Here is a 288,358-nt window from a genome sequence, read left to right as displayed (position 1 = left end):
GGTGAATTAAGTAAAATTAAAACATTTTTTCCACAGGTTTATTATTTTTAAATACTTTAAAGAAAGGTAAGTTTATTTTTAGCCCCGTTAGAAACTGTAATTAATTTTTTCAAAAAATAACTTTTAAATAATTTAAATTTATGTAATTTATAGTTATTTTAAAAATATGTGATTTAAAAAAAAATGTATTTGAAGTTTTAGTGATGTTTTGGGGCTGAATTGCATTCATAGATTTGACAGGTCTTCCTGTCAAATCTATGAATAGATTCCCTGCTACCTTTGGCTCTCCATGGCCCACGTGATCCCAGGGGACGCTTCGAACTAACTGCGCCCCTGGGATACGCAAGCACTGCGCGTCGGCAGTTGGAGCAGGCCCAGGATTGGAATCCCACGCGGGCACATAGCACAATGGCCGGCACGCTAGGTAAGTGCAGGTCGGGGGCTTGCACCCGCGGGAAGTCTCCGACCCGAATTTCTGGGCCAGTAATCTACTTAACCCAAAGGAACAATGCAATTCACCTCAGAGCAATAGAATAAAGCCCAACAAATTGTCAATGCTTCATTAGTTGCCCATAACTGCTTTGCTAGAATGAATTATTAAAATATTGCTTACTTTGATCAGTTCCCAAAATATTCTATTTCACATGAAATTAGTTCAGAGACACTCACGCTACTGCAACAAGAGCACTGTGGGGAATAATAGAGGCAGGCAGTGTTAACAAAGAAACTGCACCTTCTAGATCTAATATTAATCCTCCGAACAATTTAAAAACATTCACTCCAGTTCGACTACAAGAAACATTGCCAGAGCCTCAATCTTCTGACAAAGTAGTTTCATAACAAAACTTTCCAATCTGGAGATTGCTGGCATTTGGCATCACTCAGTTTAAACCAACTGCTCTATCCACTTCAAAGTATCAGACACTTGGCTCTTGAAACAAGGAAACGTTTTCAAAACAAACATGACTTCATCATAGAATTCAGCCTACATTTTGGTCCAAAGCGCTTCGCGACGGTGTCAGCTATGGCTCAGTAGCACACTCTCCTGAGTCAGAAGGTTGTGGGCTCAAGTCCCATTCCAGAGACTTGAGCACATCATCTAGGCTGACACTTCAGTACAGTACTGAGGGAGGGCTGCACCGTTGGAGATGCTGTCTTTTGGATGAGACGTTAAACCAAGGCCCCACCTGTTCTGAGGCCAGTCTGCTCTCTCCGGTGGATGAAAAAGATCCCATGGCACTATTTAGAAGAGTAGGAGAGTTAGCCCAGTGTCCTGGACCAATATTTATCCCTCAATTATCATCTAAAACACATGATCCGGTCATTTATTTCATTGCTGTTTGTGGGAGCTTGCTGTGCACAAATTGACTGCCGCGTTTCCTACAACAGTGATTACACTTCAAAGTACTTAATTGGCTGTAAAGCGCTTTGGGACGTCCCGCGGTCGTGAACGGCGCGATATAAATTTAAGTCTGTCTTTTTCTATGAGCAGAAGTGCGGAGGTCAGATTTGCTGCTGTAACTGGAAGGAGCATCTCACACAGGAGGCGCTGAACCCGAGAGGCGGGCCGGGACGCTGCGCTCCCCACGCCACGCCAGGGACGGATACGAACAGCTGCCCCTTTGCCGGGCGAAGGCTCGGGGAGCCGCTCACCTCTCTTCAGCTCCCGGTGCCAGACGTGCACGATGATGCCTGCGTGCTTTCGGTGATGGATAAGCCACAAGGAAAGGGTCTGCACGCTCTGCTGGGAGTTACTCAACTCGGCCAGCTTCTTCTCCAGCGCGGATTCCGAGAAAGAGGACATTGCCCCCGCGGTGGCTGCAGGCCGCGGGTCCCCGCGCACAAACTCGGCACCAACTCCGCGCCCGGCAAAATGGCGCCACGTCGCGCCCTCTCACCCCGGGGTCAGAGGGCGCGGCGCCGCGCCGGCGCCGGCCCCGTCACGTCACGTGCCAGCGGGTGCACAGTTGTCGCGGTTATACCCGCAGTGGCCAGCAACAGGGGATAACCGACTGTTGTAAACGTCAAATAAAAAATCATGATGTCATTTTTTTGAAAAAAGAACAATTAATGTCCGAAATTCTGATAAGGATCGCCGTTAACGCGCAGGCGCAGAAAATGTAGGCTTCAGGGGCGCTTGGTTTGGCGCATGCGCGGCGGCGGTGCTTGTTCTTGGAGCCGCGGCGCCGGGAATCGGTGAGTGAGTGGAGGCGAAAGCAGGACAGCGGTGAGTGAAGCAGGTATAGGATAGGATAGGATATTGGTGAGTGAGACGGTTGGGCCGGTCTGGTCATTGGTGTGAGGTGGCCTGGCCTGACCAGGTCAGGCCTGGAGCAAAAGCAAAATGCTGCGAGAAGTCCATCGACCTGAAACGTGAATTCTGTTTCTCTTCATAGATGCTGCTTGACCTTTCTGGTCTGGTCTGGATATTAGTCTGAAGTGGCTGGGCCGGGTCTAGAAGCTGTCAACTTTTATAATAAACTTTCACTCTGCAACTGGCAGTGCCTGGCATTTCGAAGGGGCTGGGCTGGGTTAAGTTTGGGACTTTTTCTCCGCCCCCCCCATCCCGAGGTTAAACCGCCTGTAGGAAGAAGATGTTGTTAAAGCCCCTGAACGTAAAATGGGGTAAAAACAATCCGCCTGGTGTCATACCACGGATTTGCAGCTTTGAACTAACTGCTTGGGGTTATTTAAAACTATCCTCCGACCTGCCAACTCTCATTCGTTTTAGTTTAAAAAGTGACGTTTTGGTGCATTTATTGTACTTAATTAAAAATAAGTAGAGCTCCATTTTCATAAATGGGGTTGCACTTTGTATCGCCCTTGGTCATCATAGTTTTCACTCCTACCACTTAATGTTGCCTGCCCTAGTTTTGCCTCTGAGTTTGTGGGTTCAAGTCCCACCCCAGAGACTTAAGCACAGAAAATGTAGGCTGACACTCCAGTGCAGTACTGAGGGAGTGCTGCACTGTTGGAGGTGCCGTCTTTTGGATGAGACTTTAAACCGAGGCCCCATCTGCGCTCTCAGGCGGACGTAAAAGATCCCATGGCACTATTTTGAAGAAAAGCAGAGTGCTTGCTGTGTACAAATTATCTTCCATGTATCCTGCATTACAACAGTGGCTACACGTCCAAAAAGTCCTTCATTGGCTGTAAAATGCTTTGGGATGTCTGGTAGTTGTGAAAGGTGCTATATAAGTACAAGTTCCTTCCTTCCTTTCTAGTTGAATGAGATGTAATAAAGGTGCAAGAACCAGGCCCTTGAAACCCAAGAAACTCGGTCCTATTTATGTTCATATTTCTTACTTGCTAATTTGTCCTCTGAATTTTATGGGTCTGGAGCTTAGGAAAGGGCTGGACTTAATGCTATTGCCTCATTGGTAGGTGTAAACTTTTATTTCTGACCATTGAGATTCCATGATATGCACTTGTATGGCCCATGAAGACAAAAGGCTTGCATGCATGTAATGTAGACTACTGTCTTCATTGGATTTAAGATACAGATCAGCCATGATCTAATTGAATGGCGGAACAGGCTCGAGGGACTGAATGGCCTACTCCTGTTCCTATGTTCCCGTCTGCATATATACACACACAATCTTATGTATCTATCCTTGGCCCCCATCTATTTCTCATATACATGTTGCCCCTTGGCGATGTCATCCTAAAACACAGCATCAGTTTCCACATGTATGCTGACGACACCCAGCTCTATCTCACTACCACTTTTCTCGACCTCTCCACAGCCTCAATTGTCAGACTGCTTGTCCGACATCCAGTTCTGGATGAGCAGAAATTTTCTCCAATTAAATATTGGAAAGACCGAAGCCATTGTTTTCGGTCCCCACCACAAACTCCGTTCCCTAGCCACTGACTCCATCCCTCTCCCTAACATCTATCTGAGGCTGAACCACACTGTTCGCAAACTTGGTGTCATATGCGACCTTGAAATGAGCTTCCGACCACATATCCACAGCATAACAAAGACTGCCTACTTCCACCTCCGTAACATCGCCCGTCTCCGCCCTTGTCTCAGCTCATTCACTGCTGAAACCCTCATCGATGCCTTTGTTACCTCTAGACTTGACAATGCACTCCTGGCTGACCTCCCACATTTCTACTCTATTTTAACTTGAGGTCATCCAAAACTCGGCTGCCCGTGTCTTAACTCACACCAAGTCCTGTTCACCCATCTCCCATGTGCTCGCTGACCTACATTGGCACCCGGTTAAGCAACGCCTCCATTTCAAAATTCTCATCCTTGTTTTCAAATCCCTCCAAGGCCTCGCCCTCCCTATCTCTGTAATCTCTTTCAGCCGCCCCCCCGAGATATTTGCGCTCCTCTAATTCTGCCCTCGAGCACCCCTGATTATAATCGCTCAACCATTAGTGGCCTCGGCCCTAAGCTCTGGAATTCTCTGCCTTGCTACCTCTCTTTCCTCCTTTAAGACGCTCCTTAAAACCTACCTCTTTGACCAAGCTTTTGGTCACCTGCCCTAATTTCTCCTCCTGTGGCTTGGTGTCAATTTTCTTGTCTCTTAACACTCCTGTGAAGCGCCTTGGGACGTTTTACTACGTTAAAGGTGCTATATAAATACAACTTGTTATATGTGCAATAACAACAGAAAACGCTGGAAAAACTCAGCAGGCCAGGGCAGCATCCGTGGAGAGAGAAACAGAGTCAACGTTTCAGGTTTCGTCAGAACTGGAAAAAAGCAGGAAATGGAAAGCAGGTTTGGGGGCTGGGAAAAGGTGGAGGGGATGAAAGAACAAAAGGGAAGGTCAGTGATAGGATAGAAAGCAGGAGACATGAAGAGATATTCAAGGCGAGAGGAGGTGGTAATAGGACAGGTTAAGGAACAAAGGATGGCTCTAGATGGGGTGTGAATTGCGCTGGCAGAATGAAGGACAGCTGCCAAGTGGGAGGGAAGGAGAAAAAAAAAAAGTTGTGGATAAAAAAAAAGAAAATATATATATGTGATAGGGGCCAAGGTTATGATCTGAAATTGTTGAACTCTGAGTCCAGAGGGCTGTTGAGTGCCTAATCGAAAGATGAGGTGCTGTTCCTCGAGCTTACGCTGAGCTTCCGTGGAACAGTGCAAGAGGCCGAGGACGGTGAGGTCTGAGTGGGAATGGAGCGGAGAATTAAAGTGACAGGCCACCGGGAGCTTGGGGTCCCCCTTACGGACTGAAGAGGTGTTCCGCAAAGCAGTCACCCAATCTGCGTTTGGTCTCCCCAATGTAGAGGAGATCACATCGTGAGCAGCAAATACAGTATACTAAATTGCAAGAAGTACAAGTAAATCGCTGTTTCACCTGGAAGGGGTGTTTGGGGCCCTGGACAGTGGAAGGGGGGAGGTATAAGGGCATGTGTTGCATCTCCTGTGCTTGCACGGGAAGGTGCCGGGCGAAGGGGAAGGGGTGCTGGGGGTGGTAGAGGAGTGGACTAGGGTGTTGCGGAGGGAGCAGTCCCTACGGAATGCTGAAAGAGGTGAGGGGAAGATGCGTTTGGTGGTGGGATCACGCTGGAGGTGGCGGAAATGGCGGAGGATGATCTGTTTAATGTGGAGGCTGGTGGGGTGAAAGGTGAGGACAAGGGGCACTCTATCGTGGTTCCGGGAGGGAGGGGCAGGGGTAGGGGTGAGGACAGAAGTGCAGGAGATAGAACGGACACGGCCCTTGACCGTGTCAACCACAATAGAGGGGAATCCTCGGTTGAGGAAAAAGGAAGACATGTCGGAAGCACTGGTGTGGAAGGGTGGCATCGTCGGAGCAGATGTGGCAGAGATGGAGAAACTGGGAGAATGGAATAGAGTCCTTACAGGAGGCGGGGTGGGAGGAAGTGTAGTTCAGGTAGCTGTGGGAGTCAGTGGGCTTGTAGTGAATGTTAGTCAATAACCTATCCCCAGAGATGGAGACGGAGAAGTCGAGGAAGGGATGGGAAGAGTCGGAGATGGACCATGTGAAGGTGAGGGAAGGATGGAAATTGGAAGCAAAGTGAATGACATTTTCTAGTTCAGGGCAAGAGCAGGAGACAGCACCGATACAGTCATCAATGTACTGGAAAAAGAGGTGAGGGAGGGGACCCGAGTAGGACTGGAACAAAGAGTGTTCCACATATCCCACGAAAAGGCAGGCATAGCTAGGACCCATGCGTGTACCCATAGCAACACCTTTTGATTTGGAGGAAATGAGTGGAGTCAACGGAGAAGTTGTTCAATGTGAGAACAAGTTCAGCCAAGCGGAGGAGGATGGTGGTAGATGGGGACTGGTCGGGCCTCTGTTCAAGGAAGAAGCGGAGCGCCCTCAAGCCATCCTGGTGGGGGATGGAGGTGTAGAGGGAGTGTACGTCCATCGTGAAAAGGAGGTGGTTGGGGCTGGGAAACTGTTAAAGTGGTGGAGGGCGTCGGAAGAGTCGCGGATGTCGGTGGGAAGAGACTGGACAAGGGGAGAAAAAATAAGAGTCAAGATAGGAAGAGATAAGTTCTGTGGGAACAGGCTGAAACGATGGGTTATATGTGCAGTTCTTGTCAACTTTTTCCATTATAAATTTCTGTGTCGACATTTATTAGGGTAGTGTATGTACTTTCTGTCCACAAACCTCCTTTCTGTTGTCAAAATTTTTCGTCATCCTTTTGTGACAACATTTCCTATTGTATGTCAAGATTTCCCATTCAATTTTGCCGTGTTAAAGCGTCGTGATGTAGTTGCAGGCTTTGGCCACTAGGTGGCTGTGTGGAGCAAGTTTCTGAACTCCCAACTTCATTGACATATTGGCCCAGAAATTCGTGTCGGGGGCTTCCTGCGGGTGCAAGCCCCCGACCTACACTTACCTAGCGCGCCGACAGTTGAGGCCTGGGCCTGCGTGGATTTCCTGTCTGTGGCCCGGTCCAGCTCCCGGCGCGCTGTGCTTGCGTGATCCAGCGGCGTATTTAGTGCGATGCGTCGGCTGGGATCACGTGAGCACTGGGCAACCAATGGGAGGAGGGAAAAGTCCATTCATGAGTTTGACGTAAGACCTGTCAAACTCATGAAAACTCCGGGCGCCCAAAACAGTACATAACCTTAAAATAAATTTTTAAAAAACATCACTATTTAAATCAACTATAAATAACATTAAATAACCATTTTAAACAATTATTTAAATGTTTGAAAAAAATAATTTTATTAAAAATCGGAGCTAAAAATACACGCGGGAGTACCCCGTGCGTACTCGCGCGTTGGGACCCGAATTACTGGGCCCTTGTATGTTTAAAAAATATCAATTGAAGATGGGCAATGTCATGGGCAAGTTCCTAGTGTTCTAATTTACTGTTTTTACATAACTTTCATTCAATCATTCCTAATTTTTAGCTTTTTTGTCAGTATGAAGATTTTGCACCCCTTTCTTGCATGTTTTTCTTCTCTTCTGCTCAAGACTTTAACTTCTTCCTGAGGTCCAACTCCACCAGTACCAATGCCCGCCTGTACTTTGCTCAAGTATCCACTACTTCTGTGAGTTTTGACAGAGTATTTTCTGGCAGTTCCACTACATGTGGCATCACAAACGAACTTGAACCCGTATACACTCAATGTTCAGCCCCAATCCCAAGCACATTCCAATAGGGGCTGCTTCATGGTACGAGGTGTAGGAGTTCTGGCTAATTTCCCCTCCCTAAACCTGGGTGCTGAAGTCAAATGTACCACCTGTGTTGCTGCCGTGGCTGAGATCTGTGATAATTTCACAGTGAAACGGTGACAATAGTACAGGATTAGCAATCATTTAAATTCTGAGAATGTGGACTTTGTTTTGTAAATGATGAAGTGATTCATTGGATTGTAATATCTACAGCACACATTCTCAGACTTTAAATGGTTGCTAATCCTGTAATATTGGCCCAGAAATTCGGGTCTCCACGGGTGAGTACGCACGGGGTACTCACCCGTAAGCCCAATGGAAGTGCCAGTTTCGTGCATGCACTGCGCATGCGTGGGAAACCGGCACTTCCGTTCCCCTGAAAGAAGGGGTTAAGAGGTGGAACGCGTGCGCCGGAGAGGCAGCGCGTGCGCATCGAACTTACGTTTTTTTTTGCCGGTTTCTCTGGGAGGGTAAGTCTCCAGGAGTTGCACCTTGTAAAAAGCAGGCCTTGCGCCTGCTTTTTAAAAGTAAGTGGTGAATTAATTAAAATTAAAACATTTTTTCCACAGGTTTATTATTTTTAAATACTTTAAAGAAAGGCAAGTTTATTTTTAGCCCCGTTAGAAAATGAAATTAATTTTTTCAAAAATTTAAATTATTGTTTAAAATAGTTATTTAATGTAATTTATAGTTATTTTAAAAATGTGATTTAAAAAAAAATTATTTGAAGATTTAGTGATGTTTTGGGGCTTATAGTATTTATAGGTTTGACAGGTCCTGTCAAACTTATGAATGAAGCATTCCCTGCTACCATTGGCTCTCCATGGCCCACGTGACCCCAGGGGACGCATCGAACTAACTGCACCCCTGGGATACGCAAGCACTGCGCGCTGGCAGTTGGAGCAGGCCCAGGATCGGAATCCCACGTGGGCCCACAGCTCAATGGCCGGCGCGGTAGGTAAGTGCAGGTCGGGGGCTTGCACCCGCGGGAAGCCCCCGACCCGAATTTCTGGGCCATTGTAGTTTTAGTGTCAATTTAACTGATTTCATGCAAGTGCTGAAAGCATCCAGTTGGTACAGTTGTGTACAGGTAGTTCCTTTACTAACACGATATTATGCCACTCAAAATAACTCGTCACTTCAAAATAACATTGTTACCTGTTATTTAATAAAATTGAATTATTCTCTTATCCTATAGTGTGAAATGTTCAGCAAATTGAACATAACATTCTGCTTTTTTTACAGGATGGTAAAGCAGTGGCTGAAGTGGTAGGAACGAGAAGGGCAGCATTATGGCCATCTTTGACACCCCAAAAGAGGCTTTTGGTGTCTTGCGGCCAATTTGTGTTAAGATAACAAAGGAGCAGACTATTAACAATGTACAATGCCTTCAGTCTCAGCTGCAGAAGGTTGGAGATGCTGCCTTACAGGAATTGCAGGAGTACGTGTTGTTCCCACTCAGATTTGCACTGAGGACACCTGGCCTAAAGCAGGACCGATTTGTCCAGAGTGTCGTGGAGTGCATTAATTTTATTATTTCTAGAACATGTGTACGAAATCAGCAACTTCTTTGTGACCTCTTCTCCGACCTTTCCCTTTGCCTGTCCTCTCCGGGCAACCATGGAAAGCTGGCCATTATCTCAGAGGAGCTTAAAATGGCTGTTGTCCAAGGATTCACTGCCCTGCTACATTCAGCATATGGAGACATTGTACTAAGTCTGTACCAGGCAGACATGCTTCCTACCCAAGGGTTTGTTATCTCTCTGCTTTTAGCTGTAGCTGAACATGAAAAATCAAGACAGCTCCAAATTCTTGCCCTGAAGTGTTTGTTGGTCTTGATTTTACAGTGTGATTGCCCAGATACGCACTGTTCCTTTGACAACAATGACCTAGTTCAAGTTGGAGACTCATTTGCCTCATTTTTGCCTGGGATCACTTTAGGAATGACACGCATTATCTCTGGAGATGTTAAACAGGGTCACTTAGTAACAACCTATGCCATCAAGGTTTGGTATAAGTTGGTGGGCTTAGTCATGGCCAATGATCAACTATCCAAGAACCGTCATGACAAGAAAATGCTCTGTGTAGAGGAGAGTAAACTTGCTGAGCTTGTAGTCTGCAGAAAACCAGAATGGGTGAAAAGCACTGCGAGCAAGCTGGATCTGCTCTTGCAGAAACTCTGTAGCTGTGCTGCTGGCAACCCACATTGGAAAGTCAAGTTGGAATTGGTTGAACTAGTTCACCATTTGCTGTCCTACTGTAACAAATCACTCAAACAATCCATCGGCCATCTGCTGGAAGTTCTGGTGGGGTTCGTGGGTGATGAGAGACCAGAGGTGCAAGCCAGATGTAGCCAAGTTTTGAGAAACATCTCCGAGCAGTGTGTGTTGTGCGATAACAAGGATTTCACAGATGTGCTGTCGGAGAACTTGCACGCACTCACAACAGCTCTTCCAAGGCTCATGAGAACACTGGACGACCAGAGTAAATTGACATCCTTGGGATTGTTACTTGGCTACTTAAAATTATTAGGCCACAAAGTCAGTGTTGTTCTAAATTCAACTGCTCACCTTGGGCGTCTTTCAAAAGCACTAATGCAAATCCTAGAGCTGGATGTCACAGATGTGAGAATTGTGGAAGAAAGGCGATCGACTTCTGAAGCCGAGGATCTGCAGCACGCAACACCTTCCTTGTCTGGCTCGGATCACTTAAGAAAATGGAGCAAGCCCACTATGCAGAGAAAATACTTCAAGTATTTTAACGAAGAACGTGTATTTGCATTACTTCAGCAGATATGCAGGGTTTTAGGTTACTATGGCAGTCTCTATCTTCTCGTGGATCATTTCATGGAGCTCTACCAAGAGTCTGTAGTGTACAGGAAACAGGCTGCAGTAGTAATTAATGAACTGTTGCTAGGCGGTGCTGGGTTAGATGTGGATGTTCTGCATGAAAGAGAAATTCCAGTTAGCACAGATGATTTAAGGGCAACCGTGACATCCATTATCGAGGAATACACAAGCACGGCTAACTGGCATTTGGTAACAAGTATAGAGTCAGAATATGAAACCGGCCTCAATACAAACCAACCAAAATTTCATGGTTTTACTGGAGGATCCCGCAGTGGTTACCTGTACTCTAATCAAAGTCTAACAGTCCATACTATGAACAGTAATATCTGGCAAATCTGCATCCAGCTTGAAGGAATTGGCTATTTTGCTCGTGTGTTAAATAAGGAATTCCGTCTGCTTTTAATGACATCCCTTTACCCGGTGATGGAAAAAGTTGGAGCTGAGACTCTGCTTGTTAATCAAATGGCCACAAGGACATTAGTTGATCTTTGCCAAGCCTGTGGCTATGATTCACTTCAGGAATTGATAAATCAGAACGCGGACTATCTAGTAAACACTATTTCCCTCAACCTGAGAAGACTAACTCAGCACCCTCACACTCCCTGTGTTATCAGTGTCCTGTTTAGTTATTCCGATGCCCGCCTCCTGCCTTTGGTTGATGATGTGGTTCAGGATGTGCTGCTGTCTCTTGATCATTACTACGATGAAAGGGCTCAGCTAATTTTCATCGTCCTCCATTCACTAATGACTGCTTTAGGTAAGTGTTGTGCGTCAAGGTAAGAAGTACCTGTATTAGAATGTAGCACACAGTTTGTGAATACTTTTCCAAAATAACTAAGATGGAATGGTGTTAAAAATTCTGCTCGAAGCAACAAAAAATAAAGTTTTCTGACAATTTAGTGGATTTCCCGTTTTGCAATTAGCATGGCATTTTGGGTGAAAACTAGGACAATCTGAAGTATGGAATAACAACAGAAAATGCTGGAAAAACTCAGCAGGTCAGGCAACATCCGTGGAGAGAAATTTGAGTTGACGTTTCGGGTCGAACCCTTCTTCAAAACTGGAAAGAAAAGAAAATAGATCGAAAGCAGGGCTGCGATCGGACAAAAGAAGTGAAAGAAACAAAAGAGCTAGACGAGATGGTAATAGGCTGAGATTAGGTGTAAAGTGTACTGGCAGGGCAAGAGATAGCTGCCAGGTGTGAGAGAGAAACAAAAGGAAAGGGGGGGGGGGAAAGGAGTGGAAAAATTACAAGAAAAAATGTGTAATAGGGGCCGAGGTTATGATCTGAAATTGTTGAACTCGATATTGAGTCCGGAAGGCTGCAGAGTGCCTAATCGGAAGATGAGGTGCTGTTCCTCTAGTTTACGTTGAGCTTCCGTGGAACAATACAAGAGGCCGCAGACGGTGATGTCCGAGTGGGAATGGAGCGGTGAATTAAAATGACAGGCGACCGGAAGCTCGGGGTCACCCTTACGGACTGAACAGAGGTGTTCCACAAAGCGGTCACCCAATCTGCATTTGGTCTCCCCAATGTAGAGGAGACCGCATCGTGAGCAGCGAATACAGTATACTAGATTGCGTGAAGTACAAGTAAATCGCTGTTTCACCTGGAAGGGGTGTTTGCGGCCCTGGACCGTGGGAAGGGGGGAGGTATGGGGCAGGTGTTACATCTCCTCCGCTTGCACAGGAAGGTGCAAGGGGAAGGGCTGTTTGGGGTGATAGAGGAGTGGACGAGGGTGTCTCGGAGGGAGCGGTCCCTACGGAATGCTGAAAGGGGAGGGGAAGATACGTTTGGTGGTGGGATCACTTTGGAGGTAGCGGAAATGCCAGAGGATGATCCGTTTAATGTGGAGGCTGGTGGGGTGAAAGGTGAGGACAAGGGGAACCCTATCGTGGTTCCGGGAGGGAGGGGCAGGGATGAGGGCAAAAGTGCGGGAGATAGAACTGACACGGTCGAGGGCAGTGTCAACCACGGTAGAGGGGAATCCTCGGTTGCGGAAAAAGGAAGACGTCTGGAGCACTGGTGTGGAAGGTGGCATCGTCGGAGCAGATACGGCGAGACGGAGAAACTGGGAGAATGGAATAGAGTCCTTACAGGAAGCGGGGTGGGAGGAAGTGTAGTCCAGGTAGCTGTGGGAGTCAGTGGGCTTGTAGTGAATATTGGTCGATAACCTATCCCCAGAGATGGAGACGGAGAAGTCGAGGAAGGGAAGGGAAGAGTCAGAGATGGACCATGTGCAGGTGAGGGAAGGGTGGAAATTGGAGGCAAAGTGAATGAAATTGTCAAGTTCGGGGCGAGAGCAGGAAACGGCACCGATACAGTCATCAATGTATCGGAAAAAGAGGTGAGGGAGGGGACCCGAGTAGGACTGGAACAAAGATTGTTCCACATAGCCCACGAAAAGGCAGGCATAGCTAGGACCCATGCGGGTACCCATGGCAACACCTTTGATTTGGAGGAAATGAGTGGAGTTAAAGGAGAAGTTGTTCAATATGAGAACAAGTTCAGCCAGGCGGAGGAAGGTAGTGGTGGATGGGGACTGGTCGGGCCTCTGTTCAAGGAAGAAGCGGAGCACCCTCAGGCCATCCGGGTGGGGGATGGAGGTGTAGAGTGATTGTACGTCCATGGTGAAAAGGAAGCGGTTGGGGCCAGGAAACTGTTAAAATGGCGGAGGGCGTCCGAAGAGTCGCGGATGTAGGTGGGAAGAGACTGGACAAGGGGAGAAAAGATAGAGTCAAGATAGGAAGAGATAAGTTCCGTGGGGCAAGAACAGGCTGAAACGATGGGTCTACCAGGGCAGTCCTGTTTGTGGATCTTGGGAAGGAGGTAGAAGCAGGCTGTGTGGGGTTGGGGAACTATGAGGTTGGTGGCCGCGGGGGGAAGATCTCGAGGCAATTTCACAGGCCTGACAGAAGACCCACAGAGCTTACAGAAAGCACAGTGCAAACTGCAATATCTTTTTTTGCCACTAGAGAGAGTAACTACTCCACATTAATCTTGTGGCAGAACTCGAGCAGGTTTCCAGTTTGATGGCTCTTTCTCTTAAATTTCAAAAGCATATAATAAATGCAGTGTATTTTGGGTCTTGAAGGTAAACCCCCTGTTTACAGAATTAGCCTCAAGCTTTGAGCTCAGCTTTGGGCACTGTATATGCTCATGTCTAAACCCCTCACTGTTATGACTACCATTAAAGACTATAGTATTTTTACAGTTTCACACCTCAAACGCCAATAAGCTAAGTTTTGTAGCTGCAGCTCTGTGCATCAACACTTGTTTATCTTTTAGCCTTCAGTTCTGATGCACCTGTAACTGTCAGAACCTGCTTTTTCTCTTAATGGAGTCTGACTGACCTGTGTATCTCCAGCATTTTCTGTTTTTTTTATATTACGAATGTAACCAGGGTGGTTGTAAAAACGATTCTTATCTGTAGTTGCTTGGCTGAGGTGTAGAGTTAATAGATTCCCTTTTTTTTATAGGGTGATGTAGTCAGCTGATATGCACATTTCATGGTTACTTGGTATGGTTCAAGTACATAATTCCTTGAAACTGCAAGTAAATATTCCTCGAAAGTGCAAGTGCCGATTAAAGCCATAAAACTGACAGCATTTTGGGTATTATAGATAGGGGCATCAAACACGAGTAAAGAAATAAATAAAAAATTATACAACAGCAACTTGCATTTATATAGCACCTTTTAATGTAGTAAAATGTCCCAAGGCGTTTCACAGGAGCGATTATCAAATGAATTTTGACACTGAGCTACATAAGATTTTGGGACAAGTGACCAAAAGCTTGGTCAAAAGGTAGGTTTTAAGGAGCATCTTAAAGGAGTGTGTCCGAGAGGTTTAGGGAGGGAATTCCAGAGTTTTGGGCTTAGGCAGCTGAAAGCACGGCCGCCAACGCTGGAGTGAAGGAAATCAGGGATGCGCAAGAGGCCAGAATTGGAGGAGCGAAGAGATCTCGGGTTGTATGGCTGGAGGAGGTTAGAGATAGGGAGGGGCGAGGGGCGAGGCCATGGAGGGATTTGAAAACAAGGATGAGAATTTTTAAATCTATCTTTGCCGGACCGGGAGCCAGTGTAGATTAGCAAGCACGAGGTGATGGGTGAACAGGACTTAGTGCGAGTTAGGACACGGGCAGCCGAGTTTTGGATAAGGTCAAGTTTACGGAGGTTAAACGTTGGTTACTCTCAGTTAGAATACTGTGTGCAGTTTTGAGTAGCCAATTTTCAAAAGGACATTAAAACCATAGGGAACATATAATGTCAATTCACCAGGATGATGCCAGGGATGGGAAACTACGGTTATGAGGAGAGATGAAATACTGGGACTATTTCCACTACACCAGAGGAGATTTAACATTTTTTTAAATTATGAACAGTTTTGACAGTGAATAGGGAAAGACCATTTCCTCAGGTTGGTGAGTCAGTGACTCGGAGGTCATCAATTTAAAATTGTCACCTAGGATTAGGAGAAATGTGTTTACTTGAGGGTTATTGCAGCATGAAATGCTTTGCCACAGGTAGTGATTGAGGAAAAGATCATTTCACCTCTTCAGAGAAAATTGGATAGATATTTGAACCAGAGGAAGATTCAGGGCTGAGGAGAGTGAAGGACAGTGGGTTTAGTTTTGAATTGCCCTAGCAAAGAGCCAGCATGGACACTTGGCTCAGAGTAGCACTCTTGCCTCTTGTGTCAGGAGGCCGTGGGTTCAAGACCTGCTCCAGAGACTTGAGCACGTAATCTAGGCTGGCACTTCAGTGCAGTACTGTCAGAGACGCCATCTGTCAGATGAAACGTTAAACCAAAGGCCCGTCTGCCCTCTCGGCTGGACATAAAAGATCCCACAGCACTGTTCGAAGAAGAGCAGGAGAGTTCTCCCGATGTTCTGGCCAACGTTTATCCCTCGGCCATCGCCTAAAAAATATTTTCTGGTTATTTATTTCATTGCTGTTTGTGGGAGCTTGCTGATAATTGGCTGCTGCGTTTCCGACATTACAACAGTGACTACACTTCAAAAATACTTAATTGGCTGTAAAGTGCTTTGGGATGTCCTGAGGTTTTGAAAGGCGCGATATAAATACAAGCTGTTTTCTTTCTTTCTGAATGACTTCTTCTTGTGCTGTCAATTCCTAGGGTTCGGAGTCTCTGCTACTGCTGCTCAGTACAATACCCCCTTATACACGTGTGTTGCTAGCTCCATAGATCCAGGGCTGGAGTTAGGGTTGTCAGCTCTGATTGGATGTACTCCTGGAGGTTTCATCACATGACCTCTGACCTCCCCGCCCCCATGCTCCAGCCATCAGTAGCCTGATGCATCCATCTTTGCGCATCGCCAGCCCACCTCAATTAAAGTGAACAGACTCTTCATTACCCAATCAGATGATTCTTGATTGTCAGTCAAACAGCCTTTTTTTTTTGGACCCATTTCCAATATTTTTATTACGAATAACCAGAAGTGTTTATAGAAAATAAAGAAAAAAACATTTTTAAAATGACCCCAAGGTGGAGTGTGTGGCACTTATGCTCGATATCCTGAAAGGCTTGAGCCATTACAAATGGCCACTGCTTTTTTGCTGCAGTGGAAATTTAATGGAGACATGGGTCCTCCAGTTAGATATTCCCTTGATATTTTTCTCCTATGAATCTATGTAGTTCAGAATCTCTGGTCCAATTTAACTGTGTGGCTCCTGAAAATGTTGTTTAATATTTGTCGCTTGTAAATTTTAGCTGTTTCAACTAGTTAATGAGAGATTCTGTGAAAAAGTAACCTGTTAATCTTTGATCACAAAACAGCTCACTGGTTTCCACTTAAGGATCCTGTTCAGAAAATGGAGAAACCTCAAGATAAGGCCTGCGGGTCTGGTACCACAGCAGAAGAGATCCAGCGCTTTTTCCAGGAATATCAGAACCAGAAACATCTGGCAGAAGGGGATGTTGAGGAGATCGATCTGGACAAAACAGGTATTTCCTGGACAAGAATGCCTCTTCCAGATAGTGAAGGCATGTCATTTTATCTCTAATACAATAGAAGCCATCAACCTCGAGGCACACAGAGTGAATATAGCCGACTGTCACGTAGGAGCCTGTGATCCAGTCACATCTGTGTAGCTGACTGACACGCTAAAGATGATTGCATACTGCAAGCCTTAGCTTTACGCTATTGTGTGTCTCAGTGAATTGGATACTTTTATATTTTTCCATTTTGGTTCTTTATTTGGGAAGTACTTTAAAATTCAATCAAGTTGTATGACCTCACAGCTCTCTTCAAACAAACAAGCTTTTCCTGTGATTAATGCAACTATTAGCTGTTGGACTTGAGTGAATCCTTTAATCCCTTCTCATCTGTTCAATGGCATTTCTACAATCTTCTCTCTTCATTGTTCCTCACTGCCATCTGCCTGTTCCTCACTGCCGTCTGCCTGTTCCTCACTGCCGTCTGCCTGTTCCTCACTGCCGTCTGCCTGTTCCTCACTGCCGTCTGCCTTTCCCTTTCTCATTCTGTTTCCGCCTTTCATATTTGTTTAAGCTCTCTTTATGCCTTAATTCTTGAACTGTGCTTACGTGATCTGTTGAGTGTGATGCGGAGAGTGTTCTCATTATCAAACATGCACAGTCAATTTTTTTTTTTTTTTTTTTCAATTCAAATCGCTTTATTGGCATGATGACAAGGTACATCTTATGTTGCCAAAGCATCGAAAAACATTCATGGTTGTACACAAAAATACAGATCTATCCATCCATACAGTGTATAAACAGATATATCCCTGAGTGTATAAATATACATTCATATAATTTGTATATACTCTTTTCTTATATTTAGTGGTTGTCCCTCTGTTTATGGCAAGCTGTAACATAGTGTGCCGCTAAGGTTACACAATTTCTCTCTTCCCCTAGTAGGTATGGGAGTTTTTGGTCGTCATTCAAATTTCTGAATTCCGGGCATATTTTTGTGAATTTTGGGTAGAAATTCTCCCTTATGCCCTGATATTTTCTACAAGCTGTGAGGAAGTGCATCTCCACCACTCCCTGACTGCAGTGAGAGCATATCCTGTCCTCTCTTGGTAGCCGGGTCTGCCTGTGTCTACCTTTTTCGATCGCCAGGCTATGTTCACTAAGTCTGTACATTGTCAAAGTTTTTCTCAGTTTGCTATCCTTTACCATGGTCAGGTAATCAGCCATGTTGTATTGTCTGTTTAGGGCCAAGTAGCAATTGAGTTTGCTTTGGGTTTTTGTTGTTTCTGTCCAATATGACATATTTTTCCTTTTGCTTAGCGACGATTGTGTTGGGTCGAATTCTTTGTGTTACGCTGTCACTGTCCTGGGGCTGGTTACTGTTAGTAGTGTTAGTAGTTACTTCACTGAGTCCCAGGACTAGTTGACTGAGGGTATTCTTCTTTATGGTCCTCTCTTGGCATTTCAGGGCTTCGTAATGATAGCATTGGGGGTTGCTCATTTCTAGGTGTTCCCAAAATTTGGTGGCTCTTTTTTGGATAGTGATTATTAATGGATATTGTCCTAGTTCTGCCCTGCATGCATTGTTTACGGTTTTCCTTTGAGTCCGGAGGATACTTTTACAGAATTCTGCATGTAGGATCTCAATTGGGTGTTTGTCCCATTTTGCAAATTCTTGTTTTGTTAGCGGTCCCCACGCCTCACTGCCATAGTGCAATTGGTTCAATTACTGATTTAAAAATTTTGAACCAAATGCTAATTGGGATTTCTATTTGGATTGATTTTTTAATGGCATAGAAAGCCCTTCTTGCTTTCTCTTTCAGTTCATTCGCAGCCAGATGAAAATTTCCCGTAGAACTGATTTTTAAGCCCAAGTATGTGTAGTTAGTGGTTTGTTCAATTTTGGTTGTTCCTAGTGTGAAGTTTATTTTGGGTCCCTGATGTCTGGATCTTTGCTGGAACACAAGGACTTTGGTTTTTTGGGGATTTATTGTCAGGGCCCAGGTCTGGCAGAACGACTCCAGCAGATCCAGGTTCTGCTGTAGACCCTCCTTAGTTGGTGACAGCAGAACCAGGTCATCTGCATAGAGGAGGAATTTAACCTTGGATTCATATAGGGTGAGGCCGGGTGCTGTAGATTGTTCAAGTAGTTTTGCCAATTCATTTATGTAAATATTAAAGAGTGTCGGTGAGATGGGCGAGCCCTGTGTCACCCCCCGCCCCTGTGGGAAGTATTTTGTTTGTTTGTCTCCAATTTTAACTGCACATTTGTTGTTTGTATACATTGATTTAATTACATATGTTTTCCCCCCTACCCCGCTTTCGATAAGTTTCAGGAATAAACCGTCGTGCCAGATGGAATCGAAAGCCTTCTGGAAATCTATAAAGCATGCGTAGATTTTGCTTTTGTTTTGATGAACGTGTTTGTCAATTAGGGTCTGTAGGGTGAAGATATGATCTGATGTTCTATAGTTTGGCAGGAATCCAATTTGGCTTTTACTCAAGACATTGTGCTCCTCAAGGAAGTTTAAGTCTTTTGTTTATGATACTACAGAATACCTTCCTCAGGTTACTGTTTACACAGATGCCTCGATAGTTATTTGGGTCGACTTTGTCCCCACTTTTGTATATGGGCGTTATGAGTCCTTTGTTCCAGATACCAGGGAGGTAACCGACACTCAGAACCAAGTTGAAGAGTTTTAGGATAGCCAGTTTCATTTTATCGTCTGTGTGTTTAATCATCTCGCTTAGTATGCCGTCTGCACCGCAAGCTTTTCCTGGTCGCAGGTCCTTGAGTTTTTCAACTAGTTCTTTTTCTGTTATTATGGAGTCTAGCGGGTTTTGGTTATCTTTTATGGCCATTTCGAGCTTTTCCAGTTTTTTGCATATTTGGTGTTGCTCTGGCCTTAGTGTGTTTTTCTGGTATTTTTTAAAGTGGTTTTCCCATGTGTCTCCATTTTGAATGGCCAATTCGTCGTGTTGTTTTTTGTGTAATGTATTCCAGTTGTCCCAGAAACAATTGGAATCAATGGATTCCTCAATGGAGCTGAGTGTATTCTTAATATACTGCTCTTTTTTGGTTCTGAGTGTGTTTCTGTATTGTGTTAGTGTCTGACAATAAGTAAGGCGTAATTCCTCGTTTTCTGGCTGTCTGTGTTTTTGGTTTGATATTTTTCTAAGTTTTTTCCTCATGTTATGGCAATCTGGGTCAAACCATTTTTCATAGTTTTTTGTTTTGGGTTTTTGCGAGCTTTCAAGTTTGACCTTGTTGCCAAATTATCAAAAATATTGTTTAGGTTATTCACTGCCCGGTTTACGCCTTTATTGTGAGTGTATATGTTATCCAGAAAGGTGTCCAATAGAGCTTGAGTTGATTCATTGCTAATTGCTTTCTGGTATTTTTCTGTGCTGTTTTTGGCCCATCTGTACGATTTTTTGGTGTTGTACAGCTTACTGGGTTGTGTTTCTGTGTTGGTTGTTTCTGTCTTTTTAAGATACATAGTAATTTGACTGTGGTCTGACAGTGTTGTTTGTGGTTTGACTGTGAATGCTCTGAAGGAGGATGGGTCCAAATCCGTAATCATATAGTCTACGGTGCTACAGCCAAGAGGTGAGCAATAGGTCGATCTTCCTAGGAGGTCTCCCATGAACCTACCATTGACAATGTACAGACCCAGGCTTCGACAGAGCTGCAGGAGCTGTTTTCCGTTGGTATTTGTCTGCTTGTCGCAGTTATGCCTGTATGGAAGGGATATCGAAGTGGTTATTCCCGAATATGTAATTGTTTCCCTGATTATTGGTGAAGTCTGGTTCTTCGCCAGTTCTTGAATTGAGGTCACCACAGATCAACACGTTCCCCTGGGCCTGGAATTGGATAATCTCCCTCTCCATGTTGGAGAAGGTGTCCTCTTTAAAGTACGGGGATTCCATTGGGGGGATATAGAGTGCGCAAATGAAAACATCTTGGGGGTTAGAGATAATCCCCCTCTCAATTCTAAGCCACATTTGGTTTTCGCCCTTTTTTATAAATTTGATGCAATTCTTAAGCGCTCTTTTAAACCAAATCAGTATGCCTCCGGAGTCTCTGCCTTGGGTTACTCCTGGCAATTTATTGGAGGGGACCACCAGCTCTGTGTACCCTTGGGGACGGCCAGTGTGTCCTTCTCCTCTATACCAAGTTTCCTGTAAAATGATAATATCCAGATCTTTAGTTTCATCTATGAACTCTGGGGTCCTACTCTTCACGTCGAGCACCGAAGAGCGTAGACCTTGGATATTCCAGGTCGAAATATATAAGGATTTCATGTTAAGTTTGATCTTTTACTATGATAGGTTAAAGAATGATATGTGTTTGTCGTGTCTAAATGGGGGAAAAAAAGATAATCTCAATTGTCTATAAATGCTAATACTACTTGGTTACAATTCATTCTAGTAATTAGGTAATTAGTCCTTGATTTTTTTTTCATTTTCTGATCCATAAGGCGGAAGTAGATGCTGTTGCACGTCTGCTTAGTGTCTCTTAATGGATTGTCTCTGCCTGAGGTATTGCGTACGCCCTGTGCATCTCTCCCTCTGTCTGGCTGGGGGTGGTCCTGTTCCCCTGTAGGACAGGAGTGGTGCAGGTCTGATGTTGTTGTGCATGGGGATCCTCTCTGGTCCCGGTTGGTGTGGTGGTGGTCTCTGTAGTAGTCCTGGTATGTACCCCGCTGATCTCTGGTGGTCGGGGGGGGGGGGGGGGTCCTCCTGGAGTCTGGGTATGGGCCCGGTTAAAAGCGACGTCCTTCAGGGCTTTAGCAAAGCTCGATATTCATTTCCTGTGGATGTGGACGTGGTCGTGAAGACATTCCACATCGAGGGTGGGGTGTTGGGCCAGGTGCACGTTGTGTTTTAATTCACAGTCTCTTGCTATGCTGGCATTTATCTCATGAATTGTTTTGCTGTTAAAGTCTGTTCTCGGCAATATTGTGGAAACAGTGATTCTAGTGTTTGGGAATGTATTGCTTGCCTTCTCAATCACTGCTCTGAGCGATGTTGCTACCCCTTTCTGCTGGGCCTTTAGGTCATTTGTGCCAGTGTGTATTATTATGTGTTGGGGGGAGCCTAATCGGGTTTTGGTCAGCCATTCCAGGGCTCTGTCTGTTGTTGGGCACCGGATCTTTTTTACTATATGTCTAGGGAAGAGCTTTTTCTCCCATAGAAATTTCCCATTTGAGTCTGAGTATTACGATGTCAGCCTTGTTGGTGTTTACTGTCTGGTGGCTTTCGCCTGAACTCATAGGGTGTGTGTTGGACTGGGGTGGTCATGTCTGGTGTGTGCGCTCCTCTTGTGAGCAGCTCGCTTGTGGTCCCACAGTGGTGGGGGAAGACTGAGCTTCAGTATGCTGGTCGGTTTGTGTGGCACCCCTTGTATTGTGTGTCTGCTGCTGTTCAGTGTGGGAGTGCAGTTGTTCAGTCGGGCTCTGTATTGTCTTATCTCTAGCCTCTGGCTGCTGGTCTAATGGTGCTATCTCTCCTCTATGGCTCTCTTTGTTTTCCTGCAGCTCTTTCACCTGATTCCCAAGTAGATTCAGCTCTCTCCTGTATCTCTCCCTCTCTTGCTTTTGTTCATGTTTCAGTTTAAGGATCTCCTCTCTAAGTTTAGCCAGCTCTGTCTCCAACTGGTTAAATTTATCCTTTAGTTGTATCTGGCTGTGTGATCCCGGGGTGTGTGTCCGGTTGGCGCTGGAGGGCTCACTCACTTCCTGGCTAGGCTGCTCTTCTCTTGGTGAGCTGGAAGTGGTAGGGGGAGTATGTGTGGCTTCCTCCCTGGTAATTATGCTGGGGTTAGTCAGCTGTACCATGTGGCTGTGGGGCCCCGGGGTGAGTGTCTGGTTAGAACTGTGTGGCTCGTTCACCTCCTGACCAGGCTGATTTACTCCTGCTGAGTTGTCAATGGTGGGGGGAGTGCGAGTCGCTTTTCCCCTGTTAGCCACTCTGGGGCTGTTCCTTCCCCTCTCAGTTATTTCTTTGTGTCTCGAAGGCCGTTTCAAAGTAGTCGAGGTTGCTTTGCACCATTATTGTTCCGTTATTGTACATGTTGACAGTCGTGGTTGCACTGTCCGGGTCCCCTGGTTTCTTAATTTTCAGTTTGGACCCATTAGCGGTTCTTTCCTGCTTAACCCTGGTATAGTGTGATTTTATTGCTGTGATCCAAGCCGTTGACTGGTCTAAGTAAAAAATGAGATTACACTTTTTCCCAGTGCTGTACCAGTCAGCAAAAAGAGTTTCTGGTTTTTCTCTCAGCTGCTTCTGCTTGATCGATTTTTTAGCATTTTTTGGGGTGTTGGGGGGAATCTGGAAGAGGTTGCTCTCAGTGTGCCTCGTGAGCTGCTGTGGCTCCTCTGATTCGCTCATTTTTAGTATTTTTGAGGTAGAAATTACTGTTGACCTTAGAATAAGCTTTTCTGGGGCCCCGGGTTTGGTGTTTCCCTCTCCCGGCTCGCGAACTTTCCCAGGCCCCGGACTCGCTCGCTCTCCAGGCCCTCCCCAGGCCCCGTACTCACTGTCCTGGTCTGCGTCTGGGATTTGCTGTTTCCCGGTGTCTCCCGGCTGCTCCCCTCCCCCTCAGAGGTCTCTGGGCCTCTGTCTTGGCCCGGCTCCTCGGGCCTTTCCCTGGCTTCAGGCTCCCTCCCCAGGACCCGTACTCACTGTCTGCGCCTGGGAGCCGCTGCCTCACGGTGCCTTCGGGCTGCTCCCCTCTCCCTCAGAGGTCTCCAGGCCTCTGTCTCGGCCTGGCTCCTTGGGCCTTTCCCGGGCTTCTGGCTCTGTGTCCCGGCCGCCGCTCGGGCTCCTCCTTGGTGCTTCGTTCTCCTGGTTTTTCCCCGGGTTTATTCCTTACCTTCTTCTGTCCCCTTGCTTACTTCCCCCCCCCCCCCCCCAAATCAGCCATCCTTCACGTACAGCCTAATTTCAACTAAGTATTTTTTCCATTAGCTCTGTCTGCATACTGCTGAGAAGGAAAGTGAAATGATGCTCGCAGACTAATCATGCTGTATAAACTCTGATGTAGCCTCTCTTAATGCATGTGCTTTGTTTTGATGTAGCTTTCAGACAGCTGTGCTGGACGGGTTATATAAGCAGTGAGGAGGACTGTGTTGCAGTTGGAAAGCCAATTAGCAAAATAAAAAAATTACCTCACTTGTTGCAGAAATTTCCTCCAATTAAATATTGGGAAGACCAAAGCCATTGACTTTGGATCCTGCCATGAACTCTGTTCCTTAGCCACCAACTCTTTCCCTCTCCCTGACCACTGTCTGTGGCTGAACCAGACTTTTCACGACCGTGGCATACCATTTGACCCTGAGCTGAGCTTCCAACCCCATATCCTCTCCATCACCAAAACCGCCTACGTCCACCCCTGCTTCAGTTCACCTGCTGCTGAAACCCTCAGCCGTGGCTTTGTTCCCTTTATACTCGACTATTCCAAAGCTTTCCTGGCTGGCACCACCGCCCCCCCCAACCCCTTCTTGCACCCTCAGTAAACTTGAGCTCATCCTATTGTCTGCTGCCCTTCTCCTCACTCGCACCAAGTCCCATTCACCCATCACCCCAGTGCTCACTGACCTACATTGGCTCCAGGTCCAGCAACACCTCTATTTTAAAATTGTAATCCTTGTTTTCAAATCCCTCCATGACCTCACCTCTCCCTATCTCTGTAACCTCTTCCAGCCCTACAACCTCCGCGATCTCTTCACTCCTCCAATTCTGGCCTCTTGCGCAACCTCGATTTTCTTCACTCCACCATTGGCGACCGTGACTTCAGCTGCCTAGGCCCTAAGCTCCGGAATTCCCATCATAAACCTCTCTACCTCTCTCTCCATCTTTAAGACGCACCTTAAAACTTAGCTCTTTGACCAAGCTTTTGAAAAAAGCTTTTGGTTACCTGTCCTAATATCTCCTTATGTGGCTCGGTGTCAAATTTTGTTCGCTAATTGTTCCTGTGAAGCGCCTTGGGATGTTTTACTGCATTAAAGGCAGTATATAAATGCAAGTTGCTGTTAATTAGCTAGCATTCAAATTGAGGTGTTTGATTTTTCTTTGAGAATCCAGTCACTTTGTCACCTGCTGTCTTTAACTACATTTTCCTATGGAATAACATTACTCAGAATGAATGTTCAGCAAGACTGGTAACAATTGCTGGTCTGCTGACATAACCGAAAGTAAAGATGGACTTACTGTATCTGGTGTGCATAAGTGTGTTATAGAAAGCCTGCACAGGAAGCCTTTAAGTGTATTGGCATTGAAATTCATGCAGTAGTCTATTGGATCAGTCACATTTACATAGTCACTGATTCACTGTGAAATGTACTGATTTTAGATCAACAATGAGTCCTTCATACAGAAAATGAGAATTCATCTCCCTCTCATTTAAAAGAATCTTAGCATGTCTATGTGGATTTTAAAAAATACTGTGCAATAGAATCCCATGTGTCTCGATTGTCTCTACAGCATTTAAAACTATGCGAGAAGGACAATTCAGATGATTGCACTTCTCTTTAAATGCAGGTGATTAATAGTTGAGAAGTGAGAAAGTCAATTTATTTATCCTCCAAAGAAATAATTCCCAATTAAGGGAAGTGGGATGAGATCTTATTGAGCAGTAAATAGTTTTGCATTTAATTTTTTCAAATATTTCTTTAAAGAGAAGAATTGGATGCCGAAGTCTAATTAAAAGTGGCCCCACGATAGTGTTGCTCTATCGTTTCTGGAGCCGTGAGGAATCTCAGCAGCCCAAATGTCACAATATATTTCTGAGCCCACTTGCATTATTTTGTCACATTTACACATTTGATCTTATTGCTGTTCTTGATTTGCTTCTCTCTGCTCTAGTACCAGTCATCGTATGAGGGACATAAATGTTATATGAAAGTAAACAATGCTTTATATGGAGAGTTTTATGCACTTATAGCAGGTAATTACATTCCAGAGCTTCACAGTGCATTACACACGGACTCTAATATTTGAACACCAATTACATTGGGGAGTCGTGCAAACTGAATAGCAAGTTACATAAGAAAGCTGTGTATACTGAAGCCTCAAAAATAAAATATGATTTCCAAGGCAGCTTTTGAAACTCTTCAGACATGAAGCTCGGTTTTTGCTTAACTCTGGATAGGTTCCTCTTCAGAGTGATGCTTAAGTATGTGTTCTGCCTTATAATTGCAGGAGTTTTGTTTTGTTGCCGCCAGTAGGTGGCAGTAAATGGAAATGGCCAGTAGGGTCACTCAACAGGAAGTAGTACAGTGATAGCAAACAAAGAGGTCACATCAGCATGGAGCGTGCTGCAAGTTAATCCGCTGTAATCTTACATTGTTACGCCTTCGAAAGCATTGCCTGTGAGTTGAATGGTTTCATTACATATTCATGTTTAGATGTTAGTTATATCTCATGTATGTAACAAGATGCATTTCTTTTTTCTTTCTCAGTTTTACTCCAACCCCATGTAACTGATTTGTATTGTTTCATTGACCTCATGCAAGTGTGGCATTATTAAACGCCGGAGCTTGGACGCTACATCCTGACTCCCATGTCGTTATTGAAAGGAGTTTGGCTGGCTGTCTAACTGCGTACAGACACATACACGTAGGGAGGACAGTACAGTAAAAAGGCAAGTCATTAGCTGGCGCAACATTCGCAGTGCAGCACGGTGCAATCATGGACGGCAAGAGCGTCCAAGACGAGCAGAGATCTGTGACCAGCTCAAGAAGTACACGCACATCTAGATCATCAACAGCCAATGTAGCAGCAGCTAGAGCCAGGGCTAAAGCTAAAGCGGCACAGGCTCGCGTGACCTTTGCTAAACAGGAACTGGCTGTGAAGAAAGAGAAGGTCCGACTACAAGCAGAGGCTGCTACATTGGAGAAAGAGAAGGTCCGACTGCAGGCAGAGGCTGCTACATTGGATGCCACGCTGGGAGGCACTACACATCGAGAAAGAAGCAGCTGCCGCTACTGCTGAGGCGGAGATATGGGAAGCGGCACTAGAAGCAGAGGTGGGAGAGCACCGCAGCATTGCTCGTCCTGCATCACCTCAAAGCACTGAGAGGCAGACAAGCGACTATGTCCAGGAGCAGGCTAGGACACACACAGACATCTCCTTCCCAAACTTTGAACCATTGCACGAGAACACGGAATCGCCATCACCAGCCCAACATGAGGTCACTCAGGTGGATCATTCACGCTACACTGATGACGACCCTTTCCTTGTTATTGACGACTGGTCACACGAAGGAGAGTTTGCAGCGCTCCCGAAGAAACCTGTGCCTCAATCCGCCGCTCCCAACCACTTGAAAGGTACTTATGCCAAAATTCCACACATCAAAAAAGAACTCTTTTCAAAGGTTAGAACAGGTCACCCGGCATGGCAGTCTCCCATCCAATCGCAGCCCTTCCGATGCGATCATACTCCGGCAACCCATGCACAGACTCCTAATATGACAGGCATTGCCCAATATTTGGCACGTAGAGAACTTGTAAGGACAGGTCTCACAAAATTTGACGACAAGCCAGAGAGTTTTAGAGCATAGCAGTCATCCTTCCTTAATGCCACTGGCGGCTTGAGCCTGAGTGCTAGTGAGGAGTTGGATTTATTGTCATCATGGCTGGGCAAAGAATCATCAGAACATGTCTGTAGGATCTGGTTTGTGTACACAAATGACCCAAGCACAGCCCTTAGAATGGTCTGGGCAAGACTCGGGGAGTGTTACTGCACTCCTGAGGTGATCGAGAAAGCCCTCTTCAGTAAGCTGGAAAACTTTCCTAAAATAGGTAACAGAGACTACCTTAAGCTTAGAGAACTCGAAGACCTTTTAATGGAGTTACTGGCAGCCAAAACAGATGGATACTTACCCGGGCTCTCCTACTTCGATATTGCTCGCGGCATCAACCCAATAGTGGAGAAGTTGCCCCGCCCCCTCCAAGAAAAATGGATCAACGTAGGCTCAAAATTCAAAGAAGACAACCACATGTGGTTTCCCCCATTTTCCTTCTTTGTGAACTTTATCTGCAGAGAGGCCAGAATTAGAAATGATCCAAGCTTTGCCCTGTCCAGCTACTGTAGTGGACCCTCAAAGTATGAGAAGCCCATGTCAAAGTGCGTAGGCACAAGAATGCCTATATCTGTGCATAAGATGGATGTCACTGCAAAGACCGACATCAGCATAGATGCAGCAAAGAATGAAGACGATCCCGGAAAACACTGCCCCATCCATCATAAGCCTCATCCGCTCGCAAAATGTAGAGGCTTCAGAAACAAGACCATAGATGAACGCAGAGCCTACCTCAAAGATAATAATGGGATATGTTTTAGGTGTTGCGCCTCTGTTTCCCACACTGCAAGAGACTGTAGGATAGCGTTGAGATGCAGGGAGTGTGAGAGTGACCGCCACAGCACAGCTATGCACCCAGGTCCTACCCCCACAACGGAAAAGCCGACCATCAAAGACTCTGAGCCCGGAGACGAGAGAAAAGGAACCCTTACCACTGCACCAACGGTGAGCTCCATATGCACTAAGGTGTGTGGCCAAGGCCCCTCAGGACGATCGTGTTCCAAAATATGCCTTGTAAGAGTCTACCCACAAGGACAGCGCGACCGCTCAGTTAACATGTACGCAATACTCGATGACCAAAGTAACCGGTCACTCGCACGGTCAGACTTTTTTGACATATTTGGCGTCGAGAGTGGCCCAGTCCCTTACTCACTGAGAACCTATGCCGGACTCTTGGAGATGGCAGGAAGGAAAGCAGATGGGTTCTGTGCCGAGGCAGTGAGTGAAGGGGTGAGCATAGACTTACCGCCACTGATAGAGTGCAGTGAAATCCCGAACAACCGATCGGAGATACCAACGCCTGAGACAGCACTTCACCATGCCCACCTAAAGCCCATAGCATCACGCATCCCAGCATTGGATCCAAAGGCCCAGATTCTCCTCCTGCTCGGGAGAGATGTGGTGAGGGTGCATAAGGTGAGAGCTAGTTAATGGACCACACGATGCCCCCTTTGCCCAAAGACTCTACTTCGGCTGGGTGCTCGTGGGTGAAGTGTGCCTAGGCCAAGCTCACAAGCCCAACGTAAGCACCTTTAAGACCAACGTGCTAGAAAGCGGGCGACCCTCTGATGCGCCATCAGTTACTCAAAAGACTGAGGTTAAGCGAGTAACAACCAGGCTTTTATTAACTAAAGAATGAAGGTCTAGTCTCGAGTGGTCGACCCGTCCAGAATACTAAGGGACTGGGAGGTAGTCACTTATATACCTGGAATAGTGGGAGGAGTCAGCCGAGGCATGTCCAGACCTGTACCTAGTGGAATACACATACACATACAGACAGGTATAACAGTGGTTAACCACATTCACCCCTTGTTTAAAAATGAGTCCGGCGGGGTGAAGTGTATTTAAAAGTTTGTGTATTGGAGTCTCTCCGGAGGTCTTGTCTGCCGCTGTGATCGACGTGGCGACGGCAGGGGTGGTGGAGCTTCCGGCGTCGCGTCCCGTGTAGGCTGGGGCACTGGAGTGTAGTCCTCGTGGGTGACGGTCCAAGGCGAGCCGGCTGCTGGGGTTGGATATCGGGTCGTGGGGGTGGGTGGTAATGGGTAGTGGGTTACAGCGGTCCCCGAGGGTGTCGTGGGGGGGGGTGGTAATGGGTAGTGGGTTACAGCGGTCCCCGAGGGTGCGAGGTCTCGTATGGAGACTGTGTCCTCCCGCTTGTCCGGGTACGCAATGTAAGCGTACTGGGGGTTGGCGTGGAGGAGGTCGACCCTCTCGACCAGGGGGTCCGTTTTATTGGTCCTCACGTGTCTTCTCAGTAGTACCGGCCCTGGGGACGTCAGCCATGGCGGTAACGCTGTCCCCGATGTGGACTTCCTTGGGAAGACAAACATTTTCTCGTGAGGGGTGGCATTGGTGGCAGTGCAGAGCAGTGACCGAATCGAGTGGAGCGCATCGGGGAGCACCTCCTGCCAGCGGGAGGTCGGAAGGCCCCTGGACTTTAAGGCTAGTAGGGCGGCCTTCCAAACTGTTGCATGCTCTCTTTCCACCTGTCCGTTCCCCCGGGGGTTGTAACTGGTGGTCCTGCTTGTGGCTATACCCCTATCGAGCAGGTACTGGTGGAGTTCGTCGCTCATAAACGATGAGCCCCGGTCGCTATGGATATAGCTGGGGAAACCGAACAGGGTGAAGAGGCTGTTCAGACATTTAATGACCGTGGCACTGGTCATGTCCGGGCAGGGGATAGCGAACGGGAAACGGGAGTACTCGTCAATGATGTTGAGGAAGTACACATTGCGGTCGGAGGAGGGGAGAGGCCCTTTAAAATCGACGCTCAGGCGTTCGAAAGGGCGAGTGGCTTTTATCAGGTGGGCTCTGTCTGGTCTATAAAAGTGCGGTTTGCACTCAGCGCAGACTTGGCAGTTCTTGGTCATGGTCCTGACCTCCTCAATGGAGTAAGGCAGGTTGCGGGCCTTGATGAAGTGGAAGAACCTGGTGACCCCCGGGTGGCAGAGGTCATTGTGGAGGGCCCTCAGCCTATCGATCTGCGCGCTGGCGCAGGTGCCACGCGATAGGGCATCTGGGGGTTCATTGAGCTTCCCAGGCCGGTACAAGATCTCGTAATTGTAGGTGGAAAGTTCGATTCTCCACCTCAAGATCTTGTCATTTTTGATTTTGCCCCTCTGCTTGTTGTTGAACATAAAAGCAACTGAACGCTGGTCAGTGAGCAGGGTAAATCGTTTTCCGGCCAGGTAGTGCCTCCAATGACGCACAGCCTCCACAATAGCCTGGGCCTCCTTCTCGACCGCGGAGTGTCTGGTCTCCGGGCCCTGGAGGGTTCGTGAGAAGAATGCCACAGGTCTCCCCGCCTGATTAAGGGTGGCGGCCAGAGCGAAGTCGGACGCATCGCTTTCCACCTGGAAGGGGATGGATTCGTCCACTGCGTGCATGGTGGCTTTGGCAATACATAGATACATAGAAGATAGGAGCAGGAGTAGGCCATTCGGCCCTTCGTGCCTGCTCCGCCATTTAATGAGATCATGGCTGATCCTTTAATTCAGTATCCCGTCCCCGCCTTCTCTCCGTAACCCTTAACCCCTTTTGCCCGTAGAAATATATCTAATTCCCTCTTAAATATATTTAATGAGCTGGCATACACTGCCCTCTGTGGCAATGAGTTCCACAGGTTCACCACTCTCTGAGTGAAGAAATTCCCCCTCATCTCTGTCCTAAATGGTTTAGCCCTTATCCTTAAATTATGTCCTCTAGTTCTGTTCTCACCCGCCAAGGGAAACATTCCTTCTGCATCCAGTCTGTCTAGACCTGTCAGAATTTTATACACTTCTATGAGGTCCCCTCTCAATCTTCTAAACTCCAGTGTGTACATCCCTAAACTACATAGTCTCTCCTCATAGGTCATTCCCGCCATTCCTGGTATCAGCCTGGTGAATCGCCGCTGCACCCCCTCCATGGCAAGAACATCCTTCCTCAGATGTCCTCCTTGATACGGTGGAAGGCCGAGCGGGCCTCTGCCATCAGGGGAAAAGAGGTGGATTTGATCAGCGGACGGGCTTTGTCTGCATTGTAGGGGACCCACTGGGCGTAGTAGGAAAAAAACCCTAGGCACCTCTTCAGAGCTTTTAGGCAGTGGGGCAGTGGGAGTTCCATAAGGGGACGCATCCGGTCCGGGTCGGGTCCGATGACCCCGTGTTCCACAACACAGCCAAGGATGGCGAGGCGGTCTGTGCGGAATATGCACTTCTCCTTGTTATATGTCAGGTTCAGGAGTTGGGCGGTGCGGAGGAATTTCTCGAGGTTTGCGTCATGGTCCTGCAAGTCATGGCCGCAGATGGTCACATTGTCTAGGTAAGGGAAAGTGGCCTGCAGCGCGTTTTGATCGACCATCCGGTCCATCTCCCTTTGGAAGACGGAGACCCCGTTGGTAACGCCAAAGGGAACCCTAAGGAAGTGATAGAGGCGGCCGTTTGCCTCAAAAGCAGTATACTGGCGGTCTTCGGGGCGGATGGGGAGCTGGTGGTACGCTGATTTCAGGTCAATGGTCGAAAAGACGCGGTACTGCGCGATCTGGTTGACCATGTCAGCTATGCGGGGGAGTGGGTAGGCGTCCAGCAGGGTGTAGCGGTTTATTGTTTGGCTGTAGTCGATGACCAGGCGTTGTTTCTCGCCGGTCTTAACGACCACAACCTGGGCTCGCCAGGGGCTGGAGCTGCCCTCAATAATCCCCTCCTTCAGGAGCCGCTCCACTTCGGTTTTGATGAAAACCCTGTCCCCGGCACTGTATCGCCTGCTCTTTGTGGCGATGGGCTTACAGTCGGGGGTGAGGTTAGCAAACAGTGGGGGGGGTGGGACTGAGTGTGGAGAGGTTGCATCTGGTGCGCGGCGGGCAATTTGGAGGCTGCTGGCTGCGGACTGTGAGTGGGGGGAGGGGGCCACCGTACGCCATCGTAACGCTTTTGAGGTGGCACTGGAAATCCAACCCCAGTAGACCGGCAGTGCAAAGTTGGGGCAGGACCAGGAGTTTAAAATTATTGAACACAGTCCCGTCTACTACTAGTGTCACCACGCAGTAGCCGCCAATGTCCGCTGACTGGGACTCGGCGGCCATAGAAATCCGCTGGTGCGCAGGCAGGAGTGGGAGAGAGCAACGCCGCACTGTGTCGGGGTGGATGAAGCTCTCTGTGCTCCCGGAGTCAAAAAGGCAGTTTATTGCATAGCCGTTTACCGTCACGTCCATTTTGGGCCGAGCTAGTTGGTGCGGTCTCGTTTGGTCCAGTGTGACCGAGGCCAGCGTAGGGGTCGGTGTGTCGCTGCGGGTATCAGATGGGGGGAGGGTTTGCGGCCTGCTGCGTCCCGGCTGGTGTCCAAGATGGCGGCGTCCATGATTCCCATGTGGCTGGAGTCGTCCAAGATGGCTGCTGCTGCGGTGGTTCGCACATGGCTGGGGAGGCCCAAGATGGCGGCCCGCACGGCGCGCTGTTGGGGGCCCAAGATGGCGGCTCGCACGGCCCACACGCGGCGCTGCTGGCGTTCGGGGTGGCTTTGGCCTTGCAGACGCTAGCGTAGTGTCCCTTTTTCCCGCAGCCCGAGCAGGTCGCATTCTTCGCCGGACAGCGCGCTCTGGGGTGTTTGGCCTGGCCACAGAAGTAGCATTTCTGGCCTTGGGATACTGCTGTCTGGCTTTGGGACACTGCTGCGGTGGTTGGGCCGTTGTTGGGCTGTGGCTGGGGTGGCACGGTGCTATGGGGCTGTCCTACCGTGTCCCAGGTTGTCGTTCCCCGCGGCGTCCACGGTGCAGAGGAGTAGGCATCCATGTCCCGGTAGGCTGCGTCCAGCGTTAGTGCGATTTCGGAGGCTTTGTCGAGGGTGAGGTCACTCTGCTCCAGCAGTCGCTGTCGGGTGTAGTTGGACCTGTGGCCCGCTACGAAGGCATCCCGGATCAGTTCCTCCGTGTACTTAGTGGGCGTTACCGCCTTACACCCACAGGCCCAACAAGCACGGACAGTGCTTGGAGGTATTCCTCAGTCGATTCCCCAGGTTGTTGCTTGCGACTCCCCAGGAGGTGCCTGGCGTAAACTTCGTTCACAGGGAGCGTGTACTGGGTCTTGAGGAGCTGGAGGGCGGCTGTGTACGAGGTCGCGTCCCGGATGACTGAGTACACTCGGTGGTTCACCTTGGAGATCAGGACAGACAGTTTGTTCGCATCCGTTACGACCGCAGTGGAGGCAGTCAGGAATGTCTCGAAGCACATGAGCCAGTGAGCAAACTTGGTGGAAGCGTCCGCTTCCCGACTGTCCAGGTCCAGGCATGCTGGTGTGAGGATCTTCTCCATTATAAAAAATTTAGTTAATAAAATTGATGTGCCATCAATTACTCAAAAGACTGAGGTTAAGCGAGTAACAACCAGGCTTTTATTAACTAAAGAATGAAGGTCTAGTCTCGAGTGGTCGACCCGTCCAGAATACTAAGGGACTGGGAGGTAGTCACTTATATACCTGGAATAGTGGGAGGAGTCAGCCGAGGCATGTCCAGACCTGTACCTAGTGGAATACACATACACATACAGACAGGTATAACAGTGGTTTACCACACCCTCTTTCCTCACTCCCTGCCCAAGTCACATCCACCTGAAAGAGAGAGCGAGCTACGGCGGGGAGCAACAAGGTGATTTCTCTCGCACAGCATGGGGGTGCTCGGCTGACACCAGAGCTGTCGACAAACTGGGGCACACCATGTTTGAAAAGACAAAAGATGACAACAAAGGTGCTCTCTCCTTCGAAGACGAAGCTTTCATGAATATTATGGAGAAAGAATTTCACAAAGATGAGGCGAACAGCTGGGTTGCGCCTCTCCCCTTCAAGGTACCCTGGCTTCTTCTGCCTAACAATCGCGATCAGGCACTGTCACGCCTCGCATCACTGCGGCGCACATTAGATAGAAAGCCCGAAATGAAGGAACAGTTCATTGCCTTCGTGGAAAAGGTTTTCGAGAGTAACCATGCTGAATTAGCACCTCCACTCAAAGAAGAAGAGTAGAGTGCTGGTATCTCCCGATTTTTGGAGTTTATCACCCCCAGAAACCTAGTCAAATAAGAGTAGTTTTCGACTCCAGCGCTCAGCACTGTGGCATCTCACTCAACAATGTTCTGCTCACAGGTCCAGACCTAAACAACACCCTCCTTGGCGTGCTGATTCGCTTTAGGAAAGAGCTCGTAGCAGTAACCGCAGACATCCAACAGGTGTTCTATTGCTTTGTGGTGAGAGAGGACCATAGGAACTATCTGAGGTTCTTCTGGTATCACGACAACAACATGTCAAACGACATCACTGAATACAGGATGCGGGTCCACGTTTTTTGGCAACAGCCCCTCCCCTGCAGTCTCCATCTATGGGCTCAGAAGTGCAGCCAAAGAGGGAGAACACGAGCATGGAAAAGACACAAGAGTTTGTGGAGAGACATTTTTATGTTGATGACGGCCTCATATCCTTACCTTCAGAAGCAGAAGCCATCAACCTGCTGAAGCGAACTCGAGCTTCATTAGCACAGTCCAACCTGAGGCTGCACAAAATTGCCTCAAACAGTGTAGCAGTGATGAAGGCCTTTCCAGCTGAGGATCTCGCCAAGGACATAAGACTTAGACCTCAGCGACGAAACCATGCCAGCCCAGCTAAGCCTTGGTTTACGTTGGGAAATTGAATCTGACACCTTCACCTTTGCAGTGTCTGTAGGTGACAAGCCATTTACACGCCGTGGAGTGCTGCTAATGGTCAACTTGCTCTTTGCCCTCTCGGCATGGTGGCGCCCGTGACTATTCAGGGAAGAGCCCTACTACGAGAACTCTGCACAGACACGAGCGACTGGGACTCTCCACTCCCCGAAGGCAGGTTAACAGAATGGGAGACATGGAGAAATTCTTTAAAAAATCTTCATATCCCACGCACCTACTCACCAGACACACTCTCCAAATCCAAACGCACCGAGTTGTGTGTATTCTCAGATGCGTCCGAGAAAGCTATTGGCGCGGTAGCCTACCTGAGATCCCTGGACGGTGAGGGCCAAAGCAACGGGGATTTGTCCTGGGAAAGGCGAAGTTGACACCCCGGCCAGAGCCCACCATACCACGCCTGGAGTTATGCGCTGCAGTATTAGCGGTGGAGATGGCGGATCTCATCCTGGATGAGATAGATTTCAAGCTTGATGCAGTGAAATTCTACTGTGACAGCAAAGTTGTGCTCGGTTACATCTCCAATGAGTCAGAGGTTCTTCATATATGTACACAACAGAGTTCAGCGAATAAGACAATCAATATGCCCCGACCAGTGGCACTATGTGCCCACAGAGCTGAATCCAGCTGACCTCGCCACCAGGTCAGTGCCTGCCTCCCAGCTCTCCAGTACAATGTGGTTTACCGGGCCAGCTTTCTTACACAAACCTGACCAAGCTGACCATACGGCACAAGAATCATTCAAGCTCGTCAGCCCAGAACTAGATGTGAAGGCCACTGTTCAAGGGACGGTCAAAAAGTTCTTCAGACCCATCACCGAGGTCGTACTCCTCTTACCTAAGGAGGACTGAGTGTTATTGATTCCACTGTTCTGTATGTTTTATAAATAGTGGCATCTAATAGACGCCAGGCGGGGAGTGTTCTGCCTTATAATTGCAGGAGTTTCGTTTTGTTGCCGCCAGTAGGTGGTAAATGGAAATGGCCAGTAGGGTGTCTCAACAGGAAGTAGTATAGTGATAGCAAACAAAGAGGTCACATCAGCATGGAGCGTGCTGCAAGTTAATCCGCTGTAATCTTACATTGTTACGCCTTCGAAAGCATTGCCTGTGAGTTGAATGGTTTCATTACATATTCATGTTTAGATGTTAGTTATATCTCATGTATGTATGTAACAAGGTGCATTTCTTTCTTTTTTCTTTCTCAGTTTTACTCCAACCCAATGCAACTGATTTGTATTGTTTCATTGACCTCATGCAAGTGTGACATTATTAAACGCCGGAGCTTGGACGCTACATCCTGACTCCCATGTCATTATTGAAAGGAGTTTGGCTGGCTGTCTGACTGCGTACAGACACATACACGTAGGGAGGACAGTACAGTAAGCTTATGCCAATAGTGTACTGGTATAAGACCTCGCCCTTCGGTTGAGAGTGTCATATGGTGCTGGTTGTCATTGTGTGAACAAGACCATTTGCTGCTCATCTGCACTCCAGTATATCTCCAAGTAACTAGGGATGCTGGCTTACTGCTTGCCTGATGTTATAACAATAGCCTTTGACTTTATTTGGTCCAATTTATATCTGTGAATGTGAAAGACCCAGCACCAATAACCTTGAATCTATATCACTGTCTAGAATGGTAAGTCTGATATTCAGTCATCCACCCTGTGCGCTTGGCGGTCACGGTTTTAAAATGTTTTAAGTGACTTTGAGTTTTCTAACAACATTAAAGACACCTGTGTGTTCTGTTTTAGAATGTGAAATCCCTGATCAGCTGGAACCCAACATCAGCTGCGACCACCTTGATGTGAAGAAAGAACTGCCAGCTCATATCCAAATCGCCAAAGATGTGATGGAGAGATGCATTCACCTGCTGTCGGACAAAAGCATTAAACTGCGGCTGAAGGTCTTGTATTGTTCCGTATCTGGAAGTTAGAATATAAAATCTTAGAGTTTCCAGGGTATCTGTTGATTGTAGCATTGACTTCTCCTGTGAGAGAGAGACGAGAAATCCTCAGGGTTTTTTACTTGTAAAAGTAACCTCGAGAATATTGGGATTGATTGAAACCCAGTTGAGGCGTTCCTTTGAAATCCCAACCTACAAGCGAACTGCATGTGGCTGTGTTCCCTGTCACAGAATGGTGTCATTATCTTTCATTTACCTTTTTCTAAATTACAGAAGTTCTTAATTTCTGTCAGTCATTCAGAGCTGCTTCCAATCCTTGTGGAGTGGCATTAATGAGTTAAAATTACCCATTTTTGGGATGAAGAAAATTGATAACTTGATAGAAAACTAATTTGTTCTGTATATGTTAAAGCATGACTTAATTAAAAGAAAATGAGAACATGCTGGAAATACAAAGTAGGTCAGTCAGCATCTATAAAGGGAAGAGCTTTGGAGGTTTGCAATCGCACTTTAATCCTTAACCTGCTGAATAAGTTCCAATTTCCATATACAGGGTACTATAGTTAGAACAACAAGAGACGAGTGCTTTAAGGGTAAAATTGTGAAGAACTGCAGCTAACTGAGTAACTTACACTCTGTTCTCGTGTAAAGCTTTTTAGCAATTGCACTACCTTTATCATAAGGTAACCGGACTTGCCTGTTTGTTTTCATGTTGCATTTTATGCCATAATGTGAAAGCTTCACTATAATACGCACCTTGTAATTTGCTATTTGAATGCTCCCAGACTGCATGGTTACCATAAATGTAAGATTGGCCCATAATATTTTAAAAACCTACTCCATTGAGTAAGCTCCTAATTAGAGCTGCCATGTACAACTAAATCTGATGCTTCAAAATAATTGAGGGGTGGGAATGGGGAGCTGAAGGGAATGCTCCCAGCCTTCCACCCTGTCTAGCCTGCTTCTTATAAAATGAATGGAGCAAGTCAGGCCCCAGTAGAGTGCAATGTCATATTACACCTGTTATCTACATGATGGAGAGTTCCTCTGATTTAAAAAGAAATTGAAAGACTTTGCTATTAAGACCTTAATTTGAATTTGAAGTCTGCATTCTCCTCCAGTTGGATCAGAGAGACCAGGTCACATGGATGTAAATAGATATTTAAAATGTTTAAAGTCTAAACAGTCAAACTAGCAAACCCTATGGATTTATATAGTTCATAATGGAAATAATGAATCAAGTTGTCTTGGAACAGTGAAATATTTTAATAGTAAACTCGTGCTTCCTGAATACAGCACAATTACAATGAATATCGAAGGTGTCTCTCCTTATACTGCAATCCTTTCAAATGTGTGCCTCATCACTTGCTGTGTATCTGCAGCTGTACAATATTTGTTTTACAGGTGTTGGATGTGTTGGAACTGTGTGTGACTGTTCTTCAGTGTAATGTGAATGAACTCCTCCCAATGGTACACCGTGCGTGGAGTCCGCTTGTGCAGCGATTGACCAATGATGATCCCCTCGTGGTCCTCAGGGCGTTCAAGGTGAAATTATGTTTCCTATCCGGCATCTTTGGTGAATTTGTGTCTCATAATTTATGGTAAACCAGGGCAAGATCGATTTATTTTGTTTGCAAGTTACAGGGTATAATGTATTTCTGGATATCAGAAATTTGCTGGGATTGTTTTCTGATTTTTGTATGAACAAACTGCAGAGTGTTGAGTGGTTTCTCTTGATTTTTCAGGTGCTGTGTAAGTTGGCTGACACATGTGGTGAATTCCTGAGGAGCCGAGTTTCTAAAGACATTTTGCCAAAGGTGACCAGATCTTTAGTAAACCAAGCCCCAGTCAGTGGCAAGGCCGGGCCCATTTATCGCCACACTCTCTCCTACAAACTACAGCTAGCTGTGCTTCAGGGCCTTGGAAAACTCTGTGAGAAACTGGATCTTGGTAAGCACATACCTCTGATGTCAACAGTTGGACTCTTCTATTATATCGGCAGTAATAGAAAAAAAAAAGGGAATTAAGATATTTTTCAGGGACAACCTTTCCTTTTCTAATGGGGCGAGGGTTCTATGTTAATTTTGTGTCCTAATTCAGTTCTTTTCTAAATACAACTGCAGTGTTCCAGCTTCAAACTTTTCATGCATTTCAGACACTGAGTTCATAGCAACCTATAAGCTATAATAACTTAAATTCTGTATTAGAACTATTCAGCTATGGGGCAGTTGCCTTATTTTTCCATATACTACCACACAAATATATCAAAGACCCAAGGAAAATGATACTGCCACAATTATAGACTTTCATGTGATCACAATGATTTCCGGAAGAGACATTAATTTGCTGTAGCCAGGCTTTCCTTCAAGGCCAGCATATTCTAATGGCCACTTGTCTTCGCTTTTATGATGTGATTGCTAATTTAGACCAATATTGATCAATGGTTATACTGAATTATACTTTTCAAAGCTATTGGCAATGCAGTGTATAGAGAAGTTCTGTCCTCATCAGCTTTAAAACTAAAACAACCTAACCAAAGTCACACTCTCGATAACAAGCAGCTTACTTGTCACTTGGGCTGTGTGATAACAGATTGTGCAGTTGTAAATGCTGCAATGTTTGGCTGCCATTTCTCATTTTTGCTACAACTGAATTATCCTCTTTCTTGAGAATAAAGCAAAACTAACACATTAGTGCTCGGGATTGAGAGGTCAATGGCCCAGAAATTCCAGAACGGGGCTTGCAGCGCGTGCAAGCCCCGTATTTACACTTACCCCGCGCTACTGACGATCAGCTCCAGGGACGCCTGGACTTGGTGAATGAAAAAGAAGAATCCCGGGCAGCGTATGACGTCACGCCGCCCAGGAGTGCAGCCAGCGCGAAGCCAGGAGCGTGCAGTGTAAGTGAGACACGCCCCTTGAGGTCTCAGTTTCACTGGACACGCCCCCAATGTTTCTGTCAAGCTGCTAAGGATTTTTACATGCAAAGCAGCAGTTTAAATAGGTTTTTGGAAGTTTTTTGAAGATTTTGGTAACTTTTATAAACTTTTTAAAATGTTTACATTATTTTGAGTAATCTGAAGTAGTTTTAAAGAGAACTAAAGCAATTTAAAGACTTTTAAAAGCCCTAAAAGAATTTTTTTAATTCCATTTATTTATTTAGCAATGTCATCGTCATACGTGTCTTCACACTGTTCCCTTTGGGGAACTGTATGAAGTGGTGGAAGGATTTATGGCCGTGATTAACGCTCATTCCGTGACCGTAACCATCTTTGAACCAGCCATTAGGGCGGTTAGTCCTATGGCGGGAGGGTTTTACGGGCTCCCACAAGCTATACAAGGAGGGGGGGCCACCCACACCCACGGACGCAAATATCCCACTGGATGTCAACCCAGAATTTAGAGCCGGAGCTCCGACTCCACTTGCCGGGACTGTCTGGAGCGGGGTTCGAAACCCTACCCTGATCTGGCCCAGCGGCGGGGATCCTACCGCTATGACAAAGGCCCAATCCGATTAGCAACGTGAAATGGCAGCATAGGGCTCCAGTCACGGGGAGGGAAAAGGCGCAGGAAACGTATGGGTGTCACCTTTTGTGCGGAGTGGGCCTTTTGCGTAGCAGTAAGCATCCCCGCCGCTGGGCCAGAAGGAGTAGGGTTTTGAACCCCACTCCAGACAGTCCCGGCAAGTGGAGTCGGAGTTCCAACTTTAAATTCTGGGTGGACATCCAGCGGGATACTTGCGTCCGTGGGTGTTGGTGGCCCCCCCCCCCCCCCCCCCCCCTCAGATGGGTTGTGGGAGCCCGTAAAACCCTCCCGCCATAGGACTAACCACCCTAATGGCTGGTTCAAAGATGGTTACGGTCACGGAATGAGCGTTAATCACGGCCATAAATCCTTCCACCACTTCATACAGTTCCCCAAAGGGAACAGTGTGAGGATACGTACGATGATGACCTCTTGCGCAATGCACCTCCTTGGACCCTCAGTCGCAGATGCGAGGGGGCAAGTCGTGCAATTGTTAAATTTTTCATTTTATTGACATGTAAAATGTTTGCCCAGTAATTCCCTTCCAACTGCACGAGTACGGTCGGGGTACTTACGCATCTGGCCGGATGAAATGCCGGTTTTCAGCATGCACAGTGCTTTTGGGGAAAACCGGCATTTCCTGTCCTCTGAACGAAGGGGTTCAGAGGCAGAACGCGTGCGACTGCACAGGCAGCGCGTGCGCAGTATAATTCGCCGCTTTCATTACTGCTTTCAGTGAGGTCAAGTCCTTGCAACTTACACATGAAAAAAGCATGGGTACAGTTGCTCCAGAGGCTGCGGAGGAAGATATTTCTTATCGTGGAGCTTCTGAAAGTATGTATGTCTGTATATATTCCTTTGCGTGTTATGTATATATTCCTTTACTTATGTGTATGAATGTATTATTTAGTTATGACTTTCGGAGAAAGTAACTTATTTGAAAATCATAATTAAAAACATACATTCATCCACATTAGTAAAGGAATATAAAACATACATACATATACATAAAGGAATATATGTGGACATACATACATAACTCATTCTCACATTCCATTCACACAGCCACAATTGCTCCTTCTACCTACCGTTCTGAAAACCCTTTTTAAAAAAAAAAAAAATTTTTAACTTTAAAACTTACTTAAAATTTCTTAAAATAACTTCCCTCCCTTTCCCAAACAAAAATATTGCATTTCAGAAGCTCCACGATAAAATGTTTCTTCCTCCGCAGCCAATGAACCACTTTACACTTGCTTTTTTCAAGTGTAACTTCTGAGGACTTACCCTCACGGATTTCATGAATGAAATCTACGAAGTTCACTGTGCAAACGCTGCCTGTGCAGTCGCACGCGCTCGAGGTCTGGAAATGCCGGCGTTCCCTGCATGCGCTGTTCATGCTGAACGCCGGCATTTCCAACGGCCAGATGCGTGAGTACCCCGAGCGCACTCACGCCTTTGGCCGCGAATTTCTGGCCCAATGTATCCAACAAGCATCTGGACTGGTGCTGAACCTGTACCATCTAGTTGTAATATCCAGCCCAGAAGGATATTCACCGGAACACTAAAACTAGGAGCAGAAGAAACACCCCAACAGCACCCTAATGGAGGCAGAGCAATCTGACTGACAGCAGACTATAATAGATCAGTCCAAATGAGGCAGATTGATCACTGGTTTCCTTCATTTCTGAAGATATACCTTCAGATTATTACCAAAAATGGTATGGGTATTCACTTGTGATGTGTTGAGGATCGTGCATTATTTCGAGTATCAGTTCTGCATAATTTTGCAACAACAAACGTAACCTTTTTTTCTTTGAGTGTAGTTGGAAGTAACGAGGAATTAATTATGGAATTAATTTGCATGGTCTTGATCTAGTTCCTACTGAGCACAAGATGATACTAATTAGCAGTCTCAGTGTAACAGGATGGCTGATGTAGGAAATGGCAAGGTACCATTTTGAGTTTGGAACATAGGTACATTATTGGAGCAAACTAGGGATGGCTTCAATCTGCATCTAACTCTGCTACCTCTGACCTGGGGCGTGCTTAATGCTGACACTGAGTGCCTAATATAGAAAGTGTTCGATTCCTAATATTGCTCACCTTGGTGAGCACCAAATAGTGACATTAAAATGGTTTAATCATATTGGGGGAGATAATATCAGTGTTATTTTGCTTGACACAGGTGAGACTGACCTGGATATGGTGGCTGGCACCTGCCTACCATACCTGAGCAGCAGGCAGCCACTGAAACTCCAGGAAGCAGCTGGCAGGTAACTCGCTAATCACTGATTTGAATGATACCTGAAGAATTTATGCTTCTTTTAAAAAGCGACAGCTTCCTCAATGTTACCATTTTACTATATTCATTTTAATATCCTTTTTATTTACTGTATACATCTGTTTCTGGTAAAAATGCAACCAGGCGGTTCTGCCAATCCCTTTGGCTGTATTGTGCCCCAATATTAACATGGCATGGGGGCGGGGGTGCAACTGTTCCCCTAGGTCAGCGCCTATGCTCAAGGATAAGGTTGCATTGTTGAGTATCAGGAGAAATTAGCCTGTAGTTAAATTTGTTACCCACAAAGAATTTTGTAGTTACATTAGCATCCCCTCTCCTCATATTTCAAAATTAGTTATAGAAACAGGGCCCTGATAGCCCAAATAATTAAGACTGAGTAGCTGAGCCATACAGACCAGGGAGATTCTCGGCCTGTGCTGATCTCAGTAAGATGATGGAGGGATACTACAACTGTCGACCATGCCCTGGGTTAGAGAGGAGGGCACTGATAGATCTGTACTCCAGAAAGGAGTCTGCAGCAGAGGTCCAAAAGGATGGAAGAGAATTGGTAGAAAAAAATGGATGAAGGAAACAATATGTAAACCATTTTATTATAAAACTGTTTCAATTGGCACTGAAGTCACTTAAAAGGACAAACTCTTCAATGCGTATTTAATTTTTTTTTTCCCCCTTCACCAGTGTTTTTTGCCATCTAACTGAAGTTGATCCTGATGCTATCTGGCTCATTTTGAATGAAGTTTATTGTCCAGATGCCTACAATCCACCACACTCCAGCCTCCCACCAATCCAACTGACTGGAATGGGAAAGCAAAGGAATGAATTCACGGATAATGTTCTTCGGCTTCTGCAAGGGTTTCAGTGACTCAGGAATTTGTGGTACTTGCCGGTGTCTATACGATAACTAAAACTCCTCATATGCAGCGTGCCGATATCCACCATGGTGCAGGGAATGCGTTAAGCTAAGGGAAGGTGCTTCTCTGTAGGGTTGTAAAGTCCTTCCGAGTGTACTTTCCACTAGTTTTTGTGGTTTGTTTCACAGCAGCACTGTCAAAGGTCTGGGCACACATTGACCTTTTGAGCACAGGTGGTTCATGACAGGGATGCCAAGAAGATGTGGGTGAGAAAAATACCTTAAGGGAGTATCTCGCATAACAATTGCCACAATCATCTTGTTTCAGTAAATGGAAGTAGCTGTAGTGGCTGGGTCTGTAACATGCCATGACTTCACTTCTTGCTGTGTTCTAGCTCTCCTCTGTATTAAGCTGTGCAGCTGTGACTGGCTGAGAGGATGGTGGGGCAGTCACACAGCAACTGTGTGATTAACTAGTAAGTGTGGTGAGATCCCAAGCTGGACTAACCATGTCAATCTCTTTGTTTTTTTACATTCAAAATCTGCAAAAAGGCCTTTTGTTTGTCGAGCTTGACTAGATTTGAGTTGCACAACATCTGCACCCACTTTAGGGTACTTTATTATTTAACAATATTGTCTAAGGAGCTATTAAATATAACCTGATGCTCTGTTCTTTTGGTGTTGTTGCCGAACAATATTTCTACACCTGAGAAACCTCCGTAACAAATACGCGCAGGTTTTCAACTTCCTAATGAAAATCTAACTGACTTAGGTGATGGTTTGATATTTATGGGAACGTGACTAGTTCCTAGAATGTTCATCTTGGAGAATCTGAGGGGAAGTAGTTTGCTACCTGATAAATGTACCAGATCAATTGTTTGAATTATGAGTGATCAAGAGTTAACGTTACAGACTGTTAGTGTTACAAATTTTGGATCCTCCTCGTTGCAGGTACAGCAGTGCCGGTCACTCCAGTAGGAGGTCTTGCCTTGTGTTCAGGATTGTGCACATACTGCCTGATATCTAATTACACAACAGCATAACCCAGGAATGTAACAGCAGCTCCCCCTTGTGATTGGAACTAGCTATCTTTTCTTTAGCATGTACAGTGCTCCAGTTTTTTTGAAAGCTTAGTGAGACAAGGCCAGATACGAATCATTAAGCCGCTTTATTGTACAGGCAGCAAGATAGAGTAACAGTCAAAGCAAATTCCACTTACTTTCCTCAATCCCACTTCTTTCCTAGAGAAATAGGGGGGAGGGGGTGGAGTGTAAACCACATGTGGGCCCTGTCCCTTTTGTGGGCTAACTTGCTTGTTTTTGGTATTACTTTTCTTTCTATACACCTTCTAACAGCAAAATCTGACATCCTACAACTTGGCTTCCAACTCCAGGCCCCCAGGCCTACATATCGCAGTCTCTTGTTTAAAACCTGACTGCACCACCCCCCCCAAACAAAGCTTTTTTTGTTAATTCTGATCCTGCGAATTGCAGTGAAGACATGAACAGAATTGTCCTCACCACAATGGGTGTGAATATTTGTTGGTCATTGGAGACGAGAGAACAAATTACTTAAAGTCCCATTCATCATGGTGGGCCTAGAATGAGATAGTTGACCCTCACTGTATTTGTTTAAAATAGACTATGAGCTGTGACAGGCCACCAACTGGCTCGTCTGACTTTAATGCACATCTTTAGTGCCCAAAGCATGTGGCCTTTTTTAAAAATTTGTGTGAATTTACAGCACAGAAACAGGGCATTCGGCCCAACTAGTCTATGCCGGTGTTTATGCTCCACACAATCCTCCTCCCATCAGCATATCCTTCTATTCCTTTCTCCCTCGTGTTTATCTAGCTTCCCCTTAAATGCACCTGTGCTATTCGCCTCAACTACTCCTTGTGGTTGCGAGTTCCACATTCTAATCACTCTCTAGGTAAAGAAGTTTCTCCTGATTTCTTCATTGGATTTATTAGTTGCTATCTTATATTTATGGCTCCTAGTTTTGGATTTTCCCACAAGTGGACACATCTGCTCTACTTCTACCCTATCAAACCCCTTCATAATTTTAAAGACCTCGATTTAGTCACACCTCAGCCTCTTTTCTAGAGAAAAGAGCCCCAGTCTATTCAGCTTTTCCTGATGGTTTTAACCTCTCAGTTCTGGTATCATCCTTGTAAATCTTGCTGCTTAACAAAAATACTTTAATTAGCATTACTGGGTAGGAAACCAAAGCCTCACTCTCTGAACACCCAGGAGAGCTTACACAGAAGCTTTGTGCTCAACAATCAAACCAGGCGCTGCTTATAACATTGTATTCTCTAGTTTGGTGCTGAACTCCCCTTTCAGCGCCCAGATTTACTTTGTTTTAAAAACGTAATGCCTAAACTCAATCCCATAGCCCTTCTGTGAAGTAAAAAATAATAATCCAAAGTCCCAAATGTGGCTGTTAGATCACTTACTCAGACTCTCAGGGTACCTGTGAAAGTCTTTTCTCAAGGTTGAAACTGTTCCTACCCAAGATACGGCTGGAATGTGCATCCACTTAAGAATGCTAGCATGTCTTTCAATAAGTTGAGCTTTGTACTGGATTTGGACAAAAGCTGATTGATGTAAAAAGACTACTGAGCACTTGGTTTGAGTATAAAACAAGGCTTTAATCAACTGTTTCAAAACCATGAGATTCTAGTTACATCACTAATTCCTGGTTACAGAAACATCCTGAGCAAGCTGGGCCCACACCCGAGTATTTATACTCCTTGGACGTCGCCACCAGCTGGCCGCCCAGTGTTACTTCATGAGTCATGATAAGATTCATGACACTGGTCCCTTTCAGATTTGACCCTGCTAGAAATTATTCTAATGCCTGCTCGTGAACATATAATTGACTACTATTTAGATAATTTTAAAACGCATCAATTAAATTCTGACTAAACTGTGTACTCAACATTAGCATTTTCTTACTTTTTTTTTTCCAAATGTGAAGTATGTGGTTAGTGGCGTAACAAAAATACATCATTGAGAGGCATGTACAGAATCACTTAAATTATACAAATATTTCATTTTCAAGTCTGGATGTCTAATTTATTGATCATATATTTAAACAACACTTGCTGTATGCTCAGTAACATCTCCATTCTAGGAATTCTACCTGATGATTTATGCATGCAGTTCTTGTAATCATAAAAAAACACTTAAAAAAAGAACAGTGTCCAGGCAGGGCCAACACCTGAAGAGCTGCCTTAAAAAAAACCTTGGCTACCATGTTATTGCTGCATATTCAAGCGCCTTGACTGATGCAACATAAACTGGCATTTTGGTTTTAGTTTTTATTGAAATAATCTTGAATATTGAAGATAATCGTGTCAAATGTTATCGTGTTCTTGCTCCCTAAAAACTCAGTGAAATGTGTCTTACAAGACCCAGTAATGTGGTAACACAGTTTCTTAAAGGTATTGTTTTGATTTCTGGCTCTCTACAAAATGTGACATACTCTTGTGATTTGATTTAAATGGCCAAGCTGGGTAAAATCCTAAGTTTGAATTGACAGTTACATTAACTGTCACTTCTCTTCTACCAAGTATTTTTGAAGAAAGAGATTTACAGAAAGTGATCTGATAGATGGCATTGTATTTTTTTTAAACTGATTGGAATTGTGCTTTTTATTGAAGGTTTCTTCCTGGAGTACTGAAAGAAAAATATTTTTAATAGCATTGGCTAGTTTGGTCCTGATGGCTCACTTGTGTTCTACAGTTCCTTATTCACTCTTTGGAGCCACAACACTTCCCAGGTCTATCAATCATTCTTGTCAAGCTGACCTTTATTTTAGAGTTGGTACTTAATGGACTTGTACAGCATAAATGTTCAGTGCACTATTGTGTGTGCTTACACAGGAGGGCAAGAATTGGCAACATCTAATTTAGAACTGGGCAGGGGTGATCCTAACGGCTCAAGTGGGTAACTGCTGGGCTCTTGAGCAGAAGGCAGTGTGTTCTAGTCAAAAGGCTTGTCTAAGCTGGCCAAATTTGATTTCTCAGCATGGCTGTTGGATGCAGGACAGCTAGAAACACAACTTGTGAGGAAGAAAAACTGACCTTGCTTGCCATCTTATTTTCTTCCCTCCTTTCCCCTTTGAATCCTAATTTTACCATCTGAAAATTCAAACACCTTAGCAGTTGTGGAGAATTCTATGCATCGATAATCCCATTATCCCTCCTGGTGAGGAATTTATGGCAGGGGGAAAAACAGGGAGGCACAGGTTTTTTTTGGGGGGGAGGGGGAATGTACAACGGTAATGAAAGTGTTCATTCCACGTGCCTGTGGCAGTCGATTTAGTTCCACAGCATTGACTGAGCGTGGGGATTAAGGTGAGTGAATTAGTTCCAAAATACAGAACATTGCACTTGATCCAAGCAGAGAAATGCATGCAGATGACCAACCGCAGCGAATGTGTCACCACCCATGGTTTGAAAAGAATACAGCCCAGCCCTACCACATCCGTGATGCAATGAGATGAATTTTGTGCCCTGTTTATGATAATTCCAAAGCGCAGGACCAAATTTGCTTTGCGCCCCTATAATAAACTGGAGCATATTTTAGCAGACCCGAGACTATTGGGATGGAATTGAAAGCACCTCTGATCCATCTATGCCATGAGGTGGCAAAAGCCTGGGCACAAGAGATAAATAAAGTACATCTTGATGGAAGGAAGTGCAAGTAAACCATTGGGCAAATCTGTTTTAGTCGTCTTGTTAGACAACAATGTTTCTCTTCACTTCCTGCTAGGTTTTTACAGTCACTTCCTATTCCCACAATTTTTAAATCCCAAGGAGGAAATTCTAATTTGATAGTGTATAAGGGGCAATATTGTATCCCCTGCTTGTTCTACACCTCGCCCAGTTTTCCTTTTTACTGGATATTAAATCGGGCCGTGGTTTAACGGCGGCAGGGTGTAAAAAGTTCAAACTAGCCCCCACTAGTTTCAAATTTGAAACGGCAAATGCACAACAGGATGATTAGCACAAAGATTGCAAGGGTTCCTGGTTTACAGGCTAACCTGATCACCTACCGTCCCTTACCTGAATTGAAAATGTATTTTTAAAATTAGAGCCCTCAGTTCAGAAACAGAATTCAGTCTCATTATTGACTGTGCCCACGGCTATCTTTGTTTTAATGCTTGCCCTCCACCCACCCACCCCCACCCAAAATCAGGCAGTACAGAATGCTGCTGATACTGGGGGGTTTCAGTAATCATGCAAGTTTGCTCTTTTTAAACTACTCAAAAATAAAAGCATCTATTAAGCACTGAATATAGAGTAAATTGCCTAAAAAAAAACACAAGTGCAAACCTGGGGAAGAAAAATAACACCAGAGACCCTAAACCCCGGTTGTTAACTTGTTTCAGATGAAACTGTTGTTGACCCGCTTTGTCTGGATAAGCATCTTTTACAGGACTGTCATGGAAATAAAGCGAGATAAGGGGACAACAGCAAATGGCAAAAGATTTAAACCTACCGAATACTTTCAAAAACAGCTTTGACCCCAGCTTGCCATCTCCCCCACACCCCCAGAAACCAAGGTTGAAACTTTTTGAAGCAGCCTGTCACACTGAAGTTGCCAAATGCCCTGAGATATCTATCCCCTTGTGCTGCAACATCACCATATTCTGTCGCTGCCTGAGCAACTAACCTTTTAGACAGTGGAACAAGTGTAAAACCTTGTATATTATCCATGGAGGTTGTGACCTTCTGTGCACTTGAACCCTTTAGCTCTAAATTGAGAAGTAATGAGATGTGGTCCAGCCCTTGGCTGTAAATTAATGTTCTCTGCTGGGGTAGATTTGCTTAGATCCACATTATTCAGATTAATGGAGGAATGTTGCAGCATGAGGTGCCGACAAAGATAAATGTGCGACATTAGAAAGCCACAGTCATTCACAATAATGACTGTAATAAACTCATTACTGCACAGACCCAGGCATTATCCTCTGAGGTATATGGCAGCATCTTTGTACAATGTCAGTAAAAAGGAGGTTTGCTGGCTTTATCCACTGAGGTTATAATGATTAAAGTATGCATTACTGCCAGTTTGAAGCTGCTTTAATGTGATTAGATTCTTATTAGTTTATAAATAATATGAAATCTTAGGCACGCACGGAATGCACTTGTACATAATCATTGCCTGACTTGCCAAGTTTAATTGGACTTTAGATGAATACTTTAATATGTATAAGTTATTTTTGAAAGGGACTTTCCTGAGAGGACTTGAAGAAATTTAAATTTTTTTATCTGTTAAAGTCATTTATCTAATTGCAGATGCTTTGTGATTGCTTACTTGGATAGTTTGAACATTAGCAGCCCTTTTATAAACCACAGCTTAATTTTTTTTAAATCACATTGCATTACAATGAGCGTGTTCTCAATGTTCAAATGAGCCTACAGTCCAATGCTCCCGCTAAGTTGCGCAGTAGCCTGGAGGTCGCTCACGGGCTTTTACGTGGAAGAAACCACGCATGCACGAAAATTTGAATGGGCCATGCAGCCAGTTAAAGGGACCGCACGCAAAAAAAATTAGAGGGAACATTGCAGTCCTTGTAGTGCCACCCATTTAAATTTGATTCTTATCCAGGGTTGGCATTCAAAAAACACTAAGTGACTTCCTGGTACTCTCGTTATAAAGACAGAAATGCATCCTACCACTTCTGCTTAATTTGGTTACATAAATTTCATAACTATCTTTTCCATATTATTCATGTCTGCAACATGCTATGAATACTATCTTTCACCTAAACAAGTTGCTGCACTTTGTAGTCTGGCCACCAAATGGAGCACTTTGCAGTCTTTGAGTGCTGTGGCTTCACGGAGAGAGGGATGTGGTAGAACCAACCTGGCTCCTTAGAATGACCAATAAAAACAGAAAATGCTGTAAATTCACAGCAGGTCTGTCAGCATCTTGGAGAGAAATGTCAGGTTGCCATTTTTGAATGTGTGCCTCCTTTTCAACAGAACTAGTATGTGCTGGCAGGATAATCCCTTTATAAGGCAAACCAAAACTGAGGGATGGGAAGCACAAGTAAATCATATATCCTAGCAACTATAACAGAGGCAGAAATTTTTAAAATTTCTTTAGCAATTTTATTAACACGTTCATAGAGTGTAGAAGCCTGTGCCAGCTCTTTGAAAGAGCTATCCAGTTAGTCCCACTCCCCTCCTCTTTCCACAGTGGAAACAGTTTCTCCTTATTTACTCTTATCAAAATCCTTCATAATTTTGAACGCCACTATTTAATTTTCCCATAACCTTATCCCTTATCTGCTCTAAGGAGAACAATCCCAGCTTCTCTAGTCTTCCCAAAAACTGAAGTCCCTCATTCCAGGTATCACTCTTGGCAATCTCCTCTGCACCTTCTCCAAGGCCTTTATCGTTCCTAAAGAAATGGTGCTCAGAATTGAACACAATACTCCAGCTGATTCCTAACCAGTGATTTATAAAGGTTTAACATGACTTCCTTGCTTTTGCACTCCATGCTGCTATTTATAAAGCCCAGAATCCCATATACTATTTTAACAGCCTTAGCAATATGTCCTGCCACCTTCAAAGATTTGAGTATGTGAACCCAGGTCTCTCTATTCTTACACCCACTTTAAAATTTGTACCATTTAGTTTATAATGTCTCCCCTCATTCTTTCAGAACGCATCGTTTCACTCTTCTCTGCATTAAACTTCATCTGCCACATGTTTGCCCATTTCATCAGTCTATGTTCATGCCTTCCTGAAATCCACTACTGTCCTCGCTGTTTATTACATTAAATATTCCCTGTTAATTGCAGAAGTTCTGTGGAGAGCACCTAGAAATAACACCGGGTTTCAAAAATAATGCCAAGGAGCTCAGATAATCAGTACATTGTATTCAACTGCCTAACCTTTGCTCTTTGGAATAGTATAACACCACATGAATGATTCTCACGTAACTGCCATCTTTTCTCAAAATAAAAACATTGGGACATAATTTGCTGTAGTAGGGCAACAAAGAGCATCTGCCATTTGTTAGACTTGCCCTTGCCCATTTAATCACGATGATATTTTGCGCCACAAGTTGCTGAAAGTGTGAGCTGATAAGGTTGCAGCGAGGGAGACCAGGCATCTGGGACCTGAGTGACCAGGGAAAGTAACGACGTATCTCCTTAACCAATCAGATTGAAGGATTGTGAAATTAACAGCGCAAGGACTGAGAAGGAAGTGTAAATTTAGAGTGGGTGAATTCGATGCTGAATCGGGTACAGAAGGAGAAATAAAGAGGGGGAAAGAAAGACTGGATTAAGAGAGAGAAAAAAAGACAAGGGGATTTTAAAATCTCCAACAACAATTAAAATCTGAAGTAATGAGACTCTACACTTGTAATAGTTAATTTTCAGTGCCAGAGCAGTAATTAATACTTATCATCATGTCGTTAAAAGGGTACTTAGACTGAAATGGACAAGACATAACTTTCTGTGGCAAGTTTAGTTCGAGATGCAATTTTTGCAAAGCTATCAGCACAACTCGGACAGCAACTTTTGAATATTGACATTTAACCGCACGTCTGCTCCTCGCCTGAAGTTGCTGTACCATTTGTGCATAATTAATGGTGGGCGTTATTAGCCTCACTGCTTTTTGACAGCAAATTATGGCCCATTATTTCAGTTTATTTGCTTGACACTGGTACCTGTCATGGTTGGCCATGATCTCATTGAATGGCGGAACAGGCACTAGGGGCTAAATGGCCTACTCCTGTTCCTATGTTCCTGCCCTTGTTGCTACAGCTGCCCAGCCATCTGACCTCTAGTGGTGGGAAATGTAGGAGCAGGTGTCAAGAAAGAATAAAGTCAACCTGGAGGTTGTCAGTCAGGGAGCAACAGCACTTGCCACTAGATGTTAGGTGGCTAGTGAGGTGTCATTCCAGGTTGGGTGGTCAGAAAGACACCAGGTTAGGTAGGCAGAGAGGCTGGATGTGGCATAGTAGGGCAGAGAGCCATCCTTAAAAGAGGAGAAAAATAAAAGAAAATGAAAATAATGATCACGTGTTTTTTTTTATTTGACTAGTGTGTGACATTGTGTAGTTAACATGGAGAAATGAATGCAGTAAATGCATCAACTAATATGTGATTAAAACCAAGATTAACTGATTTAATTGCACGATAAAGTCTGTGTCAAGATAAAGTGGCCCAAGTTTAACTCCATCTGGTAGACTCCTCATTAAGAGCCTAGTGTAGTTCTGATATTCACACATTTATTCCAGTGTTATCTGATGCAATGGAATCGATTCTCCGTGCATCAGAGCAGTAAAATCTGCCTGGCTATGTACAAATAAAAAAAAATGTTACGCAGCTAATCATGCTGACATTGTCCTCTTGTGTGATTGGTCGCAGTGCAAAATAGCTTCTGAAAGGGAAATGGATAAAGATTTGAAAAACAACTCAATAGTAAGTTGGATCAGGATGACAAGAATGAACCATGGGACTTGGCATAATCAATGTTAATGAGGAAATTATACTTATTTAAAGAAAGAAAACTACCGGCATTAAATTATGGCCGTTCTCTTCACCACCCCCCCCCCCCCCAAAATGAGCTGCAGCATTGAAATGTCAGCGTAAAATAAGGGACATGAAAATATAAATGTTACATTTCTCCTTGGGGAAAAACTCTCAGGTTTCTGAAAAAAAATGCTGACGAGACATGGCATTTCAAACAAAGAAAAAAATGTAATCTTTTGCATATTTTATAAAATCACAGAAGGAGGCCAATTATATCTGTGCTAACTCCCTGAAAGAGCTATCCACTTAGTCCCATTGCACTGCTCTTTTCTCCACACCTTATTAAGTTGTCTTTTAAATCTTTATCCATTTTCCTTAAAGAAGCTATTATGGATTCTGCTTCCACCCTGCTTCGGGTTGGACATTACACATCCTGTAAAACTTCCGTGTAAACAAATTTCTATCAACCTCCTTTTGTACTTTTGATGGTCTTAAATTTATGCCCTCTAGTTACTTAAATGGATATGGCTGATGCTCATGATGCATTTTGCAAGTGTGTCTAACTTGGATTATTTAGGGGCATTAGGCCTCAACAAGCTTACTTGACAGACCCTGACTCTACCTGCCTTTTCACTGTGAGGCCCGTACCCTTTCTTTTAGCTGAAATACATCTATTTGCTTCTTGATCCGAATCGGAGGTCCAACGGAGTTTAATTGCTCTCCAGGCTGCAGATCAGAGCCCAGAATTGTTTTAATTCTGTTTGGTAAGGCTATTTTATTAAGTCATATGCTGCAGACATGCTCTGTTGATGAGGTACTTTCTTTTGGTGGTGGAGTTTCTCTGACTGGCTTTTTTTTAAAGATTATTGAAATTGCTTCTAATTGTGATGGAGAAGTGCAATGTGACAGGAAATACGTGAGCACGTACTTTTTATTATATTAAAATATAAATATGTGCATTTACCCACTGTACAAAGATATTGTACAAACATACGAACAATGATGGACAGGTAAAGTCCCTCTGGTCCATCGAGTCTGTCTCACACAATTGTGATACCTTGTATATCACAATAAATACACTCCACCCCACCCGAAACCATGTGGCTTCTTGGGAGAGGCAAAGAAAGATGATAAAACCAGGCCAATTTGGGGAGAAAAACCTGGGAAATTCCTCTCCGTCCTATCTAGGCGATTGAAACTAGTCCAGGAGATCACTCTGGCCCTGAATTCCTTGCAATACCCACCTTCTGTAAGAGGTGATCTCCACCCCAGCCAGAAACAGGTCCAGCTCTCGCTTGAAGGAATTCAGCGACTCCGCATCCATCGCACGCAATGGCAGCCTGTTCCAGAGGTCCACTATTCTCTGGGAAAAGAACCACCTCCTAACGGCAAAATAAAGAATAGTCCATTGAGTGATGATGGAAGTATGAGAAGTGAATTACAGAGAGCAAATAAAGAGGAAACTTTCTTAGGAAATAAAAAAAACAAATTTAGAAATAATGATGTTGAATTTCTGCCATTAATAGTAGCTGAATCCTGCATTTGATAAAACAGACTTAGAACCTCCATCCCACTCCTACCCCCACAAAAGTACCCAATCATTCTGATTTCAAATTATCGACTAGTTCCAGTCCATGAGTGATGATAAAACAACTAATTTCTGCTCTATTTGTTTAGCTGTTACCAGCACTGTTAATGCTGTAAATGTAGCTGATGATTGTTATTGAAGTTTCAAAGCATGGAGGTGTCACCCAGAGACTCAGTCGTCCTTCTGTATTTATTATGTCTTTAGTTTCACCTTTAGCCAGAATGCTTTTATTTTCAAATTCCCACACCATTTTCAAAGCTGCACCTTCATTATTCAGGATCCAGTTTGAAGCCCATTCTATGGAGCTGGACTGATGCAAGAAAAGTCTGGATGAAAATTTGACATCGATCCATTCATTGGATTATCCAGTCCCGTGTATGTTCTACCAAACCATGAGTTACACCTTTAAATAATTGAGCACATTTGAATCCTTGTTCCATTCCTCCAATCAACCAACCATGAGTTTTCTACAATGTCCTAATCCTGTCACATAACGTGTTGGCATTCAAATTTGTCTAAAAATAACTTTAGACTCGTCTTAGTTAGGAATGGGAAATCAGGCCCCATGGTGCTGGTAATGTGAGCCAATACTAATTCTGTCTGCTGAAGACACTGTAGCTGATTAAACATGTTTTATATTTATTTATATACATACATACATATATACTAGCAGGGGTGCCCGGCGTTGCCAGGGCAATTTTTGGCCGCGCGGTCTCCCTGCCCCTGTCTGTCCCCCCTCTCTCTCTCTCTCCCTCTCCTCGTCTCCCTGTGCTGTCCTCTCTCTCCCTCCCCTCCCCCTCCCTCCCCTCTCCCTGCCTAGCACCTGAGGCCTGGTGCCGTTGTGATAGCGGCCGTGCGGGGCCTAGCGGTTGAGGTGCAGCCGGGCTGTCTGGCCGAGACTGACCCAAGCTGAGCTCCCCCACGGATCGCGCAGCTGATGGCCGGCCGCTGCCGCTCCCCCGACCGCTCTGTGTGTCGGGCCGAGCGGTTGCGAGGCACAGCCCGAGTGAGCCCAACTTACCTGCCACTCCGGCGGGGCGGGATCGGGAGCCACAATGTGGGGGTTTCTTTTGGTGCTGCTGTCCCTGTGGGGATGGAAAAAAGGGCGGCGAAGTTTAGGGAGGCTGGAGGATTAGGACCCGCCCGTGACGCACTGATTGGTCAACCATCAGGTGAGTGAACTGTAGGATTGGTCAAACAGCACGTCAGTCAACGCTAATGACAGGTAGGATTTTTGAACCTTTTTTGTATACTGTCCTAACAATTTTGTATACTGTCCTAACAATTTTTGTGTGACGAAAAAGTAAATACGTCTACGAGAGTCCCCTAATCAGCTTTCTTTTGATATAACGTGTAGGTACGCTCTAACTTTTGATTGTATAGCCGGACAGACAGAGAGACATACTTATTTACATAATATATACTATATATATATATATATAATTTCACAGGATTAAGACACCTTCACCTGTCCAACTCGGAACCTAATATGTCTAGCAAGAGGGAAATTCTCTGGTATACAGGAGAATAAACTTCCTCTGTCTCTGGTAAATAGGACCTCCATCACCTAGAAGGACAAGGGCGGCAGGTGCATGGGAACACCATCACCTCCAAGTTCCTGTCCAAGTTCTTCTCCAAGTCACACACCATCCCGATTTGGACATTATCACGGTTCCTTCATGGTTGCTGGATCAAAATCCTGGAACTTCCTGCTGAACAGCTCTGTGGGTGCACCTTCACCACACAGATTGCAACAGTTAAAGAAGGCTCATCATCCTTGGTTTCCCTTCAGAAGATGATAATCAATAAATGTTGGCAGTGTTGCAACGCCAAAGTTCTGATTGGTCCCCTTGGATGACAAGACCAGATTTCTGATTAGGCCCCTTGGAGGACAAGACACACCTAGCAGTTTGTCTGGAATGTGCAATTACATCAGAGCGGCGCGAGCGGCGGCGGGAATCGTGGAGTGGCGAGTATTTAAAGAGGCCCCAGAGACCAGGTAGTCTCCAGTCTCCGAGAGAGGGAGAAAAGTAAATAGTAATCGAAGTGTGACGTCACCAGAAAGCAGGTAAGTGATTGGTTGGTGAGTATTTCTCTCTTTTTAAACCTTAACTCTGTGGTTTATAGTTTCTAAAGTCTCTGTGGTGTAGCGGGGACTGTTGGTAAACCAGGGCCCTTAAATATACCATTTAACTGTAGTGTAATTGGTGGGATTGATTTGATTTAATTTAATTTCAATTAATTAAAGGGTAAGTCATGACAGGAGAGCCCGGCCCCGTGGCATGCTCCTCTTGCGCTATGTGGGAACTCAGGGACACTTCCTGTGTCCCTGACAACTATGTGTGCAGGAAGTGTGTCCAGTTGCAGCTACTGGCAGACCGCATTGCAGTGCTGGAGCTGCGATTGGATACATACTGGACCATTCGCGATGCTGAGGAAGTTGTGGATAACACGTTTAAGCAGTTGGTTACACCGCAGGCAAGGGTTGGACAGGCAGAAAGGGGGTGGGTGACCAACAAACAGTACTAGGCGCAGGCAGGTAGTGCAGGGGTCCCCTGTGGACATCCCCCCTCTCAAACAGATAGACCACTTTCAGTACTGTTGGGGGGGATGGCTTATCAGAGGAAAGCAGCAGCAGCCAACTTCCTGGCACCAGGGGTGGCTCTGCTGCACAGGACGGGAGGAAAAAGAGGGGTAGAGCTATAGTAATAGGGGATTTTATTGTAAGGGGAATAGATAGGCATTTCTGTGGCCGCAAACAAGACGCCAGGATGGTGTGTTGCCTCCCTGGTGCAAGGGTCAAGGATGTCTCGGAGCGGCTGCAGAACATTTTGGAAGGGGAGGGTGAACAGCCAGTTGTCATAGTGCATATAGGTACCAACGATATAGGTAAAAAACGGGATGAGGTCCTAAAAGCTGAATATAGGGAGTTAGGAGGTAAATTTAAAAAATAGGACCTCAAAGGATTGCTACCAGTGCCACATGCTAGTCGGAGTTGAAATAGAAGAATATTTCAGCTGAATATGTGGCAAGGGGGAGGGATTCAAATTCTGGGGAGGTGGGACCAGTTCAAACCGGATGGTTTGCACCTGGGCAGGGCCGGGACCGATGTCCTAGGGGGAGTGTTTGCTAGTGCTCTGGGGGGGAGGGTTTAAACTAAAATGGCAGGGGGTTGGGAACCTGGGCAGGGGGTTGGGAACCTGAGCAGGGGGACAGAGGAAAGGGAAACGATAAAAGCAGAAGATAGGAAGGAGAAAAACAAAAGTGGCAGTCAGAGAAATCAATGGTTTAAATCAAACATGGCCACAGTAAATAATAATTCTAATAGGTCTAAGAGCATTAAAAAAACAAGCCTGAAGGCCTTGTGTCTTAATGCGAGGAGCATTCGTAATAAGGTGGATGAATTAGCTGCGCAAATAGAGGTAAACGGATATGATTTGATTGGGATTATGGAAACATGGGTCCAGGGTGGCCGAGGCTGGGAACTCAACATCCAGGGATATTCAATATTCAGGAAAGATAGGCAAAAAGGAAAGGGAGGTGGGGTAGCATTGATGGTTAAAGACGGGATTAACACAATTGTAAGGAAGGATATTGGCTCTGATGATGTGGAATCTGTATGGGTAGAACTGAGAAATACCAAGGGGCAGAAAACTTTGGTGGGAGTGGTATATAGACCTCCAAACAGTAATGCAGAGGTTGGGGATGGCATTAAAAGGGAAATTAGAGAAGCGTGCAATAAGGGCACAACCGTCATCATGGGTGACTTTAATCTATATATAGATTGGGCTAACCACATTAGTAACAATACTGTGGAGGAGGAATTCCTGGAGTGTTTATGGGATGGTTTCCTGGACCAATATGTCGAGGAACCAACCAGAGATCAGGCCATCTTAGACTGGGTATTATGTAACAAGAAGAGTAATTAGCAATATTGTTCTACGAGGCCCCTTGGGTCGGAGCGATCATAATATGATCGAATTCTTCATTAAGATGGAGAATGAAGTAGTTGACTCGAAGACTAGGGTCCTGAATTTAAATAAAGGAAACTACAATGGTCTGAGGTGCGAGTTGGGTAGGATTGATTGGGGAATGTCACTCAAAGGTTTGATATGGATAGGCAATGGCAAACATTCAAAGACCGCATGGATGAACTACAGAATTTGTTCATCCCAGTTTGGCATAAAAATAAAACAGAAAAGGTAACTCAACCGTGGCTAACAAGGGAAATTAGGGATAGCAATGAGAGGACGTATAAATTGGTCAGGAAAAGCAGTAAACCTGAGGATTGGGAGCAGTTTAGGATTCAACAAAGGAGGACAAAGGGATTAATTAAGAAGGGGAAAATGGAATATGAGAGTAAGCTTTCAGGGAACATAAAAACTGACTGTAAAAGCTTTTATAGATAGGTGAAGAGAAAAAGTGCATAGTGCGTCGGCGGGAATCTTGAGCGGCAGAGCGGGGCTATAAAAGTCCCAGAGACCAGGTAAGGCCTCTGTGTCGGTGGGAATCTCGAGCGGCAGAGTGGGGCTATAAAAGTCCGAGACCAAGTAAGGCCTCAGTGCGTCAGCGGGAATCTCGAGCGGCAGAGCGGGGCTATAAAAGTCCCAGAGACCAGGTAAGGTGTACCAATCTCCAGTCTGGGAACTCGGAGGGAAGGAGAGAGGTAAAAAGTAATCCAAGTGTGACGTCACCAGAAAGCGGGTAAGTGATTGGTTGGTAAGTATTTCTCCCTTTTTAAGCTTAAATCTCTTTGGTTTATAGTTTCTAAGGTGTGATATTCACCATCTAGAATCGGGGCAGAGGGTATTTAAGAATAATATTAATACATTTAATTAATTACATAGAATGGGAGATCAGGTGATGTGTTGCTGCTGCAATATGTGGGAGCTGGTGGACACCATTGATGCTCACGGTGATCACATTTGCAGTAAGTGTTGGCTGCTCGAGGAATTCTGGCTCCGTGTTGAAGAGCTGGAGTCCGAGCTTCAAACACAGACACATCAGGGAGGGGGAGAGTTACCTGGACTCTGTGTATCATGAGGTATTCACACCAATTAGATTAATTAATTCAGATGTAGTCCGTGGCCAGGGTCAGGATGGTGTGACTAGAAGTGAGGCAGGTACGGGGATCCAGGAGGTAGTGTTGGAGGAGCCACAGCCCTTGCACTTGTCCAACAGGTTCCAGGCTCTTACTCCCTGTGAGGATGGGAACAGGGACTGCGGGGAGGATGAGCAACCTGGCCACAGCACCGTGGAGCAGGGGGGCCATTCAAGTGGGGGGAGTTAAAAGAAATGTAGTGGTAGGGGATAGTATCGTTAGGGGGATAGATAGAGTTCTTTGCAGCCGAGAGCGAGAGTCCCGAAGGCTGTGTTGCCTGCCCGGTGCCAGGGTTAAGGACATCTCCTCTGGACTGGAGAGTAACTTGGAGGGGGAGGATTCAGTTGTCGTGGTCCATGCTGGTACCAACGACATAGATAGGACAAGGAAGGAGGTTCTGCTGAGGGAGTTTGAGCAGCTAGGGGCCAAATTAAAAAGCAGAACCACAAGGGTAATAATATTACCTGAGCCACGAGCGAATTTGGCTAGGAAAAATAAAATTAGAGGTAAATGTGTGGCTCAAAGACTGGTGTGGGAGAAATGGGTTTTGCTTCCTGGGACACTGGCACCAGTACTGGGGCAGGAGGGAGCTGTTCTGTTGGGATGGGCTTCACTTGGCCAGTGCTGGGGCTAGAGTCCTGGCGGATCATATACCTAGGGCTGTAGAGAGGGCTTTAAACTAACTAGTGGGGGGGAGGTTCCTAGAGAGCAAATAATAAAAATGACAACAGAGAAGGTCATAGACTTAGGTAGCAGTGGGGAAATTAAAAACCAGAGCGTGTCAGGAAGGGGCAGAAGGTATGGAGTAAAAGGTAAAGTAATAAAAAGGGCAAAAGCAGGAACTAAGTGTCACAAAACACATTTGAAAGTTCTCTATCTGAATGCACGTAGCATTCGTAACAAAATAGACGAGTTAATGGCACAAATAGCTACATATGGGTATGATCTTGTGGCCATTACAGAAACATGGCTGCAGGGTGACAATGCCTGGGAATTAAACATACCAGGTTATTTAACGATCGGGAAGGACAGGCAGGAAGGAAGGGGAGGTGGGGTGGCTATGTTAATAAAGGAAGGAATCACTGTAATACAGAGAAATGACATTGGGTCAAAAGATCAGGATAATGAAACCGTTTGGGTGGAGGTAAGGAATAATAAGGGGAAAAAAACACGAGTGGGCGTAGTCTATAGGCCTCCGAACAGTGGCAACTCTGTTGGACGGAGTATCAATCAGGAAATAGTTGAGGCTTGTAATAAGGGAACATCTATAATTATGGGGGATTTTAACACTCATATTAATTGGACAAATCAAATTGGGCAGGGCTACCTTGAGGATGAGTTCATTGAGTGTATTAGGGATGGGTTTCTTGAGCAGTATGTAACTGAACCGACCAGGGGCAAGCAACCTTAGATCTGGTCCTGTGTAACGAGACAGGATTAATTAAAAATGTCCTAGTAAAGGATCCCCTTGGAATGAGTGACCATAACATGGTTGAATTCCATATTCAATTAGAGGGTGAGAAGGTTGGATCTCAAACAAGCGTGCTAAGCTTGAATAAAGGAGACTATGAAGGTATGAGAGTGGAATTGAGTAGAGTGGATTGGGAAAATAGATTAAAGGGTAAGTCAATACATGATCAGTGGTGTACATTTAAGGAGTTATTTTACAACTTCCAAAAAATATATATTCCACTGAGAAGAAAAGGGTGTAAAAGAAAAGACAGCCATCCGTGGCTAAGTAAAGAAATTAAGGATAGTACTCAACTAAGAACAAGGGCATATAAGGTAGCCAAATCTAGTGGGAGGATAGAGGATTGGGAAAACTTTAAAAGACAGCAAAAAATAACAAAAAGATTGATTAAGAAAGGGAAGATAGATTATGAAAGTAAATTAGCAAAAAATATAAAAACAGATAGTAAGAGTTTTTATAGTTACATAAAAAGAAAAAGGGTGGCTAAAGTAAATGTTGGTCCCTTAGAGTATGAGACCGGGAAATTAATGGTGGGAAATATGGAGATGGCAAAAACACTGAATATTTTATGTCAGTCTTTACAGTAGAAGACACTAAGAATATCCCAACACAGGACAAACTGGGCTAAAGGGGGGGGGGAGGAGCTAAACACGATCAAAATCACTAAGGAAGTGGTACTCGGTAAAATAATGGGACTCAAGGCGGATAAATCACCTGGACCTGATGGCTTACATCCTAGGGTCTTGAGGGAAGTGGCGGTAGGGATTGTGGATGCATTGGTAATAATTTTCCGAAACTCCCTGGACTCGGCAAAGGTCGCGGTAGACTGGAAAACTGCTAATAATGTAACACCCTTATTTAAAAAGGGCAGTAGACAGAAGGCTGGAAGCTATAGACCGGTTAGCCTAACATCTGTGGTAGGTAAAATTTTGGAGTCCATTATTAAGGAGACAGTAACAGGACATTTGGATAATCCTAATTTAATAGGACAAAGTCAGCATGGTTTTATGAAGGGGAAGTCATGTTTGACAAATTTGCTGGAGTTCTTTGAGGAAGTAACATATAGGGTGGACAAAGGGGAACCAGTGGACGTAGTGTATTTAGACTTCCAAAAGGCATTTGACAAGGTGCCACACAAAAGATTATTGCTTAAGATAAAAAATCACGGGGTTGGGGGTAATATTCTGGCATGGATAGAGGATTGGCTATCTAACAGAAGGCAGAGAGTTGGGATAAATGGTTCATTCTCAGACTGGCAATCAGTAACGAGTGGTGTTCTGCAGGGGTCAGTGCTGGGTCCCCAACTCTTTACAATCTATATTAACGATTTGGAGGAGGGGACCGAGTGTAATCTATATTAACGATTTGGAGGAGGGGACCGAGTGTAACATATCAAAGTTTGCAGATGATACTAAGATGGGAGGGAAAGTAGTGAGTGAGGAGGACATAAAAAACTTGCAAGGGGACATAGACAGGCTAAGTAAGTAGGCAGAGATTTGGCAGATGGAATACAATACTGGAAAGTGTGAGGTTATGCACTTTGGCAGGAAAAATCGTAGAGCAAGTTATTATCTTAATGGCAAGAAACAGGAAAGTACTGAAGTACAAAGGGATCTGGGGGTTCTGGTGCACGAAACTCAAAAGGTTAGTATGCAGGTGCAGCAAGTGATTAAGAAGAATGGAATGTTGGCTTTCATTGCTAGGGGGATAGAATATAAAAATAGGGAGGTATTGCTTCAGTTGTACAAGGTATTGGTGAGACCGCACCTGGAATACTGCATACAGTTTTGGTGTCCATACTTAAGAAAAGACATACTTGCTCTCAAGTCAGTACAAAGAAGGTTCACTTGGTTAATCCCGGGGATGAGGGGATGGACATATGAGGAGAGGTTGAGTAGATTGGGACTCTACTCATTGGAGTTCAGAAGAATGAGAGGCGATCTTATTGAAACATATAAGATTTTGAAGGGGTTGGATCGGGTGGCTGCGGGGAGGATGTTCCCGATGATGGGTGAAACTAGAACTAGGGGGCATAGTCTTAGAATAAGGGGCTGCTCTTTCAAAACTGAGATGAGGAGGAACTACTTCACTCAGAGGGTGGTAGGTCCATGGAATATGCTGCCCCAAAAAGCTGTGGAAGCTACATCATTACATAAATTTAAAACAAATAGACAGTTTCCTAGAAGTAAAGGGAATTAAGGGTTACGGGGAGCGGGCAGGAATTTGGACATGAGTCTAGGTTTGGATCGGTCATGGCCCTGTGGGTAGCGGAGCGGGCCCAGGGGCTGTGTAGCCTGATCCTGCTCCTATTTCGTGTGTCTAATTCTGTTAGATTCAGGAGATGGTTCTGTGATAGTGGATTGGCGGTTAGGATCAGATCAGCCATGATATTGAATGGCGGAGCAGGCTCGAGGGGCCGATTGGCCTACTCCTGCTCCTATTTCTTATGTTCTTATGTTATAATGAGGAACAAAGAAATGGCTGACCAATTAAATACATATTTTGGTTCTGTCGTCACAAAGGAGGACACAAAGATGTCGGGGAATATAGGGTCTGATGAAAGGGAGGAACTGAAAGAATTCAGTATTTGTAGGGAAATGTTGTTCGGGAAATTGATGGGATTGAAGGCTGATAAATCCCCAGGGCCTGATAATCTGCATCTTAGGGTACTTAAGCAAGTGGCCCTAGAAATAGTAGATGCATTGCTGATCATCTTCCAACATTCGATGGAATCTAGAACAGTACCCATGGATTGGAGGGTAGCTAATGTTACCCCACTATTCAAAAAAGGTGGTCGAGAGAAAATGGGGAATTACAGACCGACATCGGTAGTGGGGAAAATGCTAGAGTCCATTATAAAAGATGTAATAGCAGAGCACTTGGAAAACAGTGACAGGATCGGACAAAGTCAACATGGATTTACAAAAGGTAAACCGTGCTTGACTAATCTACTGGAATTTTTTGAGGATGTAAGTGGTAAAATAGATAAGGGAGAACCAGTGGATGTGGTGTATTTGGACTTTCAGAAGGCTTTTGATAAGGTCCTGCATAAGAGATTAGCGTGTAAAGTTAAGGCACATAGGATTGGGGGCAAGGTATTAACTTGGATAGAGAACTGGTTGGCAGACAGAAAGCAAAGAGTTGGAATAAATGGGTCTTTTTCCGAGTGGCAGGCAGTGACTAGTGGGGTACCGCAGGGATCGGTCCTTGGACCCCAGCTATTCACGATATATATTAATGATCTAGACAAGGGAACCAGATGTAATATCTCCAAATTTGCAGATGACACAAAGCTGGGTGGGCGTGTGTGCTGTGAGGAATATGCCGAGAAACTCCAGGATGATTTGGACAGGTTGGGTGATTGGGCAAAAGCATAGCAGATGCAATATAACGTGGATAAATGTGAGGTTATCCACTTTGGTGTCAAAAACAGGAAGGCAGATTATTATCTGAATGGCAATAGATTGGGAGAAGGGGAAGTGCAACGAGACCTGGGTGTCCTTGTGCACCAGTCGCTGAAGGTAAGCATGCAGCTGCAGCAGGCGGTTAAGAAGGCAAATGGTATCTTGGCCTTCGTAGCGAGAGGATTTGAGTACAGGAACAAGGATGTCTTGCTGCAGTTGTGCAGGGCCTTGGTGAGACTGCACCTTGAGTATTGTGTGCAGTTTTGGTCGCCTTACCTGAGGAAGGATGTTCTTGCCATGGAAGGAGTTCAGCGAAAATTCACCAGGCTGATACCTGGGATGGCAGGAATGACATATGAGGAGAGATTGGGTCGATTGGGCTTGTACTCGCTGGAGTTTAGAAGAATGAGAGGGGATCTCATTGAAACTCATAAAATTCTGACAGGACTGGACAGGCTAGATGCAGGACGGATGTTCTCGATGGTCGGGGAGTCCTAAACCAGGGGTCACAGTTTGAGGATAAGGGGTAAGCCATTTAGGACAGAAATTAGGAGGAATTTCTTCACCCAGAGTGTGGTCAACCTATGGAATTCTCTACCACAGAAGGCAGTAGAGGCCAATTTATTAAATATGTTCAAGAAGGAGTTGGATATATTTCTTAAGGCTGAAGGGATCAGCCATGATCGCATTGAATGGCGGAGCAGGCTCGAGGTGCCGAATGGCTTACTCCTGCTCCTATCTTCTATGTTTCTGTGCTTGCCTGAGTAATCAAGTACTTTGTGTAATTTGATCCACTCATTCTGACTGCCGGTCTCCAGACAGAGCTCACAGTATTGCTTTCAGAGACAGTGCTCGCCCTCGTAGGTTAAGAGCTTCTCTCCCCCAAGTTCCTGACCCCCCACCCCCCATGAGTTCCTGACCTCCCCACACCCCTACGAGTTCCTGACCTTACCCCCCCCCGCGGGTTCTTCACCTTCTCCCCCACGCGTCCTGACCCCTCTCTCTCTCTCTCTCTCCCTCTCCCCCCCCGAGTACCTGACATTTTCTCCTCCTGACCTCCTCTCCCCCGAGCTCCTGACCTCCTCTCTCCCCCGAGCTCCTGACCTCCTCTCTCTCCCCCGAGCTCCTGACCTCCTCTCTCTCTCTCTCTCTCTCTCCCCCGAGCTCCTGACCTCCTCTCTCCCCCGAGCTCCTGACCTCCTCTCTCTCTCTCTCTCTCTCCCCCGAGCTCCTGACCTCCTCTCTCTCTCCCCCGAGCTCCTGACCTCCTCTCTCTCTCCCCCGAGCTCCTGACCTCCTCTCTCTCTCCCCCGAGCTCCTGACCTCCCCTCTCTCTCCCCCGAGCTCCTGACCTCCCCTCTCTCTCCCCCGAGCTCCTGACCTCCTCTCTCTCTCTCCCCCGAGCTCCTGACCTCCTCTCTCTCTCTCCCCCGAGCTCCTGACCTCCCCTCTCTCTCCCCCGAGCTCCTGACCTCCTCTCTCTCTCTCTCTCTCTCTCTCTCTCCCCCGAGCTCCTGACCTCCTCCCCCTCCCTCGCCCCCCCCTCCCTCGCCCCCCCTCCCTCGCCCCCCCTCCCTCGCCCCCCCTCCCTCGCCCCCCCCTCCCTCGCCCCCCCTCCCTCGCCCCCCCTCCCTCGCCCCCCCTCCCTCGCCCCCCCCCCCCTCGCCCCCCCCCCTCTCCCCCCCCCTCCCTCGCCCCCCCCCTCCCTCGCCCCCCCCCTCCCTCGCCCCCCCCCTCCCTCGCCCCCCCCCCTCCCTCGCCCCCCCCCTCCCTCGCCCCCCCCTCCCTCGCCCCCCCCCTCCCTCGCCCCCCCCCCTCCCTCGCCCCCCCCCTCCCTCGCCCCCCCCCCTCCCTCGCCCCCCCCCTCCCTCGCCCCCCCCCCTCCCTCGCCCCCCCCCCTCCCTCGCCCCCCCCCTCCCTCGCCCCCCCCTCCCTCGCCCCCCCCTCCCTCGTGCCCCCCCTTCGATCCCCCCTCCGCTCCCCCCCCCTCCCTCGCGCCCCCCCTTCGATTCCCCCCCTCCGCTCCCTCGCCCCTTCAGTCCCCCCCTCTCTCCCCAGGTGGCGGTGCTAACTTAAACCGAGGCAGCAGCAGCAGGTAGGCTTACCAATCTCAGAGCGGGAGAGAGAGAAGTAAAAAGTAATCGAAGTGTGACTTCATCAGAAAGCAGGTAATGATTGGTTGGTGAGTATTTCTCTCTTTCTCCTTTTTTCCAAACTTAAACTCTGTGGTTTATAGTTTTTAAGCTCTCTGTGGTGTAGTGGGGACTGTTGGTAAACAAGGGCCCTTGAGTATACCATTTAATTATAGTGTAATTGGTGGTATTGATTTGATTTAATTTAAATTAATTAAAGGATAAGTCATGGCAGCACAGCTCTGCCCCGTAGTGTGCTCCTCCTGCGCTATGTGGGAAATCGGGGTGTACTGGTCTCACTAGATGTAACTCCTATCCAGTCAGCTAAGCACTCATTCAAATAACTGCTCGAGAAGCAGGGTGCTGTTTTGAAGCTTTACTTGAATAAAAGTGTGAAACTGTAAACAAAGACAAAGTATGTTTTGGACACAGGTAAGTACTATACATTAGATGTTACATAAGATGCAAAAATATGTTTATGAAAACAGAATAGACTGCTTAACACAGATAAGTAGGTAACTGTATAAGTAAATAGCACTGAAGCTAACCCTTAGTAGCTAGCAGCTAATGAACTTCTTATTGACCAAGTATTGTCAAAATACTATACCAACAAGGTTGTTATTATGTTACCAAACAAGGATACTCACAGACATTGTGTCTTGCCTAGCATATAAGGAAGGATGGAGTAGGATAGAAAACAAGCTGCCACACTTAGACCTTGTTCACAACTGAGAAAACACTTCCTCGAATACTACTTCCTATGCAGACAGGAAGAAGGTCAAATAACACACTGCTATACAATAACTACCACTAGGGGTGCTACCTACATCTAACAAGTCCAGAACACTCCCCGTCTGGGGTCGTTAACGACCCCACATAAGCCTAACTCTACTTGTCACTGGAGTCCTCTGGCGACAAAAGAAGGACCACCTCGGAGACAGGCCGAGAGAAGACCTTTGCTGTTCCTTCTTTGACGACTCTCAAGTCCACCTTTCTCACTCTCCCATAGGCCATTCATTCCTTTTTGCCTGACTGTCCTTCATCAAGACAATATCTCCTTCTTTGAGATCTGGCCTCTTGTCCTGCCACATGCGTCAGCTCTGCAGTGTGTTGAGGTACTCCCACTGCCACCTGTCCCAAAACATGTCTGCTAGACTCTGAACCCGTTTCCATTCTTGTTTGAAGAGTTCTCTTTTCCCAAACTCCCCTGGAGGACAAGGGGAAACACCTGTCTTCTGGGTCAAAAGCATAGCCGGAGTGAGGATGAGGGGCGATTCCAGGTCTGAAGATACTGGGATGAGGGGCCTTGCATTCATCATGGCGGTGACCTCAGTCATCAGTGTGGTCAAGACTTCATGTGTGTGGCACGACGATCTATCTTGGAGAAGCATGCAGTCGAGGAAGCGGCGGGCAATGCCGATCATGCACTCCCGTGCGCCACCCATGTGGGATGAGTGAGCTGGGTTGAATACCCAGGTACATTTCTGCTCTTGGAGATACTTCTCCACACTCTCTGAGCTGGAACTTGATCCATCCATCTTCAGCTCTCGGCAAGCGCCGACAAAGTTCGTGCCGCAATCCGAGCGTATCTGCTTTGCCGGGCCTCTGATTGAGAAAAACCTTCACAGAGCATTTATGAAGCTGGAGGTGCTCATTGTTTCAATAACTTAGATGTGCACAGCTCTTGTGGACATACATGAGAACATCACCGCCCACCTTTTGCTATTGGCGTGTCCTCCTCTGGTGCGGCGTGAGACCACGTTCCATGGCCCAAAGACATCCACACCTACGAAGGTGAAAGGTGGTGCTACTTGTAGCCACTCGGCTGGCAGATCTGCCATCTGTTGGTGCTCTGTCTTCCCACGGAGTTTCTTGCAGGTGACACATTTGAAAAGCGTGCCGCTGATACATCTCTTAGCTCCAACCAACCAGAGTCCATCTGCTCTGATGGCACCTTCAGTGAAATGTCTGCCCTGGTGCTTCACAGCCTCATGATGACGCACAAGCAGAGTAGCCAGGTGATGATGACCTAGAACAAGGATGGTGTTGGTTTCATTTGTTCCTAGTTGAGACTGCGATATGCGTCCCCCAACTCTGAGAAGTCCGTCGGTGTCGACGACAGGATGCAGCTTCCGTAGACTGCTGTGAGGGGGTAGGTTGTGTTCTGCTGCTATGCACTTCAACTCTTCTGAGTAACATTCGTGTTGGACGCTCTTCATCACAAGGATTTTGGCTCTCTTGAGCTCCTCTTCAGAGGGACTCTTACGACAGATGTGCCACCCATGGCAGCTACTCTCTCGTGTAGGCTGGGGGAAGGTATGAGCTATGTGGGTTAGGCGTGCTACTGTCTTTATGAAAGTGTTCCATTTGGAGAAACGCTCGAAGCGTTTGGTGCTCATCAGGTCCTTAGAGATTTGAGTGACGTTTGCTGTGACTTGTGGGCATATCTCGGAGTCAGAAACAGGGTTGAGGAGGTCGAATGACTCATTGGGTTCAGAGGAGTGCAGGGACAGATCCTGAAGATAAGCTGGTCCTGACAGCCATGTCGTGCTGCTGAGAAGGGGCGCTGTTACAGATCTAGACCCATGGTCAGCTGGATTCAGGTCTGTGGGGACGTACCTCCACTGGTCGGGGGATGTGGACTGTCAGATACGTTGGACCCTGTTGTTCACGTAGACATAGAACCGCCTAGTTTGGTTATGGATGTATCCTAGCACCACTTTGCTGTCTGTATAATACTTGATGCTGTCGAACTTCAAATCCATCTCCTCCACTATGAACTCTGCAATCTCAACTGCAAATACTGCTGCGCACAGTTCTAATCTGGGTATGGTGAGGTCTGGCTGGGGTGCCAACTTGGCCTTTCCAAAGATGAAGCCGACTTTGTCCATCTTGAGTGGTGACCTTCAGATAAGCCACACCTGCGATGGCCTTAGCGGATGCATCTGCAAAGACACAAAGCTCCTTGAATTGGACATTTGAGGGAGAGAAGGACGTATAGGAGCGAGGTATTTGGATCTCCTGTAAATCTTGAAGTGAGTCTCTCCATCTGTTCCACTCTGCTTCCATCTCTTCAGGGAGGGGTGAATCCCACTCTTCAGCACGTGTGGAGAGTTCCCTGAGGAGCAGCCTGCCTTGTATGGTGATGAGCTAAGAAGCCGAGAGGGTCGTATAGGCTGTTGACTGTAGAGAGCACTCCTCTACGTGTGAAGGGTTTCTTGTCATCTAAGGCTTGGAACGTGAACGTGTCTGTTGCTATGTTCCAAGACACTCCTAGGCTACGCTGTAGGGGGAGGTCATCAGTGAAGAGGTCTAGATTCTTGACATCCTTAGCACGATCTTCAGGGGGGAATGCCTCCATCACTGCTGGTCTGTTAGAGGCTATTTTGTGTTGGATAGTGCAAGTAGTTCCTGAGCTCGCCCAAGGGCACTGATGGCCTCTGCTTCGGCAGGGAATTACTTCAGTGCATCGTCAACGTAGAACTCTCGTTCGATGAACCCTCTCACATCACTGCCAAAGTTGTCGTCATCTTCCTTGGCAGCCCTCTTTAGTCCGTATATGGCGACAGCAGGGGACGGGCTATTGCCGAAGACATGGAAACGCATTCTGTAGTCCACAATGTCACTGCTGGGGCCGTTGTTGCGATACCACAGGAAGCGAAGGAAGTCTCTGTGGTCTTCTCTCGCCACAAAGCAGTGAAACATGTGCTGGATATTGGCAGTGATGGCGATGGGCTTGTTCCTGAATCTCATGAGTACCGCCAGGAGGCTGTTGTTGAGATCGGGCCCTGTGAGGAGTACATCGTTGAGAGAGACTCCCTGATATGGTGCACTGGAGTCAAACACCACGCGGATCTGTTCTGGCTTTTTGGGGTGATAGACTCCGAAGGAGGGGAGGTACCAACACTCTTGGCCTTCCTGGAGTGGAGGAGCTAGCTCCGCATGATCGTTGACGAGCATTTTCTTGACAAACTCTAGGAAGTGTGCTTTCATCTTTGGCTTCTCTAGTGTGTGATGGAGTGAGTTAAGATGATTATAGGCATACTCCCTGTTGTTCGGCAGCCGTCGTCTGGGGTTCTGGAAGGGTAAGGGTGCAACCCAGCCGTTAGAGCTGTCACGAGAGACCTCATTGTCCATAATCTGGAGGAATCTCATGTCGTCGATCGATGGAGCAAGTTTGTGGTCACTGGCGGTGCGACAGAAGACTGACTGACCCGAGTTCTCTCCAGTGAGCATCATCTGTGTGATGTCTGTGGAGATCAGCGTGAGGGTTTCTGAGGCTGGGCCGTATGACTGAACTTCTCTGTCACTCGGATCTGACTACTGCATGGGGTAAGGTAGCTTGGGCGACCATTTTCCAAGATGGAAGTCTTGAGTGTGCTCACCTGAGATGGCTTGTGAGCACCCCTGAGGCACATGTCTCCAACAATGACCCAGCCAAGGTCTAGCCTTTGGGCGAAAGGGATGTCATGTGGACTGTTGACCTGTTTCCTTACCTTATGTACCCTCAGGATGTCCCTGCCCAACAACAGGAGTATGTCTGCGTCTGGATCAAGAGGTGGGATCTCGTCTGCAATGCGTCTCAGATGACTGTGGTGATGAGCTACTTTCGGAGTGGGAATATCAGAACGGTTGTCGAGGACTTGATTACATTCGATGAGTGTAGGAAGGGGGAGACTAATCTTCCCGTCAGCTGACTCAACAACATAACCACAGGCCCTCCTGCCGCTGTCTCGGAAAGTCCAGCACACGTCTTCAGCGTGTAAGGCGACGGACTTCCTTTGGCCTTGAAGATGTCGAAGAACTTGGATCTTGCTAGAGAGCGGTTACTTTGTTCGTGTAGTATGGCATACCTCTTTTCAGATTCCTGGCGACGTCCTACAGGGTACACATTAACGAGGCATATCTTGGAGCATGCTCTTGCGCTCATTCCTTCTCCACACACCTCGGTGCACTTGGATGTAATCTCCGGACAGGCGGCCCCCTCTCCCTCTCCCCACCGTGCTCTGAGGCGAGTGGAGACGACTGACTTCCAAGGAGCTGGGCCTGGGTGGAGTGCTGAAATGTGCCGATCACTTTCACATTCTGTGCATTTTGCATCTACCTTGCAGTTCTTAGCGAGATGGCTCATGGAGGAGCAGCACTTGAAACATATGGAGTTCTCTTTGAGGTACTGTTTGCAGTCTTCCAGGGACTTCTCTCTGAAACCTCTGCACTTCTTTAATGGCTGGGGCTTGTTGTGGATGGGGCATTGTTTGCTCATATCCTCGGATTTCTTCTGATCCCTTGTGTTCTCGGTCGAAGACACTTGCATTTTGTGGACAGATATTGGTGTCTTTCCATGTCTGTCAAACTTGTCTCTTCTGGCAAGTGCTGTGTGGGAGGAGAAGTTGAAGCTGGGGTCTGTCCTGGCTTTGGCTTCTCTACGGATGAAGTTGGCAAACACAGAAAATGGAGGGAAGGTAACGTTGTGCTCTAGCTTGAACCTTGACTCGAATGATGTCCACTTCTCCTGCAGATTGAATGGAAGCTTCTCAACGATGGGACTTACCCCTCTGCAAGTGTCTAAGTAAGATAGGCCAGGTAGGTAGCCGTCCTGCTTTGCAGCTTTGAGTTCCGACAGCAGATCTCCAAGGTCACGGAGCTTCTGGGGTTCCTTATTTGTCAACTTCAGAAAGTTCTCCAACCTGGCAAAGAGAGCCCTTTCAATGGCTTCAGGCGAGCTGTAGCTTTCTTCCAGCCTCGCCCAAGTCATCATCAACCCAGCTGGCGGATGTCTCACATTGACTGCTTTTATCCTGTGTGCCTGTTCGGCGGACTCTGAGCCGAGCCATTTGGTAAGGAGGTCGAGCTTTTCTCCTGCCAACAGGTCTAGGCCCGATATGGCACCGTAGAAGGAGGACTTCCAGGCCCAATAATTCTCTGGTTGATCATCAAACGTGGTTAACCCTGTAGTCACCAGCTGGCTGCGTGCAAGGTATTTGACAAGGTTGTCGGTGGTGGGGCCTTTGCCATGGTCGCCTTGAGTAGGGGCTCTGCTGGGGGTCTCAAGGAAATGAGAGGAGGTTTGCTGCTGACTTTCTCTCTTCAGCGCTCCATTCCTCTGCTCGGTGTCCTCTGTTTTGTGGGGGAGGACCCTGTGACTTGGGGCACGCAGTCCATTTTGAACATGGTTGGTGACATGGGGCATGTTATATGGTGTGCTTGATGCTGTAGAGATGTGTGGCTCTTCATCTCTCTCGTAAGCTGTGTGTCAGTTTGGTCACTCACATAGTCTGTGGTGCGCTGTAGTCGACTCTGACACGGAACGGGAATTGAAACTTTGTTAGCTGACTCAGGATCAGCTTCCATTAAAACTGCCTCCAATATTTGTGCCTCAGCTAATACAGCATCTTTCTCTTTTTCTTCCTGCAGGGCGTCTAATGTGGCTTGGAGACGGGCCCGTTCAACTTTTATTTCTATTTCTTTCTTGGCATAAGCTGCTCTGGCTTGGGCTGCTTCTGCCTTGGCCTGTGCTCTGGCGATGGCCATACTAGTCTTAGAACCAGCTGATGACCGTGAACCAGCTGATGATTTGTAGTAACGAGAGCTGAAAGACAGATTGTCCCATTCTCCAGTTTCATCTAACTGTTTAAAGTCTTCTACTTGCTGAGTAGCGTTTTCGGTATTACCTTCTGCCATGATGATGTGAGGTAAGTGTGGTGTACAAGGTGAAAACTTAAGCTGGCTATGTCGTGATGGCTTACTCTGTGCCTAGATGACAGCCACTTAACTCTTGAGTCCTTGCTGCTCCATGTGGAGGGTCTCCTTTCTTCACAACTAGCAGTATTGCTGTCTTTTCACTGTACTGATCTCACTAGATGTAACTCCTATCCAGCTATCCAGTCAGCTAAGCACTCATTCAAATAACTCCTCGAGAAGCAGGGTGCTGTTTTGAAGCTTTACTTGAATAAAAGTGTGAAACTGTAAACAAAGACAAAGTATGTTTTGGACACAGGTAAGTGTAAAGTCTGTGGGTTGTGCAGTTAATAACTACACAGACTTCAGAAGTAACAAACAAACAGGTCTTTACTATTCGAAGGTCCGGGCGAATCTGCCCCAGAAATCCTGCTACAACACTTATATACTGGTGTGGTCACTATCGGTATTACAGTATACAGAAGCCAAACAAATAGTGCCACACCTAAAGTAGTTCCCTTAAAGGTGAACGGTTACATTCAATAGTTCCCTTAAAGGTAGACGGGTACATACACTACAATCCTCCCTTTTTAGCTTATTACTTACAGAGTCCCCATTAAACATACATATCTTCAACTTCCTATAAAACAAATTACAGCTATAATCTCGGTGGAGTCAATGTCATATAAAACAATTTACAAATATAATCTCGGTGGAAACAGTTCACAGGTTCCGTCTCTGCGGAAACAGTTCATAGATTCAGTGTCTGATCTTGACTCGTTCCGAACAACATTTCTTTGGGGTAGCCGGTTCACCTGGCTAGCGTGACTCCTCCATAGCCTTTTTCTTGACGTAGCAGCTTGAACTTTCGTCCTGTTGAACCAGCAGTGCGGACTTTGACAACCAACTGGCTGTCTTGACATTTTCCAGTTTTTCAACTAATTTAGCTCCTTTCGTAATGTCCCGCCTGGAATGGTAGAAGTGCTAATATTTTAGACAGTTATTATCTTCTGCTTCTTCTTTTTCTTTTCTGCCTTTTTGAAACTCTCGGAGCTCCTTTCTCGGCTGCCAGCTGTAGCGCCACCAACTCTCTATGTTCCTTAGACCTTAAGTGCTTCATCCGGATTTCAGCACTTTGAGAGTTTTCATCACAAGCTGGGCAGACCACATCCTCATAATATTCAGTGTCACTCAACAGGTCATGGTAATATTCAGGTTCGTCCTGAGTTAGGCCAGCGAGAGAGACTTCTTCTTCCTCCTCACCCGTCTGGACGTTAGTTGACGGTCGTTCCTTCCCTAAACATCTTTCTTGAAAAGCCGCCTTCATGCATTCATATTCATCCCGCTCTTCCTGGGTTATCTGCCATTCCTTCACGACGGACCTCATTTGTGAGTTCAATACCTTCCTTTCCACCGGTAATTGCGTTATCAGGCTATTTAACCCTTCTACTGAAGTAATGGTTTCCACCTTCTTCTGTTCACCTTGACGTGATTCAACGTACTTTTGGCACCCTTGTAAAATTTGTGTTGCCACCTCAGCTATCTCCGTGACTTTTGAGAGCTCCGAACTCGTTCCCCCTGAAGATTGAAGCTCGTGTTCAGATTGTTCCCCTTGTAGAGTCTTGTCCTTCAGCATATGAAGGAGTTGGCCGACCGTTAACTCTTCCCTGGGAACACGGTGGATCAGAGTCTTCTCCATTTCATCCACCTCTTTCTCCAATACTTCCACCTTACGTTCCTCTTGAACTTTGGCTTTCAGCGCTCGGAAAAGTTGCGCCCTGATGCTCTCTAGTTCATGTTCAGGGACCATTCTTACAGTGTCCTGTTCTTCCACTGCAAGGATTCCCAGTTGAATCTGTTCTTCAAGTTGTTGAACCTCAGACATTGCCGCCTCATATTTGTCTTGGGTGTCCTTCAATGTTTTTATAAGTTCTTGGACATCCTGTCTTTCATGCTCTGCCATGATTTTCACCTCTAATTGCTCATCTATGGATGGAGCTTCTATCGATGAGTCTGTCTTGGCCTTGAGCTCATCAAGAAATTCCTGCAGCCTTTGGACTTCTTGCTCATGTTCAACCTTTAGTTGTTCATATGCTTCTACTGAAACTAGCTTTTCGGAGGCTGCCGAGTTAACCCCCTTCTGAATTGTAGCCTGGGCCTGTTCATACTGTTCTTTCAACTTCTCACACTCTGCTTGTAAGGAGTCGTAAAGAAGAACTGGAATAAAATCCTGGCTCCCTGAAGATTCCTCTTCCTTTGGTTCATTCTGTAAATATTCTAGTTCCTGAACAGCATCAGGGGAATGTGATTGGTATTTGATCATGATGGCTCCATGGTCGCTCTCTGCTTGAGCTAGCTGTCTCTGTAGTCTTTCCAGGTTCCCCCATTCGGTGTCCCAGAACTTTTCCATATTTTTCATCTCCTGTACGAGACGATCACTCAACTGTTCTAACTGTTGTCGTACTTTGACATAAGTTTGCGTCCGAGCTCGGTGTTCTTCCGTCATGGATGAATCCTTTGCTTGAACAGGCTCAGAATTCTCTGTCAACCTGGAGTTCTGCTCTGCAGCTTTATTCTTCTTGGTACCATAAGTCCTTCTGCCTGTCTTCGTTTTCGACTTGGTCTTATCATCATCCATTTCAGAATCTGAGCTAATAGCTTGCACCGAGTCCTCCCTCATTATGGCTTTTAGGTAATGCCATTCCATGTCTATTTTCTTAATCCACTCCCGTCCTAGAAGTGGTGGTCCTCCCTCAGGTAATACGTACAAGCTCATTCTTGGGTGTTCTTTACCCCTATCTCTCACCTTGACTCTTATTTTCCCCATGGGGTATACGTTATGCCCCGTGTATGCCTGTAATACGAACTTGGTATTTCTTAAAGGTATGTGAGAGAATAGCCGGTGGTAGTCCCTTCGGTTGATGACTGATAGAGCTGATCCAGTGTCCAGCTCCATTCTTATTTGGACTCCAGCTATTTTTAGTATGACCCAGATGGCCTGTAGATCCGTTTCTTTACCCACATTGTGCATTCTCAGACTACCCAGCTCCTGGTTGTTTGGGTCTGAATTCTGTTCGTCTGAACTCTTCTCAGCCACCTTGTGTACCTTGTTGTACTTTTCTGGTGGTGGCTTCCTTTGATTATTGATTTTTTCCCGGACCGGCATACCTTCGCGATGTGACCCAGTTTGCCACATTTCCTACACTCTTGGTTCTTAAACCAGCATTGATTCTGGTCATGCGTTGTCTTCCCACAACGGTAGCATTTTGTTGTGCTTGAAGTAATTTGGTCCACCCCGAGTGCCGCCGCCTTTAGTTGCATTTCCGCCGTTCCTTTCGCTGCGGCTTCGTGCAATGCAGCTATAAGGACAGCCCTGTCCAGTGTGAGGTCATTCTCTTCCAGTAGTCGCTTCTGCGTCCCTTCTTTGGACAATCCGCATACGAACTTGTCCCGCAGCGCTTCTGTCAGATTCCCTCCGAACTGGCAGTATTTCGCTAGCCTACGCAGTTCGACCAAGTATTCCGCATTGCTTTCATCTTTCTTCTGCGTTCTTGCGTAGAATTTGAATCGTTCAGCCAGCATCAGCGGTGTGGGGTTCAAGTGGTCCTTCAGCACAGCCACAATCTCTTCGAAGGTCTGATCCGCTGGTTTATTTGGTGCTATTAGATGCTTCAAGAGCCCGTATGTTTTTGCCCCCATCGAGTTTAGCAATGTTATCGCCTTGTTGTCTTCCTCTATTTTGTTGGCTTCGCAATAGATCTCTATGCGTTCCACGTACGTGGCCCAGTCTTCTATTTCAAAATTAAAGTCGTTAATATTCCCTCGCTTAGGCATCTTTCTTCCCTTGGGAGCAGCACCAGTATTTCTTATTTATTTATTTGTTTCTAAGATGGCGGTTTTCCCGCAAAATCGGCGGTTTCCCGCTCTTTCCTTCTCTCCCCGCCCACTTCAATGGCAGTATGTCAATCAAGATGGCGGTTTTCCTGCGAAAATGGCGGTTTCCCGCTCTTCCTTTCTCGCCCCGCCCACTTCAATGGCGGTTTCCCGCTTCTGGCGTCTTCTCCGCCTAATGGCGGCTTCCCGCGTTTCTTCCCGGTGGAAGGGGTACGCTTCCCCCTCAGCGGACAGGTTCAGCCGCTGGCTGGCTACCGCACAGCTCCCCTTACTCGGCTATGTCTTTTCCTCCCGCCCGCACGGCTCTACCGGCGCTGGGTACACCCCGTTAGCGGAGGACAGTTCAGCCGCTGGACTGGCTCTCGCGCAGTCTCTCTCTCCGTACCCGGCTCTGTCTCTCCCACCCGCACGTTCGATGCTACCGGCCCTGGGTACCCCATTGGTGGAGAACAGCTCACCGCTGGACTGGCTCTCGCGCAGTCTTTCACCCCGTTTTCGGCTGTGTCTCTCACCCACTCCCGCACGTTCGGTTTTGCCGGCTCTGAGTACCCCGTTGGTGGAGAACAGCTCAGCCGCTGGACCGGCTCCTCGCAGTCTCTCTCTCTCCGCACCCGGCTCTCACCCGCACGGTTCCCGTTCGCCTCCCCAGCCCTCTCGCAGACCAGTGTTTCCCTCCCCGGCTGCAGCTGGGTTTCTCTTCCCGCGCCTACTCGCAGGCTCAGCGCTTCGTGGCTGCGGTCGCTGCCCCGATTGTCCCGCCGATCGCGGTCCGGCTGTCACCCGACGCCGTTGGACCCGACTTTTGGCCGGCACAGCTCCCCCTCGACCGAGGTCGAGTGCTCTGCCCTTATCCTCCGGATGCTTCTACACCTTCCCCTACTCAGTCTCTTCGGCCGCCTTGTTTCTTGCTGGTCGGCTCACTCCGCACCGTGGCAGAAGGGTAGTCAGTGCCTGTTGCTGATACAGCTTTTGTTGTTAGTCTTCCAGCTTTCTGTTGTTGCAGCCTCGTGTTTTCTTTTGGTAGCACGACGAGGGCGGTTGTCTCTCTTCGACGCTCTTCGTTGCTTATGGTAATCTTGCCGCAGGGTACGATCGGACTCGTCGCCACTGTAAAGTCTGTGGGTTGTGCAGTTAATAAATACACAGACTTCAGAAGTAACAAACAAACAGGTCTTTACTATTCGAAGGTCCGGGCGAATCTGCCCCAGAAATCCTGCTACAACACTTATATACTGGTGTGGTCACTATCGGTATTACAGTATACAGAAGCCAAACAAAGAGTGCCACACCTAAAGTAGTTCCCTTAAAGGTGAACGGTTACATTCAATAGTTCCCTTAAAGGTAGACGGGTACATACACTACAGTAAGTACTATACATTAGATGTTACATAAGATGCAAAAATATGTTTATGAAAACAGAATAGACTGCTTAACACAGATAAGTAGGTAACTGTATAAGTAAATAGCACTGAAGCTAACCCTTAGTAGCTAGCAGCTAATGAACTTCTTATTGACCAAGTATTGTCAAAATACTATACCAACAAGGTTGTTACTATGTTACCAAACAAGGATACTCACAGACATTGCGTCTTGCCTAGCGTATAAGGAAGGATGGAGGAAGATAGAAAACAAGCTGCCACACTTGGACCTTGTTCACAACTGAGAAAACACTTCCTCGAATACTACTTCTATGCAGACAGGAAGAAGGTCAAATAACACACTGCTATACAATAACTACCACTAGGGGCGCTACCTACATCTAACAAGTCCAGAACACGGACACTTCCTGTGTCCCTGACGACCATGTGTGCAGGAAGTGTATGCAGCTACTGGCAGACTGCATTGTGGTGCTGGAGCTGCGAATGGATACATACTGGAGCATTCGCGATGCTGAGGACGTCGTGGCTAGCACGTTTAATCAGTTGGTCACACTGCAGGTAAAGGTTGCACAGGCAGAAAGGGTGACCACCAGGCAGGGTAGTAGGCGCAGGCAGGTAGTGCAGGAGTCCCGTGATCATCCCCCCCTCAAACAGATATACCACTTTGGATATTGTTGAGGGGGATGGCTTATCAGGGGAAGGCAGCAGTAGCCAACTTCCTGGCACCAGCGGTGGTTCTGCTGCACAGGATGGGAGGAAAGAGAGGGGTAGAGCTATAGTAATAGGGGATTCTATTGTAAGGGAAATAGATAAGTTTCTGCGGCCGCAAACAAGACTCCAGGTGCAAGGGTCAAGGATGTCTCGGAGCGGCTGCAGAACATTTTGGAAGGGGAGGGTGAACAGCCAGTTGTCATAGTGCATATAGGTACCAACGATATAGGTAAAAAATGGGATGAGGTCCTAAAAGCTGAATATAGGGTTAGGGGGTAAATTAAAAAATAGGACCTCAAAGGTAGTAATCTCAGGATTGCTACCAGTGCCACGTGCTAGTCAGAGTAGAAATAGAAGGCTATTTCAGATGAATATGTGGCTAGAGGATTGGTGCAAGGGGGAGGGATTCAAATTCCTGGGACATTGGAACCGGTTCTGGGGGAGGTGGGACCAGTACAAACGGACGGTTTGCACCTGGGCAGGACCGGGACCGATGTCCTAGGGGAAGTGTTTGCTAGTCCTCTGGGGGAGGGTTTAAACTAAAATGGCAGGGGGTTGGGAACCTGAGCAGGGAGACAGAGGAAAGGGAAACAAGGATAGAGGCAAAAGACAGGAAGGAGAAAAACAAAGGTGGCAGTCAGAGAAATCAAGGGTTTAAATCAAACATGGCCACAGTAAATAATTTTAAAAGGTCTAAGAGCGTTATAAAAACAAGCCTGAAGGCTTTGTGTCTTAATGTGAGGAGCATTTGTAATAAGGTGGATGAATTAGCTGCGCAAATAGAGGTAAACGAATATGATATGATTGGCATTACGGAAACATGGCTCCAGTGTGACCAAGGCTGGGAACTCAACATCCAGGGGTATTCAATATTCAGGAAAGATAGGCAAAAAGGAAAAGGAGGTGGGGTAGCATTGCTGGTTAAAGAGGGGATTAACACAATTGTAAAGAAGGATATTAGCTCTGATGATGTGGAATCTGTATGGGTAGAACTGAGAAATACCAAGGGGCAGAAAACGTTAGTGGGAGTGGTATACAGACCCCCAAACAGTAATGCAGAGGTTGGGGATGGCATTAAAAGGGAAATTGGAGACGCGTGCAATAAGGGCACAGCAGTTGTCATGGGTGACTTTAATCTACATATAGATTGGGCTAACCAAATTAGTAACAATACTGTGGAGGAGGAATTCCTGGAGTGTATACGGGATGGTTTCCTGGACCAATATGTCGAGGAACCAACTAGAGATCAGGCCATCTTAGACTGGGTATTATGTAATGAGAAAGGATTAATTAGCAATCTTGTGCGAGGCCCCTTGGGTCGGAGCGATCATAATATGATCGAATTCTTCATTTAAGATGCAGAGTGAAGCAGTTGACTCGGAGACTAGGGTCCTGAATTTAAATAAAGGAAACTATGATGGTATGTGGCGTGAGTTGGGTAGGATTGATTGGGGAATGTCACTCAAAGGGTTGACGGTGGATAGGCAATGAAAAACATTCAAAGATCGCATGGATGAACTACAGAATTTGTTCATCCCAGTTTGGCATAAAAATAAAACAAAAAAGGCGACTCAACTGTGGCTATCAAGGGAAATTAGGGATAGCATAAGATCCAAGGAGAGGACATATAAATTGGCCAGAAAAAGCAGTAAACCTGAGGATTGGGAGCAGTTTAGGATTCAGCAAAGCAGGACAAAGGGATTAATTAAGCGGGGGAAAATGGAGTATGAGAGTAAGCTTTCAGGGAACATAAAAACTGACTGTAACAGCTTTTATAGATATGTGAAGAGAAAAAGATTGGTGAAGTCAAGCATAGGTCCCTTGCAGTCAGAATCAGGGGAATTTATAATGGGGAACAAAGAAATTGCAGACCAATTAAATACATACTTTGGTTCTGTCTTCACAAAGGAGGACACAAATAACCTCCCAGAGATGTCAGGGAACATAGGGTCTAATGAGAGGGAGGAACTGAAAGAAATCAGTATTTGTAGGGAAATGGTATTAGGGAAATTGACAGGATTGAAGGCTGATAAATCCCCAGGGCCTGATAATCTGCATCCTAGGGTACTTAAGGAAGTGGCCCTAGAAATAGTAGATGCATTGCTTGTCATCTTCCAAAATTCTATAGACTCTGGAACAGTACCCATGGATTGGAGGGCAGCTAATGTTACCTCACTATTCAAAAAAGGTGGTCGAGAGAAAACAAGGAATTACAGACCGGTAAGCCTGACATCGGTAGTGGGGAAATAGCAGAGCACTTGGAAAACAGTGACAGGATCAGACAAAGTCAACATGGATTTACAAAAGGTTAATCGTGCTTGACTAATCTACTGGAATTTTTGAGGATGTAACTGGTAAAATAGATAAAGGAGAACCAGTGGATGTGGTGCATTTGGACTTTCAGAAGGCTTTCGATAAGGTCCCGCATAAGAGATTAGCGTGTAAAGTTAAGGCACATGGGATTGGGGGCAAGGTATTTGTTAAGTCTGTGTTATATATTGCGAATTACTACACAGACCACAAGAGTAAACTTTAACAGGTCTTTACTAGTTGAAGGTCAGGGCGGAACTGCCCAATAAATCATTACACAGCACTTGTGGTCACCACCGGTATTACAGTATACAGCAGCCAAGATAAAGTAGTGCAACCCTTAAAATAGTTCTCTTACAGGTGGAACGGTTACATACACTACAATCCTCCCTTTTTAGCTTAACCGTATATATTCCCCATTAAACATAACATCATAACATATATACACAACTTCATGTAAAAACAGTTCACAGATTCAGTCTCTCTGGAGGCTTCCTGACTCGGTCCGGATAACGCCTCGGTGGTGTAGTAGTTTTCGGTGGTGTAGTAGGTTCTTTTGGCAAGGTCGATTTGGCTTGAATGCCAGTGTCGGGTTCATCTGATTCCAGTATCACCGGATCGGAGGTAGATACTATGGGTATCTCTGCTTCATCATTAGGCGTATAGAGTTGTGGAGTAGGTTGTCCCTTTTCGGATGACCCTATGATCTGGTCAACATGGCGCCTTATTATGCTTTCACCAATGTCCCCGGTATACATCAGCGGTCCTAGTCGTGTGCAAATAGTTCCAGGCTGCCATTTCTCGGTACGGTAGTCCCGGGCCAAAACTTGACCTATCTGGAAGGTTCTAGTTGGCCTTTCATTCATGCCTTGAAATTGCCGGTTCTCTACGTCCCTTCTGATGTTTGGCTTGATCAAATCCAGCCGACATCTTAGTCTTCTATTGAAAAACATCATGGCGGGAGTTTGGTTTGTAACCACATGTGTTGCATTCCTGTACGCCAACAAGAAGTTATCTACCTTATGTTGTAGATTTATGTCTTCATTACCCATGGCCTTTATGGCCTTCTTGAAGGTCTGGACAAACCTTTCAGCTAATCCATTGGTGGCGGGATGGTATGGGGCGGACGTGTAGTGCTTAACCCCATTGTTTTTTAAGAACTTCTTGAATTCTTCGGACACAAATTGCGGTCCATTAGCAGAACAGATCTGTTCCGGCAGCCCATTCCTGGCAAATATGGTCCTTAATACTGTGATGGTTTTTTCCGTGGTGGTGGAGGACATCTTTATTACCTCCGGCCACTTGGAGTGTGCATCCACCGCGATTAAGAACATTGAGTCCATAAATGGACCAGCAAAGTCGATATGTACCCTTTGCCATGGAGATGAGGGCCACTCCCATGGATGTAGAGGGGCTTGTGGTGGGGCGTTTTGGACCTTCTGGCATCCTAAACAGCTCTTGGTCATTTCTTCGATGTCTCCATCGATACCTGGCCACCACACAAACGCTCTGGCTAGGTTCTTCATTTTCACTCCACCCAGATGCCCCTCGTGAAGCTCCTTTAGCACTTTATGCTGGAGTTTGGGTGGAATTACCACTCTGGATCCACACATCAAAGTTCCTCGGCACACTGACAGCTGTTCTCTTCTTTGCGAGAATGCTGGCAACAGTGGTTCGCCATGTACTGGCCATCCCTTCACCGTTAAATCGTAGACTCGTGAGAGAGTCGGGTCATTTCTTGTTTCCTTTTCGATCGTAGAATTTGTTACTGGTAGACATTCCACTATGGTTGAGTGGAACATCTCCACTGGGTCCACTGTAGGCGCCTCATCTGCCGTTGGCAACGGTAGGCGTGATAAACCGTCAGCATTCCCATGCTGTTTTGATCCTTTGTATTCGATGTCATATTGGTGTGCCCCTAGGAAAAGGGACCACCTCTGTAGCCTTTGCGCTGTCATAATGGAAACGCCCTTTTTAGGGTTGAATATGGATACCAACGGCTGGTGGTCTGTCAGCAGTGTAAACTTCTGGCCCTGCAGGTAATGATTAAACTTCTTTACTCCCCACACCAGGCTGAGAGCCTCCCGATCTATCTGAGCATAGTTGCGCTCAGCGGAGGTCAATGATCTGGATGCAAATGCGACTGGCCTTTCCGAGCCATTTGGCAACTTGTGTGAGAGTACTGCTCCAATACCATAAGGAGAAGCATCACAAGCTAAACGAATAGGTAGCGTTGGTTTGAGGTGAGCCAACACTTCCTCTGAGGTGATCAATGCCTTGCTTTTGCGAAAGGCCTTCTTACAGTCCTCGCTCCACTTCCATGGTACTTCTTTCTGCAAAAGAGCATTCAGCGGATGCAGCACCGTGGATAGATTTGGCAGAAACTTATGGTAATAGTTAATCAACCCTAGGAACGACCTCAACTGGGATACATTTTCCGGAGCGGGAGCCTTCACAACAGCTTCGATCTTGTCAGGTGACTTGTGCAGCCCCTCCTGGTCAATGATATGACCACAGTACGAGATCTGTTTCTGAAAGAACTCACATTTCTGGCGATTAACTCGAAGGCCATATTCCTTCAACCTGGTGAGCACCAGTTTCAAATTAGCAAGGTGTTCCTCATCGTCATCTCCTGTAATCAGGATATCGTCCAAGTAACATTGAGTGCTTGGAATTCCCTGTAATACCTGCTCCATGGCCCTCTGCCAAATTGCTGGAGCCGAAGTCACTCCAAAAACCAGTCTATTATATCGATACAAGCCTCTGTGCGTGTTGATTGTGAGATACTGGCGCGATTCTTCCTCAACTTCCATCTGTAAATACGCTTGCGCCAGGTCTATCTTGGTGAAGCGTTTCCCGCCAGACAATGAAGCAAAGATATCCTCAATCCGCGGAAGCGGATATTGCACCGTGTGAAGCACCGGATTAACTGTGATCTTGAAGTCTCCACAGATGCGGACCTTCCCCAGTTCCCCTGGCTTGTTACTCGATGAACGCTTCATGACGGGAACAATGGGCGTGGCCCACTCACACCAGTGCACCTTAGACAGTACTCCTGAACGTTCTAGCCCTTCCAGCTCAGCCTCCACAGCAGGTCGTATCGCATAAGGTACCGGTCTGGCTTTGAAAAATTTTGGGGTTGCATGTTCTGCAATCTTGATTTTTGCCTTAATTCCTCTGTGTTCCCAGTCCCTGTTGGAACACCTCTTTTTAGCCTCATCCAATATTCTGGACAATCGTTCAGGTTTGACATCTTTTTTTCTCGGAATCTACCGTTATTGTGTTTAGGGAGTGCCAGTCCATATTTATTTTCCTGATCCACTCCCGTCCCAGAAGTGGTGGACCTCCCTCAGGTAGTACATATAAGTCCATTCCTTGGTGTTCTTTGCCCTTGTGTACCACCTTGACTTTTATCTTCCCGATGGGGTATACTCTTTGCCCCGTGTATGTCTGCAATACTATCTTCGTATCCCATAGGGGAATATGTTTGAATAACCTTTTGTAATCTTGCTTATTCATGACCGTCAATGCCGATCCGGTGTCCAATTCCATCTTCATTTGGACTCCTGCTATCTGCAGTGTGACCTAGATAGTTTGTCGGTCAGCTTCCTTACTCACATTGTGAATTCTCAGACTACCCAGTTCCTTGCTGTTGGAGTCTAAATCCGAATTCTGTTCATCCGAACTCTTCTCAGCCACCTTATGTACCTTTCTGCACTTTTCCTGCGGTGACTTTTTGTTGCTGGTCTTCTTTCCTGACCGGCATACTTTAGCTATGTGACCAAGCTTGCCACATTTTCTACATTCCTGGTTTTTAAACCAGCATTGGTTCTGATCGTGTGTTGTCTTCCCACAACGATAACATTTCGTTGTACCCGAAGCCATTTGATCTACGCTGAGTACCGCTGCCTTCAGCTGCATTTCCGCAGTGCCTCTCGCTGCGGCTTCGTGCGATGTTGCAATAGAGACAGCCTTATCAAGTGCAAGATCATTCTCTTCAAGTAGCCGCTTTTGTGTTCCTTCTTTCGACAACCCACACACGAATTTTTGTCTCAGTGCCTCTGTCAGGCTTTCCCCAAACTGGCAGTATTTCGCTAGCTTACGCAGTTCAATTAAATACTCCGCGTTGCTTTCCTCTTTCAGTTGCGTTCTCGCATAAAATTTAAATCGTTCCGCTAACATCAGCGGTGTGGGGTTCAAATGATTCTTCAGGACAGCAACAATTTTAGCGAAAGCCTGATCCGCCGGTTTAGCTGGTGATAGAAGATGCTTCAATAGCCCGTATGTCTTCGCACCCATTGAGTTTAGTAAGGTTAGTGCTTTATCTTCATCTGATATTTTATTTGCCTTACAATATATCTCTATGCGTTCTACATACGTGGCCCAATCTTCCACATCGGGATCGAAATCGTTGATGTTACCACGCTTGGGCATCCTCGCGATCTTCTTGAGAAACAAAAGAATTATTTTATTTATTTATTTTTTGTTTTTTTTTACAAAATGGCGGTTTCCCGCGCTTGTCTTCTTCCCCCGCCTCCGAAAATGGCGGCTTCCCGCGTTTGCCTTTCTCCCCCGCTGGCTGTAATGGCGATTGCCGTATTGCTGCGTTCGCCCTCCCCCAGCGGTTTTCAAATCGTGCCTCCCAGCCCCTCTTGCAGTCCGGTCCTTTCCCCCCCCCCCCGGCTGCGGCTGAGTTCTCCGTGGTTTTTTTTTTTTTTTTAATTTTCTCCCGTGCCTTACGCTGACCCGGTCGCTGCGCCTCGCGGCCTCGGTAGCTGCCCGGCCTTTTTCACCGGTCGCAGTCGAGCTCTCTCTCGACGCTGTTGCGTCTCCCAGCCCGCTTGCAGCCCGGTCTTTCGCACCGGCTGCGTTTGCATTCACCGCGGCTTCCGTGCCTTATGCTGCCCCAGTCTCAGCGCCTCTGGCCCCGACTTCTGTCCGGCTCTTTTCCCCGGCCGTGGTCGAGTTCTCCGCCCTTATATCCTCCGTTTTTCCCTCCCCTACTTCACAGTCAACGTGGCCGACTTGCTGCTCGTCGCTGATCGGCTTACCCACCACCGTGATAGAAGGGATGATCACTGCCTGTTGCTGATGGAAGGCTTCGTGTCAGAATTCTTCCTGTGCTCTGCAGACCCGAGTCTTCTCTCAGCAGAATGATGAGGGCGGATGCCTCCTCTCGACGCCTGTTAAACTGCCTTGGATGTATCTCTGCCGCAGATCGTACTCGTCGCCACTGTTAAGTCTGTGTGTTATATTGCGAATTACTACACAGACCACAAGAGTAAAATTTAACAGGTCTTTACTAGTCGAAGGTCAGGGCGGAACTGCCCAATAAATCATTACACAGCACTTATATACCGGTGTGGTCACCACCGGTATTACAGTATACAGCAGCCAAGATAAAGTAGTGCAACCCTTAAAATAGTTCTCTTAAAGGTGGAACGGTTACATACACTACAGTATTGACTGCGATAGAGAACTGGTTGGCAGACAGAAAGCAAAGAGTTGGAATAAACGGGTCTTTTTCTGAGTGGCAGGCAGTGACTAGTGGGGTGCCGCAGGGATCGGTCCTAGGACCCCAGCTATTCACAATATATATTAATGATCTAGACGAGGGAACTAGATGTAATATCTCCAAGTTTGCAGACGACACAAAGCTGGGTGAGCGTGTGTGCTGTGAGGAGGATGCCGAGAAACTCCAGTATGATTTGGACAGGTTGGGTGATTGGGCAGAAGCATGGCAGATGCAATATAACGTGGATAAATGCAAGGTTATTCACTTTGGTGTCAAAAACAGGAAGGCAGATTATTATCTGAATGGCAATAGATTGGGAGAAGGGGAAGTGCAACGAGACCTGGGTGTCCTTGTGCACCAGTCGCTGAAGGTAAGCATGCAGCTGCAGCAGGCGGTTAAGAAGGCAAATGGTATGTTGGCCTTCGTAGCAAGAGGGTTTGAGTACAGGAACAAGGATGTCTTGCTGCAGTTGTACAGGGCCTTGGTGAGACCACACCTTGAGTATTGTGTGCAGTTTTGGTCACCTTATCTGAGGAAGGATGTTCTTGCCATGGAGGGAATGCAGCGAAGATTCACTAGGCTGATACCTGGGATGGCAGGAATGACTTATGAGGAGAGATTGGGTCGATTGGGCTTATACTCGCTGGAGTTTAGAAGAATGAGAGGGGATCTCATTGAAACTTATAAAATTCTAACAGGACCAGACAGACTAGATGCAGGAAGGATGTTCCTGATGGCTGGGGAGTCCAGAACCAGGGGTCACAATCTAAGGATAAGGGGTAAGCCATTTAGGACAGAGATGAGGAGGAATTTCTTCATCCAGAGAGTGGTGAACCTGTGGCATTCTCTACCACAGAAGGCAGTAGAGGCCAATTCATCAAATATATTCAAGAAGGAGTTAGATATATTTCTTAAGGCTAAAGGGATCAAGGGATATGGGGAGAAAGCAGGGACAGGGTACTGAATTTGGATGATCAGCCATGATCTCATTGAATGGCGGAGCAGGCTCGAGGGGCCGAATGGCCGAATTCTGCTCCTATCTTCTGTATTTTCCCCCCCTTCGATCCCCTCTCTCCCCTTCCCTTCGATCCCTTCGCTCCCCTTCCCTTCGATCCCCTCGCTCCCCCCCACAATCCCCTCTCCCCCCGTTTATCCCCTATATTGACCAGAAACTCAAGTGGACTCACCACATAAAAGCCATGGCTACTAGAGATTGGTTATTCTGCAGTGAGTGTCTCTCCACCACCTCCAAGGCACAAGTCAGGAGTGTGATGGAATCTCTTCACTTGCCTGGATAGGTTCAACTGCAAAGAAGCTTGAGACCATCCAGGACAAAGCAGTCTGACTGATCGGCACCTCATCCACCACCGCCACACTGTGACTGCAATTTGTACTATCTTCCAGACTAGCAACCTCCGCTACCTAGAAGGACAAGGGCAGCAGCTGCATGCGAACACCATCACCTCAAAATTCCCCTCCAAGTCACACACTGGGTCCAAATCCTGGCACTCCCTACCTTCCAGGATTGTAGGAGTACCTTCTCCACATGAACTGCAGTGGTTCAAGAAGGCCCACTACCACCTTTTTAAGGGCAACTAGGGATGGGTAATAAATGCTGCACTTGCCAGCAACGCCTACATCCTGCAAATTAATTTTTAGAAAGTCAGGGACATGAAGCACAGTCATCTCTTGTTCTCACTGCCTGAACAAAAGTAATAATACCTATGTTATTTTTCTTGCCTGGGCATATAAATTGTTGGAAATCATATTAAGACCAAAAGAAACCTATTTGAAACTTGAATTCGGAAGAAGTAATGCCCAAGAAATAATTAATTATTGGGCAAAATATTAAATTTAAGAGTGTTTCTCCTGCCCTGAAAGGAAAAGGGCAGATGGTTGTGGTAATCCAAATTTTCTATGACTTCCTTTTGCAAACTGTGAGTTACTAATGTGTGCTTTAAATGGGTGGTTATCTGAATTCCCAAGTACTGAGTTGAAAGAAATTAGAACACCACTTAAAGGGTCATCTTTGTATCTCATTATGGAAACAATTAGCAGACATCGTAAGTACTTCTGCTAAGTCCCAGTTTGTTTTGTAAGTGGAAAAGTACCCGTGGATCCCTCTGTAGACAGCACTGGTGGGGGAAATGATCCTTGATGGCTATCTATAATAGCATCTCCAAGAAGGCACATCCTGTTGATTTCCCCCCCGCCCCCCCACCTGTCTTTCTTGCTGCTCAACTGTTTGAGAATTGCAGTAGCATTTCAGCACCAAAGTTAAACATTCATCAAGCTTTCAATTATTACTTTAGTTCTCTGTCAGCCTCCTGCGGATTAAACAATGGCTCTTGGTTCTGTTCATTTCTCTGCTTTTAGAACATTCGGCGCTAAGAAATTGCAGAAAATGATTTTTGCAGATGTTACGTGAAATGAAGGCTGTTACTTTGAAAGCTCAAACTGTCAGTTTGACTTCATGTTTGAAACGCCAAAGAATTAAATTTTTCTCATTTCCTTCAGAGAACAATATCAACAGAGTCACAGGGTCTACATTTTGCACTCATGATGTTCCATAATGCTTGACATGCCTTTCTATAGAGCATCACTCCAGGAAAAAATATTAATCCAGTGAGAAAACTGATACGTTTCATTCTTAGAAACTTAACTTGTGTTGTAGATTTCAAGATTAGAACACGCTGCACAAAATGTCAATTTGATCGCAGACAGCTTTCACTCAAAGGAACTGCAAGCATTTCATCATGGATCTTCAGTTGCTTTATAAGAAACCATTTAACTATCTTCTCATTAGTAGAACTGTAGAAGGCTGGGTCATAGCCCCCGAGGATATTTATTAAGCTTAAAACTTTTTTTTAAATATTCAATAGGTAATTTATTAAACAAATGGCTTTTGAGCAGCTTCTTGGCTGCTGACATCTGAGGAGTAGCAGCCAGAGGCCCTGTGGCCTAAAGTTTGTCCTGGAGGGGAAAAGAAGGAGGCAAAAAGAAGTGTTTGCCTGCAGCAATGTTCTATCTTTGAGCTGTCCCCAGGCTCCCACAGACTGGAGGGTCTGACGGGGCCACAGTGCTATCCCTAACACCTTCCTTTTTTCAGGTTACTCTGAAAATGGGCACGCAACAGAAAGAAGAACAGCAAATAGAGGCAGTAGGTCTACAAGCCCCCACTCCACCCCACCCACCACCCCTCTCAGAGAGCCCTGGAAATCTCAATGTAATGGGTTTCCGCCACCTTTTCCTGAACTTTCTGCCCAGGGATTGGGTATTCTCTGTTGGCAAAGGTCAGGAAACTTGTTCCTTATATCCTCTTACCATGATCAACACTACATAAAATTGGTATACCGGAGCGGCGGACCTGGGTGTGGAGTGAGGACCGCGGTGGAGCTTAAAAGCGGCGGCAACGAGGCGAGGCCCGACCAGAGCGGCGGACCTGGGTGTGGAGTGAGGACCGCGGCGGAGCTTAAAAGCGGAGGCAACGAGGCGAGGCCCGATCAGAGCGGCGGACCTGGGTGTGGAGTGAGGACCACGGCGGAGCTTAAAAGCGGCGGCAACGAGGCGAGGCCCGACCAGAGCGGCGGACCTAGGTGTGGTGTGAGGACCGCAGCAGAGCTTAAAAGCGGCGGCAACGAGGCGAGGCCCAACCAGAGCGGCGGACCTGGGTGTGGAGTGAGGACCGCGGCAGAGCTTAAAAGCAGCGGCAAGGAGGCGAGGCTTACCAATTCAGCAGCGGGAGAGAGGTAAAAAGTAATCAAAGTGTGACATCACCAGGAAGCAGGTAAGTGATTGGTTGGTGAGTATTTCTCTCTTTTTTAAACTTTAACTCTGTGGTTTATAGTTACTAAGGTCTCTCTGGTGTAGTGAGGACTGTTGGTAAACCATTTAACTGTAGTGTAATTAGCGGGATTGATTGATTCAATTTAAATTCAATTAATTAAAGGGTAAGTCATGGCAGGACAGCCCGGCTATGTGGTATGCTCCTCCTGTGATATGTGGGAACTCAGGGACACTTCCTGTGTCCCTGACAACTACATGTGCAGGAAGTGCATCCAGCTGCAGCTACTGACAGACCACATTGCGGCACTGGAGCTGCGATTGGATTCGTACTGGCGCGTTCGCGATACTCGGGATGACGGGAATAGCACGTTTACGGAGTTGGACACACCGCAGGTAAAGGTTGGACCAACAGGCAGAGTACTAGGCGCAGGCAGGTAGTGCAGGGGTCCCCTGTGGACATCCCCCTCTCAAACAGATACACCACTTTGAGTGCTGTTTGGGGGGGGATGGCTTATCAGAGGAAAGCAGCAGCAGCCAACTTCCTGGCACCAGGGGTGGCTCTACTGCACAGGATGGGAGGAAAAAGAGCGGAAGAGCTATAGTAATAGGGGATTCTATTGTAAGGGGAATAGATAGGCGTTTCTGTGGCCGCAAACGAGACTCCAGGATGGTGTGTTGCCTCCCTGGTGCAAGGGTCAAGGATGTCTCAGAGCGGCTGCAGAACACCTTGGAAGGGGAGGGTGAACAGCCAGTTGTCGTGGTACATATAGGCACCAACGATATAGGTAAAAAGCGGGATGAGGTCCTAAAAGCAGAATATAGGGAGTTAGGAGGTAAATTAAAAAAAATAGGACCTCAAAGGTAGTAATCTCAGGATTGCTACCAGTGCCACGTGCTAGCCAGAGTAGAAATAGAAGGATATTTCAGATGAATACGTGGCTAGAGGAATGTTGCAACGGGGAGGGATTCAAGTTCCTGGGACATTGGAACTGGTTCTGGGGGAGGTGGGACCAGTTCAAACCGGACGGTTTGCACCTGGGCAGGGCTGGAACCAATGTCCTAGGGGGAGTGTTTGCTAGTGCTCTGGGGGAGGGTTTAAACTAAAATGGCAGGGGTTTGGGAACCTGAGCAGGGAGACAGAGGAAAGGGAAACAAGGATAAAAGCAAAAGATAGGAAGGAGAAAAACAAAAGTGGCAGTCAGAGAAATCAATGGTTTAAATCAAATGTGGCCACAGTAAATAATAATTCTAATAGGTCTAAGAGCGTTAAAAAAAACAAGCCTGAAGGCTTTGTGTCTTAATGCGAGGAGCATTCGTAATAAGGTGGATGAATTGGCTGCGCAAATAGAAGTAAACGAATATGATTTGGTTGGGATTACGGAAATGTGGCTGAAGGATGGCCAAGGCGGGGAACTCAACATCCAGGGGTATTCGATATTCAGGAAAGATAGGCAAAAAGGAAAGGGAGGTGGGGTAGCATTACTGGTTAAAGAAGGGATTAACACAATTGTAAGGAAGGATATTCGCTCTGATGATGTGGAATCTGTATGGGTAGAATTGAGAAATACTAAGGGGCAGAAAATGTTAGTGGGAGTGGCATATAGACCTCCAAACAGTAAGGCAGAGGTTGGGGATGGCATTAAAAGGGAAATTGAAGAAGCGTGCAATAAGGGCACAGCAGTCATCATGGGTGACTTTAATTAATCTACATATAGATTGGGCTAACCAAATTAGTAACAGTACTGTGGAGGAGGAATTCCTGGAGTGTTTACGAGATGGTTTCCTGGACCAATATGTCGAGGAACCAACCAGAGATCAGGCCATCTTAGACTGGGTATTATGTAACGAGAAAGGATTAATAAGCAATCTTGTTGTATGAGGCCCCTTGGGTCGGAGCGATCATAATATGATCGAATTCTTCATTTAAGATGGAGAATGAAGTAGTTGACTCGGAGACTAGGGTCCTAAATTTGAATAAAGGAAACTACGATGGTCTGAGGAGCGAGTTGGGTAGGATTGATTGGGGAATGGCACTCAAAGGGTTGATGGTGGATAGGCAATGGCAAACATTCAAAGACCGAATGGATGAACTGCAGAATTTGTTCAACCCAGTTTGGCATAAAAATAAAAAGGTGACTCAACCATGGCTAACAAGGGAAATTAGGGATAGCATAAGATCCAAGGAGAGGACATATAAATTGGCCAGAAAAAGCAATAATCCTGAGGATTGGGAGCAGTTTAGGATTCAACAAAGGAGGACAAAGGGATTAATTAAGAAGGGGAAAATAGAATATGAGAGCAAGCTTTCAGGGAACATAAAAACTGACTGTAAAAGCTTTTATAGATATGTGAAGAGAAAAAGATTGGTGAAGTCAAGCGTAGGTCCCTTGCAGTCAGAATCACAGGAATTTATAATGGGGAACAAAGAAATGGCAAACCAATTAAATACATATTTTGGTTCTGTCTTCACAAAGGAGGACACAAATAACCTCCCAGAGATGCCGGGGAACATAGGGTCTGATGAAAGGGTGGAACTGAAAGAAATCAGTATTTGTAGGGAAATGGTGTTAGGAAAATTGATGGGACTGAAGGCCAATAAATCCCCAGGGCCTGATAATCTACATCCTAGGGTACTTAAGGAAGTGGCCCTAGAAATAGTAGATGCATTGCTGGTCATCTTCCATAAATCGATAGACTCTGGAACAGTACCCATGGATTGGAGGGTAACTAATGTTACCCCACTATTCAAAAAAAGTGGAAGAGAAAAAGCAGGGAATTATCGACCGGTAAGCCTGACATCGGTAGTGGGGAAAATGCTAGAGTCCATTATAAAAGATGTAATAGCAGAGCACTTGGAAAGCAGTGATGGGATTGGACAAAGTCAACATGGATTTACAAAAGGTAAATCGTGCTTGACTAACCTACTGGAATTTTTTGAGGATGTAACTGGTAAAATACATAAGGGAGAACCAGTGGATGTGGTATATTTGGACTTTCAGTAGGCTTTCGATAAGGTCCCGCATAAGAGATTAGCATGCAAAATTAAGGCACATGGGATTGGGGGCAAGGTATTGACTTGGATAGAGAACTGGTTGGCGGATAGAAAGCAAAGAGTTGGAATAAACGGGTCATTTTCCGAGTGGCAGGCAGTGACTAGTGGGTACCGCAAGGATCGTTCCTAGGACCCCAGCTGTTCACAATATATATTAATGATCTGGACGAGGGAATTGGATGTAATATCTCCAAATTTGCAGACGACACAAAGCTGGGTGGGAGGGTATGCTGCGAGGAGGATGTCGTGAAACTCCAGTACGATTTGGACAGGTTGGGTGATTGGGCAGAAACATGGCAAATGCACTATAATGTGGATAAATGTGAGGTTATCCACTTTGGTGGCAAAAGCAGGAAGGCAGACTTTTATTTGAATGGCAATAGGTTAGGAGAAGGGGAAGTGCAAAGAGACCTGGGTGTTCTTGTGCACCAGTCGCTGAAGGTAAGCATGCAGGTGCAGCAGGCGGTTAAGAAGGCAAATGTTATGTTGGCCTTCGTAGGAAGAGGGTTCGAGTACAGGAACAAGGATGTCTTGCTGCAGTTGTACAGGGCCTTGGTGAGACCACACCTTGAGTATTGTGTGCAGTTTTGGTCGCCTTATCTGAGGAAGGACGTTCTTGCCATGGAGGGAGTACAGCGAAGATTCACCAGGCTGATGCCTGGGATGGCAGGAATGACGTATGAGGAGAGATTGTGTCAATTGGGCTTATACTCACTGGAATTTAGAAGATTGAGAGGGGATCTCATCGAAACCTATAAAATTTTGTCAGGCCTGGACAGACTTGATGCAGGAAGGATGTTTCCGAAGGCCAGGGAATCCAGAACCAGGGGTCATAGTCTAAGGATAAGGGGTAAGACATTTAGGACTGAAATGAGGAGGAATTTCTTCACCCAGAGAGTGGTGAACCTGTGGAATTCTCTGCCACAGGGCGGTGGAGGCCAGTTCATTAAATATATTCAAGAAGGGGCTGGATATATTTCTTAAGGCTAAAGGGATCAAGGGATATGGGGAGAAGGCAGGGACAGGGTACTGAATTTGGATGATCAGCCATGATCTCATTGAATGGCGGAGCAGGCTCGAGGGGCCGAATGGCCTACTCCTGCTCCTACCTTCTATGTTTCTATGTGTGTTTTGTCCATCACGTTCCATACATTAGACACCAGATATACTTTGTTACAGATTAAACAAAAATCCAGAACAAGAGGGCATAAATATAAGAGAGCCAGTAACAGATCAAATAAAGAATTTAAAATAGAGTGGGTGAGACTGTGGGACTCTGTGTTTGGAGCAGCTGGCAATGCTGCATTTAAGGGGAGGCTTTCTGAATTCATGCGGGAGAAAGGAATAGAGGGATATGGGGCAAGCTGGGAAGAAGGCATTTGAGTGGGAGGAGGCTCGTGTGGAGTATAAATAGTGGCATAGACCAGTTGTGCCGAATGGCCTGTTTCTGTGCTGTAGATTCTATGTATTTCTATGTAATCTTTACAAAGCGAGAAAGAAAACCAGCCATTTAATGGAGGTGTTTCTGATTGCAGCCTGAAACCTACAAGCATTCCCTATTCTGCACAGTTCCTTCACCAAACACTGAAACTCCAATTGACCAAAGGTTCAGCTTACTTAACAATTTGTGGCCTTAACCGAACACAGATTCGTCTTATCGGCAGAATACTACATTGTGCATTACATGGTATTACACTCCCATCATCACAAAGCATCATGTTGCCCAACTTGCCATAACCATGCCTACAAGAGATCTACTATTAATACATATATAGATAAATAACCTTGTGTTGATCCTACGTACAGTACAATGTATTTACAGAAAAATACAAGTCCCGATCGGCTCAAACTTCTGAAGGACCAAACAAGAATCATCTTCACTGGCTTTGAGCATTTTCCTCACAATTCTTTCCAAATCCTTTCATGGGTGATATACACCTCTTCCCCACTCCCACACGCCAACACTCCTCCCTTGCAACAGTGTAACTTCTGACCCACTTTGAGCCACAAGTGATCTGCTAGTATAGCACTAAAAATTAAATGTTCATAATAAACACATACAAAATTGAATAATTCTGAAAAAAATCATAAACTTGCCCTACTTGTTTCAGAACTCTTCTATAAGGCACCTCATTGGGTCTGGTAAACACCTACAACCACAGATCCTGACACAGGCCCACAGTAAGCTAAACCTTCATTTTAAAAAAGTCCTTCCCAGACCCTGTAATTTTTTTATATAACTGGACTACAACTCAGAAACCAAAATATGTCCATATTTTTAAAAATGCCCGTTCTGAGTCCCTCATGTACGACTCCCCTCCCTAACTACCCTGAGTCCCCAGACACTAAGCTGCTCTCTGCTCACCATCACTGCCATCCTTTCACTCGCAGCACAGCAAGGAAACAAACACTGCAGTAAAAAAAAATCGTGATTACATCCTCAAAGAATCTCTGTAATCCCATCTGCCCTCTCACGTGGACGTGAAAGATCCCATGGCACTATTTCGAAGAAGAGCAGGGGAATTCTCCCGAAGCCCTGGCCATTACTTATCCCTCAGCCAACACCTAACAACAGATTATCTGATTGTTTATCTCGTTGCTGTCTGTGGGACTTTACTGTGCACAAGCTGGTTGCTGCATTTCCATTACAACAGTGATTGCTCTTCAAAAGCACTTAATTGCCTGTAAAGTGCTTTGGGATGTCCTGAGGTCATGAAAGTTGCTATATAAATGCAAGTTCTTTTAAATCTGAGTATTAAGCAGTATAATAATAAAGAAAGGACTTGTATTTATATAGCACCTTTCATATCCTCAGGACATTCCTATTCATGTTACAGTCAATTAATTACCTTTGAAGTATACTCACTGTTGTTATGCAGGGAAACATGGCACCAATTTGTGCACCGCAAGGACCTATGAGATAAATGCCCAGTTAATCTGTTTTGTTGATTTTGGTTGAGGGTCAAATGTTGGCCAGGACACCAGGATGACACCCCTGCTCTTCAAATGTTGCCATACTTTTGAAGTGCAGTCACTGTTGTACTGCTCTTCAAATAGTGCCATGGGATTTTTTTACATCTACCTGAACAGGCAGACATTTCATTCAAAAGACACCCCCTCCAACAGTGCAGCACTCCTTCAGTTCTGCACTGAAGTGTCAGCCTAGATTAGGTGCTCAAGTCTTGGAGTGGGGCTTGATCTCCTGACACAGTGACTTAGAGGTGAGAGCATTAGTGTAAGTTGTATTTATACTGCAACGTTTGTGTTGTTGCAATGATATAAATCCGAAGCCAGGCTACAACATAAGAACATAAGAAATAGGAGCAGGAGTAGGCCATTTGGCCCTTCGAGCCTGCTTCACCATTCAGTAAGATCATGGTTGATATTGTACCTCATCTTCACTTTCCTGCACTATCCTCATATCCCTTGATTCCCTTAATATTCAAAAATCGATCAATCTCTGTCTTGAATATACTCAATGACTGAGCCTCCACAGCCCTCTGGGGTAGAGAATTCCAAAGATTCACCACCCGCTGAGTGAAGAAGTTTCTCCTCATCTCAGTCCTAAATGGCTGACCCCTTAGTCTGAGACTGTGACCCCTGGTTCTAGACTCCCCAGCCAGGGGAAACATCTTCCCTGCATGTACCCTGTCAAGCCCTGTAAGAATTTTGTATGTTTCAAATGTGATCACCTCTCATTCTTCTAAACTCTAGAGAATATAGGCCTAGTCTACTCAATCTCTCCTCTTAGGACAATCCCCCATCCCAGAAACCAGTCTGGTGAACCTTCGTTGCACTCTCTCTATGGCAAGTATATCCTTCCTTAGGTGACTTGGGAGAGAAGCAATAGGAGACTCCCTGGAGAACAGTCTCGTATTGCTTGTTTCAGGTACTGCACAGATTGTATAGTTCCAAATTTTTTCCAGTTCTGACGAAGGGTCATCGATCTGAAACGTTAACTCTGTTTCTCTCTCCACGATGCTGCCTGACCTGCTGAGTGTTTCCAGCATTTTCTGTAGTTTCAGATTTCCAGCATCTGCAGTATTTTGCTATTGTATAGTTCCAATGCAGGGTCCCTTGGATTCCCAGGTCACTCCTTAGACCTACCTGCAGTTAAATTGTTTACCCAGATGCATCTGCTCATGTTCTCCAAACATTTAAATTTCAACTGCTGGGGAGGAGGTACACCCATATGTGCAGGTTCAGGAGCTCTCCATCGGTAGGGGAATTCCAGTTCCAGCCAGGTGGTATAAATAGGAGACCAGGAGTCTTCCCCCCCGCACAACTGACCCTTTCTCCCGCTTTCAAAATTCCCGTTCTACCTGAGCCCCTCCTCCTGGCCTGTTACCCTCTCTAGATCTTTTCATCGCTAACTGCCGCCGCGACATCGGCCGTCTCCATTTCTCTGCTCCCCTCACTCCAACCTACCTCCCTCTGAACTTGCAGCACTCCATTCTCTTAGATCCAACCCTGACATTGTCATTAAACCTGCTGACAAGGGTGATGCTATTGTTGTTTGGCGAACTGACCTCGACCTAGCGGAAGCTGAACACCAACTCTCCGACACCACCTCCTACCTCAACCTGGACCGTGACCCCACTACCGAACATCAAACCACCGTTTCCAAGACTGTCACTGACCTCATCTCCTCTGGAGATCTTCCCCCGCCACGGCCACCAACCTCATAGTTCCCCAACCCCGCACAGCCCGCTTCTACCTCCTTCCCAAGAACCACAAACAGGACTGCCCTGGTAGACCCATCGTTTCAGCCTGTTCTTGTCCCACGGAACTTATCTCTTCCTATCTCAACTCTATCTTTTCTCCCCTTGTCCAGTCTCTTCCCACCTACATCCGCGACTCTTCGGACGCCCTCCGCCACTTTAACAGTTTCCTGGCCCCAACCGCTTCCTTTTCACCATGGATGTACAATCCCTCTACACCTCCATCCCCCACCAGGATGGCCTGAGGGCGCTCCGCTTCTTCCTTGAACAGAGGCCTGACCAGTCCCCATCCACCACTACCCTCCGCCTGGCTGAACTTGTTCTCACATTGAACAACTTCTCCTTGAACTCCACTCATTTCATCCAAATCAAAGGTGTTGCTATGGGTACCCGCATGGGTCCTAGCTATGCCTGCCTTTTCGTGGGATATGTGGAACATTCTTTGTTTCAGTCCTACTCTGGTCCCCTCCCTCACCTCTTTTTTCTGATACATTGATGACTGTATCGGTGCCGTTTCCTGCTCTCGCCCTGAACTCGACAATTTCATTCACTTTGCCTCCAATTTCCACCCTTCCCTCACCTTCACATGGTCCATCTCTGACTCTTCCCTTCCCTTCCTCGACTTCTCTATCTCCATCTCTGGGGCTAGGTTATTAACCAATATTCACTACAAGCCCACTGACTCCCACAGCTACCTGGACTACACTTCTTCCCACCCCGCCTCCTGTAAGGACTCTATTCCATTCTCCCAGTTTCTCCATCTCCGCCGCATCTGCTCCGACAATGCCACCTTCCACACCAGTGCTTCCGACATGTCTTCCTTTTTCCTCAACCGAGGATTCCCCTCTACCGTGGTTGACATGGCCCTCGACCGCGTCCGTTCTATCTCCTGCACTTCTGCCCTCACCCCTGCCCCTCCCTCCTGGAACCACGATAGGGTTCCCCATGTCCTCACCTTTCACCCCACCAGCCTCCACATTCAACGGATCATCCTCCACCATTTCCGCCACCTCCAAAGTGATCCCACCACCAAACGCATCTTCCCCTCCCCTCCCCTTTCAGCATTCCGTAGGGACCGCTCCCTCCGAGACACCCTAGTCCACTCCTCTACCACCCCCAGCACCCCTTCCCCTTCACCTGGCACCTTCCTGCGCAAGCGCAGGAGATGTAACACCTGCCCGTATACCTCCCCTCTTCCCACTGTCCAGGGCCCCAAACACCCCTTCCAGGTGAAACAGCGATTTACTTGTACTTCTTGCAATCTAGTATACTGTATTCACTGCTCTCAATGCAGTCTCCTCTACATTGGGGAGACCAAATGCAGATTGGGTGACCGCTTTGCGGAACACCTCCGTTCAGTCTGTAAGGGTGACCCCGAGCTTCCGGTCGCCTGTCATTTTAATTCACCGCTCCATTCCCACTCGGACCTCACCGTCTGCGGCCTCTTGTATTGTTCCACGGAAGCTCAACGTAAGCTCGAGGAACAGCACCTCATCTTCCGATTAGGCACTTTACAGCCTTCTGGACTCAATATCGAGTTCAACAATTTCAGATCATAACCTCGGCCCCATTACATTTTTACTTATATTTTTTATCCACAACTTTGTTTTGGTTTCTCCACCCCCCTTTTTTTTTCTCTCTCTCCCACATGGCAACTGTCTCCCATTCTGCCAGCGCATTTCACACCTAATCTAGAGCCGTCTTTTGTCTCCACTAGTCCTATCACCATCTTGTCTCGTTTTGAATACCTCTTTATGTCTCTTTTGTTCTCTCCCAGCCCGGCCTCTTAATCTATTTCATTCCCTGTGCCTCTTTAGTCTTGATAAAGGGTTTTGACCCGAAACATTGACTCTAATTTCTCTCCATGGATGTTGCCTGGCCTGCTGAGTTTTTCCAGCATTTTCTGTTGTTATTTCGGATTTCCAGCATCTGCAGTATTTTGCTATCGTAAATAGGATGCTTCCTTGCAGGAACCAATACTGTAGCTACTGCCCTGAGCCCACAGCTGCAGTAAAAATGCAGCTTAAAAAGTACCCAGTCTCCGGATTATAAATTCTAGCACCGTTCAGAAAGTTAGTTGTTGCTAATATGTTTAAAGACTTCAATTGCAAGGGCTAGAAATTGGGTACCTTAGCACCTCCTGTTAGTGCCTCCAGGGGGCGCTAAAGGGGCGCAAATGACTTTTCACCCAGGCGCGGCACCACTAATGACTCCTGCTAAATTCAACGGGGGTTTAGTGGGGGCGGTAACCGATAGCGCTGGAGACTGTAATCCTTCCTCATGGTTTCAGATGAATGGCCTGTGCTGTAAATTTCTATGATTCTATGACACTGCAACCTTTTCTCACATGTTCAATCTCAATTGAATGCCTCCTTTTAAGCACTCCCAGGTATACACTATTCGCTGTCGGATAAATTCTCTGATTCCACATTCCCAATGGGGAATTGCGCTTTAAGGGAGCACATGTCAGGAAATCGGAATTAGTGTTTTAGCCCCATCTGCAACCTGTACTTACTTTGAATATGGCTCCCTGCTGGGTGTATGGAATCAGGGAATTTACCCAATTTAGGTCTTATCTCATATCTAACATAACAAACAGGGATTTAAGGCTGTAAATCAATCCTGGAAACTTTGAGTGTTCATGACATCAAGGGAACTTCAACTATTGCATTTTATAACTCCTTACTGGCTAGCTACTGTTCCATACATAATGATCTTCTTTGAATATGTAAAAAGTATAGTGAATAGTGTTATATATAGAGAGGTTTTTCTATAATTGATTAATCAGTGAGTAATCGGCAATTATGGTATATAATAGAAGAGTGGGACGGGCAGAGGGGGTCTGCCATTGTTCCTCACAGAGTCACTCAAGTGTACAGATATTGGGCACAAACACCAACAGTAAATGTCGACTGGCGGGCACGGCAGGGCAGTGTCCTATAAACGCCAGTAATGACGTTCCAATTTAATTGGTAAGCTTACATTTGGTTGCTTTATTTTAAGCATATTAGTTTAACTGGACCACTTGTTAATTTATTATATTAGTGGTGCCCTAAAAGGGGCACTTGTTATATTGATTCTTGTTAGGCGACACTGGGCCAACTCAGTATCACCCTTATTGGTCCAATCAAAAAAGGTCTAAACAGCGATGTTAAATCAGCTGGGGCATGTAGCACCTAAACGTATAGCTGGTTCTCAGCACAGATTGACGAATTTCTCTTGGCTTGTGAAAGTTGCAACATTTCTGTATCATTCGAAAAGTGTAAACAAAAGAAATAAATCTGACTATTAGATCCATGTTCTCGTCTTTATTAATCACATTCAGCAAAATCATTTTACAGAGAGGCTCTGCTACAAATGGTCAAAATAAAATTCAGTAATTAAAAGGCTCAGTAGCTGTAGCTCTGTTATTGTATGTTTCCATAGCTACTTCATGACTAAGGAAATACTTAAAAAATACGATTTGTGTGCAATGACCCACTCCCTTCTGGAATTTTTTTCTCGCATAAAGAGGTTTCAGCTGCACAGACTGGCAGCTGTTCACAGTTTGAACGGGCCATTTGAACAAACCATTAAATGGGCTTTAAAGCCTAGAGCATCGGCCCACTTCACTGCTCATTAAATGGGTTCCAAAGTGTGAAGTGGCACCATTTGTAATATATGTCAGTACTTTACAGGGCAATTTACTGGCAATGAAGGTACGGGGCTGGGAGCCATTTGCAGTCCTGCTCAGTCCATATTTCTGGCAGGATAACGAGCATTAATACAGATTTGTCAACACATAACTGATTATATTCAGATATGGTAAGAGCACTGTATGTCTGCAGGCATAATAGATCTGTCATTTTAGTCAAGCACAAAGCTAATTCTTGTTTGGCTCCGTCTGGGAAAATGGGGTCCAGATAATTGGCAGTCTTAGAAGGATCACCGCCACTCTTGGTGCCTAAGTTCTGTTTTTAATTGATTTAATGAAATCTGTCCATATATGATTCAGAAACTTTTTTTGGAAATGAATCAGTTATTTTAGATTTTTTACATAAATATTTCAATGTTTCACAATCAAATAAAAAAAGTATTGATATCAGAGAAAGTCACAAAATGAAGCTCTATTTACAGCAAAGTGTTATATTGCACAGTACCAGATATGTCCCATCAGGTGACGTATCAAACCAATGAGACCTGGTAGACACATGCAGTATTGGAGGACAACATCTAATCAGATGATCTAGATTTCCTGGAAAATATTTAGATGTGGCCCATAAACCATTGTTCCACATTTGTATTTTAGCAAGATGATTAGTTATTCAAGGAGTGCAAAAGCAAGTTGCTTGTCATTCCAATTCAACCCCTCTTGATGGACTTTACATAGACACTGGTGGGCACACTAACGATGCACGACACATACACATTTCAGCTGATAACGGCTCCCACTCAGTGTACACAAAGGATCAAAGGGCTGGTTTATATTTTAAAATTTTTCCTGTAAAATCTATCAAAAAAGTTTGTATTTTAGCTGAATTTAGGGAGTAATTCAGTAGCAAATCCAGATGCCCAACTGTTTATGTCGTGCTATTCAATGATGTTCACTGTTTTTCATTCCTAAAAGGTATGTTAGCTTTTGTACTAATATTTTTGAGAACCCTATTTACAAATATGAGCCCATATTTCAGGATTCTTGGTTATTGCAGGCCATCGAGTCATCTTTTATTATCTCCTGCAGTATAGTTTGTTAGATGAGGTTGCAACATTTTAGTGGAAGTTTCTAGATGAGGTTGAAATAAGGGATATATTTTTAATGAAGTAAAAGATATTGAATGAGGTTGATGTAGGAAGAAACAGGGAAGGTTGAGTACTGATTTTTAATTATGTTGGGATAGGGGCATTATGTGGATTGGGGTTAAAAGGTGAAATGGGCTAAAGTTGTTAAATGAGAATGAGGATGGGTTTATTGGGTAAAAGGATATTGGAGCATTTCATGGTGTGTGGTTTACATGACTGCAAAATTAGTTTGGGATTTGGGCTAAGATAATTATTTTGGATGTAATTCGGTGCGCTAATATGGAACAATGGACGTTTGGATTATTCGGTAGAATTTAATAGAAGTATTAGACAAAGATGGGATTGGGATTGTTAGGTGGGAGCAGGTTTAAGTTGTTAAGTAAAATGAGATGCAATTATCAGGTAAAACAGTTGGGGCTTTTAGGTGAGATTAGAAAGGGTAGTTCATGGGAAGAAGTTTGGGATTATTAAATCTGATGGATCGATATGAAGAGACAGTGGGAATTCTATGGGGAATATAGGGTTGCGATGGTTAGGTGAGATGGAGTTAGAGATTTTAGGTGAGAATTAAGTTGAGGTTACATTAGAGCAGTTGTGGTTTTACTGAATAATGACATTAGGACTCTTCAAGTGAAGACAGACTTGGGATGGTTAGTTCAGTTGAGGTTAAGTTTATAAGGTAATATGATATTGGGGGTTGTTCATGATGGAATTAGAATTGTTAGGCAACGATAAGATTGAAGTTTATCAAGTAACATGGGGTTGCAGTTATTAGTTGTGAGAGTTTTGAAATTGTTAGAAAATGGATTAGGGTTTAGATTGTTAGGTGAAGTTAAGGTTTCAATTGTTAAATGTAAAGAGACTGAGGATGAAAGTGTCTTCCACTAATGTTGAATAGATGAATAATTGTTCTACTGCAAATTAAAAATAGATTTTTAGCATTATTCGGTACTATCGCTGGGTGTTTTTTACCTTTCTGATAAACATACAGTAAAAAGTTGATCTGAGTTTGTTTCTACTGAGTTATTAGGTAGATAGATGTTTCTATATACTGTAGGATACTGAACACATATCAACATCCAGGTGGATGTAGTGAAATCAACATTTTACTTCCAATAATAATTATATATATCAAATAAGGAAAATATTTCAAAAGCTGGGTTTCCCCCTTTAAACTATAGTGTTAGAGATTTTCTTTTGCCAAAATACTCCCACAAAGAAGCTGGTCATGCACTCCTTCTATACAGTATACAAACACTTGACTCTCCACAACAGCTCGTTCTATTAAACACAGTGGATACGATCAGCATCAAGAGACAGATCATTCTGTTCACAGTCAGTATCCAGGGCTTGTTCCTTTATGGCTCGGACAGTTTGAGGGCTGTTGGAAAAGGATGAGGATTTAGCAACGTGATTTGTATGAGTCCCCATGTCGTTTCCTGGCACCTTGGTGTCCTGCATGTGTGCGGAGGCTCCATGTAGCTGCATCTCATGACCCTGCTCAGGCTTGACCCTCAGGTAGGCTTTGACTTTGTGATGCCTGGCTTTGCCCTCACTGTAATCAGTCACTCTGCATTCATAAGTGCCTTCATCTGAAGTTTTTATGCTGGACAACCGCAGTTTGTGAGAGATATTACTTCCAACTACCTTCGCAGCCTAGAAGGAATGGAAAAGACAAAAAATGGCTTGATAAAGGGGTTAGAAAAAAGGAATTAGTGAGAAATAAAATACCATCCATTTAAGAGTAAGACTTGTTATGGTTAACTTCCTTAGACGTCACAGTGTATTACTTGAATGCAATTTAATCTTGGTTCAACTAAGTCCATGTTGGCATTAATTATTTTAGTTTTGATGGCAAATGGAATTGGTTCATTGCGGATTCCTTATAAGAAAGTTTCTATGAAATCAGCGTCCCAAGTGATTCTCTTGCAACTCTGCAGCTTTGTTCAGTTACAGTTACCATATTAGTATTTCCCCAACAAAATATTTGTTTTAAAACAATAAGTTACCAAAGCACACCTCCATAGCTCTTCAAATTCGGACATGTCGACTGCTGGGAAGGTTTGCTCTGTTGTAAGAAGGAAGAATTTACATTTATGAAGCTTCTTATCGCTTCTCTGGGAAAGATTCAAAAATGGTGCACATATAATGAACTGGACTGTGATGAAACTGTTATGTGGTTTGGTGCTCAATTCTGTGGCAGTTCAAACTCCTTACAGCGTGGCCCTTGAAATGAGGTTGTGGGAATATTAGCATACAGTCACATCAAGTTTGTGTGAAATTTCTTTTTGCAGTATTTTAATAGAGGCACTAACTCATTTACTTTAAATGGGATAATACTTTAAATTGGAAAGAAATTTCATACAAATACGTTGAGGATTTATATGCTGTTGTAATTTCAAACTTTGATTATAGCCTTCATGCAAACTATAAAAAAAAAATGATTTTCACTGCCAGATAAAAGCATTGATAAGTTGACAACAATGCATCAACCATGTTGTTATGCCCGCTCCAGCATACAGAAGCATGGAACGAGGACATAATATTTGCACAATCATGCCCATTCCTTCCACAAACATTGCACAACCGAGCCCATCACAAACTCTACCCTTCCCACTTCATCTCCTTTGTACAAGTAGGCTGACATTCCAGTGCAGTACTGAGGGCTACACTGTTGGAGGTGCCGTCTTTCCGATGAGCCGTTAAACAGCGAACCCTGTCTGACCTCTCAGGTGGACGTAAAAGATCCCATGGCCCTATTTCAAGAGCTGGGGAGTTATCCCAGTGTCCTGGCCAATATTTATCCATCACTTAAAAAAAATTATCTGGTCATTATCTCAGTGGTGTTTGTAAATTGGCTGCCGTGTTTCCTAGAGCACAACAGTGGCTACACTTCGAAAGTACTTTATTGGCTGTAAAGCACTTTTGGGCTTTCATGACCCTGAGGTCATGAAAGGCGCTATATAAATGCAAGTCTTTCTTTCTCGTTCAAATGTAATTAAGCTAAACTCCACGATATTCATCCATCCCTGCGTTACCACCGTTTAACCTCCCCTCTGCAGACAGCATATTGCCCACCCACAGCCCCAGTTGCATGGTACCATTGTGTGTCCTGTGAACTATTTGATCAGCTGATTCTACTTCTCCCCGTAATCTACAATCTTATTTATTTTGTTGTATTTGCTTGCTGCTTTCCTGTATCTACATACCCTGTCAGAAACCAATTCATTGTGTCCATGTAGCTTGTGTTCTCACTCATTCTGGAAAAATCACTAACAAAATACAGATTTAAAAAGTGATATTCTGCAAGGAGAGTGTGAGCACTGAATTCATGTGCCTTAATCACATTTGCCAATAGGTTAGTTTCTGTCAAGGTCACTGCAAGGAGCCTTCTAACATCTGATTTGTGCCTTAATGTTTGTATGCAAGAAAGTCTTGAAAATGTTCCCTGTATCCACATAATAATTTTGATAAAGCTCTGACCTCAAGCAGGCACCACAGTTCAGAGGTAATAAAAAATATAATGAGCCGAGTAAACAAATCAATGTGAACTTACCCCAAACTCATTAGCTTCTCAGCTAAATCAATTTAAATGCATTGTCTGTCACCGATAAAATTAATTCACTACATTCAACCTCTGCTAGGAAAGATATTAAATCTAAGCTCTTAAGGTGGTAGATGCTGTGAAGTGATCAGGGATTTGGGGAGTCCTGCCTGTTGACAGCTAGTTTCATGTTGGTTTTTATTATCTGCCAACCTACAGTGTACAACACTTAGTGAGTAGGAGGATTAGAGTGCGATGAAAAGCAAAAAAAAGAAAGGATCTTTGCAGCATTTCTACTACTGAAAGATGGTCCATTAAAATGAAATACATTTTTTAAGTTTGTGTAAAGTTATTGGAAATTCATTAAAAGTTGTGGGTAGCTTTTTAGATATTACATAATTGCAACCCGCTTTGGTTAAAATTAACATTTCATATTGGGGAGATTTGATTAGACTCCTCTTTATATTAGCCTCAACTTCAGTCCCTTGCCAGCCTCCAGACATGTAGGCAGGTTGTTAAATTTGCATTACAGCATAGCCCTTCTTGTAGGAAATCTCCATTTGTCAGAAAATATTAGCATAGAATCAGAACTGCATACAAGCAGGTTTGTCCACGTCAGTCAAAACAGTGGTTGAGCTCAGCTACGAGCCTTTGAGTGGATAGAAACCTTTGTAACCTAGGTTACGCAAGTTAAGCATGTGTCACCACTGCTGCCGTTATCAGTAATGTACATGGGGAATGTAGCTAGGAATATTCAGTGAGTCCTAAATATTGAGGTTTTGGTGTGTATTTTTATATCTGAGGGAAATCGTTAGCCTGGGATCTGCAGAAAACCGAATCGCTATATAATTGCATTTGCACAGCACACTGTATACACATGTTGGGACACAAACGCACAATGACAGTCCTGATTATCTTGATGTGCATAGACTGGCCTCCATATTACAAAAATGATATCGAGGCATTGGTGAAGCTGCATGAAAGATTTACAAGGATGATATCAGAACTGAAAGGTTATAACTATCATGAAAGACTGAACAGGCTGGGGCTCTTTTCTTTGAAGGCTGAGGGGTGACCTAACAGAGGTCTCTAAAATTATGAAGGAGTTCGATAGGGTAAATGTAAAGAAGATGTTTCCACTTGTGAAGGAATCCAAAACTAGGGGTCATTAATGTAAGATTGTCACTAATCAATCCAATAAAGAATTCAGGAGAAACTTCTTTACTCAGAGTGGTTAGAATGTGGAAGTCATTACCACATGGAGTAGTTGAAGTGAATAGCATAGATGCATTTAAGGGGAAGCTAGATAAATACATGAGGGAGAAAGGAATAGAAGGATATGCTGATAGGGTGGGAGGAGGCTCATGTGGAGCATAAACACCAGCATAGACCAGTTGGGCCAAAAGGACATTTTGTGTGCTGTAAATTATATGTAATGCTACAATTACTGTTTTTAACACACAATATTTACTTGGCCAGGATCTTCCACTTTGGTGGAGTCCGGAGGCATCTTCAATGGGATGGGAGCTGTGGGGTCACATTCATTTTCACATATTAGGAGGACTCCCAGCAGGATTCCAGCTCCCATTGGAGAGCCTGCCTCAGCAAGTGGGTAAAGTCACATATTGGGGCTGGATGACTCTGGGGCCAGCTGAAGAGAAGGCCAATTTATTTTTTACCCTAACATTTAAATTTCATGGGGCCGGGCAGTTGAGTCGACCACCCCACAATCGATTCAACTCATCCCAGGGCCTTTAAAATTGAAATCTCTCCTCCGCCTGGCTGTAGCAACTCAGGAACACCAGCGTTCCCAGCGCCCAGCTAGGGCACAAATGGCGGGTAATGTGTCGGATGGCATATTCCTGTAATTTGATATGCCCTTTGGGTATGCCCATAGTTGCGTTTCCCCATCACTTTGGAATGTGGCAGGCAAATGCAGGCCTGATCTGCTGGAGTTATGCCAGGGACCCAGCTTAATGCCAGCAGAAAATTCAGACCTAGAAAGATACTGGAATGAAATTATCAAATCCAAGACTAAAGGGTTTTTTTCCACTGGGGTTTACACTACTGACAAAATCCTGGATTGTCTCCAATGCTACTGGTAGACCAGTATAATATTCCTGGCATAATCACCTCGATTTTAAAATTCTCATCCTTGTTTTCAAAATCCTCACTGGCCTTGCCCCTCCCTATCTCTGTAACCTCCTCCAGCCCTGCAACCTTTCAAGAACTCTGCATTTCACCAATTCTGGCCTCTTGTGCATTCCCGATTTCCTTTGCTCCACCATTGGCGGCCGCGTCTTCAGCTGTCTGGGCCCTAAGCTCTGGAATTCCCATCCTAAACCTCTCCGCCTCTCTACACCTCTCCTCCTTTATGACTCTCCTTAAAACCTACCTCTATGACCAAGCTACTGGTCACCTGTTCTAATATCTCATTATGTGGTTCGGTGTCAAATTTTGTTTGATAACACTCCTGTGAAGTGTTTTGGGACGTTTTAATATGTTAAAGATGCAATATAAATGCAAGTTTTTTGTTATATTAAACTTTTCAATGGCACTGAACCTTGATCTGAATTCTTAACAAGCTTATGTGTTTAGGAGTTATGCTGTAGCATCACAGCATATGTTGATGAACTTCTCCAACTAACTTGATGTGTTATGTGAAAATGAGAACAAGAACAATTTGTTATTCACAAGCTTCATAATTAAGTCTTTGACATTTCAATTGATTAAAAAAAAATTTTATATTGCTACCACTGATTTCTTTGCTTTCTTGCATCTTTCACACTTTCTAATCATTTAGGTCAGAAAATGTACTGTGGTATATTGTATTGACTATTTCATTAATACTATAAAGACTTCAGATATATCTTGTGAAAAATTAATTACAGAGGCATGCTTTTTTCGTTTTACTTTTTCAATAAGCACAGTGTCAAGGTTTTAATTCTGAAGCTGGCATTAATTTTAAAATCACACACCATACTGGTTCCTACTTGCTTGGAAGATTTCCACTTATCCTTGTTCAGAATTCATGGAATTCTAAGATAGTTGTGATTTGATATCAGAATAAACTCTTCCAAAACATTTGCTTCTTGGCAGCTTGTGTGAGATTTCACAGATCCAGCACTCATCACGGCTATGACAGAATCCAACAATCCTTTTGTATGGAGGTGATGCACAGATTGACCACTGGAGGGTAGTAAGGTATTGCAGATCACAATGCCCAGACCACTGGTTAAGGTTTATTTTGCCAAACATATTCTGTATTTGATAGGATCGCAGTCCCCCATTACCACAAATCCTGAAGTCGTGTTTCCCGCATTTGTGGAAATCCAAGGCATCAGTGCACCCGAAGTGCTCTGGGTTAGCCTCAACCTGGGAGACCACCTTTTTGATCATGATCTAAGGGGCAGACCAGAGAGCCCTGAAAATTTGACTCCAAAGCCTGGAAATTCGTTCAAGCCCGTCTTTGGGCACGAACTGAGCAGCAGCAAGAACTGCAGCACCTAAACTGATGGGCGAGAGGACCACGCAATATTGGTCCTCTTGTGTCATCAGGAGGTGACCAGTGTACTGCGGGAACTGGTCGCGCCCCAAGAGGCCATTGACCGGTTGAGTGGAGGTGCAAAATAAGCCGTCTTCCTGTGTCCCTGACAACTATCACAGAATCACAGAAACCCCACAGTGCAGATAGAGGCCATTTCGGCCCATCGAGCCTGCACCGACACATATCCCACCCAATCCCCGTAACCCCAACACATCCCACCCTATCCCTGTAACCCCACCTATTTAATCCCCCTAACACTAAGGGTCAATTTATCATAGCCAATCAACCTAACCCGCACATCTTTGGACTGTGGGAGGAAACCGGAGCACCCGGAGAAAACCCACGCAAACACGGGGAGAATGTGCAAACTCCACACAGACAGTCGCCCGAGGCCGGATTCGAACCCGGGTCTCTGGCGCTGTGAGGCAACAGTGCTAACCACTATGCCACCATGCTATGTGTGCAGGAAGTGTGTCCAGCTGCAGCTACTGGCAGACCGCATTGCGGCGCTGGAGCTGCGATTGGATTCATACTGGACCATTCGCGAGGCTGAGGAGGTCGTGAATAGCACGTTTGATCAGTTGGTCACACCGCAGGCAAAGGTTGGACAGGCAGAAAGGGAATGGGTGACCAACAGACAGAGTACCAGGCATGGGCAGGTAGTGCAGGGGTCCCCTGTGGACATCCCCCTCAAACAGATACACCACTGAGTACTGTTGGGGGGGATGGCTTACCAGAGGAAGGCAGCAGCAGTCAACTTCCTGGCACCAGGGGTGGCTCTGCTGCACAGGACGGGAGGAAAAGAGGGGGAGAGCTATAGTAATAGGGGATTCTATTGTAAGGGGAATAGATAGGCGTTTCTGCGGCCGCAAACGAGACTCCAGGATGGTGTGTTGCCTCCCTGGTGCAAGGGTCAAGGATGTCTCAGAGCGGCTGCAGAACATCTTGGAAGGGGAGGGTGAACAGCCAGTTGTCGTGGTACATATAGATACCAACGATATAGGTAAAAAGCGGGATATAGGGAGTTAGGAGGTAAATTTAAAAAATAGGACCTCAAAAGGTAGTAATCTCAGGATTACTACCAGTGCCACGTGCTAGTCAGAGTAGAAATAGAAGGATATTTCAGATGAATACGTGGCTAGAGGAATGGTGCAAGGGGGAGGGATTCAAATTCCTGGGATATTGGAACCGGTTCTGGGGGAGGTGGGACCAGTTCAAACCGGACGGTTTGCACCTGGGCAGGGCCGGGACCGATGTCCTAGGGGGAGTGTTTGCTAGTGCTCTGGGGGAGGGTTTAAACTAAAATGGCAGGGGGTTGGGAACCTGAGCAAGGGGACAGAGGAAAGGGAAACGAGGATAAAAGCAAAAGATAGGAAGGAGAAAAACAAAAGTGGCAGTCAGAGAAATCAATGGTTTAAATCAAACATGGCCACAGTAAATAATAATTCTAACAGGTGTAAGAGCATTAAAAAAACAAGCCTGAAGGCTTTGTGTCTTAATGCGAGGACCATTCGTAATAAGGTGGATGAATTAGCTGCACAAATAGAGGTAAACGAATATGATTTGATTGGGATTACTGAAACATGGCTCCAGGGTGGCCAAGGCTGGGAAATCAACATCCAGGGGTATTCAATATTCAGGAAAGATAGGCAAAAAAGGAAAGGGAGGTGGGGTAGCATTGCTGGTTAAAGAAGGGATTAACACAATTGTAAGGAAGGATATTAGCTCTGATGATGTGGAATCTGTATGGGTAGAACTGAGAAATGCCATGGGGCAGAAAACATTAGTGGGAGTGGTATATAGACCTCCAAACAGTAATGCGAAGGTTGGGGACTGCATTAAAAGGGAAATCAGAGAAGCGTGCAATAAGGGCACAGCAGTCATCATGGGTGACTTTAATCTACATATAGATTGGGCTAATCAAATTAGTAATAATACTGTTGAGGAATTCCTGGAGTGTTTACGGGATGGTTTCCTGGACCAATATGTCGAGGAACCAACCAGAGATCAGGCCATCTTAGATTGGGTATTATGTAATGAGAAAGGATTCATTAGCAATCTTGTTGTACGAGGCCCCTTGGGTCAGAGCGATCATAACATGATCGAATTCTTCATTAAGATGGAGAATGAAGTAGTTGACTCAGAGACTAGGGTCCTAAATTTAAATAAAGGAAACTACGATGGTCTGAGGCGCGAGTTGGGTAGGATTGATTGGGGAATGTCACTCAAAGGGTTGACGGTGGATAGGCAATGGCAAACATTCAAAGACCGCATGGATGAACTACAGAATTTGTTCATCCCAATTTGGCATAAAAATAAAACAAAAAAGGTGACTCAACCGTGGCTAACAAGGGAAATTAGGGATAGTATAAGATCCAAGGAGAGGACATATAAATTGGCCAGAAAAACCAGTAAACCTGAGGATTGGGAGCAGTTCAGGATTCAACAAAGGAGGACAAAGGGGTTAATTAAGAAATGGAAAATAGGAGAGTTAGCTTGCAGGAACATAAAAACTGACTAAAAGCTTTTATAGATATGTGAAGGGAAAAAGATTGGTGAAGTCAAGCGTAGGTCCCTTGCAGTCAGAATCAGGGGAATTTATAATGGGGAACAAAGAAATGGAAGACTAATTAAATAAATATTTTGGTTCTGTCTTCACAAAGGAGGACACAAATAACCTCCCAGAGATGTCGGGGAACATAGGGTCTGATGAAAGGGAGGAACTGAAAGAAATCAGTATTTGTAGGGAAATGGTGTTAGGGAAATTGATGGGATTGAAGGCCGATAAATCCCCAGGGCCTGATAATCTACATCCTAGGGTATTTAAGGAAGTGGCCCTAGAAATAGTTGTTGCTTTGCTGATCATCTTCCATCATTTGATGGAATCTGGAACAGTACCCATGGATTGGAGGGTAGCTAATATTACCCCACTATTCAAAAAAGGTGGTAGAGAGAAAACGGGGAATTACAGACCGGTAAGCCTGACATCGGTAGTGGGGAAAATGCTAGAGTCCATTATAAAAGATGTAATAGCAGAGCACTTGGAAAACAGTGACAGGATCGGACAAAGTCGACATGGATTTACAAAAGGTAAATCGTGCTTGACTAATCTACTGGAAATTTTTGAGGATGTAACTGGTAAAATAGATAACGGAGAACCAGTGGATGTGGTGTATTTGGACTTTCAGAAGGCTTTTGATAAGGTCCCGCATAAGAGATTAGTGTGTAAAGTTAAGGCACATGAGATTGGGGCAAGGTATTGACTTGGATAGAGAACTGGTTGGCAGACAGAAAGCAAAGAGTTGGAATAAACGGGTCTTTTTCCGAGTGGCAAGCAGTGACTAGTGGGGCACCGCAGGGATTGGTCCTTGCGCCCCAGCTATTCACAATATATATTAATGATCTAGACAAGGGAACTAGATGTAATATCTCCAAATTTGCAGACAACACAAAGCTGGGTGGGCATGTGTGTTGTGAGGAGGATGCCGAGAAACTCCAGGATGATTTGGACAGGTTGGGTGATTGGGCAAAAGTATGGCCGATGCAATATAACGTGGATAAATGCGAGGTTATCCACTTGGTGACAAAAACAGGAAGGCAGATTATTATCTGAATGGCAATAGATTGGGAGAAGGGGAAGTGCAACGAGACCTGGGTGTCCTTGCGCACCAGTCGCTGAAGGTAAGCATGCAGGTGCAGCAGGCGGTTAAGAAGGCAAATGGCATGTTTGCCTTCGTAGCGAGAGGGTTTGAGTACAAGAACAAGGATGTCTTGCTGCAGTTGTACAGGGCCTTGGTGAGACCACATCTTGAGTATTGTGTGCAGTTTTGGCCACCTTATCTGAGGAAGGATGTTCTTGCCATGGAAGGAGTTCAGCGAAGATTCACCAGGCTGATACCTGGGATGGCAGGAATGACATATGAGGAGAGATTGGGTCGATTGGGCTTGTACTCGCTGGAGTTTAGAATAATGAGAGGGGATCTCATTGAAACTTATAAAATTCTGACAGGACTGGACAGACTAGATGCAGGAAGGATGTTCCCGATGGTCGGGGAGTCCAGAACCAGGGGTCACAGTCTAAGGATAAGGGGTAAGCCATTTAGGACTGAAATGAGGAGGAATTTCTTCACCCAGAGAGTGGTGAACGTGTGGAATTCTCTACTACAGAAGGCAGTAGAGGCCAATACATTAAATATATTCAAGAAGGAGTTGGATATATTTCTTAAGGCTAAAGGGATCAAGGGGTATGGGGAGAAAGCAGGGACCGGATACTGAATTTGGATGGTCAGCCATGATCGCATTGAATGGCGGAGCAGGCTCGAGGGGCCGAATGGCCTACTCCTGCTCCTATCTTTTATGTTTCTATGTCTAGGATGCCTGCTGAAGGCCTGCGGTAAGTTCGGTGGGGAGCGGGGAAGGGTGAGCAGTTTTACTGTGGAGCCGGGAGGAGCACTCCTATGCTTCCCCACTCCACATTTAGATATGTTTTAAAAACTTACCTTTGTGTTTCTTTTAAGGACCACTGATTAGGCCACTGGATTAGCAAAACAGAAACCTGTCAGAGATTGCGCAGCCCAAGCTTTACAGATTGTTTTCCTATATGGGAGGAGGGTCTTGCAACAAGCACAGGACCCTTTGCATATTTAAATTGGGCCAGCACTGCTTTCAGGCAGATGCCAGGGACACCTATAAGCAGCATGGTCCAATATGTCCACTGTCGCATATTGGGTGCAAGACCCTTGCATGCAATATTGGACCATTCAGCGCCTGTTTTTTCTCCGAAAAACAGACACACAGCAATCCAATTTCCAGGCCAAATGCTTTTGCTTTGGCTGCCCAGCCAAGTTTACTTTGTAACAGATACAATATATGGAAGCAAAGATCGAATTGGCAGAGGCATTAGTCACAATCTTTCAATCCTCATTGGATACAGGAGTAGTGCTGGAGGGATGGTAATGTTATACCACTATTCAAGAAAGGGGAGAGGGATAAACCAGGAAATTACAGGCCAGTCATCCTAACATCAGTGGTAGGGAAGTTATTGGAAACCATTATCAGGGACAAAATAAACTTTAATTTGGAAAGGCATGGGTTAACCAAGGAGAGCGAGCATGGATTTGATAAAGGCAAATCGTGTCTGACTAACTTGATTGAATTCTTTGATCAACCTTCTCTGATACCTTCTCTGTTACCTCATCAATGTAATGCAACAGATGTTGTATATATGGACTTTCAGAAGGCATTCAACAAAGGAGGCTTGTTAAGAAGATGGAAGCCCATGGAATTAAGGGGAAAGTGGTAGTATGGATATGGAATTGGCTCAGTGACAGGAAGCAGAGGGTGGTGGTGGATGGATGGATGTTTTTCAGACTGGGAGGTGGTTTGCAGTGGTGTTTGCCAAGGGTCAGTTTTGGGTCCATTACTCTTTTTCATTTTTATAAATGACCTAGACTCGGGTGTAGGGAGCAGCATTATAACGTTTGGAGATGATACAAAACTTGGCAACGTAGTAGTGATGAGGATAGTTGTAGACTTCAGGATGACATAGAATGGTGAAATGGGCAAAAGTGTGGCAAATGGAGTTCAATGCAGAGAAGTGTGAAGTGATGCACTTTCGAAGGAGTAATATGGAAAGACAGTATACTATAAATAGCACGATTTGGAAAAGAGCAGAGAGACTTTGGTGTCCATATACATGAATCCTTAAAAGTGGCAGGGCAAGTTGAAAAAGTGGTTAAACAAGTATGTGGGTTACTTGCGTTTATAGATAGAGGAATAGAATATAAAAGCAAAGAAATCATGAACTTTATAAATCACTGGTTCGGCCTCAGAGAGTTGTCGGGATCTGGAACGCTCTACCTGCAACGATGGTGGAAGCTGATTCCATAAATAATTTTGAAAGGGAGTTGGACGGGTACCAGAGGATGAAGAACTTACAGGGTTACGGACAAAAAGTGAGGTGTGGGACTGAGCACGACTGCTCTTTCAAAGAGCCAGCATAGGTATGATGGGTCGAATGGCCTCCTTCTGCGCTGTAAGTTTCTATGATTGTATGATATCCACAAACTTTCCCAATGTGTTATCTTTTCTCCTGAAGAATACTCCCAGAGTCTTATTTATCAGCATTCCCTTGTTGGCTTGCATTCCTAAACCCAAAAAGCATGTTTCAGAAGGTATCTGATTTATTCTCTAATGCCATTCCTGCTGCAACAAGGCTTCAGTTCTCATTTATAGTGGAGAGCTCTGGTACCCAAATGCTGCTGCATAATGATGTGTGTACATAAGTGACTGTGCATTATTCCTGGACGTTAAATGAAACGGAAACCAGCATTAATTCTCCCTGCCGATGAGGGCAGAGGTTCAGGATAAAAGCAGCATGGGATGTAAACACAAGTTGAAATGGATCACTGCGGGATGAGGGAATACAGATTACCTCACGGCTTGCTGTCCATGTCATCACTCACATCGAGGGGAAGCTAGATTTTTGTCTCCCGCTGTGGCAAGAGCAAGCCTGTGTGATTATGCTCCATGCAGCGTGAGTGTCCAGGGCAATGTCAGACTGGTTGCGCTGTGTTCTGAGACTCACCTAGCGACATAGTAGCGGGAACAGGGAAGCTGGTACTTTGAGTCGCAGCAGCTTGTACCCGCAGAGAGACAAGAGCCCCAACACCATCTACTACCTAGAATGGGAAGCTTAATTAACATTCACTATCATTGAAGAATACGGGGCCTTGAATGTGTAAAAATCTATTTGCATCAAAACATCTTAAAAAGGTAATAACTGGACACACTGTGATTAAAACTGACTTTCGCCTCAACGCACGGAGTCTATTTCTTGCATATACAATGACATACCATTATGCTAATGGATTCCCTCTCCCTGCAGCAGCTGCAGTCTGCAGTACTCATATCCCCACAGGAACACCACCAGCTGCAGCTACTACAGGCGAAGCAGCCTTTCTCTTCTGTTGCGGAGCTCACCCTGGTTTAACCACCTCGCTGGCTTCTGCTGGGGGCGGGTGGTTAGACGAGGGATCATGTGACCCTGATTGATTCTTGACCATGAGTGGGCCGTCACAGGTGGGAGACGCTGAGCAAAAAGGGCGGAGGTACTTTTCCCCACCCAGACTGCAGCAGTTCAAGGAGCTGGCTCACCACCACCTTCTCAAGGGCAATTAATGATGGGCAATAAATACTGGCCTTGCCAGCGACGCCCACATCCCTTGAATGAATAAAAAAAGGTGAGTCATTCCAAGTCATTGACACACCAGCCTGGTTGTTGCATACAGCGAGACAATGGCAGAGGACACTCCACCGCCTTCTTAACCAGGAGCAGGTGAGCAAGGTGTCGGACAGAGCAGCTTAAAGACAGTGCAGGGGGAAAAGTAGCATCAGAAGGAAAATAAAATGATTAAGAATTTTCAGCTGTTTGAATTTCCCTCGAGTTTTCTGTTGGAATCGGAATGAATCTAATAGCAGGTTTTAGACTGGAGCAATGCCAACAACAAATGCAAACCTGATATTGATACCTCTACTGCTTGGCATTTCTATCAGCCGATCATTATTTTCAACCCACAGAACAGAGACTGAAATTAACTCATGATGATAGCAGACAATGGATGTCAGATATCCACTTTTCATCTATTGTACACCCAGCCCGATATTCAGTTTGTTTGAAGTCTATGACGGGCAGCTGACGCGATACGGCTTGTTTTGTGTTACTGCCCAAGACACATTTCTACCACCTGATCTTTAGGATTGGGCAAGGGAAGAGAAAGAGAGACCAACGCCATATAGATCATGCTTCACTTTTCACCTGGTTAATTTTCCTGAACTGTAGTAAACTGCTCGCTGTCATTCTGACATTTATGGCGTGACATTGTTATTTGAATGAAAATATTGATTTTGGCGGTCACCATTATGGGCATTAGTAGATCTATGCTGGGTACCAACGGTCACTAGGAAGAGGACGGAGTGAGGCGTCCATCCCACGTTTCCTTTGAAGGGGTGTGATCATAAACAATAGTGAGAGGCACCCTGGGCCTTCCTTCAGCTGCAAGAGTGGGACTCTCCAAACATACCGCTCTCTGCAGCTGCCACGAATATTGCCAGCAGGTACCTGTGCATGTTCGGGACTAGTCAGTCTTTCTAGCTCCTCCCCACCATGTAGAGGACTCCACCTCCATGAAGTGCGCCATCTAATGACCAAGGCATGAGTGAGCAAAAGTAACCAATTTGAAGGAATCAAGCTGGAATACATTTCCTACTTAGATCTTTAATGCTTGGGTCTTAAATAGGAGTCCAGAGCCATAACACTTGGCTCATCAGCTCACCTGTAACACCTGGCCTCAATGGAAACCAGAGACGCAGGGCAATTATTGTGCGGTATATTAGATTGTCAGATGTATATTTGATTGTCAGATGTATATTTGATAGATTACAGGTGGCTGCAAATTAAACTGATCCTAAAATCCTTTATTGGACTGTTCTATTTCCTTCTTAATATGCAAATAAACATCTGTAGGCTCTGCATATTACTGAAGATATAACTGGACAACAGCGGATATGAACTGATGATGGAAAGTTACTGCAACTCACACTTATTTTTGTTGCATCCTTGCCAGACTCCTCATGAGTAGAAGCTTTCATCTGTTAAAAGAAAAGGAAGACAGATGATATGCAAGAGAGAGAGAGAGGACAAGCACAGCACTTTCATGACTGCTCAATATTTTCAGTAAAAGCCTCTACCCCAAATAGGAGAGAAGCAATCTCAGGCACGCTCATTAGACAGTTTGCTAAAGTTCTTCTTCATTAGGATGAAGCCAGTCATGTAATTTAATTATGTATTCAAAGTAATGCATATGGCTTTATTCTTTTTTCACACTCTGCATGCTTAGTAAAGGAGATCAGATAGTTTGCAGTATGCTACAGGTAGTGGCACATCAGGAGATTGAGGTGACATGTAAAAGTGTGAGAGACAAGCTCAAGCAGTTTATTAAATGTCATTGCAACCTAAAGACTGCACCGTCGAGGTCTGTCCCATGTGCCAAGGATGGTAACCCAAGCCTATTATAATAACAATGACTTCAGACTTCAAGGGAGCTGACCTTGTCTACCATGTCAGAGATAAGAGCAAAGACCAACTTCGCCAAGGGATTGGCACTGTCGCGGACCTTTCGCAGTATCGCACATTTCTCCCCTAATGATAGTTTCCTCCACTGCTACCTAAGAGCAGGAGAAATTCTGAAACCAGTGCTATTACTGCATGTGACCCACTTGCAGGAAAATCATACTCCCATGTTTCAAACAGCTCATTAATTATGGAGAAGATCCTTGATTTAACAACGTACAGTGTGTAAAAAAAAATACAGGCCTTGAAATTACACTGAGCATACAAAAGCTTGATGTGTTTTAACACAAGCATAGATAGAACAGGATCTTGGGGGGTTTTCAAAATGTCAGTGAAACTGGGAGATTTTCAGCAGAGTTGTAAGAAAAGTGAAAAGGAGCTGAGTCATGAAAAACAATAGCGAAACTCGGCAGCCTGTCATTTCTAGCAGCCTGAATATTTTATTCAGCAACAACCTGTGCTGAAAATAGGCCGCTAATGATCGTACCAGATCAGTTCAGGTAAAAATAGACCCTTTGGTCTATCTGGTATCATTCTTCCTGAAAACCAAGCCTACTGTCTTACCATTATAGCATCAAGTTGTTTATTAGATCCATCCTGTGTCCTGACCTTAGTCACTTGTTCCTGGAAACCAATTCCAACTGTTGATCATTTCCTGTGTAAAGATATCATTCCTGGCATCTATCCTAAACTTTTCTTTCACAGTCCTAAACCTGTGTCCTCTTCTCCTGCTATCTTGGTGTATCGGAAAGCATTGCTCTGTGTTTACTACAATGCAACAGCGACTACACTTCAAAAAGTACTTTATTGGTTGTAAAGCGCTTTGGGACGTCCTGAGGTCAGAAAAGGTGCTATATAAATGTAAGTCTTTCTTTAACTCATTAATATCTATGAGGTGTCCTCTGCAGCATTGCTTCTTGAGGCTAATGAACCCACGTGTTTGCGTGGGTTTCCTCCCACAGTCCAAAGATGTGCGGGTTAGGTTGATTGGCCATGATAAAAAAATTGGCCCTTAGTGTTAGGGGGGATTAAATACGTGGGGTTACGGGGATAGGGCTTGGGTGGGATGGCTGTCGGTGTAGGGACTGGGTGCTAGGGTTTGGATGATCAGCCATGATCTCGTTGAATGGCGGAGCAGGCTCGAAGGGCCGAATGGCCTACTCCTGCTCCTATCTTCTATGTTTCTACGTTTCTATAAATTGTTAATTTTTTTACTCCTGCCTACTTTGACACCGAGGACTAGCCTTGTTGCTCTCCTCTGCACTGCTTCTGGGCTTGGATGCCCCTTTTCCGCTGTGATGACTAGAACTGTCAGCAGTAGTCCAGATACTCCAAATTTAATGGACAGAAAATTGTGAGCAGCTTGCACTTGAATTTGCATTAGGCATTTCTGCCCCACAAAACTCTTACATTCATGTGCTGAGAGGAAAATCTGACAGTGAGAGGGTGAATCAACTAACACCACCAGACCTCTTTCAAATTCCCCCTTGGCATATTCGATGCCATCCATGGAGTACATGAACCTTCTACTTTACCTTTCATGTGCCGTGCCGTGCCATACATTTGCCACTGATCGTCCCAGGTAGACACCCTGCCAAGCTCTCTTTGTAGCAGATTGTCTGTCTCCTCTGAGTTCCGGCTCCATTGATTCCATTCCCACTAAACCGCTGACCACCCAACTTCCCTTTCTGGCCCCCATGCTAGCTGATACTGTAAATGGTTCCCTCTCCTCTGGTACTGTCGCTCTCGCTTTCAAAACCAGCATCATCACCCTGCCCCCTTAAAAACCTACCCTCGGCCCCTCTGTCCTTGAAAACTACCACCCCATCCCCAACCTGCCTTTCCTCTCCAAAGTCCGTGAACGTGTTGTCGCCTCCCAAATCCGTGCTCATATTTCCAGCAACTCCATGTTTGAATCTCTCCAATTAAGTTTCCGACCCTGCCACAGGCACAAAAACAGCCCTAACCAAGGTCACAAATGACATCCACTGTGAATGTAATTAGGCAGTAATTATACCCTGGTTATACTACAGGTTTGAGACTCTACTGAGAATGAGCTAGCAGACCCAAGATATACCGCTAGCTCCTTATTGTAGTCTTATCAGAGAATAGAGAGCTGTGCGAATATATGTACCAACTTCTCACTGGCATCCAAATGCAGGCTAAATTTTAATGTGATCAAAGACAGTCTGCTCTCGGCTAATTATACCTTCACTTTGCAGCAAGTCCAGCTATGCTATGACTTTTTAAAAATGATGGTGAAGTTTTTTTCCAAAGTAGGTCATGTAGATAAAATCCAAGCAGTAAATAAATAAATGGGATGTCAGCAAGGTCAAACCCGAAATGGTGTGGGTGTATCTCCCTACACTGATCTCACACTGTGAAGCACTTCAGTAACTTCACTCCTGGGTGATACTTTGTGACAATGTGAAGGCAGAACCACTTCACACGGACACAGATTATGTAGTACAAGTGGCCTATCAGAGCCAGGAGGTTTTCTTCAATTTTTAATATCAGGTCATCAGGTTAATGACATGCCATTTATTTATTCACGGTTTGTACTTTATCTGCATGAACTACTTAGGGAACAAGTCTCAATGTCATTTTTAAAAAGTCACAAAGAATTATGGTTCATTTATTTTGGTTTTTTGTCTATTTTAATTTAGGAGACGGTTGTTATTTTGAACAACAATCAGTGATGACTTCGTCAAGAGAACTGGTTTGGAGTTGTCACCAAATGAGGCAGCCAAATTGTAGAAAATATTTCACAAATGGACAACCTCATAAGAAGAAAGTCTGTGATGAGAAAAGCCATTTGGCCCATCAATTCTGCTCCATTCACAGTCCATGTATTCCATCCACAAACTCCCCCACACACGAACTTTGCCCTCCATAATCCTGTCTTCCTAAACCACAGGTGAATCAAACAGATTTATTAATATCTCTATAGGCCTCAATCTCTTTTCTTGACAGGTTTTGTTCCAGGTCCTTTGTAAATGTGTTTAATTGACCCAGGATTCACTACTCTCTCTGAGGACTATTCCATTTATCCATTAGCTTGTGAGGAAAAAAAATGCTTCAAGTCACTAAACTGTGCATGAGGTTTGTGAATTCAGTAATTGTGTCGTTGAGCTCACTGTCCAATTGAAATAACCCCACATGCAATGTGGTTGTGAGGCAGTTGGGCATCTTCCATATTCCACTTGAAAGCACTCACTTATTCTAACTGTATTCTGTGTTTTAATTCTGTTCCACTGCTTTCAAATTTTTAATGTAAAATAGGAGTCATTTCAAAATAAATAACATAAAAACATAAGAAATAGGAGTAGCAGTAGGCCATATGGCCCCTTGAGCCTGCTCCGCCATTCAATAAGATCATGCCTGATCATTCACCTCAACTCCACTTTCCTGCCCGATCTCCATATCCCTTGATTCCCCTAGAGTCCAAAAATCTATCTACCTCAGCCTTGAATATACTCAAAGACTCGGCATCCACAGCCCTTTGGGGCAGAGATTTCCAAAGATTCACAACCCTCAGAGAAGAAATTCCTCCTCATCTCAGTCTTAAATGGCCGACCCCTTATCCTGAGACTGTGCCCCCTAGTTCTAGACACTCCAGCCACTTGGGCAGAAGGTGAAAGCTGCAGGATGACAGCAGGTTGCACCACTGGACTGTGGATAGGGTGATTGTTGGATGCTATGGTTGCTTTAGGGGCGTGTTGTGTGGTGTGGGACAGAAATAGTGTCCACTCGTATGGAGACAGTAAATGTCATGTGGGGCAGCTGCATTAATCTCAACTACAACATAAACAACTTGGGGGAAAAATTGGGTATCGCCCATTTTGGGGCACTAATATCGGCCGGGCGCAAAGTTTAGCACCTGCCGCTAATTATCGCCTCCGACTGCAAAATTCGCCTCTATCGCCCCTGGAGGTGATTTGAGCGCTAAATCAGGTGCTACACACCTCTCTTAAGGTGCAAACGTCAGGGAGCGAGGCGCTACCTCAGAACGCTACCGAAGCTCAGGCGATGTCAATTACCATGGAGGCCAGACAGACTGGCGCCATCCAGTTCTTAAAGGGGAGGAGCCATCTTGCTGGCCAGCTACTCCCTGCTCATTGCAGCCTTGAATCTTGGCCTGGCAAGACCTCAAAAGCAATTGTGTTGGAAGCACTAATGGATAGGCCCAGGGAAAGAGCTCGGCGCTTAGGAGCCTCAAAAGTGGTGCTGAGGACCAAAACTCCTTAGGACAGCGTTAAAACCAAAAGTTTTGCTGACAAGAAAAGGTAGGAAGTACCCGCCTTTAAATAGCGCTCCCCCAGCCCCTTCCCGACTTGAAAACATTCCCCTCTACCTGTCGTTCCTAGTGGCAGGCGCTAAGGCAGGGAGCGCGACTCAATATCTGGTCTGGGGCGCTACCAGGGCATTGCACGCTTGACTAACTTTACGATCTGTGGGCGCAGGAGATCGTGACGGTAGTATTTAGCGCTGCCGCAAAACGACTGGTCAATTTCACGAGCGGCGCTAAAATTGTCGCTAACTGGGTGAAAAGTTACAAGCTATCAATTTAACATTCTTCAAACTCTCTTGTTGCAGATGATATCCCTTTGGTCCCAAGAGGACTGAAGGTGCAGTGTTCTTAGAATCATACAGCACAGAGGGAGGCCATTTGGCTCATCGTGCCTATGCTAGCTTTGTCAAAGAGCTCCCCAATTAGTCCCACTCCCCTGCTATTTCCCCATAGTCCTGCAAAGTTTTGGATTGAAGATTTGATATTGATGTCTATATATTCCCATCATCAGTATATTTCAATAGCTTGAAAGTTCTTTTATGACAATGTAGCATTGGTAGATAACCTCCAGAAGCAGGTGCCTCCAAAGCAAATGGTTCTGGGTGGGTTCAGAACCCAGACCCGACTGTCCATTAGTGGGAAGTTGTATCAGTTCTTGGCCTGGCTACAAGGCCAGCATTTATTGCCCATCCCTAGATGCCCTTGAGAAAGCGGTGGTGAGCTGCCTTCTTGAACCGCTGCAGTCCATGTGGTGATGGTACTCCCACACTGCTGTTAGGTAGGGAGTTCCAGGATTTTGACCCAGTGACGATGAAGGATCGGCGATATACTTCTAAGTCAGGATGGTGTGTGACTTGGAGGGGATCTTGGAGGCGGTGGTGTTCCCATGCGCCTGCTGCCCTTGTCCTTCTAGGTGGAAGAGGTCGTGTGTTTGGGAGGTGCTGCCGAAGAAGCCTTGGCGAGTTGCTGCAGTGCATCTTGTAGATGGTACACACTGCAGCCACGGTGCGCCGGTGGTGGAGGGAGTGAATGTTTAAGGTGGTGGATGGGGTGCCAATCAAGCTGGCTGCTTCATCCTGTATGGTGTTGAGCTTTGAGTGTTGTTGGAGCTGCACTCATCCAGGTAAGTGGAGAGTATTCCACCACACTCCTTACTTGTGCCTTGTCGATGGTGGAAAGGCTTTGAGGAGTCAGGAGGTGAGACACTCGCCACGGAATACCTAGCCTCTGAGCTGCTCTTGTTGCCACAGTATTTATGTGGCTGGTCCAGTTAAGTTTCTGGTTAATGGTGACCCCACGATGTTGATAGTGGGGAATTCGGCGATGGTAATGCCATTGAATGTCAAGGGGAGGTGATTAGACTCTCGCTTGTTGGAGATAGTCATTGCCTGGCACTTCTGTGGCGTGAATGTTACCTGCCACTTATCAGCCCAAGCCTGAACGTCATCCAGGTCTTGTTGCATGCAGGCATGGACTGCTTCATTATCTTTGGAGTTGTGAATGGCACTGAACACTGTGCAGTCATCAGAGAACATCCCCATTTCTGACCTAATGTTGGAGGGTAGGTCATTGATGAAGCAGCTGAAGATGGTTGGGCCTAGGACACTGCCCTGAGGAACTCCTGCAGCGATGTCCTGGGGCTGTGATGATTGACCTTCAACCACCACAACCATCTTCCTTTGTGCTAGGTATGACTCCAACCAGTGGAGAGTTTTTCCCCCTGATTCCCATTGACTTCAGTTTTACTAGGGCTCCTTGATGCCAGGCTCGGTCAAATGCTGCCTTGATGTCTGCTTACAGGCGCCGTCCTCCACACCAATCATGGAGGCGCATTTGGTGTGGCTGTGAGTTGCCCTTTGGGACTGAGAGGGGTAAAATCCAGAACAAAATGTAGTTTAAGCATTACTGTTGCCTAGGTTATGTTATCTGAAATGCAAATTCAGTTTACATATTTTTTTTAAAAACCTGCGATAAATATTCCAAATTATTTTACAGTACATGGCAAAATGTTAAGATCGTCAGGTCACCATTGCACACTGACACCAATTTGTGCTTACTCCATCACCAGGAATGGCTGATGTGAATAATCAGATGTTGAGGATTATTACTGACTCTTTACTGGAGTCTGTGCACTGAGTAATTTTGCTCTACTTACACTGGTTCACCGTCCAGCAACGCCTCATGTTCAAATTCCTCTAAGGCCTCGCCACTCCCTATCTCTATAACCTCCTCCAGCTCTACAACCCTCCGAGATCTCTGCTCTCCTCCAACTCGGACTTCTTCTGCATCCCCCAATTCTTCACTCCTACCATTGGCGGCCGTGCCTTCAGCCATCTAGGCCCCAAGCTCTGGAATTCCCTCCCTAAACCTCTCACACCTCCTTTGAGATCCTCCTTAAAGCCTACCTCTCTGACCAAGCTTTAGGTCACCTGTCCTAATATCTCCTTATGTGGCTTGGTGTAAAATTTTGTCGGATTAAGCTCCTGTGAAGTGCCTTGGGACATTTTACTACGTTAAAGGTGCTATATAAATAAAAGTTGCTGCTGTTGTTGCTTATGCTTTAAGAAATAACTTGGATACAAGTATGTGTGGTGTGGGTACCTGGTGGGAGTTCCATGCCTGTATGTCGGTCCAGTCCTTGGAGTTTCGGATGTACCACCACTGAATCTCCAGTGAGTAGGATGGCGAACCGCTACCCCGGAAAGCACAGGCCATCTCCACATCCTGCCCAGCTCTGGCTGTGACATCATGAGGGACCTCAGTAAACAGAGCTGTAAAAAAAATCAAAAATCAAAATGCAGTGAGCTGACTCTGTTCAGTTCTCTTGCCTTTTCATTGCTAATTAAGAGTCTACAGCCTAGAAATTACTGCTGGCGATATAAAGGGACACTTAATGCATTCATATGACACTCCTTAATCCACTATTCATTGGAGGCAAGGTAAATGATTTAACATCTTCAATAAAATATCACACAGACGAACATCATGCTACCAGTTTGTAATACTGCCAGCATTAATTTCTAGGCTAACATCTTTCCTCAGATTACATATTGGACCAAGTTGATTGTCCACATTAACTGTGATAAGCATGTGCATGTGGTCAATTTGTTTTACTTTTCATCAAGTACAGTAGGTTAGAATTAAGAAAATCTCAACTATCTCCTGGTTTTATACAATATTGCTCCAGTTAAGAGCACAATAGTTTTTCCACTTTGAATTATATTGAAGGGCAGATTCAGTAGCAGAGCACACCCTAACAACAGTGAAATGCATGAAGGTGCCAGAGTTATGGGTATCGCACTTAGGCTGGTAACAGTCCCTTCTCTCTGTCGGTGGTAAGGCAGTAGCGTAGGCGGGGGAGGGGTGTTCGTGGAGTTCAAACACACCCTGAAATGTCTGCTTTTTTTAAATAATCGGACCACTCTACCTTTCGAATGAATGTCTTTTAGCTCAGCGAATAGAAACACAGAAACAACGGATGTTTTTCCAGAGCTGGTCAGTTTCGCGATTCAGCCACTGAAAATCAGTTAGCTGGGTGTTATAAATCTCATCATTCAAGAAACTACTCGTGAAATAACATTGGACGGCCAGCTGGTGGCACCGTCCAAGGAGTATAAATACTCGGGCGTCGGCCCCAGCTTTTCAGGGACATTTTGTAAGACAAGGAACTAGTGAAGTACAACTAGACCTCCATGTTCTGAAACAAGTTGATTAAAGCCTTGCTTTATGCTCAAACCAAGTGCGTAGTGAGTTTTATTACGTCATTGGGTCTGCGCTTCTAAATGTTCATCGGACTATTGCAGTGAACAGTAACAAAGTTATTGATAGACCAGCCACATTGGGCTTACTGCTTTAGAGTTTTTGTCTGGCGAGACTGTGTTTTCTTTTCATTTGCTCAATTATTTGAATAGTTAGATTAATGGAATTAATAATAGGGGTGAAATTGGTCTCTGCAACCAGCACGAAATGGGCCAATAGCGAATCGGCAGCCTGCTTTACACCGCGTCTGAAAACTGGGCAATGTGTAAAACGGGCTGCCCATTCCCTATCAGTCCATTTTGCACTACTAACGTAAACCAATTTCATCTTCAATATTTCTGTTTGAACCTTATTCTAAAATTTGAAAAGTTGACCCCTTGAAGTAGTTTTGTTTGGTCTGGAAAACTCATGTCCAAACACCGCCTGAAAAGAAATCCTGCCTCTACCATTGCTGTAAGGATCCTACATGAAATCAGATAGCAAAATACTGCGGATGCTGGAAATCTGAAATAACAACAGAAAATGCTGGAAATATTCAGCAGGCCAGGCAGCATCTGTGGAGAGAGAAACAGAGTTAACGTTTCAGGTCTGGGACCCTTCATCAGAACTGGAAAAAGCTGGAGATGTAACAGATATTAAGCAGGTGCAGAGACGGGGGAGGGGAGGGATTTAGGAGGGGAGGAAGGAATTGAAAGAACATCCTGTACTTTTGTAAGAGGTAGGAAAGATAAAATGTTGCAAATGGGAGTGGCAAAAATCATACAGCGTGGCGGATCGCCACCTAAACGGGCGCAATCCACTTTTCCGTCCGTGGACAATAAATCGGGCACCTTGCCTTTAAGAAGCATGCTGCCTTTAAGGCATGACAAAGGAGTGGGCGTCGCCCTCAGTGTGGACACAAAAGTGCGGGCGTCGCCCTCATTCAGTTTTTCGGGTTTAGCAGAGAGAAGAGCTGGGGCAGCCATCTCTCAAGAGAATGTAATAAAAAGCCATGTGTTACTCAGATCGGTTCAGCCTCCATTCGTGTTCCGTGGCAGCCTCAACATTGGTGACCCTGACGCTCAGAACGTATTCCGAGCACTGCAATGGCGGACACGAACGCAGTTTCCGTGAAACTGCTGGAGTTTTGGGAAAACCAGCCCGAAGCCTGGTTCCTCCAAGCTGAGTCCCGATTCCGGCTGCGACACATCACCACAGATGGGACGAAGTATGACTACCTCGTCACATCACTCGGTAGCGCCACAGTCACGAAGGTCTGGATAGCGCTGCAGAACTCACCAGAGGAGGGCAAGTATGCACATCTTAAGGCCGCGCTCCTTAGAAAATGTACGACCTCGACATACCAGCGAAACTGCCGCCTCCTCGACCTTCCAGGCCTCGGTGACGCCTCACCGTCAGACCTCCTCTTCCACATGCTCTCACTCACGGACGAGAGCCCACCCGGGTCCCTCTTCCGCACGCTGTTCATCCACCAGCTACCTCCCAGCATCCGCTTTTTGAGTTCCTGCGGATGCCATTCGGCCTCAAAAACGCGGCCAGGCATTCCAACGGCTCATGGACTCGGTCCTTCGGGACCTGAAGTTCCTGTTCGTCTACCTGGACGACATCCTGGTAGCCAGTTCCTCCAAGCAGGAACACCTCGAACACCTTCGCATCCTGTTCGGGCGCCTCAACGACCACGGGCTCATCCTCAGCCCAGCCAAGTGCCAGTTCGGCCTGGACAAGATCGACTTCCTCGGCCACCACATCACCCATGCTGCGGCCATTCCCCTGCCCACCAAGGTGCAGGCCGTCCAGCAATTTCCCCAACCCACCACCATCAAAGGACTCCAGGAGTTCCTCGGGATGGTGAATTTCTACAACCGCTTCATCCCCAAAGCGGCGTCCCTCATGAGGCCCCTGTATGAAGCCCTCCGGGGCAGGAGCGGCAAGATGGCGGTCGAATGGACGGCAGACGTATCAGCCGCCTTCAACTCCACCAAGACCGCGCTCGCCGACGCCACCCTGCTCGCGCACCCACGGCCCAATGCCAGAGTAGCGCTCACCACGGACGCCTCCAACCACGCGGTCGGCACCGTGTACGAGCAGTGGGTCGACGGCGCCTGGCAACCACTTGCCTTCTTCAGCCGCCAACTACGCCCCCCGGAGGTCAAGTACAGCACCTTCGACCGCGAGCTCCTCGCGCTGTACCTGGCGGTCCGCCATTTTCGGTTTTTGCTGGAGGGCCACCCCTTCACTGCGTTTGTCGACCACAAACCCGTGACATTCGCAATGGCAAAGACAACCGACCCCTGGTCCGCCAGGCAGCAGCGCCAGCTCGCGGCAGTGTCCGAGTTCACCACGGACATCCAACACGTCTCCGGCCGAGACAACGTGGTAGCCGACTGCCTCTCCCGCCCCGCCATCCACGCCGCACACCTGGCAGTCGACTACGCTCAACTCGCAGCAGACCAGCTCACGGACCCTGATCTGCTCTCCGTACCTACCAACCTACCAGGGCTACGCCTGGCCGACGTCGCCTGCGGCCCGACCGCAGTCTCGGTCAAGTGCGACATATCCCTATCTCAACCTCGGCCCATCGTCCCAGCATCCTGGCGCCGCCGGGTATTCGAGATTCTCCACAACCTCTCCCACCCCGGCGCCCGCGCATCCATCAAATTGGTAGCCAACCGCTTTGTCTGGCGCGGCCTTCGCAAGGATGTGCGTACTTGGGCCAACTCCTGCCTAGCCTGCCGATGGGCCATGGTGCAGCAACACACGAAAGCACCCCTCGAGGAGTTCACCGTCCCTTCATGTAGATTCGACCACATCCACGTGGACATCGTCGGGCCCCTGCCGCCATCGCAAGGCCACACGCACTTGCTGACGATCGTCGACCGCACAACGCGCTGGCCCGAGGCAATTCCACTGACCTCTACCACCACTGCCGACATCGCCAGAGCCTTCGTCAGCACCTGGGTCGCACGGTTCGGCGTCCCCTCCGACATGACGTCGGACAGAGGTCCGCAATTTACCTCTGAACTCTGGACCGCCATCGCACGCAATCTCGGGGTGACCATTCACCGCACCACAGCGTACCACCCCCAAGCCAACGGACTGTGTGAGCGGTTCCACAGATCCTTGAAGGCATCTCTTCGAGCCAGCCTCCAGGACGGCGCCTGGACCGACCGACTCCCGTGGGTCCTCCTCGGCCTGCGCTCCGCGGTTAAAGAAGACCTCCACGCATCGGCAGCAGAGCTCGTGTACGGCCAGCCGCTGCGCGTACCCGGCGAGTTCCTGCCCACCGCCCCAACACCCTGGTCAGCCGACCAGCAACGCCACGACTTCGCCTCACCGGCGCTACAGTTCGCCCCGGTGCCTATTGCCCGGCGAATCCACCTCACACGTCCCGCTAAGCCTGCACCAGGCACGGTTTGTTTTCGTCCGGCACGACGCCCACCGTGGACCCCTTCAACCCCCGTACGACGGGCCCTACAAAGTGCTACAGGCTGGGGACAAATTTTTCGCCCTACAAGTGGGCGACAGGACTGAAAAAGTGTCGGTTGACCGACTCAAGCCAGCACACTCGGAGCCCGGTGAGCAGGTCCCAGTAGCTCGTCCACCGCCACGCGGCCGACCTGCCCTCAAGCCAGTACACCCGGCTGCTCCACGCCCGGCCGTTCCATGTCCACCGGTGTCCTACAAGAGCCGCTCCGGCCGGCCCATCAGACCGCCGCACCGTTTCGTCCACACCTCCTAAGCGGATTCTGGGGGGAGCTGTGTGGCGGATCGCCACCTAAACGGGCGCAATCCACTTTTCCGTCCGTGGACAATAAATCGTGCACCTTGCCTTTAAGAAGCATGCTGCCTTTAAGGCATGACAAAGGAGCAGGCATCGCCCTCAGTGTGGACACAAAAGCGCGGGCGTCGCCCTCATTCAGTTTTTCGGGTTTAGCAGAGAGAAGAGCTGGGGCAGCCATCTCTCAAGAGAATGTAATAAAAAGCCATGTGTTCCTCAGATCGGTTCGGCCTCCATTCGTGTTCCGCGGCAGCCTCAACAACAGCATGAAAAATGGGGGCAGGGATAATTATCTGAAATTATTGAACTCGATGTTGAGTCCGGCAGGCTGTAAAGTGCCTAATCAAAAAATGAGGTGCTGTTCCTCGAGCTTATGTTGAGCTTCATTGGAACAATGTAATAGGCCGAGGACAGAGAGATCAGAGCGGGAGTGAAGCGGTGAATTAAAGTGACAGGTGACCGGAAGCTCAGGTCACCCTTACGGACTGAACGGAGGTGTTCCGCAAAGCAGTCGCCCAATCTGCGTTTGGTCTGCCCAATGTAGAGGAGACCAATCAGGGATGCTCAAGAGGGCAGAATTAGAGGAGCACAGTTATCTCGGCGGGGGGGGGGGGGCGGGTGTTGTGGAGCTGAAGGAGATTACAGAGATAGGAAGGGGCGAGTTCATGGAGGGATTTGAAAACAAGGAAAACAAACTATCTCACATCGAGGTGAAGGTGGCAGTATAACTGTAGCTTTGGATCACGTCCTTATAGTGAACATAATCTCCTCTATATTCATACACAGGCAAGCTGGAAAATAAAGACCATTTATTTTATTCAAGTAAGGTCGTAATCAGTATACATCAAGATATTGGAGGACACATGCAAGTAACTGTGGAGGTAATGAGACTCAGTAGACTGATACATTACTGTGGGAGGAGGCTTATGTGAAACATAAACACTGTCATGGACCAGGTGGGCCAAATGGCCTATTTCTGTGCTGTACATTCTATGTAACATGGCATATTAAACTGCGAGCATGCAGTTAAACTGAAGGAAATACTAACATTTTAAATTTAAGTTCTGATTTACAAGTTAAAAATGAATTCTGCAAGAATAACACAAGGATATGTGCTGCTCCCTAGACTTCAGAAAACGTAATCAGAAATATCAGTATCAAATGCAGTTTGAGACTGTAATTACATGCAGTCTAGGCACAGTACATTCCAGAATTATTTGCCATTTTTCACTGTCAATTTCACGTTTCCCTTCATTGCAATTGGACAAGATGCAGCTGATGTGACGAAACTGACAGCAGGTCGGAGAGAAAGGACTTTAAAAATCAAAGTTACCAACTTGTTTTGAGACAGCACTTTTTTTCTCCATTTTCTGATTACTCAGAGATTCAGTATGCTGCTGGTTCATCGGTTAGGTTGCTCCATTCATATTTATTGATGTTCGTCAAGAAATCCACCCTGGCCTTTGGCAAAACACTTGATCCTGATTTAAGTTCTCATTTAGAGTCAATTCCTCAAACTGAATACACTGGTTTCCACTCAGCAGGACCCTGCACAAAATATAAGATGAATTCTTTCATATTTTGGGTTGTAACTGATGAAGATTTACTGAAGTCTATAGTTTGAGCTTTGTGTGTTTTGGTCAATGTAACAGATGCAAAGAAAGAAAGAATTTGCATTTATATAGCGCCTTTCAGGACCTCAGGACATTCCAAGGTGCTTTACAGCTAATGAAGTACTTTTGAAGTGTCGTCACTGTTGTAATGTAGGAAACGCGGCAGCCAATTTGCGCACAGCAAGCTCCCACAAACAGCAATTAAATAATGACCAGATAATCTGGTTTTGGTGGTGTTGGCTGAAATATTGGCCAGGGCACAGGGAAGAAATCCCCTGCTCCTCTTCGAAGTGCTGTGGGATCTTTTCAGGTCCACTTGAGGGGGCAGACGGGGCCTCGGTTTAACGTCTCATTGAAAAGACAGTATCTCCGACAGTGTAGCACTACCTCAGTACTGCAATGAAGTGTCAGCCGAGATTATGTGCTCAAATAAACAGCTTGAATTATTTGGTTCGTGGGACTGATTAAAATTCAATGCAGCTATAAGTGGGTTTGGGATTTTCTACTCTAATTCAGTTAACACAAATAGCCATTTATTGGGCAGTCGCATCGAATGCTGTTGCTGTTGGGGCAGCTCAAATTCAGTGGTCTTGATCTGGGTTGGAATTTAATGGGTAGGAGTCATCTTAGACTGCATCAACTCCAATCTGCTACTGTCTGCCACATTCAAGACTGGACAGGAGTGGGATCCAGATTTATTTTGCTTTTAGAAATTTGGTGAAAACCTTGAGAATTAATGACTCCACATCCGGAGTCACAGACGTGGGGGAAAAAATGACTCTTATTTAAACAAAAAAATGACATTATTTACAGCGTAGAAGTACCTGGATGGCCTGTCTAGTCTAAAACTGGATGAATGCCCAACTCTATGGCCAACGGTAACATAGTCAGAAAATCGCTCCAATAATAGCAGCATCCTCTCCACTTGTACCAAGCTGCTTAGTGCACCCAACAGCAAATTAAAAGTGATCATTTGCTGCCCTCTCCCACCACCCAGAATCAAAGATTGAATGACAAAGAGCCATTAGCCCTATACCATGACACTTCACTCAAAAGGATCTGCACATTAAGAAGCATTTCAAAAAAATTCCATTAGCAAGAAAAAAAAATTCTGCAAAGCCTTTTAAAAGTGTACGCTTGATTAAAAAAAGTGCTATGGAGGACCAACAAACCCATTAAAGCAAAGATTCCTTTGAAATCCCAGTGTTGATTATCTGACCTCCATTGAATTTAGCAATTTTACTGAGCTTCCATTATGAGAGCCCACTTTCACATTATGTAAGAATGCTTTCAGTAACATCAATAATTTTGCTTCAAGTGCAGCTGATTTTCCATGAGTGTTGAATGCATCAGCCCAGAAGATGCACTTAACGAGAAATCACATGAAATGTAGATAACATTGGACAAGTACCAATATTTGTAGTGAAACTCCAGCTGCTGTGGGCGTACTTAATAGAAGAATCTATTCATTTCTCCCTTCCTAATTATACTGTAGTTCAATCCTAGAAAAGAAAAGTACATTTTCAATTTTACCTTATTCAAATAATGAGGTGTTCTATTAAAATATAAAACACTGCTTTCTATTATATAACCTGATTTATGAGTTCTTAGTATATTGTTCTGTATATACATGTTGCTATAAGTTTAGGGAATGCTTTAGATATTCTTTCAGGTACAGTGGTGCTAGTCACTCCCATAAGTGGTCCAAGTGTCTTATGTTCAGGAGTAGGCTCCTACTGCCCAATATCTGATTATATGGTAGCGTGAGCTGGGGGCGGGGTGGGGGGAATGTAACAATAGGACCCTCTTGTGATCTGAACTGGATATTGTGTCTTCAACTTTTTTTAAAAGGTGGATCGACAAACACTTGAGCCCCGATGTCCACAAACCTGACCTCTGGTTCATCCTCCCTACAGTGTGCTCAATATGGTCCTGGTGGTTCCCCTGGCATGTGTTACTCGTGGTAATGGGGGTTGCCGAGGGCTGTCATGAGCTGTGGAGGTATCCCTTGTCCCCCATCAGCAATCATGCAAGCTTCCTAGGAAGGTCTAATATTGGGAGGATGGGGTAATCTCACAGGATAAATGTCCACCAAAAACCTGAACGTAATGTATGACAGTGTACAGAATCCAACAAGTAACTGAACTAATGTCCTGCAGAATGAATGCTAACTGGCTTTAAACAGTTTTATGGTAGACAAGAAATTGTTCATTCACTTTTCAGATTTCTCTCTTCCTCTTAAAGCTTCACCCAATCCTCGGACAACTGTAGAATTTCTCTCACCAAAGGTACTGTGGTGTATGTAACTTGTTCCACCTTAAGAGAACTTAAACTTGTTCCACCTTAAGAGATGTACTACTTTCTCTGGCTGCTGTATACGGTAATACCGGTGGTGACCACACCGGTATATAAGTGCTGTGTAGTAATTTGCTGGGTAGTACAGCCCTAACCTCCGAATAGTAAAGACCTATTGAAAAGTTATTCTTGTAGTCTGTGTCAGTAATTGACCTTAAATATAACTGGAACACACAGACATAACAGTGGCGACGAGTCTGATCTTACCCTGCGGCAGTTTACATCCACGGCAGCTTCGTCCTCAGAATGGGCGTCGAGAAGAGGCATCCACCCTCATCATCCTGCTGAACAGCACGTCGCGCGGGAGGCATCGAGGACCCGGAGTGAAGAAGAGAAATTCTGAACTCGAAGCCCCCATCAGCGGCAGACAGCTATCTTCCTTCTACCACGGTGGTGGGTAAGCCAATCAGCGAAAGTCGGCCGCGTTGGCTGTAGCGAAGGGGAGGGAAGACGGAGGAAAGAGGGCGGTGAAATTGACCGCGGCCGGTGAAAAGGGCCGGGCCGCATTCGGGCCGGAAGGCGCAGCGACTGGGGCAGCAGAAGGCACGAGAGCCGCGGTGAATTCGAACGCAGCGGGTGCACATAACCGGGCTGCAAGAAGGGCTGCGAGGCACGACGGCAGGGAAGCGCGAATGCCCACGGGAACCGCGGTGGAGTAGAAGCAGCGTCGGGGGAGTTGTTAACCACTGGGGAGGCGAGACCGGCAGCAGCACAGCAATCACCATTGCAGCCAGTGGGTGAAGAAGACGAGCGCGGGAAAGACCGCCAAGCGCGGAAAGCCACCATTTTGAAAAAAAAAATTGCAAAGATGCCTAAACATGGGAACATTAATACTTTTGATAGCGACATCGAAGATTGGACCACGTATGTAGAACGCATAGAAGTTTATTGTAGAGCAAATAAGATACCAGATGGGGAGAAAGCACTAACCTTATTAAACTTAATGGGTGCGAAGACATACGGGCAATTGAAACACCTTCTATCACCAGAGAAACCGGCGGATAAGACTTTCGCGGATATTGTTACCGTCCTGAAAAATCATTTAAGCCCCACGCCGCTGATGCTAGCGGAACGATTTAAATTTTACAGCAGAAAGCAGCTGAAAGATGAAAGCAATGCTGAATTTTTAATTGAATTGCGTAAGCTAGCAAAGTACTGTCAGTTTGGAACAGGGCTAACAGATGCGCTAAGAGATAAATTTGTGTGTGGATTGTTAAAAGAAGAGACACAAAAGTGACTGCTTGAGGAGAATGAGCGGACGCTTGATAAAGCTGTCGCTATGGCAACATCGCACGAAGCTGCAGCGAGAGGCACGGCGGTAATGCAGCTACGGTCACCGGAACTCAGCACAAATCAAATGGTCTTGGGTACAGTAAAATGTTATCGTTGTGGAAAGACAACGCACGATCAGAACCAGTGCTGGTTCAAAAATAAGGAATGCAGAAAATGTGGCAGGCTTGGTCACATAGCTAAAGTATGCCGGTCAGGAGAGAAGACCAGCAACAAAAAGTCACCGCAGGGAAAGTACAGAAAGGTACACAAGGTGACAGAGAACAGTTCGAATGAACAGAAGTCAGATTCAGACGCCAGCAGTAATGAACTGGGTAGCTTAAGAGTACACAACGTTGGTAAGGAAGCAGACCTCCAGACAATTTGGGTCACACTTCAGATAGCAGGAGTCCAAGTGAAGATGGAATTGGGCACTGGATCGGCATTGACGGTCATGAATAAGAAAGATTACAAAAGGTTATTCCAACATATTCCCCTACGGGATACGGAGATTGTATTGAAAACATACACGGGGCAAAGAGTATACCCCATCGGAAAGATAGAGGTAAAGGTGGTCCACAAGGGCAAAGAAAGCCGAGGAATGGACTTATATGTGCTACCTGAAGGAGGTCCACCACTACTGGGACGGGAGTGGATTAGAAAAATGAATATGGACTGGCATTCCTTAAAAGCACTAACGGTAGATGCCAGGGAAACAGATGTCAAACCTAAACGATTGTCCAGAATATTGGACGATGCTAAAGAGGTGTTCCAGCAGGGACTGGGAACACTGAGAGGAATTACGGCAAACATCAAGATTGAAGAAAATGCACAACCAAAATTTTTCAAAGCCAGACCGGTACCCTATGCGATACGACCTGCTGTGGAAGTGGAGCTGGAAGCACTAGAACGTTCAGGAGTACTGTCTAAGGTAGACTGGAGTGAGTGGGCTACGTCCATTGTTCCCGTGATGAAACATCCTTCGAGCAACAAGCCGGGAGAACCAGGGAAGGTTCGCATCTGTGGAGATTTCAAGATCACTGTTAATCCGGTGCTTCACACGGTGCAGTATCCGCTTCCGCGGATTGAGGATATCTTCGCTTCATTGTCGGGCGGGAAACACTTCACCAAGATAGACCTGGCGCAGGCGTACTTACAGATGGAAGTTGAGGAAGAGTCACGCCAGTACCTCACGATCAACACGCATAGAGGCTTGTACCGGTATAATAGACTGGTTTTTGGAGTGGCATCGGCTCCAGCAATTTGGCAGAGGGCCATGGAGCAGGTATTACAGGGAATTCCAGGCACACAATGTTACTGGACGATATCCTGATTACAGGAGATGGTGACGAGGAACACCTCGCAAATTTGGAACTGGTGCTCATCAGTTTGAAAGAATATGGACTTCGAGTTAATCGGCAGAAATGTGAGTTCTTTCAGAAGCGGATCTCGTACTGTGGCCATGTCATTGACCAGGAGGGACTTCATAAGTCTCCTGACAAGATCGAAGCGGTTGTGAAGGCTCCCGCTCCGGTTAATGTATCTCAGTTGAGGTCGTTCCTAGGATTGATTAACTATTACCATAAGTTTCTGCCAAATTTATCCACGGTACTGCACCCGCTGAACGCTCTTTTGCAGAAGGGAGTACCATGGGAGTGGAGCGAGGACTGTAAGAAGGCCTTTCGCAAAAGCAAGGAATTGATCACCTCAGAGGAAGTGTTGGCTCACTTCAACCCAACACTGCCTATTCGTTTGGCTTGTGATGCTTCTCCATATGGTATTGGGGCAGTACTCTCACACAAGTTGCCAAATGGCATGGAGAGGCCAGTCGCGTTCGCATCCAGATCATTGACCTCCGCTGAGCGCAACTATGCTCAGATAGATAGGGAGGCTCTCAGCCTTGTGTGGGGAGTAAAGAAGTTTAATCATTACCTGCAGGGCCAAAAGTTTACGCTTCTGACAGACCATCAGCCGTTGGTATCCATTTTTAACCCTAAGAAGGGTGTTTCGGTGATGACAGCACAGAGACTCCAGAGATGGTCCCTTTTCCTAGGGGCACATCAATATCAGATAGAATTCAAAGGTACAAAGCAGCATGGTAATGCTGATGGGCTGTCGCGCCTGCCACTACCTGAAGAAGAGGAGACAACGAAGGTTGGCCCTGTTGAGTTATTTCACTCGACCATCATCGAGTGTTTACCAGTCACCAATGCAAGTATTGAAAGAGAAACCAGGAACGACCCGACACTGTCCCGAGTCTACGAGGTGACAGTGAAGGGATGGCCAGCACATGGTGATTCTCTGTTACCGGCATTCTCGGCAAGACGAGACCAGCTGTCCGTCTGTCAAGGAACATTGATGTATGGAACGAGAGTGATTATTCCTCCTAAGTTAAGGGAAAGAGTTCTAAAGGAACTGCATGAAGGTCATCTGGGGGGAGTCAAGATGAAAAGCCTTGCTAGGGCTTATGTGTGGTGGCCGGGTATCGACCAACAGATAGAGGAGCTGACGAAAAGCTGCTCAGGGTGCCAAAAAGTGCAAAATGCACCTCCGATTGCACCGCTGCATCCATGGGAATGGCCTTCAGCCCCATGGCAACGCGTACATATTGACTTTGCTGGTCCATTCATGGACTCCATGTTTCTAATTGCGGTGGACGCACATTCTAAATGGCCAGAAGTGATCAAGATGACTACCACTACTTCAGAAAAGACAATTGCGGTGTTAAGAACGATATTCGCAAGGAACGGATTGCCAGAACAAATATGTTCCGACAACGGACCACAGTTCGTGTCAGAAGAATTCCAAAAATTCTTAAAGAAGAATGGGGTGAAACATTATACCTCTGCCCCATATCATCCGGCTACAAATGGGTTGGCCGAGAGATTTGTACAAACATTCAAAAAGGCAATAAAGGCCATGAGCGAAGATCAGATTCCACTACAACATAAGTTGGACAAGTTTCTACTGGCATATCGAAACAGCGCTCATGCAGTGACAAACCAAAGTCCTGCAATGATGTTTTATAACAGGAGGTTGCGGTCCAGGTTGGACTTGTTAAAACCAAATGTGCGGAGGGAAGTTGAAAACAAACAGTTCCAGCATATAAATAACAAGACCACTCGGAGTTTCGAGGTAGGACAACCAGTGTTGGCCAGGGACTATGGAAACGAGAAATGGCAATCCGGAACAATTCGGGCCAGACAAGGACCCCTGATGTACACGGTAGATGTTGGTAAAAATGTAATACGGCGTCACGCTGACCAACTGGTAGAATCGAGAACAAGGGTCGAACCCATGGTTACGACAGAGACAACCGTGGAAGAAGTTAGTGAACCTGAAGCATCTACCTCGGCAGTGAATGTACCTGATGATGATGTCCAAGACATAAGAGACCAACTAGAGGAGTCACCTCAGCAACAAGAATCAGAGACCCCTGAAAGGCGTTATCCAACTCGAATCAGGAGGCCTCCTGAGAGACTGAACCTTTGAACTGTTTCTACATGAAGTTGTATATGTATATATGTTATTATGTTATGTTAAATGGGGATATAACTGTTAAGCTAAAAAGGGAGGATTGTGGTGTATGTAACTTGTTCCACCTTAAGAGAACTTAAACCTGTTCCACCTTAAGAGATGTACTACTTTCTCTGGCTGCTGTATACGGTAATACCGGTGGTGACCACACCGGTATATAAGTGCTGTGTAGTAATTTGCTGGGTAGTACAGCCCTAACCTCCGAATAGTAAAGACCTATTGAAAAGTTATTCTTGTAGTCTGTGTCAGTAATTGACCTTAAATATAACTGGAACACACAGACTGAACAGGTACCACCTTTAAGCTGTCAAGACAAACCCCTTTAAGTTTCTATCAATATGACAGTGAACACAATAACTAAATGCTAATCAAAATGTTCTTTATGTTTTTCTTATTTTGCTAACTTCCGAACCCATGATTTGACAGCGTGCCTGTCCCCTCCATCATATTCCATTAGACTGCATCAAGTATGTCCTGAAACTGCAGCTACAGTTAAATCAGACCCTCTTTTAATGGACAGCACTTGCCCTGATGTTTTAGTATAATATTGCTGCCATATAAGTGATTGCCAGCACTCAGCTTTGCAGACAAAGGATCAGAGACAGCAAAGTACTTTAATGGAGATGATTTAATTTAAAATGCGACTGAAAGAATATGAATGGCGCCAGGGTTCAGTGGCGTCACTTGGCCCTCATCGTGAATCACGCAATCACGAGTTAAAATCACATCGGGGTCTGAGTGATATCATCGGACCCCGATATTTGAATATTTATGAGGCCCTCGCCTGTCTGCAGCGAGCATCTCTGAAGCCTCCTGAAACCTGGGAGTTAATATTGCGGTGAGTGGGAGCGCGGCACGAATGCGGAGGAAAGGACGCTACTGCACTTGTAACCCCTCCCCCGCATGCCCCGTTCTCGTCACGCGCAAAAGCTCAAAATTGGGGCTTTGGTGAAACGGGGCCAGATGTGAATCATTAAACTGCTTTATTTTACAGACAGCATGTGACCATCTAGAGTAAAAGGCAAAGGAAAATTTCACTTACTTACCTCAATCTCACGTCTCTCCTCAAAAACACGGGGAAAAACTAATTAACCTGCCCTCAGGATATTTCATGAGCCGACCCGTGTGTTTTTGGCATTAACTTTCTTTCAGACTACTTCTAAAAACTGACCTGCATTCTGACGAAAGGTAACAGACCTGGAATGTTAACTCTGTTCCTCTCTCTACAGACGCTGCCTGACCTGTTAAGTGTTTCCAGCATTTTCTGTTTTTATTTCAGATTTCCAGCATCTGCTGTATTTTGCCTCTGCATTTTTATATTCCAGGTGCAGGCAAAGGGTTGTGTCTCACAGACTTCTGTTCAAAACCAGCGTTCCTTTGTCCCTTTTGTCTATGTGTTTCCAGCATTACAGCACTCCCCCGGATGACTTACTCCCCATTAGTGATTCACCAGTAAGCCTGTCAATAAAATTCAGCTCCCTCTCCTGCCCCCCCCTTCAGGTGTGGCTGTGCTAAAAAGAATGGGGGCCATCCTGACTAATTCTTCTTTTTCTTAGGCAGTCCTTTGGAACCGAGAATGACTTGCTTCCACATTAAAAATGAGTTCTCAGGTGACAGAGTCCAATGCGGGACCTACAGTCTCTGTCACAAGTGGGGCAGACGGTGGTTGAAGGGGTGGGTGGGTGGGGTGCTTGGGTTGATGTGCGCTTCTTGTGCTTGGCTTCCACTTGCTCCCGGCGAAGAGACTCGAGGTGTTCGGCGCCTTCTCGGATGCTTCTTCTCCTCTTTGTGCGGTCTTGGGCCAGGGATTCCCAGGTGTCAGTGGGGATGTTGCACTTTTTCAAGGAGGCTTTGAGGGTGTCCTTGAAGCATTTCCTCTGCCCACCTGGGGCTCTCTTGCCACGTCGGAGCTCCGTGTAGAGCGCTGGTTTTGGGAGTCTCGTATCGGGCATGTGGACGATGTGCCCCGTTCATCGGAGCTGATCGAGTGTGGTCAAAGCTTCGATACAAAGATACATAGAAGATAGGAGCAGGAGCAGGCCATTCGGCCCCTTGAGCCTGTTCCGCCATTTAATGAGATCATGGCTGATCATCCAAATTCAGTACCCTGTCCCTGCTTTCTCCCCATATCCTATGATCTCTTTAGCCTTAAGAAATATATCTAACTCCTTCTTGAATATATTTAATGAATTGGCCTCAACTGCCTTGTGTGGTAGAGAATTCCACAGGTTCACCACTCTCTGGGTGAAGAAATTCCCCCTCATCTCAGTCCTAAATGGCTTACCCCTTATCCTTAGACTGTGACCCCTGGTTCTGGACTCCCCGGCCATCGGGAACATCCTTCCTGCATCTAGTCTGTCTAGTCCTGATAGAATTTTATAAGTTTCAATGAGATCCCCTCTCATTCTTCTAAACTCTAGCGAATATAAGCCTAATTGACCCAATCTCTCCTCATACGTCATTCCTGTCATCCCAGGTATCTGTCTGGTGAATCTTCGCTGCACTCTCTCCATGGCAAGAACATCCTTCCTCCGATAAGGTGACCAAAACTGCACACAATACTCAAGGTGTGGTCTCACCAAGGCCCTGTACAACTGCAGCAAGACATCCTTGCTCCTGTACTTGAATCCTCTCGCTATGACGTACCATTTGCCTTCTTAACCGCCTGCTGCAGCTGCATGCTTACCTTCAGCGACTGGTGCACAAGGACACCCAGGTCTCGTTGCACTTCCCCTTCTCCCAATCTATTGCCATTCAGATAATAATCTGCCTTCCTGTTTTTGCCACCAAAGTGGATAACCTCGCACTTATCCACATTATATTGCATCTGCCATGCATCTGCCCAATCACCCTACTTGTGCAAATCATATTGGAGTTTCTCAGCATCCTCCTCACAGCACACACGCCCACCCAGCTTCGTGTCATCTGCAAACTTGGAGATATTACATCTAGTTCCCTCGTCTAGATCATGAATATATATTGTGAATAGCTGGGGTCCTAGCACCAATCCCTGCGGTACCCCACTAGTCACTGCCTGCCACTCGGAAAAAGACCCGTTTATTCCAACTCTTTGCTTCCTGTCTGCCAGCCAGTTCTCTATCCAAGTCAATACCTTGCCCCCAATCCCTTGTGCTTTAACTTTACACACTAATCTCTTATGCGGGACGTTACCGAAAGCCATCTGAAAGTCCAAATACACCACTCCACTGGTTCTCCCTTATCTATTCTACCAGTTACATCCTCAAAAAATTCCAGTAGATTAGTCAAGCACGATTTACCTTTTGTAAATCCATGTTGACTTTGTCCAATCCTATCACTGTTTTCCAAGTGCTCTGCTATTACATCTTTTATAATGGACTCTAGCATTTTCCCCACTACCGATGTCAGGCTTACCGGTCTATAATTCCCCGTTTTCTCTCTACCACCTTTTTTGAATAGTGGGGTAACATTAGCTACCCTCCAGTCCAAATCATACTGGAGTTTCTCGGCATACTCCTCACAGCACACACGCCCACCCAGCTTTGTGTCATCTGCAAACTTGGAGATATTACATCTAGTTCCCTCGTCTAGATTATTTATATATATTATGCTGGGGATGTTGGCCTGAGGGAGAACACTGACATTTGTGCGCCTATCCTGCTAATGAATTTGCAGGATCTTGCGGAGGCAGCGTTGGTGGTATCTCTCCAGTGCTTTGTGGTGCCTGTTCTACATGGTCCATGTCTCTGAGGCATACAGGAGGGCGGGTATCACTGCTGCTCTGTAGACCAGGTTTGAGGTCCTGGTCTTCAAACACTCTCTTCCTCAGGTGACCGAAGGCTGCACTGGTACACTGAAGACGGTGTTGGACCTCGTCATCGACGTCTGCCCTTGTTATCGACGTCTGCTCTTGTTGACAGTAGGCTCCCGAGGTATGGAAAGTGGTCCACGTTGTCCAAGGCCTTGTCGTGGATTTTGATAATCGGGGGGCAGTACTGTGTGGCGGGGACAGGTTGGTAGAGGACCTTTGTCTTACGGATGTTTAGTGTAAGGCCCATGCTCTCGTACGCTTCGGTAAAGGTGTTGATGATGGTTTGGAGTTCGACCTCCGAGTGAGCGCAGACGCAAGCGTCATCTGCATACTGTAATTTGACGACAGAGGAAGGGATGACCTTGGAACTGGACTGGAGGTGACGGAGGTTGAACAGTTTCCCGTTTGTTCTATAAATTAGCTCCACTCCAGCGGGGAGCTTACTGAGGGCGAGATGGAGCATTGCAGCAAGGAAGATCGAGAAGAGCGTCGGTGCGATGACACAGCTTTGCTTGACCCCGGTTCATACGTGAATTGGGTCTGTGGTGGAACCATTGGTCAGGATCATGGCTTGCATGTCGTCGTGAAGCAGGCGGAGGATGTGACAAATTTTTGAGGGCAGCCAAATTTGAGGAGGACACTCCATAATCACTCATGGTCGACAGTGCCGAAGGCCTTTGTGCGATCAAAGGTGGCCATGTACAGAGGTTGGTGCTGTTCCCTGCATTTCTCTTGTAATTGACGTGCGGTGAAGATCATGTCCATTCTGCCCCTTAGTGGGTGGAATCCGCATTGCGACTCTGGGAGGAGCTCTTCAGCCACTGGGAGAAGGCGATTGAGGAGGATTCTTGCGATGACTTTCCCTGTGGCAGACAGCAGGGAAACTCCTCTGTAATTACCGCAATCGGACTTGTCACCTTTCTTGAAGATGGTCACAATTACGGCATCTCTGAGATCCCCTGGCATGCTCCCCTCCTTCCAGATAAGAGAAATTAGTTCATGAATTTGCGCCAGTAGTGCTTCTCCACTATGCTTTAGTGCCTCGGCGGGGATTCCATCTGCTCCTGAGGCCTTGTTGTTCTTCAGTTGTCGGATGGCCTTTTCAACCTCATGCCGGGCTGGGGTTGTGCCGAGATGGTGGCAGGTAGCATGCTGCGGGATGGAGTTGAGGACACTCGCGTCGAAGACAGAGTCTCGGTTAAGGAGATCTTCGAAGTGCTCCTTCCAGCGTGCACTGACTGCCTCTCTGTCCTTGATGAGTACCTCTCCATTCTTGGCCCGCAGTGGGGTAGGACCATGGGTGCTTGGGCCGTAGATGGTCTTGACTGCTCTAAAGAATCCATGCACGTCGTGGTTGTCGGCTAGCTGCTGGATCTCCTGCGCTTTCTCCACCCACCATCTGTTCTTTAGGTCGCGAGTTTGTTGTTGGATCTCGGCCTTCAGGCGCCTGTAGAGCTGCTTTCTTGCTCTCGAGTTCTGTTGCTGTTTCCAGATCAGGAATGCCTTGCGCTTGCGGCTTATTAGCTCCTGGATCTCCTGGTCGTTCTCGTCAAACCAGTCTTGGTGTTGCCTGGTCGAGTGACTGAGCGTCTCTTCACAGCTGCTGATTATGGAGGCCTTGAGTGTAGACCAGGCACTGTGGGCACTCTGACTCTGCATGAGGGCCTCCATAATCAGCACCTGTGAAGAGATGAAGCCTGAGATGAAGCAACAGATCCTTATTGCATCTGCATGAAATAGACTGTGAGCTGTGACATTTCACAAACTAGTCCATCTGGCTTCAATACACAAATCCGATACTTTCAGTTTTGTGGCTTTGTTTTTAGACCTGCGCAAATTCACTTTGCTTTAAAACACAATACTTAACCGGAACTCAATTTCAGAATCCTTTTAGTGAAGAAAAAAAGGATCCCAAAACATGGCACATGTACCTCGAAGGAGATGGTAACAGTGAGACTTGGAACACGCGCCTGCTAGCGATTGTGTCATTGGTTCCCAGGTGAAGAATTGCGACATGCAATGCTTCTCCCTGAAGTCATTATCCTTTGGATCCTCATTTTTTCAAACACATTCAGGTTTGACACAGGACTGGAGTCAGTAACATCTTTTCATGTAATGATAAATTAACATTGAGATTCAATTTCTAAAAGGCTGCTTTCCTTTGTGCTCTATGTCCGTTCTATGTCGATGACATTATATCTTAGCTTGAAAATTTAAATAGAGCAGATTTTATGTAATGGGTAGATTTCTTGCTTTAGTGTTATTATGGTAGATCCAAATAGGTTTCTTGAACTACTAAAAAATTGTAATCTGGGCACTCGAAGTATTACAGGGTTTACTGAAAGCGCAAAGGATTAAACTGGCCAACTTGCACAATTTTGTGCGTAATAAGTACAAGTAGATAAACCAAATTTGATAACTATAACCATAATAAAAATTAATATATCACCAACTTTTTAAAAGAGGAACTGTCTTTATGAAAAGACATTTAGTGTATTTGGTAAACACTGTGATATGAATCAGATCAAAGTATATCACTACATTGTGAAGATAAGAAAATAAGAACATAAGAAATAGGAGCAGAAGTTGGCCATTCGTCCCTTCGAGTCTGCTCCGCCATTCAATAAGATCATGGCTGATCTTCTACCTCAATTCCACCTTCCCGTACTATCCCCATATCCCTTGATTCTCTTAATATCCAAAAAGCTATCGAGCTCTGTCTTGAATATACTCAATGACTAAGAATCCACAGCCCTCTGGTGTACAGAATTCCAAAGATTCACAACCTTTTGAGTGAAGAAATTTCTCCTCATCTCAGTCCTAAATGGCTTATTCTGAGACTGTAACCCCTGGTTCTAGATTCCCCAGCCAGAGGAAACATCCTTCCAGCATCTACAGTGTCAAGCCCTGTAAAAATGTTCATAAGATCAACTCTCATTCTTCTAAATTCGAGGTAATGGGGCAGTAATTCCTCCCCAAACGCGTGAGTACGGAAGGGGTACTCACGCGTCTGGCCGGAGGAAATGCCGGTTTTCAGCATGCACAGCGCATGCGCTGAAAACCGGCATTTCCTCTCCTCTAACCCAAGAGGTGAAGAGGCTAGCGCGTGCGCTGTAGGGGGCAGCGCGTGCGTCTTGGATTTCCTCTGTTTTGGGGGATTTGCGCATGTGTAAAGACCTCCGGTCTTTACGCTTGTAAAAAGCACACGTAAGTATTTATTTTTACAGGTAAGTGGTGTTTTAGTGCAATTTAGAATTTTTTTTCCCCACAGGTTTATTATTTTAAAGAATCTACAATAAGGTAAGTTTAGTTTTAGACCCTTTTTATTAAAAATTTATTAAAAAAAAAAAAAAAAATTGTTTAAATTATTTTTTTAAACTTATTTATACTTAATTTAATGATTGGGATTTTTTTTAAATTTTATTTAAAGTTTAAGTAGTGTTTTGGGGTGCAGTACTTCTCATGAGTTTGACAGTTCTTACTCTCAAACTTATGAATGAAGTTTCCCCTCCCCTGATTGGCTGAACAGTGCTCACCTGATCCCAGCCGGCACATCGCACTAACTACGCCGCTGGGTCAGTGGCGCCGACATCAGAACCGGGCCACTGACAGGAAATCCACTGCGGGCCAGGTTTCAGATGTCGGCGCGCCGGGTAAGTGCACATCGGGGGCTTGCACGCACGGCAAGCCCCCGACACCAAGTTCTGGGCCAATATAGACCTAGTCTCCTCAATTATCTCCTCATAGCACAATCCCAAGAAGCAGTCTGGTGAATCTTCATTGGACTCCCTCTAAGGCAAGTATATCCTTCCTTAGGTAAGGAGACCGGGGGTGGGGGAGAAATTGGACATCAACAGAAACCTGCTGATGTCACCGCAGGCTCGGGTTTATAGCTGCTGAAAATGGCTGCAGCGCTACCGGGCAGAAATTTGCACTGGGGGCTGGAGATTTGTAGCGCAGTGCTAACTTATCGTGTAACACCCTCCTAGTGGCGTTAGTGGAGGCATCCGACCCGAAATTCCCATCCTGAAGTGGCATTGCAGCTTCTTACAGCCTCTGGGAGTGGGGCTGTGGAGTTTGCAATGAATTGTGGGCAATTAAAAGGGTTATCAATTAAAGGGGCAATGCACTCAGAACTAATACAAATAAAAACGCAGTAAAAAAAAATGAATTTTTCAACCCTTACTGCCTTTCAAATAAATATTTAATCTTAAAAAGCCCAAAATAAGAGTCTTCAGCACTTAAAGCTGAATTCCCTTCCAAACCGCAAAAAATGGAAAAAGTGCTTCAGCAGGGAAGGGGCACCCAGGGTCTCGCTCACAGCACTCCAGCTTTGTGCAGGGGTTAACATTGCAAGAAAAGTCCTCTACCCACAGGGGCCAGGAGGCCCCCCAGAAAGGAGGATATGGGACCAGATCACTAAGGCCATCACTGCCACCAGTGTCTCCCCCACCACCTGGCTCCAGTGCCCAAAGAAGCTTCATGACCTCAGACCACTGGTCAAGGTCAGTGAATGCATCTTCAAAAGCCGTCTCCTACGAACTGCACCACTAGCCTCATGCACTGCTCAATGCACAACTCCCTGCCCCCTCCAATCATTCACCTACCAGTAATCTGTACCAATCACAAGGCACATATCCCATTCCTAGCCTCACCTCAGCCACTTGGAGGAGCCGGTGCAGGCTATTCTTGGCAGGGGCATGGCTGAGCCCTTGGCCAGTGGCGGGGCAGAATGGATACAAGATGCTGGTATCCTCATACATTATCCTCCTTCTCACATGCACCTCTTGCTTTCCTGCTGTCCTCTCACCACAACTCCACCCCTGTGTCTTCCTCATTTCACACACCCAAGAAATGCAGCCTGCCCAGCCAGTAGTTGACCAAGGAGAGAGAGAGAGGAGAGTGAAGAAAAAGAACACCATCGCTCGATTTAACACTCCCAGCCAGCAGTTCCTCAAGGTCAACCAGCAAGGTCATTTGCAGTGTCCCCTACTGAAAGTCAGCAGCCTTCCACCAGCCATACTGCAGCCACTGGGGTAGCACTGCGTGACATCAGTCAGATAGGCAAAGGCACACACGAGACAATCACTAAGGGAATGCATAAGGGTGATTAGTTGATTTCTTGACGTCATATTGGATGGATAGCTGTATAAAATTGGATTGGAAAGTTTGCTTTGTGGTGGCTTTTATTTCAGCATTGGGCCAAGAGGACTATGTGATGGTGAGGGAAGGTAAGGTGTGGGACTAATGTTGAAAGGGGAATTGGGGTTGTGGTCACTGGGGCTGCAGTTGGATGATTTCATCCCAGATATCCCAGCCACAAAGGGGCTGTCTGGGAAGCATCCTCTGTCTGCTTCCTCCTCCTCGGTTTCCTCCTCTTCTGTGTCTTCCTCTTCCCTCTGCGAGCGGATGCTGTAAATCTGAAATGTCAACATAAAAAGCTGGAAATACTCAGCAGCTCAGGCAGCATCTCGACCTGAGACGTGAACTTTGTTTCTCTCTCCATGGATGTTGCCTGACCTGTTGAATATTTGCAGCATTTTCTGTTTTCTCAGAGCCCTTACTTTACTATCCGAGGCCGTGAAAGCATCCAGTACACACTTAAAAAACTTTTAACATCTATAGCAGCAAGCTACTGCTTCAATAAAATTTAAAAAATCAAGTTCAAAAGCTTAAATGCAAACTTACCTGAAAAACGTGTGCGTCCCTTTCAGAGGTGCTGACAGCACCTCTGTTAGTCTCTTTGCATGCTGGGTTTCCTGGCATGGATATGAACTCAGCGCTAGGGTCGAAGTTGGCCATGGTGACGTAAAGTCGGCGTTCAACCTATCCACCTTTTTTTTTTTGCTGGGCGCAAATACTTACTGGCAGCGTTACGGAAAAGAGCAAAATGGAGGACGCCGCAGGACCCGCTACCAGTGGCAGCCGCCACTCTTACCATTTTTTGCCGGTAACGGGTAGGGTTTAGCCCCCGCATTTTTAGCCCAATGTATTTAATTAACTTAGCTTATAGTTTATCTTTTTAACTAATTACTTGATTGAGTTTAAGTTATAGGTAGTTTAAATTAAACACAAACCACTACAAATATTGCAGGCAAAAAGCAGCACCTACTTCCCCCTCTGCACCGAATTTCCATGCTCTCCAAATTCTCAACTTTTACACCTTGTTTAGGTGCACTCTGTACAGATGTATTGCTACAAAAGTAAAATACTGCAATGCTGGAAATCTGAAATAAAAACAGAAAACACAGGAAATATTCAGCAGGTCAGGCAGCATCTGTGGAGAGAGAAACAGAGTTAACGTTTCAGGTCAATGAAACATTAACTGTTTCTCTCTCCACAGATGCTGCCTGACCTGCTGAGTATTTCCAGCATTTTCTGATTGTATTGCTTGTATGCACAGTTGTTCCAGCTGCTTTCCCCTCTCAGCGAACAAGACAGTGCCGATTTATTGATAGAAATACTGATATCTTCATGAACTCTGGGCCAATATTAACAATGCTGCCCTCCAGCCTTTAGTTACTGAATGTCAAGAATATTTTTTAACATAATTTAATATAAAGACTGGTAATATTTAAAATGAATGAAAACAATGTCATTTCAAAAAATTTATGCATTAGTGAACTGGGAACACTGACACTGACGCACTAAAACCTTGAAATTAAACTGTACAATCATATGAATTGTCTTTTGCCACCATTTTAAGAAAGTCATTAACCTATTTATTTTATACGGGTTAAAATAGTGAATATTTTAAAATAGTGAAGAGAAGGGTATTGTGTATGTACCTTTAAGAGAATAACTGGTCTCAGACTGCAGTACCGGCAGTGACCACCCTTGTATAAAAGGCGCTAGTGAGCCTCTGACTTCAATCGGGATACTGAAACTACAATCAATAAAGACTTGTTTTGTTCAACTCCTGCTGTCCGTGTCTCAATCATTCACGGACATAATACTGGCGACGAGCAGATACGAACTTACCTACAGTCTGCACCACCTCCTGGGATCCATTCCTGCAGCGAAGTGAGCAGAGGTCGAGGCCAGAAGGAAGAAAGAAGCAGTAGAAACGTGCGTCGACCATGGGCATCCACCCCTGTGTTAGCGGAGTTGAAGATTGCTGGAGAAGCTGTCAAAAGCGGGGCCTGGTTCCTTTCGACGGTGCTTCAGCTAATCGGGCTGGTGGCAGGTAGTACACTGATCCTTCCTGGGCTGCGGCGTTCGCGAACTCGAGCGGGTGGCTTGCAACGGGGCCAAGCAGCGTTGTCGGGAAGAGGAGAGAGAGAGAGGGTGGAGCACACAAGGCGCGGCCGGTGCTACGAAGCCGGGCTGCGTATTGACCCGAGAAGAGGGAGGCAAGAGTCCCACAGGGTTGTTCCACGACGGGAAAATAAAAAAATAAAATATTAAACGCGCAAGAAACCGCGAGGAGCTGCAGGTTGCAACGGGAACCGCGGAAAGCAGCGCTAGCAACAGCGGGGAAGAAGGCAAAGTGTGGGAGGCGCCATCTTAATCAGCGGGGAAGAAAGCAAAGCGCGGTCATTAACCTATTTATTGCCTTCCCCGATTTTGTTAAATCGGGGAAGAAGGCAAAGCGCGGGAGGTGCCATTTTAGATTTTCAAGATGCCGAAGACTGGCTGTATCACTGCCTTTGATAATACAATAGAGGACTGGACCACGTATGTGGAAAGAGTCGAGGTATATTGCGAGGCAAACGAAATAGCCGATGAGAAAAAGGCATCGGTATTGCTAAACTTAATGGGTGCTAGAACGTACGGGCTATTGCGGGACCTGATTACTCCAGCCAAACCGAAGGCGAAGAGTTTTAACGAAATTGTTGTTGTCCTACAGGAACACCTAAACCCTGCACTGCTGTTGATAGCAGAAAGATTTAAATTCCACAGGAGAACTCAGCATAAAGATGAGAGCAATGCTGAGTACCTTACGGAACTACGCAAGCTATCAAAGCACTGCCAGTTCGGAGCAGGACTGGCAGATACCCTACGGGACAAATTTGTCTGTGGACTCCTGAGTGAAGGAACACAAAAGAAGTTACTCTCAGAAAAAGAGCTGACGCTAGATAAGGCTTTCAGCGTGGCAATATCGTACGAAGCAGCAGCCAGTGGAGCTGCGGAAATTAAACAAAAGCCACAGGAATACGGCACCCACGAAATGACACGGGGATTTGCAAAATGTTATCGCTGCGGCAGAACTAACCATGACCAGAAGGACTGCTGGTCCAAAGACAAAATATGCAGGCAATGCGGAAAGATGGGACACATTGCACGAGTTTGCAGGTCTGGGAAGAAGACCAGCGACAACAAAAAGGCTACAAAGGAACCGTACAAGAAAGTACAAAAGATGACGGACAGTAGTTCCGAAGACCAGATGAGCGATAGTGAATCCGGGAACAGGAGACTAAGCTGTCTCAAACTTCACAATGTAATCGCAAAAGAGGATCACCGAACCATTTGGGTCACCCTCACGATAGCAGGGTCCCAAGTTAAAATGGAATTGGATACAGGATCAGCGCTAACCGTCATGAATCGACGAGACTACGAGCGGCTATTCTCACACATACCCTTGAGAGAGACATCCATCGTCTTGACGACGTATACGGGGCAAAAAGTATACCCCAGAGGAAAAATAAGGGTGCCTGTCGAATACAACGGCAAGAAAATACGGAAATTGTATCTCTACATACTGCAAAATGGTGGACCACCGTTATTGGGACGTGAATGGATCAGGAAGATAAGCTTAGATTGGCACTCCATTCATGCAATGACGGTGGACGGTAAAAAAGATGACGACGTCACTCTTGGACGATTGTCAACAATCTTAGCTAACGCCAAAGAGGTATTTCAACAAGAACTGGGCACGCTTAAAGGCGTAACCGCCTCGATAAAAATAGAAGAGAATGCAATTCCCAAGTTTTTCAAAGTAAGACCGGTACCATATGCAATTCGCCCAGCCGTCGAGGCAGAGCTGGAGAATCTGGAGAAGGCAGGTGTGTTGTCTAAGGTCGACTGGAGCGAGTGGGCGACACCCATCGTTCCTGTCATGAAGAAAACGTTAAGCAATAAGTCTGAGGAGCCAAGGAAGGTTCGCATCTGTGGGGATTTCAAGGTGACGGTGAACCCAGTCCTTCACACAGTACAATATCCTCTTCCAAAGATAGAAGACATCTTCGCCTCACTGTCTGGAGGGATGCGTTTTACAAAAATTGACCTAGCACAAGCATATTTGCAGATGGAGGTTGAAGAATCCTCTAGGAAGTATCTCACGATAAACACTCACAAAGGTCTTTACCAGTATCATCGATTGGTATTCGGAGTAGCATCGGCTCCGGCGATATGGCAAAGAGCGATGGAACAAGTCCTGCAAGGGATTCCGGGGACTCAGTGTTACTTGGACGACATCCTTGTGACAGGTGAAGATGACAGTGAACACCTTAACAACCTAGAACAGGTGCTCACTAGACTACGGGAACATGGGCTACGAGCCAACCGCCCCAAGTGCGAGTTTTTTAAGAAACAGATATCGTATTGTGGCCAAGTGATTGATGAAGAGGGGTTACATAAGTCCCCTGACAAAATTGAAGCGGTTGTTAAGGCCCCAGCACCTGAAAATGTGTCGCAACTGAGGTCATTCCTCGGATTGGTGAATTACTACCATAAGTTTTTGCCGAATTTGTCGACAATTCTACACCCACTGAACGCCCTGCTACGAACGGGAGTAGCATGGAAATGGAGCAATGACTGTAAGCGGGCCTTTCAGAAGAGTAAGGACTTAATCACTTCAAGAGAAGTATTGGCTCACTACAACCCAGCACTGCCAATCAGATTGGCGTGTGATGCGTCTCCCTACGGCATTGGGGCGGTACTGTCACATAAATTCCTTGATGGTTTAGAGAGGCCGATAGCTTTTGCGTCACGCTCGTTAACTTCTGCCGAGTGTAACTACGCCCAGATTGACAGAGAGGCCCTCAGCCTAGTGTGGGGGGTGAAGAAGTTCAATCACTACCTGCACGGTCAAAAATTTACTCTACTAACCGATCATCAACCTCTTGTCTCCATTTTCAACCCTCAGAAGGGCGTACCGATAATGACAGCACAACGGCTGCAGAGGTGGTCCCTTTTCCTAGGGGCACACCAATATGACATCGAGTACAAAGGAACTAAACAGCATGGGAATGCTGATGGATTGTCACGCCTACTGTTGCCGACGGTGAAAGAAGAAGACCTTGCAGTGGATCCAATGGAGTTATTCGACTTGACCATAGTTGAATGTCTCCCTGTGACGAATGCAAACATAGAAAAGGAAACACGGAATGACCCGACACTATCACGGGTCTATGATTTAACAGTGAAGGGATGACCAGCACATGGCGAACCACTGCTGCCAGCATTCTCGCCGAGAAGAGAACAGCTGTCAGTGTGCAGAGGAACCTTGATGTGTGGATCCAGAGTAGTAATTCCACCTAAGTTGACGGATAGAGTGCTCAATGAGCTTCATGAGGGTCATCTGGGTGGGGTAAAAATGAAGAACTTAGCCAGAGCGTTTGTGTGGTGGCCGGGAATCGATAGAGAAATCGAAGAGATGACCAAGAGCTGTGCAGGATGCCAGAAGGTCCAAAACGCCCCACCACAAGCTCCTCTGCATCCATGGGAGTGGCCCTCATCTCCATGGCAAAGGGTGCACATTGATTTTGCTGGTCCCTTCATGGACTCGATGTTTTTAATTGCGGTGGATGCACCTTCAAAGTGGCCAGAGGTAATAAAAATGTCCTCAACCACCACGGAAAAAACTATCACAGTTTTATGAACCATATTCGCCAGGAATGGGCTGCCTGAACAGATTTGCTCTGACAATGGACCACAGTTTGTGTCTGAAGAGTTCCGGAGGTTCTTAAAGAACAATGGTGTTAAGCATTACACATCTGCCCCATATCATCCAGCCACTAATGGATTGGCCGAGAGGTTTGTTCAAACATTCAAGAAGGCTATCAAGGCAATGTGTAATGAAGATATACCCCTACAACACAAGGTGGACAACTTCTTGTTTGCCTACCGGAATGCGACACATGCGGTTACCAACCAAACTCCAGCCATGATGTTCTTCAATCAAAGACTACGATGCTGCTTGGATTTGGTTAAGCCAAACATCAGAAGAGATGTGGAGAACAGGCAATTTCAGAATATGAATGAAAGGCCGACCGGGAGTTTTAAGATAGGTCAAGCAGTTTTGGCCCGGGACTACCGCACAGAGAAATGGCAGCCAGGAACACGGCAAGGACCTCTCATGTATACCGTGGATGTTGGAGAAAGCATTGTAAGACGCCATGCTGACCAGATTCTAGAGTCACTGGAAAACGTCAACTCCACACCACGATCTGATACACCTGGCAATGAAATCGACGTACCAATTGCAGCTACCGCAGAATTGGTGATATTGGAAGCAGATGAACCAAACAACGATATTGATCCCGACTCAACCTTGCCAGAAGAACCTGATACCCCAAAGAGGCGTTATCCAGACAGAATCAGGAAGCCTCCTCAAAGACTGAACTTATAATTGCTTAAACTTAACCAATGTATCTAGCAACCGTAATTGTGATTGTAATTAGTTATCATTTAGTTGTTAAATGAATGTTATGTACTGTTTATCTAAAAGGGGAGGAATTGTTGTGTATGTACCTTTAAGAGAATAACTGGTCTCAGACTGCAGTACCGGCAGTGACCACCCCTGTATAAAAGGCGCTAGTGAGCCTCTGTAGTTTCAGTTTCCCGATTGACTTCAATCAGTAAAGACTTGTTTTGTTCAACTCCTGCTGTCCGTGTCTCAATCATTCACGGACATAATAAAAGGAAATTCATACGAACATGGTAAGCATTTATACTCTAATAGTTACACAATGTAATTTCAAGGATCCAGTCTTTTAACAGTTTACTGGCATGTAGGGGGATTTGGAATACAGCCCCCCAATGAGAACTAGAAAATTCGACTGCGAGATAAAATTACTTAATAAACCTTTAAGGCTCATTTATTATTCAATTAGATCCATTTATGGGATGTCCCAGTATATCCCCCGTGTGTTAGATTTCTTTGATAGCTGATAAGGCCCATCCATCAGTAAATATACAACAGCCTGTAATTCCAGAGACAGAGCTGGCCCAGCTGCAGCATTTTCCAATTCATTCTCTCACATTTAATCCTGTCCTTTGGTTACTTCCATTCCCAAGGCTATTGGTTTACAGTTTTATGCCGACCATTCACTTTTTTCAACATTTCCCTCCATTCCCATTGTGGCACTACCGTTAAATGCTGCCACTCCCTTTACAAACATCTAAGCCTTGAAGTCACTGCTGGTTGAAAGGATTACAGCAGCAGTAATTAGAACATAAGAAATAGGAGCAGGATTAGGCCACTTGGCCCCTCAAGCCTGCTCCGCCATTCAATAGGATCATGACTGATCTTGGGCTCAAAGCCACTTCCCCGCCTGCTCCCCATAACCCTTCACTCCCTTATCTTGCAAAAATCTGTCTATCTCCAGCTTAAATGTATTTAATGACCCAGCCTCCACAACTCTCTGGGGCAGAGAATTCTGCAGATTTACAACCCTCAGAAGAAAAAATTCCTCCTCATCTCAGTTCTAAAAGGGCGACCCTTTATTCTAAAACTGTGCCCCCGAGTTCTAGATTTCTCCTCTCTGCATTTACCTTATCGAGCCCCCTCAGTATCTTATATGTTTCAATAAGATCACCTCTCATTCTTCTAAATTCCAATGAGTATAGGCCCAGCCTGCTCAACCTTTCCTCATAAGTCAACCCCCTCATCTCTGGAATTAACCTAGTGAATCGTCTCTGAACTGCCTCCAATGCAAGTATATACTTCCTTAAATAAGGAGACCAATACTGTATGCAGTACTCGAGGTGTGGTCTCGCCAATACCTTATACAGTTGTAGCAGGACATCCCTGCTTTTATACTCTAACCCCCTTGAAATAAAGGCCAACATTCCATTTGCCTTTTTGATTACTTGCTGTACCTGCATGCTAACTTTGTGTGTTTCATGCACAAGGACCCCCAGGTCCCTCTGAACGGTATCATTTTGTAATCTCTCTCCATTTAAATAATACCGTAATTTGCTTTTTTATTTTTCCTGCCAAAGTGGATAACCTCGCACTTTCCCACATTATACTCCATCTGCCAAATGTTTGCCCACTCACTTAGCCTGTCTACATCCCTTTGCAGATTCTTTGAGTCCTCTGCACAACTTGCTTTCCCACCCATCTTTGTATCATCTGCAAACTTGGCTACATTAATAACTTGGATGAAGGGACTGAGTGTAATGTAGATTGTAAATAGTTGAGGCCCCAGCACCGATCCCTGTGGCACCCCATTAGTTACCGTTTGCCAACCGGAAAATGATCCATTTATCCTGACTCTCTGCTTTCTGTTGGTTAGCCAATTTTCTATCCATGCTAATATATTACCCCCAATTCCGTGAGTTCTTCTCTTATAAGAACATAAGAAATAGGAGCAGGAGTAGGCCAATCGGCCCCTCGAGCCTGCTCCGCCATTCAATAAGATCATGGCTGATCTGATCCTAACCTCAAATCTACTTTCACTCTCCATCCCACCCGAACCCATGTGATCTCCTGGGAGAGGCGAAAAACCAGATAAAAAACCCAATGTGCCAATTTGGGAGAAATAATCTGGGAAATTCCTCTCCGACCCATCTAGGCGATCGAAACTCGTCCAGGAGATCACTCTGTCCCTGTATTTCCTACAGTACAGGTAGACTACCCTTTATCCGGACTTCCGAAAACCGAAACCCTCTAAAAACCGAAGGTTTTTTCGTTCAGCGTAAGTCGGGCGTACGAACGAAAAAACCTTCGGTTTTTAGAGGGTTCCGGTTTTGGAAGTTCGGATAAAGGGTAAGTCGTGCGCACGACTCCCCGCCGGCCCCGACAACCGCCGGCCCCGACAACCGCCGACCCCCCCACGGGCCCCGACAACCGCCGACCCCGCCAGCCCCGACAACCGCCGACCCCCCCGCGGACCCCGCTGGCCCCGACAACCGCCGACCCCGCCAACCGCCGACCCCCCCGCGGACCCCGCCGGCCCCGACAACCACCGACCCCCCCGACAACTGCCGACCCCGCCAGCCCCGACAACCGCCGACCCCCCCGCGGGCCCCGACAACCACCGACCCCCCCGCAGACCCCGCCGGCCCCGCCAACCGCCGACCCCGCCAACCGCCGACCCCCCCGCGGACCCCGCCGGCCCCGACAACCACCGACCCCCCCGCGGACCCCGCCGGCCCCGACAACCGCCGACCTTACGCTGAGCGTCAGCGTAAGTCGTGCGCACGACCCCCCGCCGACCCCCCCGCGGACCCCCGCCGACCCACCTTCCGAAATCCGAAATTCTCCTTTATCCGAAACTCGGCTGGTCCCGAGGTTTTCGGATAAAGGATAGTCTACCTGTACTTACCTTCCGTAAGAGGTGATCTCCACCCCAGCCAGGAACAGGCCCAATTTACTCTTGAAGGACTCCTAGCTGGCAGCCTGTTCCCGAGGTCTCCATTAATCCCTGTGAATAGAATCATCCCCTGAAATCTAACACAGAATTAGAACACAAGAAGTAGGAGCAGGACCAGGCTACACGGCCCCTGGGCCCGCTCCGCCACCCACAGGGCCATGACCGATCCGAACTTAGCCTCATGTCTGATTTCCTGCCCGCTCCCCATAACCCCAAATTCCCCTTACTTCTAGGAAACTGTCTATTTCGGTTTTAAATTTATTTAATGATGTAGCTTCCACAGCTCTCTGGGGCAGCAAATTCCACAGACCTACCACCCTCTAAGTGAAGAAGTTTCTCCTCATCTCAGTTTTGAAAGAGCAGCCCCTTATTCTAAGATTATGCCTCCTAGTTCTAGTTTCACCCATCATTGGGAACATCCTCACCGCATCCACCCGATCAATCCCCTTCACAATCTTATATGTTTCAATAAGATCGCCTCTCATTCTTCTGAACTCCAATGAGTAGAGTCCCAATCTACTCAACCTCTCCTCATATGTCAACCCCCTCATCCCCAGGATTAACCAAGTGAACCTTCTTTGTACTGCCTCGAGAACAAGTATGTATTTTCTTAAGTATGGACACCAAAACTGTACGCAGTATTCCAGGTGTGGTCTCACCAATACCTTGTACAACTGCAGCAATAACTCCCTGTTTTTATATTCCATCCCCCTAGCAATAAAAGCCAACATTCCATTGGCCTTCTTGATCACCTGCTGCACCTGCATACTAACGTTTTGTGTTTCGTGCACCAGGACCCCCAGATCCCTTTGTACTGCAGTACTTTCCAGTTTCTTGCCATTAAGATAATAACTTGCTCTATGATTTTTCCTGCCAAGTGCATAACCTCAAACTTTCCAACATTATATTCCATCTGCCAAATCTCTGCCCACTTACTTAGCCTATCTGTGTCCCTTTGCAGGTTTTTTATGTCCTCCTCACTCACTACTTTCCCTCCCATCTTTGTATCATCTGCAAACTTTGATATGTTACACTCGGTCCCTTCCTCCAAATCGTTAATATAGATTCTAAAGAGTTGGGGTCCCAGCACTGACCCCTGCGGAACACCACTAGTTAATGATTGCCAGTCTGAGAATGAACCATTTATCCCAACTCTTTGCTTTCTATTAGATAGCCAATCCTCCACCCATGCCAGAATATTATGCAGTAACCTTTTATGTGGCACCTTATCGAATGCCTTCTGGAAATCCAAATACACTACATCTACTGGTTCACCTTTGTCCAGCCTGCTAATTACATCCGCAAAGAACTCCAGCAAATTTGTTAAACATGATTTCCCTTTCATAAAATCATGCTGACTCTGCCTGACTGCATTATGGTTTTCCAAATGCCCTGCTACTGCTTCCTTAATGAAGGACTCCAGCATTTTCCCAATGACAGATGTTAGGCTAACTGGTCTATAGTTTCCTGCTTTCTGACTCCCTCCTTTCCCAAATAGGGGTGTTACATTTCCCAAATTGCGGGAGAAGTGGTAGCAAAATTGAAGTGTGGCTCAGCACACAGAGCCCAATCACTGTCCATTGTGCTTCATATTGCTGGCAGCAGGAGATCATATATGTGCACCAAAACTCACAGTGTGGACTTAAGATCAGCACCAATTAAGGGGAGAATGAACCATATTGGCAGATTGGAATATTGCATGGCGATACATTCTTTCTGCCCATATCATTTGGGCACTGTGCGACCTCCTACAGCAAGACTTCCAGCCAACATCTGCAATCTGAACAACACTGACATTAGTCATGAACATCATCATTTTCCCTTCCAGCTTCTTCCAAGGCTAGTGCTGGGAACATCGGTTACTGTTCACAGACAAATAAAGGAGATGAGTTTGTGCTTTATTCAAGAGAGCAAACAACTTCATCACATTCACCATTGCCTGCGTCCATATATCTATTCAGGTCCCTACCTACCCATAATACCGTGGTGTATATGAACAGAACGTCCAGCTGGCCTGACACTGTGCGAAGAGGATCATGCATGTCAATGGCCATTTCCCCAGCTGCTTCGATAATGCATTTATCTTGTAACAATCATCTTATTTGACAAAGAAGTCTCCTGGAAGACTAAAGGTACACTCATCAGCATTGGCTAATGACACCCTTGCACCAGGCATCAACAGAAGAAGAGCACAGATAAAATGATGTCCATACAACCACTGAGATCATTACCAAGTACATCATTGGTGCCTCGAAGCATACTTCAGATGGCTTGAGAGATCAAGATTCAATGCAGCCACCCCAAGGTCTCCAGGTTTAACATTGTCTGCTGCATATTTCACTTTGTTGTACAAAGGAGGCCTAACTATAGAGGAGGAGAAGAGAATCAAGGGTACAGCAGACACTGATTGTAAAGAACTAGCTCCAGAAACACTTGTGCAGTCTGCGACATTGGTATCCCAGGTACTCATCAAGATACATGTCTGAACTGCACCTTTAAAGATCCCTATCCCTCAACCAATAAAGCAAAAACAGATTATCTGGTCATTATCACATTGTTGTTTGTGGGACCTTGCTGTGCACAAATTGGCTGCCGCGTTTCCTACATTACAACAGTGCCTCTACTTCAAAAAAGTACTTCATTGGCTGTAAAGCACTTTGAGATGTCTGGTGGTCGTGAAAGGCGCTGTATAAATGTAAGTCTTTCTTTTTATTCACAGAAAGTCAATCTATCGACCTAATTCCAAATCCCTTTGATGGCTCAGTCAAGACCCAAATTGCAGAGGACTATTATTTTCCTGCAGTTTCTATACCCCATCCAAAGTCTGAGCCTGCACTAGTACTAATAATCAATGACCTGTGTATGTCACAGACTCGATCACTCCATGTCACCCAAGGCCGAGCTGCTGCAAGCACTCAATACAGGAAACTCTCATTTAAACGGCACCTAAATATCCGGAATTCTCTATTAACCGGCAAAATTCTCACTCCGAAAACAACACCTCAATAACCGGCAATGTTGCCAAGTCCGAGTCTTTCGCGGTGGCCGAGTTAGCCAGTGGGGGTAGTTCTCCAAACTGCCACTACTCGGCTTCTTGGCGCTGTTGGAAGTCGGAACACCTCAATACCCCTGTAACAAAGGTCTGACTCTCCCGCGCTGCCGGTAGTCTCTTCTGATCCGCCATTTTACAGGGGTACTGTGTGTCTCCCACGCTGCTGGTAGTCATTGCATTGCATTACCCTCAACTGGCAGTACTGTACTTAATCAAGCATCTTCCACCATCCATTTAACACAACATTCTGTAGGTGAGTACCCAATTACTGTATACTGCACATTTCTTGATTTTTTAAATTTTTGTTTGTTAAAAATAGCCTCGGTTGATAACCCTCTCCGTCATCCGGAATTTTTGATCAACCGGCAACACGCCGGTCCCGTCGATGCCGGATACCAAAGAGTTTCCGGTACTTGAATTAGAACTATCTAGAATTTACAGCACAGAAACAGGGCATTTGGTCCAACTAGTCTGTTTATGCTTCACACGAGCCTCCTCCCACCCTACTTCATCTAACCCTATCAGCATATCCTTCTATTCCTTTCTCCCTCATGTACTTAACTAGCTTCCCCTTAGAGGCAACTATGCTAGTCGCCTCAACTACTCCACATTCTAAACATTCTCTGGGCAAATAAGTTTCTCCTGAATTCTTTATTGGATTTATTAGTGACTATCTTATATTTATGGCCCTTAGTTTTGGACTTCCCCACAAGTGGAAACATCTTCTCTACATCTACTCTATCAAACCTCTTCATAATTTTAAAGACCTCTATTAGGTTACCCTCAGCCTTCTCTTTTCCAGAGAAAAGAGCCATAGCCTGTTCAGTCTTTCCTGATAGTTATAACCTCTCAGTTCTGGGATCATTCTTGGAAATCATTGTTGCACCTTCTTTAGTGTCTCTATATCATTTTTATAATATGGCAATCAGAACCAGAAGTACCAACATTAGTAGTGAATATAAAATCAACTATGAAAGATGGATTGTAACGGGCTACTCTAGAAAAGTGCCACTGAAACAGCATCAGAGATGAATTTTAGCTTGGGATTACATTCAATACATAGGGATTACATAGTCTGATTTACAATAGTTTTAATCCCAGCATGGCCTGGTGTTTGGATCCACCAGTTTAGTCAGTCTCATTCACCAAGCAAGATGTTTTGCTGAGTTAGACCATCACCTCTATGACCTTCCCAAAGAAGCAGATGAACTGTATCTAGGTAAGGCATCATTTCACCTATTGATCTAGTAAAAAGTAGTGATGGTTTTGACGGTTATAGCCATCTGAGCCTCCCACACATATGGTGGGGGGGGGGGGGGGAAAGAGAGGGGAACAAGTAGATTTGATGAGCAAGTCTAGAAAAATTCATTGAAGATTTACCTCAGATACATGTGTGCTCTAAACTGAAGAACATATCCTGCTCAGTTTGGGCTGTTTAGCCCTTGTGTGAGAATATTGCCGTAACCTTCAGAAATCAGTATTATCACATGAATGCCACAATGTATTTTAGTCACCGTTACTAGCCGAAGAATTACCAGTAATGCAATTCCAGAAGCTTTCCCGATTATAACGAAATTATAAATGCATTTATAAAGAATGTATTTATGATTTCAGTACATGTGGCACACAGAGGAAATCCTCCCCCAGTGATTCTTGAAAACGAATGGTCCCGAATTTCCATGGAGGGTGTCCCGCTGGAACTCCAGGCCGTATTCAGAATTTGTGTTGGGAGAGAAAGCGACAGCTGCACATTGCTGACCCTCCACAACCTGACCTTATTTCCCAGGTAACGTGTGCTACAGCGCCAAATACAAAAATCTCACTATTGATCTTCTGGAGGGAAACTGCACCAGGTGGATGAGGGGTCTACTAGCTAACAGGCACTAAAGTATTTAATTTATGAATCTCTCCATATTTTGCACTTAAAATTAATTGAAGAAAATAACATCCTCAAGAGGGAATAGGGTGCATTTTACTGTTACTGAAATAATTAATTAAATAAATAAATAAATAAAGGCAAGCCAGTCCTTTAAGGTGAGCTTGTTTGACATGGGTGCATGTTGTGTCATACAAGTGAAAGTGTTACAGTCCATTCTCACTATGAAGTAAATGGAAAGGAGATGCCAATCAGAAATGATGATGCAATAGGAATGGTAACCTGGTGGGAATTTTACAGACTCCTTCACAAGTACTCTAGATGCTGGTGGCCAAACTGAGTAAATTCAGTAACAGCCATCTCGCCAACAAAACGGGCAACCAGCACTTGAAAGTCTGGTTGGGACCCAGTGTGCGCATTTGCCCGCCTGAATCAACTTTCAGGTAGGCTTTCAAATGGATACCCAGCACTCCCGCTCTATCCAAACGCGAGACTGTAGGACCCCAATTGCAACTTTCAAAGAGAAATGGGCAGAGCATGTACAGCCTGTATACCTTAGGGAAAGGAAAAACAGAGAGATCAGGAGGGCCACAGTTTTGAGGTCCTGGGTAAGAATGATTTAGAGTGGGAGATGGTGTGATGAATCTTAATTTTGAACACGCAGGCAGGGGGATTTGTGTGTAGGGTTGCGTATTTAAAGCTTAAGAAGAAGGCAACAATGAGGATAGTAGTATCAACAAAATAGGGAGACAAGAAAATGGTGATGAAGGCTGCAGAGATGGATTGTTACTTCTACACTGATGCAACATATATACAGGCAACAATGCTTATGAATAAAAGCACCCTAGTACAGACAGAAGGATGGATAGGGATATTCCTGGAAATGTCAATGATAAAGACATAAATAATGGCATCACCTTAGCCCTCAAAAACCCAGCCAAGATACATGTCCCTTCAAACAACAGCAGCCTTGCTAATTGCACCCAAATAAAAATTAGTTAGCGACCGAACAGATTATCCTCAGTTCTAATGAGTTTGAAGCTGTCCTTAGCCTACCAACTGCTACTGTTTATTAAACTACAAATTACTTTTAAAAGCCTTTCTTTAAATTGACCACTTTGGCAATTCTCCAAGTTCTGAGTTAATCCTTTGTATTCTGATAACATCACGCAGGGGATTCCTGCATCCCATACCTAATAACAGAGGATTTTAGCTTTAATACAAAATTAATCCCAATAAAGGAACACTTAAGACACTGTTTATAGCTGATAAGAAAATACATTTTGACAAAGTGACTTTTTACAGGATTTGTGACTTCTCCCAATGGCACTTTTATATAATATTTATTTCATGAAAACAAACTTATGTGATACATCAATAATTTCACTGACCTGTAACTCCCACTTGTTGTTATAACATCAATAGAAACATTAATCTTTAAAATATTTTGGTTGTAAAATTTCTGATATTTAGGTAGTTAGACTTTTTTAGTCTTTGTGCCCAGTTTTAGACACTTTTCTATCTTACTGCATGGCTAAGATGGTAACAAAAATGTTTTACAAATAATATTTTTCTTCCCCTCTTCAAAGCTATGAATTTTGCAGGAGCACAGCTATGTGGGCCTTGGCCAGCTTCTTCTTGTATCAGCTGAGATAATGAGCATCAATGGGATATTCAACCACAAGATTTGCAGTGGCTGAGCCTGGTCTTGTTAACAGCCAACATCTGCCAGAGGCATTAGGAATCAGAGCCTGGAGCTTGAGGCTATGGTGGTGGAGAAGTACGTTATAGGAATACCAGAAACATGCCTAATAGCAGAAGATAGAAACGAATGCACCATAGAATTTCATGCTGCCGTGCGTGCAGGATTGGAGGCGGGTCGGGAGTAAAAGTGGAAATAAATCAAGAGCATGTCAGGAACCTGCCATCATCCCGCCTCCTCACGCCTTTAACTATGGTGTGTTAGCCAGCATGGCAGTGATTCGAACAGCAAAGGCGGGCAACCTAATTTAAATCATTATTACCTTGTTGTCAGACCCTTAACCATGTTTTTAACCAGACCTTTTGAATTTCACTGCATGACCACAGGAATCACGCAGCTCGGGAACCACGTCTTGTCAAGCTGAGGCAGAAGTTCAGTGGCCATTGATCGAGGTCATTAATGCAGAGCATGAAAAGCACAATAAATATTGCCACCTGACACCTGCTTACTTTCCTAAGGGAAATGCTCTTGTTGAGTGCATTTTCAGCACAGATTTAGGTGTCTACAGTTTGCAAGTCTTTTCTGCAAATTCGGAAACCACTCTCCTCATTGCTACTACCTATCACACCACTGACAGATTGCTTCTCTGATCTCTACTTGACCTGCCATCTGTTGTGTATGTACCTTTAAGGGAATAACTGGTCTTAGACTGCAGTACCGGCAGTGACCACCCCTGTATAAAAGGCCCTAGCAGGCTTCTGTAGTTTCAGTTTCAAGCTGCCTCTTCTTCAGTAAAGTACCTGTTAAATTGTTCTCCCGAAGTCCCTGTATTATTGAGGCGCAGACTTTACAGTGGCGACGAGTAAGTTCGAACTCACCTGCAGTGTGGCATCATCTCACGGGGATCTCGCCTGAAAGGAAGGTCCTGGAAGGTCGTAGTCTGAGCAACGGGCGTCGACCGAGGGCAACCGCCCAAAGAATCCATCGGTGTTTGGAGAATTGCGGGAGAGACTGTGGTTCCAGCGAATCGTGCTGGTAGCAGGTAGCGCGCTGACCCTTCCGGACTGCAGCGGGCTCAAGCTCGATCAAGCAGCTCTACAAATCAGGCCACGCAGCGTCGCCGGGAAAAGAAAACGAGAGAGGGTGGAGCGCACAGGGCGCGGTCGGTGCTCGAGAACAGGACAGCGGAGAGAAACTAAACGGGGGGGGGGGGGAAGGAAAGCGAGACGTGCCGAAGCTGCGGGTCGCCGCCATTACCCCGTAGAACGCTAGGAGCAGCGTGGCAGTAAGGGGAAGAAGCAAAAGCGCGGGAGGCACCATTTTATTCCATTGGGGAAGAAGCAAAAGCGCGGGAGGCGCCATTTAAAATCGCCCAAGATGCAGAAAAGTGGCAGTATCACTGCTTTCGACAATGAGGTAGAAGACCTGGAAAGAATTGAAGTGTACTGCAAGGCAAATGAGGTGGCTGATGGAAAGAGGGCGTCGGTATTATTAAATCTGATGGGTGCGAGTACGTACGGCCTATTGCGGAATTTAATTACCCCAGCTAAACCAATGGAGAAAAGTTTTGAGGAGATTGTTCATATCTTACAGGAACACCTAAGCCCTACACCACTGCTGATAGCAGAAAGATTCAAGTTCCATAAAAGAAACCAGCACAAAGATGAGAGCAATGCTGACTATCTTACGGAACTACGCAAGTTATCGAAGCACTGCCAGTTCGGAGCAGGACTGGCAGACACCTTACGGGATAAGTTTGTCTGCGGGCTCCAGAGTGAAGGAACCCAGAAACGACTACTTTCAAAAAAGGACCTGACGTTAGAACAGGCTTTCAGCGTGGCAGTATCCTATGAAGCAGCAGCACGGGGAGCTGTGGAAATACAACAGAAACCACAAGAATACAGCGCTAACGAAATGGCGTATGGAGCCGAAAAGTGCTATCGCTGCGGCAGAACAACCCATGAGCAGAAGGACTGCTGGTTTAAAGACAAAATATGCAGGCAATGCGGGAAAATGGGACATATAGCAAGAGTCTGCCGGTCGGGAAAGAAGACCAACATGACAAGAACTACTAAGGAACAGTACAGGAAAGTAAAGAAACTGACAGATAGTAGTTCAGAAGATCAGGAGAGTGATAAGGACACCGGGAGCAGGCGACTAAGTTGTTTAAAGTTACACAACGTGATCGCAAAAGAAGATCACCGAACCATTTGGGTCACCCTCATGATAGCAGGGTCCCCAGTGAAGATGGAATTGGACACAGGATCAGCCCTAACTGTCATGAATTGACGAGACTATGAGCGGCTATTCTCACACATACCCTTAAAGGACACGTCCATTGTATTGAAGACATACACGGGGCAAAAGGTCTACCCCAGAGGAAAAATAAGGGTGCCAGTTAAATATAATGGAAAGGAAACACAGAAACTATACATGTATATACTACAAGATGGAGGACCACCATTATTGGGACGTGAATGGATCCGAAGACTACAATTGGATTGGCATTCCATTCTGGCACTAACTGTGACTGACAAAAATGATGACGTCGCACCTGGACGTCTGTCACAAATTCTATCTGACGCGGAAGAGGTGTTCCAACAAGGACTTGGGACTCTAAAAGGAGTAAAGGCAACCATAAAGATTGAGGATAACGCAACCCCAAAATTTTTCAAGGCCAGACCGGTGCCATACGCGATACGCCCAGCTGTGGAAGCTGAACTGGAGAGTCTGGAGCGTTCGGGGGTGCTGTCTAAGGTGGACTGGAGCGAGTGGGCCACACCCATCGTTCCTGTAATGAAGAAAGCATTGAGCAGCACACCTGGGGAGCCAAGGAAGGTTCGCATCTGTGGGGACTTCAAGGTGACTGTGAACCCAGTCCTGCACACAGTACAGTATCTGCTTCCGCGGATAGAAGATATTTTCGCCTCACTATCTGGAGGGAAATGTTTTACAAAGATTGACCTGGCTCAAGCGTATCTACAAATGGAGGTGGAAGAGGCATCTATGAAATACCTCACGATAAACACTCACAAAGGCCTTTACCAGTACAATCGACTGGTATTTGGGGTAGCATCGGCCCCGGCTATGTGGCAGAGGGCAATGGAACAAGTCCTGCAAGGGATCCCGGAGACCCAGTGTTATTTGGACGACATCCTGGTTACGGGCAAAAATGACAATGAACACCTTGCCAACCTGGAACAGGTGCTCACGAGATTGCAGGAATATGGGCTACGAGCCAACCGTCCCAAATGCGAGTTCTTCAGGGGACAAATCTCGTATTGTGGCCACATGATTGATGAGGAAGGGTTGCATAAGTCGCCGGACAAGATTGAGGCTGTAGTCAAGGCTCCAGCACCGGAAAATGTGTCGCAACTGAGGTCGTTCCTCGGGTTGGTGAACTACTACCATAAGTTCTTGCCGAATTTATCTACAATTCTGCACCCACTGAATGCCCTCCTTCAAACTGGTGTAACATGGAAATGGAGTGAGGAGTGCAAGCGTGTCTTTCAGGAATGTAAATGCCAAATCACTTCAAAAGAAGTATTGGCCCACTACAACCCAACATTACCGATTCGGTTGGCATGTGATGCGTCACCTTACGGCATTGGAGCGGTGCTGTCACACAAATTCCGTGACGGTTCAGAGAGGCCAATAGCCTTTGCATCGCGCTCGCTAACCTCAGCCGAGCGTAACTACGCCCAGATTGACAGGGAGGCCCTCAGCCTGGTGTGGGGGGTGAAGAAGTTCAATCACTATCTGCACGGGCAGAAATTCACCCTGCTGACTGATCATCAACCCCTGGTCTCAATTTTTAACCCAAAGAAGGGCGTTCCGGTGATGACGGCGCAACGGCTGCAAAGATGGTCACTGTTTCTAGGGGCACATCAGTATGACATAGAGTACAAAGGTACGAAACAACATGGAAACGCTGATGGGCTGTCACGCCTACCGTTGCCTACGGCGGAAGAAGCACCTGCAGTGGGCCCTGTGGAGATATTCCATGCGACCATAGTCGAATGTTTGCCTGTTACAAACGCAAGTATTGAGAAGGAAACCCGAAATGACCCGACACTCTCTCGGGTCTATGATTTGACGGTGAAGGGATGGCCAGCATATGGCGACTCACTGTTGCCAGCATTCTCGCCAAGGAGGGAACAGCTGTCAGTGTGCCGGGGAACCTTGATGTGTGGATCCCGAGTGGTAATTCCATCCAAGTTGAGAGATAGAGTACTCAATGAGCTTCACGAGGGTCATCTGGGAGGGGTAAAAATGAAGAGCCTAGCCAGGGCGTTTGTGTGGTGGCCCGGAATCGATAAAGAAATCGAGGATATGACCAAGAGATGCACAGGATGCCAGAAGGTCCAAAACGCTCCACCACAGGCCCCGCTACATCCATGGGAGTGGCCCTCATCTCCATGGCAACGGGTACACATTGATTTCGCTGGTCCATTTATGGACTCAATGTTTCTAATCGCTGTGGACGCCCATTCGAAATGGCCAGAGGTCATTAAAATGTCCTCCACCACCACGGAGAAAACTATTGCAGTCCTAAGGACCATCTTCGCCAGGAATGGGTTGCCAGAACAGATCTGTTCCGACAATGGCCCACAGTTTGTGTCTGAGGATTTCCGGAGGTTCCTGAAGAATAATGGGGTGAAACATTACACATCTGCCCCATATCATCCAGCCACAAATAGATTGGCTGAGAGGTTTGTTCAGACCTTTAAAAAGGCCATAAAGGCAATGTATAATGACGACACACCACTGCAACACAAGGTGGATAACTTCCTGTTTGCTTACCGGAATGCGACACATGCAGTAACCAACCAAACTCCAGCCGTACTGTTATTCAACTGGAGACTAAGATGTCGCTTGGATTTGCTCAAACCAAACATAAGACGAGATGTTGAGGATAAGCAGTTCCAGCACATAAATGAGAAGCCAACCAGGAGCTTCAAGATAGGGCAACCAGTCTTGGCCCGCGACTACCGAACAGAAAAATGGCAGCCAGGCACGATATGCACACAGCAGGGACCACTAATGTACACAGTGGACGTTGGAGAGAGCATCGTGAGACGCCATGCTGACCACATTCTAGAGTCACAGGAACAAGCCAAACCTGTACCACAAGCATGTGCACCTGGTAATGAGCCCGAAGTACAGATTGCATCTACCTCAGAAGCAGGGGCATTGGAAGCTGATGAACCAACCAATGACAATGAGCCAGAATTGACTCCACCGTCAGAACAGGATACTTGAGAAAAGCGCTATCCAGTCCGGATCAGGAAGCCTCCTCAAAGACTGAACTTATAAATGACTATTTCAGTTGATGTTAATATTACTGAGAAAATTGTAATTGTAATTAGCTATTATTTAGTTGTTAAATGAATGTTATGTACTGTTTATCTAAAAGGGGAGGAATTGTTGTGTATGTACCTTTAAGGGAATAACTGGTCTTGGACTGCAGTACCGGCAGTGACCACCCATGTATAAAAGGCCCTAACAGGCTTCTGTAGTTTCAGTTTCAAGCTGCCTCTTGTTCAGTAAAGTACCTGTTAAACTGTTCTCCCGAAGTCCGTGTATTATTGAGGCGCGGACTTTACACCATCTATTACATCAGCATGGGTGCTACTTATACTGTCTCACCTTGGTCTTCAGAATTGGACCATGATGTTTCTCAACACCAGCAGCAGCAGGCACACCAGCAGCAACAGCAACAACACCACCAACCCAGAGGAGCGTGTGGACATGCCTTACCAGTGGCTGTCAAAGTCACCAGTGCCCTCAACTTCTTTGCCTCAGGCTTCTTCCAGGGATCTGCAGTAGACATTTGCGTAATCTCGCAGTCGGCAGATGCATCACGCAGGTAATCAATGCCCTGTTTGACAAGTCAGCCAATTATATCAACTTTGCCACTCATGAAGCTAGTGTTACTGAGCGGGCGCTTGGCTTTGCAGCTCTGGTTGGCTTCCCAAGGGTGCAGGGTGACATCAACTGCACACATGTGGCCATCAGGGCACCCCAACATCACCCAGGAGTCTTTTTCAACCGAAAGGGCTTCCACTCCTTCAATGTGCAGCTGGTCTGCAACCATAGGAAGATCATCATGCATGTGTGCACCAAATTCCCTGGCAGCTGTCATGACTCTTTCATCATGCGCCAGTCTACTCTCACTCAGCTCTTCGCCCCTCCAAACAGACTTTCCGGCCGGATGCTTGGAGCCAAGGGCTTATCCACTGAAGACATGGCTCATGACACCCTTGAGGAGGCCAAATACTGAGGCCAAGGAGAGATATAATGAAAGCCACATGTCCACCAGACATGTTATCGAGCAAACAATAGGCATGCTGAAGATGCGCTTCAGATGCCTGGACAGATCTGAAGGAGCCCTTCAGTACGCACCAGCCAGGGTCTCCAGAATCGTCATCTGCCGAGTCCTGCACAACATAGGAGCAAGGCTCTGCATGCACAGCCTCTTCAGAGGAGGAGGAGGAGCGTCAGCTGGAAGACAAGGAAGAGGAGCAGGAGGAACCAGAGGTCCAAATGCCACCAACACATGAGCACATTGCTGCCCGGGAGGCCAGGGATGGCCTCATCATGGCCAAATTTACTTAACTTCCTGCATTACACCCATATGGCTGCCACATGCTGTGGCAGGTCCCCCGCTCCCCCACCTCACCCCACCACCACCCCACCCCCCAGCCACACCATAAAGCATCCCTACAACGACTAAGCCATTCTTTTCATACTCCGCACCATTGCTGGAAGTAATATTATCTCTCACCATTCACTCCAACTCATTAAGCCACTTCCAAAGTAGCAGACAAAATTGGGCTTTACCGGAAAGTGGTGCAAATAAATAGTTATACATGTGACATAAGAGTAACAGAACATTAACAGAAACACTTCTTTAAACACCCTTGTGCATACCCTTGTGCATATACTTCTGTGACATCTTTTGCTTACGCGTGCTTCTACGAGGTGCAACCTCTGTGGCTTCTGCAGAGGTAGAGGCAGTCTGCTCACTTCCCTGCTGCGACTGCGTAGACACTTTTGGCGGATGTCCTCTGGGTTTTGGAGCCTCTGATGGCCCCACCAAAGTCTGCTCCTCCTGCGACTGTGCAGGTGAAGACTCAGCCATCGCAGTCCAAGGAGGCATCTGGGGCTCTGATCGAGGGGGAGGCAAAAGGGGGAAGAAGTGTGACTGCTTTGAGAGGAGCCCACCCATCCATGTCCTCTCTCACCATCATCGCTCTCATGGGTCACCCGCACTTCCCTGCTAGCAAGGAGCTGGAGAGCACCTTGCTGCACAGCAGTGGGCCATGAGAACCCAAGTCTATGTCGACATCCCTCCTAGAGAGATCTATGAGCCTCTGCCATCTGTTCTTGTTAGATAGCATGTGCTCATGTGAGAGGAACATCAGCTGCTCCATGCAGGTGGCCATCCTTTCCATGGAAGAGCCTATAGTCGCCATCGCCTACGACAGGGTGGTGCTCATGTTGGAGATGGATTCCTCCATTCTCTGCACATTTACAGACATCGCACTTCTTCCTGCACCTCCAGGATCGCCCTCTTTCTGGATGACCCCCCCGAGGCTCAGCATCTGCACACAGCTGAGCAGAGCTGGGAGCGTTCTGCGCCCTCCGGTGAGGAGTCTCTACTGCTGTTCCTGTTTCCACCATAACCTATTGCTCACTTGTGACTTGTAAGATACCAGGTGACAACACTACTCTATCTCGCGTGGGACCCACCGAAGTGTGCGTACCTGCGCTGGTGCTGGGTACGTTTATGTCTGGTAACGGTGCGCCCTCAGAGGCTGGAGGCTCCTCTGAGGAATCGCCTTCCTCTTCCACTTGGACAGTCCGGGGTGGGCTCTTGATGGACCTGTGGGAGAGTAAAGAGATGATTTAGAAATGTAATATCAAGAATGGGTAACGATACCATTATGCACATGATGAACATTCACTGGCTGCTGACATCAGTCCCCATATGAGTGACTGCTGTGTGCCATGTGGCTGTATGCGATGTAATTCTGAGAGGTCCCCCTCTCTCCGTCTCCCACTGCCAGTTGCTCTGCAACTCCTAAGACCTCCAGGGCGACTTCCTCTGCTGGAGTCAATATGGTGAATGATAGAGGGCCACCTCCGGTTCTCTCCCTCTCCTTATTGTGGGCTCTCTTCTCCTGCAAGGAGTGAAAGAAGAGATGTTTGAGTGAGAGTGATGGCATGAGTGTAAGGAATGTGTAGGTTACATCTTTAGAAAGTGATTAAGGAGTGGGGTGCCAATGCCAAAGTACCAATGCAGAGTGGCCTCCATGTGTGTTGTTAGTTGGTATGATTGCATTAGAATGAGGTTAAGTGTGAGGGATGGTTAGTCAGATGGGGATGTGAGTATGTAGATAGAGAGGGATGTGCCAGGTATGTTGGTATGAGGAATGATGTGCAGGAGTAGGCTTGGGAAGGCAGAGTGATGGGGATGTGATGAGAGGCACAGCAGGATGAAGTTGAGTGTGGCTTTGTACTCACCTTTCCTGATCTCTTGAGATCATTGAAGCGTTTCCGGCACTGCACCCAGGTCCGCCTCACCACATCCCTGCCGTTCACCTCCTCTGCTATCTCCAAACAGGCTCTTTTAGTCTCCTGGGGAGGTCTCTTCCACCCATCAGCAGGTAAGAGGACCTCCCTGCGTGCTCTGACTCCCTCCACAAGAATATGTAGGAAGTCATTGTAAAAACTGGGTGTAGCCCTCTCCCTCTGTGAAGCCATGTGTGCAAGGCTGAGCAGTGAGCAGATGCTGAAATGTATGGCCCACGCACTCCCAGATGAACCTTCAAATGCAATGTGATCAAGGCTCCTTTAAATATCCTGGCTGGAAATGAGTCATCGATGAAGCAATCAGACCCGCACCATCTAATAGGGCTGGGAAATGCGCAGGCCTGCCTTAATAGGTGCCATTAAAGAAAGTCGCTCTGAGGAGCGAGGTTGAAAAGAAGAACGGGGTTCCGACCTGCCACGCCAACCGCCTGCACCCGACCTGCCCAGGTAATGAAAATTCCGGCCAGAGTGTTCAGGAAAAATGGAGTAGATGAGAAAGGAATCGATATAGCTGTTAAAGAAGATGACTGCATAGGACGTGTAAAGATATAAAATGGTTCAAATTTCTAAATTGAAGAGGGAAAGGTTGTGCTTGATTTAAACCCCTGGGCGGGAAGGCAGCCTAACGAGTGGCCGGCCTGTAGCAGGGAGGCTCGGGGAACTTTAACAGCGGGGAAGTTGGCAGGAAGCGGCTGCCCGGCTGTTAAAACTGGAGAGCATGAGGCCGCCACTGGGGACCAAGGGTAACAGTTTCTGGTTCAAGGCAAGTGCTCTGGGTGGGGGAATCCCAGTTGGGGGAGGGAGGGAGGTACACCCGGAGGGGCGGCCCAAGGTTTCCTGGCTCCTTCTGGCCCCACAGGGGAACTAAAAGCAAATTAAATGACCTGGTTGGGCCTCTTCTGGCCCTGGCTCCTGTTCTCAGCAGGGGAATGCAACACTGCTCAGACCTCAGGTTAGAATAGCAAATCGGGCCCTGATGATGACATTGGAGCCAATGAAGAGGACACTACTGGCTTGAGGTGGGTGTCCCTGCCATTTCCAATCAAATTTGCATTTGACCAGATCAGGACAAGAAAGGAGTGGGTAAATCTCCCACTCCACTTTAACTGTATTCTCAACTGGTTTCCGCCAGGTGGTTGGGGGGTGGGGGGGGGGGTTAAAATCGACACCCGTTTCATCTAGGGTAGGTTACAGACTAACAAGGAAGAATAAGATGATCAATTTTAAGGGAATATGGGAAGTGGTTGATTTGTGGGAGGAAGGGATTGTTTAACAAAATCATAATTGAGGACAAATTGAATATTTTATATGGCATACTGGTTAGCATGCAGGATAAATACATACCGACAATTGGAACATTCAGACAAAACAAACATGACCCTGTGGGATTTTTTACTCTTTATCTTTGGAGGAATTTGAGGTATAATTAAATGTAAGATGTTGATATTAAATTAAAGTTAGTTCATAAATGATTAAATCTATAGAACACCCATTTGCTGGGGTTGCAGATAAGAATTCACACAAAACCATCGATCCAGATTGGTGCTTCCTGCATACCACAACATATTGAGACAATGGAGGCTCACTGATAACATTAGGGGCTAGAAATTCATTATAGCCCAGGAATGGGTGTTAAAAGGAGAAAAGTTGGAGAATTATCACCAGGCGCTAATACTTTAGACTGCACGAAAAATTCATACTCACTGCTCTAAGAAATGATTGGAGTGCTAATTCAAGTACTTAAGCCCAAGCTCATTGGTATTACACTCAAAGGGTGGACCAATATCGGGTGCTGTCTAATCGCAAATCATGATTGCCACAGGCTTTTTCCAGTTCTTAAAGGGGAGGTTAATTGATGCTGCAGAACTGCTAGCTGTGGCGCTGCCTCAGCAAGCAGCAGCAGGTCAAGGAGAAGGAGCCGGAGGACTGAAGCAGCTGTACTCATGGCAGATCCACGCCCCAGGGAGAGAGCCCGCAGATTCAGTGATCAAGCATTGGAGGCGTTGGTGTTCACTGTGGAGAGATGGAGGGCGGTGCTCTCCGACAAGTGGCAGGAGGCCCTCGCTGCAAGTCTTCCGCATCATGTGGAGGAAGGTAGCGCAGCACGTCTCAGGCAGCACTGTGGTCCCCAGGACCCACTCACAGAGCAGGAGGAAATTTAACGACCTCACTTGGGTGGTCAGGGTGAGTCAATGCTTCAACAAATACTACATACCACCTTCTGAACTACACTCTTCACACACTGCCCAAAGCACCACATCCCCAGCACTCACCCACCAACAATCTCTACCTATCAACACATACACCCACATCTCACACCTTGAACACAATGACAACTATTCAACTATGGCTGGCACATCACCCAAACACATTGCTCCACACTCACTCACACACCTTCCTTTCTCTTGCAGGCCAAGGTGGCTCACAACAGGAGGGAGCAGGAGTGCACAAGCAGGGGACAAGCTGTCACCCAACCACTGTCTGCGCTGGAAAATAAGAGTGCTGGAGATCATTTGGCGCCAGGTGGTGGGTGCCATGGCCACTGGCAACGTTAACCCCCTTGGGGACAATAACAGTATGTTCATCCCTACTCCTTCTTCTCACATCCCACTTCCCCCTCACCCCACAAGTGTTTCACACTTTCCAGCTAATCATGCTGTATGCATGCAATTCTCCCTTTCTGCCCCCCCTCCCCTTAACCCGACTCTTGTGCCTTTATGCTTTCAGATAATGAGCAAGCAGCTGAGCAGCCTGTCCCCGAGGACAAAATAGAGAGCGAGGTGGGAGAAGAGGAGGAGGAGGAACACATCGCGTCACTGCATGTCTCACCCACAGGCACCAGCTCAGATACTGGCACTACGCGCTCTTTAGAGGCTAGTATAGTAGCGGGATCTGCACAGGGTGAGGCACCGGGAATGGGTGGGCTCCAGCAAGGCCAGGGGGAAAGGGTAGTTCGGGGGCCAGCTCTCTGGAGGGCGAGTTTGCGTGCGATTTCTGCTGCACAGGACTCAGATGAGGACCTCGATGGGGAGGTGTTTAGAAGAAAGGTGATGGGCATGCACACGGAGATGATAGGTTCAATGGCAAGGGTAGAGCCTCTCGGCAATGGTAAGGAATGTTGAGAAGTCCGCCTCTAACATTGCACAGAAGCGACGCAATGTCTTAATGCTGTAATGCAGTCTATGGTTGATGGCATTCAATCTCAGACTGCTCTCCTGCAGTCTCAGCTTGATACCACGCAAGCTCTGACTGCTGCCATCATGGCTGGGTCTACCACCTTCGACCAGGGCTTTCACGGGTGTTGCAGCAGGCCAGCAGTCTGTGCTTCAATGGGGGAGTGACAGTGGGTCAGTGGAGCAGGAAGCTGCTGTCCTCTCTCAGGATTCCTGCTCCCACCACTGGCACTCCACCATTGCCCTTGTCATGACCCGTCATCCAGCCAGACCAGACTGCTGCCGCCTATGCTAAGATGGTGTAGTCTACAGTCAGGCCTTCCAGGCTCAGAGCTGGTTGGGTGCGTTCTGCAAGGCCATCTGAAGTCTCCTGCATGGACACTCAACAGCCTTCCACCAGTCCTGCTGCAGCCATTGGGCCAAGACTTTGTAGGAGCACTAGAGTAGGCAAAGGCATAGTAACAAGAGGCACTAAAGGTGAATAGTTAATATCCTTGTTGTAAATATGTGTTCACTGATTTTTGATAAATTTATTAATTCAGTTTGGATTATTTTGTGGTGTGTCTCATTTCAGCTTTGTGCTGTGATATGGCCTGTGACAAGGATGGAATGATGGGGATGTGGTGAGCAACGGGGATCTGGGGTTTAATTCATTCAAACCGCAGTCTAATGAGACGGCCCTTCCGAAGGCCGATTGAGTGGTTGCCTCCTCCCTCACCCTCCTCATCTTCCTCTCCCTCAGGTGGTCCCACAATCCCTGGTGGCAAGAGCTGGATCCTCATAATGGCCAAGTTGTGGATCATGCAGCAGAAAATGGGACACCCACTCAGCCGAGTACTGGAGAGGTCCTCCCAAATGGTCAAGGCAGCGAAACCGTTGCTTAAGCACTCCGATGGTCTACTCAATGATGTTCCTTGTTGAAGCATGGCTCTCATTATATGAGTCCTTGGCAGGAGTTTTGGGGTTGTGGAGGGGAGTCATAAGCCAGGTGGAGAGCGGATAGCCCTTTTCTCCAACCATCCAGCCGCAAGCTTGATGTGGTGGCTGGAAGAGTGCTGGCACACTGGTCTGATGCAGGATGAAGGCATTGTGGCTGCTGCCAGGATAGCGGGCATTCACATTGAGGATTTGCTGTGTGTGGTCGCACACCAACTGCACATTAAGTGAGTGGTAGCCTTTGTGGTTATGGAAGATCTCAGGATTGTTATGCAGTGTCCGCAAAGTGACAGGGGTGCAGTCAATGGCGCCCTACACCATGGGAAATGCCGCTGTCCTGGCAAAGCCACATGAGCACTCGTCCTGCTTCTCTCTGGTGATGGGGAAGGAAATGTAATCCCTTCTCCTACTGTAGAGAGCCTTTGTGACCTCTTGGATGAAGCGATGGACGGCGATCTGCGAGATGTTAGCTATGCCTCCTGTTGCAGACTGGAAGAATCTGCTGGCAAAGAAATTGTGGGCGACGGTGACCTTAACTGCCACTGAGAGGACGTGGTTGCCCTGATCTGAGGCTGGAGGTCTGGTTGCAGGAGGTGGCAGAGTTCTGTGACCAGCTCCTTGGTGAAGCAGAGCCTTTTAATACATTGCTCCTTCCTTAATTGGAGGTAGGAGAAGTGCTCTCGGAATACCCTCGGAGGGTAAGGCCTCCTATTGAGAGCCCTGATGGCACTCATCCTCCTTCTGGGTACATGTTCCAGTCTTTCTCACGGCCTCCACTACTTTGGCCGTAGATCCTGGAGGGCGAGGTCGACTGCCAGTAGAACCCCCATTAATGTAACCAAGTGTGGCAGTTGGATTTTTTAAAGAATAAATGTAGCTACTTTTTAGTTGCCACAACACTCCTGACACTAAATAACCTTGAAATTACGGAATGAGACTGTTGCACTGTGAAACTGACAAGAAAGCACTGAAACTCCATTAACTTACAGCTGTGATTCATTACTGATGATTCCTTTAAATAATGTCCCTGGAGCCAGCTTCCAGCTCTCCCTGCCACTGTTTACTCCTGGCACTATGGTAGGTGGCGACAATTAATTTTGCAGATCGGGCGGCCAGTGAGCATTGCACACTCACTGACTTCACGATCCACCTGGCGTTGAGGCTGAATATTTCCCTCCAGGAACATAGGAACAGGAGTGGGCCATTTAGCCCCTCGAGCATGTTCTGCCATTCAATAAGATCATGGCTGATCTGAGACCTAGCTCCGTATATCCGCCTTTGAACCATATCCCTTAATACTTTTGGTTGACAAAAATATATCAATCTCAGATTTAAAATTAACGATTAACCTAGCATCAATTGCTGTTTGCGGAAGAGAGTTCCAAACTTCTACCAACCACATTCCAGGAAACATTTTCATGTAATTTATTGGAATGGCCCCATTCATTTGAACACAGCATTGGTTGGTTGCCAGGAGCCCACACTTAAGGGGTGTGATAGCCAGTTTGACTGGCAGCTCAGCCAGCCAATCCCTAGACATGGAGAGCTGGGTGCTGGTCAGAGGTCAAGTCTTTAACTTCTTGTCCAGCTAAGAAAGCACACAGTCTGCAAGAATGGGCTGCAAACACAGAGGGTGCTAGCCCTTGTTTTATGCTCAAAACTCGTCAGCTCAGCAAATATTGACTTGTAAAAGTGAAGCTAAGTCTGTAGCGAGATGAAGTTTGCATAATTTGTTGTTTTTGACATTACCAGGAGCAGTGGAGATTAGATTGAATTTTACTGAAGACTGCGTTCTGTTCAGTCATATATTATGTGAAAAATTAATCCGTGTCTTGGTTTAAAATTAGTCTTGCCTCTGTAGAGTGTTCATCAGTCCACTTTTCGGATGATTGGAAAATGCACTTGGGGATGGGTGTGAGATTATAGTATACTAGCTGAAGTGCCCGGCGGTGCCGAGGGTTTTTTGAGGGCATGTTGTTGTTGGAAGAGAGAGAGACTGGGGGGAGAAGAGAGAGACATGGGGGAGGAGAGAGAGACGGGGGGGGAAGAGAGAGACGGGGGGGGGGAAAGAGAGAGAGAGAGACTCTGCTGGATTTAGTTCAGGATTAGCCTGGAGAGAGACTGGGGGGGGGGGAAGGAGCGCCTCAGGCCTGGCCTGATCGACCCCTGCGAAGGAAGAAGGCGAGCTCTCCCTCCCTGTCCCACCCCCTCTTTCCCTCCCTCACCCACCCTCTCCCTGCTTTACTCTCTCTCCCTCCCTGCCCCCCTCCTCACCTACCCTCCCCCTCCCTGCCCCTCTCCCTCCTCCCCCCCCTGCCCCTCTCCCTCCTCCCCCCCTGCTCCTCTCCCTCCTCCCCCCCTGCTCCTCTCCCTCCTCCCCCCCTGCTCCACTCCCTCCTCCCCCCCTGCTCCTCTCCCTCCTCCCCCCTGCTCCTCTCCCTCCTCCCCCCGTCTCCTCTCCCTCCTCCCCCCGTCTCCTCTCCCTCCTCCCCCCGTCTCCTCTCCCTCCTCCCCCCCTTCTCCTCTCCCTCCTCCCCCCCTTCTCCTCTCCCTCCTCCCCCCCTTCTCCTCTCCCTCCTCCCCCCCTTCTCCTCTCCCTCCTCCCCCCCTTCTCCTCTCCCTCCTCCCCCCTTCTCCTCTCCCTCCTCCCCCCCTGCTCCTCTCCCTCCTCCCCCCCTTCTCCTCTCCCTCCCCCTGTCTCTCCCTGATTTCCTCTCTGTCCGTCCTTCCCCCTCTCTCTCTGCCTTTCCTCAGAGCCCGGACGCGGTGAGCCGAAGCCCCCGTGTGCGGATCAGCGCCTCAGGGCCGGCCGGTGCGCGGCCTAGCGCGTGAGGGCCGGCCGGACTCACCTTAGCTCAGGTCGCGCTCCGGGACGCCGCCGACGTTGATGCGCGCGCTGACTCCCGCCCCACCAGCCTTTACTAAGATGGTGGCGATGGCTATGCTCAGCTCAGTCCCGCGCCGCCAGCCTTTACCAAGATGCCAGCGATCGCGGGGCGGGCCTAGCGGGACGGGCGGTGCCTAGCTCGGTCGTGGCTGGCGAGGAGAGGCCGAGGCTTCAAGGCCTGAGGCCTGCAGGCAGCTCATCCACCGCCAAGGGGGGGAAAGCCCGAGTGCCCTTTGCAAAAGGATTTTTTTTTTCTTTTAAAAGCAACTTTTTTTTTGCTGGAAATCTATATTTCAAAATAAACACGCAGAAAGTAGGATAAATAAATGAATAGTTAGGAATCAAGATGGCGGCCACTCACCTCAGCTCAGAAGGATTAGGCCCGCCCACACACGCAATGAAACATCCCCCGTGATGCACCGATTGGTCAACCATCAGGTTAATGCCCTGTATGATTGGTCAACCATCACGTCACTCAACGCTAATGAGCGGAATGTTTCCGGTTTTTGAACCTTTTTTGTATACTGTCCGAACAATTTTTGTCTGACCAAAAAGTAAATATGCCTATTAGACTCCCCTAATGATAAGCTTTCTTTTGATATAACATATGTGTAGGTACGCTCTATAACACTTGATTGTATAGCCAGACAAACAGACAAACTGCTTTATATAGATAAATAAATAGGTAGATAAGCTCACATAACAAGGAGGTTTCATTGTTACAACCCCCGGGCCATGCCATCATATGACTAGATACTGAGCACTAAAATTAACTCCGGATTATAAGGGATACAGAGTCAGTTTACTGGAATGACTGGTGACACTGAACTTGTGAGAATATCTAAGGCAGACCTGAAATGTTCTTGCAAGGTTCAACAAAACAATCTAATCAAAATAAGGAAGGGAAACAGATTCTCCAAATCCTGCAAAGAGAGGCAAGAGGGAGCACACTGGGATTAATATAAGAGCATTCGTAAACATATTCAAAAGATGGCCAGAGGAGAGAAAAGGAATTTAATCTGAGAATGAGCACAATACTGCAATATGGAACACAATAGCAAGAACAATATGAGGGGCTGTCAGAATAGAGATGAGAAACCCAAAATGATGAACATAAAATAAGGAAGGATTGCTTCCTCCAAGTATTCACAAGGGAAGACATCATTAATATGACTTATTACCAGAGATAATCCAAGGAAGGTTAACAACTTTGACATCAATGAGATGGAGGTCCCAGATGAACTAACATGGCTCCAAACAAACAGATCCCCAGAGATGGTATTTATCCTGGGAGTCTGAAAAACGTCAAGGGATGAGATTTGTAAGGCATTGGTGGCAAAAGTGACAAACGTGAGAAAACAGAACTAGGCAACTACAGATCTATCAGTCTTACATCAATATGAGGCAAAATAATGGAAGTGAATATCAGGAGCAAATTTGGTCCCAGGGAGACAAGCTGGATATTCAATCCCTGATGCTCAGCTTCAGAAAACTAACCCTGAAAAGGTGACTTAGAAGTGACCTCATAGAGGTATATAAGACGGGAAATCTATAACACTAAATCAAGCTGAATTATGACTGTGGGGTATAGGACCACAGGTTCAAACTGGCAAAAGACAAATTTGTGACTAATTTCAGTAAATTCTCCTTCACACAAAGAGTGATAAACTGTTGGAACGGACTTCTGGGTAGGTACTCGAGACAAATTGTGGAATCATTTAAAAAAACAGGAGACTGTGAGTGAAGGTTTTGCTGCAGAGGAACCTGTAGCTTCTTTCTAAATGCATAAGCGGGGATTGGCTGAATTGCCTTGCTCATTAGTATCTACCCTGTGCATTTTCCAGCAGGCCCCATGGATAGCGATTTAAGAGCGAATTATTCCCCCCTCTGTGCCTAAGATAATGGAAGCTCATTGCACCGTCTTTACAGTCACCCCAGCTGAGCTCAGCTAACACAATGCTGAGGACAGGGACCCAGAGATATGGCAGTAGAGAATATTCCACTCCCCAACATTTTATATCTCAGTAAAGACAGAAATTTAACACAAAAGGCAATTTTGAATCTATATCCCTTCCCACTCGGTGAGCACTGTGCCTTTGAACTTCTGCATCCAAGGAGCAGAGTCTCAGGTTACAATGTTGTCTGAGAGAAAGTTACACTGGCAGAGGTGGTGTAAAGCTTTGACACTGATATACAGGTAGACTATCCTTTATCCGAAAACCTTGGGACCAGCTGAGTTTCGGTTTTCGGAATTTTTCGGATTTCAGAAGGTATTGGGAAATTTGTCGGGGGTCGGGGTCGGCGGGGGGTCGGGGTCAGCGGGGGGTCGGCGGGGGGTCGGGGTCGGCGGGGCGGGGGGGGTCGGCGGGGGGTCGGGGTCAGCGGGGGGGAGAAAAGAATATCGGACGGGCCGCGGTTCGGGTCGGGGGTCGGGTCAGGGGGGAGAAAAGAATATCGGACGGGCCGCTGCAGCTATCGGACGGGCCGCTGTATTGTCGGGTTCACTCTCCTTCACACTGCCCGGCTCGGCCTGCAATCTCCTACCCAGGAGGGAACTCTGTGACCCTCTGCCCTGCTCAGCGTAAGTCGTGCGCCACTCTGGTCATGTCGTGCGCACGACTTACGCTGAACGAAAAAACTTTCGGTTTTTAGAGGTTTTCGGTTTTCGGAAGTTCGGATAAAGGATAGACTACCTGTACTTCATAACTTTGGAATCAATATAGAATGAGGTGCAGCTACATCAGCAGTTGATGGTGTTAGCACTTATGCTCAACATAACCATATTCACACGTTTGGATTCAGCAGAATATACAGTCGGAAAAAAATCAAACAATTGATTTATACAAGTCCAGGACACCCTGCAGCAGATTGTTCTATAAGTGATTCACTCTGCAACACATAACCAAATGGGTTACAGACACATGCAATTTTGGGCACATTAGGCTAATAAGTTGTTTGCCCAAACATAAGAACATAAGAAATAGGAGCAGGAGTTGGCCATTCAGCCCCTCGAGCCTGCTTCACCATTTAATGAGATCATGATTGATCAGATTTTGGCCTCAACTCCACTATCCTGCACTATCCCCATAACCCTTGACCCCCCTGTTGCTCAAAAATCTGTCTATCTCCGCATTGAATATATTCAATGACTCAGCTTCCACAGCTCTCTGGGGTAAAGAATTCCAAAGATTCACGAACCTCAGAGAAGAAATTCCTCCTCATCTCCGTCTCAAATGGGCGACCCCTTTTTCTGAGACTATGCCCCCTCATTCTAGATTGCCTGACGAGGGAAACAATCACTAAAGATTGAAATTCTTACATTTCCAGTTAAAAACTGCTTCTCCTCCCATCAGATTTTGCATTGGGCAATGACCTATCTCCTCCAAAGTGATAATAGAGGAGTTGTTGTTATTAAAATGCATCCTGACTCTGTGACTCTCTAATGATCTGACCCCCTGTTTCACCACGGGTGCTGCCACCTCATACTTCAAAGTACCGAGCTATCTGCATGAGACTTCCTGGAACAAAGGAATGACTATAAAGCTTTTTCCACCTGCCAGGATCTACAATAAGTATTAATTCAGAGTAATTAAACACTCAGGCACTGATTATGAACCCATTAGAAATCCATTCAAAATTGCTACTATCTCTTTTACTTTTAAGCCATTGATAAAAAATGGCTTTCACTTAAGATAACAGGCATAATAGACAGTTTGCAGACGTTTTCTTCAAGTTTATATCTTTTGAAAAAAGGTTATCATCTGCCTTCAGCATGCAAGCTAAAAGAAATGATAATATACATTCCATTATAAATGAATGTATCCGATACAAATTGAAACAGAAATTCTTGCCAGTGTTTCACTATACATTCTGGTCCAATTAATATTTCTAATAAGGCAGTTTAATTTATTTGGAAACAGATTATTTCACTCTAACATCAATGAAGTTTATTCAGTTGAGTAAATTGAAAAAAAAGTTTCAAAGTATTTGTCTCATTCTCCACTATGTGTCCTTTTGTTAGCTGCTGAGGCACAGTCCACTGTGACTTGAAATGCCTGTTCTAGGACTGCCCTCCAATGAATGCACTATCTGCAACAAGACTGATACCTCCCGGCAGTGGGATGCTGCCCCTAGCTGCCCTAATGGGTTAATGACACCTGTAATTCCTACTCACAAGAAAGGCTCTCGGTAACTTTGCATGTGATGTATCTGAAAACCAGACTCTCTCCTGCAATGGATCGTTCACCTCTATATAAATTCACAGACTGTTTGCAAATTTACAGAGGTGAAAGATCCAGTATCAAAATATAGGATGACAGCAGCAAACACATTTCCAATATTGTGTTCTGAGGAGACATACATTTCCAATTCTTCAAAGGAGTCATCTGTGGAATGCAACAAGTCAGGATTGATTAATACAAACTATAAGAAGAACATGAAGAAGCATTAACAGAGCAATGATCATTCTGCTTGCCAAGTGTTCTGTTTCCACAGATCGTGTACCATTGTGAATTATATCCCAGCCTTTTAATCCATGGGCAGAATGCTCTGCATAAACACTAATTGGTTCCCAAAGGAAACAAGCGAAACAATCTATTCCGCTGATTCATCCCAGCCCTACAGAAAACATGAGGAGTATTTAATTATCTCAGTCTGTAATCTCAAAGCCCATTTCTAACCAAATATTTATCCAGCTCCTTTTTGACAAAAGTTAAATCGACACATTAACTGCTCTTGCTGGGATTTTTTTAATTGAAAATTGGCACTTACATTTTACTGAAGTTAAAATAGATTCAGGACCATGGAGGAAATGTTCCTAAAATGAGTGAACTTTAATATACCAAAAGCATAAAAAGGACTTTGAAATCACAGTATGAAAAATAGACTTTCTGATATCTTGTGTTACCTAGAACTGAACATCAACCATCTATCAAATACCTACATAACAGCTGAATCGCACTAGTCCATTCAGGAATTAGGCAAAATCACAATAGATAAAGCAGAGCAAATACTTCTGTCTGCCAGTCAATTAAGGGAGAAATGCAATTAAGCATTGTGATAAACTTGGCAGTTACTACAGCTGAGAAAGGTCCAAGACAATGGAAACATCCTTCAGAAATGGCTTAAAGTAATTACATCTCAAACAACACACGAAGGACAAGAAATAATTTTGAAATCACTTACTCGCTACCACTTTTAAAGGAATACATAGTCCTCTCAACTGTCCAGAAAACTGCTATAAAGACAGATATTTATGCACTTACAGGTGTCTTTGTTTCCATGCTTTATGTTTTAAAATTACTGGTTAGAAGCAGTCAGACATTTGGTGACATTGTGAAATTCCATTCCAGTGGTATCATGATTGGACAGTCCTGCCTGTTGCCCACATCAGGGGAGCTCTATGCAAATGATCTGCTATTGCAGCCATACTAAATCAAACTGTAAAAAGATTAGAGACATTAGTAAGTATACACATACAATATTTTGGTTTTATGGGAAATGCAGTAGTAAATATTGGCCTAGAAATTCAGTTGGTTGCGCCAGCAGTTAGCGCCTAAAGAAAAGTGAATGTTGGGCGCTATGCGTGTTGCGCCCGGGTGCAGCGCAGTTTGCGCCTCGCCCCAAATTAAGTTGGCCGTTAGCGCCGGCGCAAAGTTTAGCGCCCGGCCGGATGCGCGCGCAGAAAATGACGTCACATCCTCGTGCAACGCCCTTTGGCCGCCCCGATTCCAAACTTCAGTCGGACCGCCCCATTGTGCGGCTGGCGGCCGGAGCGTTTGAAAAAGGGAACGCAACACAGCCAGCGCGGGCCCCGGGGGGCGCAAATTAAAGGGGACGTACCCTCCAGTATAAAGGCCAGCCATTTTGCAGCAAACACTCTTGTGCAACGCATTTCTGGACACACAACAAGGAGGATAGCTAACTGGTTTCAAGCAGCAACAGCTCAGATATTTTTGGACTCAGGCCAGAGCGCTGCAAGTGGCCTTTTGGAAATTTGACTGTTTGCCAGGATTTGATGGGGGTTGCATGGGGTGCCAACGCGGAGCTGCAGCGCCATGTCCGTAGGGCTCGCAGACGCATTGTGAGAGGGGCAGCCCTGGCTAGAGGCAGAGGGGGCAACAGGCGTCGGCCACGTAGGCCTTACCCAGTCAGGCTATACCGCCAGCAGCGCTCCTACCTCAACATGACTGGCGCGCGATGTGCTAGAAGGCTCCGATTCCGAAAGGAGGTGGTTGCAGAGATCTGCCACCTGCTTCGCAGAGATCTGCGTCCAAAGCTCAGGTGCAGGACGTCTCTGTCGGTGGAAGTGAAGGTGACGGTGGCATTGAACTTCTATGCCACCGGCTCCTTCCAATCCGCTGCTGGGGACATAGCTAACATCTCCCAGTACGGCGCACATCGCTGCATCCGCCAGGTGACTGAAGCACTGTTCAGAAGGAGCCGCCAATTCATCTCCTTCCCCATGGCCCTGGAGAGCCAGCATCAGCACGCATTGGGATTTGCAAGACTCGCGGCCTTCCCCTTGGTGCAGGGCGCCATTGACTGTACGCATGTGGCTTTGCGGGCCCCTCTGGAGCATGGCGAGCAGTATCGCAACAGGAAGGGCTACCATTCTCTGAATGTGCAGCTGGTGTGTGACCACAAGCAGCGCATCATGGCTGTCAATGCCAGCTTTCCAGGCAGCAGCCACGATGCGTTTATCCTGCGGCAGAGTACTGTGCATGACATGTTCGAGGCACAGCCTCCCCCAAGAGGATGGCTACTCGGGGACAAAGGCTATCCTTTGTGTACCTGGCTCATGACCCCGCTCCGCGCGCCCAGGACCGCTGCTGAAGAGGCATACAACGAGAGCCATCAAACCACCCGCAACATCATCGAGCAAACTATTGGGGTCCTCAAGCAGCGGTTCCGCTGCCTTGATCGCTCCGGAGGATCTCTGCAGTATTCGCCGGACCGGGTCTCCCAATTTGTGGTAGTTTGCTGCATGCTACACAACCTGGCCATCTGCAGGACTCAGGCACTGCCACCTGACGTTGGACCACCACCTCAGGAGGAGGAGCAGGAGGAGGAGGAGCAGGAGTACGTTCCCAGGAGGGAGCGACCAGGGCCAAGGGCCGCGCGACGCCACCTTATTACACGTTACTTCTAAGCCCCCTGTCAGGGAATGCCTTGTGGCCATGAGGGAAGATGAATGCAGCCGCTCCGCAAGCCCTCAGCCGGCGAAGCCAACAAACACTAACAAGAACAACCATGGAGACTCTATGAATAAAGATCATTATTTATTACACAAAAATGAAAACCCCTTCCCACATGAATCCCCAAAAACAATCAACGGGCCCCACAAAAAGCCCAACAAACGACTCACTCCCACAAACTGGGGAGGAGTAACTCCACATTTGTACAAACCTGGCCTCAACCTCGGCCTTAACGCAAAAAATAAGCCCACGAACCAAACAACCATGGGCAAAAGAAAGATGGCCACCGCCATATAAAACGAAAGCTGGCCACACCCTCTACTGAGTGGCCCGCGAGGGCGAGACCTTGTCCAGCCTTTTGCCTCCCCTGCCCGGCCTGCTGCTCCTTCGCAAGCTCTGCCTAGTGGCTGCTGCGAGGCTGGGGGAAGGCGCCTGAGGCTCAGATGTCCTTCCGCCAGATGCCATTGGGGGGCGGCCTACACGGCCTTTGGGCCTCGAGGGGCCGGCTGCTGAGTGGCGCACCTGAGCCTGGCCACCATCAGCTCCAGCCGCTTGCCCTTGACGCCCCAGTGGGGGAGTGGCGGCGACGGATGGCGCAATGTGGGCAAGCTGGCGTCTGGGATGCGCTGGCTGGTGCTGTGGCGCGCTGGCACTTGGCCGGGCCCGCACTGCAGGATCCGCACCAATCAGCCGAGGGGCGGCTCGCTGGGATGCTGCAGCGCGGCGGGTGCCCTGGCGATGCCTGCCTGAGACAGCGCGTGTGGCAGCAGTGAGTGCCCCTGTTGTCCTGGTGTGCGCCCGCATCACACCCGCCAGGGAATTGATGGCATCAGTGAGCATGCGGCCACTCGCGGCAGTTGATGCCCCGAACTCGCGCACACTGGTCGCCAGCGACTCGATGGCCTCAGGCATGCGCCCCACCACGCGCATGAGCTCCGTGTGGCGCCGGTCCAAATCCTCGGCCATCTTGTCCAGCTTCCGCGCCTCCTCCGAGGTGAAGGTGTCCGGACTGGAGTCGGGACTCTCCCGCTGGGGAGCAGGGGACCGAACTAGGGGAACCTTGCCATGTTGGTGGCGGCGAGTGTCCCGATCAACTGCACTCCCCTCTGATCCTTCCCCCCTTTGGGGGGGGGGGATGGCCGCAGCCCACGCGCAGGGCTCCTGGGTGGCTGGACGCCACTGGTCCCAGCAGCTGCAATCCCCTGCGACAGTTGGTCCAGGCACTCGTCCAGTGAGGACGTGTCAATCATTTCGTCCTCTCCTGCGGGACCGGAGTGTTCCCCTGATGGTCCAGCTTGCTCTTGCTGCTCCTCCTCCTCCTCCTCCTCCTCCTCCTGCTCGGAGGGGCTGTCACTGGCAGCTTCAGGGACCTGGTCGTCACCAGCTGAAAGCAGGAATGCACAAGAGTAGCTTCAGAGTGAGGAGACGGCGTCAGCGAGGGAGTCAGGACTGGTGGCATTCAGCGCATTGGTGGGACAGTGGCAAAGGAGGTAGCTTGGATGCGCAAGTGCGACGCGAGAGGGCCAAAAGGCGAGGTCCTTACCATTGCCGGGCAGTGGAGGGTCGGCTACTCCGCACGCTGTGGGCACGATCAGCCGGGCTCCCATGAGCCCACTCACGCGCTCCTCCAGGGGAGTGAGCTTCTGCAGCTTGGCGCAGCCACCCCTTATCCTGGCACGGGCCTGGCGATTATTGGCAAGTTTAGCCTGCAAGAGAAAGGACGGGCCGTAAGTACGGAGTGTAGCCCTGATGTAGTGTGCACTGCCTCCCATGGTGGAATAGCTTGGCCAGAGTGTAGCCCTGATGTACTGTGCACTGCCTCCCATGGTGGAATAGCTTGGCCAGAGTGTAGAGTGCAGAATGGGCAATTGATGCTCATGACTGTCCCAAAGCTGCTGGCTGAGGGCTGGCCATTAGGCGTTTCAGCTCCCTTTGCCCATCATGTCAGGTGTACATGCAAGAATGAGGAGGAGACTGGAAAGGGTACTCACCCTGACAATCCTGGTCAGGTCGTTGTATTTTTTCCGACATTGGGTGTGGGTCCTGGGGGCATCGCCGGTGACCGTCACCCTGTTGGCGATCTGCTTCCAGGCTCTGGTGTATTCTTGGTGGGTCGGATTCCTCCCAGTCTCTGGGAACAAGATCCTGCGCCTCTTCTCCAGAGCTGTCACCATTATTCCCAGATCACGCTCTGAGAAGCGCAGGGTATGCTCACGGGCCTTCTCTGGTGTTGCCATGACTCCCTGGGGCTGAGCAGCAGTGTTGAGGCCTATTTGCAAAGCTGCAGTGTGCAGGGCGTGGCAGCAGACCAAATCGTCCCTTCCCCCTTTAAGAGCTGGTCGGCGCCACGGGGTCTGCTGTCAATCAAAAAATGACCGCACCCGCGCTGCGCCCCGCCTCGGCGCTATCCCTCTGCACCGCCGGCTTAGCGCCTAAAGATAGTAGTGGAACGCCTCTTTTAGCGCTCCAGCAACCTCTTAGGTCGAAGCGACTGAATTTCCGGCAAGGGGGCGCAACTTTGGGGCGGGCGCTAACTTCGGGCGGGCGCTAACGTTAGCGCCCCAAAACTGGCTATACTGAAATTCTAGGCCATTATCTCTAAGGTTAATCCTGATTAATACAAATTGCACTTCAGAGCAATGTTCGTTTAAATGGGACTATTCCTGATAAAATGTAATTACTCCTTACAGAAATTGTCATACAGTTTCATTGTATAGACCGGCACTGAAAATGCTGAATTTCTAATAAAAGCTATTCCTTATCTTTGGAAGTTATTTTATTAGCAAATTGAACCAACAAATGCTGGAAATCTCAAGTAAAAATGGAAAATGCTGGAAACGCACAGTAGGAGACGAAGTCCCGTCTTCATGTTGAGGATACCCTCCACCGTGTTGTGTGGCACTACCACCGTGCTAAATGGGACAGATTTCGAACAGATCTGGCAACTCAAAACTGGGCATCCATGAGGCGCTGTGGGCCATCAGCAGCAGCAGAATTGTATTCAACCACAATCTGTAACCTCATGGCCCAGCATATCCCTCACTCTACCATTACCATCAAGCCGGGAGATCAACCCTGGTTTAACGAAGAGTGCAGGAGAGCATGCCGGGAACAGCACCAGGCATACCGAAAAATGACGTGTCAATCTGGTGAGGCTACAACACAGGACTACTTGCATGCCAAACAACAGAAGCAACATGCAATAGACAGAGCTAAGCGATCTCACAACCATCGGATCAAATCAAAGCTCTGCAGTCCTGCCACATCCAGTCGTGAGTGGTGGTGGACAATTAAACAGTTAACAGGAGGAGGAGGCTCCAAAAATATCCCCATCCTCAATGATGGTAGAGCCCAGCACGTGAGTGCAAAAGACAAGGCTGAAGCATTTGCAACTATCTTCAGCCAGAAGTGCCGAGTGGATGATCCATCTCGGCCTCCTCCTGAGGTCCCCAGCATCACAGATGCCAGTCTTCAGCCCATTCAATTCACTCCACGTGATGTCAAGAAACGGCTGAAGACACTGGATACTGCAAAGGCTATGGGCCCTGACAACATTCCGGCAATAGTACTGAAGACTTGTGCTCCAGAACTGGCTGCGCCCCTAGCCAAGCTGTTCCAGTACAGCTACAACGCTGGCATCTACCCAGCAATGTGGAAAATTGCCCAAGTATGTCCTGTCTACAAAAAGCAGGACAAATCCGACCCGGCCAATTACCGTCCCATCAGTCTACTCTCAATCATCAGCAAAGTGATGGAAGGTGTCGTCGACAGTGCTATCAAGCGGCACTTATTCAGCAATAACCTGCTAACTGACGCCCAGTTTGGGTTCCACCAGGGCCACTCAGCTCCTGACCTCATTACAGCCTTGGTCCAAACATGGACAAAGGAGCTGAACTCAAGAGGTGAGGTGAGAGTGACTGCCCTTGACATCAAGGCAGCATTTGATCGAGTGTGGCATCAAGGGGCCCTAGCAAAACTGAAGTCAATGGGAATCAAGGGGAAAACTCTCCATTGGTTGGAATCATACCTAGCACAAAGGAAGTTGGCTGTGGTTGTTGGAGGTCATTCATCTCAATCACATGACGTCACTGCAGGAGTTCCTCAGGGCAGTGTCCTAGGCCCAACCATCTTCAGCTGTTTCATCAATGACCTTCCCTCCATCATAAGGTCAGAAGTGGGGATGTTCGCTGATGATTGCACACTGTTCAGCACCATTCGAGACTTGTCAGATACTGACGCAGTCCGTGTCCATATGCAGCAAGACCTGGACAACATTCAGACTTGGGCTGACAAGTGGCAAGTAACATTCGCACCACACAAGTGCCAGGCAATGACCATCTCCAACAAGCGAGACTCTAACCATCTCCCATTGACATTCAATGGCATTACCATCGCTGAATCCCCCACTATCAACATCCTGGGGGTTACCATTGATCAGAAACTGAACTGGACCAGCCATATAAATACTGTGGCTACAAGAGCAGGCCAGAGGCTGGGAATTCTGCGGCGAGTGTCTCACCTCCTGACTCTCCAAAGCCTTTCCACCATCTACAAGGCATAAGTCAGGAGTGTGATGGAATACTCTCCACTTGCCTGGATGAGTGCAGCTCCAACAACACTCAAGAAGCTCGACACCATTCAGGATAAAGCAGCCCGCTTGATTGGCACTCCATCTACCACCTTCAACATTCACTCCCTCCACCACCAGCGCACTGTGGCTGCAGTGTGTACCATCTACAAGATGCACTGCAGCAACTCACCAAAGCTCCTTCAACAGCACCTTCCAAACCCACGACCTCTACCACTTAGAAGGACAAGGGCAGCAGACGCATGGGAACATCACCACCTACAAGTTCCCCTCCAAGCCACACACCATCCTGACTTGGACCTGTATCGCTGTTCCTTCACTGTCGCTGGGCCAAAATCCTGGAACTCCCTTCCTAACAGCATTGTGGGTGTACCTACACCATATGGACTGCAGCGGTTCAAGGCGGCGGCTCACCACCATCTTCTCAAGGGCATTTAGGGATGGGCACTAAATGCAGGCCTAGCCAGCGACGCCCACATCCCATCAATGAATAAAAAAAGTTATCAAAAAGAGAAAAGAGAATGTTCCAGATTAGCATGTCAGGAATAGCAAGCTCTGATGAAGAGCTGGAGACATTAACCTGGCCTTTTCCTTCAGATACAGATTGGTCTGCTGTGTATTTTCTGTAATTGCCCTTAGGATTCAAGAGAAAAAGTCTTGTTGTAGATGCAGTTTTATTGATTAAAAATAAATATACAGTGGCATAATTAATAGATGTGTGCAATGTTGGTAGTTTTACTGTTTGTAATTCAATTAAATTCAAAAGGATCAATTACATCACACGATGAAAATAAATGATTCTAGTATTGCTTTCTACTGTCAAAACATTAAACCCGTCCTCATTCTTGTGACACATGGAAGTATGCATGCCCTAGGCATTCTTCATGACTAACATCTGAGCAGCCTACCCTGAAGCCTAGTTATAATTCTTCATCTGACTGGAAGAAATTTTCCCTCATTGAAAAGGGACGAGGTGAGACAAAAGGGCAAGTGACAGATCGTAAATTTGAGGGAAAACAGCAATTAGGAATTCTGGTCAATAAATACATGTTTCCCAATGAAAATTCAGTAATAGTAAGCAAAAGACCTGACAGAAGCAGATACTGTAATGTTCTGTTGACCATAAACTGGGTTTCCATTTGACTCAGTCCTAATGAAACACAGGGGATGAGTTAAAGATCTTTTCTTCTAACAACATTGCTTTCCTGTACGGAATCTCAGCTTTGCTTGGCAGTATAACCCTTTACAAGGGCTCGCACTGTGCTACAGTTAAGCTGAGTGACAGAAGTGGTCCTCCACCTTGACCTATAGCCTTTATTGTTTACAAGCACTTCAGACGTCACTGTGAATGTTTTACTTCACCTCAACTAAGCACTGCGACATCTTGCTAAGAAAATCCACGGCAGCTTGTTTACACATACACAATTAAATGTAGTACAGATGGGGATTGTGAACAATACATTAATATATCCTGTATAAATAAACACTTGTGAGAAGTCACACAACACCAGGTTATAGTCCAACAGCTTTATTTGAAATCACAAGCTTTCAGAGCGCTGCTTGAAGGAGCAGCACTCTGAAAGCTTGTGATTTCAAATAAAGCTGTTGGACTATAACCTGGTGTTGTGTGACTTCTCACATTTGTCCACCCCAGTCCAACACCGGCATCTCCACATCATAAATAAACACTAGTAGTCTTTATCTCTTCGATGCTTGATTCTCTATGCAGACAACACAGTTATACTAAAGGCCAGGAAGCACCTGTATTTTATTTTTTCTTTGATACAACATTAAACATAAATTACCCATCACAAGCATTCCATGCACACTACAGCCTTCTGGGGAAGTATCTAATGCACTGAAGCTATAAGTTGCTATAGACTCTAGCACCTGCTTCTCAATCTTCTCAATGTCGCACCAAAGAAAATCCATTTATTCAAGAATTTACTCGGAATACTGTATAGGTAAAATGGTCAAGAAATGAAAGATGGAGTAACTTCAACACACCCTCTGAAGGTTCAGATGAAGAAGATCACAGGCATGGTGCTCTGTTGTTTATTGATGTCAGGTAGCAACAGTCGAACGTGAGTATACCTCCACTTTCACTCCTCATTTGTCTAGCCTTTACTCAGCATCTTCCAGAGCACCAAGGCGGAGATCACCAAGTACCTAGCAATATGGACCTAGGTCGCAGATCAGCCACGATCTCATTGAATGGCAGAGCAGGCTCGAGGGGCTGAATTGCCTACTCCTGTTCCTATGTACCTGTACCACTTATTTTAACTCAACACCGCAAACTAGAGCAGATAAGGGAAGCAGTAATTAAATTGAACAAATGGAGGGCAACTTACGAGCAGACACAAGACTGAAAACACTTCCATAGAAGTATAATCATAGAATAGTACAGCACAGAAGGAGGCCATTCGGCCCATCGAATCTGCAGCAGCTCTTCCGAAGAGCAATCCAGTTAGTCCCACTCCCCTGCTCTTTCCCCATTTTCCTGCAAATTTTTCTCCTTCATGTATTTATCCAATTCCCTTTTGAAAGCTACTATTGAATCTGTATCCACCGCCCTATCAGGAAGTCCATTCCAAACCCTAACCACACATTGCATAAAAAAGTTTATCATCATGACGCCGCTGGTTCTTTTGCTGATCACCTTAAATCTGTGCCCTCTGGTTATCAACTGTTCAGTCACTGGAAACAGAGGGGGAAAAATTCAGTATCGCCCTGTTTTGGGGCGCCATTATCAGCCGTGCACAAAGTTTAGCACCTGGTGCTAATTATCGCCTCCGATGGCAAACTTGGCTTTTATCGCCCCTGGAGGTGATTGGAGCACTAAATCAGGTGCTACACACCTGTCTTAAGGTGCAAAGGCCGAAGAGTGAGGCGCTACCTCAGAGCGCTGGCGAAGCTCATGTGATGTCAGTCAGCAATGGGACACAGACACACTGGCGCCGGCCAGTTCTTAAAGGGGAGGGTTGATTTTGCTCTCCATCTACATCCTGCTCATTGCAGCCTTGAATCTTGGCCTGGAGAGACCTGTACATCAAATCTGCTGGAAAGAACAATGGAGAGGCCCAGGGAAAGAGCTCAGAGTGCAGCCCCCACAGTGTCTTCTAAATCGATACAAGGAAGGGCAAATCAAAATGAACTTGTAAAGTGCTGCTCAGTACCCAAAACTCCTTCACACAGCGTTGAATCTCTCTCTCTCTCTCTCTCAGAATGCGTGGTGCAAAAATGTCACCAACAAAAAAAGGCAGGAAGCGGTCGCCTTTAAATAGCGCTCCCCCAGTCCCTTCCTGACTGCAAAACGCTCCCCTCAACCTGGCTTTTGAACTCTATGCTCTCTATTTATAAAGCCCAGGACTGTTAACTGTTTTGTTAACCTGTCCTGCCACCTTCAAAAATTTGCACACACACACACCCCCAGGTCTCTGTGTTCTTGCACCCCCTTTAAAATTGTACCATTTAGCTTGTATTGCTTCTCCTCATTCTTCCTATCAAAATATATCACTTCACACTTTTCTGCGCGAATTTTATCTGCCAAGTGTCCACCCATGGGTGGGGGTGGAAGAACGTGATCCATCTTATCATCTGGATCACGTTCTCGCTATCATTCCCCCTCGCCCCCGCCTTTAGAACTGAATCATATTTATCCCCATCCCCACTGTGCTCTCCGTGCTCTTTACCCTCACCCCACCCCCACGAATTCCTGACCTCCTCTCCCCATCCTCCAATCCTCTCTTCCGTCGATCCTCTCTTGCACCCCCTCCGATCCCCTCTCCTCCCTCCCATCCCCTCCTCTCTCCCCCTCCCCTCTCATCCTCTCTCTCCCCCTCCTCTCTCTCCCCCCACCCTTTGATCCTCTCTCTCACTCCCTCCGATCCCCCCTCTCCTCTGCTGATCCTCACTCTCTCTCCCCCCCTCTCTCTCTCTCTCTCCCCCTCCCTCTCCCCCTCTGATCCCCTCGCTCTCTACCCCTTCTCTCCCTCCCCTCTCGATCCTCTCTCTTCCCCCTCCTCCCCGGCCATCAATGGATCCACTGACCTTCTCCTTACGGAGCCGAGGAAAGTGTGGCCCACAGTGCAGGCCGCAACTGTTGGGCACTGCGCATGCAGGGCTTTGGTAAACAGCGAGCATGCACAGAAGAGGGTTGGGTGAGCATGTGCGGCTCTGGGATACCGCGCACATGCGCAGAAGGTCGCAAAGATGTTTGTGCAGATAATCATAGTGTATAAAATACATCAGGTAACGTGTTAGTTCCTCTACTGTTTCTTAACTCCAACCAAATAGATTCTGGCCGCTAAATCAGCTCTGTAGCACCCGTTTTTTCAGCGCTACACGTGCCGTTTTGAGTCCAAAATGACGTCCGTGCTACACGCACACACTTCTGGTGCGGGCTGCACCAGATGCCGAGACGGTGAGCGCCGAGAGCGTGCACAGGAAGTATGCAGAGTAGGGAGATCGTGACATCAGTCAGCATGTAATGCTGATTTGACACCAGCACTGCCATTTTCGACCTCAGCGTGGCAGCTAACGCTCTCTCTTAAACATATATAGCTGAACATGCATTCAGCAGCAGGAAGAACCCCCTCCAGCGCTATTTAAAGGGATCATCAATTGCTTTCAGGTTAATTGCTGATTGATTTCTAGTTTTGTGGTTTGTTATCTTGTCTGAAGTTGCTGAAGTCTCCAGGGAATGGTATGGCAGGTTACTTCAAGGCTTCTGCTCAGACCAGTTGCTCCCAGACTTAGGTGCAGTAGTTTGTATCACCCTTGGCCTGCAGCACGATAGGGAGAATGAGCAGAGGCGATGCAGAGGGGGACAAGCTGCTCGAAGAGGGAGAAGGAGGAGAAAGGCTCTCAGCAGGTGGCCATATCCACCCAGGGTCTTCATGGAGCAATTCTCCTACCTCAACCGTAGCGAGGAACAGTGTATACGACATCTCCGTTTTACTAAGGAGGTGCTCAGTGAAATCTGCCTTTTGTTGCAGGCAGAAGTGTAGCCTCAGAGTAGGGCGAGGACAGCATTGCCAGTAGCTGTGAAGGTGAGCGTGGCCATGAATTTTTATGCGTTGAGCTCCTTCCAGGCTGGAGCAGGCGACAATTCCAACATCTCCCAGTTTTCCGTGCACTGTTGCATAAGGGAGGTCGCTGAGGCTCTGTATGCAAAGAGAGGTGAATACATTTCATTCTCGCTTGCCAGAGAGAAGCAGGCGGAGCGAGCATGTGGCTTCACCAGGATAGCAGGCTTCATCGACTACACACACGTCACTTTGCAGGCACTGCATGTGAATTCGGAAATGTACCGCAACCGGAAGGGATTCCACTCACTCAATGTCCAGCTGGTGTGTGACCATACTCAGCGCATCATGCAGGTTAATGCTTGGTATCCTGGCAGCAGTCATGATGCCTTCATTCTGCGGCACCATGACAAACCAGAGGATGGCTACTGGGCGACAAGGGCTATCCGCTGACCACCTGCTCATAACTCCGGTGGTGTAACTCAAGCACACGTGGGCAGCAGGCACAGAACGAAAGCCGTGCTGCCACATGGAATCTGATAGAGCCATTGGCGTGCTTAAACAACGCTTCCGCTACCTGGACAGCTCTGGAGGAGTCCTACAGTACTTGCCAGGGCACAGCTCATTTTTAATTTTGGTCCGCGGCTTGCTGAGCAACATCGCCATCATGAGGGCAAAGCCCTTGCCACCAGAGATAGTGTCCAGCTGAGGAGGGGGAGGAGGAAGGGAGGAACCAACCAACACAGCCCCTTTCTGGCCTGGCTCTCCGTGATCGACTCATTCAACTGCAGTACCAGTGAACGCAACCCCAATTCCCCATTCAACAACAGTCCCACACCTTACCTTCCCTGTTACTGACCATCACAGCGTCCTCTTGGCCACAATGCTACAATAAAAGACACCACAAAACAAACATTCCAAACCAAATTTATAAATGAAACCATCCAATATTAGAGACCAAAGTCAACTAATCACTCTTGTGCATTCCCTTAGTGCCTGTCATCAGTGTGCCTTTGCCTATCCTAGTACTCCAGCATGGCTGGTGGAAGCCTTGGCGGACGACCTCGAGCAGATCTGGGCCTAAAAGGCCCGGCTTTGGACTGCACCACCTCGGCCTGGGCGGCAGCAGTCCAGGCAGGCTGGCAGACAGGCAAAGGCAAGGGCACTGCCGGACTGGCAGTGGTGGGAGCCTGAATGCTGTCATCCCGAGAGAGGATCATGCAGGTTCGTGCTCCACGGAGCCACTGCCACTCCCCCGGGGCAGCGCCTCAGCATTTCTAGTAATCTGTTGGAGGACAGATTGCTGGACTGCTGCAACACCCTGCAAGCCCCTTTCAACACTGGTAACTGCAGCCACGATGGCAGCAGTCTGAGCGTGCATGACAGAAGTCAGAGCTTCCACTACAGTACCCTGACGTTGGATGGCTTCTACTTGTGCTGCAATGGAAGCTGAGAAATCAGCCATCAGATGCTGAATCAAGTGCGCTAATGGAGTCGCCTATCACTTCCATGAAAGGATGGGCTCCAAGCTCTGCGCAAAGTCCATGCTTCTTAACATTGCACACAGGCTTTCTGGCAGGCCTGGCAATGCACCAAGTATTTTATTGTGCATACTCTTCAGCCGCCTTCTGAAGGCTGCCCCATCAGAGACCAGTGCAGCAGAACCCGGGTACGACCTCGCCCCCCCGGAGAGCTAGCATCTGCGCTACCCTTTCCCCCTGCCTTGGCTGCAAGCCACTCATGCCCAGTGTCTCACCACGTGCAGATCCCACGTCTGACCTACCCTCTAAAGAAAGCAGAGTATCAGTATTTGAGCTGGTGGTTGCGAGTGTGAAATCAAGTGACGGTGCTATGTCTTCATCATCACTGCCTTCTTCCTCTTGCAGATCCTGCTCCTCCACCACTGACTGGCCAGGTTGCAGTTCTTGGCTATCTGAAAGGAGAAAGGCATGAGGGTATGGTTGCAGTGAGGGGAGGGGGGGGGGGAAGCAAGAGGTGCATGCTTACACCATCTGCAGCTTGTAAATCAGAAGAGATTGTGGGATGAGGAGGAAGTGGGATGTGAGGAGGATTAGGTATGAGGATAACGTCATCTTGGATTGTTTCAACCCGCCGCTGCACACAAGCTCAGCAATAGCTGCTCCACTAATCTCCAACACCCTCTCCTCCCTGGGGGTTAGTTCATGCAGGCGCACCTGTCTCCCTGCGGGTAGCCCCTGCTGCCTCCGGTTATGAGCCACGTTGTCTTGCAAGAGAGAGGGAAGTGTGTCAGTGAGTGTGGTGCAATGTGCTTGGGTGATGTCCCTGCCATGATTGAATAGCTGACAGTGTGTGCAAGCTGTAAGATGTGGGTGTGAGGCTTGCAGCAATGCTAAGTGTGTGAGCATGAGTTGAAGCTATGAATGTGAGGTATGAGTTCTGATTGATAGAGATTGTTGGTAGGTGAGTGAAGTGGTTGGGGGCGGGTGTGGTGAATTGAGCAGTGTCCGAGCCTAGTGGTTCAGTTATAAGAATGAATTCACTGACCTTGATCACTCATGTGAGGTATTGAACTTCTTGCGATACTGCATCCAGGTCTTCAGGGCTGCACTGCTGGTATTGACCGCAATGGCAATCTGTTCTCACTGCCTTCTCAGAGTTTGCCTGGAGGGCCTCCTGGCCCCCTGTGGATACAGGGCCTCTCTCCTCCTGTCCACCTCTTGCACCAAGACCTCCAGTGCTGCATTAGAGAGTCTTCGAGCCCACTCTCTGCCCTGTTGCACCATCAGTATGTCTTCTTCTTGCTCACACTCTCTTCCCCAGCCACTTCTAGCACTTGCTGCAGCCAGAAGGCATCTCCCCTTTAAGAGGTGCAGGCTGCCTTTAAGTAGTGCAGGCTAGCTTTAAGTGGTGCTAGCCTTGCACGAACTTGGCCCCCCTGCTGAGTCGTGCAGCCACTCAGCAACGTGTTCAGCATTGGGCTGCATGCTACTATTATTTTAATTAATAGGCAGCACAAAGTATGTGTGCTGCCTGCATCAGAAGGAACGGGTGTGTCTTGATTGTGCATCGCAATTCCCACGCCCATTTTCAGTCCTTGTCCAATTTCTAGGCCTCTGTCTTTGACCCCTCAAGGACATTCTGGGCTAGAAATTTGATACAGCCAAGGAATGGGCGGTGTCAGTAGAAAAGTTGGAAAATTAGTGTCAGGCGCTAATGCTTTAGACTGCATGCAAAATTCGTGCTCACTGCGCAAAAAAGTGATTGGAGTCCTAATTCAAGTCTTAAAGCCCAAGCTCATTGGCGTTACACTCAAATGGTCGGACACGCCTTGGCGCACCACCTTGCTGTCCGGAGGAGGCAGGGGTCCCCAATGGAGGGCTCTCTACGCGGGTGTGCTCCCCTTTATCTATTGGGGACTTGGCCTGGAGGGTGTTGTACAGAGCAGTCCTGTGCAATAAGGTATTTAGGGTCACAGACTCCCAGGCTGCCTCCCTTTTCTGCAGCCTGAAGGAGTCTATGTTCCATGTTTATATGGTGTGTGAGAGGTTGCAGTTCCTCTTCCATTATTTGAAGGGGCTGCTCCTCGATTTTTGGCTGCACTTCAGTCCCACGCTCCTGATCTTTGGTCACCCAGTGCGGAGGGGAGCGGGCAGATCGGGGGACCTCCTCGTGGGACTGCTCCTGGGCCTGGCCAAAGTGGCCATCAACTGTTCCAGGCAGCGGGCAGTTGAGGGGGTCGTTCGGTCCGACTGCCTGCCTCTCTTCCGCAGCCATGTTCACGCCCGGGTGGCCCTGGAGATGAGCACGCAGTGTCCACCAGCAAGCTTGAGGCCTTCCGTGACCGGTGGGCACCGCAGGGACTGGAGTGCATCATCACCCCGGCCAACCAAATTTTAATTTAATTTGTTAAGTTTCATTTAATGTATTTTTGTTAAGTTACAGTTTATTTGTTTATGGGTTGCTCAAAAGAGTACACTAAAAGGGTGAACCAATATCAGGTGCAGTCTAATCGCAAGTCATGATTGCCACAGGCTTTTTTCAGTACTTAAAGGGGAGGTTCCTTGATGCTGCAGAAGCTCATCCTCAGCATTGCTGGCTGTGCAGCTCCGAAGCAGAAACAGAAGCAGGCCAAGGAGAAGGAGCCGGAGGACTGAAGCAGCTGTACTCATGGCAGATCCATGCCCCAGGGAGAGAGCCCGCAGATTCTGTGATCAAGCATTGGAGGTGTTGGTGTTCGCTGTGGAGACGGAGGGAGGTGCTCTACCCTGCAAGTGGCAGGAGGCCCTCGCCGAATGTTTTCCAAACCATGTGCAGGGAGGTAGTACAGCATGTCTCGGGCAGCACTGTGGTCCCCAGGACTGACACACAGCACAGGAAGAAATTTAACAGTCTCACTCGGGTGGTCAGGGTGAGTCAATGCTTCAACAAATGCTACATACCACCATCTGTACCACAATCTGCACACACTGCCCAAAGCACCACATCCCCAGCACTCACCCACCAACAATCGCCACCTACCAACACTCACACCAACATCTCCCACCCTGCACACGATGACAGCTATTCAACTATGGGAGGCACATCACCCAAACACATTGCTCCACACTCACTCACACACACTTTTCTTTCGCTTGCGGGACAGGAGGGAGCAGGAGCACACAGGTGGGGGGCAAGCTGACACCCAACCACTGACTGTGCTGGAGAATACAGTGCTGCAGATTATTGGGTGCCAGGTGGTGGGCGCCGTGGCCACTGGCGATGTTGACCCCCTTGGGGACAACCAACGGTATGTCGATCCCTACTCCTTCTTCTCACATCCCACTTCCCCCTCACTGCACAAGCATTTCGCACATTCCAGCTAATCATGCTGTATGCATGCATTTCTCCCTTCCTGACCACCTCCCCTCACCTTAACCCCAAATCTTGTGCCTTTATGATTTCAGATAATGAACTTGAGCAGCCTGTCCCTGAGGGCACCGTAGAGAGCAAGGCGGGAGAAGAAGGAAGAATACACCGCGTCACTGCATGTCTCACCCACAGGCACCAGCTCAGATACTGGCACTACGTGTTCTTTAGAGGCTAGAATAGTAGTGGGATCTGCACAGGGCGAGGCACTGGGGACGAGTGGGCTGTAGCAAGGCCAGGCGGAAAGGGTAGCTTGGGGGCCAGCTCCCCAGAAGGCGAGTGCGCGCAAGTTCTGCTGTACAGGACTCAGATGAGGACCTCGATGGGGAGGCCTTTAGAAGAAGGGCGATGGCCATGCACACGGAGATGATAGGTGCAATGGCAAGGCAATGGTAAAGAGCATGGAGGAGTCCATCCCCAACATTGCACAAGGCTCTGCGCACACCATGGAGCCCATCACTTCCAGTCTGCAAAGGATGGTAGACTCCCAGAGAGACTGTGGCAGACCAGACCTGATGCCACGTGTGATGGGCGATCTGGCAGCTTTCATTGCAGCATAGGCAGAAGCGACGCATCGTCTTAGTGCTGTAATGCAGTCTATGCTTGGTGGCATCCAATCTCAGACTGCTCTCATGCAGTCTCAGCTTGATGACACACAAGCTGACTGCTGCCATTGTGGCTGGGTCGACCACCATTCACCGTAGTTTTCACGATGTCGCAGCAGGCCAGCAATCTGTGCTCTAACAGATTGCTAGGGATGCAGAGGTGCCGCCCCAGGCGCATGGCAGTGGTGCAGGAACCTACTGTCCTCTCTCAGGATGACAGCATTCCTGCTCCCACCACTGCCACTCCACCATTGCCCTTGTTGCTGCCTGTCATCCAGCCAGCCTAGATTGCTGCCGTCCATGCGGAGGTGGTGCAGTCTACAGCCGGGCCTTCCAGGCCCAGAACTGGTCGAGGGCGTCCTGCAAGGCCATCTGAAGTCTCCCGCATGGACACTCAGCAGCTTTCCACCAGCCGTGCTGCAGCCACTGGGTCAACACTTCATAGGAGCACTAGAGTAGGCAAAGGCACAGTAACGACAGGCACTAAGGGATTGCACAAGGGTGAAGAGTTAATATTTTTGGTATCTATGTGATTTTTGATAAAATTTATTAATTCACTTACCATTCTTTTGTGGCATCTGTCATTTCAGCTTTGCGGTGTGATACGGCCTGTGAGAGGGATGGAATGATGTGGATGTGGTGAGCAAAGGGGATGCGGGCTTTAAGTCATCCTGGTGTGAGGCTGGAGGTCTGTTTGGAGGAGATGGCAGAGTTCTGTGACCACCTCCTTGGTGAGGCAGAGCAATATAATACACTGCTCCTCGCTTAATTGAAGGTAGGAGAAGTGCTCTCAGAATACCCTCGGAGGATAAGGCTTCCTGCTGAGAGCCCGGATGGCCCTCCTCATCTCTTTGCACAGACATTCCCATCATTCTCGCTGCCTACGCTCCCTCCACTGTAGATCCTGGAGGGCGAGGTGGCGCCAGTACAGCCCCCATTAATGTCACCAAGTGTAGTAGTTTGATTTTTTTAACAATAAATGTAGCTACTTTTTAGTTGCCATAAAACTCCTGATACAAAAGAACCTTGAAGTTACTGAATGAAATTGTTGGAGTGGGTGAAACTGACAAGAAATCACTGAAACTGCACTAACCTGACAGCTGCGAATCATTACTGATGATCCCTTTAAATAATGTCCCTGGAGCCGGCATCCTGGTGCTTCACACCAGCTCTCCCCGTCGGTGTTTACTCCAGGCACTAAGGTAGGTGGTGGCAATCAATTTCGCAGGTCGGGTGCTCAGTGAGCATTGCACACCCACTGACGTCATGATCCACCTGGCACTGACGGTCCTGGCAATAACTCTTACCGGCGGCGCTACGGGGGGGGGGAAAGGGGGGGGGTTGGGGCAGGATTTGGTGCGCGCCACTGGATTCGCCTTGCCCCGGTGATACTGCTCTTGTGCCCGTTAGCGCCATCTGCTGGCGCTAACAGGAGGCGCTAAGGGGATGAATTTTTTCCCTTGCTCTTTCTAGCATTGTAATATTTTCCTTAATCAAAACTGCTACCCCTCCTCCCTTTTTTTTCATTCCCTATCTTTCTTGAGTACCTTGTACCCAGGAATATTAAGCATCCAATCCTCCCCTTGTTTAAGCCAGGTCTCCTTATTGCCACTACATCATATTCCAACGTGGCTATTTGCTGCTGCAGCTCACCAACCTTATTAACCACACCATGCATTTCCACTCCAACCCTAACTTAGACCTCTTTATATTTTCTATGATCCCACTGAATTCTGTATTATTTCTGAGTCTAACTGCCTCTCCCAGTCCTCTGTGCACCTTGTTTCTACTTTTTAATATAACATCTTGGTGCCCAACCCCTGCTGAATTAGTTTAAACCCTCCCCTTGCTGCCTGCAAGGATATTGGTCCCAGCTCTGTTCAGGTGCAACCCGTTCATCTTGAACAGGCCCCTCCTGCCATAGAACTGGTCCCAATGTCCCAGGAATCTAAAGCTGTCCATCCTGCACCATTAACCAGCCATATCCTCCCATTTCAACTTTCACTAGCCCATGGCACTGGGAGTAATCCAGAGATTACTACCTTTGAGGTTCTACTTTTTAAATTCCTTCCTAGCTCCTTAAACTCTGACTGCAGGACCTCAACCCTTTTCCTTCCTATGTTGTTGGTTCCGACATGGACAATGACTTCTAGCTCTTCCCCTTCCCCCGCAGAATGTTCTGCATCCTCACTGTGATGTCCCTTACCCTGGCACCAGGGAGGCAACATGCCATACAGGTCTCACATTGGCGGCAGCAGAACTGTCTGTCTGTCCCCCTGACTGCCTGCCTGTCTGTCCCCCGACTGCCTGCCTGTCTGTCTGTCTGTCCCCCCGACTGCCTGCCTGTCTGGCCGACTGCCTACCTGTCCCCCCGACTGCCTGCCTGTCCCCCCGACTGCCTGCCTGTCCCCCCGACTGCCTGCCTGTCCGGCCGACTGCCTGCCTGTCCCCCCGACTGCCTGCCTGTCCCCCCGACTGCCTGCCTGTCTGTCCCCCCGACTGCCTGCCTGTCTGGCCGACTGCCTGCCTGTCCCCGACTGCCTGTCTGTCCCCCCGACTGCCTGCCTGTCTGGCCGACTGCCTGCCTGTCCCCCCGACTGCCTGCCTGTCCCCCCGACTGCCTGCCTGTCCCCCCGACTGCCTGCCTGTCCCCCCGACTGCCTGCCTGTCCCCCCGACTGCCTGCCTGTCCGGCCGACTGCCTGCCTGTCCCCCCGACTGCCTGCCTGTCTGGCCGACTGCCTGCCTGTCTGGCCGACTGCCTGCCTGTCCCCCTGACTGCCTGTCTGTCCCCCCGACTGCCTGCCTGTCTGTCTGTCCCCCCGACTGCCTGCCTGTCTGTCTGTCCCCCCGACTGCCTGCCTGTCTGGCCGACTGCCTGCCTGTCCCCCCGACTGCCTGCCTGTCCCCTGTATGAAGTATGAAGGATTACCTGAAGTCATAGACAAAACTAACCTGTTTATTCAATAGATTCCCCTCAAAAGCTATGAAAAATGTGTGAAAAGTGAAGTAATCCATAAGATCAATTTTCAGCTACCAAAAGGAAAAAAATTGAATTTCAGTAGGATTTCATCCCAATAAACACATTCATATTGACTGTGCAAAGGATAAAACTCATGTGTGGCACTAGATCCCTCACATACCAAGTTCCTGATCTCAGCCTTTGTGCTATGAAAGGTCTAGGCATTTTCCCACTAAGGAGGAATGAAAATTGAAGTGATAAGTCACCACAGGCTTCTGCGCACTTTCTGATGATCCATTTGTTGGATCAGGTCACCAGCCCAGCTTTTTGGGCAGGCATGCTGCTAAGGAGAACCAAGAAATAGGATGTACTCTAAATATTTTAAAAAGTGTTACCCTCAAAGGAAAAATACTTGTTTAATATTGATTTCTTATCACCAAAAAGAGCTAACCAGTGAATTTTATACTGCACAGCATCTACAACACATGCTAAAGACAAACAGTGATAGCAACAGAGCAGATCATGACTGTTACCATGGCACACTATCCCTCCTCATCTTCCTTGACCTTTCTGCAGCCTTTGTCATGGTTGACTATACAATCCTCCTTCAACGCCTCTCCTCTGTTGTCCAGCTGAAAGGAACTGCACTCGCTTTATTCCACTCTTACCTATCCAATCGTAGCCAGAGCATTTTCTCTTCCTCATCTACATGCTGCTCCTTGACGACATTATCTGAAGACCTGGCATCAGATTCCACATATACACTGACAATACCCAGCTCTACCATCTTTCTCAATTTGTCCACTGCCTCTGTGTCGTCAGCCTGTTTCTTTGAGATCCAGCCCTGGATAAGCAACAGTTTTCTCCTGTTAAACATTGGGAAGACCAAGGTCATCATCTTCAGCACCCACCATAAACTCCATATCCTCGCTATTGATTCCATCTTCCTCCCCAGCCACTTCCTCAGGTTACCGCCGACCATTCGCCACCTCAGTATCGTATTTGACCCCAAGCTGAACCTTTGACATCACCATTGGCAGCTGTCTCTTCAGCCATCCAAACTTGAAGCTCTGGAATTCCCTCCCTAAACCTCTCCACCTCTCTGTCCTCCTTTCAGACCCTATCTTTAAAACTCTTTGACCAGGTTTTTACTTACCCCTCATAATATCTCATTCCTTGGCTTGGTGTCAATTTTTGCCAGATTATGATCCTGTGCAGCACGTTGGGACGTTTTTCTACATTAAATGGGCTATATGTCATGAATCTTACCATTCATGTAGAAATGACTCATGAGATAACACTGGGCAGCCAGCTGGTGGCGCCGTCCAAGGAAAGTATAAATACTCGGGCGTGGGCCCAGCTTGCTCAGGATGTTTTTGTAACCAGGAACTAGTGATGTAACTAGAACTCATGGTTGTGAAACAGTTGATTAAAGCCTTGTTTTATACTCAAACCAAGTGCTTAGTAGTTTTCTTATGTCTCTATATAAATGCAAGTTGTTTTTAATGTGATTGCCAATACTCTAGAAAAGATGAGTCAAAATCTTAACGTGCAGCCTCTGAAATAATAAGAAAGAGTCCAATGGTCAGACCTTAAGGGGAAGAAATTCGGCATGTTAGCGACTCCCATTAACGCCTGGGTGGGGGAGGGCTAATGGGTTTGCGGCGGAGGCGTGGCGAATCCAACGCCATACACGAAATTCACCCGGAATTTAGTGGTCTTTAGTGGCCTAGGCCTTTAGTGCCTGCCAAATTGTGACGTCAAAGAGTTTGGAACGCCCTGTTAACAGCCCAAATGCAAAATTGACTGTCACCCCCTGGCTCAACGCCTGGCCTGAACAATGGCAGGAAGAGGAGGCGTGATGCATTCGGATGGCCGCTGTAGGAGCGGTGTTTAAAGGGATCAACATCCGCTTTCATTTTAGTGGCCAATCAATGCTGCCTTCTCAGTTTCACGTAGCGAAACAGCCGTTTTCAATGAGTTAAACGTTTTTTACTTTCAGGAGTGTTCTGCCTGCTAAAAATGTCACTTTCATTCTGCTAAGATTTCAAAGTCCTACACTTGGTTACATTAATGGGGGCTGTACTGGCACTCGACCTCGCCCTCCAGCATCAACGTCGGAGGCAGAGACAAAGGGCAGGATTTTCATTGAGCTGTGGAGGCGGGATTGGAGGTAGTTAACAGGCAGTTTTTAGCCTAATCTCTATTTTTATTGGTGAAGTGTGGGATTCCCGATGGCTCCAAACCACGCCAAGTTAGCGAGGCGGGCCGTCGGGATGAAGGGCTTGGAGGGGTCGAGATGTCCGGTGTTCAGGTGAGTGATGGGTGCATGAGTGCAGAGGTAAGTGTGTTTGGTGTGTGTAAAGTGTTTAATGTGTGTAAAGTGTTTGAAGAAGTTTTACTTACATGTACTTACCTTTACAGCCCTCCTTCCTTCAGGTCTCGGGAGTCCCTCATCTCACCGACACAGAAAGCAGAATGGCCGCGATCTGTCAAAATTTGCAGCATTCAGCTTTCTGTTCTGGAGAGATCTCTAAATCATCCTGAGAGGAAGGAATTACCTTAGAGTACAGATTGTCAGTGTTTGACAGCTTCAAACAGCTGTGAAACGCTGATATTTCATCTGTCAAAAGGTCTTGACAGATGAAATTTCAATCTGTGACATCACCTGTTGCCGGGTGGCCCTTAGTTGGCCTGCTGAGCCCACTGGGCAGGCTCAACAAGGTCAATCAAGTGAAAATCGCATGGGTTGGCCACAACTCGATGGAGGCAAGGCTACAACCCCGAAAGTTGTAGTCCTGCCTCCTAAATGAAAATCCAGCCCAAAGAGTGGAAAATGTGGCCAGAGGGAGGAGGACCAACAGGGCTCTCAACAGGAGGCCTTACCCTCCCAGGGTATTCCGGGAGTGTCTTAGAAGGCTCCGCTTCACCAAGAAGGTGGTCACAGAGCTCTGCCACCTCCTGCAGCCAGACCTCCAGCCTCAGATCAGAACCACCACGGCTCTCTCAGTGGCAGTCAATGTCACCATCGCCCTCAATTTCTACGCCAGCGGATCATTCCAGTCTGCAGGAGACATATCTAACATCTCGCAGTTCGCCATCCATTGCTGCATCCGGGCGGTCAGAGAGACGCTCTACAGAAGGAGAAGGGACTACATGTCCTTCCCCATCACCAGTGAGAGGCAGGACAAGTGTGCATGTGGCTTTGCCAGAATAGTGGGATTCCCCATGGTGCAGGGTGCCATTGACTGCACCCACGTCGCTTTGTGGGCACCTCATAACAATCCTGAGGCATTCCGTAACCGGAAAGGCTACCACTCACTTAATGCCCAGTTGGTGTGCGACCAGAGACAGCGAATCCTCACCGTCAATGCCCGCTATCCTGGCAGCAGCCACGATGCCTTCATCCTGTTCCAGCACTCTTCCAGCCACCACATCAAGCTCATGGCTGGCTGGTCGGAGACAAGGGCTATCCAATCTCCACCTGGCTCATGACTCCCCTCTGCAACTCCAACTCTCCTGCCCAGCATTCATACAATGAGAGCCATGCTGCCACCAGGAACATCATCGAGCAGACCATCAGGGTGCTCAAGCAACGGTACCACTGCCTTGACTGCTCAGGAGGAGCCCTCCTGTACTCGGCTGAGCTGGTGTCCCTTTTCGTCGTGGTCTGCTGCATGCTCCACAATCTGGCCATCATGAGGGCCCAGCCATTGCCACCAGGCATAGCGAGACCACCTCAGGAGGAGGAAGAGGGAGAGGAGGAAGAGGAAGGCAAGGAGGAACAGGAGCGAGGGAGGAGGCAGCTACTCAATCAGCTTTCTGGAAGGGCAGTCCGTGATGGCCTCATCACTGGAGTTCCAATAAATTCTACCCCACAACCTGGTTGCTCACCACATCCCCATCATTCCATCCATTTCACTTGCCATATCACAGCGCAAAGCTGAAATGAGAGACAGCATAAAATCTGTAAAAAATTAATAAATTTATCAACATTCAAAAAACACATATAAACAACAATATTAACAAATCACCCTTGTGTAAACCCTTACTTCCCCTCTTTACAGTACCTTTTCCTAATCTACAGCTCCTATGTAGTCTGTCCCCAGTGGCTGCAGCAAGGCTGGTGGAAGGCTTCTGAGTGTCAGTGCCAGAGATTACAGATGGCCTTGCAGGATGCCCTCGACCAGCTGTGAGCCTGGAAGGCCCAGCTATACACTGCACCACCTCAGGCTGGGCGGCGGCAGTCTGGGCTGGCTGGATGGCAGGCAGCGACAAGGGCAATGGCGGATTGGCAGTGGTGGGAGCAAGAATGCAGTTAGCCCGTGAGAGGACGGCAGGTTCCGGCTCCACTAACCCACTGCCACTCCCCCAGGCCTCAGCATTCCTAGCAATCTGCTGGAGGACAGATTGCTGGCATGCTGCAACATTGTGAGATCCCCGATGGACTGTGGTGGACCCAGTGACAATGGCAGCAGTTAGAGCTTGCGTGGCATCAAGTTGAGACTGCATGAGAGCAGTCTGAGACTCGATGGCAGCAACCATTGTCTGCATTACAGCACTAAGACATTGCGTGGCTTCCGCCTATGCTGCAATGGATGCTGCCACATCGCCCATGACACGCGGCATGAGGTCTGGGTCCCCACGGTCTCTCAGGGAGTCCGCCATCCTTTGCAGACTGCCAAGGATGGGCCCCATGGTGTGCGCAGAGCTCTGTGTAATGTTGGAGATGGACTCCTCCACGCTCCTTGCCATTGCACCTATCATCTCCATGTGCATGCCCATCACCCTTCTTGTAAACGCCTCCCCATCGAGGTCCTCATCCAAGTCCTGTGTAGCAGCAAACTCGCCCTTCGGGAAGCTGGCGCCTAAGCTACCCTTTCCCCCTGGCCTTGCTGCAGCCCGCTCATCCCCGGTACATCACCCAGTGCAGACCCCTCTACTAAATTTGCCTCTAAAGATCTTGTAGTCCCAATATCTGAGGTAGTGCCTGTGGGTGAAACATGCAGTGACACGGTGCTTTGCTCCTCCTCCTCTTCTCCCGCCTCACTCTCACTGGGAGGCTCAGGGACCGCCTGGTCAGCTGGTTGCTGATTACCTGAAAGCATAAAGGCACAAGACTCGCGTTAAGGTGAGGGCAGGGGGACAGGAAGGGAGCAAGGAATGCAGACAGTATGATGAGCTGGAAAGTGGGAAAGGCTTGTGGTGTGAGGGGGAAGTGGGATAAAAGGAGAGGGGATGAACATACCGTTGTTGCCCCCAATGGGGTCGACGTTGGCGACGGCCACAGCGCCCACCACCTGGCGCCCAATGACTCTCATCATTCGCTCCTCCAGGTCTGTAAGCTGTTGGATGTCCGTTTCACCTCCGCCTGTTCGTTCCTGCTTTCTCCTATTGTGGCCCAGCTTGGCCTGCAAGAGAAAGAAAAGCATGTGAGTGAGTGTGCAGCTATGTTTGGGAGAGGTACCTGCCATAGTTGAATAGCTGTGATTGTAAGCAAGGTGTGAGATGTGGATGTGAGTTTGAGTAGGTGGAGATGCTTGGTGGGTGAGTGGTGGGGGTGTGGTGGTTTGTGCAGTGTGTACAGACTAAGGTTCAGATGCTGCTATGTTGAAGCATGTACTCACCCTGACCACTCGAGTGAAGTCATTGAATTTTTTATGGCACTGTTTGAGGATCCTGAGGACCACACTGCTGGCCGAGGTGTCTTGGGCCATTTCGCTCCACATTGTCCTGAAGACCTGGGGCAATGGCCCCTGCCAGTGGCCAGGAACTACACTGCCCTCCTTCTTTCGACTGCCGTGACCAATGAATGATCGCTGAAATGGTGAGCTCTCTCCCTGGGACTGGGATCAGCCGTGAGGATAGGAGGTGTAGCTGTTGAGTTGCTTGGAGGTCGCCATCAGAGCCAGCAATGTTGGAAATTAGGTTGTGCACAATGATTGAACCTCCCCTTTAAGAGCTGGAAGGAGCCAGTGTGAATGATGAGTCCCAATTGGAGCACCTGAAATTGGTTATCGCTCTGCAGGTAGTGCCCCGCTCTCTGTGTGTAGCGCCCTAAGTTAGGTGATTAGCGCTTGATTTAGCGCTCCAGTTCTTTCTTGGAGCACGAACAATCAATTTAGCGGGAGGTCAGAAGGATTAGCACCTAGTGCTAATTTTCCAACTTTTTAAAATTTAATGTCCCAACCAGGACGATACCGAATTTCTAGCTCTAAGTGTCCCAATGGTGGGATGAAGGGATTGGGGTATGTACAAAAGGCCAGAATTGGAGAAACGCAGAGTTTTCAGAGGATTTTAGGGCTAGAGAAGGTTATAGAAATAGGGAGGGGAAAGGCCATGAAAAGATTTGAACCTGGAATTAAATAATGGTCAAAACTATTAAGTGAGATTTGATTTGCCAGTTACTCACAAAGGTAAGTTCCGATAAGGCAAGCCATTTGACTCATTTAGCTTATCCTCCTAAAGAAGCTTATAATCCTCCCATCACAGCATCTAACCACCTCATGAATGATTCCAAAGTTTTGGCTCCATTGCATTACCCAGAAAACCACTCAGAGTATTTATCACCGCTTGTCAGAAGTGCTTCCTGACACCAGTCCTGAACTTGTCTTTCTACATGGTTTGTATCTATATTCCGTTATCCTGCAGTCACAACTTGACTTACCTTTTTTATTTTGTTCACTAGCTTATATACCTCTACACAGACCCTTCTTATTCATGTCCGTTCAAGACTGACGAATACCAATTCTTCGGGCTTTTGTTCATAATTCAGCCCGAATACCCATATCATGTTAAATATTTTGAGCTCATCTTCAATTTCAATCCATTCACGTCCTTAAAGCCTTGTTCTTTGATATCCTACTTATTATAATTTTCGAAACATTTCTTCCTGACCTCTATAGTGATGTTCATTTCCACTTCCCTCTCTACCCTTCTGACTGCCTTTTTACATTTTTTTTGATAGTCCTTGTGGTTTCCTTCACGTCTCTATCTACAATGACATCGAGAGACTTTTTTTGTATTTATTTCATATTATATTGTCTTGTTTATCCATTTAGGGTCATCTTTATACTGTATGCTTAATAGTATGTCTTTAAAGGTATTCCACTTAGAAACATAGAAGATAGGAGCAGGAGTAGGCCATTCGGCCCTTCGAGCCTGCTCCGCCATTCAATGAGATCATGGCTGATCATCCAAATTCAGTACCCTGTCCCTGCCTTCTCCCCATATCCCTTGATCCCTTTAGCCTTAAGAAATATATCCAACCCCTTCTTGAATATATTTAATGAACTGGCCTCCACCGCCCTCTGTGGCAGAGAATTCCACAGGTTCACCACTCTCTGGGTGAAGAAATTCCTCCTCATTTCAGTCCTAAATGGCTTACCCCTTATCCTTAGACTATGACCCCTGGTTCTGGACTCCCCGGCCATCATAAACATCCTTCCTGCGTCTAGTCTGTCCAGGCCTGACAGAATTTTATAGGTTTCGATGAGATCCCCTCTCAATCTTCTAAACTCCAGTGAGTATAAGCCCAATCGACACAATCTCTCCTCATAAGTCATTCCTGCCATCCCAGGTATCAGCCTGGTGAATCTTCGCTGTACTCCTTCCATGGCAAGAACGTCCTTCCTCAGGTAAGGCGACCAAAACTGCACACAATACTAAAGGTGCGGTCTCACCAAGGCCCTGTACAGCTGTAGCAAGACATCCTTGTTCCTGTAGTCGCACCCTCTTGCTACGAAGGCCAACATACAATTTGCCTTCTTAACCGCCTGCTGCACCTGCATGCTTACCTTCAGCGACTGGTGCACAAGAACACCCAGGTCTCTTTGCACTTCCCCTTCTCCCAATCTATTGCCATTCAAATAATAATCTGCCTTCCTGTTTTTGCCACCAAAGTGGATAACCTCACATTTATCCACATTATAGTGCATTTGCCATGTTTCTGCCCAATCACCCAATCTGTCCAAATCGTACTGGAGTTTCTCGACATCCTCCTCACAGCTTACCCTCCCACCCAGCTTTGTGTTGTCTGCAAATTTGGAGATATTACATCCAATTCCCTTGTCCAGATCATTAATATATATTGTGAACAGCTGGGGTCCTAGGACCGATCCTTGCGGTACCCCACTAGTCACTGCCTGCCACTCGGAAAACGACCCGTTTATTCCAACTCGCTGCCTTCTGTCCGCCAACCAGTTCTCTATCCAAGTCAATACCTTGCCCCCAATCCCATGTGCCTTAATTTTGCATGCTAATCTCTTATGTGGGACCTTATCGAAAGCCTTCTGAAAGTCCAAATACACCACATCCACTGGTTCTCCCTTATCTATTTTACCAGTTACATCCTCAAAAAATTCCAGTAGATTAGTCAAGCATGATTTACCTTTTGTAAATCCATGTTGACTTTGTCCGATCCTGTCACTGCTTACCAAGTGCTCTGCTATTACATCTTTTATAATAGATTCTAGCATTTTCCCCACTACCGATGTCAGGCTTACTGGTCTATAATTCCCCGCTTTTTCTCTACCACCTTTTTTGAATAGTGGGGTAACATTAGCTACCCTTCTCTTCATCTAAAACATTATTGTACATTACTCTTTAGTCAATTTACTTAAGATCTTCCTTTATTCCCTTGAAATTAATATTGTTATTCCAAAATATTACACTACAGTAAAAATGTATTTATGCATGAGGGAAACTGATTATAACTTGTTCAGAGCTGATCTTAATTGAGCTCTCTTAGATTGAAAATAGATGTTTTATGACGTAAGAAAACTACTAAGCACTTGATTTGAGTATAAAACAAGGCTTTAATCAACTGTTTCACAACCATGAGTTCTAGTTACATCACTAGTTCCTGGTTACAAAAATGTCCTGGGCAAGCTGGGCCCACGTCCGAGTATTTATACTCCTTGGACGGCACCACCAGCTGGCCGCCCAGTGTTATTTCATGAGTCATTTCTTCATGAATGATAAGATTCATGACATTTTACATACACGAAATTCATACAACAGGACATACCTGCTTCTCTTGAGAAAAAGTTAACAAGCTGGCAAATATTTTCAGTCTGTTTTCATGAGAAAAACGTTTTACTCCAATTAAAAAATAAACAGTGCTCATTAGGCCTGAATTATAGTAAAGAAAGACTTGCATTTATATAGCAGCTTTCATGACCACCAGACATCCCAAAGCGCTTTACAGCCAATGAAGTACTTTTGAAGTGTAGTCACTGTTGTAATGTAGGAAATGCGGCAGCCAATTTCCACACACCAAGCTCCCACAAACAGCAATATGCTAATGACCAGATAGTCCCTGGAGTGTGACTTGAACCCATAACCTTCTGACTCAGAGGCAAGGGCGCTACTAACTGAACCACTGGCTGACACTGACAATATTTCCTGTTATAAGGCTGCTGCACCATGGTTCCCCATGCTCTATTCACTATATTACATATCTCACTGTAGGAGATAAAATGTCTGTCCCTCGGCTATTGGTGTTAAACTGCAAGTTGAGCGCACACATCCATTATTGCAGAATTATAATACAATAATATCGATATTGAATTCAGACAGAAAAACAGATTTGTAGCTCTATCACCACATGATTCAATTGAGTTAATACAGCAAGAGGATTTTCAACATGTCACCAGTTGATCCCAAGATAAGGAAAGTAAGAACAGACTCCCAGACTTGTGTAATTGTGTTTTCTTTCTCTTGAAGATAGAAGGCAAAGATTCATGGGCAACCTGTTCCATCACGTTTCCAACATTGATTAGTTGACTTTTATGCATCTGTATGACAGTTCCTCTAGCACTGAGGAATTGGACATCAATAAATCACTACTGAAGAGTTGTAGCTTGAACTAGGGACAAACAAGATGGCTGTTGGGCATCTGGGAATCTTACCTTTACATATCAATGAGAGGGATTGAATTTATTTCTATTAAAAGCTGGTGCACTTTAGAACACGTCAAATAAATAAATATGAAGATGCCAATATTACTTTCACATCTCCAGCATTTATTGGTTTCAAATTGTCCCACACTATGAAATATCACAGTGGACTGATTCCTCTTTCTACTAAGGATGTTTCCGATGGCGGGGGAGTCCAGAACCAGGGGTCATAGTCTAAGGATAAGGGGTAGGCCATTTAGGACAGAGATGAGGAGGAATTTCTTCATCCAGAGAGTGGTGAACCTGTGGAATTCTCTACCACAGAAGGCAGTTGAGGCCAATTCATTAAATATATTCTAGAAGGAGTTAGATATATTTCTTAAGGCTAAAGGGATCAAGGGATATGGGGAGAAAGCAGGGACAGGGTACTGAATTTGGATGATCAGCCATGATCTCATTAAATGGAGCAGGCTCGAGGGGCCGAATGGCCTACTCCTGCTCCGATCTTCTATGTTTCTATGATGGTACAGTTGAAATCAAGTCAGTGAATGGGTTTGCCATATGAGTAATCAGATAGATTAAATGATGTGGTGCCTGTTTCTGGAACACAAGCCTATCTGTCTGCATGAAAATATATATACAGTACAAGGCTACCATATTAATGTATCTGTCCTTGATTTCAACAGTGCTGCTGTGGTAGGACAGCAAACCCATCTCACTTCCCTTACAAGGGAATGGACCTGCTTAAAAAGTATACTATGAGTAATAGGTATTACAGTTGAAAATACCATACAGAAAGCAAACTGAAATATTTATTATATATATATATATGCATTGCATACAAAATCAAGAAAGTGATGATGGATCTGTATGGAACATTGGTTAGGCCACAACTGGAGTATTGTGAGCAGTTTTGACTACCCCCATATAGATAAGGGCAATTAGGGATGGGCAATAAATGCTGGCCTTGCCAGTGATGCCCACTTCCCATAAAATGAATATTAAAAAAAATAAGATGTCAGAATCATGAGGAAGTTGCCACTAGGGCTGTATTCACTGGAGCAGAAAAACTAAGAAGGAATCTAATAGAAGTGTTCAAACAGGTGAAATGGTTAGAAAGCAACAATAGTAAAAGATTATCTATACTGATGGGTGATTCAGTAGCTACAACCTTTTACTACAGGAAACATGAGGGTGTAAACAATTTTTCACACTTATCAAGACAAGGAATGCTTTATCATAAGAAACTATTAAAGCTGAGATAATAACATTTAAGAACACCTGAAGAAAAAATATTTTAAAGACATAGGCAAAGAGCAGGGAAATAGGGTTAGAGAGCTTCAACAGGGGGAAGTGGATAGCTTTGATGGAGGAGGTAGGAGGGCTGGCACCGACACAGAGCCAATAGGCTGAATGGTCTCCTTCTGTGCGGAAATTTCTATGATAGTTATATCTGGGTATATGGCATGCCATTTCTCATTGGCAGTATAGCATTAAAAATCTGCCCAGACTGCTAAAGGTGATGATTGCTTAAGACATATGTTTTAATTGTCTTGCCTTTCAGTGGCAGTTTTAAAACATTGTTCAGATTTTTAACATATATGTAGCTTCTGTTATATAAAATTAATTAGAATTACAAAAGTTATTTGAATTACCTGAGCTTAACCATTTGTCTCATGACAGAGATATCTATTGATGGTAAAATACAAAATATTAAGATTTAAGACTTTAAGAGTTTTATCATTTCAGAATTCACCTCGTCAGTCCTGCATTACCATTTATTGTATGAATGCGTTCTTACTGGTTAGTGTTGGATCCGTGATTCAGAGGATATGCTGTTATAAAATAATCACACGGATGCTGTACATCAACAATAAACAGGTCTTTACTGGAGGAGGGTAGTCTCAAGACTGGGGGTACAGAGGCATGCGCAAAGCTTATATACCGGTGTGGTCACTGCCGGTAGTACAGTATACAGGAGCTGTAAAAGTAGTTCTGACTTAAAGGCACATACACTACAATTCCTCCCCTTTTAGATTAGTAGTACCCCCAATATTCAAATAACAATTAACATTTCAACATGTACATTAAACAACAAAAATCCATTTATAGATTCAGTCTTTGGGGCGGCTTCCTGACCCTTTTGGGATAGCGCCTTTCCGGAAGTTCTTGTTCTTGGTGCAGAGGCGATTCTGACTCCTTTTCATCGGGTAGTTCATCGGGTTCCACTGCTACGGGGTCTGAAGTAGATGCTATCGGTATGTCGGGTTCATCCCCAGGTACTCGAGACATGGGGTTGACGCCTTCCTGTGACGCTAAGATCTGATCGACGTGGCGTCTCACAATGTTCTCCCCGACATCCACTGTGTACATTAATGGCCCCTGCCTTGTACATATCGTTCCGGGTTGCCATTTCTCTGTTCGATAGTCACAGGCCAAGACTGGTTGCCCTACATTGAAGCTCCTTGTCGGCTTCTCGTTGATGTGCTGGAATTGTTTGTCCTCAACATTTCTTCACACATTTGGTCTGAGCAAGTCCAGACGAGATCTCAACCTTCGGTTAAAGAACATCATGGCCGGGGTCTGGTTGGTAACTGCATGTGTCGCGTTTCGGTAGGCTAATAAGAAATTGTCCATCTTATGCTGTAGTGGAATTTCATCGTCACACATGGCCTTTATCGCCTTCTTAAAGGTTTGTACGAACCTCTCAGCCAATCCATTTGTGGCTGGATGATACGGGGCGGATGTGTAATGCCTTACCCCATTCCTTCTCATAAATTTTTGGAACTCGTCGGACACAAACTGTGGTCCATTATCAGAGCAAATCTGCTCTGGCAACCCGTTTCTGGCAAATATGGTCCGTAGGACTGCAATCATTTTCTCTGTAGTGGTTGAAGACATTTTTATCACCTCAGGCCACTTTGAATGAGCGTCCACTGCTATTAAGAGCATTGAGTCCATGAATGGACCAGCGAAATCAATATGCACCCATTGCCATGGAGAGGAGGGCCACTCCCATGGGTGTAGAGGGGCATGTGGTGGTGCATTTTGGACCTTCTGGCATCCTAAGCAGCTCTTAGTTAGGTCTTCGATTTGTTGATCGATTCCCGGCCACCACACAAGCCCTAGCAAGGCTTTTCATTTTCACTCCCCCCAGATGACCTTCATGTAGCTCCTTTAGCACTCTCTCCCTTAACTTGGGTGGAATCACCACTCTGGATCCACACATCACTGTCCCCTGGCATACTGACAGCTGTTCTCTTCTGGATGAGAATGCTGGCAACAGTGAGTCGCCATGTGTTGGCCATCCCCTCACCGTCAATTCATATACCCACGACAGCGTCAGATCATTTCGGGTCTCCTTCTCTATATCCGCGTTTGTTACTGGCAATCGTTCAATTATTGACGAATAAAATATCTCGACAGGGTCCACTGCTGGTGCTTCCTCCACAGTAGGCAGTGGCAGGCGCGATAGCCCATCAGCGTTCCCATGCTGTTTCGTGCCTTTTCATATTGATTCGCCCCTAGAAACAGGGACCATCTTTGTAACCGCTGTGCAGTCATCACTGGAACGCCCTTCTTAGGATTAAAGATGGAGGCAAGTGGTTGGTGGTCAGTCAGCAAGGTGAACTTCTGCCTATGCAGATAGTGGTTGAATTTTTTTTACTCCCCATACTAGGCTGAGGGCCTCCCTGTCAATCTGGGCATAGTTGCGCTCGGCTGAGGTTAGTGACCGAGACGCAAAGGCTACTGGCCTCTCCAACCCGTTTGGGAATTTGTGCGACAGCACCACTCCAATACCATAGGGTGATGCATCACATGCCAAACGAATTGGTAGTGCTGGGTTGAAATGGGCCAACACCTCTTTTGATGTGATCAATTCCTTACACTTCTGGAAAGCTCGTCTACGTTCGTCATCCCACTTCCATGGTACCCCTGTTTGCAGTAGGATGTTCAGTGGGTGTAATACCGTGAATAAATTTGGTAAGAACTTGTGGTAGTAGTTTACCAGCCCGAGGAACGACCTCAGTTGTGACACATTTTCCGATGCTGGAGCCTTGATTACTGCCTCAATCTTGTCAGGGGACTTATGTAACCCCTCTTCATCGATGACGTGGCCACAATACGAGATCTGTTTCTGGAAAAACTCGCACTTGTGGTGATTAGCTCGTAGCCCATACTCCTTTGATCTGGCGAGCACCTTATCCAAGTTAGCGAGGTGATCACCGTCATTTTCGCCCGTGGCCAAGATGTCGTCCAAATAACACTGGGTCCCTGGAATCCCTTGCAGGACCTGATCCATCGCCCTTTGCCAGATAGCCGGAGCCGAGGCTACTCCAAACACCAGCCGGTTGTATTGGTAGAGACCTTTATGAGTGTTGATCGTAAAGTATTGTTTCGAAGCTTCTTCTACCTCCATTTGCAAGTACGCCTGGGCTAGATCAATTTTGGCGAAGCGTTTACCTCCAGATAGCGAGGCGAAAATATCCTCAATTCGTGGAAGCGGATATTGTACCTGTGAAGGACTGGGTTCACTGTCACCTTAAAATCCCCACAGATGCGGACCTTCTTTGGTTCCCCAGGCGTATTACTCAACGACCTCTTCATTACAGGAACGATGGGTGTAGTCCACTCGCTCCAGTCCACTTTGGACAGTACTCCTGAACGTTCCAACCCTTCCAGCTCTGCTTCAACAGCTGGTCTGATCGCATAAGGCACTGGTCTGGCCTTCAGAAACTTTGGGCTTGCATTTTCCTCTATTTTAATCGTTGCTGTTATTCCTTTTAGTGTTCCTAGTCCCTCCTGGAACACTTCTTTTGCGTCGGTTAGCATTTTTGACAGTCGTCCAGGTGTGACGTCGTCATCCTTTTTGGCCTCAATCTTCAGTGCCTGTATGGAATGCCAATCTAATTGTATCTTCCAGATCCATTCACGTCCTAGCAGTGGTGGTCCTCCATCTGGCAATGCATATATATCCATTTTAGGTATTTCCTGGCCTTTATATGTCACTTTCACCCTTATTTTTCCTTTGGGGTAGACTTTTTGCCCCATATACGTCTTCAAGACAATCCCTGTAGCTTTCAAGGGTATGTGTGAAAATAGCTGCTTGTAGTCTGTTTGATTTATGACTGTTAGAGCTGACCCTGTGTCCAATTCCATTTTCACTTGGACTCCGTCTAGCTTGAGTGTAACCCAGATAGTCTGGTGATCCTCCATTTCGGTTACCTTATGTAGTTTCAGACAACCCAGCTCCTTGCTTCCGGAGTCTGTGTCACTTTTCTGTTTGTCTGAACCACTGTCCATCACCTGGTGTACCTTTTTGTACTTCTCCTGTGGAGATTTCTTACTGTTGGTTTTCTTCCCAGACCTGCAGACTCTTGCTATGTGTCCTGCTTTCCCACACTGTCTGCACACTTGGTCCTTGAACCAACAGTCTTTCTGGTCATGTGTTGTTCTGCCGCAGCGATAGCACTTCCCTGTTCCATAGGACATTTCATTGGCGCCATATTCTTGCAGTCTCCGTTGTATCTCTGCAGCGCCCCTTGCGGCTACTTCATGTGATACTGCCATACTGAAAGCTTTGTCCAGCGTAAGATCCTTTTCTGATAGAAGCCGTTTCTGGGTTCCTTCACTTTGTAGCCCACACACAAACTTGTCCCTTAACATATCTGCTAGTCCCGCTCCAAACTGGCAGTGTTTCGATAGCTTGCGCAGTTCCATTAGGTACTCAGCATTGCTTTCATCTTTGTGTTGGTTCCTTTTATGGAACTTAAATTGTTCTGCTATCAGCAGCGGTGTGGGGTTTAAGTGGTCCTGTAGGATTCCTACTATGCTTTCAAAATTCTTGTTTACCGGCTTCTCTGGGGTTATTAGATTTCGCAGTAACCCATAAGTTTTTGCACCCATGGAATTTAACAGAACCAGTGCTTTATTAGCATCTGGCACTTCATTTGCCCCACATATGTCGCCCAATCTTCGACTTCATTGTCGAACGTAGAGATACTGCCACTCTTCGGCATCCTTGGGTGGGAGTTAACTGTCAAAAATGGCGCCTCCCGCGCTTCCCCTTCTTCTCCGCTGGCACAAAATGGCATCTCCCGCGCTTTTCTTCCTTCCCGCGCTCGCCCCCCTTCTCCGCTGCAGCTTCTAAAAATGGACTCTCCCGCGCTCTTCCTTCTCCGTGGCTCAATGGCGTCTCCCGCGCTCCCCTTTCTTCGGCCTGCGGACCCTGTTCAGCCCGTGAGCCCTGGCTGTGCTCTGCGCGTTCTTTTTTTTTTTTTTTTGATGCCGCTCAGTCTAGAACCCGGCTGTTTCTTTACCCTCTCTCTCTCTCTGGTTTGTTTTCTTTTTCTCGACGCCGCTCGGTGTTCAACCCCCGGCTGCGCCCTGCGCTCTTCACCCTTTGTCTTACCCCGTCGATGCTGCTCGGCTTTCTCTCCACCGTCGGTCGGCTCCAGCCGCCGCTGCTCGGGAAGGGTCTGCGCTGGACCTGTCGTCGGTCTCTTGCTGCTCGTCGTGGCTGGGGAACCAAGCCCGGCTCTCCACAGCCTCCCCTGCGAAGTTCAATCTCTGCCTGACGGCTGGGCCGTTGCTCGTAGTCGACGCCCGTGTTCCTGGCCTCGACTATTTTTTATATTGCAGGTAGATTCAAATCGACACTTGTCGCCACTGTTGGATCCGTGATTCAGAGGATATGCTGTTATAAAATAATCACACGGATGCTGTACATCAACAATAAACAGGTCTTTACTGGAGGAGGGTAGTCTCAAGACAGGGGGTACAGAGGCATGCGCAAAGCTTATATACCAGTGTGGTCACTGCCGGTACTACAGTATACAGGAGCTGTAAAAGTAGTTCTGACTTAAAGGCACATACACTACAGTTAGATCTGTGGTTAACTGCGCCATCTTTACCCACACAGTTGAAATTAACAATTTCCTTTTGAAGAGTGTATCCTATGAACTTCCCAAAATTATACTGGTCTCTTGTGCAATCACATATGATGTCTTTTGTAGCTATTCAAAATATGTCTCAGTCACGGTGTTGTTTCATGTGGTTATTCTATGAGAGGAAAATTTGCATATTATCTACATATATGAGAGGTAGGACAAAACAGTGCTATAGTGAAGGAACAACTGCAAGAAGGATATGGGTTCAAGTCCTACTCTAGAGCCTTGAGCACAAAACCTAGGCTGACACTCAGTGCAGTGCTGAGGGAGTGCTGCACTGTTGGAGGTGCCGTCTTTTGGATGAGAGGCTAAGCTGAGGCCCTGTCTGCTGCCTCAGGTGGATGTAAAAGATCCCATGACACTATTTTAAAGAAGAGCAGGTGAGTTCTCCCTGGTGTCCTGGCCAATATGTATCCCTCAGTCAACATCACTAAAAAATGCAGATTATCTGATGCGGGTGGGAAACCCAAGAGAACGGGTTTCCCACAGGGCCTGCCAACTTTAACGGCGGGGCCTGATTTGCATCTGAAACCTTCGTTTCCCACCCGCAGCCAGCCAGATGGAGAGGCTGACTGGCTGCGGACGGGTAGGCCTGTGGCACTAAGCTGCACAGAGGAGGGAGGGAAGGAGGGATTGTATGAGGGCCGGTGCCGGCCGTTGAGGGATCGGGGGGAGGGAGAGGGAAGAGAGGTGACGATGATCGTGGCCTCCAGGGGACCGGGCGGGGGGTGGTGGGTTTCCAGGGAGCTGAGGAGGATCACAGCCAGCCACCAGAGGATCATGGCCAGCCATCATCATGTGGGGAGATGCTGGGAAGGTGATCGGAGGCCTCGTGAGGGGGTCTCCGATTGCAGGGGTTGGGCTAGGCAGGGTCCCTGGATGCAGCAGTCCTCGCCTTGCTGTAACTGCCAGGTTTTACGAAGTGTGTAAACCCCGACCAGATAGAGTTAAAAACAAAACGTTGGTTGAAGAAGAAGCTTCCAGCCTCATTGTAATATTTAAATTGACGTCCCGCCTTCTGGCAGCGGGTTGGCTGCCCGCCCCCTTCCAGCCCCCATTAAAGCCGGAACAGGGCGGGTTGGAGGCGGGTTTAGGTCGGGATTCTGATTTTTAACAATTTAACCACCCCCACACTCCAAACCCACCTGCTTATTCAGTTAAAACTTCTCCCCAATGTTTCAGGTCGATGATCTTTCGTCAGAACATTCTGAGGGAAGGTCATCGCCCTGAAACGTTAACTCTTTCTCTCTCCACGATGCTGCCTGACCTGCTGAGTATTTCCAGCATTTTCTGTCTTGGTTTATTTTAGTTTTGATGGCATTTTTAAAATTCTGCACATGATGCTCCAGTACAGGAATGAGCCGTTCACAGTTGCTTTGTACAATCCCCCCTTCTCAAGAGATGAGGATACACAATAGGAATTGCTGAATGTAGAATGCATTCCTTGCGTGAGGAAGACCTGATAATTCATTTGTACACTCGTGACTTGTTAAGTTTTGACTCATGATTGGAATATTTTCAGCATTCTGCAGTTTCCCATTAAGTAACATACTTACAGCACGCATCTATAATTACTGTTTTAAAATTAATTAATATAAATTACATTGCATTCATTTTTACTAAGGGTTATTACAAGCATGGAGGTTTCTTTAATCCTTCTGAATAGGTTGTGCAAGCTGCTTTTGTGCCTCTATAATCTTGAGGTTTTAGCTCTCAGACCTGATATAGGATGTTAAACAATTCTTAAAAAAAAGTCTGACCGTTCTATTAAATTCCGTAATGTGGTTTCACTCCCTATAATAGCTAAACCATTATTCCAATATCTATTTTACATTCTTCTCTCTTTATGTTGGGTAATGGAGATAAAACGTCATCCTATATTCTTGAACTAGATCATCACATGCTCTATTTTGGATTGGGATAGTCACCCTAAATTTAATTATTCATCTCTCTTGAGCAGACTTTAAGGAGCACAGTAGATGAGCCATTGATGACTTGTTAATTATTTATAAGTGTTGTGCTGGTTATCTGCCTACAGAGGGAGGGAAAGGCCATACAGTTAAATTGGTTGGTTAATACATCAGATGAACACAGGATTTAGATGACACAATGGGTTAGTCCACTGTTCCTTCACCTCTGTGACCTGGATTTCAATTCAAAGGGGTGTTGTTGTCCACAAATATATCATCACATTACAAAAGATGATATGGATATATTTTAATCTTAGGATAAAAGTAGTCTGTGTCCATTAAGAAAATGTATGTGTTCATGTATAAGATAAAAAAATGTTATTGAAGTAAGGACATTAGGGGAAGGTTTCCTTTGCTATGTGTAATGAAGCTGTAAACCCATTTATCATTTTGTTGCACATAGCAACGGTGGAAATCTCCCCACAATGTTAAAACTAAGCCATGCCTACGTGCATTTATGAACGACTGGAGCAATCCCTTATATTAACTCGCATGAATTAATCGATCATTTCAATTGATCCTTTAAGTTACTCCATGCCACATAAGTGATCCAGAATATATGAATTAAATGGACAAAATCAGAATGTAGCTGAAAAAAGTACAGTATAAAAACAGAGTAATGATTTTCCCATTTCTCTTTTTCCATGATTTGTGGCAGACCTTTGAAGTCTGGTTAAATAGGACTTCCACCAAATATTTGCAGAAAATTGCAAATAAAAATGACTGACATTTGAAGGTTTGCGACAGGCACTCATCACATAACAGACATTTTTAAAAATCTGTGCGTAATGCATCCACTGTAAACAGAACTGACTTGGACAAAATGAAACCAAATCAACACAGTGTGCAACTTTATTCCATGCAGAAATGAATTCTACACCAACATTAACAATGCTTTTGTTTTCAGTTGATAACCTTTGAGGAGCGGAATTTAATCTGCTTATTTATCATAGATCTTCACGAATAGTATTCAAAATGTCTAAAGTTTATAATATCCACTTTCTTACATGACTATCATTTTCAAAGGATAGAAGTATGCATTTGTACTAGCTTGAAAATAGGGGCACCATTTATCAGTTTATTTACTGAACTGTAAGGTAAACAATACCTGAATTCTACTTTAAAATTACAATGAGAATATTTCAGATCTTTTACCAGGCTGTTACTTCTTTGTAAACACATATACTAGTACAGCTCCATAAATAATACACTACTTAGCACTTCAGTCAGAGCATTCAGCAGTCTTGGTGCCACATTCTGCAATAACCTTCCTGAACCCCTCTCCTTTGCTGCCTCTCTTTCCTCTTCAAAAAGCTTCCTCAAAATCTAACTCTTTGGGTCACCAAACCTAACTCCTCTTCTATTGCTGCTTGGTATCATGAACCACTTTGAAAAGCTTTATTGCATTGAAGGTACAATTTTAATGGAAGTTGTTGTGATTTTACTACATATGATTCACACATTCTGTGTGATAGATATGTTGATCAGTTTGAATTCCATATATCACATAGTATTTGGGCAGCCCAGTGATATATTCTAGTCTAAGATTGGCCATACTATTGATAAGCATTATATTTAAGACTGTCAAATTAAATACTTCAGTTCCAGTAATATTTCACAGGCTCGAGTGATTGGAATTTATTTGTGTATAAAAGATTTATTACTTTATGCCTTCTTCATCAAACCGTCTTTTCTGTTAGATTGATCATACATAAATAACACCAAATACATCTTACCACAGAATAACAGAGCTTTACGTTATTTTGTTAATTAAAATATATTTATAAAGTCCCCCTTAAGATTCTTTTTATTTTAATTTCTCCAGTGCTACATCCAGATGTCCTATGTTACATTTAGTTTAATGCCAGTTTTCTGTGGAAAAATCAATATAATTGAAATATGTTCCATTAAACCTTCTATTATTTCATTTTTGATTTGAGAGCATGTTAAGATGATGATCAATTTAGAACAAACTTTGCTCAAACATGAAGTTAAACAATTGTTTTTCTTCCCCAAAAATATTTGTGGAGCAGTATTTGATATATCTGGGGAAGGAAGAAAAAGCATTGTTTAAACCATACAGCTTTAAGAAATGATTTTGAGTCTTGTGCCATGAAAAAAAGACAAAGTGTAAATGAATGAGCCAGGCCTATGGTTATACTCCTGTCACAGACAGTAAAATATTTTGTAATGAAATATCTGTCCCTACCATGCAAATTAAAACGGTCTCTTTCTAATCTGAACTTCTCTCAGCTTCGGCTTGTGTTATCGACGTACTGGGCATTTTCTCTTCCTTTATCAGCAGGGCGCATCCTCACTGTGCCATTAAACACCACAACCTGTCTCCCCCCTGTCCCAATAAAAATTAAAAAATAGAACAGGAGAAGGCTATGAAGCAGATTTTAATGATACCTTACAGTTTCATGAAATAACCTACATCTTATCTTTCAAAATGAATATATAATTTTATCACTCAATATCACTGCCTGTAACTGAAAATACTTTTAGAATCCTGACCATTTTCCATTTTTAAGTATGTTTTAGGATGATCATGGTGGGAAAAATGTTCTTCATCCAGTGTAACCAACAAGGAAACAACAAGCACTCTCTGGCCAAGCCTAATAGACAGAGTGTGAAGCTTCCCTGAGTAATGAGGTCTGTAGTACAAATTAACATTATGGTATGGATAGCTTTGGGCATACAAATTCATATTGTGAGTTGGATTTAGCCTATCCTGATTCATATCACTTATAACCTTATGCTGGGCAGGAAAGAAAGAGCTTTCAATTATGTTCTATTCATTTGCAAAATAGTTATTCAGCTTTTATCACTTTTAATATCTAATGACACAAATAATCTTTCAATTTATCTAAATTTGAAAAACAAATTCAAAAAGATATATCTCTTATGACATGGCATGTTATGTGGTTTTTCACCTCTCCCAGAAGATTACATGGCTCCGGTTGGGTAGGGAGTGTCCGTAACATGATGCATAGGGAATCACAACTATATGGGACAGGCTGGATGGACCAGTGGGTCTTTTCCTGTCTGTCATTTACGTATGTTAGGAAAAAGTTTAATTGTTCAATGCTGGAAAAATGCTATAAACAGGCATCATAAGCAAAATAGTGTATCTGTTTTATTTAGTTTTGACAATGAAGGGTCCAAAATAGGCGACAGTATTTATATATATATGGTTTGGATGAAAGACGTTTTGAACCTCCTCAGCAAAGTCGATTCCAGCAAGTTGAGTTTGGTGCATACTGGACACGATTCCAAGAAACAAAACTACTATTTTAACATTCAATACGATGGATAGGGTTTGAAAAGAGGAGTTTTGGGTATGAAAAATGGGAGCAGTGGAGGATGCGGTTTTGCGGTTGGCTTGTTCCAATTAAAGGAATGTCACTGAATTACCACTAACCTCTGCCATCCCTGATCTAGAAGTAGTTAGGACCGAAGTGAAATGCAATGTTCCTTCAATTACTATACAGGAAACTCTTTTTTATCCGGCACCGACGGGACCGGCGTGGTGCCGGTTGATCAAAAAGTCCGGATTACAGAGAGGTATACTTACCAAGGTACAAGAGCCCCGTACATGGCCACAGGTGCAGGAGCCCCGGTTACACGGCACTTATGCAGGAGTCCCGGTTACACGGCCAAAGATCCAGGAGTCCTTGTTGCACGGCCACAGGTGCAGGAACCCCGGTTACACAGCCACAGATCCAGGAACCCTGGTTACACAGCCACTAATATATAGTAACACTTACCTGAACCTACTCCTGAATTTTGCTGGTTAAGAGAGATTTCCGGATATTTAGGTGCCGGTTAAAAGAAAGTTTCCTGTATTACCATTGATCATGCCGAGAGGTAGGGAAAGGGAGCTTGATATATTTTTGATGCAGTTTTGAAATGTCACTGTCGTTCCTGAAGGGTTTACTAATTACATATTTAACCACATTGTTAACTCATTTTAAACACACAGGTTTGATTTTTTGCTTTGACATTGCCTCGCACTTAAAATGCATTCTTAAATCTAAATCATTACAATGTACTTAAATGTTTTAATACAATCTTTATCAACTCACACCTTAATTTGTCACTATAATGCAGCTCTTAAGTGTACATACTGAATCTCCATGCCTATTTGACTGGTCCAGTCTCTAGTTTAATACATTAGTTCCTAAGAAAATTACAACTTAAGTTGTGCTCATTTTTAATAATAATAATTAATTCTTAGTTATATATTATTTTTCCTAGTCACGCCACAGCATGTAAAAGTTCCCAGCAGTGATCTGAAGAGTCTTGTGTTTGTACAAGTTGTGTTACTTTTTAAAGCTTATCTACTGAAAATAATAGATTTTATTGTAAGCAATAGCCCACAAAAATGGTACAAAACAAGAATACTAGCCCTAATTCTCTTGGTCGTGAGTCACCACATCCAGCTGAAACAATCGCAATATTGCACGGTTATTTACCACACCCCCTCCCTCCTCCCCCACCCCCAAAGCGGGCTCTAGTCCAGCTGTTATTATATGCTGAGGCAGTTTTGTGAATAGATCCTGTGCCTGTTATATTAAACTTTCAATTTTATGTGTTGCACTAACTGAATTACATTTATCTCAGATCTGTGGATGTTTATAGACTTGCTTCTATTAGTTCTGATGTTTAATGTCCCCAGCTACTGGTAACTGAAGAATATCACCGGTACTGTATCTACTGAAGGTTGAACTGACAGGGTTAGTACCCTCAATTCATAATTCGCACCGGAAGATCCAGTAAATAGCCAGAGTCTTTTTAATACAGGTCCAACAGTAAAAGTCAAAAAGAAAATGCACACTTAAACTGTGTTAACCCTTAGGCAACTTGGAAACAAACTTTAAAAATAATCTACAACTGAATTCACATACAAAAATATCAAGAACATTCCTGATCTAAGCAAACTGTTACACTCTGATTACATCCCTCCCATTGCATCCCTCCCAGAGTCAGAACTGATACAACCAGACCTATTGTATGCAAGCTGCTTATAAGCACAATGTTCAGCTATTCCAACATAATGATATATTAGGATCCCCTTGTACTTACTGAATTAATATTGTATTGAAGTTTAATTATTACAATGGCAAAACCTTGGCCATTCACTGTAAACTACAAAAAATATTATTGATTCCGACGTTGCACAGAGTGCTTCACTGGTTTTCAAAGGGTTAATCATATTTCTAAATACATTGAATACAAGAGAACTACAGCATGGGATAAAGGTAGTGGACATGGACACACTATGATGCTGAGAGTGGAGTGCTTATTAATTACATATATTCCACAGTTTCCACTCTTACCACAGCCTGTGCTAAAATCCTAATGGGAGCAGGAAGTTTTAATCCTGAATAAAATCCAACATTTTGATTTTATTATTCTGTCTGATGGAAGACAACAATTGTAACAAAAAATAACCATTTCAATAGTGGGGTGCAGCCTCAATCCAGACTTTCACCTACCTTGTAATCTGGAGACGATGCTTCATATAAATAAATAAATAAACCGATTGAATCGCGCAGTGCAGCCCCCCTGTATAGGAATAATTCTTAAACCATGCACCCTGCCTCAATTCATAATGAACATATTCATTGGTAAGAACCGAAACTTTAATTTGCAATATGTGGCTCGGAGTAATTAATGAACACTGTGAAATAATAAGACACAATGCCTGCGCCTGGTAATTCTAAGTGCAAAGATATTCTTCCCGGCTGCTCGTATTTAACCTGCTCTATCAGAACAGCCAAGTGCTGATTCTCACCTTGTGAAGAAGCACAGAGTTGGACATAGAGCCCCAGGTAATGCAAAGCTCCTACAATCACTCCAAACATCCCCATCTTGTCTGCAACGTTGTGTTTCTCACATCAGTCGGGTTTGGTGTTAGAAATCCGGTCTTGGGTCTGAGAAAATTTCCGCTCAATAGCTCAGCCGATCTGATGCGAGCTGATGTACCGGAGCTGCTGCCTCTGCGGTACTTCACCATAGGGCGGAGGAGGCGCTCACAACAGAGCTGTGCTCAGCACGTGAGCGCCTGATCACCGCGCGGAGGTATCCACTCAAGACTTAGTCTATCTTTTTATTTTTACTTTACAATAACTTCAGAGACACTGCTCACAAGATCGAACTTTCGCATACAGAACATTGCAGTCCCTGATAACATATGCACACATTTTAGCTCTCACATTTTGACCAAAGTAAGGTCTCTGGGATTCTGTGAGCTCCAGGATGTCGACAAGCCGCTCAGTCCCCCATGGCAGCCTGGCTAATTCATCCGTGGTCTCTCGCAGTCCAGCATGGTCTAGATTGCTTGGCTCATTGATGGGATCTAGAGGGGTAGATCTGGGGGCTGAGACTTCTCATCCTCAGATAACCCTGCAAATCAATGCATCAAAACATAGATTTTTTTAAAATGTGTTCACCGGATGTGGGCACCATTGGCAAAGCCAGCATTTATTGCCCATCCGTAATTGGCCTTGAGAAGGTAGTGGTGAGCCACCTTCTTGAACTACAGAGGGCAGTTAAGAGTCAACCACATTGCTGTGGGTCTGGAGTCACATATAGGCCAGACCCAGTAAGGACAGCAGATTTCCTTCCCTAAAGGACATCAGTGAACCAGATAGGGTTTTACAACAATCTGGTAGTTTCATGGTCACTATTACTGATACTAGCTTTTTATTCCAGATTTATTTAATTAACCGAATTCTAAATTCACCAGCTGCCATGGTGAGATTTAGAACTCATGTCTCATGGATCATTAGTCCAGGCCTCTGGATTACTAGTCTAGTAGCAGAACCACTATGCTACCATTCCCATTGTGGGGTAACTAAACAGCAGAAGAACCTCTACCCATGCTCGGAGGTCCTAAATCTTAGCGCTTGCATTTAAGTTCATTGGGCTTAGGTAAGTGGGGTGTGTCTCGATGAGGAGAGAGTGAATACTGCATAATTAGGCAAATGGAAACTCTGCTTATGTGCACAGTAGTTTGTTTTGGTGACACTTAAACATGGTGATGAGTTTCCAGTTAGTATCAGACAACTGGTTGCATTAAAGAAAGAACTTGCATTTATAGATCTTGCATTTATATAATGCATTTTACTACCTCAGGGCACCCCAAAGCACTTAACGGCCAATGAGGTACTTTTGAAGTGTAGTCACTGCTGCAATGTAGGAAACGTGGCAGCCAATTTGTGCACAGCAAGCTCCCAGAAACAGCAATCAGGTAATGAGCGGATAATCTGTTGGTTGAGGGATGAATGTTGGTTAGGAGAGAACGCCTCTACTCTTCTTTGAATTGTGCCATGGGTTTTTTTACATCCAACTGTGAGGGAAGAGACCTCATTTCTCATCCAAAAGACAGCTCTTCGGAAAGTGCAGCACTTCCTCAGTACTGCATTGAATTATCAGCCTAGAGTATGGGCTCAGGTTTCTGGAGTGGGACTATGAACCCACACCCTTATGACTCAGAGCGGAGAGTGCTACCACTGAGCCAAGGTTGACAGCTGACAAAGTAGTAACCAATCCAATCTATGTCAATCTGAATATTACCTAACATATACACTGCAAAATTGACTACTTAGGAAAAGAATGGAAAATATGTGCATATTCATTATCTGTTTAATATATAGCAAAACAGGAACAAAACCACCGTCCTCACCTAATTGTTTCCTACTGGCACAATGATGCCTTTATATAAAAAGACATATTTTGTGACTTAGATTGTTGATGAGCTAATAGCCCCGGTTCTTTGGTATTTTTTAAACGGCATTAGATCCTGGATTTTCCAACTCAGTGGAGCTCATGGGGGCATTTCAGAGGGTTTAAGAGATTTGTGATTTCTGTATTTCGGGATTTGTTAACTTACTATCACGTCTTTCTGTTGCTGTATGCTAATTGCTAATGTTCTGCAGGGAAAGCATCATTTCTCTGTAGCTACCTGACACTGTCCTTCAGAAACAAAAACTTAGCATGTTGGAAAACCACAGCAGATCAGTCACAATATGGGGAGAGAAAAGACCTTCTGGGGCAGGGTCCTTCTTCAGAATGACATTTTCTGTTTTATTTCCAACATTTACAATGTTTTTGTATTTGTACTGTCTTTCAGAAGCCAGGAGAGCCCAGAGTAGCAACATTTTCGGGGGTGGGGGGAGGTCTCCACACAAAACCACTCTTTGTGAAATTAGATGTGTGTGAAAGTTACTTAGATTCATCCCCTAAAACTTTCTTTAACGTGTGTTGTTTGAGGGGTCAGAGGCCAGGATCGGCACAATAGAATGTCATCTTCATTCGTTATACACGCAACAACATTACAATTAACTTAATGAGAATGATGATCAGAGTTAACAATAACAATTATAATGGCTCTGTTCATAACATATACCAATTAGGGTGATTACATATTCATGAGCACTGCCGTTGGCCGAGTGCTCGCAATAGTATGAAACCACGTCGACCTTGTTACTCTACACGCGAAACACAGGTCAGCACTGACACGTACAGCAACTGTTCGTCTTCAGAGTTGCATAAATAAGACTGATCCGGCTGTGTAACTGGGGAAAGCACCAGTGCACCTACCAGAGCTGTTAGATGCAGTGTGTGCGCACCGTGAGGTGCGCCTGACATCTCCCGTCCGAAAGCTTGGTTTCAGCACCGCACTGGGGAACAGCTCCAGCAAACACTATTCTTAAATATCAGAAACAGTGCGGCTGTTCCTGAGGTAGAGGCTCTCTCTCTCTCACACACATATATATATAGATCCATACATTTGGTTACATAGTTAAAAGTGTAATTTCTGATTTTTATTTCAAACGGGCTATTTAATTATCGGACTGCAGCGATCCTGGCTGCTGGTCACTCAGTTGGTGTGCTAATCGCAGCTGCGTTAGGCTACCGCCTATCCTTTATCTGGTCTGTAGGCTGTCTCTTTCTCCGTGATATATACCAATTGTCAGGGCTTCCTCTAATGCAGCAATCAACGCCGCCTTCCTGTCAGAGCCAGCCCCGAACGCAAAGGTCTCTAGCGCAAGCCAGTCATGTTTTTTTCACTGAATATTGTTATCAATGCATTTATTAACAAGTCACAACTCGCAAACCACAGCTTCCATTCATTTAAAAACGCCCTCGGATCATGGTCATTTCTAGCGCTTTCCAGCGTTTTGGTTAGACCTTCGAGTGAGCGAGTATATTATTTTTAAATGCATGCTTGAGATAAAGTTGGAAATCCAGTATCTATCTTTTAGCTCCGATCTGTAGTAAGAGTCTATTTAAAGATTTTTTTTGCTGCAAGGATTCTCCATGGGACGGGTGGTTTCCCCATAGCCAGGTCGGTTAAGCACAGATACAGAAACACAATGCAGAAAGAAAGTATGTAAAAGTTCCTGTCGAACACCTATTGGACCTAAACAACACAGAATCGTCAAATCATACAGCACAGAAGGAGACCATTCGGCCCATCATGCCTGTGCCGGCTCTTTGAAAGAGCGATCCAATTAGCCCCACTCCCCCAATCTTCCCCAGGGCCCTGCAAATGTTTCCCTTTCAAGTATTTATCCAATTCTCTTTTCAAAGTTACTACTGAATCTGCTTCCACCGCCCTTTCAGGCAGTGCATTCCAGATGATAATCAGAGGCTGCATAAATAACAATTCTCATCTCCCCTCTGGTTCTTTTGCCAATTATCTTCAATCTGTGTCCTTTGGTTACTGACCCTCTTGCCAATGGAAATAATTCTGCTTAGTTACTCAATCAAAACACCTCTATTAGCTCGCCCCTTAAACTTCTGGCACTAAAAAGACTTGCATTTATATCGCGCCTTTCACGACCTCAGGACGTCCCAAAGTGCTTTACAGCCAATGAAGTACTTTGAAGTGTAGTCACTGCTGTACTGTAGGAAAATCTAAAGAGAATTTAATCTAATCTAATCCAAGGAGAATAATCTCATCTTCTGTAGTCTCTCCACAGTGAAGATAACATTATATTTGCAGTAAGTGTAACGTGTCCACGCTTCAAAATTAAGAATATGCAAATAGCTCTTTACAGGGCTTGGTCGAACTGGCAGGCGAGCATCTCCATTTGATATTTAAAGCCACAACTTTCAGTTGTCAAGCGATGCTTTAGTTCTAACGCAAGGCTACAGGTCAAGGCGTTTGTAATTAAAGTGCAGCAGCCATTTATTGCTGGGGACAATGCTGACAATTGATGTGGCTATTATGTTAAATGTTTGATATGGAGGAGACCTGAGTAGTGACACTGAGTTATGGGAGTTCTCTCAGCTGTGTGACACACTCGGAACCCACCGCCACAGCAAACGCGGGTTTTCTTTTTCATACAAGTGAAAGAACACCTGGGTCTCGGTGCTACTGGTGTGAGACACAGGGCTGGATTTTCATTGAGGAGGCAGGACTACAACTTTTGGGGTTGTAGTCCCGCCTCCATCGAGTTGTAGCCAACCCAAGCGATTTTGACTTGATTGACCTTGTTGACAGGAGGCCAATTAAGAACATAAGAACATAAGTAAGGGCCACCTGGTAACAAGTGACGTCACAGATTGAAATTTCATCTGTCAAGACCTTTTGACAGATGAAATATTAGCGTTTCACAGCTGTTTGAAGCTGTCAAACACTAACAATCTGTACTCCAGGTCAGGGTGATTTAGAGATCTCCCCGGAACAGAAAGCAGTGGCTGTAGATTTTGACAGCTGGTGGCCATTCTGCTTTCTGTGCCGGTGAGATGAGGGACTCCTGAGACCGGAAGGAAGGAAGGCTGTAAAGGTTAGTAGAACTTCTTTAAACACACCAAACACACTTACCTCTGCACTCATGCACCCATCACTCACCTGAACACCGGACATTTTGACCCCTCCAAGCTCTTCATCCCGACAGCCTGCCTCACTAACTTGGAGTGGTTTGGAGTCGTCAGGAACCCCACATTTCAACAATGAAAATAGGGATTAGGCTAAAAACTGCCTGTTAACTACCTGTTAACAGGCAGTTAATTGGCACTAATTCCCTTCCCACCTCAGGGAGGTGGGTCCCAGTGCAGGGTGGGTACCTGCCTCCTTTGAAATTGGCATGGAGGCGGGATGGGGTCGGGCCCTGATTTCGGGATTTAAAACCCCCACACACCTCCAATCCCGACTTCACGGCCCAATGAAATCCAGCCCACAGAGTCTGCACCAGAGAGAACACCCTGGGATATTGGACCTTGTATACTCCACAAATACAACCGCCAGGACCCATTAGTAACAAAGTGATAATGAATGAGTCGGTAAGATCCTCAATAATAAACTTTCTATCCTTCTAGCCCCACCCCTTATGGAAATCCTACCCAATTCTGTCATAAAATTACTTATTAATAGTGCTTATTGCCACAATGTGTTATTTTTCCCTCCCGGTTATTCACGCCCCGATTAACACTGTCGGAGTTATTCCACAATCCTATGCTCCCAGCATGGAAGCCACACATGGTAGCGTGGGTTGGAAATAGGTCAACAACATTGCAGCGCAGATTCTCTGAGCCGCCCTGTGCGCTCCCTCCTCTGTTCTCAGGGATCGTGGCATTTAGATATCGGCATAGCTGCTATTCCTTGGTCACTCCGCCAGGAGGCGCATTTAGAAAAGGGATTTAAAATCCGACAGTGCACAGGACTTCTGACTTACTGCTTCACACCATATCTTCCTTCTGATGTAAAAAATATACTCTTTTTTGTATAAACTATGAATTGATCTCACCATCTGCGGCCTAGCAAGAAGTAGTTGCTGAGCCTGACAGCACAAGGAGGTGAATTAACCCACAGTGCTTCAGAGTCATTTTAACTTTGTGAGTTAAGTTCCCTGGCAGCCAATCACATTGAACTCTCCAAGCTAACCTCCGTGGCCATGCCATCCATCCATATTTATACACAGGTCAAACCAACACAAACAGACAAGAAAAACTAAGGAACACTGAATCATTGAGGTAGAAGTTTGTCTTGGGCGATTTGCTGAACAGGCGGTATTGAATTGACCGCCTGTAATATGCCCAGACTGATAGTTCCACTGACTTCAATAAAGCTGAATATCGGGCGGGACATATAACGGACGGCTGATACCACACGGCCCATTTACCACGGCCGCCCGGGACCAATTTCTACCCGATAATGTTTGCTGACTGTTCAGTTTTTAAATGAGTGACTGATGGTGAATTTTGCCTTTGAAGTAAGATATACTCCCAGGCACTTTTCCTAGTGTAGTGTATGTAACCTGTACCACCTTAAGAGGATACCTTAAGGTGATGGACTACTTTTTGATGGCTCCTGTACATTGTAGTACCGGTGGTGACCACACCGGTATATAAACCCTGTGGAGCAACGTGTATTCCAGTTCAGCCCTGACCCTCAGTTACTAAAGACCTGTTTAAGTATTTCTGTAGTCTGTGTCCAGTTATTCAGCATAACTACATTTGAAAGCACAGACTCAACAGTGGCGACGAGTCTGATCTTACCTAGCGGCAGTTGCATCAAAGGAAGCTTCGCCTCTGAAATGGGCGTCGAACAAGGACATCCACCCTCAACATCCTGCTGGGCACTGCATAGCACGGGAGGCAATCGGGAACCCGGGTTGGGTTCTGGCCACGAAGTCTAACATCAGTGAACATCCCTTCGACGACAGCGGCGGGTAAGCCCGATCGAGCGGCACGGGGGGGAAGTCGGCCGAGTTGTCAGTAAGAGAAGGGGAGGGAAACGACGAAAAGGGCGGAGAACACGACCGCAGCCGGTGTCAGGGGCCGGACTGCAATCGGGGCAGAGACGCGCAGCAGCCAGAAAAGCGTTTATGTCCACAAGGACCGCGGGAGCGGCGGGAACAAGAGCAGCAGCGTCGGAGAAAATAAAGGACCGCTGGGAGGCGAGAACGGCAACAGCACAGTAATCGCCATTTTTAGTCAGCGGGGGAAGAAGACAAGCACGGGAAGCCGCCATTTTGAAAAATAAAATAAAATAATAATCATAATCCGAAGGAAAGGAAACTCAACAAGGATGCCAAAAACGGGTAACATCACTGCTTTTGATAGCGATGTAGAAGATTGGGCCACTTATGTGGAACGCGTTGAAGTTTACTGTACAGCGAATGAGGTACCGGTGGATAAGAAAGCACTAACCCTATTAAACTCGACGGGTGCGAAGACGTACAGGTTATTAAGGAACCTTGTAACACCAGATAAACTGGCAGGAAAGAGTTTCGCGGATATTGTTACTATCCTGCAAGAGCATTTAAACCCCACGCCGCTGCTGATAGCGGAACGATTTAAATTCTACAAAAGAATTCAACTTAAAGAGGAAAGCAACGCTGAATTCTTAATCGAACTGCGCAAGTTATCAAAGTACTGTCAGTTTGGTACAGGACTAGCAGACGCACTGAGAGATAAGTTTGTGTGTGGGCTACTAAGGGAAGGAACCCAGAAGCGACTGCTAGAGGAAAAGGATCTTACGCTGGACAAAGCTTTCAGCATTGCAGCATCGCACGAGGCAGCAGCACGAGGCACTGCAGAAATGCAGCAAAGGCCATTGGAATTCAGCACCAATGAAATGGCATTGGGCGCAGTAAAGTGCTATCGTTGTGGAAGGACAACGCATGACCAGAACCAGTGCTGGTTCAAAGATAAAGAATGCAGGCAATGTGGCAAACTTGGTCACATAGCGAGAGTATGCCGGTCAGGAAAGAAGACCAGCAGCAAAAAGTTGCCGCAGGAGAAGTACAAAAAAGTACACAAGGTGACAGAGAACAGTTCGGATGAACAGAAGACGGATTCAGACTCCAGCGGCAAGGAACTGGGTTGTCTAAAAATACATAATGTGGGTAACACAGCAGACCACCAAACTATCTGGGTCATGCTTCGGATAGCAGGAGTCCAAGTGAAGATGGAATTGGACACTGGATCGGCATTGACGGTCATGAATAAGCAAGATTACAAAAGGTTATTCCCACGTATTCCCCTACGGGATACGGAGATTGTATTGAAAATATACACGGGGCAAAGAGTATACACCATCAGAAAGATAAAGGTAAATGTGGTCTACAATGGTAAAGAAAGTCAGGAAATGGACTTGTATGTGTTACCTGAGGGAGGTCCGCCACTACTGGGACGGGAATGGATCCGGAGAATAAATGTGGACTGGCATTCCATACAAGCACTAACTGTAGATTCCTGTAAAGAGGACGACGTCAAACCTAAACGACTGTCCAAAATATTGGATGATGCTAAGGAGGTGTTCCAACAGGGACTGGGAACACTGAAAGGAATTACGGCAAACATCAAGGTTGAAGAACATGCAAACCCAAAATTTTTCAAAGCCAGACCGGTACCTTATGCGATACGACCTGCTGTGGAAGCAGAGCTGGAAGGGCTAGAATGTTCAGGAGTACTGTCAAAGGTGGACTGGAGCGAATGGGCCACACCCATTGTTCCCGTCATGAAGCGTTCGTTGAGCAACAAGCCGGGGGAACCTGGGAAGGTTCGCATCTGTGGTGATTTCAAGATCACTGTTAATCCGGTTCTTCACACGGTGCAATATCCGCTTCCGCGGATTGAAGATATCTTCGCTTCGCTGTCTGGCGGGAAACACTTCACCAAGATAGATCTGGCGCAGGCGTACCTACAGATGGAAGTTGATGAAGCGTCACGCCAGTATCTCACGATCAACACACATAAGGGCTTATATCGGTATAATAGACTGGTTTTTGGAGTGGCATCGGCTCCAGCGATTTGGCAAAGGGCCATGGAGCAGGTATTGCAGGGAATTCCAGGCACACAATGCTACCTGGACGACATTCTGATTACAGGAGATGATGATAAGGAGCACCTCGCGAATTTGGAGCAGGTGCTCACCAGATTGAAAGAATATGGACTCAGAGTTAATCGCCAGAAATGTGAGTTCTTTCAAAAGCGAATCTCGTACTGCGGCCATGTCATTGACCAGGAGGGGCTCCATAAGTCACCTGACAAGATCGAAGCTGTTGTGAAAGCTCCCGCTCCGGAAAATGTATCCCAGTTGAGGTCGTTCCTTGGGTTGGTTAACTATTACCACAAGTTTCTTCCAAATTTATCCACGGTGTTACACCCGCTGAACACTCTTTTGCAAATGGGAGTACCATGGAAGTGGAGCGAGGATTGTAAGCGGGCTTTTCAAAAAAGCAAGGCACTGATCACCTCTAAGGAAGTGTTGACTCACTTTAACCCAACGCTGCCTATTCGCTTAGCTTGTGATGCTTCTCCATATGGTATCGGGGCAGTGCTCTCACATAAGTTGCCAAATGGCTTGGAAAGGCCAGTCGCGTTTGCATCCAGATCATTGACCTCCGCAGAGCGCAACTATGCTCAGATAGATAGGGAGGCTCTCAGCCTCGTGTGGGGAGTTATGAAATTTAACCATTACCTGCAAGGCCAAAAGTTTACGCTGCTGACAGATCACCAGCCATTGGTTTCCATTTTTAACCCTAAGAAGGGTGTTCCGGTTATGACGGCGCAGAGGCTTCAGAGATGGTCCCTTTTCCTAGGGGCACATCAATATGATATCGAATTCAAAGGTACAAAGCAACATGGTAATGCTGATGGGCTGTCGCGCCTGCCACTACCTACAGCGGAAGAGGCACCGGCAGTTGACCCTGTCGAGATATTTCACTCGACCATCATCGAATGCTTACCAGTCACCAATGCGAGTATTGAGAGAGAGACCCGAAACGACCCGACACTGTCTCAGGTCTACGACTTGACAGTGAAGGGATGGCCAGCACATGGCGACCCACTGTTACCAGCATTCTCAGCCAGACGAGAACAGCTCTCCGTCTGTCAAGGAACATTGATGTATGGAACAAGGGTGATTATTCCTCCTAAATTAAGGGAGAGAGTTCTGAAGGAACTGCATGAAGGTCATCTGGGGGGAGTCAAGATGAAAAGCCTTGCTAGGGCTTATGTGTGGTGGCCAGGTATCGACAAACAAATAGAGGATCTGACTAAAAGCTGCTCAGGGTGCCAAAAAGTTCAAAACGCACCTCCAATTGCACCGCTGCATCCGTGGGAATGGCCTTCAACCCCATGGCAACGTGTGCATATCGACTTTGCAGGTCCATTCATGGATTCCATGTTTTTGATAGCGGTAGACGCACATTCTAAATGGCCAGAAGTGATTAAGATGTCAACCACTACCTCTGAAAAGATGATCGCAGTTCTAAGAACCATATTTGCAAGGAATGGGTTGCCGAAACAAATATGTTCAGACAACGGACCACAGTTCGTGACAGAAGAATTCCAGAAATTCATGAAAAAGAATGGGGTTAAACACTATACATCTGCCCCATATCATCCGGCTACCAATGGGTTGGTCGAGAGATTTGTACAAACGTTCAAAAAGGCGATAAAGGCCATGAGCGAAGACAATATTCCACTACAACACAAGGTGGACAATTTCCTGATGGCATATCGAAACGCCACGCATGCAGTGACAAATCAAAGCCCTGCCATAATGTTCTATAACAGGAGGTTGCGGTCCCAGTTGGATTTGTTAAAACCCAATGTGCATAGGGAAGTCGAAAACAAGCAATTGCAGCATGTAAATAACAAGGCCACTCGGAGTTTCGAAATAGGACAACCAGTGTTGGCCAGGGACTATAGGAATGATAAGTGGCAATCCGGAACAATTCGTGCCCGACAAGGACCCTTGATGTACACGGTAGACGTTGGAGAGAACGTAATACGACGTCATGCTGACCAACTTGTGGAATCGAGAACAAGGGTCGACCCCATGTCTACGGCAGAGACACCAGTTGAAGAAGCTATTGAGCCTGTAGCATCTACCTCAGACTCGAACGTACATGATGATGTTCAATCCATAGGAGATCAAATGGATGAGTCACCCCAGCAACGAGAACCAGAGACCCCTGAAAGGCGTTATCCGGCCCGGATCAGGAGGCCTCCTCAGAGACTGAATCTTTGAACAGTTTTGTGTGAAAGTTGTATATATGTTATCCATGTAATGTTTAAATTGGGGTGTACACTGTTAAGCTAAAAGGGGAGGAATTGTAGTGTATGTAACCTGTACCACCTTAAGAGGATACCTTAAGGTGATGGACTACTTTTTGATGGCTCCTGTACATTGTAGTACCGGTGGTGACCACACCGGTATATAAACCCTGTGGAGCAAAGTGTATTCCAGTTCAGCCCTGACCCTCAGTTACTAAAGACCTGTTTAAGTATTTCTGTGGTCTGTGTCCAGTTATTCAGCATAACTACATTTGAAAGCACAGACTCAACACCTAGCCCGGCCAATGAACCTGGCAGGGAGCAGAAAACCTACCCCAAGAGCAAACCCCCGTGGGCCTTAACCTCTGACCTGTAACCTGAAGGTTTACTAAACCAATACTTTAGATACTCTATGATTTTATGCTATTTCTATTGTACTGAAGCAGCTAAACACTAAAACCATTTGAGCCACTTTTTGCTGTTAGGAGAGACTGGAATACTTATTCCAACATTAAAATTATTATGGGAATGATCAGAAAGTATGTTAGTTATAAAAATTACTTGAGGATGTGGAAGTAAATTTATATAATGACTCGGTTGTGCTCTTACACTTATGGTATAAATTCACAGATTGCAACAACATGTAAATTATTGTCTGAAATAATGAACGTGTAGATCAATTAATTCTTTAATGTCTGAAGGACTGAATTTAACAAATGTGGTGGTGGTAATTATAAATATAATCCCATATAATCATGTTGTACCACTCTTGTGCTGAGATTAGGTAATGATATTCTGAATGTAAATTGATGGCATACATTAGTGTTAGGGGAAAAGCATTTTTCTGAATGATTTTATAGTGTATTAATATTTTGACATATTTTATGCCTGCATATGTGAAAGAACCAAATCTGAGTGGAAACAGGTCCACAATTTAAACATATATATCTTTATAAATCATTACAGTACTCTGACCTAATTTGTGTAACAGAAGTGGAGTAAATTTAAATCAGTTCATCTTGCAAGATTATTTTCTTCAGCTTTCCCTGCTGGTCCCTGAAGACACTGACTGTTGCTGAGGTACAGTTTTTCAGGCCCTGTCGACCCTCCAGTACTTCACTTAAATGGAAATGCTTCATGTGTGAGCCTAGACGGTGCGTGGTGGCCAGCTATTCAACACAGAGGGCATCACATCCGAGACTGATCCCGTCCTTATCCAAAGTGCATACTTGTGTACTTTCCAGCAGGGGCCAGTCAGCAGCAATCTGGAGCAGGAAAATTGGCCAATATTATCTCTCCTCGGCACATAGGCATTTTAGCAGGCCAAATACTGCCCCAGTTAACATCAGCTGACTCACCACAGGCCGATGATTAAACATGGGCCTTTCTAATTTGTATTGTTTTGTGCCACATCAGGTAGAACCTTTATCCACTAGATTATTGGGGGATCTTACTTCCACATCCAACTTGTTATGTACACCGTAAGATTGACTCACATCAGACAAATTTGGATGAGTTATGCTAACCAGGTTTGGGAAGAACGTAGAGCATGTTGAATCCAGTGTGAATGCAAATCAAGCATTTAGCATATTCATAAAGTGATGTACTTTAACATCCTGAATGCAGAATAATCCATTTTCTCATCCTGATATTGCTTTCTCTGCTATATTATTTGATAATGTTGCAGTAATCACTCCATGAAAAGATCCTTCTATCTCTGGATGCCTACTGTTGTACTTGTGAAGAAAAAATGCTCTTACATTTGATCCCTGGAGATCAATTTGTTGGTAATATGGAACATCACTGAGGCACCGCGTTTGTTAAAAGTGATTCACTAGAAAGCAGCCGTTGCTAAAAATAATTGTTGCTAGTCAGAGCTAATTTGTCTTGATTATGCCATGGTGTATGTTGAGTAGGATCAGAAGGCAATGCAAGCAAGACCATTACTCTCTGATGTCCTGGCAATGAGTTCAGCAGTACTAGTACATTCAAGTACTTTGTACAGAAAGCTGATTTAAAGGTAACAGGAAAAAAATAAACAGTGGCTGTATTTAAAGCAACACTGGCAAACAGGTTTGTTCTCAAGTTACAAAGAACCTCTAACTTCTCTTTAACTAAAGCATTATAATCCATGATTGATATTGTGTGATAGCTGCGGCTCAGTGGGTAGGGCTCTCGCCTCTGAGTCAGAAGATTGCGAGTTCATAGTCCTACTCCAGACACTTGAGCACAAAAATATAGGCCGACACTGAGGGAGTGCTGCACTGTCGGAGGTACCGTCTTTCGGATGAGACGTTAACCCGAGGTCCCGTCTGTCCCCTCAGGTGAATGTAAAAGTTCCCATGGCACTATTTCGAAGAAGAGCAGAAGAGTTTTCCCTGGTGTCCTGGCCAATATTTATCCCTCAATCAACACCACTAAAAACAGATTATCTGGTCATTATCACATTGCTGTTTGTGGGACCTTGCTGTGCGCAAATTGGCTGCCACGTTTCCTACATTACAGCAGTGACTCCACTTCAAAAGCACTTAATTGGCTGTAAAGCACTTTGGGGCATAAATGCAAGCCTTTCTTTACTTTCTTAATATATATCTGGTGCCTGCAGATTTAAATCGACTGGTCTCTATCACAATCAGGTATATTCCTTGCTGGTAACCATGATGGCTACAGTTCTTGGGGAAGGAGTGAGAATGAACAAAAAGTCATGTGTTGAGAAATAGCGTTAAGTGAGAGTTCAATCTTCAGACTAGAGGACAAAAGTCTGAGAAATAATAAGCAATATTTAAAACTAGAGAGGTTTTAAGCTGAGAAAGAACCATTTATATATTACTAATCCATCACCAATTATTTAATATTGGTTGCAACTCTTTATCTACACATGTGTTATAGGGGAGCTTCTTCATATGTTACTGTATCAGTGGATTAGACTACACAACATTAATGGTTATATTGCAGCCTGAACACCTCACCTGTAATTACACAATTGATGAATAATGTTTGAGAATAAAATTATACCTTTGTACTGGCATAACAGTCTGACGACACAATATTAAAATTACAACTCTTTGCCTTCTAATATAGGAGTATTTGACGTACTGCACATATTGTGATAAATGGTGAATAATTAAACGTATGCCTTTAAAGAGCATAGAGTTTCCATTAGTTTTATCAATGCAATCTGGGTGAAATCGGCCAAACTAGCACAAAAGATGGGGGAATTTTAAATGTCAGTTAGGTCAAACATAAATGGAGTTTCTGCGATCTTTAACCCTGGTTTAAAAATCATTTTGCCCGAAGCCGGCCCCGCCCAATAAACTGGCCACACCCCCAGATCGAAATAACGAGCACGGTGATTTTCCACCAATTGCGCCCGTTCGAGGAGGTTCTTCAAATTGAACTTGTTTTCTTGGGCGCACAGGCACTAGTAGGCATGTTTTAAAAGTTTTTACATATTAAAAAACATTCAATTTACTCAGAAACTGACTAATGTACACCAATGAAACCAGTAAATATTTCAGTATAGTTTGTTTAGGTAATTTTCAGTGATTTAAAATTAGGTTACTCACAGGTGGCGAACTTATTTTTTTGTGATTAAACCCATTTTCAGCTGTATTAATAAAACTGCACTAGGTTATCACTCTTAAATATATAAAGAAATACTTTTTAATGCAAAGAAAATAATAAATGATTACGCTGACCGATTGCGCTGGTTCATGGAAGATTTTAGGTTTGTGATTAAGCAAATACGTTTTAGCGGAAACTTGAACTGCAACCAGTGCAATTTCAAGTGCAATTTGCGCCCAAAGCGGAAACTTAGAATCATAGAATGATACAGCGCAGAAGGAGGCCATTCGGCCCATCATGCCTGTGCAGATAATGGGTATATCCCCATAATGTCTGTTTTGTTTCCTTGTGCAGCTGATCTTGAAACTGTTCTGCATACCTCATTTGCCATTAATTTGGATAGCTTTTATGGGCGTGTAGTTTAAAGTGACACATGTAACAACAGGCTTGGTATTCTGCAGTGAGTCTCTCATCTCCTGACTCCCCAAACCCTTTCCACCATCTACAAGGCATAAGTCAGGAGTGTGATGGAATACTCCCCACTTGCCTGGATGAGTGCTGCTCCAAGAACACTCAAGAAACTCAACACCATCCAGGACAAAGCAGGCCACTTGATTGGCACCCCATCCACCACCTTAAACATTTACTCCCTTCTCCACCGGTGCACCGTGGCTGCAGTGCGTATCATCTACAAGATGCACTGCAGCAACTCGCCAAGACTTTTTCAACAGCACCTCCCAAATCCGCAACCTCTACCACCTAGAAGGACAAGGGCAGCAGGTACATGGGAACACCACCACCTCCAAGTTCCCCTCCAAGTCACACACCATCCTGACTTGGAAATATATCGCCGTTCCTTCATCGTCACTGGGTCAAAATCCTGGAACTCCCTCCCTAACAGCACTGTGAGAGTACCTCCACCACACGGACTGCAGCGATTCGAGAAGATGGCTCACTACCACCTCCTCAAGGGCAATTAGGGATGGGCAATAAATGCTGGCATTGCCAGTGATGCCCACATCCCAGGAACGAATAAAAAAGTCTTAGAAATCAGTCACTACCTTCATTAATTGTCTGCGGCACTGAAACACATTACTGCTTGGGAAACCATGTGTGAAATGTATGGAAACCTGGGTCAGTTAAAACAATATGATGAAAGGTCTGATTTCTTTCCTCCCGATTGTGTAAAACTACAGGCTGGGTGGAACAAAAGTTGAATTAATAACATATCCATCTATATATTATCACATAGTCCAGAGATACAAGACAAGTTAATAGAGAATCAAAACAAAAGGTTACATGTGGCTTAAAGATGTTACTTTTTCGACATACACACATTCTACAAATCTTTCATTTACAGAGAAAAATAAATCTGATAAAAATGTATATTGACTTTCGCTGCAGTTGTATTACAGTACTGTCTTTTTGTATTTGCATATTGATCTTATTTTAAATATACAAAATTCTGGAGTATATTCCCAAGAGTGGAGCTCTAATAGGTACAAATAAACCATGTTTGTATCAGTGACTTACTTTCGTGAAACAAAGGCTGCCCAGCTGCATGTTAAGGGAGAAGGCCATGGAAAGACTTGTAAAAAAAGAGAAAGACAGCTACTTTATCCTGCTTATCATACGAGTCAGACAACAAACTCATGATTGAATTTCAGTACATCTGGGCTGCCAGAGAAATGGTCCAACAGCCAATTTTTGCTGTAGATAAGAGATAAATAAATTAAACAACAGCAGTAGGGCACAACAGGACAGATATACTGCAATCTGGCAGCTCATGTTGCTGGCAATCCGAAACATAATATTTAAATATCTGTGCAATTTGTGTTTTGGAAAACTATATAGACTAGAATCATCCTTTCTCTTTCTCAGTGTTGCATCTCCAAAGTAAAAGCACCGAGAAAGGATGCCAAAAATGTGTCAGTTCCTAAGCTCTCGTTCCAATGGTGGAAATGGCCCCGTCTTCACCTTTCCCCATGACAACCATTGGGTTGTTAAATTCACGGACTGACATATGAATCTGATTATGGTACTAGGCTAGCTCGTACTACAATAAAACATTCATCAATCAACTTGTTGAGAACTCATCACTTCCTGTAGGATGGTGATGATGGTGAGGAGGCTGGGATGACGAGGAGATGCGCGCCAGACTTCTCTGTATATTACTATCCTGGAAGTCCATAACAAGCTTGCTACATTTTGGCTTTTGATAGAATTATAAACATATTTATTTATTGACTCGGGACAACTAAGGATGGGCAATAAATGTGACACTGTCAGCATTGTCCACATCTGGGGCTAGAAAAATTAATTTAACAAGTTGCTACTGTAATTTAATGCTACCTTCAGTAGTTCAGATACTAAATATAGTTGTATGATGGTGTACTACTGTATATATTTTGTTGAAAATAAATAAATAAATCCATAACTTTTCTTGATGAAAGTTTCCAGTCTTCTGTAAATGACATGGCTGGTTGGTAGTACAACAGAATTAGATTGCACAATGTTCATATTCAAAGTGTTCCCCAACTGTCTCCGAGTTTACTGACACAGTGTCAGCCGTGGCTCAGTTGGCAGCACACTTGCCTCTGAGACAGAAGGTTGTTGGTTCATAGTCCCACTCCAGGGACTTAAGCACATGAAAGCTAGGCTAACACTTCAGTGCAGTGCTGAGGGAGTGCTGCACTATCGGAGATGCCGTCTTTCAGATGAAACGTTATAAACCGAGGCCCCATCTACTCTCCCAGGTGGACAGAAAAGATCCTATGGCACTATTTTGAAGAAGATTCAGGGAAGAGTGTGTTATTCCCGCGCATGTGGGGAAAACCGGCATTTCCTCTCCTCTGACCCAAGGGGTTAAGAGGCTGAACGCGTGCAACTACACAGGCAGCGCGTACGACTTGGATTTCCTTTATTTTTAGAGAGTTGTGCATGTGTAAAGTCCTCCGGTTTTTACGCATTGAAAAAACACACGTAAGTACTTAGTTTTACAAGTAAGTGGTCTATTAATACAATTTATAAAAAAAATTTCCACAGGTTTATTATTTTTAAAGAATTTACAGTAAGGTAAGTTTAGTTTTAGCCCCGATTTTTTATATAATTTTTTTTCAAATTTTAAAATTATTGTTTAAAATAGTTTTTTTACAGTTATTTATGGTTCATTTAAGTAGTGCAATGTTTTTTAAAATTTTCTTTCAAGTTTAAGTAGTGTTTTGGGGCCAGGAGTTTTCATAAGTTTGACAGCTCTTACTATCAAACTCATGAATGAACTTTCGCAACCTCCCATTGGTTGCCCTGTGCTCACGTGATCCCAGCTGGCTCATCGCACTAAGTACGCCACTGGGTCACGCACGCACAGCGCGGCAGGACCTCAAGCGGGCCAGTGAGAGGAAATGCAATGCGGGCCAGGATTGAAATGTCAGCGCGCCGGGTAAGTGCACATCGGGGCTTGCACGCGCGGCAAGCTCCCGATCCTAATTTCAGGGCCAACAAAAACAGATTATCTGGTCATTATCACATTGCTGTTTGTGGGACCTTGCTGTGTGCAAATTGGCAGCTGCGTTTCCCACATTAAAACAGTGACTCCACTTCAAAAGTACTTCATTGGCTGTAAAGCGCTTTCAGGCGTCTTGTAGTCGTGAAAGGCGCTATATAAATTCAAGTTTTTTTTTAAGCGGTTTTAACGTGGTTACTGACAGCCCTACCCGGGTTGGAAGACTACAGGGCATTGCTCCCCACTGTGGTTTAAAACGTTGCCCTGAGTTATGAAGTTCAGCACAAATGTCACTAAAATTCATAACCTACCAGTTCAATTACTGTTAAGGTCTCAAGTGGTTAAAAATCTACACATTCAAATCTAGTGCAAACAATGGTATTGAAGATGAATTAATTAGCTGGAGTTTAATTTTATTCAGTTGTTTCTGATCATGTCACAGTTAAATGCTGAAAGTGCTGCTATAAGTGAGATACAAACCTTTCCTGGTCAAATTTGCGTGTTTTAAATTAGTGCTTTCCATTTACGAGATTGGAATGCTTTTGATACTATACACAAAAAACCCCATATCTATTTAAATCGTTGCCAAACTTAATTAAAAATATCAACTCTAATCAAAAATGTGCACTGACATTGCCACTACCCTCTTTGCAATGCTTGGCTGAAACTGGAACTGAACTGTTTAGGAGAGAGCTCCATGATAGATGCAGGGGCAGAAGTGCCTCCCAAAAGTTAGAAATTTAAATATTTAGAGAACTGGGTGGACAGAACCTCTGCTCTCTGAACATTTGTCCTTTGCAAACAAAGGTTCAAATCAAATCAAATCAAATCAACTTTTATTGTCATTGTTAGTGCACAAGTGCAGTACAACGAAATGTAGGCTTGCGGCTCCCGAGAGTGTACAATTTGGATTAGGATACTTAAACATTTCAACATACATTTGTACATATATATTAGCATAAATATGACCATGCTAAAGTGCATCGGCAGATGTGCAGGCTTTAGTGTTTATTTGTGGAGTTCAGTAGGATGACAGCCCTGGGAAAGAAGCTGTTCCTAAATCTGGTCGTACGGGTGCGAATGCATCTGTAGCGTCTTCCAGATGGTAGGAGGGCAAACAGACTGTGGCTGGGGTGGGTAGGGTCTTTGATGATGGACCGTGCCCTCCGTAGGCAGCGTTTCTGATATATATGTTCTATGGTCGGTAGCCGGGTGCCGGTAATGCGTTGGGCAGTTTTGACTACCCGCTGCAGGGCTTTCCGGTCATGGGAGCTACAGCTGCCGTACCATACCGTGATACAGTTTGTCAGGATGCTCTCTATAGTGCAGCGGTAGAAGTTAGAGAGGATCGGGGGTGACAGATTACATCCCTTCAGCCTCCTCAAGAAATATAGGCGCTGCTGGGCCTTCTTCACCAGAGAGGAGGTGTTGAGGGACCAGGAGAGGTCTTCCGTGATGTGGACTCCGAGGAACTTAAAGCTGGCCACCCTTTCCACCTCCGCCCCATTGATGTGGATGGGGGTGTGACTTCCGCATTTGGACTTCCTGAAGTCCACGATTATTTCCTTTGTTTTCTTGGTGTTAAGGGCCAGGTTGTTGTCGGCGCACCAATTCACGAGATGCTGGACCTCCTCCCTGTAGGCTGACTCATCGTTGTTGGTGATCTGGCCTACTACCGTGGTGTCATCTGCAAACTTGATGATGGTGTTGGAACCATTAACAGCCACACAGTCGTGGGTGAAGAGGGAGTAGAGGAGGGGGCTCAGCACACATCCTTGTGGGGCCCCCGCGTTCAGGGTCAGGGGGGGGGAGGTGTGGTTACCTAATTTGACAGACTGGGGTCTGTTTGTTAGGAAGTCCAGGGTCCAGTTGCAGAGGGAAGTGTTCAGGCCAAGAGTTTGGAGTTTGGTGGCCAGCTTGTTGGGGACGATAGTGTTGAATGCTGAGCTGTAGTCTATAAACAACATTCTGATGTAGGTCTCCTTACCATCTAGGTGATTCAGTGCCGAGTGTAGAGCAGTTGTGATTGCATCCTCCGTTGATCTGTTTGCCCGATAGGCAAACTGGTGTTGGTCAAGGGAGGCAGGAACACTGGCTTTGATGTGGGCTAAGACCAGTCTCTCGAAACACTTCATTATGATGGGTGTGAGTGCGACAGGTCGATAGTCGTTCAGACACGTCACAGCCGCTTGTTTAGGCACAGGAATGATGGTGGCGGTCTTGAAGCATGTAGGGACTACTGCCTGGGCCAATGACAGGTTGAAGATGGCGGTGAAGACATCAGCCAGTTGATCAGCACATTCCTTGAGTACCCGTCCAGGGATGCTATCCGGTCCAGTAGCCTTTCGTGTGTTCACTCTGCGTAGAGCGCCCCTTACGTCGGAGGTCGACAGAGTGAGCACCTGGTCTTCCGGGGGTGGCAAGGCTGGATTTGCATTCCTTCAAGCGTCAAACTAGAGCAGTGTGCAAATACGCCCTCCAAGGAATCTCACTCTGCTTCGCTACAGAGTCAGGATGGACCCTGACTCCGGATTTATAAATCCAGTTTAGCATCAGTACCAGTAACCAGCCTGGTGAACCTTCGTTGCACTCCCTCTATGTATATCCTTCCTTAGGTAAGGAGACCAAAACTGTACACAATACTCCAGGAGTGGTTTCACCAGGGTCCTATATAATTGCAGTAAGACATCTTTACTCCTATACTCAAATCCTCCTATGATAAAGGCCAACATACCATTTGCTTTCCTAATTGCTTGCTGTACCTGCATGTTAACTTTAGGTGATTCGTGTACAAGGATACCCAGGTCCCTCTGAACACCAACATTTCCCAATCTCTCACCATTTACAAAATACTCTGCTTTTCTATTTTTCCTACCAAAGTGATAACTTCACATTTCTCCATATTATATTCCATTTGCCATGTTCTTGCCCACTCACTTAGCCTGTCTATATCCCCTTGAAGCCTCCTTGCATCCTCCTCACAACTTACATTCCCACCCAGCTTTGTATCATCAGCAAACTTGGATATATTACATTTGGTCCCTTCATCCAAATCATTGATGTAGATTGTGAATAGCTGAGGCCCAAGCACTGATCCTTGCGGTATCCCACTAGTTACAGCCTGCCAACCCGAAAATGACCCGTTTATTCCTACTCTCTGTTTTCTGTCTGTTAACCAATCCTCAACCCATGCTAGTATATTACCCCCAATCCCATGAGCCCTAATTTTGTTTAATAACCTCTTGTGTGGCACCTTATCGAATGCCTTCTGAAAATCCAAATACACCACATCCCTTGGTTCCCCCTTATCTATTCTGCTAGTTACAACCTCAAAAAAGTCCAACAGATTTGTCAAACACGATTTCCCTTTCATAAACCCATGTTGACTCTGCCCAATCCTATTATTTTTTCTAAGTGCCCTGTTACCACATCCTTAATAATAGATTATATCATTTTCCCTACTACTGGATGTCAGGCTAACTGGTCTGTAGTTCCCCGTTTTCTCTCTCCCTCCTTTCTTAAATAGTGGGGTTACATTTGCTACCATCCAATCTGCGGGAACCGTTCTAGAATCTATGAAATTTTGGAAAATGACAACCAATGCATCCACTATCTCTATAGCTACCTCTTTCAAAACCCTAGGATATAGGCCATCAGGTCTAGGGGATTTATCGGCTTTCAGTCCCACTAATTTCTCCAGCACTACTTTTTTTTTACTAATACTAATATCTTTCAGTTCCTCATTCTTGCTAGAGCCTTGGTTCTCCACTATTTCTGTTAGTTTTTTTGTGTCTTCTTCCGTGAAGACAGACACAAAATATTTGTTTAATTTCCCTGCCATTTCCTTATTCCTCATTATAATTTCTCCAGTCTCAGCCTGTAAGGGACCCATATTTACTCTCACTAATCTTTTCCTTTTGACATACCTATAGAAGCTTTTACAGTCTATTTTTATGTCTCTCACTAGTTTACTCTCATATTCTATTTTCCCTTTATCAATTTCTTGGTCCTCCTTTGCTGAATTCTAAAATTCTCCCAATCCTCAGGCTTACTACTTTTTTTGGCAGCATTATAAGCCTCTTCCTTTGATCTAATACTATCATTAACTTCTCCTGTTAGCCACGGTTGGACCACTTTTCCTGTGGGGTTTTTGTGCCTTAAAGGAATGTATATTTGTTGTAAATTATGTATTAATTCTTTAAATGCTAGCCATTGCTCATCCACTGTCATAGCTATTAATGTAGTTTCCCAATCTACCTATGCCAACTCACCTCTCATACCTACATAGTTTGCTTTGTTTAGATTTAAGACCCTAGTTTCGGATTTAACTAAGTCACTTTCAAACTCAATATAAAATTCTATCACATTATGGTCACTCTTCACTCAAGGCCCCTTTACTACAAGGTTATTAATTAACCCTTTCTTGTTGCACAGTACTAGATCTAACATAACCTGTTCCCTCATTGGTTCCTCAACATACTGATCTAGGCGACTATCTTGCATACATTCCATGAATTCGTCCTCCACACTATTACTGCAAATTTGGTTTGCTCAGTCTATATGTAGATTAAAGTCCCCCATGATTACTGATTATTATTACAGCACTGCCACTGAAGTCATGATAAATGCACTGAAATATAATGCAGCAGTATTAAGCAGCAAGATATCCTTTAGTAATAAAAGTCTTGCCACATAAATCAGCAGCTGTTCTCAGGGGAAAACCATCACCTTGAAAATTGTCTTCCTGTGTGGATGAAATGAAACAAATGAATTGGCACTGGGTTCCAGCAATAAGAAGTGTACACCTCCTGAGCTAAGTAGAGTACATGTGCGAAGGGTAGTGGAAATCTGGAATTCTCTCCCTCAAAAGGCTGTGGCCACTGGGACATTTGAAAGTTTCAAGACTGAAAACGACAGATTTTTATTAGCTATCAGGGATTTGGCTCAAAGGCGGTAACAGGGTGTCAAAGTACAGACCAGCCTTGATCTAATAGAATGGTGGAACAGGCTTGAGGCTGGATGGCCCACTCCTTTCCTCTGTAAGCTGCTCTCAGACCTGTGGCAATGCTGCTCTTTCGCCAGTTGCTGCGAGGTGTGTATCAATCTGGTTCCTGTGGTCCCACCCCTTTCCCCTCCCTACAGTATAGATTGTGAATGCTGTAAAGGAGAGCCCATCAAAGCTTCTTCCCTCCACTTCATAGCATCACTGGTTTCGTTGTAACTGATACATTGAATTAATGCTCAGCTGAGTGTATTAGAGAAATGCTGTTGTATGTTGGAGTGGCACCACTAAGGAGCCTCTCCATTAAGATAGACTCCTTAGTTTGCTCTGCGGGGTAATTCTCCCAAGTATGTGCGGGCGGGGGACCATCTCCTGTCCCCAATGCATATTGATTTTCTCATGTTCTCATGACATATTCAGAAAATGACTCCATCTCTTGACTTCTGTTCATTTCAACAAGTACAATTCTTGATAGGAAGACGCTGCCCTTTTACAAACAAGGCTCTCTTCAGTTGCTGAAGCGCAAAACAATGAGAGGAACCTAGGTGTGTCCAAATGAATTATATTAGAGAAAACTATCAAATAAACTTTGCTGTGGCCTTCATGAAGTTATTCTGCTGAGGTTTCTCAATTTAAGAGTGTGCATTTTAGAAGGAGCTATTTTATATATCAGCTCAGCAATCAATTAAAGTGGAACTCCAGGCTCATGGTAACTTGTGTTAAATAAACAGAGAATTCTTCCAATATCTGGAACCCAGCACCAGTTTTTTTTTCTCATTTCACTATGTCAAAAAAACAAGCCTCAAAGTGTCCAAGACCAGCTAGCAATTTCGGTGGGGAGATGATAGCGGCTCTTTTCTTGCCAGGTGATGTCCTACTGCTTGCTACTGTTTGTAGTGTATGTACCTTTAAGAGAGAACTATTTTACAGCTCCTGTATACTGTAGTACCGGCAGTGACCACACCTGTATATAAGCCTTGAGCATGCCTCTGTACCCCAGTCTTGAGACTACCCTACTCCAGTAAACACCTGTTGATTGTTAAGTTACAGCATCCGTGTAGTTATTGAAAAACATCATACTCTCAGAATCACGGATCTAACAGTGGCGACGAGTGTCGATTCGAATCTACCTGCAACTCTGCATTTCCCTTCGAGGATTCGCTCTGGGAGGGTGGTGGAAGAAAGTCGAGGCCAGAAGCACGGGCGTCGAGCACAAGCAACCGCCCAGTCGTCCGGCAGAGAGTGAACATCACAGGGGAGGCTGTGGAGAGCCGGGCTTGGTTCCCCAGCCATGACGATCAGCAACAGACTGACGACAGGTACAGCGCAGACCCTTCCTGGACAGCGGCGGCTGGAGCCGACCGACAGCAGAGAAAAAGCCGAGCAGCGTCGATGGGGTAAGAGAGAGGGTGAAGCGCACAGGGCGCAACCGGGGGTTGAAAACTGAGCAGCATCGAGGAAAAACAAAACAGAGAGAGAGAGCGTAAAGCAGCAGCCGGGTTCAGGACCGAGCGGCGGAAACGGGAAAGGTGCACAGATAAAAAAAAACGCGCAGCGCACAGCCAGGGCTCAAGGGCTGAAAAGTGTCCGTGGGGAGAAGAAGGGAGAGTGCGGGAGATGCCATTGAGCCACGGAGAAGAAGGGAGAGCGCGGGAGATGCCATTTTTGACAGTTAAATCACACCCAGGGATGCCGAAGAGTGGCAGTATCTCTACGTTCGACAATGAAGTCGAAGATTGGACGACATATGTGGAACATATTGAGGTGTACTGCAGGGAGAATGAAGTGCCAGATGCTAGGAAAGCACTGGTTTTGTTAAATTCCATGGGTGCAAAAACTTATGGGTTACTGCGAAACCTAGTAACCCCAGAGAAGCCCGTGAATAAGAATTTCAAAAGCATAGTAGAAATCCTACAGGACCACTTAAACCCCACACTGCTGCTGATAGCAGAACGATTTAAGTTCCATAAAAGGAACCAACACAAAGACGAAAGCAATGCTGAGTACTTAACGGAACTGCGCAAGCTATCGAAACACTGCCAGTTTGGAGTGGGACTAGCAAATACGATAAGGGACAAGTTTGTGTGTGGGCTTCAAAGTGAAGGAACCCAGAAACGGCTTCTATCAGAAAAGGATCTTACGCTGGACAAGGCTTTCAGCATGGCAGTATCACACGAAGCAGCCGCAAGGGGCGCTGCAGAGATACAACGGAGACCACAAGAATATGGCACCAATGAAATGTCCTATGGAACAGGGAAGTGTTATTGCTGCGGCAGAATAACACATGACCAGAAGGATTGTTGGTTCAAGGACCAAGTGTGCAGACAGTGTGGAAAAGCAGGACACATAGCAAGAGTCTGCAGGTCTGGGAAGAAAACCAACAGCAAGAAATCTCCACAGGAGAAGTACAAAAAGGTACATAAGGTGATGGACAGTAGTTCAGACGAACAGAAAAGTGATACAGACTCTGGAAGCAAGGAGCTGGGTTGTCTGAAACTACATAAGGTAACCAAAATGGAGGACCACCACTGCTAGGACGTGAATGGATTCGGAAGATACAATTAGATTGGCATTCCATACAGGCACTGAAGGTTGAGGCCAAAAAGGATGACGACGTCACACCTGGACGACTGTCAAAAATGCTAACTGACGCAAAAGAAGTGTTCCAGCAGGGACTCGGAACACTAAAAGGCATAACAGCAACGATTAAAATGGAGGAAAGTGCAAGCTCAAAGTTTCTTAAGGCCAGACCAGTGCCTTATGCGATCAGACCAGCCGTCGAAGCAGAGCTGGAAGGGTTGGAACGTTCAGGAGTACTGTCCAAAGTAGACTGGAGCGAGTGGGCTACACCCATCATTCCTGTAATGAAGAGGTCGTTGAGTAATACGCCCGGGGAACCAAAGAAGGTCCGCATCTGTGGGGATTTTAAGGTGACAGTGAACCCAGTCCTTCACACGGTACAATATCCGCTTCCACGAATTGAGGATATTTTCGCCTCGCTAGCTGGAGGTAAACGCTTCACCAAAATTGATCTAGCCCAGGCGTACTTGCAAATGGAGGTAGAAGAAGCCTCAAAACAATACCTCATGATCAACACTCATAAAGGTCTCTACCAATACAACCAGCTGGTGTTCGGGGTAGCATCGGCTCCGGCTATTTGGCAAAGGGCGATGGATCAAGTCCTGCAAGGGATTCCAGGGACCCAGTGTTATTTGGACTACATCCTGGTCACGGGTGAAAATGACAGTGATCACCTCGCCAACTTGGAGAAGGTGCTCACCAGATTAATGGAATATGGGCTACGAGCTAATCGCCACAAGTGCGAGTTTTTCCAGAAGCAGATCTCGTATTGTGGCCACGTTATCGATGAAGAGGGGTTACATAAGTCCCCTGAAAAGATTGAGGCAGTAGTCAAGGCTCCAGCACCGGAAAATGTGTCACAACTGATATCGTTCCTCGGGCTGGTAAACTACTACCATAAGTTCTTACCAAATTTGTCTACGGTATTACACCCACTGAACACCCTACTGCAAACAGGGGTACCATGGAAGTGGAATGATGAACGTAAACGAGCCTTCCAGAAGTGCAAAGAATTGATCACATCAAAAGAGGTGTTGGCTCATTTCAACCCAGCACTACCAATTCGTTTGGCATGTGATGCATCACCCTATGGTATTGGAGCGGTGCTGTCGCATAAATTCCCAGACGGGTTGGAGAGGCCAGTAGCCTTTGCGTCTCGGTCACTAACCTCAGCCGAGCGCAACTACGCCCAGATTGACAGGGAGGCCCTCAGCCTAGTATGGGGAGTAAAAAAATTCAACCACTATCTGCATGGGCAGAAGTTCACCTTGCTGACTGACCACCAACCACTTGTCTCCATCTTTAATCCTAAGAAGGGCGTTCCAGTGATGACTGCAGAACGGTTACAAAGATGGTCCCTGTTCCTAGGGGCGAATCAATATGAAATAGAATATAAAGGCACGAAACAACATGGAAATGCTGATGGGCTATCACGCCTGCCACTGCCTACTGTGGAGGAAGCACCAGCAGTGGACCCTATCGAGATATTTTATTCGTCAATAATTGAACGATTGCCAGTAACGAACGCGGATATAGAGAAGGAGACCCGCAATGATCCGACGCTGTCTCGGGTATATGATTTGACGGTGAGGGGATGGCCAACACATGGCGACTCACTGTTGCCAGCATTCTCATCCAGAAGAGAACAGCTGTCAGTATGCCAGGGGACAGTGATGTGTGGATCCAGAGTGGTGATTCCACCCAAGTTAAGGGAGAGAGTGCTAAATCAGCTTCATGAAGGTCATCTGGGAGGAGTGAAAATGAAAAGCCTTGCTAGGGCTTATGTGTGGTGGCCGGGAATCGATCAACATATCGAGGACCTAACCAAGAGCTGCTCAGGATGCCAGAAGGTCCAAAATGCACCACCACATGCCCCTCTACACCCATGGGAGTGGCCCTCCTCTCCATGGCAATGGGTGCATATTGATTTTGCTGGTCCATTCATGGACTCAATGTTCTTAATAGCAGTGGATGCTCATTCGAAATGGCCTGAGGTGATAAAAATGTCCTCAACCACTACAGAGAAAACAATTGCAGTCCTACGGACCATATTTGCCAGGAACGGCTTGCCAGAGCAGATTTGCTCTGATAATGGACCACAGTTTGTGTCCGAAGAGTTTCGGAAATTTATGAGAAGGAATGGGGTAAGGCATTACACATCCGCCCCGTATCATCCAGCCACAAATGGATTGGCTGAGAGGTTCGTACAAACCTTCAAAAAGGCGATAAAGGCCATGTGTGACGATGAAATTCCACTACAGCATAAGGTGGACAGTTTCTTATTAGCCTACAGAAATGCGACACATGCAGTCACCAACCAGACCCCGGCCATGATGTTCTTTAACCGAAGGTTGAGATCTCGTCTGGATTTGCTCAGACCAAATGTGCGAAGAAATGTTGAGGATAAACAATTCCAGCACATCAATGAGAAGCCGACAAGGAGCTTCAACGTAGGACAACCAGTCTTGGCCCGTGACTACCGAACAGAGAAATGGCAACCCGGAACGATATGCACAAGGCAGGGGCCATTAATGTACACAGTGGATGTTGGGGAGAACATTGTGAGACGCCACGTTGATCAGATCTTAGCGTCACAGGAATGAGTCAACCCCATGTCTCGCGTACCTGGGGATGAACCTAACATACCGGTAGCCTCTACCTCAGAACCAGTAGCAGTGGAAACCGATGAACTAACTGACGAAAAGGGGCCAGAATCGCCTCCGCATCAGGAACAAGAACCTCAGGAAAGGCGCAATCCCGAATGGATCAGGAAGCCGCCCCAAAGACTGAGGCCTAGAAATTCAGTTCTGACGCTATTGCGGCGCTAAAGTCGGGCGCTCGTCAAATTTAGCGCCCGCCGGAAAGTGCAGGCGAGCTCGCCGAAATTCAGTAGATTTGGCCAACTTTTTGGCCGAGCGCTGCACAAGGCGTTGGAACCCTGTGTTCAGGCGCTAATCCGGCGATGCAGCCTAATAACGCCGATTCCGGGCGCAGCGCAGGTGCGATCATGTGGTGAGTGTCAGCAGACACCCTGACGCCGGCCAGCTCTTAAAGGGGGAAGGGTCAACTTTGACTGCAGCCACGCCCTGCATGCTGTAGCCCTGCAACTAGGCCTCAGGAGTGGTTGTGTGGCATATCAACGCCTGGAGGACATGGAGAGGGCCCGTGAAAGAGCCGAACGCTTCTCTGAGCATGCGCTGGGTGTGCTCCTTCATGGGGTGCGCAAAAGAAGGCTGGTCGTTTGCCCGGCTAGTGGCAGGAAGGCTCCCAGGAGCCAGTTCAGGGAGGCCTGGACCAAAATTGCCCGGAGGGTCTCCTCCAGCTCAGATGTTCCCAGGAGTGCGGACCAGTGCCGCAAGAAATACAACGACCTATGTCGGCTGGTCAAGGTGAGTACCCTTTCCAATGTCCCCCTCATCCTTGCATGTGCACCTCCCATTAGGGCCAAAGGGACATCCAAGGTCTAATGGCCAGCCCTGCTGCCGCTGCAATGGCACTTGCATGTTAATCAAGAGCTCTTTCTGCACTTACCACACTGTGCAAGCTATTCCACCATGGGAGGCCTCACACAGAGCTACAGGGCACCACACTGTGCAAGCTATTCCACCATGGCAGGCCTCACACACAGCTACTGGGCACCACACTGTGCAAGCTATTCCACCATGGCAGGCCTCACACACAGCTACAGGGCACCACACTGTGCAAGCTATTCCACCATGGCAGGCCTCACACACAGCTACAGGGCACCACACTGTACTTAGACGCCCTCCTTTCTCTTGCAGGCCAAGCTGGCGAGGAACGCCAGGAGCCTCCGTGTCACTGGTGGAGGCCCTCGCGAGTTCCAGGAGCTGACGCCTCTGGAAGAGAGGGTGGCCCGACTGCTGCGGCACCCGGTGATTGGGCCTGTGGCGATCGGCGACGCCGACCCTATACTGGAGCCCACTGGTAAGGACAGGACCGGCTGCACCTCTATCCTTGCCCTCGCGCATCAGATCTACATCCTTCCCCAGTGGCCGATAAATGCGCATAATGCACCAGTGCGGCCTCCCTCGCTGTCGGCCTGTCCTCACTCTAAAGCTACACTTGTGCCTTCCTGCTTTCAGCTGGTGAGGAGGAGGTGCTCCCTGAAGCCCACACAGCCAGGCCCTCGGAGGAGGAGGACGTGGAGGAGCAGCAGGAAGGCGCCACCTCGGGGGAACCCTCCTCCGCTCCAGGACATGCCAATGAAGGGGATACGTCTGGCGTGCCGGAGAGCCAGGGGGAGGCGGGGGAGGGGAGCCCCGAACCTGGTCCCAGTGGCATGGACGCACACGGCAGCGCTCCGGCGGCACGCCAGCCTTCTGGCCAGAGGGTGGAGGCGCCCTCCAGTCCGGACTCGGACGTCGCCCAGGAGGTGCGCCTCCTGGACGAGATGTCGGCGGCGTCGGAGCGCCGCCACGTGGAAATCATGGAGGTGCTGGCACAGATGCCTCAGGCCATCGAAAGCCTCTCTCAAAGTGTGGTGGCTTTCGGCCAAGCCCAGGCCAGGGGCCTCGAGGTTTTCGCTGCAGCGCACGCCAGGGGGGTGGAGCTCCTTGTGGCAGCGCATGAGAGGGGGGTCGAGCAACTCGAGGCAGCGCAGCACGCCAGTCGCCAGCTGAGAGGTGCTGTCCAGACAATGGGACTGCAGATGCGGGGACATGCCGGCGCAGTTGGGGCACTGACTTCTGCGACCCTCGCACTGGCGGGGAGGCGTCGCCAGGCCAGGCGCCGCCCTGCTGCCGCACACCGGTCTGGCCACCCACAGTTTGGCGCGCTTGCTCCCCGGCCAGGCCGCCCGAGTGCACGTGTGTCTGGCGACCAGCGCGCGCCTGGCATCACCCACCTTGTACCCATTGGTGCAGGCGAGCCTGCCACTCCCCCAGCCACGGTGCAAGGAGCTCCTGCAGCCACTGAAGAGGGCCACCCACAGCTGCAGCAGCCACCAGCCGGCCCCTCCCGGGCCCGCCCTCGTGTAGGCCGACCCCCAAGGGCATCTGGCGAGACGCCTTGTCGCCCTGAGGATCCTTCCCCCAGCCTCGGCACAGCCTCACGGCCCAGCTTGAGGCGCAGCAGCAGGACGGGCCAGGGCAAAAGACGCCTGTCCACACACTCGCCCTCTCGCCACACCCAATAGAGTGTGTTCACCGAGGGTTTGGGTGATGCGGGGGCTTCTGTTCTGGGGGGCATTATGTGTTTTTGTTTTATGGGGGTCTTTGTGTTGTTGGGGGGGCTTGTTTTTGTTAGGCCAGTGACGAGGCCATTTGGATGCTGATGTTATGTTAGTCCTCCCCAGGTTTTGGGAGTGACAGAAGTTTGTTACTGTTTTTTGGGGGTCTTCTCTGTTTTGCTCTTCCATGTGGGAAGGGCCCTGAGGTTTTCAAATAAAGATGTTTATTTATTCACCATGTGCAGGTGTCATGTTTCAAGTGGTTGTTGGGTTAACCGGCTGAGGGCTTGCGAAGCGGCTGCGTTCAGTGGGCCAGGCCATTCCCTGACAGGGGGCCTAGAAGTGTCGAGCAATAAGCCCCCGACGGACGGCCCTTGGACCTTGTCGCTCCCTCCTGGCCTGGTGCTGCTCCTCCTCAGGGTCCTCCTGCTCGTCCTCCTGAGGTGGTGGCCCAATGTCAGGTGGCAGTGCCTGAGTCCTGCGGATAGCCAGGTTGTGGAGCATGCAGCAGACCACGACGAACTGGGCGACTCTATCCGGCGAATACTGAAGAGACCCGCCCGAACGATCCAGGCAACGGAACCGTTGCTTGAGGACGCCTATCGTTTGCTCTATTAGGTTCCTTGTGGCTTGATGGCTTTCGTTGTATGCCAGCTCTGCTGGGGTCCTGGGCGCGCGGAGCGGGGTCATGAGCCATGTGCACAAAGGGTGCCCTTGTCCCCGAGAAGCCATCCCCTTGGTTGAGGCTGTGCCTGGAACATGTCAGCCACAGTAGTCTGTCGCAGGATAAAGGCATCGTGGATGCTTCCTGGGAAGCGGGCATTGACAGCTAGGATGCGCTGCCTGTGGTCACACACCAGCTGCACATTTAGGGAATGGTAGCCCTTCCGGTTGCGGTCTTGCTCGGCATTGCGGATAGGTGGCCGCATAGCCACATGCGTGCAGTCAATGGCGCCCTGCACCATGGGGAAGGCCGCGATCCTGGCAAATCCGAATGCACGCTGCTCCTGCTTGTGTTGGGTCATGGGGAAGGAGATGAATTGGTGGCTCCTCGCGAAAAGTGCTTCGGTGACCTGTCGGATGCAGCGATGCGCGGCGAACTGGGAGATGGTCGCGATGTCCCCAGCAGCGGCTTGGAAGGAGCCGCTTGCATAAAAGCTGAGAGCCACCGTGACCTTCACTTCCACCGAGAGAGACGCCCTGGACATGAGCTGTGGCTGCAAATCTGCATGAAGCCGCTGGCAGATCTCTTCAACCACCTCCCTTCTGAAGCGCAGCCTCTTAACACAATGCGCCGCAGTCATGGTGAGATATGAGACCTGCTCCCGGTATTGCCTGACTGGGTAAGGCCTACGTTGGCGACGCCTAATGGCCCCTCTGCGTCTAGCCATGCCTGGGCCTGTCTCAAAGCGTATGCCAGCCCTTCGCACAAAATGTCGCAACTGAGGGTTGGCCCCCCATGCAGCCCCCATTACAAAGTTCCAACCAGCAAAATCACAAGGATGCAAATGTCAAAGCACTGGCTAGAAGCCAAAAAGACCTCTCCTATGGTGTCCGAAATCAGTAATCTCTGTGCCTTGCTCTCTGTGCAGAAATCCAAACCAGTCAAGTCATTGCAGCGAAATGGCTAGCTTTTATGGGTGAGTGGATGTGCCCTTTAATTAGCGCTCCCCGAATCCCACAGGGCCTCTGTTGAGTTCCATTTCACAGTTCTTAGTAGCGCCACGCCAACATCGGCCGGGCGCCACTGAATTTCCGGTTTGGGGCGCACAAACGGCGTTGCACGACGGAATGACGTCATAAGATGCGCGCGCAGCTGACCGGGCGCTAACACTTTGCGCCGGCGCTAAAGCCCAGCTGAATTTCGGCGTAGGCGCAGATCCGGCGGTGCCCGGGCGCTAAGTGGATAGCGCCGGAAATCTGGCGCTAACGTCTGGCGCAAACAGCTGAATTTCTAGGCCTGAATCTATAAATGGACTATTGTTGTTTAATGTACATGTTAAAGTGTTAATTGTTATTTGAATATTATGGGTACTGCTAATCTAAAAGGGGAGGAATTGTAGTGTATGTATCTTTAAGAGAGAACTACTTTTACAGCTCCTGTATACTGTAGTACCGGCAGTGACCACACCTATATATAAGCCTTGAGCATGCCTCTGTACCCCAGTCTTGAGACTACCCTACTCCAGTAAACACCTGTTGATTGTTAAGTTACAGCATCCGTGTAGTTATTGAAAAACATCATACTCTCAGAATCACGGATCTAACACTGTTGGCTAATGCTGCATCCTATCACAGGGCACCAAATCCAACTGCAGCGGTGCTCTAATGTAAATGCGATGGCGTTAGTGTCTCCAGTGACATAGAGTCTGGGGTTAGCTTGGCTCAGTTGGTAGCACTTGTGTCTGAGTCAGATGGTTATGGATTGAAATTCCACTACAAGACTTGAACACACAATCTAAGCTGACTCTTCAGTGTAGTACTGAGGGAGTGCTGGTTGTCAGAGATGCTGACCATAATGTGAAATGTTAAACCTGGGCCCTGTCTTACTTTTCATCTGGCTATTACCGAGATCCCACAGCACTGTTTGAAGACCAGTCAGTCCTGGCGAGTGGGGACCAGAGCTTCAGCTCTGATTTCTGGTTCGACACGCAGTGGGATACCTGCGTCCGGTGGGTGTGGCTGGCTCCGCCCATCATTGGATGAGTTGTGGGGGCCCATAAAATCCTCCTGCCATATAGGACTAATTACCCTATAAAGGTGGTTACTACTGGCCATGGAAGGAGTATTCATGCCTACGAATCCTTCCACTACTTCACACTATTTTCCAAGAGAAGTGTGTGGAGATACGAAAACATTTCAGTGCTGCTGGTGGGATCTTGCTGCATGCAAATTAGCTACCTACATGACAACAGTAATCTGTGTGAATCACAGTCTTTTCTCGGAACGTGATAAAAAAAGACTTGCATTTATATAGCGCCTTTCACAACCACCGGACATATGAAAGCACTTTACAGCCAATGAAGTACTTTTGTTGTAATGTAGGAAACGCTGCAGGCAAATTGTGCACAGCAAGCTCCCACAAACAGCAATGTGAAAATGACCAGATAATCTGTTTTTGTTATGTTGATTGAGGGATAAATATTGGCCAGGACACCGGGGATAACTCCCCTGCTCTTCTTCGAAATAGTGCCATGGGATCTTTTACGTCCATCTGAAAGAGCAAACAGGGCCTTGGTTTAACATCTCATCCGAAAGACAGCACCTCCAACAGTGCAGCACTCCCTCAGCACTGCACTGGAGTATCAGCCTAGATTTATGTGCTCAAGTTCCTGGAGTGGGACTTGAACCCACAACCTTCTGACTCAGAAGTGAGTGTGCTACCCACTGAGCCACAGCTGACACTTACATCTATATAAATGTAAATCTTTATGTTGAACTATTGATGAATCTATCATGTTGCACACAGAAATTTGGAGGATACAGTGTCTCTCATACCTGTCTGTCATCTTCATGTTTCTGCTTTGCTGTCTGTTGCTCACCTTGTGTCTTTCTCTTTTCTTTAGTTTCTGTCACTTTCTCTTCTTTTTATTTGCCCCTCTCTTTCATCTTCTGCTTATCTGGTGCATGCTATTATGTGATAGGAAGGGAGTTACTGAGGGTTAAAAGCTGCATTTTGGTGACAGGTGTAGGATAAATGTGACCAGGAGCCCTCAGCCGGGCTCTTTCTATCCCTCCCACTGTTACTATTGATCCTCCTCACTCCTGTGCATCCTTACCTCTTGCTTTCCAACTGTCCCCTCCCCTTTCCATCACCCCCTCGTTCCAGTCACCTCCCGTAACTCTTCCCCTTGGAACTACCAATTGAGCCCTGTATCTTCCCCTTTTTGACACTTCACCCTCCATCCATTCATTCCTTATCCCCTGGGAGGGTGGGGGGAGGGCAGTGAGAAGTTGTCCTCCCTGCTGATGTCTATCCCTCTACTCATCATCTCCCCTCACCTTGTATCTGCTCCATTTCCCATCACCCATGTCCTCATAAAAAATTCTTAGAGGGCTTGACAGGGCAGATGGTTCACCTGGCTGGGGAGTCTAGAGCCAGGGGTCACAGTCTCAGAATAAGGGGTCGGCCATTTAGGACTGAGATGAGGAGAAATTTCTTCACTCAAAGGCTTGCGAGGGCTAGAAATTCGGCTCCTTTGCACCTGCCATTAGCGCCTCCGGGGGGCACTGACAGGGCGCAAAGGGTTTATCACCGGGGGGGTGGGGTGAAAAAAGTGCCTCCTGAGAAACTCGGCGAGTCGTTGCTCAGGCGCTACCCGGTAGTGCCCCGGGCCACTGCGCCGCTGGCAATGATGTCACTGCCGTGCGCCGCGGCCCCTACCACCCCGTGGCAGAAATTCGGTTGCGCCCCGTGAGGCTGCCATGAGCGGTGTCAACGCCAACCTAGTGGGTCATGAACCATTTTCTTTTACCGGCTGACCGCCAGGTCGGCCATCCATGGTGGGCTGTGGCGTGGTCTTGGCTGTCATCGCGCAGCCCGGCACTGTTCCTTGGTACCAGGCTGTGGCCACAGCACCACGCCGCCCTGGTGGCCTAGTGTGAGCCATCGGAGGCCCTGCACAGTGCGCAATGGCCCCCGCCTGACGTTGTGCTTCAATTCCTGTGCGGGGCGGTAAGCTGAATTTAGTGGCCAGGGCAGTACTTCCACGAAAGGAGAGAAAGAGGAGCAAAAAAGGGGGTGGAAGAGGAGGGAGAATGAGAATCGGAAAGCAGAGGGAGAGAAGGGAGAATGGAGTAGAGAGAAGGAGAGGGGAAGGTGGGAAGAGAGAAAGGAAGAGGTAGAGGGATGGAGGAGAGGGTGGAAGGGAGGTGGATAGGGACAGGGGAGTAAAGGTGGAGGGAACATTATTGCTGGGGCAGGGAGAGTTACCCTTTCCACTGCCAGACGTTAAATTATCTGCTAGTACGGGTGTGGAGAGATACTTTTACATAGGATACATGGCACAGAAACAGGCCATTCAGCCCAACCAGTCCATGCTGGCGTTTATGCTCCACTCGAGCCTCCTCCCGTCTTTCCTCATCTAAATCTATCAGCATAACCCTCTATTCCCTTCTCCCTCATATGTTTGTCTAGCCTCCCCTTAAATGCATCTATACTTTTTGCTTCAACCACTCTTTGTGGTCCTCCTCAGTATTGACTATCCTCTCCCAATTTGGTGTCATCCGCAAATTTAGAAATTGTGTTTTTGATTCCAAAGTCTAAATCGTTAATATAAATTGTGAACAGCAGTGGTCCCAGCACTGATCCTTGTGGAACACCACTACTCACCTTCTACCACTGTGAATAGCTACCTTTTACTCCTACTCTCTGCTTTCTGTCTTTAAGTCAGCTATACATTCTGCTACTTGTCCCCTGACTCCACATTCTCTGACCTTGTTCATCAGTCTATTATGGGGTACCTTATCAAAGGCCTTTTGAAAACCTAGATAAATTACATCTACTGCATTACCATTGTCTACTCTCTCTGTTACCTCTTCAAAAAATTCAATGAGGTTGGTCAAGCAAGACTTTCCCATTTGAAATCCATGCTGACTATTCTTTACTATGTTTTTGCTTTCTAGATGTTCTTCTATTTTCTCATTTAGTAGGGATTCCACAATTTTTCCTACCACCGATGTTAAGCTGACTGATCTATAATTCCATGGACATGTTCTATCTCCCTTCTTAAATATAGGTATTAGGTTAGCTATTTGCCAGTCCTCTGGAACTACACCTTTTTCTAATGAATTATTAAACATGTGTAGTAATGCCTATGCTATCTCTTTAGATTATTTTAAAATGCGTGGATGCAATCCATCCGGACCAGGGGTTTTATCCTCTTTGAGTTTGATTAGTTTGTTTAATATATCCCCTTTATTTTATTTTAAATGCACTTATCACATTACTAATCTCATCATCCAATGTCATGTCCACCTGTTCTATCTCCCTGGTAAATACGGAAGCAAAATAAATATTTAATATTTCTGCCATCTCTCTATCGTTACCTGTGGTATTGTCCTGTCTATCCCTTAATGGCCCTATTCCCATCCCAACCTTCCTTTTTTTATTGATGTGCCTGTAAAATATTTTACTATTTTGTTTTATGTTCCTTGATAATTTAATTTCATAGTTCCTCTTTGCCTTCCTAATTGTTTTTTTGACTTCTTTCCTAATCTCTTTGTATTCTTTCTTATCATGCACTCCTCTGCTGTCTATGCACTTAATGTATGTCTCTTTCCTTACCCTCAATTGTACCCTTAATGCTTTATTCAACCATGGAGTCTCATTATTGTTTAGTTTGTTCTTTCCTTTTAGCGGAATATATTGTTCCTGCATGCTGTTGAACACCGTTTTAAATGTTTCCCATTGCTGTTCTACATTGTTGTTTGCCAATATTGTTACTGATTTTATTTTCCAAAGTTCTATTCTCAGCCCCTCAAAATCAGCTTTACTCCAATCTATTACCCTGGTTTTCATCATACTTATGTCCTTCTCAATTATCATTTTAAAGTGTATTATATTATGGTCACTATTGCCTAGATGTTCCCCTACTTTTACTTCTCTTATCTGCTCTGGTTCATTCCCCATTACTAGATCCAATACATAGAAACATAGAAGATAGGAGCAGGAGTAGGCCATTCAGCCCCTCAAGCCTGCTCCGCCATTCAATGAGATCATGACTGATCATTCAAATTCAGTACCCTGTCCCTGCCTTCTCTCCATATCCCTTGATCCCTTTAGCCTTAAGAAATATATCCAACTCCTTCTTGAATATATTTAATGAATTGGCCTCCACTGCCTTCTGTGGTAGTGAATTCCACAGGTTCACCACTCTCTGGATGAAGAAATTCCTCCTCATCTCTGTCCTAAATGGCTTACCCCTTATCCTTAGATTGTGACCCCTGGTTCTGGACACCCCCGCCATCAGGAACAGCCTTCCTGCATCTAGTCTGTCTAGTCCTGTTAGAATTTTATAAGTTTCAATGAGATCCCCTCTCATTCTTCTAAACTCCAGCGAGTATAAACCTAATAGTTTTCCTTCAGCCTGGCCTCCAATTTTCTCTGCTTCCTGCCCATCAGACAGATCCTGAATTATTTCAATGGGGGTGGGGGGAGGTTGAGGAATTGTTCTAGAGTCAACATTTATTGCTATGGGGGAAGGGGGGAGGCTTTGAAGCAGAAAACAGACATTAGTTCTGGGAGTCTATTTCACCATAAACTATAGGCGCGATTTTATGCTTCGAGGTGGCTTGGGAGTGGGTCAGCTGCCTTCTGGGTTCCAGTCCCGCCCCCGAACTACATCCGGCCCACAGAAGTAATTTTACATCAATTAACCTTGTTAAGCCTGCCCTGCGGGCTTGCCAGCCAATTAAGAAGCTGGTGTCAGATGACATCATTTGATGATGCGTCATCTGCCGGTTTTCATAAAGGGACTACGCACAATTTTTTTTGACAGTTGATTTTTCAGTGTTTGACAGCATTGAGGTGCTGCAAACACTGACAATCACTGTACAACAAGGCCTCAGGAGCAGATGGAATCCCCGCCGAGGCACTAAAGCATGGTGGAGAAGCACTATTGGTGTGAATACATTAACTCATTTCTCTTATTTGGAAGAAGGAGAGCATGCCAGATGATCTCAGAGATGCTGTAATTGTGACCATCTTCAAGAAAGGTGACAAGTCCAATTGCAGTAATTACAGAGGAGTTTCCCTGCTGTCCACCAAAGGGAAAGTCATCGCAAGAATCCTCTTCAATTGCCTTCTCCCAGTGGCTGAAGAGCTCCTCCCAAAGTCACAATGCAGATTCCGCCCACTAAGGGGCACAATGTATATGATCGTCACCGTGCGTCAAATACAAGAGAAATGTAAGGAACAGCACCAACCTCTGTACATGGCCTTCTTTGACCTCACAAAGGCCTTCAACACTGTCAGCCATGAGGGATTATGGAGTGTCCTCCTCAAATTCGGATGCCCTCAAAAGTTTGTCACCATCCTCCGCCTGCTTCATGACGACATGCAAGCCGCGATCCTGACCAATGAATCCACCACAGACCCAATTCACGTGTGGACCGGGGTCAAGCAAGGCTGTGTCATTGCACCAACGCTCTTCTCGATCTTCCTTGCTGCAATGCTTCTTCTCAATCTCAGTAAGCTCCCCGCTGGAGTGGAGCTAATCTACAGAAGAAACGGGAATCTGTTCAACCTCTGTTGCCTCCAGTCCAGATCCAAGGTCGTCCCATCCTCTGTCATCGAATTATAGTATGCAGACGACACTTGCATCTGCGCACACTCGGAGGTCGAACTCCAAACCATCGTCAACACCTTTCACCGAAGTGTACGAGAGCATGGGACTTACACTAAACATCCATAAGACAAAGGTCCTCTACTAACCTGCCCCCACCACAGAGTATTGCCCCCCAATTATCTAAATTGACGACAAGGCCTTGGACAACGTGGACCACTTTCCGCACCTCGGGGGCTTACTGTCAACAAGAGCAGACGTCGATGACGAAGTCCAACACCACCTTTGGTGTGCCAGTACAGCCTTTGGTTGCCTGAGGAAGAGAGTGTTTGAAGACCAGGACCTCAAACCCGGCGCCAAGCTCATGGTCTACAGAGCAGTAGTGATTCCCGCCCTCCTGTATGCCTCAGAGACATGGACCATGTACAGCAGGCACCTCAAAGCACTGGAGAGGTACTGCCATTGCTGCCTCTGGCAAGATCCTGCAAATCCATTGGCAGGATAGGTGCACCAACGTCAGTGTTCTCGCTCAGGCCAACATCCCCAGCATCGAAGCTTTGGCCACGCTCGATCAGCTCCGATGGATGGGCCACATCTTCCACATGCCCGATACGAGACTCCCAAAACAAGCGCTCTACTCGGAGCTCCGACACGACAAGAGAGTCCCAGGTGGGCAGAGGAAATGCTTCAAGGACACCCTCAAAGCCTCCTTGAAAAAGTGCAACATCCCCACCGACGCCTGGGAATCCCTGGCCCAAGATCACTCAAAGTGGAGGAGAAGCATCCGGGAAGGCACCGAACACCTCGAGTCTCTTTGCTGGGAGCAAGCGGAAGCCAAGCGCCAACAACGGAAGAAGCGCACGTCAATCCAAGCCCCCCACCCACCCGCCCCTTCAACCACCATCTGCCCCACCTGTGACAGAGACTGTAGGTCCTGCATTGGACTCATCAGTCACCTGAGAACTCATTTTTAGTGTGGAAGCAAGTCATCCTCGGTTCCGAGGGACTGCCTAAGAAGAGAAGGCTGCAAACATTGACAATCACTGTACAAAGGTGAGCTCTTGCACCCAGGCTCTTCAGTGACTCCCTCCTTAGGCTAGAACAGATGGCAGGTGCAGGTGAGGTTACAGAAGCGATCTGTCACTGGTGAGAGAGGTTCTCCCAATGAGTTGGGACTACACCCAATGAGGTGGGACTACACAAACACTTCAAAATTTTTTACCTACCGAAAAGTCTAAATGCATTAAAAATGAATTTCCCAACATTTCCTTACCTCTGAAACTCCCCAGTGCACCATTGGATCCTTCACACCACTTCTGCAGCTGTCATCAATGCAGAAACAATACAGCAGACTCACAACCAGCCACACTTACTTGGTGTGGTATCCAGACGTCGGGAAACCCGAAGTAGAAGTGTCAAAATTGGAAAAAGCCTGTTAACTGCCTGTTAACAACCTGTTCACAAGCAGTTAAGTGGCTATAATCCTCTTCCCACCGCTAGGTGTCGGGTCCATGCGCAAACCGGGGACCCGACACTTGGGAAGATTGATTGGAGGCGGCTTGACAAGCGGGTTTCCGACCCGCTGTCAATCTTTGTGATTTTGCCGGATGTCCTGCCTCCAAACCCGTCCCCTGAGTGTTGGCAAAATTCCGACCTATAACTCAGTTGTACACTTAAAATGAGTTTGTGAGGTGAGCAAATAATGGTCGGGCAGATTACATGTGTTCTTCGTGCCAAAATGGTTTGAAATTTCCTTTTCAGTTTTTAACCATGTCACAACTCTGCTTTGACCCAGAGGCCTCTGGAAATATCCATGTGGCACTGGGAATGATGGAGTCAATTATTTAATGGTCAAATTAAAATTTGGGTTCTGGGTAGATGTGTTTGCAGTCAGGGTTTGTCTGCTGGGGATTTGAGAATTAAAAAGAATGGTACAAGTTTATTAAACTTTAATTAGTCTCAGGATCCACCTGGCTACTCACCTTTACTAAGATGGCAGTAGGGGACACCAGGAATTATGGTGCAGAGGCTGCACACAGTGCCCCCCAGTGGCCACAGTAGGCACCTGCAGTATCATAGGCTGTCACATTAAGGAGAAAATCCTATTAAAGATGTGACAAGGCAGGTTTTAACATGTGTGGGCACAGTTAACATGGAGAAATCCATAGGCACTGTTGACATAGGACTTTTGAATGGAAACATGATAGGACATACCATATTTAATACTATGATAGGTAGGTGGAGTGAGTTTCTCTCTGCGTTACATTGAGACAACGGCAAAAGCCAATACAAGTTTCAATTTCTCTGGGGACAGGCAGACTGAACACATAATCTGCCCATAGGAAGAATGACATGACTTTTCCCAGACGCTGGGGAAGGCCCAGCACCAGAAACTTCAAAGGTGCCCTTTGAGCTTTTACACAACTGCACGTGGTAAGCTTGTACATGTGTAATTGTTCAGCTGTTGCCACCGGTACTCCACATTCCATCCTGCAATGTCAACAGGACAGATTCTAAAGTGCTGGGTACCTACAATATATGGAGTGCAAATCTAGTATGGTATCACAACTGGTTTACAAGATGCACGGGGCTGTCTGGGTACATTGCAAGCCTACCTGTCCTTAATTTAAATGTTTAGAGAGCAGGAATTCCCTTATCCGCTCTCTAAACATTTACATTGCTAAGTGTTGGGAGAGAGCTCAGCATGTGTGTATCTAGGCTGCACAGAAGTCTCTTCTGGGAGGGTGTGTAAAGCTTCAGAGAGACAGGAGCCAAGCAATATAAATGCAGTTGTGTCTGGCTGTCTTACTGTAGTTGTAGAGTAAGACAGGATAAGTTACAGAAAATATAATGGCAATCAGATTTTTTTTAAATTAGAGTGTTCCATAAAAACAGGGTTTAATCAGTGGTTGAAAGATAATTGTATATTTATGCAGGACCTGAGTGTTTCACAGCTTAAAGGCAATTGCACAGCAGCTCTTGGTTTGATATTTGAGGGAAGTGGTGGCAGAAAGAATTTGAGCACAGTAACGTATTGGGAAAGATGGAACTCAAGACAATTTAGGTGCAAATTTTGGAGGAGAAACAACAGTGCCAAACAATTACAGTGGATTACTCAAGAGCTTGAAAATCAGTGACTTGATGTGCCTAAATAAATTCAAGAATTTGACTGTCTTAAATGTAAAGGTGAACCTACACTGCAACTACAGTAATAGCCAGGCACAACTGCATTTATATTGCTTGGCTCCGGTCTCTCTGAAGCTTTACCCACCCTCCCAGAAGAGACATCTCTGTAAGCCTAGATACACACATGCAGAGTTCTCTCCCAAAAGTTAGAAATATAAATGTTTAGAGAGCGGGTACGGGAATTCCTGCTCTCTAAACATTTAAATTGAGGGCAGGTAGGCTTGCAATGTACCCAGACAGCCCCGTGCATCTTGTAAAGCAGTTTGTGATACCATACTAGCTTTACACTCCATGTGGTGTCAAGCCAAAGCAATGTAAGGCTACCATCTCCAAGGACTCTCACTACGCTAGGCCCTGGAGTCAGGTCAGGTCAGGTCCTGATTCTGGATTTACACTGCCAGGTTAGAGATAGCGAGGAGGAGGATCGCTTTGTACCAACACTGAACTTACAGCCTAAATGCATCCTAATAAGTTTAAATCCATAAGAAGATACAAGCTGAAAGGAAGCATACATAAATTCATGGAGAAAAAGATTAATGGTGCCTTAATGCTGCACAAAGTCATTTGCAAGCAGATGGTCTTTGAGCGTGCAGTGGTTGCAGAAACCAGAGTTATACGCAGCATTTTTTTGAAATCCCAGAACCTGAGCATTCCATTGACATGTGATGTGTGAGGATAACCAACCAACTATATGGGGAGGGGGGGGGGAGGATATTGTAGCCATAATGTCATCACGTCATGACACAGCATGTGCAACAGACATTCTTCTGTGCAACCACACGCAGGGAAACTGGAGTTATACTGCAGCCTGCAACTTGGAGTTTGGGTTTGAAACCCTGCACTATATGGATTGAACCGATTCCAGAGTTTAATGATAAATACCTCTACTGATATAGAAGATGGTGAGTTATAGGAAAATCAGTCATTCAAAAGTTGTTTACTGCATGAAAATGCAATGTTACCTAATTCAATATTATCAGTATTATAATACCTGATAGTTATATAACTATCAGTTCTGATGAAGAATATGGCATTTTGTCGCAATGATTTTGAACCCTGATTGCTTCCATCTATTATTATGTGGAGTTCTGTGCTGTTATAGCAAAAATTAGATTCAGACTCTGCAAAAGCATTCTTAAAAATATGTTGAACTAGGCACGAGTTTTCCACCTTCAATCTGGAGTCTAAATATTTGCAATGTAGCAGCACAGCTAATATATTGGGAGCCTGGGGCTACGGTGAATTTCTGTCTCCTTACACAAGGTAGGTGAAAGGCATCTGTATTCTGGACTCAGACCCATGTTAGTTGAGTGCACTAAACAGAATGAGACATCGACTGTAATTGAGAGGACTGCTACATCCAGTTATAGGTTTGGTTCTCATTTTCAAAGAATGAGACCCAGACTTCAATAGGTCATTTTTGAGTAAGGCAGAAAAGAGTGAAGCCCTTAACCTCCTCTGAACATTTTCAATGAGGTTTGTCAAACTCACAGCCGTAACACCTTAAAAACAAAACTACAAAAATATTTCACTGGAGTACCACATTGCCATGGTAACTTTCAAAATTTGTATGCAGGCTGATATTCTGGAAGTGTTGAATACTACAAAGGAAACATATTGATCAGTCAGATTTCTATATTCAAGGTATTCTCTACACAAAATCAGAAATGAGAGACTGGTTAGTATTTTTTATTGTTACAGACAAAGCATCACCATAAATTCTCAACATTCACAAGATTGTGAAACTAAACCTTCATAAAAACGATAAGGAAATGGAGTAGGTAGTACAGACATGAGGAGGAAGGTTACGGAAATATTGCAAGCTGATGTGGGATTAAAAATTTACTAAGCAGTCAGTGGTGTCAATATGATACTGTATTAACAGCGCTAACAAAATAAATTATGACCTGGGTATAAAATGAGATTTTTTTATCTTTGGAAGGGGCATATTAATATCAGGTTGCAGCAAAGTAAAGGGCTTTAACTAAGAAATGCTCCAAGACATTAATCAGGAACCATTATTACAAGAAATGGAGTAAAATTATATAGAGATACATAGGAACTATCTTATTTGACACAAATCTGTTCCAGAAATACATATTTCTTATAGTTCCCACTTAATAGAGAAGCCATATAAAACTCTTCCTTTAGAACCCCATTTGTAACCTGTGTTTTGTACGGTTTCCAGAGACAGGGCTGACAGTATATTTTTAAATACCTTCAGAATTAAAATAATGCTACATTTAAAGCAGCTCTCATCAGCTCTTTTCTAGAGAGCTGTTCTTGCTGTACGTGCTCTGCAATTCCTTGGGGGTTGTGCTTTTCTTCCCCCAAGCTAACACATTATGACTAATGTGAGTTCCAACCTGGAGGATGAAGAAGTGGAGAACTAAAAAGAAGAAGCTTTACTGACGTGCAGCGAATGGAAAACCAATATTAAGCCATCTCTCTTTCCAATGCTAATTTACTAAATCTCAGCTGCAGCCAGATTCATTTAAGAAAATAGCTTCAGATTGGAGCCTAAGAAGGGAGAATCGAAAAACACCATTCAGCCCATTTAACTTGTCCTGTTGCTTTGCTCCACGCAGAGCCTGACTGGAGAGATCTTTTACCTCCTTCCTGCCTTGATTCCCAGCCTGCATCTCTCTACTCCCTGCAGAATCAAGATTCTGTCCAATTGCTTTAGGAACTTCAACTGGGTCTGCAGTCACAGCACTAGGTGGCAGTCTGTCCTATAATTTAACATGAAGAGTAATATGGTTACTTATGCCTTCTATGCAGTTATGTCCTCTGGTTTTCTTTCTCAGTGCACTCTAGAGAGGTCTTCCAAATCCACCCCAATGCTGCCCTGTATGATTTTAAAGTCTCACATCGTGTTTCATATTGCACATCTACCTCATCAATTTTTCTGTTGCGAGATTATATAAATCAGTTCAAGAGTTAAATCTTTTGTTCTCATTCATTGTGACTGGTGTACATGGGTTCAAGAGGTAACTCAGTATCAGGAGAAAGGAGATTGAGCGATATGTTAAGGAGGCAGGTAAAATGGGTTTAAGTTTACAGAGCGATGAGTTGAGCATACTTGGCTATATAGCCTGTCCTGTTCCTTAAAATTCTTTTCAGCTATCTTGTATCTCACTGATAACGTATAAAGTTGGTGCTATGTGTAATGCTCTTAATTAAATCATTTCCAGATTCTTTTCATACAATGTATTAATTGCAGTCTCACCAGAGTTTTGTTGAGCACCAGTACTAACACACACTAACAGTCTAATGGTCGCTTAATGGCAGCTTCAGTCACATGGCAGCAATTGATTGCTCAGTTAAGGTGATATCTTTGCTCTGCTCACAATCCTCACTCCAAGGTTCAATAGTTCATAACTTGTACATTGGTTAGGCGGAGCACCTAAGCAAAGGATATGCATTGAAATATACATTTATAGAAAATAAACTCAATGTCCATTATGATACATACTGTAGTGTATGTACTTTGCAGAAGGAACTATATTCTGCAGCCCCTGTATACTGCAGTACCAGTAGTGACCACCCCTGTATATAAGCCTGTGTAGTAACTTTTGCATAGTTAGTTCCAGTTTGACTCCACTCAGTAAAGACCTGTTATAACCAACTCCTGCAGTCCGTGTCTTAATTACACACGGACATAATACTGGCGACGAGGATGGGATCCGAACTTACCTACAGTCTGCACCACCTCATGGGGATCCATCCCTGAAGCGAAGTTGTCAGAGGTCGAGGCCAGAAGGAAGAAAGACAAAAATAAATAAATAAAACAATCAGAAGAAACAGGCGTCGACCATGGGCAACTGCCTCTGATTCATTGGAGTGAAAGATTTGCAGGAGAGGCTGTCGAGAGCGGGGCTTGGTTATCCTGTCGATGGTGTTCCAGCTAATCGGGCTGGTGGCAGGTAGTACACTGATCCTTTCTGGGCTGCGGCGGGCTAGAGCTCGATCGGGTGGCTTTTCAACGGGGCCGAGCAGCGTTGTCGGGAAGAGGAGAGAGAGAAAGATGGGACACATTGCACGAGTTTGCAGGTCTGGGAAGAAGACTAACGACAACAAAAAGGCTACTAAGGAACAGTACAGGAAAGTACAAAAGGTGACGGACAGTAGTTCCAAAGACCAGATGAGCGATAGTGAATCCGGGAACAAGAGACTAAGCTGTCTCAAACTTCACAACGTAATCGCAAAAGAGGATCACCGAACCATTTGGGTCACCCTCACGATAGCAGGGTCCCAAGTCAAAATGGAATTGGGTACAGGATCAGCCCTGACCGTCATGAATCGACGAGACTACGAGCGGCGTTAGCAGCAGCACGGGGGGAAGTGTGCGAAGACCGTAGGGCATCGCCATCAAGGCATAAAATGCTAGCAACAGCGCTAGCAGCAACGGAGAAGACGGAAAGCGCGGGAGGCGCCATTTTGTTAAATCGGGGAAGAAGGCAAAGCGCTGGAGGCGCCATCTTAGATTTCCAAGATGCCGAAGACTGGCAATATCACTGCCTTCGATAATGCAATAGAAGACTGGACCACATATGTGGAAAGAGTCAAAGTATATTGCGAGGCAAACGAAGTAGCCGATGAGAAAAAGGCATCGGTACTACTAAACTTAATGGGCGCAAGAACGTACAGCCTATTGCGGAACCTGATTACTCCAGCCAAACCGATGGCGAAGAGTTTTAACGAAATTGTTGATATCCTACAGGAACACCTAAATCCTACACCGCTGCTGATAGCAGAAAGATTTAAATTCCACAGGAGAAATCAGCATAAAGATGAGAGCAATGCTGATTACCTTACGGAACTACGCAAGCTATCAAAGCGCTGCCAGTTCGGAGCAGGACTGGCAGATACCCTACGGGACAAATTTGTCTGTGGACTCCTGAGTGAAGGAACCCAGAAGAGGTTACTCTCAGAGAAAGAGCTGACGCTAGATAAGGCTTTCAGCGTGGCAGTATTGTACGAAGCAGCAGCAAGGGGAGCTGCGGAAATACAGCAAAAGCCACAGGAATACGGCACCCACGAAATGACCCGACACTCTCCTGGGTCTATGATTTAACGGTGAAGGGATGGCCAGCACATGGCGAACCACTGTTGCCAGCATTCTCGCCGAGAAGAGAACAGCTGTCAGTGTGCAGAGAAACCTTGATGTGTGGATCCAGAGTAGTAATTCCACCCAAATTGAAGGATAGAGTGCTCAATGAGCTTCATGAGGGTCATCTGGGAGGGGTAAAAATGAAGAACTTAGCCAGAGCGTTTGTGTGGTGGCCGGGAATCGATAGAGAAATCGAAGAGATGACCAAGAGCTGTACAGGATGCCAGAAGGTCCAAAATGCCCCACCACAAGCCCCTCTACATCCATGGGAGTGGCCCTCATCTCCATGGCAAAGGGTGCACATTGATTTTGCTGGTCCATTTATGGACTCGATGTTTTTAATTGCGGTGGATGCACATTCAAAGTGGCCAGAGGTAATAAAAATGTCCTCAACCACCACAGAAAAAACTATCACAGTCTTACGAACCATATTCACCAGAAATGGGCTGTCTGAACAGATTTGCTCCGACAATGGACCACAGTTTGTGTCTGAAGAGTTCCGGAGGTTCTTAAAGAACAATGGTGTTAAGCATTACACATCCGCCCCATATCATCCAGCCACCAATGGATTGGCTGAGAGGTTCGTTCAAACATTCAAGAAGGCTATCAAGGCAATGTGTAATGAAGACATACCCCTACAACACAAGGTGGATAACTTCTTGTTTGCCTACCGGAATGCGACACATGCGGTTACCAACCAAACTCCAGCCATGATGTTCTTCAATCGAAGACTACGATGCCGCTTGGATTTGGTTAAGCCAAACATCAGAAGAGATGTGGAGAACAGGCAGTTTCAGAATATGAATGAAAGGCCGACCAGGAGTTTTAAGATAGGTCAACCAGTTTTGGCCCGGGACTACCGCACAGAGAAATGGCAGCCAGGAACGATCTATACACGGCAAGGACCTCTAATGTATACCGTGGACGTTGGAGAGAGCATTGTAAGACACCATGCTGACCAGATTCTAGAGTCACTGGAAAATGTCAATTCCACACCATGATCCGATACACCTGGTGATGAAACTGAAGTACCAATTGCATCTACCTCAGAATTGGGAATATTGGAAGCAGACGAACCCAACAACGACGTTGATTCCGAATCAACTATGCCAGAAGAACCTGATACCCCAAAGAGGCGTTATCCAGACAGAATCAGGAAGCCTCCTCAAAGACTGAACTTATAATTGCTTAACTTCAGCTAATGTATCTAGCAACTGTAATTGTAAATATGTTATTTAATTATTAATTGAATGTTATGTACTGTTTAGCTAAAAGGGGAGGAATTGTAGTGTATGTACTTTGCAGAAGGAACTATATTCTGCAGCCCCTGTATACTGCAGTACCAGCAGTCACCACCCCTGTATATAAGCCTGTGTAGTAACTTTTGCATAGTTAGTTCCAGTTTGTCTCCACTCAGTAAAGACCTGTTATAACCAACTCCTGCAGTTCGTGTCTCAATTACACACGGACATTGTATTGATTTCTTTGTGGGTTCAATGACGAGACATTTATGAAAGAAAATGACTTTTAATCTAAAGCTTGTTCAACTCTTTTATACAGCTTTTACAGGAGACACGATGCTTGAGATGCATTTAGAACGAAACTGAAACTAAACTGACTGCCTTGCTTCTCTCAGTCACATGCCCTCTGCTGGTCAGGCACAAGCAATCAATACATGCATACATGCTATTAAGGCATCATAATCGAACAGGCAAATACCATCTCTATTTGCTGATATCATTACATCTCCTTTTCTTAAAACAAAAGTATTTTACTTTTAACTAACAACATGTTTTCTTTGTATTAATCTGCATTTTAACTGTAACACTTAATGAACTTACATTATCATTATCATGATCAAGGTTTTTTAACCTTGCTTTGTGTGTTCACATGAAATATGTCAATACACTAGAACTTGAAGAAAGAATAAGATAACATTACTTCCTTCTATAACAATAGTCCTTAAATTTGCTCAATGAGTCTCTCAGGAGGCTTCACGCGTCTTGAGGATTTTCTGATTGATTGTCCTTGAATCTGAGTTGTTGCCTCAGATGATTGGTTCTCAGCTGTGTGATCAGGTTGTTCAACAGTATCAGTCTCTTGACCTGCTGTGGCTGGTCCCATGAGAAGATCTCGACGATTTCTTCTCAGAACAGCACCCTCATCTGTCTGAATGGTGTATGATCTTGGTTGAACTTCACTGAGGACAGTTCCCTTCTGAGTCCATGTGTTTGTTTTGTCTTTCAACCTTACTTGGTCACCAGTGTGGAGTTCAGGTAGGTTTTGTGTTCCTCTGTCATAGTAGTACTTTTGCTTTTCTTTCTGTTGTTCTTTGAACTTCCTCACTTTCTCCCCCTCTTTTGTTTTCAGGAGGTTCTCCGAGATGGGTAGGTTTGACCTTAGCCGACGTCCCATCAGGAGTTGGGCTGGTGACATACCACACTCGAGCGGCGTTGTGCGGTATACAAGCATGCTCTGGTAGAAGTCAGTTTCACTGTCTTTTGCCTTGTACATCAGTCTTTTCACTGTCTGGACCGATTTTTCCACTAGACCATTGGACTGTGGAAAGTGAGGACTTGACGTTGTGTGGACAAAGTCCCACTCTTTGGCAAAGTGTCGGAAACTTGCATTGTAAAACTGGGGTCCATTGTCTCTGAAGACCTCGCTTGCCACGCCATGTCTGGAGAATATGGCTTTCATACATGTTATCACAGCATCTGCAGCGGTGGTGTACAGTCTACAAACCTCTGGATACAGGGAGTAATAGTCTGTGACTACAAGATAGTCCTTCCCTTGACATACGAATAGGTCAGCGCCTACCTTCTGGTAAGGTCTGTCTGGCGCTGGGTGTGGCTTTAGTGGTTCTACCGGATTGCTTGCTCGATATTTCAGGCATATTGTGCAGTTTGACACCTCATTTGTCACATCTTGGTTGATTCGTGGCCAGTACATCACCTCTCGTGCTCTTTTCTTACACTTTTCGATTCCCAGATGTCCTCCATGGATCTTTTTTAACATCTCTTTTCTCAGACTCTTTGGGATAACTATTTTACTTCCTTTGTAGATGATGTCTTTGACCACTGATAGTTCCGCCCTGCAGTTCCAGTACTCTGCCATGTCAGGTGAGCAGTCTTGCTTCATGTTGGGCCATCCATCCAAGATGCTTTTTCTCAGTCGTCTCATTGTTTCATCTTTGTTTGTCTCAGTCTTTATGAGCTCCATTTTTGCATCTGCTATGGGCAGTGCACTTGTGATCATGTCCACGTAGGCGTTCACTTTTTCATCCATTGTGGTGTTTGCGGGCTCACTTGGGTCTACAGCTCTGGACAACGTGTCTGCTGTATACATCAGCTTACCCGGTGTGTACGCAACATTCAGTGTAAAGCGTTGCAGCCTGATCATCATTCTTTGTATTCTAAGCGGACAGCTATTTTGTGGCTTTTGGAACAATGCAATCAAGGGCTTATGGTCAGTCTCTACACTGATTGCTTGTCCTGCCACAAACTGGTGAAATCTTTCACAGGCGTATGTGATGCTGAGCAGCTCCTTTTCTATTTGAGCATATCGCGTCTCCGCGTCTGTCATTGAGCGCGATGCATATGCAATAGGTTGCCAGTAGTCATATTGTTGCAGAAGAACGGCACCGAGCCCACTCTGTGATGCATCTGATGATATCTTGATGGGTCTCGCTGGGTCATAAAACCTCAGAACTGGTTCCTCTGTGAGCAGTTTCTTTAGATCGCTCCATGACTTCTCATGCTCATGATTCCATTCCCATTCTATGTTCTTTTCAGTTAGTCTTCTCAGTGGCGCCATCTTTTCTGAGAGGTTGGATATGAATTTCCCCATGTAGTTGATCATTCCATTAAACCTCTGCACATCCTTTTTGCATTGTGGCTTTGGCATATTCTCAATGGCGGGCACCTTTCTGGGATCTGGTCTGATGCCCTCACTGCTAAGGATATCTCCCACGAATGTCAGTTCTGTCACCCCGAGCTGGCATTTCTCTCTATTCAGCTTCAGATTTGTTTTCCTTGTTGCTTCCAGCACTTTTTTCAGTCTCTCGTCATGCTCAATTCTCGTGGTTCCCCATACTATGATGTCATCCATTGATGTATCAACTCCCTCCAGGTGCTCATAGATCATATGGATAGTTTTGTGATACACTTCAGGAGCTGAGGCAATGCCAAATGGTAACCTTAGGAATCTGTATCTGCCAAATGGACTGTTGAACATGCACAGTCTTGAACTTGCTTCGTCCAATTTCATCTGCCAAAATCCTGATGATGCATCTAACTTGCTGAAATACTTTGCATTTGCAAACTGTGCCATGATTTCCTCACGTGTAGGAAGCTTGAAGTGCTCTCTCTTTATTGCTCTGTTTAGATCTCTTGGATCCAGGCAAATTCTGAGCTTTCCATTTTTGTCCACTACGACGAGGGAACTCACCCACTCAGTTGGCTGATCTATCTTCCGAATCACGTTCAGGCTTTCCATCCTGTCCAACTCTGCCTTCAGTTGCTTTTGAAGAGCAAACGGGACTTTTCTGCATGGATGTATGACCGGTGTCATACTTTTATCTACTCTGATCGTGTGTTCTCCTGGAATGCAGCCTAGACCCTTAAATAGGTCGTTGTACTCTTTCATGAGTTCATCATAGACTGTCTCTCCTTCGCTTTCCACAACGAGGACTCTCTTTACCAGGTTCAGTCTCTCACAGGCTTTTAAACCTAGTATGGCTTGCACCTCCTTTGGCACCACGATTAATGCTAACGTGTGCTCTCTGTCCTTGTGTGTCACTTTGACAATGCATCTTCCTTTCACTGGTATTTCAGTACCTGAGTATCCTGTCACTTTCACTTTGATTCCATATATCTTTGGTCTGGTTCTAATTTTCTTAAAATCAGTCTCTGATATCACATTAACTTGTGCTCCAGTATCCAATTTAAATGGAATGTATATGTCATTCACTTTTAGTGTCAACATCCAGTCTCTTTCTTCTTTTTTGTTTTCAGACACAACATCTACATAGAACTCCTCTATGTCGCTTTCATCTACTGCATGGACCTTGCTTTGTTGCATTTGGTTCTTACAGCAACGGGCATAATGGTTGTTTTTGTTGCAACTATTGCATGTTTTACCATATGCTGGACACTTTCTTGGTGGATGCTGTGTACCGCATCGACTACATGACTTTCGATTGTCCCTTTCATTTTCGTTCGCTGGCCACGCCTCTTTTTTCACATTGGCGCTCTTTTTGTTAAACGGTTTATGTCCGTTCATTCTCACTGCATCCACTTTGCAGCTATTGTCACTGAACAGCTCCTTTGCCTGCAACTTCACAGTCTCTGTAGCCCTACACAGTGCTATGGCTTTTCCCAGGTCTAGATCTTGCTCTCTTAGCAGTCCTTCCCTTAGACCATTATCTGGAATACCACACACCAGTCTGTCTTTTATCAGCGAGTCTGTCAGTCCCCCAAATTCACACGATTTGCTTCTGTTTCTCAGTTCAGTCACATACTGATCAATAGTCTCACCCGTTTTCTGAACACATGTGAAAAATCTGTGCCTCTCAAATGTCACATTACGTTTAGGTATGCAGTAGGCCTCAAACTGTTCCATTATTTTATCTAGCTTCATTTTGTCTCCATCAGCAGCAAATGTGAAGTTATTATACACCTCCAGCGCTTCATCACCCACGACATGTAAGAACACTGACGATTTCTTATTATCACTTTGCTCATCAGCTCCGATTGCTGATAAATACAACCCCACACGTTGTTTGAACCTTCTCCAATTTTCAGCCACATTACCTGTCAACTGAAGCATCGCCGGTGGGAGTAAACCTTCCATTTTTCACTTCGTTAGCTATTCTCTAATGGTAAGTAATGATGTTCTCTTTTGGCTTGCTAATCTGTGGAGAGCTGATTTAACTTCAGATTTTTCCTCTTCATCTCTTTCAATCACTTCTGACACCATTTATTGATTTCTTTGTGGGTTCAATGACGAGACATTTATGAAAGAAAATGACTTTTAATCTAAAGCTTGTTCAACTCTTTTATACAGCTTTTACAGGAGACACGATGCTTGAGATGCATTTAGAACGAAACTGAAACTAAACTGACTGCCTTGCTTCTCTCGGTCACATGCCCTCTGCTGGTCAGGCACAAGCAATCAATACATGCAAACATGCTATTAAGGCATCATAATTGAACAGGCAAATACCATCTCTATTTGCTGATATCATTACAGACATAATACATACTATTAATTGTTCTTACATTCTTTAAATATTTAATGTCATACTTTCAAACATAGCCTACAATGTTTTTTCCCTATGATTAGAAGATAATTTTTTTGATTCTAAAATAAGATTGCAATTTGGACTTCATCCCAGACGCATCCAGCTGATGATAGGGAAATGGCACCTGCCAGGATACTGACCCTTTCACCTCACCTCCACACACCCTGAACTGATGAGTTTCAATTGAATTCCGCCTACAATCTGTCAAGTGATTCATTCACTGGCAGAAATATCAGAACACCGCCCCCCTCACCCTCCCCACTCCTGCCCGTTGAACTTGGAAGGAAAAAGGCCTTTGGTAGAAAGCAAGAATTCTTAAGAAGGACCACACCGATAGTGAGGGAAAGTGAATTTTCAATTTTTAACGGATAGGGAAATGAATATTAATGAATAAAAAGCGTTTAAATAAAAAAAATGGTTCGGACGTGTGAGTTTTCAGCTGGATCACTGCTAGGGAAAATGCAGGTGGATTTTTGCCTTGAGGGGGAAGGTGTAGACACACATCCTGTGTGTTAATTGAGGGAGTAGTACCAGGATTCTAAGGAGGAGTCTACAGTTCCACTTGCTGGTGGGAGGCAGATATTAATAAATGCAGGATGTCAGGAGAGAAAGAAACAGCTCGATAGCTGAGCAATTAGAACATCTACTTCACAGATTCCTGTGGTAGAGGATTTGTGTCCCAAACTGTATGCTACTCATTCTTAAGTTTTGTCAGGTTGTAGGTTGCTGGTGGGTAGTTTCAGAGGAAGGCTGAAGGTAAACTGATCTATGTCAGGAGACAACAAAGTGTCTTTTTCCCTGTTGTAGTCAGGCTTAATGAAATACACATTACAATTCCACTTTAATTTAAAAAGCTCTTCACACTCAGGTACTGATAACCTGAATATTTTATGTGCAAATTTCCCTTGTTCAAATCTCCATCAAACACCCAAATTATCATGTCAAAAACTATCTTTGTTTGTAGAGAAAGCTGTAAACAGAATGCAAAGTAACATTTCTTACATAAAGTAGAGAATGAAGTGACGCTATTTGGCCCATTGATCTCTCTCATTTTAATAGACCGTGTACAATCTGAAGTATTATTTACCCAACTTAGTTTACTTGAGAAATTAATAACCACCAAATAAAATTCACAAAAGCTCTCAAATTTCTCCCCAACTCCATATATAATGGAGCAAAAACTTCAGGCAATTCACAGCACGCTACTATCAATACTATTCAACCTGGTCCAGATGCATCTCAAAGATGACAGTACCATAATTCCAGTAGCATAGAAGTAGTCATGTGTAAGGGGTTTTAGATCGCAGAGGTTTCTCTCTCTAGAGGCCTCTCTCTCTCTTGCACAGTAAAACCTTGAGTGGTTCGACTCACTCGCCCCTTAGATTCTATACTCTGGACTTTGGGGCAGGAACTACAATGTAGAGAAAACTCTTGTAGACCAAGTTTGATGAAAACGAAATGAAATTTTATTGCATATGGAAAATTAAATCAAATGCAAGCAGATAAGAGAGTACATGGGAGGGAAAAACACAAACAAATCATAACGACACAATACTAACTAAGGCAAATACAGGCATCTTATACTCTACAAAGATCATCATGAAATAAGGAAACACACGGAATATCGAGGGACAACAACTCGTGTTAATTGTACCCTTAAATCCACCCCCTTAAACCTATCTAGATCTGATTGTGAAGGGCCAGAAACATGCTCACCAATCCAACTAGGAAGTGCAAGGTTTTGAAACAATCTGCGTTTGATCCTTTCAGGCGTTCCGTCTCCACGTGGATCGTGGAGCCCCAGCAAGCTGCGCCACACCTCTCTCCTGGATGTCAGTGGGGTCGGGGATCGTCGGCTCGACCCCGGTCAGAGGAGCCTTGGGCTGGCCTTCATATAGGCTTAATTCTTCTTCCTCCTCTGGTGGTGGAGAGGAGTTTGCTGATCTTCTCCCGAAGCGACTCCTCTTCACCCACTGCCACTCGGTCGTGTGTCTCTCTCCGAGTGTGTGTCTGCCTGAGTGTGTCTCCAACTGTAACTGTCCAACTCAGACTCCTCCAATTATACTTTTTCTTCAGGAGCCTCCACTTCCCGCCCAAAATCAGGTTAGTCTTTGTTTAACTTTTGGTGGGCTGGGAGCACAGCGGGGTAGTTATTATATTTTAAAATGTTTTAAACGGCCGGTAAAGGCCCATCTCTGGTCTGGAATGACCTTCATTGTTTTTAATGTCCTGCTGATCTCGTTATCTAGTCCTGGATGCTGTTCTCATGAATATGAAATTGTCCCCTTTTGTCTGGGTCAACATTTAGATGGCCTCTGTCTCCAGGCCGATCTTGACTGGATCTGCAGCTAATCCATATGTATATGTGTGGGTCTGGTTTAGTTCTCTCAGAAACGGCTTCCAGAACTTACTGTGGGTTGAATCCAAAAAGCTGTCTGAGGTTTCGCAGGAACCATTTTAAAGTGTCCCAATAAGCCGGTCACGTGGTATGGCAGCCATTTTGTATGCCCCTTTTTCTGGGCTTCTTTTAAAACAGTCTTTAAAATCATGGCCTCTTCTGCCATTTGACCCTTATTAATACAAAGTCCAATTTTGCAAATCCTACACTCCCCCCTGATGATACTATAACTTGCTTGAAGTGTCATAATTCTGGGTGAGCAAAATTTTCTGACTTTCCACAATCAAACCATCCCCAATAATAACCTATCTATGACCCCACGACACATGCATTTCCCATTTCAGAAAAATCTAGTGTACATTGAGCATCTACAGATGGCAATACCTTGGAGTTAAAATCTAACAACTTACTTCCAGGCATGGAGGGGGTCCTTATACCCCTACATCACCTAGTGCATACACATTACCCTTTTAATAATAACACATCTAATTCAAATGCAATAAGAAAATAAAATACACACGAAAATCACAAATGCACATGGATACATATCAAAATAATAGAGGAGGGAGGGAAAGTTTTAACTTTATACAGAGCAGCAAAAACCTAAACGGGTGTCTCTTCTTCTACCCGCACATAATGCTCCCTCCATTCCCCTCTATTCTCGTACTTTTGCGAATGTTTGACCTTCTTACAGTGTACAAACAGTAAATAAACTACAATGACAACCTGGCACACTACAAGAATGTGGGAGGCTATCCTAATCCAAGAAGGGACTTTTATATTAGTGAACAGGTCCCACCATGGTGGGGTCACTATGTCCAATATGTCTGCCCCTATCTCTAAAGTCTTCTGCTCCAGTGTGTAGAAGTGTTTCTGGGAGCGGGGGAATGATATATCCAAAATGTGCAACGAAACGCTATAGATCAGTGAAATTCTCTTTCACAGTGATGTGAACAGTGGAAGGTTCAGGAATGGGGACAATTCACTCTTGGGCCACTTGAACTTCTGCCCTGGGCTTGAAACAAAAGCTGCTGTCACTAACCGGACACCAACTGTGCTGTCCATGTTGGTAGTGGGGCGCTGCAGTGGTGACACAGTATGTCCCACCTCCTATATGTGCCACCTGCCATTGCCTCCATGGTGCAATTTATAGGCTTCGCGCCAGCAGTTCTGAACCCGCACTGTGGTTTTAAATGGGCATTCAAGTGCTGGGGACACAGGATGATGTGTGCTCCCCGGCTCCGGCACCCCAAGAGGTCGGTACCCATCATTGCATGCTCCCATCGAATGACGTAAGGTGGGACCCCTGTGTAGCGAATGTGCGCACCCCCCTGAATGACTCCAATGTTCTCCACCCTGTATACTGGGCGGGTTTTGCTGTCTTTCCCATCACCAGCATTCTTACCACTATACCCATAATGGTGTGATTAGACCGTCCACAGTCCACT

At 46.2% G+C, this 288,358-nt stretch overlaps 3 protein-coding genes across 3 annotated transcripts in view; 1 reads left to right on the top strand and 2 right to left on the bottom strand.

Annotated features, from left to right (window-relative positions):
* LOC147108589 (regulation of nuclear pre-mRNA domain-containing protein 1B-like) overlaps positions 1–1,899 on the bottom strand; it is a 12,469-nt gene extending 10,570 nt beyond the window's left edge. The window contains exon 1 of the mRNA XM_086005275.1: positions 1,654–1,899. Within this exon, the coding sequence (XP_085861401.1) occupies positions 1,654–1,804 (151 nt within the window). The 5' untranslated portion in view covers positions 1,805–1,899. The remainder of the gene's footprint in view (positions 1–1,653) is intronic.
* Positions 1,900–1,981: 82 nt separating this feature from the next.
* Positions 1,982–46,334, top strand: tti1 (TELO2 interacting protein 1). Its single transcript, XM_086005274.1, has 8 exons — positions 1,982–2,227; positions 8,864–11,224; positions 16,267–16,434; positions 36,442–36,593; positions 37,998–38,138; positions 38,339–38,543; positions 42,303–42,390; positions 43,098–46,334. The coding sequence occupies exons 2-8, from the start codon at positions 8,911–8,913 to the stop codon at positions 43,279–43,281; spliced, it is 3,252 nt and encodes a 1,083-aa protein (XP_085861400.1). The 5' UTR covers positions 1,982–2,227; positions 8,864–8,910; the 3' UTR covers positions 43,282–46,334.
* A 55,477-nt stretch (positions 46,335–101,811) lies between these two features.
* LOC147108587 (V-set and transmembrane domain-containing protein 2-like protein) lies at positions 101,812–230,871 on the bottom strand. The gene is made up of 4 exons (XM_086005273.1): positions 230,561–230,871; positions 126,411–126,580; positions 118,987–119,037; positions 101,812–104,953 (listed from the first exon to the last, which is right to left on the bottom strand). The coding sequence occupies exons 1-4, from the start codon at positions 230,634–230,636 to the stop codon at positions 104,582–104,584; spliced, it is 669 nt and encodes a 222-aa protein (XP_085861399.1). The 5' UTR covers positions 230,637–230,871; the 3' UTR covers positions 101,812–104,581.
* Between the last annotated feature and the right edge of the window lie 57,487 nt (positions 230,872–288,358).

This window comes from Somniosus microcephalus, chromosome 13, assembly GCF_052327205.1.
Source record: "Somniosus microcephalus isolate GS21.2 chromosome 13, FLI_Smic_1.0, whole genome shotgun sequence".
In the NCBI taxonomy this organism is placed as follows: Eukaryota; Metazoa; Chordata; class Chondrichthyes; order Squaliformes; family Somniosidae; genus Somniosus; species Somniosus microcephalus.
This window is presented reverse-complemented; position numbering and strand designations above follow the sequence as displayed.

Bases quoted from the DNA above. Each gene is read 5' to 3' on its own strand.
- tti1 (XM_086005274.1), top strand. From the start codon at position 8,911: ATGGCCATCTTTGACACCCCAAAAGAGGCTTTTGGTGTCTTGCGGCCA. The intron at 11,225-16,266 runs GTAAGTGTTGTG...ATCACAAAACAG, and splicing joins TTCACTAATGACTGCTTTAG to CTCACTGGTTTCCACTTAAG. The intron at 16,435-36,441 runs GTATTTCCTGGA...GTTCTGTTTTAG, and splicing joins GATCGATCTGGACAAAACAG to AATGTGAAATCCCTGATCAG.
- LOC147108587 (XM_086005273.1), bottom strand. From the start codon at position 230,636: ATGGGGATGTTTGGAGTGATTGTAGGAGCTTTGCATTACCTGGGGCTC. The intron at 126,581-230,560 runs GTGAGAATCAGC...TTTTTTTTACAG, and splicing joins ACTCTGTGCTTCTTCACAAG to CTCTGTTTACTGAGGTCCCT. The intron at 104,954-118,986 runs GTGAGTTGCAGT...CATTCCTTCTAG, and splicing joins AGGATGCAACAAAAATAAGT to GCTGCGAAGGTAGTTGGAAG.